Source organism: Sciurus vulgaris (assembly GCF_902686455.1).
Source record: "Sciurus vulgaris genome assembly, chromosome: 7".
NCBI lineage: Eukaryota > Metazoa > Chordata > Mammalia > Rodentia > Sciuridae > Sciurus > Sciurus vulgaris.
In genome coordinates, this window is record NC_136467.1 from 85,826,111 (window position 1) to 86,114,468 (window position 288,358).

The 288,358-nt window shown below is 35.7% G+C and overlaps 1 protein-coding gene and 1 long non-coding RNA gene across 2 annotated transcripts; one reads left to right on the forward strand and one right to left on the reverse strand.

Moving 5' to 3' along the window:
* Positions 1 to 72,120: 72,120 nt before the first annotated feature.
* LOC306665210 lies at positions 72,121 to 199,865 on the reverse strand. The gene is made up of 3 exons (XR_013764943.1): positions 199,818 to 199,865; positions 177,536 to 177,678; positions 72,121 to 72,296 (listed from the first exon to the last, which is right to left on the reverse strand). It is a non-coding gene; the product is annotated as an uncharacterized lncRNA (long non-coding RNA).
* Positions 199,866 to 259,668: 59,803 nt separating this feature from the next.
* Positions 259,669 to 260,511, forward strand: LOC306665827 (phosphatidylcholine:ceramide cholinephosphotransferase 2-like). The gene has a single exon (XM_079147442.1). It carries the CDS (start codon positions 260,019 to 260,021, stop codon positions 260,475 to 260,477), a length of 459 nt encoding a protein of 152 aa, XP_079003568.1. The 5' UTR covers positions 259,669 to 260,018; the 3' UTR covers positions 260,478 to 260,511.
* Positions 260,512 to 288,358: the final 27,847 nt, after the last annotated feature.

Consider the following 288,358-nt stretch of genomic DNA (forward strand, 5'->3'; position numbering starts at 1 on the left):
TTATCCATGTGCATATGTTCAATGCAACTAAATTCACACATGATTTATGAGTATATCCATTATACTCATTAAAAAATCCTCTAAATTCCCTAGGAAAAAATCTTCTGCTAACATACATTTGCAAAGCCTCTAGTATTGATCAGAGTTAATGAGAGCTAAAACCTTTGTAGTTACTTTTTGATGAAATGCTATCACCCCTCATGTATATAAAGTATTCCCTATTAAGAAACCTAACAGTCTCTTGAAAGAAGTTGAACTCATACATAATATCCTATCCCTTATTCTGAAATGTTTTAAAAGCAATTTACCAGTGTTAGAACACTCAGTAGTATTTATCCAACACAGACCTGTTTTTTAAATTTCAGATTCATCACTAGCTGTCTAATAATCAATAGCCTACTACTTGGTTTCTTGTTACTGCTCTTAGTCCCCTATAATTCATTATCAATACCACAGACAGAGCACTTTGGTTTCCTTTTGTAGAAATTTAGACCTGCTTAGAATAAGGGTCACATCTTACCATCCCTCTATTTAAGATCCTTCAGTGACTTTCCACCTCGTGGGAGTAAAAATGAAGATCAGCGCTGAGTCCTTAAGTCCTCTGATCTATATGAACTTACCTCCTGCCAACTTCTCCCTGCCCACTGCACCCCAGTCTCAATGGCTGCCATGACATTTCTGTCAAGCATCCATTTCCACCTTGAGGCCATCAGACATGACATTTCCCTCTACTTGGCATTCCCTTTCCCCAGATAAATGCATGGTTTGCTCCATATCTCCTTGAGAAATTGGTGCTATATTGTTATAGCTTCTTGGGATGGCTATAGAAAATTGCCACAAATGTGTTGACTTTTTCTTTTTTTCTTTTTTTCTTTTTTTTTTTTGTGGTACTGGGGAATCGAACTTAGGGCCTTGTGCTTGCGAGGCAAGCACTCTACCAGCTGAGCTATCTCCCCAGCCCTAAATGTGTTGACTTTTAACATCAGAAATTCATTTCTATTTGTGGAGAATAGAAGTCTGAAATATGTTTCACTGGACCTCAATCAAGGTGTCAGTAAGGCCACACCTCCTCTGGTGGCTCTAAGAGGAATCCATTCAGTTTCTTGTCTTTCCCAGCTTCTGGTGGAAGCTGAATTTCTGACTGTACTGTGCCCTTCTCTGTATCCGTGGTCACATGTCTTCTTTCTGTTGAATAACATCTTTCAGTCATATAAAGACACTAATTACTATGTTTCCTGCCCACCCAGATCATGCAGGATAAACTCCCCACCTCTAGACCCACTGCTGAATCACATCAGGAAACACTTGGCATGTAAGGTGGTATTTACAGGTCCTGAGGACTAAGCTGATGGTGACTTTGTCCCCAGTGACTTTCAGAAAGGTCTTCCCATTCTACCACACTAGACATTTCACTCACCCTCTGCACAGCACTTCCTCGCCCCTCCTCTGTTCTGTTTCATTTCCTGGCATTTACCACCCAATGGTACTCTGTGTATGTAGTTATTTCTTACAGTTTGGGGCTCTCTCAACCTAAGTATGAGCACATGAAGACAGAGTGCATCTCTACCATTCGTTGCCCTTTCCTCTGAGCAGTGTCTGCCACGTGGCTCACTCTTAATGACTACTTTTGAAAGAATGGGTGGACCATGAATGAAATGAAAGGTACTTCAATTGAATGAAAAATGTGTGAAGTAGAATAAAAGTGGTTTCTCAAAAGGTTTTTCCCGGTTCTAATCCCCACAATCTGTGAACATCACCTGATATGGAGAATGAAAAGTACCTTCTATTATAGAAGACATGATTAAGTTAATCATCTCAACAGAAGGAGCTGGTCATGAATAATCTGGCTGGATTTTAAATCAATCACAGGTATCCTTAAAAGACAAAGGCAGAGGGAGAAAGAGACCCACACAAGAAGTGGCATGCAGGAGAGGAAGCCTGTGACCATGGAGGAAGCGATTAGAGCAAGTCTCTATAGTCAAGTGTGCCCACAGTCACCTGAGTCAGAGGCAGCCTTTAGCATTCTTTTCCTTAGAGCCTTCAGAGGGACTGTGGCCCTGCTAAAAACAGTTTGACTTCAGATTTCTGGCCCCTCAAACTGCCAGGGAACAAATTTCTATTATTTTAAGTTACCCAACTTGTCATTTTTATGGCAGCCCTAGAAAATTAATAAAATATGGGTATTTTATGGTTTCTAGGAACACATTTCATTGCCAAATGAAGACAGAATATAAGTTGCTATGCGTACCTTATTTTTATCTTAAGAAAAATAATTTTATTTTGAAATTACACCTGGAATTATTATCTAGGCTCCTGTTACTATATAAAGAGTACAAAAACTGAAGTCAAACTTTCAATTCCACCTTTACTCCTAAGAACTGTGTGAATGTTACTCCATCTTTTCGCCTCAGTTATCTCATTTGTAAAAGAAGGATAAACTAATGCTTACCTAAATATGGGCCTGAAATTTAAAAAGTTAACAACTACAACAGTACTTAGAAATGTGCCTAGCATGCATGAAATATTGCATAGGTTTCAAATATATCTTTATATTACATTATGTGCAGAGTTTATTAGATGTACCATTGTGCTGAGGCAAAATGTTTACCCCTCAGACTGACAAAGATTAAAAATGATGAGAATCCACATTTTGTGTTCAAGGCAGTGGTGGAACAGGCATCATCACTTGGTGATAGTAGGAGTAAAATTGTTAGGAGCTCAGTGGAGGACATTTTGATGCTATTTTTCAATGGTACAAATTTACTTACACTGGTGAAATAACTTGATTAAACATTGCAACATTGTTTTAACAGCAGAAGATTGAAAACAAATTTCAGCAATGCAGACCTGGTAAAAATAAAGATCATTAATTCAAAGGACTATTGCAAAGAAGAGAACAAAATAAAGCACATATTATAAGGCGTTAGGGTTGGTAACCACAGGGAATAACAGAAATAGCAGAAGAGACGTGTGCGTGTGTGTGTGTGTGTGTGTGTGTGTGTGTGTGTGTGTGTGTGTGTGTTTGCAGACACCCAGGTAACCAAAGCATCAAGGACTTGAAAGGTCAAGAAACTAGAGAGAAGAAAATTTCACTGAAGTTAGTCTTTTTCACATCTTTTCTCAAGGATCGTGCCAACGTGGAAGTGGCACAAAACCAAGAGGCTAAATGGCCAGAAGCTAAGAAGCTGAGTCGAACTTTTGGAAGTCTTATGGTGTCAAAGAGATAGTATTTTGGATATTTGAATGTAATAAGAAAACAACTTCCAAGTCATGATCTGGGAAGGAAGGGAAAGACAGAAATTAGCCAAATGATTGGTGCTTCCTTTTGCGCTGCAGACACTGGTCAGCTTGCCAATCACGTTTCTGATAAGAGTTTTCGTACAGAATATATAAGAAACTCCTACAACCTAATTGAGCAACACAATTTTAATAATTTGACACATTACCTGGATAGGCATTCCTTCAAAGAAGTTATTCAAATGACCCCTAACAGATTGAAAAAAGCTCAACATCATTAGTCACTGTGAAATTTTATGGAGGATAATTTGATTCTATTGACTTGATGTTCAACCTTGAGATACCACTTCACGCACATACTTATGGATATAATTTTTTAAAAAATGGCTAAATACAAATAATGACAAGGATTTGGGAAAACTGAAAACCTCATATATTGCTGTTGGGAATGCAAAATTGTTCAGCTACTGAAGAAAACAATTTGATAGTTCCTAAAAAATAAGCAATGAAATACCATATGACCTAGCAATTGCACTCATAAATTTATATCTAAAAAAAAAATTAAAAACAGGCTCAGATACATGCATGTAAATGTTCAATGTACCATTATTCATAATATTCAAATGTTGACAGCAACTTAAGTATCCATTGAAGAATGAATGGAAAAAGCAACATGTGGTATATTCACACAATAAATTATTCAACCATAAAAAGAAAAAAAAATTCTGATATGTGCCGCAACATCAATAAACCTTGAGGACATTGTGTTTAAGTGAAGGAAGCCAAACATAAAAGCATAAATATTTTTTGATTTATTTATGTAAAATCATCAAGAATAGGCAAATTCATAGACATAAAATATAGATTAGTAGTTAAGGAAAAGATCAGAGAGGGAATGAAAAATTTTTACTAGGTTTGGAGTTTCAGTTTGAATGATGAAAATATTTTGAAAATAGATGATGTGATGTTTTGATGGTTGCATGACATTTTGCATGTAAACTAATGCTATTGGGTTGTACATCATGCAGTGATGGACGAAGGTGAACACATGATATTAATCATTATTCTCACATATCCACATATTAAATTTACTTAGTACTTAACAAAATATATTAAATAAATTTCAATCCCATTGTCCACCCACAGTCCTTCTCTCCCCTTGCCCATAATACTTCCTTTCTGTTGGTATCTTCTAGTTCATAATTTTATAAAAAAAAAATGGCAAGAATATTCTAAGGAAATTTCTAATTTAAATTTAAATAAATGATTCATTATAGAACATGTGTGAATTAAACAGATATACTGTTGGGGAAATAAAATTAAAATAAAATTTTTTCACAACCAAGAAATTCCCTCCACAAAGATAGTAGAGGAAAAATATGTATATTATCAAATAAAAACTAAACACAAAAATATGATATACATCACAGTCAATCTACTAGGTGATTGGAAAATCAAAAAGAAATCTCACCCTTTCATATAGCCACAGAGATCCAACCCATTCATATTTGTTCTTAAGAACAAATTTTTATCATCACTCGCGCAAAAGGACTTGACAAGACATTTGTTACACATAATTCATCCTAACTTGACCATTTGTTAGCTAATTAGCTTTAGCCAGAGTAGAAGCGAATTCCTCATCTCTGTGTGGTTGGAGGTGGTTTTGCAACTCGGAGTGAGGGGACCACTGAGGTTAGACTCCTACCTTTCCACAGAAATTGGGAATAGATGCACTACCTTTCTTTATGTTTGCTCCAAAGAGAAGGCTCCCAGGTTCTTTAGAAAGACCCTAATGGCTCATAAAATTTACCAAAGACCTATCTAGTGGCCAAAAGGATTTATATACAGTTCAAAGAGATGAGAAAGTACTTACCCATTTTCTAAGTAAAGTGCTAAGCAAAAGGAAGAGAGGAAAGGCCCTTAAACCTCTTCTTTTGAAATTATATTTGTATTACCAGGTGTGGTGGTGCACACCTGTCCCAGTATCTCAGGAGGCTGAGACAAAAGGATCTCGAATTCAAAGTCAGCCTCAGAAACTGAGCAAGGGCCTAAGCAACTGAGTGAACCCTGTTTCTAAATCAAATATACAAAAAGGGCTAGGGATGTGGCTTAGTATTTAAGCACTCCTGGGTTCTTTTACTAAAAATAAATGAAAAATTAAATAAAATTATATTTGTATTTATATTATGTAAAATAATCTTAATTTTAGTTACTCTCAGAGAAATCTTAGTAATTGCTTTGATGTCATTGATATAGATGCATGTATATAACATTTTGTATACTCATTTATTTTTACTTAATATTATTATTATTAATCATTACTATTATAGCATAATTATTAATTATATTAATATTTAATATTTTACTTAATATTACTATTAGGTATAACTTGCTTGATTTACTATCATTATTAATATACCCATGATATTCAAATTCCTCTATAAATGGTTACTTACGTTTTGTGAAAGCAATAAAAACCAAAGTGATTTAAAATGACTAAAAGTTTAGTTTACTTTTAGGATTTCTTTAAAAATTCATCAGAGTTAGAAGCTCTAACCTACCGAATTTCAGTGTTGTACTTGTTAGGTATGACTCATATTATTTGTATTGATTCTTTTAACAAGTTCCTTGTTCCCCAAGGAGCTCAAAATTAAAACAAGAGAAGAATGTAGCACAATGAATTGTTACACATTATTATTACTTGCTTGAACAATAGACATGTAAGTGATATGCTGCAGGGACACAGAAATGGGAGTATTTAAATTATCCTGAAAAGTCAAGAAAAACTCCACAAAGGTTAGAAGCACAGTGTAGGCAGAGGGAGAAGAACACACTAAGGAGAGGATTTTGGTAAGTTCTTCCATATTTAAGCAATGGATTTCCAATTCCAGCAGGATTGTATCAGAATTACTTAAGGAATTTGTTTAAAATATGGGTACAGATCCTCTATACCAGAGTGAGAATATTTGAGAGATGGTTTCACAAATCATTTTATTACTACCCATCCATTTTTATTTCAATGTCCATTGAAATTTGGGAGTCACTGCTTAAAGAATTGTGCATGGATCCCAAAGCAGATAAAAAGTGAGAGAAGCAAGCAGAGGCCAGATAATGAAATGCTTTGTGAGATGTCTATCAAGAGGCTATATTTTATCTTGATATGTCTGGCCAAGACATGTCATTAATTTCCAGCCAACTTGGGCATTAAGAACCCCAGGAGATGACAGGAAGAAAGAAAATAGGAGGGGACAAGAAGATTGAGAAATGAGTGTTGACTTGGGCTCTCCTCCCCTGCCAGCCAGAGGCCAGCTATTTCTACTACTTAACTGTTTTTCACCCTGACGAGGACTTAGCACAATTTATTTGAGAGACACTACCCAAGGAAAACCTTCTGCTTCCCGCTGTGAATCTGACTGCTCTTCCTTGAGTCACAAAGAAGCCTTTGCTACTAGACATGGTCACTATTTCAAAGAGAAAAAAAAAAAAAAAGTCTATGTTTTAGAAATCATGGAAAGGAGCACCTTTCTTTTTCTCAATCTTTGGAATGGATTACACCAGCAGGAAAATGTATTTTAAGAGTGGGGAGTTTAGGAAAGACAAACTCATCTCCTATCTTATGATTATGAGTAAGGAATCCACTATAAATAAAAGCACAATACGTATTTAATAATGTACAAGAAATCTTGAATTAAGACAGTGACATTAAAATACCTACTGAGATTGTTTTAAGATTTTCTGAAATTTGTTGTGAACTAAAGAACCTGATTGACCACTAGCTGTTACACAAGACTGTTTATTGCACAGATTCTCAATTGCAGCACTCTCGACATTTTAGGCTGGACAAGTTTGGGTTGTGAGGACTGACCTGTGTATTTCAGGATGTTCAGCAGCAGCCCTAGCCTCTACCTACCAGACAACTGTAGCACCCTCCCCCAGCTGTGACAACTAATAATGCCACAGACATTGCCGAATGTTTCTTAGGGAGGAGAGATACAAAACTGCCCGTGATTAAAAACAAGTGGTTTACTGATACTGTGTAAAGGTGAGATGTTTTCTGCAATATCATTAATTTAAAACCCAAATAAAGAGATTCAATTTATGAAATATGTGTTTGCTAAATTCTACCTTACTATAATAATCTTAATGTGTGTTTAAGTCATTCTGTTGAAGATAGCCTAAAGATCAATGAGTAGATGCTCAAAGATAAGTTTTCATAAAAAGCTTACTGGAACATAAGAGGCTCATTCTTTCTCAAGCATTAAACAGTATCCCAATGTCCTCAAGGGTTAACACACCTCTAAAACCATCATCAATGTATTCTGGTCTATAGCAAAACCCTGTGCCCCAAGAGATGGGGAGGATAAAGCAATGCTCCCCCAACATAACATTTGTTTGGATTTCAAAGACCCTCAGCAAACTTGAAAAGTCAGGCTTTAACTCCCAAGGCTGCTGATTCATTCTGACTCCTCTTACCATGACCCAAATCATCTTTATAGAATTTGAGATTCGTTTTCTCTGGAATGATCATCCTTGAACCTAAAGGTAAATTAGTGTCCAGAAAGAGTCAGAGAACTGACTTACCTCTAACTATTCTGAGTTTGACTTCTGTGATCTCATTTCAAATTTTTTGCCTCTAAAGAGTCTTAAATCTAACATACTTATTTAAATTTGACAGTAAATACTGGCACCTTCCCCAGTGTTCATAACTCTATTTCTAAATGTGTTTTCAGTGACATATTGCTTGGATAAAATTTATACTTTCTATATTTACGGAAACAACTCTCCAACAATGAGGGGATATTTAAATAAATTACTCTATATACATACACAGCCATTTTAAAAACATGGTTGAGAAGAATAATTAATGGCACATTGATGATATATAAAGTAGTAGTTACAAAAGCAAAATAGAAGATGATACATGATGTGATTTTGATAATATAAACATATTCATACATGATTTTAAAAAATATTTTATTCATCAAAGTGATGTATATTTCAATTCATATATTTATTTTAGAGTTTTTCTCTGCTGCCCTCAAGGTCTATGTGACAGAAATATTAAAGAAACCTGTGTGTTCAGACACCTTTCAACCTCCCAACTCAGGATGAAACTCTGCATCCTCCACCCTTATTACTTTCAATACCAGGAAATACTAGGTGCAGGGGCACCTGGCTCTCCTTGCAGTGCTTGACAGAGTTCCACTGAAGGATGATTGCAAAGACTCATCCTAAAAGGATCGCATGCCAGATGTATGCCTCCCTAGCTTGGATGTTATTCTGTGGAGTTTTCCTAATAATATATTACTCACTTCAGTCTGGGGATCTTGCTAGAGGTGATGGGAATAATTCTACAAATTTCCAGAAAAACATCATGGAGACAAAACACATGTTGAAACCCTGTGATGTTAACCTCACTACAGAAGAGTGTTTTTATTATGTTAAAAATCAAACACTGCATTTACTGGCACAGCCAGAACCCGTTGGGGCAAAGAAATTTATATATAACAATGTTTCCCCAAGTTCTAAGCACAAAGCACCTCCCACAGTAGCTACTAGATATGGACCAGCTTATTTTATCAATGGCAAGCCCTGGTACCCCCCTAAAGGCAAGCCCTTAGAGAAGGTAGATATAGATCTCCCCCTGTCTCCTACAGGGTGGTTTAATCCAGATGATGGTTTTGTTTATGTGTGGTGGTAAGGTAAAAAAATAAGGTTTCACAACATTCCTTCCTTCCTACAAAGAATAGGTCACCTCTATAATAAACATTGGTACACAATGCCGTGTTCTGGGGAAAGAGCTACATAAGACAATGTAATTTATTCAGTAAAAAAAACTTGGCCACGAGAACTACTGCGACTGCTGCCCTCCTGTAGCCCTTAACTCAGCAATTTAGATATTAACCAGATGGACCTAGTAGAGATGGTCACATGACATTATTTGTCTATCGCTTTACTGCAAAAATAATAATAGTCTTAGGTCATATAGAGTTTAGATATTAAGGAAACAAACATTGTATTAGCTCATTGACATAGTTAGATATTCTTAAAACAATTGTCATTAGGTAAGGATAATCTGTAAGGTTACTGTTTTCTCATAATCTTTCGGTAAAAAATAATTTCTCCCTATGCTTTGGAAACTTCTTTGATTTTATTAATTACAAGCCTGTCATCAAAGTCTGAAGAAAAATGTATATAAACCCAGCCTTCCCCAGAATAAAGTGGGATTGATTGCACCAGAACTAGAGTCTGTGTCTTTCATTCTCCATCCATTGCCGACACTGTCTCCCCACGCCCCGTTTACCAGTGTGGAACCCATGGACTCCTGCTAGGGCTGGACCCCGGCAACTAGGTATCCATATCTCCAGCAGACACTTATCTCCATCTGGTCTATCCACACTCTTCCATGACTAATCTAAATTTTTTTCATAATTCACCAAGAACTCAAGGTCAATCATTAGTAAGAGTTCTCTCTATTCTTAAATGCTTTGGGAGATATTCCTTTCATCTTTCTGCTCCAACAAGCACCTGACTCTCTCCTGTACACATTGTTCCCTCAAACTCATTCAAGTGGAGTTTGAGTTGTTCCTTCTATTTCACATACCTCTCAGTTTAGAAATGTTCTGAGTATACTTTTTATTCCACATCATCACTGACCGTTACCTTCTGTCTCCCTAAAGACTTTGTGTTCCCTTAAAACATGCTTTTCCAATTATGGTTACCCTCTACCCCTACTAGATGATAGTTACTTCCAAGGTATTTGTGACCTGTGACCTGTATTTGACTAAGAAGGTATTATAAGCAACTACATTGCTTTGCCTGCTCTTTTCCACCACCAAAAAAGGTAAAATACTCATGCCAACTAATCTTCACTGAGCTCTTCCTATGTGCCAGGCACCAAACTCAGTACTCTGCAGGCATCATCTCAATTAGTTCTCATAATTACCTGAATTATGTCTACTACTGCCCATATAGTTGCTTCTAATGAAAAATAAATAAGCAAACAAAGAAAGTCCTATGATGTTTTGCTTCAGCAGATCAAGTGTATCAAGTGTGACCTCCTTTCTCAGAAGAACAAAGAACAAGACACATTTTTGCCTCAGCTAAATCATGATCTCCAATCATATCCAGCCCATATTCAAATCAATATTTGTGTATGGCTTCTGCCAATCTAAAAATATCTGGTATTTTCTCTACTATTCTATTTGTATGTTCTTTCGCCAAATGAATGAAAGTACTTTGAAGATGAGGATGTCTTCCACTACCTTTGCATCCAATCCAAAACTTGGTGTTAAGCAAAGATTGGCTGAAAAATACATGTGTGTTTTTTTATATGCTACCATATAAAGAAAAAAATCCCTCCACTATTTTATAATGCAGAGTGCTTAGCAGCCATGGCACAGAGCTGACATTTAACTAGGAACATAACATTGGGAGCTAATTCTATCACAAACACCACCAAGTTGGGTGATTTGAGTCAGCCCTTTAGGTTCTCTCACAGCTTTTCCACTTGCATGAACTGAACAAAATAAGAAGTGATTACTCAGCCACTGAATTTCATATTCAACAAGTAATTATTGAATGCTTAGTTTGTGCCAAGAACTGTGCTAAGCACAGTATTAACATTCTGTGGTGACTTATTGATTCATTCCTTGGCCTATGTCCCTGTGTTTTCCAAGGTTTATTCTCATTATATTTTCAAAGAGAAAGAAAGTACTAGTGAGTGAAATTTTAGATAAATTCTACCTGATGGAATTCTCATCATTTATTCTCTTTATTTTCAAATATTATTGATTGTGTAAATAGGAATGTTCCTAGCAAGATATTCCAGGAAAGATTGTCAGTTATGAGGCAGATTTGGATAGGGAGATTAGAAGTTATTGGGGACATGCCCCTTTGTTTAGGCTCTTTGGATAGGGAAATGAGAAGTTATTGGGGACATGCCTCTTTGTTTAGGCTCTGTACTCATCTACTCATTTAGGTATCATTTATCTTGTTTTACAATGGGAAAAAAAAAATGTCTCAGAGAAAGTAATAGTCACAAAGTCACTACTGCAATGCTTAGAACCCAGTTTCACACCTTGCCTTGTGTGACTGCAAAAGGTTTCAATATATTAGGGTCTTACACTTTGGTGGAAGTGCATTGATTTATTCTGGTTTTCTGGCATGTATAATATCGGTCACATTTACTGGTAACACATTATTGTTAAAGTATTGGCTCATTTTGATGTGGCCATTTCTTCTGTTGATTTCTTTTTCAATTCATTGACTTACTGTATTTTGTTCCCTGTTCTCAAAACTCCTACATAGCATTCTTGTTGATAAAGTAGAGCCTGGAGTAGAAGTTTATAAATGTTTGGAAGGAAATCAGAAATGCAATAACTGCTTTATTAAGTGTAAGAAATTTCTATACACTGAGTTTAATTAAAACTATGGGAGCTGGTGCGATAGAGAGACAGATAATCCAGATCAGACCGGTTTCTACAATTTCCACTCCCTTCCTACAGATCACAACCTGAGAATAGGAAGGTGTCCCCTGGTATCAAAGGAAATGGCCAGTTCTCTCAGATTAACCCTTGCCGGTACAGTGCACAAATTAAGACAGCTTTAGTATCATGACTGCCACCTTCAGGGACATGAATGAAACAACCAAATTCTCTTCAAGTAGTCTGGGAATTATGTTGGAGCAAGAGTATATGCTAATATGCATTTTCCCACATTTTCCTAAAACGGGCCTATTTCCTAGGTTTTCACTTAAGGTATATCATTGTAATAAACTGTATCCTAAGATTTCCTCATACTGTTGGGATCTTTATCCCCATAGGAATATGTGGAAAATTCATGAATAAATATAAAATAGACTAAGGAAAATTTGTTGGTGGTTTTAAGATACCTAATGTCACTCAAATTTGTGACCAGTGAACTATAATTGACAAGATTATGTTTTTTTAATGTAAAGAAAAACATACCAGAATGAAATCATGTGCCCTTTTAGAAATCCAGCCTATTCAGCCTCTTGCCCCACTGCTAATCACTGAAAGCATCTATAATAGGCTTAGTGCTTTAATGTGAGTTAGAAAGAGAGATTAGTAAGAAAAATTTATTAAAAGAATATATGATAACTAAAAGATGGAGACGGTTGGCAAGTCACCGGAGAAGTCCGCTTTATTACAAGATGAGGCTTACATATATACTCTTGGGGCTTCCGGGTTAAGGGAGAAAGTGACGTGTGGGTTTCTGATTGGTCCGGCTTGCCGCTGGCGGGAAAATAGGTGGCGGGAAGCCGAGACTTATGGGAAGAAGAAGCCGCTCAGGGGCCATCTTTGGTGTGGATCGGATTGCATATGGAACCTTACAATAACAATAAAAGGAAGGTAGTGGAATTCAATGCCAGACATACAGTAAAGATTTTAATGAATTTATTTAACTAATTATGTGATTTAATTTTCATTTAATTTTGGAATTAACTACCATATTTAGCCTGTCAGTGGGGTCTTCTGGTCCTTCCATACCTTATCACCACGTGACTTCCTGTTCAGTTGATTGCACTCCTTAGACCCCTTAGAGTTCTTAGTCCCTTCCCCCAAAGACCCTGCTGGAATCTCCCTGGGAGATCAATTCTTCCTATTCTCTGGACCACATTATGATTATCCAGCCTCCCTTTATCAAATGTCTATAATTCTTATTTCATCCTTGAGCTCTATATATTACCATTACTGAACAGTTCCATTCATTTGAATGAGTACTAATAGCTAATCTTGTCTACTCTTGTAACATAACTGTTAACAGAGATGTAATTCAGTGTTCAGTTTCAATCTAATGGAGTATGTATAGGTGGAATTTCCAATGTCACCACTGATGGGTGAAAGAACTGGCAGGATACAGTTAAATGTAGCAGACGAAACTGAATAAATAAATTAGAATATTAGACAACACTTACATCCCTACCATGAACCAGTCGTGTGACACTGAGCAAGGCATTCCCCACTCTCCAGAACCCAATTTTATAATTGTAAAAGGAGATAACAACCATGCAACCTCTGAAGGTCCTTGGTTTCTAAGCTTTCTATCCCTCTATAGCTATATCATACTAAGACATATATGTATGAGTTAGCATAAGTCCAAATTCTTAAGAAATATTTTCTTTGAACTAAACCTACTGAAATCTATTATTATGAAACACATTGAATATAACTGAGTCTCCACTGTATGCCACGTGTGCATCAGTTAAGATAGGCAAAAAAATGCCAATACCTGAACACTGTTTCATTTGTTGCTCTCACAAAGTCTACTGCAGCTCCAAACAACTCTACAGGACAGTTATCCTCCACATTTTGGCACAGTGTTCCAAGTTGCTTAGATTTTATACCACCTCTGTATTAACATGTGCTTCTGCAGAAAATATACAGAAGAAAAGCAGTATTAAGGGTTGACCATCATCGACAAATGCATGCTCACAGTTCTGTTCACACATGTGCACTTCACTTTTCCAAAAAGGAGACGTGGTCACCCCTAACTTCAATGAAGCAGGGAAACAATTACTGCTACAGTGGGACACGACAATTGAATATGATCAGAAATTCAAAGCACCAGGTATAATTGTTAGATGTGAATGTAATGTCTTTCTACAGAAGAGGATCAGGAATAAGAAGCAAAGTAAAAAGGATACAAAAACCTGCTGGAATTTCTGCTGCAAAGATGCATCTTAGCCTTTGATTTATTCATTTGGGATTCACTTAAAATATATCTGTGAGTGCCCTCCATGTGCCAGTTTTCAGGAACAAGTCTCTATGTCACTTAATAGTTTAAGTCATTCCCCAAAACACTGCTGGTGAATGAAAAGTCATTAAATTAAAAATATACTTAATATGAAAATATAAAATATATTGAATTAATAATGTTATATTATAAGATAATATATAATTAGCCTATGGTATAATAATATTATAAATATTATATACTATATTCTGACTTTAAAATTATAATTACATTAATTTTAGTAGGATTATTTAGGGTACATTCTGTCCCAACTCAGGATGTCTGAATATTTACTGAAGAAAAAATGTATCAATTGTATAATGAAAACAAATTTAGGTAATAAGCAACTTAAAAGAAAAACATTTTACACATAAATGGATAGAAAGGACAGGACATGCCATGTTTGTGAAACTGAAAGTAGAGACAACTAGAAAGGGAGACAAGAGCTGTTACCTGTAGTAGATATATAGAAGGATCATTTAATTTATCATCAACGTAAGGACGACGTTGAGCACTAAAGCCAGTGTTATCCAAAATATACCCTGGGGACAATAGTCATAAGCCAGGACCATCTTGGCAAAACGTGGAAGTACTCAGATGCAATCTTTTTTATGGCAATCAAAAGATGAATGTTAAAAACTTGTCTTTCCAATTCCACCCCACCCACACAAATATCACAGTTTCAGTTTACATAGTTCAGCACACATTCCTTATTTTGTTTGTTTGTGTTTTTATTTTTTGGTACTAGGGATTGAACCCACAGGTACATAACTACCGAGCTATATCTCTAGTTCATTTTATTTTAGTTTTTAAATTTTATGGTGGGGTCTTACTAAGTTGCTTAGGGCCTCGCTAAGTTGCTGAGGCTGACCTTGAACTTGCGATCCTCCTGCCTCCAGAATCACTTGGATTACAAATGTGGATCACAGAGCCAGGCAGTACACATTCATTTTGACAAGAGTGAGAAAGTGAGATTGCACAGAGCGGATGTTCAGCAACCAGCATTAGTTTTTTTTTTTTTTTTTAGCATCAAATATTTTTTAAAAATAATGCATTATAGTATTTTTATAATTAGTATTGTTTTGAAAGTAAAACTTGTCTTAACCACAAAAAAATTAAGTATACCTTAATTAGGCATTGAATAAAGGACTTACTCTAAATGAGGAGTGTTGTTTTATTAATATAAAATCTGAGTCATGATCCTTTCTCAAAATGAGAGCTTAAATAATTAACAAACACAGAAATCAATTATAATATAGATTGATTGAAAAATTCCCATTTTAATAAATATTGTTAAATTTTCTGCATGTCAGAAAATATATTTACAAAGAAGACAGGAGACTTCATTTTGGGCTGTTATTTCCTTTTTCTCCTGAAGACCATAGCTTATATCTTAAATCTACAGCACTTCCCAGAAAAATGCTTTGAGGAAAATAGAAGAACTATCAAGTCAAACTCAATTCAAAGTTGAGAATCTGGAAAAATTGTCTTCAGCTGATAAGGAGAAAGAAAGAAAAATTGCTTCTTGTGAGTACTCTTGCCATATTGAACAATGTAAAATAATTCCCAGCAACTTGACTATCCAGAGAAAGCAAGTGTCTGCTTCATTCTGCAGTCTCTGCTTTCTCACTGTGCTGACCTCGAGCCAACCTATTGGCACATGGCCACAGTCTTACAGAGATTCTAGGATGTATAAAATTGTTTCTATCATTGCCTACTGAAGTTCTAAGCTCTACACTGTGATTTGAATTGGTATATAATAACCTCAAAGATCAGATCTTACATTTCAAGAAGCCAAGGAATGGAACAGAACTTGATTTATAGGAATGAAATGGCACTTTTCTCTCTAATTAGCCTAATTATCCTATTTGTTTACTTTACTCAATTTTTTATTGGAAGTGTTCCTCTTCATTCCTATATTAGACACAGTTGCTGCTATAATTTGATACTCAAATTCCCTTTATGAAATAAAGGCTTATGATCCTGGTGAATGCTGCCAACAGACAGCCCATATAGCCAGCATCAACTACGAAATTTGTGGAGTTCAGTGCAAAATCAAAATGTGAGGCCTTTTGTTCAATATTATTACCAATTTCAATGTGGTAGCAGCAGAACATTAAAACAAATACAAGGCTTTTCTGAGCATGGGGACCCTGTGAGTCTGCCAAGGTTGCACACCATAAAGTCAGCCTGCCCTTACCTGGCCCACTGACCACTTGATGGTTTCAGCAGATGAGAACTGGTTCACCCAGAGCTGTACCCTTTCCCAGCATAAACAGAATTCAATAATCAGATTGATCCTGGGATATAAAGTTTTGCTTCCCTGCTCCCAAGTTGGAACGAATCTGTGGGATCATCCTAACCTCAGAGTTGCCAGAAGAATTGACTGAACAGTTCTCTAGAGCACACTTCACACCTCCACTTCTCCCTCTTCCAAGTCTGACTTCCCTCCCTTCCATGGCTATTAATCTGAAAGGTTTTCCATAATAAAACTCCTGCATGCTAGTGACTCTAGGGTTGGCTTCCCAGGGTACCCAATCTGTGAAAATGGACTTCCAGAACGCTTTGTACTTAAGGACACAATAACAACAGTGCAGCAGCCTTCCCTGTGTCTTCACTTTGTCATTCCATTGAGACTGCCTGGTGGAGCAGGGACACAAGGGCAAGGGACTGTGGAGTTTGCAGTTGATGTCCATGGTCATTTTGATATTTTATGCAAATTAGGTTGTGTAATCCGTATAATAAATCTTGGATATAGATGTCCCAAATAGTCTATTTTCACAAATGAGGAATGGAAATGGCAAGAGAAGTTCAGAAATTTCTCCACAGTAAACATGAGAATGGGGCACAGCCACTCTATCTAATCAAATCTAGAGCTCTTTATTGCTACCCTGCAATTCCCGTCTAATGCTATTTTTCTTCTCCTGCATTTTCTTGACAAACAAGGACACCTCCAAGCCAGAAGCCCCTGTCCATATACCAGTGTTTAACAGAAGGGGTTAACTCAGCTGGCCTCAGTTTTTCAAATCCCATTGTTCCCAGGAAAGACCTGTTTTATAGGACTAGGCTTCTGCAGACAAGATTACTGAACTATGAGGTTTTGCAATTCTGCCTATATGTGTTTCTGTATGCCTGAGGCCTTGGGTCATTTTTTACCAAACTGATGAGGCAGTTTGTGTTAGCATGTGATTTATGGTGAAAACCTGTTCATGTTCTGTCAGCTGCCACTGAGTACAGAGACCAGTCACAGTACCACATGCCTATGTGACTGATCCCAACAAAATCCTCAACATCGGGCTTGTGTGAACTTCTCAAGTGGCAGCACAGTACACACAATGGTGTGTGATCACATACCATTTTTGGGGAAATTAGACTGTGCTGTGCTTCTTTACTGAGAGGAGACACTTGAAAGCTGTGTCTTCTTTGATTTGGACATCTCCCCACAAGTCTTTCACCTTTGCTGAATCTAATTATATCTTTTTACAGTAACAAATCATAACCATGAGTATAACAGCTTCTGATTTCTGTAAATCTTCCTAGTGAATCATCAAATTTAAAGTGGTCTGAAAGACCGAAACACAATAACAGACGTGAAGACCAATGGAGCAGAGTAGAAGACACAGAAACATATCCACACGAATACAGTTACCTCATACTAGACAAAGACACCATAAGCATACATTGGAGAAAAGATAGCCTCTTCAACAAATGACACTGGGAAAACTTGAAATCCATATATAGTAGAATAAATTTGAATCACTGTCTCACCCTGCACAAAACTCAACTCAAAGCAGATCAAGGACCCAAGCATTAGACCAGAGACCCTGGGCTTACTACAAGAAAAAGTAGGCCCAACGTGCCATCATGGTGGCTTAGGAACCAAATTCATCAACAAGACTCCTAAAACACAAGAAGTAAAATCAAGAATCAATAAAAGGGATGTGATCAAACTAAAAAGCTTTTTCACAGCAACGGGAATAATCAATAACGTGAAGAGAGAGCCTATAGAATGGGAGAAAATCTTTGCCGCCTGCACCTCAGATAAGAGCACTAATCTCCAGGACATACAAAGAACTCAAAAAATTTAACACCAAAACAACAAATAACCCCTATCAATAAATGGGCAAAGGAACTGAACAAATACTTCAAAGAAAAAGAAATATGAATGGTCAACAAATATATGAAAAAATGTTCAACATCTCTAGGAATTAAAGAAATGAAAATTACAACTACACTGAGATTCCATTCCACTCCAATCAGAAGGACAGTGATCAAGAATGCAGGTAACAATAAATGTTGGCCAGGATGTGGGGGAAAAGGTACATTTATGCATTGCTAATGGGACTGCAAATTGGTGCAACCACTGTGGAAAGCAGTATGGAGATTCCTCAAAAAACTTGGAATAGAACCACCATTTGATCCAGTTATTGCATTCCTTGATCTATACAAAGAGGACTTAAAAGTAGCATACCACAGTGATGCAGTCACATCAATGTTTATAGCAGTTCAATTCACAATAGCTGAAATATGGAACCAACTGAGATACCCTTCAACAGATAAATGGAGAAAGAAAATTTGGTATGTACACACAATGGAATATTACTCAGCCATAAAGAAGAATGAAATGATGACATTTGCCAGTAAATGGGTTGAACTGGAGAATATCATGCAAAGTAAAATAAGCCAATCCCCAAAATCCAAAGGCTGAATGTTCTCTCTGATGTATGGATGCTATCCCACAACAAAGGAGTGTTGAGTAGGGAAAGAGCAGAAGTCCATTCGATTAGACAAAGGGGAATGAAGGGAAGGGAGGAGGGGAATAGGAAGGACAATAGAATTAATTGCACATAACTTTCCTACCCTTGTATTTGAATACACAACTAGGGTAACTCCACATCATGTACAACCACAATAATAGGATCCTAATTAGAATGAGTTATACTCCATGTATGTATAATATGCCAAAATACCCTCTACTGTCACATATACCTAAGAAGAAAAAATAAAAATAAATGAACAAACAAAAAAAACAAAGAAAAACTTTATCTAAGAATAAAATTTTAAAAATTTTTTTGTGTTATTATTGTTGTCTTTATCTCAAAGATAAATGCCCCAGAAATACCCAAAAATGTTGTATTAGTACTGCACTATAGCTGAATTATCAACCTTCTGGCAAAAGAGACCTGGGTTTAAAAAAATTTCCTCTTTCACTTTCATATGCATCTAAACTGGAGAAAGTTGTATTTCCTTAGCAGATGTTATTGCTATGTTGGGAGAGACAGGCTCTCTTGAGAGTATATTTTGATAATAGTAGCGAAAGACTGTAGGACGGAGTTAGATGATGCTGAGGTTTTATCAGAAATAAAGAGAATAAGATAGAGTAGAAGGAAGAGATTGGAAAAAAGAAGTTAGGAAAATTAATAATAGGGGGAAAGCTAACAAGGAAGAGATGCCAGATAGCTGGGGACAAAACTATCAACAACTGATCATAAATTATTATACAGGTACATCTCTGATCATATTTCCTTCAAGGTAAAATGAAGAACCAGGTCCACTGCTCAGTCCTGCCCACTGAGAGTATCAGCCTCAGGGTTCACAGGTGCATCAGAGTGGGCTATTGTGCTATTATTGCTCTGTTTCTGTAGTGCACTATCATCTTATTCAGTCAACTGATAGAAGTGCACTTCTGGGGATGGGAGTATAGCTCAGTTAGTAGATTGCTTGCCTAGCTTGCACAAGGCCCTGGGTTCAATGTCCAGCACTACCAAATAATAAATAAATAAATAAATAAATAAATAAATAAATAAATAAAACTTCTCAGGAGCCATAGGAACAAGGTGAGAGGGAGAGGTGGTGGGATAATGTGCCATGGGCATATCCCTATCTCTTACAAGTGATTTTGGTGCCATTGGACCTTTTGGCTCATATGGCCCAAGTGGCAGGCAACTCCCATGGAGCCTGGAGTTCTTGCATGTGCTCTACCAAGAAGAACTGGCCTCTCCTTAAGTCAGGCATTTCTGAGTCTGTTAATTGACTCGAGTCTGAATATTTGTTGAGCAGCTGTGACTTCTGTTCACCAAATCTTTACGCCTCTATAAATAATTTAAGGGTTTAGTAAGCAGTCCACCTATTCTACTTTTAGGGACACCATAAACAAAGTCAAACCATTTGCTGGTCAGGTCACTCTAATTATTGCTTTAGAACAGTTACCCATTAGAATTGTTCTTGCTAGAGTGTCTTTCACCCTTTGGCTGCTTGGCTCTTGCCACTGTAGGATGCCATCATCCCTACTGAAACGAACTGTACCAGCTACATTTCTCATTTCTTGCCTACAGAAAATATCAGCCACAGAGCTCTTCAAGAATTCTGGGGCTCCCCTCTTGAATGTATTTCTCAGAGGCTTATTGAGTAATGTACTCTTCCTGTAGGATTTATTCAGGAAAAGCACATGCAGATCTTGTGTTACAAATCCACTCTAGCATCACACTGACTCTAAGCCTTTGGATAATTTTCTATTCAATATATAAACAAGTCTGGTCTTTTGACCTCTGTTATTGCAGACCACCAAGTCCAATCTTCAAACTAGCAACTACATCAACTATTAGAGCAATTCTCATCTCTTAAAGTTAGTGCATGGAATTTAATATACTGCTTTAATTGCAATAAATTTGACTGGCTGCAATTTTATATTCCTTTAACCCTGATCCCACATCCTTAGAATTATTTCCATTTTTGTTCCCCAGAAATCTGTAGAACTAAGTTAGAAGACAGCATGCAATTTTTAACTCACTTATCACATTTTGTGCTTCATATTGTACCTTTTCACTCATCACATTTTGTGACTCTTGTTGAGACTTGGATCTGGACAGATTTGAATGCAATGACAAATCATTAGGGTAGGTCATGAGGAGAATCGGTGGTTCCTTGAAGTGTGGTTATCTCAGAAAAGGTAATAGAGCATCTTTAGCAAAGAGAGACCTTTGCACAGGGAAGCAAAAGTTGCTTTCACTGTCAAAGAGAAATAAGAAAAAAACATGTGTTTAAGGTCATTGGCTTCATCAGTATATGATTATGCAACCAATTTCCAATCATTAAGATCCTCCTCCTTCTCAATCAATACCCTGATTTTAACATCAGATACATATATGCATTTAATTACAAGTGTCTAAAGATGATAATTTGAATTTTTTTTTTAATTGCATGCCATGGAACATCAGTTTTACCTTTACCACCAGAAAAGTGTCTAAGAAAATTAGACAACCAATTTCAGGTATGCCAAGAACCAATCCAGATAATTCACACTTAAGGTTAGGTTCCACTTCTGGTACCAATTTATTTATTGGCCAGGGTTTGATCCAGAAAGAAGACCTTTTAGAAAAGACATAAAAGTGGATTTGTTTTAAGGATTGATTGGTCTTATGATATTGTGAGAGTTTATTAAGTTTTTGATCATTTATTAAGTCTATTGCTTCTGCACTGGTCTGGAATCATTTGGGCAGGGAGTTGAGAAGGATGTAAGAGTAGAAAATATATGAAGTGTGTGGTGGAGCAGAGAGGAAGCAGGAGGAACATGAACACTCAGACGTCGTTAGAATGAGCTGGAAACTTAGAGGACAACCTGGTCTCTCATGTTTTTAGCCCTCTAACGTGGTGGAATGGAGGCCCTTTGTCATGGAGCTGAATGAAGAGATCCGGAGGAAATGCACAGCTTCTTCAACGTGATGAGGAAGTGGTCGTGCAACAGCAGATCAGCTGCAGCTGCACTTACGCTGCCTCAATCTTCCAAGCACAAGCATGGCTGCCGCTTCCCTTGACCCATTCAGCCTCACGTACAGGACTCTAACTAAGACTGCCAGAACCACGTGGGGAAGGAAGTTTCATTTTTGATAAGCTGACATTGGACAAAGCCACCGTAGGTAATCTGTTATGTAACAATAGATAACGAAAACAATATACTTGTATTTTTGGGTTTCTTGTGAAGGAGAATAAAGGGCCCTGTTTTGCATTTAAATTGGTGTGAAGCAGCAAAGTGAGTGTATGGTAGATGGAGTGGTTTAGGAGGAATGGGAAACAGGTGCACCTGGATTTTGTAAATGATGGTCATTAGAAGAATAATGTCTCAAAAAGTGGAAAATTGGGTATTTGGCTCTCACATGTGAGTTCCTACAGGGAGACACCCTGCATCTGGTCAGGTGTTATTTTGTCACCCCAACAGATGATGCTTTGGGAACGTAATGTTGGAGAAATGAGTTTAGTCAAGACCTAATAAAACTAATTCTTCCTGCCAGTATCTGCAAAGAGGATTGACCTATAAACGCTCACTCTCATACTGAAAACCACTACCTCCAAAAGAGTGTTGACTCTCAGAATCTGACACAGAACAAGATAGTTTCTCATTGATTTTGGCAGCTCCTTAAATAGGGAGTGATACATAGCACACAGAGGGAAGATGGAGGAAACGGAGCCCTGTACCAGCTGAAGCAGAGGCAGCAGGAACAGGTATCTTCTTGTCTGTAGTACTGCACAGGAGCGGCTGCTGTGTTAGCCAGATGAACGGCAACAGCAGAGCAATGCCTAAGGAACCAGCAGGGAAAAACCATGCTGCCTGGCAGGCAGCACAGTTTCCAGATGACCACGTTCACCAAAAGAACAGGGCTGCACCTGTGGCTCAGGGGTCAACAATCTCAGGCCACAGCAGAGCGCAACAGAAAGTGAGGGCATTTGCCAATGCCAAGGATTAATGGGAAATCACAAGCCCAAAGCCTAACTGGACATTTGTGGAAATGGAGGCCTCCGACTATTGACCTTTCCACTGACAAGGGAGAGGAGGGGTCCTGGTGAAGACCTACATTTTTGGTAATTATCATCCAAGAGCAATTCCAATGAGTATTCAGGAAAATAAACTCCCCCCAACTCGTGTTACATGAGATTCTTAATGATGACGGAATGCTTTGGGTTTTATGTCCATTTATATAATGTAAGTTTTTCCATAAAAATTTGCAATTGATTTATATCTCAAAGTTATAGCTATTTGATTGTATAGTTCCTAAGGATTGCTCATATGCTGAAATGATTCAGTTGTATTTGATAATAGGAAAGATTGTGTTTGTTTATTTTTTATCCCTTGGCCTCAACTAAAATACAGTTTATCAATTTATAAATACAGTTTATAAATTATCCTTGAAAGGGTAAATAGGTTGATACTTTTTTAATGAAACGTACATTATAATTGGTAATAAATATTATATACGCATTGTGAAAATCACTTCAAATGCAGGTAAATTAATATTTGAATACACTGCTGATTATAAAATTAATATATTTGGAAAGAGAGGAGAAGCTACCTCAGGCTGCTAAACTATTATCGATTAAGTATAAGTATGGAAAGTTTAGGAAATTTTAAGTTTTCTTATTTTGGGTCCTCTATGACTGCATGAATCAGCTTATCCACTCTGCATGTATCTATATTATTGAGATATTCTAATTCGTGCACTCTGAAAATTTAACAAAATTTAGGAGATTTTCTTTATTTTCCAATAAAATTTAAATACACACAAGCAATATTGTTTCCCTCTTTCTTTATCAGGGTGAGAAAACACATGAGAAACTAAAGGACAAAAAAATAAATAAAAAACAAAACCAAAAACAAACAAACAAACAAAAAATAAATCAATAAAAAGAAGAAGAAGAAGAAGAAAGAACTTATTTGGTACCATTTCTCCAAAAAGGTGTTGTTTAGCCTGAGAAAATAAAGAGAAATTTTTCTGCTGCTGCCACCTTGTGGCTTACTATGTATGATCAGATTTAAAAAGATAGTTAAAATATTTTGAATATTTTCTTAGTTTTAAAGCGTTATCTAGCAATAACATGACTAGTTATTTAGAAATAAATATTTATCATGATATTTATTATACATGAAAAGCACATGAATGTTTTTCATTTCACAATTATTTATGCATAAGTAAATATGTGTTATATAGCATAGGTTCACAGAAGTTTTATCTGGAAGGAATCTTAGGAATTGTCTGAACAAGTATTTTAGTAATTTTAGTGAGAACATCAGGGAACGCAAAAATGCCTTTGCTTTCTACTATATCATGATTAGAAAAAAAAGGGTAGGTGCAAACTATAGGATAGATGATTTCAGAAAACAGAACTTTCTAAAATTTTATAATAATTAGAATGATAGTGATAAAAATATAAAATTAAAATGATATGTATATCTATTTAGTGCCCACTGTGTATAATGCTATTTAGACAATCAATTTTCCTCTTCTCTCCAGTGGTAGAATCTTCACTTTTTAATTCATCTCATGTAGCTTGTTTCGGATTTCCTTAAAGGCAGGCATGGCTATATAACTAAGATAAACCAAGGTATGTATGGGCCAGTCAGGAGGGCAGTTTTCAAGTCATCCTTGTGCTATTTCTTCTTCTGAAATGTAGATATAGAGGTGAGTTCTTTTGGACCATGTAAATGAAGAAAAATGCCAAAGATGGCAAAGGAAAATGTTAGGGCCCTGACACCATACAAGACCAGAACATACACTCACCAAGTGTGAGAAAAATAAACCTCCACATTACTTCTGCTATTTTAGGACTTTTTTTTTTTTTTTTTTTTTTTTTGGTACCAGAGATTGAACTCAGGTGCACTCAACCACTAAGCCACATCCCCAGCCCTATTTGGTATTTTATTTAGAGACAGGGCAGGGTCTCATTGAATTGCTTAGTGCCTCACGGTTGCTGAGGCTAGCTTTGGGTTTACAGGCCTGCGCCACCATCCTAGCTATTTCGGAATTCTTTAACTCTAGCTCAAGTTACATATGAACTAGTAAAAATATGACAAAATTTTAAATGGACTGTTAATTTTGGATGCTGCAGAAATGTGAAGACAGGGAGTGTAGCTTAAGGTACCAGACTTCCAAGTTACATGCAATTTCCATGTAAGTTACAGATAGGTAGTTTGAAAAACAGAAATTTATTACCCAGTCTGGAGACTGAAAGTCCAAGATCTGGAAGTCAGCAGGATTGTTTCTTCTGAGCCCTTTCTCACTGACTTACAGGTAGGCACCTTCTCATTATGTCCTCATGAGATCTTTCATATGTGCACCAGCATATCTATGTCCTAATCTACTCTTCTTATAAGGACATCAGATTTATTGGATAAGGACCCATCCTAACAACATCATTTTCACTTATTTATCTCTTTACAAATCCTATGTCTTGCCAGGTGCAGTGGCACATGGTTGTAATCCCAGCTCGGGAGGCTGAGGCAGGACGATGGAGAATTCAAAGCCAGCCTAAGCAACTAATTGAGACCCTGTCTCTAAATAAAATACAAAATAAGTCTGGGAATGTGGCTTAGTCTTCAAGTGCCCTGAGTTCAATCCCCGGTTCCCCTGCCCCCCCAAAAAAGACTCCATCTCACACTCTTATGTACTGAGGGTTAGGATTTCAACATATGAATTTTGGAGAGATGCAACTCAACCCTTAACAGAGTTTAACTGTTTATTGATTAAATTGAAAATCTTATAAAACTGATTCTTTAGATCAAGATGCCAGTAGACTAAAAGCAAATAAAAATATATGATCCCCTTAAAGAAAAATATCAAAACTCTGTGCTTGTCTTCCTATTAATAATTTATGTTTCCTCTGATCTGACTGATTACATCTTCTTAGTCTCCTTTTCAATTTCCTTTTTCAACTCTGAAAGCTTGGTCACTCTCCACCTACACCCCTCATGTCTGGTCCTTTGCCCTCCTCACTCCTGTATCTATACTGCATCCCTAGGAAAGCTCATTCAGTCACACAGCTTCTAACCTACACAGCCCCAGGCTCATATGATCATAAATTGCCTACCTGACCTTGCTTTATGATAATAAGTAGGTATCTCAAGTGTAATGTGTTCCCAATGGAATCCTTGATTTTTTTCCCCCAAGTCCTCCCCACAAAGCTTTCTCATCTTCCTAAACGACACCACTATCCACAAGTTTTCCACAATCATACTCTAGGAATAACCCTCAGCTTATCTCATTCATCACCCCTCACTCTTCCCCAAAGTTGAATAAATTATTCTACCAAAGCACACTTAGATTGCACCCCTTCTCACCATCTCTACCAGAACTGTAGCTCCAGCATCACAACCTGTCACTCTTAGTTGGTCTTTGTGCTTCCACTCCTGCCTCCTGGAGTGCATTATCCTCTCAGCAGCCAGTCATGTATAAAAAGCATAAACCAGATTATATCATCCTCTCGTTTTAACCCACTGATGGTTCCCTATTGTATGTGGAGTAATATCTAAGTCCCTGCCTATGGCCTATGAGGGACCCCACAGATCATCTCCCATCAATCCCTCTGACTTCATCTCATGATGCCCAGCCTCACACTACTTTTTCTCTCCTTTGCCTTCTTTTTATTCATCTCCAGTTTGGGGTATTTTCAAGTGCTATTTCTATGCTTAGAATGTTCTTCCAAAAGGTCATTCAGGTGACACTTCTAATGTCATCTTTCAGTGACTACTCAGAGTTGGCCCAAATCCAAGCAATCTTCTACATATTATTCCCTTTTATTTTTTTCAGAACACTTACCATTCTCTGAATTTGCTTAGTCAATTTATTTTTTTTTAATTTAGAAACTATTTGTTTTCCTTACTAATAACATCAACCATCTGAAATCAGGGACTTTATCTACTTTGTTCGACATTTTATTTCCAATATGTAGAGTTTGGCAATAAATGTTATTGAATTAGTGAGTGGACAAATGATGTAACCTGCCATGAGGAATGTATACTATTACGATGATAGGCATTTTAGTTCATTCAATATGCTGTAACAAAATACAATAAAGTAGATGGAATATAAAAAAATTATTTCTCACTAGAGATTGGGAAATTCAAGATCAAGTTGCCAGAAGATTTGGAGGACTTTCCAGTTCATAGGGAGCACTTTCTAGCTATGTACTCATGTAGTAGAAAGGTCAACTAGTATTGGTCTCTTTATGTATAAGGGTACTAATGCATTCATTAAAGCTGTTTCATGACATAATCATATCCCATAGGACCCACCTCCTACAAGCATCATGTTGGTGATTAAGTTTCAACATGTGAATTTGGGGATGTCACAAACATTCAGATCATAGCACAAGGGCAGAAATTAGGTTAACTAGGGCTTAGAAAAGGTAATATGATGCAGATGGTCAAGGCTTAGCTCAGGAGATTTGTGGAATTTCCTCTTTGGAGTCAGATTTAGATATCCAAGTGCTCCTCATAGGGGATATCTTTCGTGTTCACCCATAGTCAAATGGTCTAAGATCTTTACCTCTTGAACTGACCATTTTCTTTAAGTCTAGACATAACTAACAACTTGTTTCCTAAACATCATCTTTAAATTCCACAAGCACCTTGAATTCAACATGTCTACAAAATAATGCTTTTTTTCTTCCTCCTTCTCAATTTGAAAGTGGAAAAAAAAATCTGAAAAGTTTGGGTTTAATTCCATTACAAGATATGTGACATTAAGCAACTCATTTTACTTTTCTGGGTTGCTCCACCTTTAAACTGCAATGATGCATCTGGGTGACCTCCATATTTGTCATAACTTTGTATAATGGAAATATTGGGTAATGGTAAGTAATTTTTCTCTCCAAATCACTACATCTAAATAGTCATAAGATTGACCTGGCAGCCAATCATCCTATTGGACCGAGTAGACATGGTCAAATGACCTTTGGAAGGTCGTTTGGTGAGAAAATCCCCCATTCCAGGTACACTCCTTGGAACTCAAGAATATTCTTAGACATGCCTCTGAGGATCATACTCTCTACTTTTAATTTATATACCAGATAATTGGGAATTCAAGGGCAAAGCATAACTGCATTTCCCTCCATGGTACATCAGTTTCCTAAATCTGATTTATGTTTTAAGATTCTAATTAGTAGCTTTGAACAGACCCTAGAATATTTACATCTTGTCAATTGATACTTTTTATTCTGAATAATTGTGTGTGTGTGTGTGCATGCATGCATGTGTGCATGTGTGTGTGGAGAGAGAGAGAGAGAGAGAGAGAGAGAGAGAGAGAGAGAGAGAGAGAGTCTTTGATCCAATTTATTTTCTCCCTGGTGTACCCTACTGTTGTTCTTCACATATGGGAAGTGATTGAAAAACATCGTAGAATAGGGATTGCTGCAATAACCAAAACCCACTCCATCCCTATAGAAAAACATCATGAAGATTACTCTGGCTGCCATCACTTAAGAAATCTATTGCTCATGTAGTATCAGCGAGAGTCTTTAAAACCCCTGAAACAGTTGGAACAAAATGTCAAGTGCTACAAATATTCTATTCCTTTGATTAAGAAAATGCAGTGCAATAAATAAATAATAGCTATTATTCACAATATAGGCACTAAACATGGCCAGATAGTGAAATTCACTTTATTTAATAGTAGAAGAGAAAAACATGGTGGGGTGGGGTAGTTAGCAGAAGGAATTAGAGCCAAGGGAAGCTGACCGTGGAAAGTTAAAGTGATTCTCTTTCTTAATGGGTAATCCCACAGAGCTACTCACAGCATGGTGAGGATTGTCCTTTGAGGCCTTCCACAAAAGATGTGCTTATGATCAAAGTCCATTATTACACAGTAGAGAAGACTCATAGATATTCTCAGAGGAACACAAATAGAACATACATAAGAAGGATACAAGACTGACATTACGGTCCCTGTTCCTATGCATGGTAGGATGGAGGACTGAGGATACTATGTCACCAGCAGTGAGAACAACACACAGAGAACAAGTCGACGGCTTAAATTTAAATTATAGGTGCAACATATAATGCAAAGAACAAAAAACACACTGAATCTATCCCCCAGCAGGGGGAAAAAAGCTTTTAATTCTTAGAAGAAAAAGAGTACACAAGTAATCTTGGTAGGAGTGGGGGGCAGGAGGATGATAAAAATGAGAGTTTAGGTGCATTTATAAGAAGGGGAAAAACAGTGGCACCAATATTCTTGATATTCTTTCTCTGTTGAACAATAAGGGGCAGCCATGAGGAGGAAACTCCCTGTTATTCTCTTCATCGGATTCAAGAGACATGATATCCGAGGTTTTCCCCCTGAGACACTTCACAATTTGAAAGGGGCAAACGATCATGCTGAGGGTCAGGAAAATACAAGACTGCCATCACTGCTTATATATTGAAGAAGAAAGAAAGATCCTGGGAGGGAAGGGTTGGGATGTGTGGCACTTATCTCAGAGAGAAGTGGGATTGAGAGTCAAAGCAATCTGAAATGTATAACTTTACCAAATTCAGTCATCTGAACAAATAGAAGAGTATTCAATGAGATTCACTAAAGGATCCAAATAGCGTAGCTAAAAAATTCTGTAGCCATTACTCAGTTTTGTTTTCATTGACTATCAGAAAGTTTTTCTCATTTTGTTTTTCAAATGCTGGGGCAGAAAAGTTCCTTAGGATAAATCGGTGTATCTTGTGCACTGCATCTAAAAATTCAAAAACATCTTGGATGTTTTCCATCTTTGATCAGTAGACAACTTTATATCAGCCTGCTTACTAACTTGGAGTGGAGGAGAGTCAGTGGAAGGCAGAGATTCATTATTTTTTTTGCACCATTCCACCAAAATGGCAGTCCTGGAACTTGCAACAAATGACCCCAGAGTGACAGTTTATTCCTAGTTAACCTTTGCACCATTGCTTCTATTTGATGCTGAAGTTGACTGAAAAAGCTTTACAAAACCAGTGTTGTAGTGCTTAGTTGGTCGATAAAAAGCTGTAATAGGGATAATTGGAAACTGATCAAAGTTTCAGCTTCCATGACAGAGGGCAGATAGGTTCCATAAGCTATTTCCTCAACCATCTAACTTTGTGATTTGGTTTAAATGTGAAAATAAATTAATAATCCTTCACATAGAAGGATTGAATATATTGCCAACAGAGAAACTTGCATTTCTATTTACTGTTACTCTATCACTATGACAGTTTTTAGATCTATAAAGCATAGCTTTAAATTTCTGTCAGGATACTACTAAAAAAACCCTAAAAAGAATTCTGAATCCAATTTGGCTACCATTATTGACATGAAACTCACTCAAAATTTGTTAGATAGTCAGGGTAACCTCTGATAATAGAGGCCCTGTGATGATGTGGGATTAAACCTTGAGAATTAGCAATTATAAATAAGACACTTGTAAAATTTTGCAAGACATGTTGAAATACACTGTTAGATGGTGATGGAAAAATTATAAATCAGTATAAAACATTTCTGGAACAATTTAACAAACATCATAAAATATTATATTGTTTATGTTTTTCATGAATAATTGTCTTACTAATAATAGGTCTTAAGGAAAAATTAGAAATTTAATGAAGTATTAATGTAGAACCATGACTAATATCACATTATTTGTAATACTGAATTAATTTGAATTGACTTTAAGAATTAATATGTTCAGGCACTGTGGTGCATGCCTATAATTCCAGTGGCTCAGGAGGCTGAAGCAGGAAGATCATGAGTTCAAAGCCAGCCTTGGCAAAAGCTAGGTACTAGGCAACTCAGTAAGACTGTCTTTAAATGAAATACAAAATAGGGCGGAGGATGTGGCTGAGTGGTTGAGTGCCCCTGTGTTCAATTCCTGGTACCTTTCCCCCACAAAAAAAAAAAAAAAAAAAAAAAAAAAAAAAAGAATTAATAAGAGGGGAATATTTAAGTATTCCAAATTAAAATTGAAAAAGTCTTAAAGTAATCCTTAAACATAAAGTCTATAAAATATTTTAAAACACCAGTAAGTGTTTATATTGTAATACCTAGTTAAAACATGGGATGAAGTTGATTCATCACAATCTCAATATAATCAGAGATAAACCTAAATAGAGAAATGCAATGAGATCAAAATAGTAAAATTCTGCAGGAATTATGGGGAATTTTCTACAGTGCTCACATATTAGTAACAGAAGCAAGAATATTGATGATGTGACTCTTCCCTCTGTTTGAACACTTCAAGATACTAAGTAGATCTATCCCTCAAAATGATAACATCATTTCTATGAACTAGAAGTTAGAAAGAGGCATGCTGTTAATTGTCCTTGATCGAAATAATGGTTCTCATCAGAGCATAGACTGCACTTTTGCATAGACTGCACTTTTGGGGAGATCTTGTTATGATGAGGACACGGGGAATAGAGAAATTAATTAGCAGAGTTTGAGGTGTTGCCATGGTATCTTTAATATGATGCATTTTCTGTGATGCCTGAGTGTCAATCTGCTTCATTTTAGAACTGAAGTAAGAAAGGCAGAGGGATGGGAAGGGTAGCAAGGAGGGAGAGAGGGAGAGAGGAAAGAAGGAAGGAAGGAAAAATAGAAAAATATAGAATGGGAAAGTAAAGTAAATACAAAGAGTCACTATAACTAAATTCAGGAGTAGAACTCAAAAAAGTCCTTTTACCTAATCTATGGGTTTGGTTAACATTCTACTTAACTGGACAAGGTATTGAGAGTTTTAGGACAGCAAAATCAACAGGCATCTCCTTCCCATAATTTAGAACTCTATTTTCCACAAAGGTGAGAAAATAGTCTAGTATCTAGACAAGGTTGGAGAGGGATCAGGCATATTTGTCCAAATAATCAAGGGTATTAGTGTCCACAAATAAGAGCAGGATACCAAGTCTACCTTTTGTAACTTCCAAACTGTCTCCCAAATTATCTTTCAGCTCAGCAACTGGACAACATTTACCTGAATGTGACTGGATGCTACCACAGGTATAACTAATGTTTGGGTTTATATAGTGTAGGTACATTAAGGTGTTTTCTCTGGGAAGGCTTTTTATTTTCATTTTTTGTGCTTTGGTTGTTGTTTCCCTGTGAATGTCAACTATTTCTATGAAAAAAAGCAATGTTTCTTACTAAATAGCCAGAAATTAACCCACTACTTTTCTTTTTGTCCGTATCTACTCCAACTTAAAGCAAAAAAGGTCAAAAAAGAAATCAATGTCCCAAGTATGTTTGCCTCCATTGATTATCCAGGGACATCAGTGCCATGCCCCAGGGAAGTAAGGGAATAAGAATCTCAGAAAGGAGAAAAGGTGGTTATACTGTTAAGCTATACTGTATAAGCCTGAAAAGGCTTATACAGTTAGTTACCTGGGATCAGATAGAGAATGATGTTTCTAAAGTTATTCTGACCTGTTTGCAAGGATACTTAGTGAAAGGAGCAGACTTGGATGTCTAACGAATAAATGATAAAGCCCTTAGTGGACAGCAAAAAATTTAAAAAAAAATTTTAAAAAGACACAAGTGTCACGAGAGCGCTGCGCCAAGGAGATAAGACGCCATCTGGACCAGAACTGGAAACAAGCCAAGAAAAAGGGTATATAAACCCCCCTCTCAGACAGCTCCTCGGCTCAGCCCAGATCTCCTGATGAATCCACGTCAGCCAGATTCGCGAGTCCCATCGACCATCCATCCGTCGAGACTGACGAAACTCCGCTACTCTGACAGCTTCACGATCAGCGAAGACCTGCCTGTCCTCGATTCCCAGACCATGGGCGGGAGAGAGTTCGGAGACCAGTCTTCATCTGCTCTCCGACTAAGATAACGTTGCATTGGGGTCGTTGGAACCGACAAGGCAAAGAGGACTTTGGACTATTTGATTGAGGTGTGTTTATTTGACATTCAATTTGATTGATGTGTGATATTAGAAAGATTAAGGTTTGTGTTATCCCGAGTGTATCAAATAAAGCCAATTTGTTTGGAACCAAATTCTAGTCACTCGCCTCTCTGCCGCTGACGACACTTGGTATTTCAGATGCAGTCTGAGGACTGAGTACAACAACCAGTAATCCAGAAATCTGGTCAACATTCTCAATGCATGTGAGGGGCAGGCGCAGTTTAGGGAAAGCTGATCATGACTAACAGTACCAGCCATCAAGCCTTAGTGAGGGACTAGTAAGACGCTGAGGACCACACCAAGTGGTTTTGCATCAGAGCGAGGTTCTGTCAGTATGTAAAAGGATGGCATGGAGGCAGTGGATCCAAGAATGTGAGTGCTTCATAGATCAAACAGTTGAAAAGCAAGCAAGGGTTTCTAAAGAAGCTAACACTGCTCACCAGGGAACAGGGTGTTGGAGAGGAAAGTTAGGAGTTCCCAAATTTTGGCATCATATCAGTATCTGGATTTTTATTTGCCACGTGGTTTCTAAGAAAGGTGACAGCAGAGATTCAAGCCATGATGAAAAGGACGCACTGAGGGCAGTACAGAGGCAAACCTGCAGGGAGTGAAGCAGGCCGAGTTTCTGGAGCACGGCATTGAGCTGCTCCCTGAGAAGACCTGGAATTACATTAAGGCCTGATTGACTTTCACAATATCCTGCTAGTTTTACAGAGATAAGCAAAGTACTCCAGTGTCATGATCTACCTGATCTACCATTTTAATCTACCATTTTACATATATATGCCGTTGGGTCCCGGGGAAACTTAGACAAAATATATGTATAGTTCAGCCTAAACTTTTATATCACCACTTCTGAACACAAAAAATGCAAAGCTCACATCCTTCCACTTATGGAAAACTCTATGAATTAAAAAGTATATATGTTTAGTATGCTGATATTAAAAAATGAGTAAAATATGTTTTTGTTGTACTATAATTTTCACTTTTGATATATAAAAGGAATGCATCCATAAATCAAGAGAGTGAATTGCATCACTACATAAGACAAAAAGAATGCTCTTTAATGACCAAATATGTTACTCCAAATGGCTTTTATTAAGTATTTACATTGGGTACCAAATGTAAATAGACACAGACATAGAAATGTAATTGAAAGCAAAGACACCATATCATCTCTATTTCAATGATACTCAAAGTCTCTACTTCATATTATTGATGGTCATTTGGTAACACCTTATCAATATCCCCCAAATCAGCATTGCTACAAATCTACATATGACTTTCGATTCATTAACATATTAAGGTTGTTTTTACTGTGAGTAGTCTGCCAGTAGTTAATAGTTTGCCCTTTAATTATTATTTCAGAGTCCTCAGAATAAATGCATGTTATCATGAAGAACAGAAAAATAATGTATGCTCTGCATTAATTTTTGAAAGAAGGGTAGAGGTGATTGGAAGAGTCTAAGAAAACTGATTCTAGAGATGCCCCACATTAAACTAAAGTGTGGATATTTATACACATCTGTGAAGAACAGGACAACATTCATCTTTTCATGTACCATCTGTGATTCACAAATCATGAATTAATTTCAACTATCTTCCTAAGATAAGAATTCAGAGTTCAGAATTCAAGTCAACCTAAGAGCAAAATTTATCAACGGAATATCCATAGTGTATATTGAGAAGTTTAAAATCTTGTGGGGGAGTTAGTTGCATGTGAAAGTAAATACGCTTAAACAGCACAATTTCTATTAAAATAAGGTATGTTTCACATAAAATAGGGCAACAGGAAATGATAATAAACATAGCTAATTTACCATGCTAGCACTTACTGTGTGCGAGATAGTCCTGTAAACTCTAAAAAGCCTCCCGTCAAAGATGTCACCTAAAACAAAGGTAGAAAAAAATTAGAGGAGACATTGAAAGAGGCTGTGGGCAAGAAAAGGACAGGAATGAGAAAAGAGTGCGTATGGGTAATGGAGGCTAATCAGGCATGGCTATTACACAAGTGGGAAGGAAGTAAGGACAAATACGGACACCTAGGTAGGGTCACAGGTGGAAACCTTGGCAGCCAATTTATCTTAGAATTATTTTGAACAAAAAGTGACCAATGAACTCTCCAAAAATTTCTTCTCAGAAACCATGGTTCTTGGTTCCAGTAAAATGAATTAATGGGTCAACATTTAAGAATACAAGCACATGTTTCACAGGATTTCTTGAAAACAGGATCTGTTCAACATAAGTAAATAAATAAACAAACAGACAGACTAGATTGTTAACACATTGGTTAGGAGCTATGTTCTACCGCCAAAAATGTATGTATAATAGCTTAAATAGTAATACAATATTTCACTGTCAATTTATCTGTTTATAAATCACTTGCCAGCAACCTGAGGCTAGGAAAGAGATCCAGTGACACCTTCAGGGATCCCTCCTCCTATTCTGTCACCCTTAGCACATATGCAAGCTGGCTGCTGCATTGCAGGGATGCATCTGTGTCTAAGAATCAAAGAGCAAGGGAAAACAGAAAAGGGCAAAGAGCAAAGTCTGTGGACCTGTCTTCTTATTTAGGATAGTAAGTTTCCCTCATATACTTGGGCTCATTTTTTCCTTGCTACAAATATGTCCCAAGACCACCCGCAGCCAGAAGAAAGTGAAAAGTTTACTTTTCTGTCTCTGTAATATGGAAGGCAGAAAAGGGAATTACAAAGGGAGAGAAAGAGAAATTTGGTATCTATCAAAAAATACTCAGTGATATTACCTGGGGGAGCACAAGTCATTTCTAACTGGTAATGTGGTTTTTCAACCCCTGACTAACCTCTCCAATGATGGTCTAAGAAGTTACATTCAGAATCAATAAACAAATGGCTGTTGTTAAGTTAAAGGCTGCTTTGATAGGAAGAAACTACACACACACACACACACAATTGTAGAAGTTTATTTTATGTATGTATATATGTATATATGCATGTATTTATGCTTTTGTGGTGCTGAGGATCAAACCCAGTGTCTCATACATGTTATGCAGGCGCTCTACCACTAAGCTACAATCCCAGCCCCAGAATGAGACATTCTTTAAAAAGAGATTACGGCAATGAGAAGCCACAGGGTAGCAAACATCATGAAAGTACTTGTGTCTAGCACCTTTATGTCAATCAAAAGTGATTGCCCTCACCTTCCTTGATTTTTCTTTGTTGGTCCATGAATCTGGAGTCTTGTGCTCAAGGAAGGTTGGTAACCTCAGGTAAATTACTACTCATCCCATCCACTCACAAAAACCCAGAGCCCCTTGCCAGTGATTAGAACAAAGGTGGCCATATGATCCCCAGTTTTAACGCACAAGACATAAGGAAATTTCTACTCCAAGTTTAAGGTTCTCTTGTTGATAAAAAGAAACAAGGGGACTTTTTATTTTTTTCTTGCCTCAAAGCCACCATTGCCATCTGTGATAATGAAGAGAGATACCACCCACACAAAATACAAGGTGGGAAAATGGAAAATGTGGGTCAAGCAAGCCCACCGAATTATTGAATCAGTACTGAAATCACCTTCACCTGAATTTCTTATTATTTAGACAGTAATTTTTGAGCCATTATTAACTGGGGAGTGTACTCAGAGCTTCAAGCATTTTAATATATATGTGTAATATGAGTACAACATCCAAATCAAGATTCTAGGAAAATGGGGGAGAAATAAGGGAAGAAATTCAGGTCACAGATTAAGGTCCAGAACTTAAGTTTATGGATACAGTTTTGAGGGAGAATAGAAGTGCATAAAAATGAGAAAGATTTATCATAAATTCAGTAACTTTATATTTTGAGTACTTTTGCTCACATAAAATCAAAATTTGGAAATTTAAATAAAACATTATTAGGTCTTTTGCCACTATGGAATGTGAAAGTCTATTGACTCACTTATTCTTCATGCAAAAGTCACTTGTGCTATTATATACTATATATTTGTATTTATTTTGTGCTATTATATACTATATATTTGTATAAATTTGTATATATTATATACAAAATTGCTTACAAGACAACCCAGGACATGGCTGTGATGGGAGTAGACATTAATTAGGTTTCAAGCAAGTGTCCAGCAGTTTTGCCATGAGATATCTGGCAGAAAAACAATGCAACATGCCAGTGATTGATATGTGAAAATTCTGACAATAAAAGTTTTTTTATAGTAGGAACATTTTCTACATGCCATCACTACACTTAAATTTATCAAATATAACCCTTTATTAAGCTTTGTAAAATTTATATCACAACTAAAATGATTATAAATAAATAACATGTCATGAGGTTATTTTATATTGAAGTGTGTTTTCAAGTGGCATTAGAGGAAGGAAACACAATATAGTTGATGGTGGATATTTTGTAATAATATCTCTTTAGAGTCATTTCTGGGCTGGGGTAGAGGTGTATTTGCTGGCACAAATTCCATTATAACCTGTTCCATTTCCACATTCAATATTTTTATCCAGTTAAAATATTTTCAAAATAAATCTCAAGGTGAACTGTGAAGAAGAAAATAAGTAGGAAAGGGAATACAGTGAGTGGAGAACAGAAAGGACAGCCTCTAACTTTTCTTTGATGATTGTAGAGAAGTTTACAACTGTGCAAACATGCTAGAACCTCTGCTAGAGCTTTTATGGTTTTTACAAATAATTTTAACATACAAAATCTCACTGAAAATTTGAAGCAAACATGAGCACTAGGCACTAATATCCTTCCCACAACATTCATGCTTCACCCTTCTTTTCAGTTTTCTCTGAACCAAAGGGATGAGCTCTCACCTGAGTTCCTTTACTCTCTGGCTTCTAGCCAAGTTGAGCCAAGGGGAGGAATGATCAGGAATTGAGAAGGCGGAGGAAGGGGAAGATCTTCCCCAGCTTCTCCACTGTCAGTAACGGTTCTTGCCATGGGTGTGTTCTTACACGACTGCAGCTCCTTTTGGAGTCCCTCTCTTCCATGGCTTCCATTCTCAGTAGGATCTAGGCACACTTTTTCACTTTGCATCTTCAGGCCTTCTGTTATAACAGCTTCCATGGTATTTAGGTTCGGGATGTGTCAGTGTCTGTTGTTGATTTCCTGAACCCTGAACACAGCTCTGTTACTAATCTGTCGCTGGCTCTTTGCGGTACAAAATCCATGGATATTTGTCACCGCCTGCAACAACAACTTGCATGGGTCTTATGGGTGGTGGAGTGGAAACTGAGGCACTTCTATCTTTCTCTTTAGTGCACTGCTTTCTTGCTTGTTTATTTATAGAGGATAGAGGAAATGAGGTTTACTTGCTTTGAGAGGAGAGAGAGAGAGAGACTTTGCTTAAGAGAGAAACTTTGAAAGACAGGCTTTGCTTAGAGCTTAGAGGAAGAGGCTTGCTACACCTTAAAGTCCTGCATCCTGTGAACTAAGGGTACGTCCACCCAAGGTGCCCTAGTGATGTCTCTCAGTTCTCCGTTCCGCGATCTGCCTTCTGCCGCTGCCCCTACTCGCTGCTGTATTCTTTTTTCTGGCTTTTTTGCTAATGGCTGCTGTGGCCTGTCGTTTTCTCTGGCTACTGCTGCGCTGGGTGTCTTTCCCTCTGGCTGCTTCTAATGGTTGCTGTGTCTGTCTCCATCCGCCTACACTTATATCACCTCCAGGACGCGGAGAGCAGGGCCACGCCTCTTATGCAAAGATTAGGCGAGATGCTCCGAGCAGGCAATTAGTGCTCGAGAACACATGTGCATACATTGTGTGCATGGACGAAAAAATCACCTGAGTGTTCTTATGTCAATTAACCTCCTCGCTGCCGATGTGATCAGGCGCCATCCCGGCGCCGCCAACATGGCACAGTCCCCAACACTAATCCATCTGAGTGTGGCTTCTGTTTTTACTGAGATCCAAAATGATTTATTTCCCCATTTTATTTATGAGGTTTAACATTGTTAAAGGATTTTTCAAATCAGTTACCAACTCATTTTAACATTTTCCTTTCTACCATGTTATCTTCATATGTATGTATACACATTTCAAACACCTACTTCTCTTTTCTACTTCTGCAATCACCACATAAACTCAGAAATTATCAATATTTGAGGTCTAAGAGACTATCAGATTATATTTTTAAAAGACTTTGATCAGTTTTCATTTTAGAAAAATATCAAAAGTATAAGCTCATTGAAGAATTTTTTTTCCAATCACTTTCATAAAAATTCTTCTGAGTAACTATATGATCCACACATGGTTGAAAATCTTGAGGAAGAAAATCATTAATAAGAAGTAAACAGCTCAGCACAGTATGCATTTTTTTCTAAGTTGTTTTTCAGAAAACTATGATTGAAAAAAATAAAACCACAGAGGTCCCAAAATAGCCATTCAGTTCCTCATTTAGCTCAGTATAGCCCCACAGGTATATAATACTTGGAAGTATATTTAATTGATTTGTGCCATGAAAATAACTCAAGGAAAGTCATATCATAAAGCAGAGGGCTGAGGATATAGCTTAGATGGTAGAGTATTTGTCTTCTAAGCAACAAGGCCCTGGGTTCAACCCCCAGCACTGCAAAAAAAGTAGGGGGGAAAGCAGAGAAGCGTTCCCTATTTCAGTTTCCTTCTTTCCTATTTTGCATTGTTGGATTAGATTGCTTCAACTCACTTATAGAAATAACTATGAAAATAACTACAACAATGAATCTTTTATTTTATCTTGCTCTTCCTGAAATTTTGCTGAGCTTGAACATATGTAGAGTGATACTATTGAAAAATTCTGCAACGGTATAAAATTAAAAATTAGATCTTGTCTTAGTTAAATGATGACTTCGCCTTAATGACTTTTATGTTTTTATCCAGAGGATAAACTAAGTTTTAAAGTTGAACATAAATCAAATTATTGTCATTATAAGTCTATGATTATATGGGTGCTTTTTCCTTTAGACTATAGGTTCCTTAGGAGAAGGTAACATCTAACCTTTCTCTAATTTCAGAAACTATACAGAAATGTAATGAATACTCACTAAATGTATATTGAATTAATTGTATTATTCTAGCACAAACATACTGTGATAATCTTTTGCCATATTTGTACTAAATTCAAAGTGTTTCTCAATGAATATAGTGCAGTTTTTTGTGAACTACAAGTACATGTTCTTTCTTCTAACATTCCTCAAACACAGCATGTCAACCAAACCTGCATATACACATTTATATCTTGGAAATCCTTGGATTTCATTTCCCAATTTTCAAAACCAGTGTAAGTGGTAGCCAAAGTTCCTCTTAGAGTACATATCTTCACAAGCAGGTTGTACATGAAATGTTTTGTGTGTATATAATTGATGGCACACAGAGACATGAGAAAGGATTTATTTGGAATTCTTTTAAAGTAAATATGGTCCACTATGGGTGCCAGAATCTTGAGTTCAATTACTTAGGTGTTGGTTGGGTCTCAAGTACAAACCTTCCTCTGGCATGGCTCCCCATATGTATAATTATCATTAAGAAAGAAGAGGAGCTATAATATTTGGCAAAATGTAATAAAATGTGGACACATCCCTCCTCTTCCTTTTTTTATCTTTTTCTATTTTTTCTTATTTTTTTCTCTCTGAGAATTTGGAAAATATCTTTAGTGTTTACCCTAAAATGTTAAGAATATATTTAATTCTTCAAAGTAAGATTATACTTGACCCTATTAAACAATGTAATTTAACTTTAACATTCCAATATCAACTCACCATATTTTAGGTATTTTTCTTACTTCACAAATCATATTTCATTGCTCTCTGGTTTACAGACAAATTATTTTTGAGATTTATCCATTTTTATACAATAGTCTGATGTTTTCTTTAACCACAGATCTTCCTTATGGGGCCATTTTCTAGCCTTCTGGAGTCTGTCCTATGAAACATCTTTTGGTAAGGGGTATTAGTTGCAAACTCTCTCAGTTTTATTTGAAAATGTCTATCTGCCTCTTTCTTATTTATTTTACCCTAGGTGAAGGTTTATTTTAAATTATGTTAATCCAAAGTATTCTAACATTGTTGAACATGAGAAATATCCTTTATCTAAATGTTACTTCTTGTCTTTGATATCTTTTCCCTCTTAGAGCTCCCAAGATTTTTTTGTTTTGTTTTTGATGATCTAAAGTTTCAGTGTGATGAATCCTAGATTTGACCACAAGTCCTTGTGAAGGTCAACTTACAATTAGATTGTCTGAAAGAAGTTTTCATTTTTCTCCTTGCTCTCAGAACCTCTGCAAAGAGTGCTTATTCCTTATTGACTCTTAATCAAAGGTGTAATCAGCAGTCCTGTAGGTTTTCTGCTAAATTTCTGATACGGAGTAGGGCCTAGGCTTTGTCTTTTGACTCCCTTAGTCTTAGGCAGCAATCTAAGTAAACTTCATGAAACTAAGTGGATTTCCACGGAGTAGCCAAGTACCTAAAGCTTTCTAATCAGCCTCTCTGGATTCATGACTTTAATATATATTGCATTTTGAGGATTTTCTTTTCTCCTGGATTAAATTAATTTATAAGTACATTTGTAGATAATTTTTAGAGGGAGTAGTCAAGGAAGATAATGTGCCAAAATACAGTATATACAAGTTTGTTATGGGCTTGTTAAAAAGAAAAAAGTTCACAAGCATGACAAAAGAGTTTAGTTAAACTAAATTTACATGACAGAATAAATAAAATATCACTTACTAAATATAGACAGTAAGAAACACTATATAGCACATTTTTCTGCTTTTAAAGTCAGTCTTTAGTCACTAAGGATGTGAGTTTTCTCTAAGCTGAATGTTTTTGAAATAATACCATGATAAACACACTATAAACATCAACAAATTTTTGACAAAGAAACAGAATTTCCTATAACTGCAAATAATGCCTAGTCTCTGAACTTGTATTACCTATTTAGAAAAACCAAATAAGTTCAAATACAGTTTCAAGTGAATTCTTCACTATCCAAATTCTTACTGACCTTCATCTAAAACTAGGAAAGCAGTTTCAGCTACCACAGCATCTGTATGTAGGTGAACAAACTGTCAAACCTTGAGTCATTAGAATCCACGAACTGAATAAATTCAGAGAGCAAAGGATATTTACAATAACAAGGCCTACTATGAGCAAATGATTTGTATGACATAGGTGCTTTAAAGAATATAGACTTGGTGGACATAAAGATCTATGGGTGATAGAAAATCAGGTAACAAAAGAAAAGATGTCACATTTCCTTGAACAATAGCCAAGAGGAAAAATGTAATTTCCTCAAGCATTAAAATATAATTTCAAAGTACCATTTCTCTTTCATTAAAAACAGTTCTATGATTTCTTCTTATACTCTCCAATATCTCTTCTGTATAGATTAAATATGTTTAAGAGTATCTATTAGTTTGACAGTTGCTTTAAGTTTAATAGCTTTTGTCTTCTGCATGTGCTAACCACAGTTTGAAAATACCACTGACCAAGGAAAATGAGTTGAACTGCACAAAGCAATTTGTGAAGTCATATTTCTCTGCACACTCTTTGTTCTCCTCTGCCCTCATCAATAACTCTTTGTGGCAAATGCAGGCAAATTTCTGAATCTCCCTGTTAAGCTGGGAAAAACTCAAATACATTTACACTTTGAAAAACAATTCATTTATTTCCATTGTTAACTCTCATTTTTCTATTTCTGTGGTAAATTTTTATCTCTAATTGTGAAGTGCAAAGTTGTCTTGTTTAAAGAATATCTAGCTTCTGCCCAAAAAGCAGCAATCATTTCCAGATGACTGCGAAAACTTCAAGGAAGGATAATGGTTTGATATTTTCTGTTCTCACCTCCAACTTCAAACACTGACATTTGTTTCCTTGGAGAATATTAATTCTTGAAACCAACCTTCCATAGATAATTTAAATGTGATGGACAAGGAAGAGCATATGTCACATACATGCCCACCATTTCACCCACTCTACCAGTTCAAAAATAAGGGGGGAAGGGAAAAAATAACAGAATGAATCAAACAACATTGCTCTATGTAAATTTATGATTACACAAATGGTATGCCTTTACGCCATGTACAAACAGAGAAACAACATGTATCCCATTTGTTTACAATAAAAAAAAAAAATAAGAGACATAAAAATACCACTTGTATCAGTGATGATTTCCCATTTGTCTATTTGACTTCTTCCAAATTTGTTCTGGCTCTCACTCAACTGTCTATGTTCCTAGAGCCCTAATGTGCTCCACTGCCCCTATTCAGCCAAATTCAAGTATTGAACGGAATTATCTCCACTCTCACTCAAACTCCATTCCTTGACTCTACAAAACTTCTAAATTGTTCCCATTCATATAGTGCCCTAACTGTGCCTTTATTTCCAACCACCTAACTCATACTAACTCATAGTGATTTTCCACAATGCTTTTGGGCTATGTACACAATCTATTTAGAGTCCTCTCTCTCTCTCTCTCTCTCTCTCTCTCTCTGTGTGTGTGTGTGTGTGTGTGTGTGTGTGTGTGTGTGTGTGTAGGCAAACTACCACTGAGCTATATTTTTACATCCCACCCCCTATTTAGACATTTATAGAAAGTTTCTTTTTCAAGTTCCCCAAGTATCAATGAGGGAAGAATAAAAAGATGAATTATTTTTAAAATTAAATATTTAATAATTGCACATTTCTGGTAAAATGGATTAGTCATACCCAACTACAGAATACATTTTTTTAAGTCCTAAAAGTTAATGATATAACTCAGGGTAAAAGCAATATTCTTTTCTTTTTACCTTGTTCTTTATTTTATTAATTTTACATTTTAGTTGATAATAAATAAGAACTAAATATATTTATGGGTAGAACATGGTATTTTAATATATGTATACATTGTGGAATAATTAAAGCAAGCTAATTAACATATGCTTTACAAATGGATGAAACAAAGGGAAGTAATTAAAAATCTTGGATGTTTATTTAAGTCAGTCTCATTTACCCAAGGTCAGTCAGTCTCAGAAATAGGTAGCTTACATTGGTGCTAAGTATGCAAGCCAGAAGAGTCTCTACTAGAGGTTACAGTCCCAAATTCTAAATGAAAGCTCCATCTTGAGACAACTTATGGACATTTGACCTGCTATTAATATAAAATCTTTCTTATTTTTATCTCTCTTTCATGAATGCCATTATTATTTATTCTCATAAAGTTTCTGTATAATTATTTTAAAAATTAATTTTAAATTATGATGTCTGAAATATAAGAAGAGCATTTTGAGGGGGAATTCATGGTGATCTTAGTACTAGACTTGTGAATGATTTATTAATTTTGAAACATTACTATTTCTGTTTTACTATTAGGGAGAAAATAATCTCTTACTCAAACTATCAAAATAAATTTTCAAAATATATTCATTTACCTATGTAATTAGTCAAGTTGTTGCAACCATCTCTCTACAAAGAAAAATTTGTAAACCTATTTCTTCAGTTCACTTGAGAAAGTAATGTGAAAAGAAAAGTCATTAAAACAACAGAGCCATTCAATAAATGTTTATACTTCTTAGTTCCTGCTAGTCATTCAGTCCCTTTAAAGGTTTATCTGCAGCCTTGTGAAGACAGTCAGGCATAATGAAGCCATAATAATGAAAATTTTTAGTTCAATACTAAATGTTTAATTACCAGGAAGTCAAAACAGAGTTAGGTTTGGCCAAATCACTTATTTTTTTTTTCTCATGAATAGAAAACAAAATGTTAAAGAGGAGAAAGTATCATCTAGTACATTTGCGATTTTTATTTTCACCCTCAGTAAACAAAACAAAATGCTCAATGGTAAAGCAGTGAGACAGATTGCTAATTTTATAATGATGGGCTCCAGGATTAAGCAGCAATCATTCTCTTTGGTTGTATAATTGCTAATTCAAAACCACCCAAAAAGAAAAAAAACCTCTAAAAATCAAGTTAATGGGCCTGGGATGCCTCATTGGAACATCTTGCCTAAGTTTGTGAGTTCCAATGTATACCACATTGAAAAACAAAGCTACAGATTGAGAAGTAATGGCAGGAAGAAAGTTTAGTTCACATTTTTAAAAAGTTTATAGTTTTTTCACCATAATATTTAACATCACATTTAAAGAAATATTTTAGTTGTCTCAATCTCTGACCCAGGAGCAACCTTTTCATATTGTATAATTCAGTACATTGGTTTTGTATATTAATGGCTCCTTGACAGTTCTCCAATGAACATCAAGGTCAACCTTCCCTAACACTTTTCCAAATGCAAAAGGGGTTAAATTCCATTCTACCTTTGGGCTGGTTTATTCTCTTTATAGATTCAACAGTGAAGAAACGTAAACTTCACTAGCTCATACACAATAACAGTAACTTTAACAAACGGATGGTGAAATCATAATTTTATACTTATGAAGCAAAGATAACATCATAGTTATGAGCTACATAGGTCGTAAAAGCTGACTTTGCTATGCCTTTTTCATCTTGGTGGTTCAAAGTCATAATACGTTCCATAATATAACCAAGGATGGCAATCAAGTTTCAGAGCTCCACCAGGGCAATACCCTTCTTAGCACTTTCTTTCTTTCTGGCAGGAAGTTTCAGAAGAATAAGCCCTAGTTTAATCATTTCTGCAGAACTGGAAGATAATCATCAAAATTACATATGTATAGTATAAACATACACATATATAAATGGTATGTATATCAAAAATATATTCATACAAAAAGTTGAGACATTTTTGCATGTATCATGAGAAAACAAACTATATGGTTTATGAGAAATAAATAAAAATCAGTTAATTGAAGTAAAAACTGGTAATCAAAATTTGATTGGAAACGTCAGTACAAAATTAACATGTACTGCACTTTTAACTTTTTTCAAAAAAGTTAATTTTCCTTAATGCTATTCACTGAAAAAAAAAAAACTAGAAAAAAATTAATGCCTGCAGGAATAAGAAGCCCTACTGCCTAAATTATAGTAGCAAATGTCTTTCCCATATACGTTTGTGTGTGTGTGTGTGTGTGTGTGTATTTGGGATTTCTTATAATAGAAAATAATAAACATGCTAAGACTTCTGTTGCTACATCAAAGGGACTCAGGAGTCAAATGGAGGAGTGTTCCTCCGATTAAAAATGGGTTTATTTGAAACTCAATAAGAATAAGAACTTTGGTGGGCTAAAGTAAATTAAATATGAGTATATGAGTCTATTTTAAAAATACATTTGATGGTCTCCTTAGAAGAAGCTAGGAAAGCAACTAAATTTTGTTGAAAATGAGTACACTGAGGGAAATAATCGAGCACTTATTCTTTTCTCTACTAATAAAACTTTGCAGTAAACAAATCAAGTAGTGGATGAAGTTTCTCTTAATAACATTATTTTTTTAATTAAAAATCATAAATTTACATAGGGCAATGTTGTTTGATTCATTCTGTTATATTTCCCCTTACCCCAACCACTCCCACCCCACTTTTCCCTCTATAGAGTCCTTCCTTCCTCCATTCTTACCACCCTCCTTATCCCTAACCCTAAACCTAACCCTAACCCTAACGCTAACCCTTCCTACCCCCCATTATATGTCCTCATCCGCTTATCAGTGAGATCATTCGTCCTTTAGTTTTTGGAGATTGGCTTATCTCACTTAGCATGATGTTCTCCAATTTCATCCATTTGCCTGCAAATGCCATAATTTTATCATTCTTCATGGCAGAGTAATATTCAAGTGTATATATATGCCACAGTTTCTTTATCCATTCAGCAATTGAAGGACATCTAGGTTGGTTCCACAATCTGGCTATAGTGAATTGAGCAGCTATGAACATTGATGTGGCTGTATCTCTGTAGTATGCTGATTTTAAGTCCTTTGGGTAGAGGCCAACGAGTGGGATAGCTGGGTCAAATGGTGGTTCCATTCCAAGCTTTCTGAGGAATCTCCATACTGCATTCCAGAGTGGCTGCACTAATTTGCAACCCCGCCAGCAATATATGAGTGTATATTTCTCCCCACATCCTCGCCAACACCGATTCTTGCTTGTGTTCTTGATAATCACCATTCTAATTGGGGTGAGATGGAATCTTAGGGTAGTTTTGATTTGCATTTCTCTTATTACTAGAGATGTTGAACATTTTTTCATATATCTGTTGATTGCTTGTACATCTTCTTCTGTGAAGTGTCTGTTCATTTCCTTAGCCCATTTGTTGATTGGATTATTTCTATTCTTGGTGTAGAGTTTTTTGAGTTCTTTATAGATTCTGGAAATTAGCGCTCTATCTTAGTGGCAAAGATATTCTCCCACTCTGTAGGCTCACTCTTCACATTGCTGATAGTATCCTTTGCTGAGAGAAAGCTTTTTGGTTTGAATCTATCCCAGTTGTTGATTCTTGCTTTTACTTCTTGGGCTATGGGAGTCTTGTTAAGGAAGTCTGATCCTAAGTCAACAAGTTGAAGGTTTGGACCTACTTTTTCTTCTATAAGATACAGGGTCTCTGGTCTGATTCCGAATCCTTGATCCATTTTGAGTTGAGTTTTGTGCAGGGTGAGAGATAGGGGTTTAATTTCATTCTGTTGCATATGGTTTTCCAGTTTTCCAAGCACCATTTGTTAAAGAGGCTATCTTTTCTCCATTGCATATTTTTGGCCCCTTTGTCTAGTATGAGAAAATTGTATTTATTTGGGTTTGTGTCCATGTCCTCTAATCTATACCATTGATCTACCTGTCTATTTTGGTACCAATACCATACCGTTTTTGTTACTATTGCTTTGTAGTAGAGTTGAAGATCTGGTATTGCGATACCCCTGCTTCACTCTTTCTATGGAGGATTGCTTTAGCTTCTCTGGGTTTCTTATTCTTCCAGATGAATTTCATAATTGCTTGCTCTATTTCTGTAAGGTGCGTCATTGGGATTTTAATTGGAATTGCATTGAATCTGTATAGCACTTTTGGTAGTATGACCATTTTGACAATATTAATTCTGCCTATCCAAGAACATGGGAGATCTTTCCATCTTCTAAGATTTTCTTTAATTTCTTTCTTTAGTGTTCTGTAGTTCTCATTGTAGAGGTCTTTCACCTCTTTTGTGAGATTGATTCCCAAGTATTTTACTTTTTTCGATGCTATTGTGAATGGGGTAGTTTTCCTAATTTCTCTTTCTGAAGATTCATCACATATGTATAAAAATGCATTGGATTCATGAGCTTTGATCTGTTAACCTGCTACTTTACTGAATTCACTAATGAGTTCTAAGAGTTTTCTGGTGGAATTTCCAGGTTCCTCTAAATATATCATCATGTCATCAGCCAACAGGGATAGTTTCAGTTCCTCTTTTCCAATTCCTATCTCTTTAATTTCTTTGGGTTGTCTAATTGCTCTGGCTAGAGTCTCAAGAACGATGTTGAATAGAAGTGGTGAAAGAGGGCATCCCTGCCTTGTTCCAGTTTTTGGGGGGAATGCTTTCAGTTTTTAACCATTTAGAAAGACATTGGCCATGGGCTTAGAGTAGATGGCCTTTACAATGTTAAGGAAGGTTCCCACTACCCCAATTTTCTCTAGTGTTTTGAGCATGAAGGGATGCTGTATTTTATCAAATGCTTTTTCTACATCCATTGAAATAATCATGTGATTCTTAACTTTTAGTCTGTTGATATGGTGAATGACATTTATTGATTTCCGGATGTTGAACCAACCTTGCATCCCTGGGATAAAACCCACTTGATTGTGGTGAACTATCTTTTTAATATATTTTTGTTTGCGATTTGCTGAAATGTTGTTCAGAATATTTGCGTCGATGTTCATTAAGGATATTGGTCTGAAATTTTCTTTCCTTGATGTGTCTCTGTCTGGTTTAGGTATCAGAGTAATACTGGCTTCATAGAATGAGTTTGGGAGGGTTCCCTCCTCTTCTGTTTCATGGAATACTTTGAGAAGTATTGGAATGAGCTCTTCTTTAAAGGTTTTGTAGAACTCGGTTGAGAACCCATCTGGTTCCGGACTTGTCTTTGTTGGTAGGCTTTTGATGACCTCTTCTATTTCATTGTTTGAAATTGATTTATTTAAGTTGTGTATGTCCTCTTCGTTCAATTTAGGTAATTCATATGTCTCTAGAAACTTGTTGATGTCTCCGAGGTTTTCTGTTTTGTTAGAGTATAGATTTTCAAAATAGCTTCTAATTATGTTTTGTATTTCACTCGTGTCTGTTGTTCTATTTCCTTGTTCATTCCGAATTTTAGTAATTTGAGTTTTCTCCCTCTTTCTCTTTGTTAGTGTGGCTAAGTGTTTTTCAATTTTGTTTATTTATTCAAAGAACCAACTATTTATTTTGTTAATTTTTCCAATTGTTTCTTTTGATTCAATTTCATTGATTTCGGCTTTGATTTTAACTATTTTCTGTCTTCTACTACTTTTGGTGTTGATCTGCTCTTCTTTTTCTAGGGCTTTGAGTTGTAGTGTTAAGTCATTTATTTGTTGATTTTTACTTCTTTTGTTGAATGTGCCCCATGAAATACATCTTCCTCTAATTACTGCTTTCATAGTGTCCCAGAGATTTTGATATGATGTGTCTTTGCTCTCATTTACTTCTAAGAATTTTTTAATTTCCCTCCTGATGTCTTCTGTTATCCGTTCATCATATAATAGTGTATTATTTAATCTCCAGGTATTGGAGAAGTTTCTGTTTTTTATTCTGTCATTTATTTCTAATTTCAATCCATTATGATCTGATAGAGTACAAGGTAGTATCTCTATCTTCTTGTATTTGCTAACAGTAGCTTTGTGGCATAAAATATGGCCTATTTTAGAGAAGGATCCATGTGCTGCTGAGAAGAAAGCATATTCGTTCTTTGTTGGATGGTATATTCTATATAAGTGAGTTAAGCCTAAATTGTTGATTTTGTTATTGAGATCCATGGTTTCTTTATTCAATTTTTGTTTGGACAATCTATCCAGTGGTGAGAGAGGTGTGTTAAAATTGCCTAGTATTATTGTGTTGTGGTCTATTTGATTTCTGAAATTGAGAAGGATTTGTTTGACGTACATGGATGGGTCAATTTTCAGGTCATAGATATTTATGATTGTTATGTCTTGCTGATTTATGCTTCCCTTAAGCAGTATGTAATGTCCTTCTTTATCCCTTCTGACTAGTTTTGACTTGAAGTCCACATTATCTGAAATGAGGATGGATACTCCAGCTTTTTTGCTGTGTCCGTGTGCATGGTATGTTTTTTACCATCCTTTCACCTTTAGTCCATGGGTATTACTTTCTATGCGATGAGTCTCTTGCAGGCAGCATATTTTTGGATCTTTCTTTTTAATCCAATCTGCCAGTCTATGTCTTTTGATTGATGAGTTCAGGCCATTAACATTCAGGGTTATTATTGTGATATGATTTGTATTCCCAGTCACTTGACTCATTTTTGTTTTTTGACATGATTTGGTTTCTCCTTTATTTGGCTTTTCCTTTAGGCTAGTTCTTCCCATAGCTGATTTGCATCATTGTTTTTCATCTTTTCCTCATGGAATATTTTGCTGAGAATGTTCCGTAATGCCGGCTTTCTTTTTGTAAATTCCTTTAGCTTTTGTTTATCATGGAAGGATCTTATCTCATCATCAAATCTGAAAGTAAGTTTTCCTGGGTATAAGATTCTTGGTTGGCATCCATTTTCTTTCAGGGCTTGGTAAATGTTGTTCCAGGCCCTTCGAGCTTTTAGGGTCTGGATTGAAAAATCTGTTGATATTCTTATTGGTTTCCCCCTGAATGTAATTTGGTTCTTTTCTCTCGCGGCCTTTAAAATTCTGTCTTTATTTTGTATGTTAGGTATTTTCATAATAATGTGCCTTCGTGTGGGTCTGTTGTCATTTTGTATATTTGGAGTCCTATAAGCCTCTTGTACTTGGTTTTCCATTTCATTCTTCAGATTTGGGAAATTTTCTGATATTATTTCATTGAATAGATTGTTCATTCCTTTGGTTTGTTTCTCTAAGCCTTGCTCAATCCCAATAATTCTTAAATTTGGCCTTTTCATGATATCCCATAATTCTTGTAGATTCTGTTCATGATTTCTTACCATCTATTCTGCTTGGTCAACTTTGTTTTCAGGATTAAATATTTTGTCTTCAATATCTGAGGTTCTGTCTTCCAGGTGTTCTATCCTATTGGTTATGCTTTCTATGGAGTTTTTAACTTGGTTTATTGTTTCCTTCATTTCAAGGATTTCTGTTTTTTTTTTTTTTTTTCAGTATCTCTAACTCTTTATTGAAATGATCTCTTGCTTCCCGTATTTGTTCTTTTAACTGTTGATTGGTGTGATCATTTAATGCCCGCATTTGCTCTTTCATCTCCTCCTTCAATGCCTGCATTTCCTCTTTCATCTCCTCGTTTGCCCCTCTGATTGTTTTAATTATGTACATTCTGAACTCCCTTTCTGACATTTCTTCTGCTATGCTGTCATTGGGTTTTATTGATATAGTATCTAGGTTTGTTTGGGATATTTTCTTCCCTTGTTTTCTCATATTGGTCAGATATCAGTGGGACTCTGTGATATTGCAGATTTGCTCTATTTGTTTATAGTGTCCCTGTAGATTTCCAGTGTATCACCTCCCAGCCTTCAGTAGCCTGAAGTCTTAGAGTAACTTGATAATGCAGTGCTTCCGATGAAAGCTGCCCCTAGCCCGCTACAGGTTTCAGGGCTTGGAGCTGGCTCTGTGTGGAAAGGCTGTCACTGGGGGGCCTGCTCCAAGAAGCTGTCCGTGTGGGAAGAGCCCACCAATGGAGTGCCCAGGGGTTCCTGGAGAAGACTCTAGCTGCCCCGTACTACTCTAATAAGCCGCCTGAATCCAGACCTGCCACCTGGGCCAAGCTTCACCGGGTGGGGGAGACTCGTCCCGTGGCTCTATTTTAGTCCGAGTCTCTCAATGCCTCCTCTTCTTGAATCCTGGATTCTGGAGTGACTGGAGATGCAGTCAGCCTCTAGTCCACCATCTTGGATCACCCCGTGGATAAAGCCTGCAGCCAGAAGGGGCAGGTCCGCCTGGAGAGATCTCTGGCTGCCATGCCCTGGTTCCAGGGGCTGCTTGTGGGTTGGAGGTCTCCGCTGGCTTGGGGACTTGTGGCTGGCTCTGTGTAGAAAGGCTCTCACTCTTAATAACTTTATTTCAGAAAGGGAGAAGAAGTAATAAAGTTAGAATATCCCCATTGTACCAACCTGCAATGGAGTAATTAATATAAAGAATGATTATCAATTTTTCTAAAATCATAAAATGAAGGACCAGAAGACATTAGGTCCCGTCTAATGAAGGCACATGCCACTCATAAAGCAATTTTTGCCAAATAAAATTTAAAAATCAAACCAAAATCATACCAAACTTACAGGTCAAACAAAAAGCAGAAGAACATGTCAAATGGTGCCACGGGGATGGAAAGTAAATTGGAAAAAAAATGTAGATAATATATGAATATTGAGTAGGTTTAAATTATTCTTTGAAATTATTATTTATTTGTAGATGACTAATGGTATTATAATTGTGCTTTTAGAAGAGTCCTTCTTTTAAAAGCATCTTATGAAATATTTAAAGATGAACAAATACTATGTCTGAAATTGCCTTCAAAACAATTCTGTGGGCCTGGGTATGTGGACATGTAATTGAAACAAATTGGTCCATTGGTTGATAATTACTGAAGAGGATGATGTGTTCATAAAGGATTATTACATTTTTCTTGTATATGCTTATGTTCATTTAAAAATTTTCATAATAAAAATAGTTTTAATGGCAGCATTACAATAGTTGAAAAGATACTTAATATCCAGAAACACACTTCCCCAGAATCCAATATGAAATTCAACACTCAACAGATTATCCAAATTACATTGAAGTGATTCAATCTTAATTTAGAAAAGATGAAGAGTCAATTGTTTAGTTAACGAATTTAGGCTTATCTTAATTTTAACTAGTTTGGCATTTTGAATACTAGATGGAGAAAATTTATGTTAAAAATATCTGCAATCACTATTTATTTTTAAATAATCTTAGATTAGTTTCTTTGTAGGAACTCTAGAAGAAGAAATGTTTTTAATACCTTTAAACACCAAGAACCCTGGGGATTTATACAAAGGGACAGATGTCAGGATAGAAACTATCAATATGAAAAATGGTGCTACTAAACATAAACTTTAACTGATAATTAAAAACAAATTAAATGCTTAGTAAGGCATAAAATAGTGCAATAAGAACAAATGAAGTAAGGTATGAGATGATAACTTCAGAAAAGTGCTGAAAAATTGTACAGGAATAAGAAGATTTTGGTTACTCTTGCTTGCAGGAATAATAACCATGGAAGCACTAATTGGGCTTACAAAGAGATAAAGCATAAGAGTTTAATGAATGAGGAATATTCTATAATATCCTACTATAAATGAAGTTTTGCTGATAGTAATGCTTGAATATCAAGAAGTGCTTAGACATTGATATAAATTAACACATTGATGACTAAGATAAATACAAATGATGTGCATCCCGAGACATAAAACTTTAACCTACCCATTTGGAACTTTAAGGGTCAATAATGATCCTTGATGTTCAGAAGGCAGATTTTTGAAATTAAGAGACTATGGAAATGTGATATGGACAAATCCTGAATCAACTAGTTTTACCCCCAAAGGAATTCATATTTTCAAGATTGGATTTCCTTAGAGATGCCAAAATGTTGACTACTACCCCATAGATGAAAATCAGCTTCATGATTTTTTGTACATGTTGAATATAGAAGATATATTCATATAACTGAACAGCAAGGAATATTCTAGGAACCTTGAGACAATGTGTACATTTATTTTGGAAATTGTAGGTTCAAACAGAGAATCCTGAATAGATCTACATGAAATTGTGTAGATTTATAAAAGGCAACCTCTGCTGATCATGGGGAAAAAAAATATCCCATGATATTTTACAGCTTGTAGGCCTCCATTTCTCGATATGAGATTTTAACTTTAGGATAACTCACAGATAACAATCATCAAAAAATTAACCATATAGTCAAACTGAATTACTTTCATTAGAATCCTTATGTAAAACAGTGCATGAGGTAGATTATAATAAACTAGTTATTTGATCATTCTATTATCAACTATGTTGCAGAGTCAAAACAATGTATTTGCTAAAATTTTATGTACAATTTAGAAACAGACATGAACATTTGGTATTGAATTTAGTAAATTAAAACACAGAAAAAAGTTTAACAAAGCCAAATTTTATAATTTAAGATTTAAAACCTTACATATCAAATTAGAGACAATAGAAAATATATGGATATAGAAATAAATTGAAATGTCAGTACATAATCTGATAACACTTAAAATCAAATTTTAACTTAAATACAATTTTTTTCTATATATGAAATGCTTACATGTTACAAAAATTAATACTTTACAAGTTCACTTGATTTTTGTACCTTATGTATAAAGGATCAATTTTATATATCTGATAAACTATATTGAGATAATTCTCCATGGTATCTCATGTTTCTATACAACTACAGTCTAAAGAGAGTATACAGAGGGAAGAAGAATACAAATCATGAGCAGGGAGTCTAGAAGAGGCTGATTCCACCTGAAGGATCTCTTATTTTATCAAGTATCAAGTTTGGCATTCCTCTTAAAAATTCACCCGGTTCAAATGACCTCAATAGCAGTTACTTCATGTCAATTTTTCTATACCTCAATTTCTTTGTAACAAAAAAAGGGATAACGACAATTCAAATGATAAATTGCAATTATATTCTGAAAATAAATGATCAAATGTAGTTAAGTTCTTTAAATGAATGGCATTATAATTTGAAATTGTTTTTTCATTTCAACACTGCTTCTCCTGAGGGTGCTTTTATGTTTCCCTCTAAAGAAAATGCAATTTGTTGCCAATAGGGATCATAGGAAAAAGTGTCATAAGTATCTTTCCTGTTCAGTATTTGATGGTCTGTGATGAGTGTCACATCTCTAAATTGTATTTTCTCTCACTTCTAACAACTCATGAATTTGATAAGTAAATGTCTTCAGTAGGTATGGATTTAGCAATCACCAAATTTCCATTTAGATCCTCCTCTCCAACTACTTAATAAATATTATAATAGTTTTATTAATTCAAGTTTAAGTATATGAAAATTACTTAATATCTATAGACATAAATTTGTTATTAATTTTCTTAAGGATTTTATATAATATCTTATGCAAAAATAAGCCTTGTTATGCTTTTTCTTTTCTTTTTTTTTTTTTTTTTTTACTTTGTCACAAGTGCTATATAGATAGAAGAACAGTAAAGTTAAGAAAAGCCGAGGTTAATGTGGTAAATCATAGATGATTCCCAATTTTATCTTCAACTGGTCTTAAAATGAAGTCAATCAAGTCTTTAATGTACAAAAATATGAAAAGTCACATTCAAGATTTTCTCATTAGCCTTGCTTTGAGTCATTCTTTTTCTACTGAAAATGCTTCCATTTGAGGGATTTCATTTACATTAGGACTAGAATCATTATACCTTAAACCAGAGATTTATAGGATATACACTTCAGGAAATTGGTCTAAAGAAAATAAAAGTCCAGATTAATTTGTTTGCTTCATTTTATCAAACAATTAACTTTTTACTACTCATTTTTTTTCCTATTGTCTTAAAGTATAGTACTAAATTTTGTGCAACTGTCAGAAAACACACTAAATTTAATGTACCATTAAAATAAGTAACTTCCTCAAGGGTCTGCTCTATTTCTTTTATCTTTCTAAAATATTTTTTTGCATTCTTATCTGTATCTATATCACTGTACTTCGTTAAATTTGAAAGCACATTTAACATTTTTCACATTTTAATATGTCAGAAACAATTTGGTCTTATCTTCAATGACATCTTAGAGTTAATGAACTATGCATTCTGTTTATTTCTTCAGATGCCACATCATCACCTACTTTTGCCACAGTGAAGTCAGAGAATATATTTCTTATGCTTCCTATTAAAAGATATTACAATACCAGAATTCCTTTACCTAAGACTAGTATTTCCTCTGGATACTGCTCTCCCAAGACATTAGGATCTTACAACTGATTGCCACCCTTGGTCTTCAGATTACAGGTTACTAATGCATTTCAGCTAGTGTTAGATCCTGTTTCCATGGCAGTCCCTTGTTTCCTTAACTTTTTTACTCCTTTATACTTTGTCCCTGTGTTTAGTTTTAAAATATTTAATTGATGAATAAATATTGTATACACCCATGGTATACAATGATTTGATATGTGCATACACTGTGTAATGATTATCACAATCAAGTTGATTAACACACCTATCACCCACCCTTGCTGCACATTAGATTTTTAGAACTTGTTCATCTTGTGAAAATTTTCATCATTTGATCACATCGTTCCTGTGTTTAATGCTAGCTATCTCTTTGAGGGTGTCATTTCTTTACTCAGAGGTTCTAACCTAATAAGGTAATCATTACTAGAGGTAATCTGAGAATGTAACTATCAAATTGAAATTCTATGACCAGCAATCTGTGGCACATTCTGGTATCATGATTGCTCAATTTATTGACTGTAATATATGGTCATTCTGGTGATAATGGTAATGACAAGACCATAGGGTGAGTTGGCTGCTCTGACAGCTCTTTAGAAAGTATACAAAGAAAAGTTTATATTGAAAGTCATGAATTCAAAATTGAAGGCACAAGTATAAACTTTAAAAACTACATTAGCTTCAAAGGAATATACTAATACCAATAACTACAAATCACTAATGATTTAGAATCAAGTTCAGGTATTAATTAAAAGAGTTACAGAGTTGAGACATCAATTTAAATTACAATACTTCTTATGCTAAAAATAAATAAATTTCCTTGCTAGTAAAAACAGCTCCTTCTTCCTCATTGAAAGGAAAATTGTACATTAGTTCCCTTGGGAAATTTATTTCTAAAAGTCACACAAATTCTCAAGAGTCTCCTTTACCACCTCAAGATCCAGACATAAATAGAATTAGAACTCACCACAGCTCATACATATGCTCTTTGAAGACAGAAAAACTCGACCAGATTAGCAAGGTCTCATCAATTTTGGAGAAATATACGGCATTATATTCTTAAGGTATTGAAATTAGGATAAAATATTAAACTAGAACACATTTATGAGTACATTCATGATTTAATGTGTTGGCACAAGTACCTGGGACTAGTGTCAGTAATTAAAAATTAGACTCAGTAGTACCCATAGTCATTTGAGATGCCAGAACTGCCCTGGTACCCAAGGGGAAGGATTCCTATGGTTCAGGGAAATCCATTAATACAACCTATGGGTCATCTCCTAACCACAATTCCTGGAGGATACATAGGACATTAACCTCACTAAGACATTTTAAAACATATTCTAGAAGAGCAGACTTGAGATGATAGTGTTGTTGGTAAGGGTATACAGAATAATTTTTCTGATTTCAATTAAAATAATAGGATCCCAGAGCGACAGATACCAGATAACTGTAGTAGCTACCATCAGAACCAGAAGGATTGTGCAAGGTCACAGGGAGAATAGTAATCGAAATGACTTGAACAGTGGAATTATGTTAGCAATGGTTATTAATCATGGAGTCCTAATAATAAAAGAATAAAGTAAATGGCTAGATGACCTATGCTATCACAGCATTACTTGACAAAACTTAGTGGAAAAATTCTAGATTTAGTGATAGAAATCTAACTTTAGATGCAGTAGTGAGGACTCAGAGGGTTTTCCCCAGTTCACAAACCTAAAAACCCTCTAATGAAAAAGAGGTCATGTTTATTTGATGAGCAACCCCTCAACATACATTCTTTGAAACTTCTAAGTTTTCTCCAGAGGAAACTAGAGCTACATGTCAAGGAGACTGAGAATTATGGGAAGGTAAAAATATCAAGTATGTTTTAAGAGACATTAGATTTTGGTTCCAAAGTGGTTTCCGTATCTAGAGAAAACAAAAAACCACCATGGGCTACAGGTCAGAGTTGGGGTTTATATACATTAGGTAACAATGGGACTAAAGAATTTTCCTGTAGTTACTATCACAGAAATTCACAGTGATAACAGACACATTTAAAAACTACATTAGTACCTGAACCAATTGAGTGATGGCTATTTTTATGGAAAGGTCTAGAAGGATGTCCAAAAAGTTAACCTTAACCTAGATCATTGACAGTATAAATGAAAAGTAACACTACATTACCAAACATTCAAAGGCGGTAGAGGTGGCAATTAACATATCTTTTCACCACTAAAATATTGAGATGAAAAATCAATATCATAATTAGGTAGTGAGGCCAACTGGAGCTGCAATTTTTGCTGAGAAAAAGAAAAAGAGTAATCAACTCAAGCACCTGTCAGCTTAGGGGTCACTAGTGACCTAGGAAATTCTTTTCTATCCCTACTTGGTAAGGGTTCTCAAAAGTATTTCATCTTCTCATGTTTGTGACAGCAATAAACTCTCAATGCTGTATCTCACCTCAATTTCAATTTTCCTGACCCCTATCATTACACAGTTAACAAATACAAACTTCTTACCCCATTGAACATCACACTGATATTATCAAACAGAAGTTAGAAAATTCCACAATTCTCAACAACCTTCTCGGAAATAAAGCCTCTCTTAATTTTCTTCACTTAACACAATTTCCTCTAGGTTCATCTCCATTGTCACAGGGGTACAGCTTTCTCTCTTTGTAAAGCTGAATAATATTCCATTGTTTGTATATACTACTTTTACTTTTTTCTATTTTTCATTTCCATAGCTCAACTATTATGAATAATATTACAAAGAACATGGAGAAGGGCACAACTATCTCTTTAAGATCCTGACATCAGTTCTTTCGGATGTATATTACTATTGTTTGAATGTTAAATGTCACTCAAAGGCCTATGTGTTAAAAGTTATGTCCCCATGGTGGTGCTATTAGAAGCTGGCAGAATTTCTTGGAGACGGGGCTATATGGGAGATCCCTGGGTCATTGATTCTGTCTCCTTGGAGAACCATCATTATTACAGTAGTTAACTAAAACAACATGAAAACAAGATCAATTTATTAAAGATGAAACTATTTTTTCAAGAGGAAAAATTACTTTTTTCAGAAAATAATAGTCTTATTTTTGTGGTTTGGATAATGTAAAAGATTAAAATTACACATAATAAATGTCCCTCAAACCATTTTCAGTTTTACCATTATTAAAAAAAGTGAAAATCTGAATAACAAAGTCTTCACATCAAATAGTCAAGTTTTCTTTAAAAAGAAGATTATTGAAAACAGTGGTTTGTTGTGAATGATTTCGTCTAATAATACTGAGTGTTCACTAGCCCAGCCCTGCATTTTCTGCTATATTGTGGTTTATATCATTTATTATCATAGTACTCATATAAAATTATTCTCCTTTTAAATTCTATTTTGTAACTTTTTAAAAACCGTCTTTCAATTGGCAATATCTATTGAAATATTTAAAATGGTATTCATCTATTAGCCCATAAATCCTGCTCCTGGAGTTTTATCCTACAAATATATACACTCACATCTTATATAAAATACACTGGAGGTTACTCATAGCCATATGATTTGTAATAGCAAACTCTTAGAAACAATCTTTGTTTTCATCAATAGAAAAATGGCAAAATAAAGTATAAATCTACTGCAAATATATAGTATTTTAACAATTTATATCAAAACTGAGTAACATGAAACAACCTATTTTTTGTATAAATCTTCAGTTTGGGCATGTCTTGGCAAGGACAGGTCACACAACAGTTGACGGCATTAAACTAGGTGCTAAAGCACCACTTTGAATTTGACTCACTCAAACCTCTGGCACGTCGGGGCTCCCTGTCAACTGAACACTAGATAGAGATCTGGTTCATGGACATGGCTCCTCTCTATCTCCATTGAGTGGAGTTCCTCATCATGCTAGCTGAGTTCAAGAGCAGTATGACACAAGAGCCAGAGGAAAGTCATTACTGTCTTTATGAACTAACCTCTAAAGTCTTTAATATAACTTCCACCTTAGTCACAAATCTGTTCACATTCAAAAGAAGATAAAATCTGTCATATTTCCTAAAGTAAAATCAAATTTGAAATTTGACATCTGTAGAGTTAGCTTGTTAACTTTAGTATAAGACAAGAAAAATGATAATGTGTTTGCATTTTAATTTTCTCTAGGAAGTCCAAAATATTACAAAAATGAGTACAATTTATAAAATGAGAAGGCACAAATGGAGGTATTGGAAAAGCAAATTTTTAAATTTTGAAACTTTTTAATATTGTTTTAATTCTTAAATGGTGTGACTGTATGTTCTATTCAAAATTTTATAGAGGGTGTTTACATGTGTGTACACAGTCAGAGACACTTAAAGAAGTTAAATAATCCACATGTGCTTACCCAGGTTGTAAAATCACGGATTTGGAAATTAAAACTAGCATATCTAACTTTGAAACCTAAGCTCTTCGCCACATTGTTTTCTTGCCCCTCTACCTGAGATAAAACCACTCCCTATATTAAAGCAACTGTACCCCTAGTATGACTCCCTGACGTACTGGACTCAGCTCTTCCTTCCCAGAAGGAATAACCCTAAGCTCTCAGCTCTTTCCTGATTGACATGTATCTGCCTAATACATGCTCTACTTCAAACTGAAGAATAAATAACTTTAGTTTTATTATTTAAAGAGAGAGAGAGAGAGAAATGATACCACAAAAGCATTCTTAGGTATCCAGCTAAATAAGATCTCCTCCTAAGATCATATATGAAGGAAACCATGTCTCTTTACATATCTCATCTGAGTTAGCTGAAAAATCCCATAATCCACAATAAAGCTTATTGTCAGCACTCTTTACTTTTCAGAGAGAAAAAGACAAATCATCTCAATATATTTAAGAGCATCAAAAATATTAATCAGTCTCATAAATGATTAGTACAAATGCTTAAAATATTAGGTATTTGTTCCCAAACTGCCATCTCTATGAAATCATACCAACTGGTTTTTTTGTAGTATAGAAAAAAACATGGAGAGAATAACTTATGCTCGGCATTGGACAAGTCAAAGCACCACCATGGACTTGTAATCTTAGAAGATGACATAGACTATGGCAAGAAATAAAGTAAGATAAAAGGTTAAATGATGGGTACCTTTGTTCCAACCAGATCCCCACCCTTCTAGGGTTTGTTTAAATCGTGATGAACTCTCTGAAACAGGTTTGTGTAGTGGAAACTCTTGGTGCTTTTATTTGCATGTATTATTCTGTTTGTGTGTGTGTGTGTGTGTGTGTGTGTGTGTGTGTGTGTGTGTGTGTAATAGATGAGAGGGATTCATTGAATTTAGTAAGAAATTTTGGGTTAAGTCTTAATTTCAGCACTGAAAATAATAATACCTACTTGGCTTATTTCACCAGGTTGAAATGAAATTGAAAAGTACTCTGTAAACTGAATGACAATAAGACTTCGCTATTAAACTAAGGAAAACAAGTTAAGTGGTAGCTGACTTCAGGGAGTTATTCAGTATGAATAAAGAAAAACGATGCTTTTGTTTGACAAAGGGGAAAAGAAAATTCAATTTCCAAGGTGCTTACAGTTAGATAACAAATTTTGCCATAAAGACTACTCTAAGATGAAGTCGAACCAGAAGATGTTTATTGTGGCCATAAAGCCTATATAGGCAGGCCTCGCTGTTGCTTTTGGCATGTTTTTGTCAAAAGGTAAGTTGTTGGAATACTGAAAACAAAACAAAACAAAAAATAGAAAGCAACCACATTGTGTTTTGTTTTTTCAAATTATTTCGTTTCCTCTTGTACCTATGGACAGCCCTTTTCTGCAAGTCTGCTGTGCTAAGAGTAGAAGAAGCCATCATTGTGAGTAAATAATAGCTTTTTAAGTGGGCAAGATGAAGTATCCTTACTAGATAAGCCAAACTGTTTCACTTTAAATTCCCAGTTTCCCTGGAAATTTACCGAAAGACAGCAAAAATATCATAAAATTCTTAATATTCGAATCACCTTAATACAGAACAAAAAGGATGCCTTTGAACAGTCATTTCTTATGGAAGGGTTAAGCTACCATTTCATGTTCTCTGTGTGGAAATGCAGGTCTTTTGGAGAATATTAGAATCTAAGTTGATTTAATTATTTCTTCTTAAAAAAAACAAAAACAGTATATGAAAGAGTTTTACTGAATTAATAAAATTGATTCAGAATATCTTAGGTACCACACACTCACAAATGGTAGATCAACACTTTAACTTGAAAATATACAGTAAATGCATATCAATAGGAAAAAAACTCTTCTCAGTTTGAAAGTTATAAAGATTAAATTTATGTGATTTAACACATAGAAACTCAAATTATCAGAAAAATTGTTGGTTTTCCAGCTTACATTGCTTAACAAATTTCCCTCATCTTTGCTAATATGTCACTATGTTCAATAAAGCCTGTTTAACCAAACTAATGAATAACTTGCCATTGCTTACAAGCTAATCATAACTTTTCAACTCTTTAAAAATAGAACATCAAAAAGACAGAGCAGCATGAGTGCATAAACTGCTTCTTTTAGAAAACAAACAGAATTTATGATTTTACTGCTTGGACTACTTCAGTTGAAAAGGATCAGGGGAAAAAACTTTAGACAAGCAGTCAAATTGAGGAAAAAAACAAAACAAAACATGAAAAGTAATGTAAGAGTGAGCAGAAAACTTGAGAGTCACATTTCATTGAAAATGCCTTTGGAATATTTTGTATTTCTATATTTTTTTCAATAAAAAATATAGAAATGGTATGTGGGGTATTTGTTAGAACAATAATAAAACACCAATAACTTGTTAGAGTAATAATAAAACACTGATAACTCCACTTGTGAGTTGTGCATTGCCTGTTAAATTCCATTCATAGGACCACACCCATAGAGATGAAAATGCAAAATGAAATTAACAAGAGTAAAAACATATTTAGTTTGTACAATAGCTATGAACTAAGAAACCTAATCTTTTTAATCCCAAACCTTTACTTTACACCTTAGTTTGATGAGCACCAGCTTGGTAAAATATTCTTCTAAACCTTATTCTTCAAAGATTTCTATACTTGGAAGATATGAATACATTTAGAATATAAAGAGACTTTGGTGTCCTGCATGACCATTAATTAGGAAGATCAGCAAGGGGCAATGGGGATGAAGAAATACACACAAACATTTAGAGAGATAAGCAGAATCAGGTGGGACATTGATCTCAGGTGGAAAAGCAGTGACATAGAGCTGGTCCAGCAACGTTTATTATATAGGCTCATAATCAGGAAATTAAAGCCTATGGAGGCATTGTTCTTTGTGCACTAGAGAGTTACAGGATTAGAAACATTTCTGTGGCTATTGCACTATCACAATGCTAGGGGCTTCCTATGGAAGCCAGGAAGCCCATTGTCAAGTAGCTATCTTGCCATACTAAGAATTCTACTGCCCCTGAGAGTCAGTGCTTACAATTCAAGGTTAAAAATGATATCTCTGGACTTTTGCCCAGAGGGACCAAAGGCTGGGGCTGCCATAGCAGTAACCCTGTACTTTTGCAGAAAATGCAGCACAAGTGCACCACAACGAGGAGGTAATCAGTCACCATGATTCACATCACTGCTCCCCAAACAGGCCATGAACAACACCACAATTATACGGATATTCTTATGCTAACCAAGTTTTAGCTTTTAATGAAAAATTTAGAATCTGTAATACAGTGTAATACACTAAAATAACAGTTGTTCTTTAATCAGAGATGTACAAACCTGAGTTACTTTAAAACCAGTTTCTCTAAATAATAAAACTTAACAGACACAAAACTTATCTTGATTGATAAGAGCAGATTAATGTTTTAAGAAATCCTTGTTACTTGAACCTATAGAGGATTAATTTGGTTTATATGAGTACATTAATATTTGATATTAGAAAAAGTCTTAAATAACTTTAACTGATTGTGTTAATTATATATAATCAATTTAGTTGCATACATTTTGAAATTTACCCTCCACAAGCCTTCTGCAACTTAGACATTCTACAACTTTTGACTTTACCACACAAAAGACTTTCTCAAGAGAAACATTTCTTTTTCCTTCTACTTTCATACTAAAACATATTTCCATTCCTAGAATCTTCTTATATCTCTTTCCTAGCTGTTGATCCCTTTTTAAATCACATTTTGAAACAATCTTCATGAAATTTCAAAATTTTTCAATTACTCCTCTTAATAAGATGAAATACTTTATGGTATTTTAGTTGAAACAGCTGAAATTTTTGGACTCTTTGCATATAGAACTACACCTGTTAGAACTTTAACTTTTAGTAGAATTGATCTAGTGAAGACCCAGAAACAAGTAATCTTAAATATTTTTATTCATTTATCAATTTATAAAACCACACATAATGCTTAAATGTATTATCTTATGGAATTTAAGAAGAGCACTTGATTTTATATTTTCAGTTGATGTTTTAGCACTTTATCTTCATGAATTAATCAGATTTCTCCTTAACAAAAGCATTTGTGATTAATTCCATTGAGGTTAAATCTAATTCTTTATTTCTGTGAAATCCAAGATGTCAGACAAGTGAAGTGAATAGCACTAGTCATCTCTACATTGTTGACGAACAATCCTAGAACAATGGATATTACATTCAAGACATTTTATAGAAACCAGCATTCTGTTAACTTCTGACCACCTAGATAAACTTGAGTTGGTAATTGTAAAGACATTTTTACTTTCATCGGTTTACCTAATTTAAATTTAACGTTTTGTGTCATATGAATGAAAAGGTATTTGAATCCATTTCTCATTTACATTTTAATTTATGAATGCTCAATTATCTATGCCAAATTTGATACCATGTACATGATAGATGGACACAAGCACAACACAAGACACAGGTGTGCACCCACACACAAAACACACAACAGAGATCTTGAACCTTATTGTAGGTGGAGTTCCACTGCAATGCTACAGATTTTATTAAAACCTATAAACTTACATAAAGTAATAATCATCAGAAAAATATATTGATTCAGGCACACAGGATCAAATGGGAATTCATCATAAAACCATGAACTCAAAAATATAGAATTTAAAGAACAAGAGTCCTAAAAGAAATCTCACAGCCATGAAATTACTCTGGTAAAGGAGCATGCAGAAAATCTTTATCAGATCAGAGTTCTCTTTTGGTTCAGATTAGAGTCAGTTCAGATTTTGAAAGAATGAGAGAGAAAGCCCTGAAATTCTTAGGTAAAGATTCTCAAAGTAAAGAAGACTTGTATACATGGGATTATTAGACAGCAAGAGGGGGATAAGCCAGTCATGTAGGTTCCACAAGCAGTTAGGATTTAAAAGTGACACATTTTTTTCCCTTTCCTCCCAAACCAGCTCCTGGAACTTCTAGCAGCCAGCAGTTTCCACATTTCCTTCCATCACCTCTGGCTGGGGCCTTACTCAGAACAGAGGATACTAACTAACTTCTTGATGGCTATTTTATTTAATGGAGGACATTTGCCAGGTCCAGGTAATTGTGCCCTTAAAATTTCTTACATGTTCCCTTTGCCTTTCAGGTCCTCATAGTTACAGTACCATGATTTCATATTATGCTCCTCAATCGGAAGTGGGAGGCAAGTCTTTAGTGCTCTGGTGATATCTCCACTAGAGAAAATAATTTGGATTCCTGAACTAGGACAGATAAGGGGTAGTTTATTCTAATTAACTGAGACAGTTTTTCTGGGGAGTAGGGGTTTTGTTTTATTCTGTTGTTTCTGTTTTTGTTTTGCCACATGAGGGGAGTACAGAAGAAAAAGTGTCTTAAGAGAGTCTAGAGAAGGTGGTCTAATTTTAAAATTAGGGGAGCTCTATCTTGAGAATCTCTCATAGTGGGTCCCTATTTAAGAGTCAGACAGATTGGATAGAATAGGGGCAGGAACATTTCTGAAGAGGGAGAGATTACTTGGCTCATGCTCTGGGGATTAGTGGGTCACCTCTTCTCCAAAGACCTCAGATCAGACCAAGATTTCACCTCAGGATCCAAGATTCTTTGGTTGAGGGTGCCCTCACCACCGGGACAAGTCAATCCGAAACAGAAACAGATAGCTGTCAATATTCTGTACCCGTGGGGGCTGTCAGGGTCAGAGTCTGGAATTGAGGCCTTCGTGCAGTCTCAGGGAGTGACCCCGGTCAGCCACCTTCAGTTGTCTCAAGCCTTTCTCTGTTCCACTCTCCACATTTCTCCCACAGAAAGGAAACTGAAGCAAGTCAAGACCAATATTCCCAACACCTGGATGAAGGAGGATCCAACTCACCACTTGATTTTTGACTGACATCAGACTTTCAAGTCTCCCCCGGTTATGGTAACTCTAGGTGACCTTGGCCCATGCCGACTAGTTCTAATTAGACTCCTAACCATACGTTCTTACAGATTTTATAGCTAGGAGGAATTATCCTTATCTCCCAGAGTTTCAGGATCTGGTCACAAAGTCTCCTCCTGCAGGGAAACTTATGTTCCTCTTATCAACATTATTTTGGACCTTCATTTCTCCTGCTGTGAACAGGCAGTTTGCTAAGGAATGTGACATATCCTGTCCAGAGAGGACAGGTAGGGCTGCAGGCAAATTGCTTCTTGGAAAAATAAGCATGTAAGGATCTGCAGTGGGCCCATTTAATAGAATTATCATACACAACACTTAACTTTTATAATGTCACAGATGTCCTCATGAGCTGTAGTTGCCTAATGCCATTTGATTTTTGCAAAATATCTTTTAGTATTACCTCTGTGTTCAGTAGAGATCTCTTTATCTGCATCAGTTAGGGCTTTCTTGGTAAAGTGAGTACTATTATGTGCCACATTATGTCTTTTAGACCCATATGAGGAATCAATATTGGGACTAGATAATTATATTAGCAAACTCAGAAACACAGATCAAATCTGCCTATGTAAGTGGTTAGGAAGCTTTGTAGGTCTCAAATTGACTCAGAAAAAAGCTTGGGACTCTGCCAGTCTTTTATGATAGTTATTAGGCACTCCTGTATGAAACTTTCCTTTATAGCCTCCAACTTTACTTATTTTTGGTGGGGTTTATCTGCTATTTCAGTAAATGAAGAATGGAGCTGAGGGTCAGGACCTGGAGCAAGGAGTCAGTAAGAATTAATTTTATAGCAAAGCAAGGTTGGCATAATGAGGGCCTTGAGCAAGGGTAAAAGAAATTTTGGAGGTAAGGAACCTCAGGCCATTTGCCATTTCATTGGAGGAAATTGTTTAAGTTTTGGAAGATTTGGGGATCAAGTTTCCCAAATTTCAAATTCAGGCCATTGACTTAGATGGTCTAGTTTGCACCCAGATCTGTGTACTCAGCCTAGTAAGGCATTTACTCTTGAGATTGGATTGAAAATGCAGGATTTTAATTTATTTAATGAGACAACCCAAGGGGAAGTCCCATGGGATGGACTGGTTAGCCCCCATGTTGGAGAGGTTTGACTGGGGTGGTAGTTGAGATCAAACCATCTATGTTTGCCTATCACTGAACAGAACAGTTCCACCCAAAAATGAGAGGGAGCCTCTTCTTTCAATCCCAATGGTTGAGGACCCATGGGGTCCAGATGAGCTGAAAGGCAAGTGTCTCTGGCAGGGTGCCTCTATATGAAACCAGAAGAGATCCCACCTCTCTGAAGATCGAGGAGGTCAGTGTTGCATGATAGAACAAAATGGCAGAAAGTGGCCTCTGTTCCAGAGCAGGTAAGGTTAGAAAGAGGTTGCCTTCAAAACCAATGAAGAACCTGATTCAGGTCCTTGCTCCATCCATGTGAGTGAGGCAGCAAAAATCCAGCCCTGGAATGGGATTGATTTTGTGTTTTGTACCCACCATTGAGCTATAGTGGACTGGGAGGGTTCAAAGGGGTTCCCTCTACAAGGAAGAAAGAATGAAAGAAATTAAGGGGAGAGAGGAAGATGAAAGATGCTAGAGGTTTGTTAGATTGGGAAGGGGTGGGGAACCCCAGATCTCATCTCATCCCCATTTCAGCTCCAAATGAAAGCAAATGAAAGAGAATACAAAAAGAAAAAGAAAGGAGACAGACCTCAATGGATGCTTTATTAAGTACTGGAGGGGCGCATTTTCAAGAGGAAAATTTTGATTAGCTACAAGGGTCTGAGTTTTATAGGGTTTAACAGGGCCACATCACAAAAGAAGTTTGTCAGATACTTTCGGCAGGCTTACTTTGGGCAGTCAAGGAAACTTTTGCAGACAGAGGACATTTCGAAAGGTCAGAGTCCTCAGTTTCCTATTTCCCCAGAGGGGTTGTAAGTTGTCACCTCCTTCATTCTCTACATATGTAATATGCACTTGGAAAAATATTAGATCATATGTATTGCCCTTTAATTAGCATTATATGTTTAATGATATAATTTCATGCTTAAAGACATAATGTTCAGTATTAAAAATACATACTTGTTCTTAAAATATTTAAAAGTGTCTTGTAAACATGCCCCCTTTGATAAAAATAACATATTTACAATTTTGATATGAATGGCAATTTTCTTTGGCTGGTATACAGCAGTCATCAGCCCCCTGGGGTAGGGGTATTTTTCCACCTACACAACTTATTTCCCTAAAACACATTGTGCTATGTTGTTCTATTCTCCAAATGTCTTCAAGCTGTGATTTTTAAAAGACAAAGACTGAAAATGAGGGGTTTTTCGTGAAGTCCTTATTAGAGATATATGGAATGCCATTCTAAGAACTCAAAAGAAGCTTTCAGAAAGTGTACTGCTAATGTTTTCAACTGAAGTACTTAAAGAAACCTTCCTAAGTAGATGGACTATGACAAGCAGAAAAATAACTTATATTTGAAACAGCAGGCCATATTGTGTATGTCAGGAGGGTTCAATAGACTGAATTAATGTATGATGTTTTTCTCTCTTCTCTCTTTAACACCTGCTGTGATGAGTTTGAAATCTGAGTATTTCTAGCTTTCAATATTAGAAGATGGTAAGTTTAAATAATAAATACTTGCTTCTCAGAGCATGTCTGTACATTTCATTGATGTTGTGTCCATGGTCTGTGTCAGTGGGAAGCGGAGAAACCCAACCAGCCATAGCAAGTGTGAGATTTAAACTACTGTCTTGGTAGAAAAAAAAATTATGTTTATGAAGGGCAAAATTATTTACTGAGGTTTGCCATATGCCTAGTTTTGAAGTAATAAATTATAAGTATTCCCTCCAGATATTATGAATTCAAAGTATCTTTAAAAACAATCATTTGACATTTCCCTGTACATATAAATATATAAACTAATGAAATTATAGGAAAAGAAGCTCCTCCCAGATCTTATTTATTTTCAAACACAATTGGCTTCATAACTCTAAATTTTTTAACTAACTGGTTAAATGTTTATAGTAAACATGCATGAGATTTTCTTTTATTTTTAAAAATAAATCCTTTGGTGGGGTGCAGTGGCACACACTTGTAATCACTGTGGCTCGGGAGGCCGAGACAGGAAGATGGTGAGTTCAAAGACAGCCTCAGCAAAAGCAAGATGCTAAGTAACTTAGAGAGACCCTGTCTCTAAATAAAATATAAAATAAGGCTAGTATTGGCTCAGTGGTTGAGTGCCCATGAGTTCAATCCCTGGTAACCCTTCCCCAAAAAAGTCAGTCTTTTATAACCAAAATTTCATAATTAAATAGAATTATGAGTATAGACATTAAATAGCATCATGGGGGAAAAAACAGTCCAGTGGAAATAAAAAAAGATTTGAAGTAAAGGAATTTATTAATTGATGCCAATTTCAAGAGCTGTTTTTTTTGTTTTTTTTTTGTTTTTTTTTTTCCAGTGACATCACCAAGTCATTGAGTCTCCATCCATAAGAATTCTGTGCTTACCACATAAATACCACTGCCCTTGTCATGGTCACCAGTTACTTCCATGTCACCACACATGGTGACCACTATTCTGTCTACATCTCACCCAGCAGATAACCATTCCTTTCCATCTTCTCCAACTTCATATCTGCAGGTTTCATTCCTCCCTCATCAGTTATTCCCTTCCATGAACCCCACATGACTTCTCCTCTATTCAATCACCATTCATTAACTCAATCTACTAACTACATGTTTTTTCTAAGTAGGCCCTTGCAATGGGTTTCATGCCTATTTATAGGATGGCTACTCCTTAAGTTGCATCATCAGCTTAGATTCAATCTGACTTCTGTACCCAACTTCTTATAAATGTCCAAAACAGAACTTTTGATTTATCCTACCTAAAAATCTTCTGCAACCAGTCCACCTTGGCAACACTACTCAGAAGGACCTCAATCCAAAGATCTTACTTTGAATTTTTCCTTGCCCTTTACTCCCTTCATCTATGAGCAATTTCTAGTGAATCAAACTTCAAATTATCATTTAAATTCATCTACTTTTATCCATTTCCACTGTTTCAACCCTTCTTCAGGCCACCATCACATCTCAAAACTGCAATATTTTTCTCCTTATTCGATAACGAACATGCCAGGCAAATAACTAGGGTGACCTATGTTCAGTAAGTCAGATCAGGTTATTCACTTGCTTAAAAAGAAAAAAATAAATCAATGCTTTCTTATTTTGGCTTAAGAGGCCATGTATGTATTAGCTCCTACTTAGCTCTCTAAAATCATGCCATGGAATGTTATCACTTTTTATTATGTCCCAATCTGTCTGGCCTTCCATTACTTAAGTGTGCTTAACTTTTTTCCAACAACAAAACTTTATACCAGCTATTCTCTTGACTTGGAAGAGTTTTTGCCCTGATCTTTGCAGATTATTTTATTATTCTCATGCAGACATTGGATTAAATTTATTTGAAAAAAACTTTTTGATGGGTAACAAATTTATAATGGATGCTCTTCGCACCACTCAATATGATACTATTTTGTTTTACAACATTTGTCACCAACTGATACCTTTATTTATTTATTTATTCATATTTTTAAATTTTGTTTGTATTCCTCAACTAGGAGACAAGTTTCAGACAGGATTCTTGATCGCTGAGTTAGTTGCCAAGAGCCAGTATCTGAAACAGGGCTTGGAACATAATATGAACACAACAAATGCTGTTGAATAACATGCAAGTTAGAATGCTGGGAGTACCCCAGGGACACTTCAATCAAGGAAAGTGGCGGTCACCTTTGGAAGCTGTTTCTGCGTATAAAATGACCTTTGGCTTTGTTAATCTTCTCTCTATCCATCTTTTAGTTGCTATGCTTACAGCCTTGGACAAATGTTTATTCCCTCTAAATGCATTTCTTTAAATAAAAAGTATGGATTTATGTTAGTTCATTTCATAAGAAAATGATTGTACACCTACTACATGCCAAGTACTGTCCTTAACACTCAAGTTACAATAGTAAACTATGTAGATGAGAATTCCTGCCTTTATGAATTTCTATTCTATTGAAAGGCATAGACCATGATTAAGAAAAATAAGCCTTGTGTACAGTTTGTAGTTGGTGGTAGGTGTTAAACATAAAATTAAAGCAGAAAAAGAGTATTGGTATCCTCAACTTTGTGGTTAGAAGAAGTGATTTTAGTGGGATTGCCATTAAAGGTGGCATTTGAGTGAAGCTATGAGTGAAAGTAACAGTGCCACCTGAGGAGAAGAGGAGACCAGTGTGGCTAGAGTGGAGTGAGCTAGCAGCCAAAATACAGGAAAGAGACTTGAAAGGGAATAGGAGGAGAAAATCACAGGAAGCCTTCTAAAGCTTTTCCCCACTGAGATGGAGCAGCAATGGGGGACAGTATGAATGGAGGAGGACCATAATCTGACTTCCCCATTAATGAACATCTCTGTGACTGCTGTCTTGAGAACAGAGGGTAGAAAAGCCAGGGTAAACGCATGGAGAATAGTTAGGGGACACACCATCTCTACCTTATAGATTTTAGTGGCTGCATGTGAAAGGTAATATGTGCCACCAGTTCTTGATGGGTCCCTTCCCCCACTCCTGTGAATGTTTAGGTTAGACTGCATTAGAGTGATGGCTAGCACTCCCCAATTCAATAGCCAGTCACAGAATTCATACTCTCAGAAGGAGAAAAAAAAAAAAAAGGAAAAAAGAAACGGAAGATGGGGAGCGAGAAACAAAGATTCAATATGTTAATATTATAGGCCCAAATGGAATACTCAAATGAACATACCTAAAAATGAAAAAGAAATGTAACTTCAAAACCAATTTATGTTTTATAACTATGTAGAAACACAAAATATTTCACATGTACTTAATGTATGTACTTAAAAGAGTACTGCAAAATAGATTCCAGCAACAGAAACACTGCTCCATTGTATTTTATTTATCTGAACAATATCACAACTCTGACATATATATTTATGTCATAAATATATGTGATATATAGAATATTACACATACAGAATTAATTTTCCATTTAGTAAACCTAGATTTTTGCTACTTCCTGCAAAGAAGTAAAAGCAAAATCTTTTAATCAAAATAAACTCTCTTTCTTAGAAAAGTATTGAAATAAGACTGCATATAGGTCACTGAGCTTTGGTTTTTATTTATCAGGTTGGCATTGATGCGGTCCATTGCAGATAATAAGTAAGGGCAACATTGATGAAGGGAGAGCAAGGTCGTTCTTTGTAAGCCAGTTATCTGGACAGCTTTCAAGATAGAGGAAACTGAAACAAAATGCAAAAATAATGAAAATGAAATGAGAAAATGTTTATATATATATTAATTTTTCAGAGAATATTTTGACATTTGCCATAAAAAGCAAGCAACCATTATTGAATATTCACATAACAAGCATATTTTGGTGCTCTTATTTTAGAGGTATATAGTCATATTTTCAGACTGTGTTTTATACAGAAGCCTCTTAGCCAAAGAAGGTCATTACATATTCACTGTTTTGAAAGCTTAGTGGAACTCTTCTAAACACATTTTTGGAATTGAGGATGCTCAAAGTCACATCTCCCTTCAATGGTGAATAAGCACAATGACATTTTAATCACATTGGCAGCCTCCACCATTGTATAAAAGTCTACTCTATACCCAGGTAAAGTAAAACATGCTCTGAGAATAGTTTTGTATTATTTATGATGTTAAGAAAATATAATTAAAAACAGAATATCCTCCCAAACCAGAAACCTTCTCCATGAAGGTGGTAGGGAAAAAAAATCCTTTGGTGAATAAGTATTAAAATAGAATTCAATGCACAGCACAGGCAAGCTGGTAAAGATGGCACAGAGGAAGTTCCCCAACCCTCCAGCCAGTCTAGCAGATGCATTCCACCACAACACCTGTTCCTTAGAGCAACAATAATCAGTCCTTAGATGAGAGTCTTGGAAATAACCCATATTACACAGTTATCTAAATTCACCTGATATTTACAGTGATCATCTGTGTTAGTTAATTGGCTTTATACAAAGGAAAAATCACGTTCTCATATCTTTATGAAAGCAGGTAACTTCACAACATTGGAGTCAACTAAAGATAGGCTCTTTCCCTCCTGCTGAGACTGAGTGATAGGGACACTGTGTTCTTGGATACTCACCTTTAAAGAATATGGTTCCCAAATCCTTCAGAAAAGCATTCCTGAGTCTTTTAAGTGACAAATCACTTCTCTAGGTTTCAAAAGGAATTGTGTATATGTCAAAAAGAGGAGAAAGTACTAAAAAGTACACAACTTTTCTAAAGTAAATAAGAAAAAGCAGGGAGAGAAAATTCTTATCCTCAACAGGGAGAATTAAGCTTCTTATTTTTAATTTGTATTTGTCCTTATTATGACTGAATGTGATATAAGGCAAACTTGCCTATAGAGAAATAAAGTTGTTCCTACCTGGAAATGTACAGAGTTCAAGCAGAAAATGTTTTGTAAGCAGTGATTCAGTTGTATATCACACTACTATATTTCCTTAATTGAAAAACCAATTAATCGTAAAGGATTCCTATTTCTAGCTCAGTACTTTTCCTTTAATACCTAAAATATAAAACTTTTTGGTTAAGATTAAGCCTATATTTCTCGGTCTTTTCTCTTCTGCCTATAAAATTTAGGCCACTTCAAAAAACCTCAGCATTTAGATCATCTTTCTAATTCTTCATAATGTACAATTAAAGTCAAAAACTGCAGGAACACTTTTGGTTTACTCATTTGGACCTGAGTGTAATAACTGAAGAAGGAAAAAAGAAGGAGCTGCAAAATAAAAGCAAAAATAGAGAACTGAGGTCATGATTTGGTGGTGGTTGCCAAAACCAACTGAAACAGTCTTGCCCTGTGTTTGGTTGAGGGGAAATGCAATCAGTGGTGGAGAAATCCTTTCCCATGTTCCCGTGTGCCTGGTCCCAGGTTGTCGTGCCACAGTGGTGAGGCCCCATGCCTTTCATCTTCCATTCTTCTTCTCTGGGGTCATTGGATTGCTCCCGGGGGCACAGTCTCACACTGCCTCTGTCCTCTAGTTTTCTCATTCTTCCCTTGGTGCTTTCTCTCTGCAGGCTCAATTTGAACGGAAACTAAACCCACCAGACATTCACAGTCAATTAGCAAGTAATAAGAAGCTATCAGGCTAAAAAAATACTAAATGGTCTTTGAAAGCAGTGATGAGGATATGTATTAAAATGTAATACTTCAGTCCAGCTTTTGTCCCAAGTATATTAGCTTCTATTATCTGTTTTCAGGAGTGAGAATGGAGAGCGACTAAGGAGAGGAGTGTAAGCGAATGCAGCAGTGCAGCAGAGAGTAAAAAACCTGAGCATTTCACCTGTCTTTACGAAGCTGCTGACTGGTAGGAGTACAACTCCGATCATTTGAACACAGCATGAAAGGATGGCATCATTAGGTTCAATATTTATTTTTCATTTTACTGATATCCCATCTTATTTGTTACAAAAAAAAAAAATTCAGGGGTATTATGGACTTTAATCGGGTAATATTTCTCTTTTTCCTATATTTTTTTGGCTACAGGTATATATCTGTACCATCTTTAAAGGTCAGATTCTAAATTAAGGTAGAGCAGAAAAACTGACTTCTCACAGGTTGCACATGGCTGTTGCACAAATTTTCTTTGGCAGATGCAATGTTTTTAGAAAAACTGAATTAAAATCCCTTCAGGCAGTGCAGGGAAAGATCTCTGCAGTCCTCACTCTCTGCTGTTGTTTTGCACTCAGCCTGATTCCCACATTAGTTTATCTGCTTGGCTTATAGAAATTTCAGGTAGAAACCTCACCATCCTTCACAAATTTGGATGAGATAAGAAAGGGTGTTCGAGGCTACGATACATTTCTATTTGTTCCATATCCATGTGTTTACACAGGTATTAGGACTTTTCAAGTTTTCATGCCTCATATTCTCCATCTCAGTTTACCAGTTAGTTAAAAGTTAATACTTTGTAATTCTAATTTAACTTCATTATAACCCATCTAACTTTTCTTGTTATCTATTCAGGAAGGTAGTAAACTATCAACTTTATGTCTCCAAAATAAGGCATAATCATTAAAGATGTAATTTGAGATTATATGTATATTTAAGAATTAGATGAACTAAACAATTTCCTTTTATCTATTAATCAAATAGCTTTTCTTATATCCTGAAGGCTACACTTGTTTTTTATATATATATATATATATATATATATATATATATTTCTTTTTTTCTGTTTATCATGGAATGCTTTAATTTCATTTTGAACTCTGTAGGAAACATTTTTGCTGGGTACAGTAGTATTCATTGGCACCTTATTTCTTTTGCAATTTTTTAATATATTAATCCAAACTCTCTTGTCTTTCAGAGTCTGTGTTGAAAATAAGCATTGGAATTTGATTTGGTTTACCTCAAAATGTAACCATTCATTTTGTCCATGTACCATAAAAATCATTTATTCAACAATTAAAGCATTTTAATATAATGTGCATTGCAGTAGATCTATTGTAATTCAGTTGATTTGGAGTTTTATCAGCATCTTCTTTTGAATTTATATATCATTACTAAAAATTGGACAATTTTTCAAGTTCTTTCTTTGGAATTTTTGTTTATCCTGGTAGTTTGTATTTTGGAGTATTCATTAACCCTAATGGTTCTTCAACTTTGTTTCTAGAATATTCTTTCATGGTATCTTCACATCTGTAACTTACGGTCAACTTTAGATATATGATTATAGAGTATGTCTTTTATTCCTAAAAAAAACTATATTCAAATTAGTCTAATCTGGGCTGGAGTAGTGAATCTATTGGAGAATCCATCACAATCATATATAAATAAATAAATAAAATTAAACAATTCATTTCCAAATTATATATATATGCATATATATATATTAAAGTGGTGTAATCTATTGGTTATGCTACATATTGCATTTTTTCTATCAATAATTTGTAATGATTCTACTTTCGATTTTAAAAATTTTAATTGCAAAATTGTTTTATTTGTAATCATTTAATAAACATTACTGTGGAGTTTATTTTGATATACTATGCAAATCTGAAGTATGTCTTATTCTAATAAGGATCTCATTGTTATATGTTCTATGTGGCATTTTGCTGCTCATATATTCATATATGAACATAGGAAAATTATGTCTGATTCATTCTATTGTCTTTCCTATTCCTATTCTCATTTCCTCATTTCCTTTTGTCTAATCCATTCTATTATCCCCTTCTTTTGTGTGTCTGCATAAACATATCAGAGAATATTTGGAATCTGCCTATTTTAGCTTGGCTTATTTTGCTCAGCATTATAGTATGCAGTTTTATTGATTTGCAAACAAATGACATAAGTTCGTTTTTCTTTTTGGTCAAGTTTCAATCCATAATGCACATATACCATATTTTTCTTTATTCATTCATCCATTGAAGGCACCAATTTTGTTCCGTAAGTTGGTTGTTTTGAATCGAGCTGCTATAAATATCAACAGGGAAACAACACTGTAGTTTGCTAATTTCACTTCGTTTTGGTATGTACTGAGGAGTGAAATATCTGAATCAAATTGTGGTTCGAATCTATGTTCTCTGAAGTATCTTCATACTGTTATCCATAGTAGTTGTACCAAGTTCAAGTCCCACCCGCGATGTATGAGTTTATCTTTTTCCCAACATCCACACCAACATTGTTTCTTTTATCCTTGATAACTGCCATCATGACAGGAGTGAGAAAATTCTCAGCATTGTTTTAAACTGAATTTATAAAATTACAGAGATATTGGTCTTCTTTATTTATTTGAAAATCATTTGTATTATTTTTTGTGATGTGTCTTTTGCTTTCTTTTGTCCACTGATTGATTAGGTTATTTATTATTATTTTTTGGTGTTATTTGATTTTTGTAAATCTTGAATATTAATGCTCTATCTGAGGTTCAGTAATCAAATATATTTTCCAAATCTGTACACTCTCTCTAAATACTCTTGTTTCCTTTGCCATGAAGAGGTTTTTAATTTAATTTCTGTTTTTTATTTTGTCATTGATTTCTACTTTCAGTCCATTATGATCTGATAGAACACAAGGCAGTATCTCTATTTTTTTTGTATTTCCTCTGGGCTGCTTTGTGGCATAACCTATGGTCTATTTTTGAGAAGGTTCCATGTGCTACTGAGAAGAGAGTGAATCTGCTTGTTGATGGATGGAATATTCTATATATGTCTATTAAGTCTAGGTTATTAATTGTGTTATTGAGTTCTATGGTTTCTTTGGTTGTTTTGTTTGGAAGATCTATCTAGTGGTGACAGTGGTTCATTAAAGTCACCCAGAATTATTGTGTTGTGGTCTATGTGATTCTTGAAATTGAGAAGGATTTGTTTGATGTACAGGGATGCACCATTGTTTGGGGCATAAATATTTACTCTAGTTATGTCTTCCTGATTTATGGTTACCTTAAGCAGTATGTAATGACCTTCTTTCTCCCTTCTGACTAACTTTGGCTTGAAGTCCACTTTATCTAATATAAGTATGGAAACCCCCGCTTTTTTACTGAGTCCATGTGCGTGGTAGGTTTTTTTCCCATCCTTTCACCTTTAGTCTGTGGTTGTCTTTTTCTATGAGATGAGTCTCTTGCGGGCAGCATATTGTTGGGTCTTTCTTTTTAATCCATTCTGCCAGTCTGTGTCTTTTGATTGATGACTTTAGGCCATTAACATTCAGGGTTATTATTGAGATATGATTTGTATTCCCAGTCATTTGGGCTTATTTTTGGTTTGTAAGTTGGCTTGGTTTCTCCTTTGAGTGCTTTTTCTCTAAGGTAGTTCCTCCCTTTGCTGACCTCCATTGTTGTTTTTCACTTCCTCCTCATGGAATATTTTGTTGAGAATATTCTGTAGCACAGGCTTTCCATTTGTAAATTCTTTTAACTTTTGTTTATCATGGAAGGATTATTTCATCTTCAAATCTGAAGGTTAGTTTTGCTGGGTACAGGATTCTTGGTTGGCAACCATGTTCTTTCAGAGCTTGAAATATGTTGTTCCAGGCCCTTCTAGCTTTTAGAGTCTGGCTTGAGAAGTCGGCTGCTATCCGTATTGGTTTCCACCTATATGTAATCTGATGCTTTTCTCTCACGGCCTTCAAAATCCTATCTTTACTTTGAATATTATGCATTTTCATTATAATGTGCCTTGGTGTGGATCTGTTGTGATTTTGTGCATTGATGTTCTGTAAACCTCTTGTATTTGATTTTCCATTTCATTCTTCAGGTTTGGGAAATTTTCTGATATTATTTCATTGAATAGGTTGTTCTTTCCTTTGGTTTGTATCTCTGTGCCTTCCTCAATTCCAATAATTCTTAAATTTGGTCTTTTCATGATGTCCCATAGTTCTTGGAGATTCTGTTCATGATTTCATACCATGTTCTCTGTTTGGGCAACTTTATTTTCAAGATTAAATATTTTATCTTCATTGTCTGAGGTTCTGTCTTCCAAGTGGTCTAGTCTTTTGGTGATGCTTTCCATTGAGTGTTTTATTTGGTTTATTGTTTCCTTCATTTCAAGGATTTCCATTTGGTTTTGTTTGAGAATCTCTATTTCTTTATTGAAATGATCTTTTGCTTCCTGCAGTAAGTCTTTCAGCTTATTGGTATATTATCATTCATTGCCTGCATTTGCTCTCTTACTCATCCTTTGCTTCACGAATCATCTTAATCATGTATAATCTGAAGTCCTTTTCTGACATTTCTTCTAACATACTGTCATTGGATTCTATTAATATAGAATCTAGATTTGTTTGTATCATTTTCTTCCCTTGTTTTTTCATGTTGTTCATGTATCTTCCCCTCTAGCAGTGCAGATCTGGGGTATTGCAGATTTCCCCCTGTAGGGTTATAGTGGCCCTATAAGTTTCCAAAACCTCTCCTTTAAGGGGAGATCAATATTAGCAGTGCCCAATTCAGACACTATGCAATCCTAGACCAAATAGCCCCTATGAGGAACAATAATAAAATTGTCATAATAAACAGGAGTTCAAATATTATCTTCAGTAAAACAAACAGACTTGCAATAAGGTCTGCAGTTCTAATGGAGGACAAAGAGGATGCAGAGGGATGTAGAATGTAGCTGTTAATGGGATAAGAAAAGAATATACAGAAGTTCTAGATAATAGAAAGGGTGAGAGTGTAATCAAAAGAAATTGGATGTTAGCATGCTAAAAAGGGAGAAAGAAACTCTGAGGGAACAGGTAAACAAAAGGAAAAGAGAGCAAGAAAAGTAAAGAAATAAAAACTTATTTTTTTCAATAAGGAGAAAAAAGAAAATCTATAGTATAACAGTCATATAGTAATGAAACCTCCCAGAGTTCAGTAGCCTGATGCATGAGGGGTACCTGACAATGAGCTTCAAGTCTCCAGCAGGTGTCTCAGGATGGGATTTGCCCCACCTAATGATCGGAGCTCTGGCTTCCAGGATTATCCAGGATGGCCACTCTGGTTTCGAAATGTGTTGGCAAATGAGGAGCTGCATATCAGGGTGCGGATGTGGTCAGCTGGAGGTCCTGTAGGCGGGATGCGATTGGTCAGGCAGGGGTCCTGGAAGTTGGGTGTGTTTGGTGTGGTTGTGGGATCCTGGAGGTCGGGTGCAATCAGTCAGTCTGGGGTACCAGTGATAGAGCGCGGTCAGTTGGTCTGGGTGTCCTGGCAGCAGGGAGCAGTCAGTCAATGTGAGGGCCCCAGAGGCAGGGAGTGATTCATAGGGCTGAGGGATCCTGGAGACATGGCTCAGTCAGTCTGGCCAGGGGCCCTACAGGGCACAGCTGTTGTCTCAAAATGGCGGCAGCCACGCGTAATCAAACCTGCAGGTACTGTAACAGTGAACTTCCAGGCAACAGTAGGCAGCTGGTGCTCCACTGGTGGTAGGCAATCAGTTTTCTAACTGTTGTCAGATGATTGGGAGGTGAACCTCATGCATTGGGTGATTGATAGGTGAAAGGCAGGCGATGGACAGGCGAGGGCAGGCAAATAGTGGATGATAGATGCCTGACTTGTTATGTATTTTAACAACTGAAATGCAGAATTATAAATTCCTGTGTGAAGCAGTGTAAGGTACAGGCCTCTCTGTTTCTTCTATCTATGCAAATGACCTACCTGTGCCCCTTTATCTCTAAATACTCAGGGTTTGGTACTCACTTTGCACTGTACCATTCTATTTTTATCTTTTCCCATTTTCTTTTTCATCCTCAGATACTGCTGTTCATTCACTTAAAGTGAATTTTATTCTCCACTTTTCAAATTCTCATCCTTCTAACTCAAGTTGGACACTACTTTTTTTCTCTGAAAAGTTACACCTAACTAATGTTATACTAAGGGTTGTCACCTTCTATTTTAAATTCAGAATTCTTTATATAAGTTATTTTGAAATAATGTCCCAGATGTTTTATATCTATTTTCACTAATTCTGAATTAGAGATATTTCCTTGAGGACAATAGCTACTATCTACTATTTTCTTAGTTACTCTAATTTTTAGGTTATTCTACAACATATACATTTTATATTCTTTCCTGCAATCTTGTAAACCATCAGCATGATACAAATATTTGAACTATTAAAGCTCCTTGTCTTCTAAACCACTGCTTATACTAGGAAAAGCATAAAAATAATTTGTCAGGTCAGAGATCCTGATTTGTAATTTAGTAAGCATCACTACTCATGAGGTAGTGATGTTTAAGGTAGTCTAAGTTAAACTTTTTTTTTTTTACTTCTAATATTTTCAATTTATGATGGGTTTATCAGAATGTAAGACCATTCTTAGTTGATGAGCATCTATATTCTACATACAGATTTATAACTAAGTTGCATAGTGACACAGCATAATGTAAATGTTACAATTCTTATCAAGTTAAAACCGAGCACAAAAACTATAGTTAAAAATTGAGTTTGTATGAGGTAATAATGTTATTTTTGTCAACCATTATATCAGAATTTATTAATATAACCTAAAATTTAAATGTGTGGTTAAAAATGAGTCAAATTCTATGGCTTTTTTTCTTAACTTTGAGAGTGATTTTAAGAAATAATATCAATTTAATTTTTTTATCTTGTCAATTTAAAGTTTATGTCTTAAATTATACTTTCAATACTCATGAATGTTTTTGTAAAACTGCAATACAATTATATAGTTTTTAAAAAAAAAAATAACAAAATAATCAATTGTGTCAAAGAGATTTTAGCTGCATTCATAACTAAGAAGTTTGAACATTCTCAGAAGAGCCGTATATAATTACCTAGGCTTATTTTTTAAGTCTTCTGTGACAAACTTTTATTTCTTCTAAATCTAGTTTTATCCATGCCCCATGGATTATCATTGCACAGATTCAGATTTTTAAGTGACCTAATAAAAATATCTGTACTCTTTCTCCAACTTTGTCATCTACTAAGCAAATCCAGAATTTAAATTCCCATATTGAAAATGAGCATTTTGAAAATTTTCAAAGCAAACTAATGCTCAATTCAACACAGCTTGTGATTATCTAATATATGTACATATATATCACATTATATATTATATGTAAAAGAATGATAATTTTTAATTTATTAAATGTTATTTTCTTAGTCACATCTATTATTGTCTTGTAATAAGCAAATAACATCTTGTTTTTTTTTTTTTTTTTTGGCCATGTTTGAAATCTGCATAAGTGTTCACTATAGTATTCAAATTTGTTACCATTCCTACCAAATGAAGACATTCCTGTAATTACGCTCATAAAATTGTTTGACCCACTAATGTTAGATGTTGCATCACTGAACACTGAACCATGCATTCAACTGCCACATGGCACTATATTTTCTCATTTGCATATAGTCTCTGTTCTGCAACACTGGTAATTATAGATTTTTAAATTCAAATTATAAATCTGAATATGTAATTTGATTGTTTAACTGACATTTAGCTTTCTTCCTGTATGCCTGAAATACACAGGCAAAATCTAACATTCTTGCATGTTTTTCCTCTATATCCCAATAGTTTGAAAGATAGAAAACACAGAATATTTTGAAATAGAACAAAGTAACCTCAGAGCATCAGGGTTGGTTCTACATGAGACCATCTAGATGTCTATGGTATTACATTAAGACCACAAAGTTAAACATCGTTCTTTTAGTTTAAAATAATATTACCTAGCCAGGAATGGTGGCACACACTTGTAATCCCAGCAGCTGAGGCAGGAGGATCTCAAGTTCCAAGCCAGCCTCAGAAACAGCAAGGCACTAAGCAACTCAGTGAGACCCTGTCTCTAAATAAAACACAAAATAGGAGCAGGATGTGGCTCAGTGGTTGAGTACCCCTGAGTTCAATTCCTGGTATAAATAGATAAACAAATAAATAATATTACTTAAGAAAATCATATAGAACATAAAAATCAAGTGATTTGACTTTTGTTACTTTGAAGGTTTTTTTTCTATTTATATTTCTATTAAAGTTACAAACCCTAGAGAACAAGATTATTGCCTGTGGACTTTTCAATATAGTACCTCCTGTCTTACATAATTTTAGAAAACTACACAAATACCTCACCCATCTTCTTCTCCTCTAGACATCTGAATGATTTCCAGATTTTTGCTGTTGCAGAAGGTGTGACTATGAAAATCTTTGCACAGTTTCCTTTTGTATGTGGCAATCTCTTCTCTCGACTCCATGCCTATTGATTCTCTTGCATCACAGTGTGAGTATTCAACTTTACAAGATAAAGTAGCCCCACCTTTACAGTTTCACTTCCTATGGTTTCAGTTACCCATGGTAAACTGCAATCTGAAAATATTGAATGGAAAATTCCAGAAATAAATACTTTGTAGTAGTCATCCTAATTATTGTATCTATCATGGTACCATGATATTTGTGCTGGCCCTAATATACATTTTAAGTATAGCAAGGCTGGAAATGTGGATATGACAAGAAAAAAATGTAAAGTGCTTCTTTTAAGTGAAAAGGTGAAAGTTCCTCATTTAATAAGTAAGGAAAAAAATATGTGAAACTTACTAAGATCTATGGTAAGAACTACCTGTGAAATTGTGAAGGAAAGACAGGTAATTTGTTTTATTTTTATTGTCACACTTCAAAGTATAAAAGTATCACTAAAGCATATAATAAATGTCTAGTTCATACGGAAAAAGCATTAAATTTGTGGTTGGAGGACATGAACAAAAGAAATGTGTTCTGATCAATGGCAATTGTTGAACCAGAGAGCATTGAGACTAAAGGAATCTTTGGTAGGGAAACCCCTGTAATGAAGAACACTGAACATTTACCACAAGTATGTATTGGGGAAAGTTAATTTTACTATTATTCAGTAGTGTCCACATTTGGGAGATTCAGTGGGAGTGGGGGTTGGAATGAATCCCTTGAAGATAAAGGGGAACTAGTATAACACTGAATTGTTTGCAAAACATATCATTTAGGCCTCCTACCAGTAAAGTTTAAGAAACCTGATACAGAGATCCAAGATGGTGGACTAGAGGGAGGCTCTGTTCCTTGTCGCTCAGTAACTCAGGTTTCAAGCAGAGGAAAATCTGTTTCTCTGTGAGGCAGTCTTTGCTGCTCATGGATCCCCTGCTGTTTAAACCATTTGTCCACTTTGATCACCTGGTGTCTGCCAGCATATCGCCTATGTTTTGAGTGCAGATCGCTCACTGACTACAGCCTATCATCTGGCATTTTCTTGTCTGCCTGCATTTTGCCTGCCCATCACCTGCCTTTCACCTATCCATCACCCACTGCCTGAGGTCCACCTACAATCATCTGTCCATAGGCTACAGACCAATCCTGGACAGCCTGCGGGTCACCAGTTGCCTGCTATTGCCTGGAAGTTCATTGTCACAGTATCCACAGGTTTGGATGCCACCATTTTGGGTTGACAGCCAGGATTTACAGGACTCCTGGCCCTACTGACTGCACCCCACCTCCAGGACCCCTGGCCTGACTGATCACACACCACACAGACTCGGGACCCATGCCCTGCACTGCAACTTCCCATTTGACAATGGATTTGGAAGCCAGAGTGGCCATCTCAGATTATCTTGGAATCAGAAACTGCCATATTTAGGTGGGGCCAACCCTATCCTGAGATACCTACTGGAGACTGGAAGTTCATTGTCAGGCACTTTTCATGCATCAGGCTACTGAAGACTGTGAGATTTGAATAGTATATGACAGTTATAGTGTAGATTTTTTTTTTTCCTTTTGGAAATTATTTAAGTTTTTATTTCTTTATTTTTCTCATTCTATTTTCCTTTTGTTTACCTGTTTCCTCAGAATCTCTCCCTTTTCTCATGCTAACAAGCAACTTCTTTTGATTCTGCTTTCACTCTTCCTATGATCTAGTACTTCTGTACACTTTTTTTTATTCCATTTAGAGTTACATCCTATACCCTTCCCCATCCTCTTTGTCTACCATTAGAAACTGTAGAACTCATTGCAAATCTATTTGTTATACTGTAGATAATAATTGAACTCATCCTCTCTGTTTTATTATGACAATAATGTTAAAGTCTTCATAGGGGATATATGGTTTAGGGCTGCATATTGTCTGTACTGGGTGTTGCTAATATTGATCTCCCCCTTAAAGAAGAGGTTTGGGAAACATGCAGGGTCACTATAAGACTATAGAAGGGAAATTGCAATACCTCAGATCTGCACTTCTAGAGGGTGAGATACGTAAACAACCTGAAAAAACAAGGGAAGAAACTATTCCATATAAACCAAGATTCTATATTAATAAAATTCAATGATAGCATGGCAGAAGAAATTTCAGAAAAGGAGTTCAGAACATACACAATTAAAATGATTCATGAAACAAAGTATGAGATAAAAGAGCAAATGCAGGAAATGAATGATCACTCCAATAAACAGTTGAAAGAGCAACTGCAGGAAACAAAAGACCATCATAACAAAGAGATAGAGATTCTGAAAAAAAAAAAACAGAAATTCTTGTAATGAAGGAAATAATAAACCAAATAAAAACTCAATGCTAAGCATCACCATCAGACTAGAACACTTGAAAGACAAAACCTCGGACAATGAAGACGAAACACTTAATCATGAAAATAAAGTTGAACAAACAGAGAAGATGGTAATAAATCATAAATGAAACCTTCAAGAACTATGGAATATAATGAACAGACCAAATTTAAGAATCATTGGGATTGAGAAAGGCACAGAGATAAAACCAAAGGAATGAACAACCTATTCATTGAAATATTAGCATAAAATTTCCCAAACCTGAAAAATGAAATGGAAAATCAAATATAGAGGCTTATAGAACACCAAGTGTACAAAATCACACCAAGGCACATTATAGTGAAAATGCCTAACATCCAACATAAAAATAGAATTTTAAAGGCTGTAAGAGAAAATCATTAGATTACATATACAGGGAAACCAATACAGATATCAGCAGATTTCTCAGCCCAGACCCTAAAAGCTAGAAGGGCCTGGAACAACATATTTCAAGATCTGAAGGAACCTGGTTGCCAACCAAGGATCATACCCAGCAAAATTAACCTTCAGATTTGAAGATGAAATAAAATCCTTCCATGATAAACAGAAGTTAAAAGAATTTACAAATAGAAAGCCTGCACTACAGAACATTCTCAGCAAAATATTCCATGAGGAGGAAATGAAAAACAACAATGGAGGTCAGCAAAAAGAGGAAGTATCCTAAAGGAAAAGTCAATCAAAGGAGAAACCAAGTCAAGTTAAAAACCAAAAATAAGCCAAACTGACTGGGAATACAAATCATATCTCAATAATAACCCTAAACATTAATGGCCTGAACTCATCAATCAAAAGACATAGGCTGGCAGATTACATTAAAAAGAAAGACCCAACAATATGCTGCCTTCAAGAGATTCATCTCATAGAAAAAGAAATCCACAGACTAAAGGTAAAAGGATATGAAAAATATACCACGCACACTGACTCAGTAAGAAAGCGGGGGTTTCCATCCTTATATCAGATAAAGTGAACTTCAAGCTAGTCAGAAGGGAGAAAGAAGGACATTTCATACTGCTTAAGGGAACCATAAATCAGGAAGACATAATGATCACAAATATTTGTGCCCCAAAAGTGGCGTATCCTTGTATGTCAAACAAATCCTCGATTCCAGGGATCAGATAGACCAAAACACAATAATTCTGGGTGACTTTAATACACCACTGTCACCACTGGATAGATCTTCCAAACAAAAAGTAAACCAAAAAACCATAGAACTCAATAACACAATCAATAACTTAGACTTAACGGACATATATAGAATATTCCATCCATCGATGAGTGAATACACTTTATTCTCAGCAGCACATGGATCCTTCTCTAAAATAGACCATATGTTATTCCACAAAGCAGCCCTTAGTAAATACAAAAAAGAGAGAGAGAGAGAGAAAGAGAGAGAGAGAGATACTACCTTGTGTTCTGTTAGACCAAAATGGAATTAAATTAGAAATCAAGGACAGAACAAAAAACATAAACTACTCCAACACTGAATAATATGGTATTAAATGAAGTATGGATGACAGAAAACATCAGGAAGGAGAAAAAAAATTCTTAGAGGTAAATGAGAACAATGATACAACATATCAAAATCTCTGGAACACTATGTAAACAGTATTAAGAGGAAAAGTCATTGCATGGAACACATTCCAGAATAGAATGAAAATTCAACAACTAAATGAGCTAAGATTACATCTCAAAGCCCTAGAAAAAGAACAGACAACACCAAAAGCAGCAGAAGACAGGAAATAAATAAGATCAGAACTGAAATCAATGAAATTGAAATAGAAGAAGCAATTCAAAAAATTGATAAAACAAAAGTTGATTCTTAGAAAAAAGCAAATAAAATTGATAAACCCTTAGCCATACCAATAAAGAGAAGGAGAAAGAAAACTCAAATTACTAAAATTTGTGATGAAAAGGAAATATCATGACAGACATCATTGAAATACATAACATAATTAGAAGCTGCTTTGAAAATCTATACTTTGGCAAAATAGAAAATATTGAAGACATTGACAGGTTTCTAGAGACATATGATCCTCCCAAACTGAACTTGGAGGACATACACAATTTAAACAGATCAATTTCAAGCAATGAGATAGAAGAAGCCATCAAAAGCCTACCAACCAAGAAAAGCCCAGGACCAGATGGATTCTCAGCAGAGTTCTACAAGACCTTCAAAGAAGAACTTATACCAATACTCCTCAAAGTATTCCGTGAAATAGAAAAGTAGGCAACCCTTCCAAATTCATTCTATGAGGCCAGTATCACTCTGATATCAAAACCAGACAAAGACTCATCAAGGAAAGAAAAATTTAGGCTGATGAACATAGAGGCAAAAATCCTTAACAAAATTCTGGCAAATTGCATACAAAAACATATTAAGATGATAGTGCATCACAATCAAGTGGGGTTCATCCCAAGGATGCATGGTTGGTTCAACATCCAGAAATCAATAAATGCAATTTATCACATCAATAGACTTAAGGTTAAGAAACATATAATTATTTCAATAGATGTGGAGAAAGAGTTTGACAAAATATAACACCCCTTCATTCTCAAAACACTACTAAAAAATAGGGATAGTAGGAACATATCTCAACTTTGTAAAGTCTATTGATGCTAAGCCCATGGCAACATCATTCTTAATGGAGAAAAACTGAAAGCATTCCCCCTAAAAAATGGAACAAGACAGGGATGCCCTCTTTCCCCACTTCTATTCAACATCATGCTTAAAATTCTAGCCAGAGCAATTAGACAGACCAAAGAAATTAAAGGGATACAAATAGGAAAAGAAGAACTCAAGCTGTCACTATTTGTTGATGACATGACTCTATATTTAGAGGATCCAAAAAACTCCACCAGAAAACTTCTAGACCTAATGAATGAATTCAGCAAAATAGCATGATATAAAATCAACACACGTAAGTCTAATGCTTTTCTATTCATAAGTGATAAATCCTCTGAAAGAGAAATTAGGAAATCAACTTTATTCACAATAACATTAAAAAAATAGAACACTTGGGAATCAATCTAACAAAAGAGGTGAAAGACCTCTACAATGAAAACTACAGAACACTAAAGAAAGAGCATTAATCTCCAAAATTTATTAACAACTTAAAAAAATTTACACCAAAAATACAAAGACCCCAATCAATAAATGGCTAAGGAACTGGGCAGACACTTCACAGAAGAAGATATACAGGTGATCAACAAATTTCTGAAAACATGCTCATCATATCTAGTAATGAGAGATATGCAAATTAAAACCACCCTAAGATTTCATCTCACTCCAATTAGAATGCCAATTATCAAGAATACAAGCAATAATAAGTGTTGGCATGGATGTGGGGGAAAAGGGACACTCGTGCGTTTCTGGTGGAGTTGCAAATTGGTGCAACCACTCTGGAAAGCAGTATGGAGATGCCGGAGAAAACTTGGAATGGACCCACCACTTGACCTAGCTATCCCACTCTTCAGTTTATACCCAAAGGACTTAAAATCAGCATACTACAGTAACATGGCCACATCAATGTTCATAGCAGCTCAATTCACAATAGCTAGATTGTGGAACCAACCTAGAAGCCCTTCAATTGATGAATGGATAAAGAAACTGTGGTATATATACACAATGGAATATTACTCAGTCATAAAGAAGAATAAAATTATGGCATTTGCTGGTAAATGAATGGAATTGGAGAATATCAAGCTAAGTGAAATAAGCCAACCCCAAAAAACCAAAGGCCGAATGTTTTCCCTGATAAGTGGATGGTGATACACAATGAGCAGGGGTGACTTGGGGGCAGCAAGATAAAAATGGAGGAACTTTGGATGGTGTAGAGGAAAATGGAGTAGGAAGGGTGAGGGAAGGAAAGATAGTGGACTGAGACAGATATCATTCCCCTATGTACATGTATGATTGCATGAATGGTGTGGATCTACATCATGTACAACCACAGAAATGAAAATCGTATTGTACTCCATTTGTGTACAATGAATCAAAATGTAGTCTGTAAAAATGAAAATAGAAAATAAAATAAAGAAAGAAAACTGATATACACACATTTTTTAGTCATAAGTATTCGTTGTTGTTGTTGTTTACAGAGGTGCAGAGACTGAACTTGGGGCCTCAAGCATGCTATGCAACCACTATATTACTCAGGTTCATCCTCAGTCCATTGATATTGCTTTTATTTTGCCTTCAATTGAGTGTAAAATTAATCTCAACAAAATCTTGTTTTGCATTTCTCTCATCACTGAAGATATTGAGCTCTTCTTTCATTTATTCGTTATTTGTGTTTCCTCTTCTATGAAATTCTTTTGCGTGTATTTTGCCCATTCTTCTCTGAAGTTGTGTTTTGCTTATTGACTAGAGCTATTTAGTTATTTTTGACATTTACATATCGTTGCTTGTATATAGCAAGAAAATCCTTCTCTAGTTTATATAATATGTTCACTTTTACAAATCTCTCCTAATAAAATTTCTACCTTTGAATATTCCAAGATTTATCAATATTTTGTTTTAGAGAAATGTTTCACATTTGGTTTATTAAATATTTCCTACTAAAATCTAAAACATTTTACCTCTACTTTTAAACTTTGTTTTTGACATTTAAGCATTTAATTACCTAGAATTAATTTTTGTATTTATTGAAGGTAGGAATCTAATTTAATGTGTGTAATATATCCAGCTATTTTTCTGCACAGTTCTTATCTTGCCTATGATCTAAAATATTATTTATGTGACATAATGTTTCATAAATTCACAGGTATATTTCATTGACTATATTTTATCCTTTTAATCTCTTTATTAAAGAGATACTAAGAGCCTAGTATTTTAATCACAATAATTTCATAAGACCCAAGATTTTGTAGGATAGATACTTTCTCACTACAGATTTTCAGAAATGTTCTGGCTTCTCTTGTCTGTTTAATATTAGATAGAAATTTCAGAATCATCTTATAAAATTCTTTGTAAAACCCTGTAGTTTCCCTTAATATATTTTTTATAACACTTTAGTTGGGATTACATATATCAATCAGAGAGAACTGACAACTTTACAGTATTTAATTCTGCTTATTCCTGATCTGGTATAAATTTTGATTTACTTAAACATTGTTTACTCCCAATAATAGAATTTCAAACTTTTCTCTGAAGAAGACTTACAAACCATCAGTCAGCTCATTCCTAGATATTTAATGTCATTTATTAATACTTTAAATGATGTCATGAACTGTAGGGAACATTTCTCAAGCTTATTTGACAGCAGTTGCTGGCACAATGGTTTAAATAAATCCAACAGTCTGGATCTGGGAACTGAGGAAATGGTAAAGACTCTCCATGGAGTGTAGGCCTTTGCAGTTACTGAGGCTGAGCTATGAGCTGAGGGGAAGCCTCGCTCAGCAGGCATCCCGGCAAGCCGTGATGTGAGTTTGCCGGCCTGTGCTGCCTCACCTCATGCTATGTGCTGGAGCTTCCCTTCCCCAGTCCTTGTCTCAGGCTTGTTGTTGGACAGAATCACTTAGGGATGCTTGGTTTCTTTATATTAATACGACATATAGCTTACCTATAGGTTGGTTCTGTTATGTTTTAACAAGCGTCTTAACCTGATTGGATAATGTGCCTATATATATCTTGTACAATCATAAGTAAAATTGGATCTGTGCCTTCTGAGCCTGGTCTCCAGTGTCTGTGTTCTTTGCATGACATTGTCATCCTCACCCTCAGTGCGACCTCTGTTTGAAATAACTACAATGAATTGCGTTTTTGTTTGCTTTTGGTATTTAGAAACAAGCTTTGTATTAGATAGAACCATAACATACACAAATTTATGCCAAAATTATCAAATACCGGTGAATTCAATATGATTCATCCTAGCATATAAATTTGATCTTAGTTTCATTTTGATAAAGTCTCACTATGTTTAATTATTTATTTATAAAGTCTTTAAGATCTTCTATGTAAATAATTATCACATGAGTGCCATATATTCTCCATTTCCTATCAACTATTTGTAAATTTTTCTTCATGTTCTGCCTACAACTCCCACTATTATAATAGGGTATAATAGTATATAATTCATTGCATAATTCAAGTTTTTCAAAATAATTGTTCCACTGTTTCCCAATTAGAATAATAACTATGCTTTTAAAGAATAGAATCAATTTGTCAGGTAAATAAACTTAACTTCTAATATTGATGTCATAGTTATTTTTGAGTATTAGGTTTGAATTTTATCAAAAATTTTTCTACATTAATGACAATATTTTTTATTTGTTAACATTTGGAATCACACTTATGGGTTTCCTAACATTAAACCAGTCCTTCAGACATCTAAGGAACCTAACATTATGGAGCTATTTTTCTTCACTGGATTTTCTTTATTAATATTTCCTTTGTTTTTTTAAAAAAATATATATTTCCTTTGTGACTTTGCTTTAATATGTCTGATTGAAATGGGTATGTAGGGAATTTTTAATTTCATTAAATGGATTAGAGAAATAGAGGTGGAGAACTTTTCCCCATCTTTTCTAATGTCTAGAAAACTGTATAGAAAATTGGTATGAAGTACTTATTGAACCAGCGCAGTTCAGAAGCCTATGGAAGATTGAGAATGAAGAGAAAAAATGTGGAAATGTTACTGTGACCATCAAGGCTCTTCAAAATTGAAAGAAAGTGCAGAATATACCTGGGACTACTCCTCCAGAAGGGAGTAAGAGGAGTGGGATGTATTCCCAGGGTCCTGGTGCACTGCCTACTGGCCTGTTTCCATCTTATCTTACCTGGAGTGCTGGTGCAACACTCAGTTTGGTGGAGATAGGAAAATGGGTGGGTGAGCTGCTGTACCCAGCACAGTTCAGTGAAATCAGGAAAGGCACAAAACTCTTCTCAGTGTGAAATTATAGGGTGCAACTTAAGAACAGACCAAGCACCACTGAGTAGTCCAAATTTGAGAGTCTTTATTAGCTGGCAGACTGACTGTCTCTCCCACTGCCCCAAAAAAGGCTATTGGGAAAACAGTCCAACCATAGGGTTGCAGGGGGTTTTATACTGTAAGTCGGTACATCAATCATAAGTGTCTGTTGCTATGATTTGAAATTACAAACTAACTTCATGAGATCTAAAATCATTAGCAGAGGGGGAAGTGGGTCAAAATGAACTTACTTAGGTACAAATTTAAGAATGGTTACTCACATCTAAACAACCACTGTTGACATGGTACATTGTTTAGGACAAATAAAAATCAAAAAGAGAACAATTTTTCATTATACAAGAATTGCCAAGATCCAAGATGGTGGACTAGAGGGAGGCTGCATTCCTTGTTGCTCCATAACTCTGGTTTCTAGCAGAGGATATGTTTCTTGGTGAGGCAGTTTTTGCTGCTTATTGATCCTCTGCTGTTTACCCCATTTGTCTACTGTGATCACCTGCAGTCTGCCAGCATAACAACACCTTTTTTGAGAGCAGATTGCTCACTGTCAGACACCTATCATCTGCCATTTGCCTGCCTCTTGCCTGTCCATTGCCTGCCTTTCACCTACCCATGACCCAATGCACAAGGTTCACCTCCCGATTGTCGGACAGCTGCCAGGAGACTGACCACAGACTGCCAGTGGAGTGCCAGCTGCCGGCTGTTGCCTGGAAGTTCTCTGTCACAGTACCTGCAGGTTTGGTTACACATGGCTGCCACCATTTTGAGACAACAGCCAGGCCCCATAGGACCCCTGACAGGACTGACTGAGTCCAGACTCCAGGATCCCTCAACCCAATCGAACACTCCCTGCCTCTGGGGCCCTCACATCAACTGACTGCTCCCTGCTGCCAGGAACCCCAGACCAACTGATTACACCCTATCACTGGGACCCCAGACTGACTGATTGCACCCGGCCTCCAGGATCCCACAACCACACCAAACACACCCAACTTCCAGGACTCCTGCCTGACCAACTGCATCCCACCTACAGGACCTTCAGCTGACCACGTCCACACCCTGAGCTGCAGCTCCCCATTTGCCAACACATTTCAAAGCCAGAGTGACCATCCTGGATAATCCTGGAAGCCATAGCTCCGATCTTTATGTGGGGCAAATTCCATCCTGACACGCCTGCTGGAGGCTTGAAGCTCATTGTCAGGTACCCCTCATGCATCAGGCTACTGAACTCTGGGAGGTTTCATTACTATATGACTGTTATACTATAGATTTTCTTTTTTCTCCTTATTGAAAAAAATAAGTTTTTATTTCTTTACTTTTCTTGCTCTCTTTTCTTTTTGTTTACCTGTTCCCTCAGAGTTTCTTTCTCTCTTTTTTGCATGCTAACATCCAATTTCTTTTGATTACACTCTCACCCTTTCTATTATCTAGAATTTCTGTATATTCTTTTCTTATCCCATTAACAGCTACATTCTACATCCCTTGCATCCTCTTTGTTCTCCATTAGAACTGCAGACCTTATTGCAAGTTTGTTTGTTTTACTGAAGATAATATTTGAACTCATTTTGTTTATTATGACAATTTTGTTATTGTCCTCATAGGGGCTATTTGGTCTAGGATTGCATAGTGTCTGAATTGGGCACTGCTAATATTGATCTCCCCTTAAAGGAGAGGTTTTGGAAACCTATAGGGCCACTATAAACCTATAGGGGGAAATCTGCCCTGCTAGAGGGGAAGATACATGAACGACATGAAAAAACAAGGGAAGAAAATGATCCAAACAAATCAAGATTCTATATTAATATTATAATAATATATAATAATATATTAATAGAATAGATTAATATATTAATAGAATAGATTCTATATTAATAGAATCCAATGACAGTATGTTAGAAGAAATGTCAGAAAAGGACTTCAGATTATACATGATTCAGATTAGTTATGAAACAAAGGATGAGTAACAGAGCAAATGGAGGCAATAAATGATGATAGTAATAAGCTGAAAGACTTACTGCAGGAAGCAAAAGATCATTTCAACAAAGAAATAGAGATTCTCAAAAAAAAAGCAAACAGAAATCCTTGAAATGAAGGAAACAACAAACCAAATAAAACACTCAATGGAAAGCATCACCAAAAGACTAGACCACTTGGAAGACAGAACCTCAGACAATGAAGACAAAATATTTAATCTTGAAAATGAAGTTGCCCAAACAGAGAACATGGTAAGAAATCATAAACAGAATCTTCAAGAACTATGGGACATCATGAAAAGACCAAATTTAAGAATTATTGGGATTGAGGAAGGCACAGAGTTACAAAACAAAGGAATGAACAACCTATTCATTGAAATAATATCAGAAAATTTCTCAAACCTGAAGAATGAAATGGAAAATCAAATACAAGAGGCTTACAGAACATCAAATGCACAAAATCACAACAGATCCACACCAAGGCACATTATAATGAAAATGCCTAATATTCAAAGTAAAGATAGGATTTTGAAGGCCACAAGAGGAAAACATCAGATTACATATAAGGGGAGACCAATATGAATGGCAACTGACTTCTCAACCCAGACTCTAAAAGATAGAAAGGCGTGGAACAACATATTTCAAGCTCTGAAAGAAGATGGTTGCCGATGAAGAATCCTATACCCAGCAAAACTAACCTTCAGATTTGAAGATGAAATATAATCCTTCCATGATAAACAAAAGTTAAAAGGATTTACAAATAGAAAGCCTGCGCTACAGAATGTACTCAACAAAATATTCCATGAGGAGAAAATGGAAAACAACAATGGAGGTCAGCAAAGGGAGGAACTACCTTAGAGAAAAACCACTCAAAGGAGAAACCAAGCCAACTTAAAAACCAAAAATAAACCAAATGACTGGGAATACAAATCATATCTCAATAATAACCCTGAACATTAATGGCCTAAACTCATCAATCAAAAGACATAGACTGGCAGAAAGACCCAACAATATGCTGCCTGCAAGAGGCTCATCTCACATGGACTCAGTAAAAAAGTGGGGGTTTCCATCTTTATATCAGATAAAGTGGACTTCAAGCCAAGTTAGTCAGAAGGGATAAAAAAGGACACTTCATACTGCTTAAGGGAACCATAAATCAGGAAGACATAACAACGGTAAATATTTATACCCCAAACAATGGTGCATCCCTGTACATCAAACAAAACCTTCTCAATTTTAGGAATCACATAGACCACAACACAGTAATTCTGAGTGACTTTAATGCACCACTGTCACCACTAGATAGACCTTCTAAACAAAAACCAGCCAAATAAATCATAGAACTCAATAACACAATCAATAATCTAGACTTAATAGACATAAATAAAATATTCCATTCACCAAGGAGCGGATTCACTTTCTTCTTAGCAGCACATGGAACCTTCTAGAAAATAGACCACAGGTCATGCCACAAAGCAGCCCTTAGGAAATGCAAAAAATAGAGATACTGCCTTGTGTTCTATCAGATCATAATGGACTGAGAGTAGAAATCAATGACAAAATAAAAAACAGAAATTATTCCAACACCTGGAGACTAAATAGTATGCTATTTAATGATACATGGATAACAGAAAATATCCGGGAGGAGATAAAAAAATTTCTTAGAGGTCAATGAGAATGACGATACAACATATCAAAATCTCTTGGACACTATGATAGTGGTAGTAAGAGGAAAATTCATTGCATGGAACGCATTCCATAAAAGAATGAAAAGTCAACAACTAAATGACCTAACACTAAAGCTAAAAGCCCTAGAAAAAGAAGAACAGAATAACAGCAAAAGTAGTAGAAGACAGGAAATAATTAAAATCAGAGCTGAAATCAATGAAATTGAAACAAAAGAAACAATTCAAAAAATTGACAAAACAAAAATTTGGTTCTTTGAAAAAGTAAACAAAATAGACAAACCCTTAGCCACACTAACAAAGAGAAGGAGAGAGAAAACTCAAATTACTAAAATTTGTGATGAAAAAGGAAATATCATGACAGACACCACTGAGATACAGAATATAATGAGAAACTGCTTTGAAAATCTGTATTCCAACAAAATAGAAACTACCGGAGACATTGACAAATTTCTAGAGACATGTGCTCCTCCCAAACTGAACCAGGAGGACATACACAATTTAAACAGATCAATATCAAGCAATGAAATAGAAGAAGCCATTAAAAACCTACCATCCAAGAAAAGCCCAGGACCAGATGGATTCTCAGCCAAGTTCTATAAGACCCTCAAAGAAGAACTCATTCCAATACTTCTCAAAGTATTCCAGGAAGTAGAAAAGGAGGGTACCCTATCAAATTCATTCTATGAAGCTAATATCACCCTCATACCCAAACCAGGAAAAGACACATCAAGGAAAGAAAATTTTAAACCAATATCCTTGATGAATATAGATGCAAAGATCCTTAATAAAATATTGGCAAACCATATCCCAAAACATATTAAGAAAACTGTGCACCACGATCAAGTGGGATTCGTCCCTGGAATGCAAGGTTGGTTTAACTTCGTAAATCAATAAACGTAATCCATCATGTCAATAGACTTAAGGATAAGAACCATATGGTTATTTTAATTGATGCAGAAAAAGCGTTTGAGAAAATACAACACCCCTTCGTGCTCAAAACACTAGAAAAAATAGGGATAGTAGGAACATACCTGAACATTGTAAAGGCTATTTATGCTAAACCCATGGCCAACATCATTCTTAATGGAGAAAAACTGAAACCATTCCCTTTAAAGACAGAGAAGTCCTTTCACCACTTCTATTCAACATTGTCCTCAAAACTATAGCCAGAGGAATTAGACAGACTAAAGAAATTAAAGGGATACAAATAGGAAAAGAGGAACTTAAGCTGTCACTATTTGCTGATGATATGATTCTATATTTAGAGGATCCAAAAAACTCCTCCAGAAAACTTCTAGACCTCATCAATGAATTCAGCAAAATAGCAGTTATAGAATCAACATGCATAAATCTAAAGCATTTTAAATGCAAGTGATGAAACATCTGAAAGGGAAATGAGGAAACCAACTCCATTTGCAATAGCCTCAAAAAGAAAAAAAAAAACAACTTGGGAATCAATCTAACCAAAGAGGTAAAAGATCTCTACAATGAAAACTTCAAAACATTGAAGAAAAAAATTGAGGAAGACCTTAGAAGATGGAAAGATCTCCCATGTTCTTGGATAGGCAGAATTAATATTGTCAAAATGGCCATACTACCAAAAGTGCTATACAGATTCAATGCAATTCCAATTAAAATCCCAATGACGTACCTTACAGAAATAGAGCAAGCAATCATGAAATTCATCTGGAAGAATAAGAAACCCAGAATAGCTAAAGAAATCCTTAGCAGGAAGAATGAAACTGGGGGTATCACAATACCAGAACATCAACTATACTACAAAGCATTAGTAAGAAAAATGGTATATTGGCACCAAAATAGACAGGCAGATCAATGGCACAGAATAGAGGACACAGACACAAACCCAAATAAATATAATTTTCTCATACTAGACAAAAGTGACAAAAATATGCAATGGAGAAAAGATAGCCTCTTCAACAAATGGTGCTGGGAAAACTGGAAATCCATATGCAAGAGAATGAAACTAAACCCCTATCTCTCACCCTGCATAAAAATCAACTCACAATGGATCAAGGACCTTGAAATCAGACCAGAAACCCTTCATCTTATAGAAGAAAAAGTAGGTCCAAATCTTCACCTTGTTGGCTTAGGATCAGACTTCCTTAACAGGCCTCCCATAGCACAAGAAATAAAAGCAAGAATCAATAACTAGGACAGATTCAAACTAAAAAGCTTTCTCTCAGCAAAGGAAACTATCAACAATGTGAACAAAGAGCCTACAGAGTGGGAGAAAATCTTTGCCAATCATACTTCAGATAGAGCACTAATTTCCAGAATATATAAAGAACTCAAAACACTCTACACCAAGAATGCAAATAATCCAATCAACAAATAGGCTAAGGATGGGAACAGACACTTCACAGAAGAAGATCTACAAGCAATCAACAAGCATATGAAAAAATGTTCACCATCTTAATAATAAGAGAAATGCAAATCAAAACTACACTAAGATTTCATCTCACCCCAATCAGAATGGTGATTATCAAGAATATAAGCAACAATAGGTGTTGGAGAGGATGTGGGGAAGAAGGTACACTCATACATTGCTGGTGGGGCTGCAGATTAGTGCAGCCACTCTGGAAAGCAGTGTGGAGATTCCTTAGAAAACTTGGAATGGACCTACCATTTGACCCAGCTATCCCACTCCTCGGCCTATACCCAAAGGATTTAAAATCAGCATACTACAGAGATATAGCCACATCAATGTTCATAGCTGCTGAATTCCCAATAACCAGATTGTGGAACCAACCTAGATGTCCTTCAACTGATGAATGGATAAAGAAACTGTGATACACACACACACACACACACACACACACACACACACACATATATACACAATGGAATATTACTCAGCTATAAAGAATAATAAAATTATGGCATTTGCAGGAAAATGGATTAAATTGGAGAATATCATGCTATGTGAGATAAGCCAATCTCAAAAAAACCAAAGGAGGAATTATCTCCCTGATAAGCAGATGACGACACATAATGGGGGATGGGAGGGGGGCAAGAATGGAGGAAGGAGGGACTGTATAGAGGGAAAAGAGGAGTGGGAGGGGTTGAGGGGAAGGAAAAAATAACAGAATGAATCAAATATCATTACCCTATGTAAATGTATGATTACACAAATGGTATGTTGTTACTCCTTGTACAGCATGTATCCCATTTGTTTATAATAAAAATAAATAAAATAAAATAAAAAGAATTGCCATTTTGTGTTGCAAAACATGTCATGCTAAGCAACTGATGATGGGTACAGAGGCAGTATGTTCCCATGGGAGATGTTTTTTCTACATAACATGGTGTCTCAGGGTAAAATGGAGTCTGTTAGTCATTGCCCATATAGCCTGACCTATCACATTTCCATGGAGTCACATGTGTCAACCCATCACCAGGAAGGATGGAGAAACATGGAGCATGTCTCCAATATCCTGGTTCATGTTATACATAAAAGCAGAAAAGAAAATTAAAGAAAAAAAACTCATGAAATTTTCTAATCAAAATAACATTTGTTTTTTAATGAAGAAGAGTGAAGGAAGTCTAAGGTTTTTATGAATCATCATCAGACAAACTAACATAGCATTAGAGAAAAGCAGAAAGTATATTTAATTAGTGAGTAACAGCTGAAAAAGTACTAAAAATGGTGATGGCAGGGAAATAAAAGGCTAGTTGCTATTCAATGAGTATATATTTTCAGTTATGCAACGGAATAAATTTCTTAAGATGTACTCTACAATATTATGCATATAGCTAATAATATTGTATTGTACACTTGAGAAGATAAAGGAGTAGGTCTCATGGTAAATGTTTCTAACCAAAAAAAAAAAAAAATTTTTTTTTTTTAAATAACAACAAAGAAACCTAAAATGGTTTCTTATTCTCTTATTTGATGTAACTTGTAAAATCATCTTGACTGATACTTCCTTTGAGGAATAACTTTTTAATAACTGCTTCAATGGCTTTAAACAGTCTTAGAACTATTAATATTTTCATTTTGTTATGAGGCAATTATCATAGCTACATTTTGCTAGGCATTAATTATTTCTAATTTTTCAAGATTCTTCACATATAATCATTTAGACTATTTTACTGTTTTCATAATCATATTTATGTTCACTTTTTATTCACCAGACATATATCTCTTCTTAATTTTCTCTTTTGATCAACTATAACAGAGACTTGTTTCTTATAGCAGTTTTTTACAAAAACATCAAACTTTTGGCTTCATTGAGCATCCTTTATTTCTATTTTAATGATTTCTGCTCTCATTTTCTTCATATCTTTAATTCTTAGACTATTTCTATGTATTCTTAGTGCTTTATGCTGTATCTACTAAATAAGCTAGGCTTACATGGAGATCCCTGTGACCTTCAATCTCTGCCTGTATGCTCTTGGCAATCATTGAGTTTTTTTTCTAGTTTATAGTCAATAACTCCTTCACCTAACAACAGAAACTGATTCTAGTTTCCAAATATTTTAACCATAAAATTTTTGTGCAATTGTCTTGTATGATTGTTCAAGTTAATTTGTGCTAGTGAAATATTTGAAAGTAGAAATTAGTAAATAAATATTTGTGAAATAAATCATTTTAAAAAGGTAAGGCTGAGAGTAAGCTCAGTGACAGAAAGCATGCTTAGCATTCACAAGGCCCTGGGTTGCCTCCATAGCACCTCAAAATAAAAAAAGGGATATTTTAACTATATGTGTGTTAATTAATTTACTATCAATGAAAAGCAGTTTTTTTTCCTTATTTTCTCTGTTTTTTAGCCTTTTAACACCTAAGTGGTTGTCTTTCTCCTACATGTCCAAATAGCATTCAACTTTTTTTTATCAAGACCAGGGCAAGTGGCAAGTGCTGTTTAACCTATAATAAATACATGTTAGCAAACATATTAGCAAACAGAAGCTAAAATTTATAAATGTATTTGTAAAACTGAAATGGTAATATAAAGGCAAATTCTGGCTTTAATTTAGTGCAATCATTTCACTAGATAATGTTTTAAAAAAGTTTTGGCAATGTAAAAAATGAGAATAACTCATCAACATTTTCAGGCTAATATTTTAGGTCAATGAGATGCCCTTTATTAAATAAAGTATATTCAAACTACTGTAGAATTTCCATTTAAAAAGAAACAAGCTACTAAGTTATTTAAACAAAAACTTAACTTTTGTTTACTTATAGTTTACTTGTAGATAATGTTGACTGAAAGAAAAATACATTATACTATAATGTAGCATGGGGGACTCTCATGCCTGACTTTAAAATGTTTAGCCAATATCAATTGAGCTATAAAATGCTGTTGTACCACAGTCCTAATATAAGACTCCATGCAACCAGAAACACTTTGCAAGTCATATTGCTGATCCATGATACAGAAGTGATAGTTATTTAATTTCAAATTACGCATATATTTCCACAAGGGCAGTACTGTATATACAAAGATATTTTAGACCAGACATTTGAAATAATTCAGAAGGATTTTGGAATAGGTAGAATGTGATATCATTCCTCTCCAAATCTTTAAAACCAGATAAGAAAAACCTAATCAGTTTTCAGTCCCTTGGAAGCAGTTTTGGAAAATTATTTTGAACACCAAACAAATTGACATGAAATAAGAGCCTTATTAAGAGGAGCTAGAAAGAATAATGGTCATCATTGCTGCTGTAGATAGCAATTGCTTGCTCATGGCTGATTAGAATGACACTTCAATGTGATGGCTTGCAGGGCTTCTCTTCTATTCATTTTCCCCAAGTTGAAAAATTGGAAGATTATTGAATGAGAAAAAAAATAGTTGATGAATAGGGAAACAGAGAGAGTTCACAAGCAAAAACAGGCGTATCATTAATTCATTATGAATTCAGTGGCAATTACATCTATGAAAAGATAGATGTAATAATATTCATTATTATACAATAATTAATAAGGTCAAGTTTTTTAGAGACAATATCCCATTTAATTCTCAAAAACCTTTTGAGGTATGTACACTTAGCTCTTGCTATTTTATATCTTACCATCTATTTGCTATAGTGACTTGCAAAAATTTTACCAGAAGTCACTGCCAAAATTGAAAGGTCCCTAAACAAAACTGCATGTACATATCAGAAAAGACATCTATATTGAACACTTGCCCTTGTAAGAGAACTTCGACCACTTCACGGTTCTATCTTTGCTGTTCTCTTGATGTGATTATGACTTGAAGTTGTTTAAATCTATTGTATTTTATTACTATGGTCTTCTCTGCCCTTTAGCTAGAGGTTTTGCTGTCATATATCCTGTTTGCTTGAGTCAGTACCTGAGGGCACTACCAACAAGTTTCAATTTAGCTAGATTCTTTTCATATTTATGATATTATTTCATTATTTTGTTAGGTTGGAGCACCAACTCCATGTAGTGGAAAAGGAAAATTTATAGTAATATTGGATATACTGTGTAGAAATATATCAATGACTTTGTTACTAAATAATTAGGTCATTTGTATTTTGAATGCTTTAGGTCATCAAGAGATCATTTGTGGATGGTTATTTTTATATTTAAGAATATTTTCATGACATTTGAAACCCCTCGTTTCTCCTAATAAAGATAATGGAATACAGGCTCCTGCTATCTGGAAATTTGCTATCAAATGACCTCTTTAGAAATGCAAAAGATTCGACCAAGAAGAGTAGCCTATACTTTCATTATTAAAAATAATAAAGAGGGTTGGGGAGATAGCTCAGTTGGTAGAGTGCTTGCCTTGCAAGCACAAGGCCCTCGTTCGATTCCCAGCACTGCAAAAAAAAGAAAAAAAAAAAAAAAAAAAAACAAAGAAACAGACTTCCAGGTAAGTTTACAATTGAACAAATGCTGAGAGTTTTCATTATTAAATATTCCTAAGCAAGGTACTATACCAAAAATCAGGTATTATTTTCTGAGAAGTTGTGTAAACGGTACTTGTGGATATGATTTTAGGAGGGAGAATCAGATTTGTCTCAGGAGTTAATCTTAGATAAGGACAGTAATTGAAACAGAATGATCACAAATGAGTAGAATAAAATAGCCATTGAAAACAGGAATGCTCATAAACATTTAATAAGTAATATGATCAATCTACAACATCTTGGATCACATAGGTCCTGAACTGGGTTACCACATAATGGGAGCCAAACTGTGCCAAAAGGAAAATCTCCAGATTAAAGGAGCACTACTAATTCTAGCAATTGTTATTATTCCACTAATGAAAGGAGTTTCTCCTGACTGCATTTCTCGTCTGTCACGGTTGTCACTTTCTTAAAAATGAAACAGTCATGTGCAGTCCTATTGCAGTCTTCTCAGGAACCTTCCCTGGGAAGATTCTCTATAGAATCATTCAGTGGAAATCACAGAACCACATTTGACCTTTGAACGGACATGGCAGTTTTTCTTTGACTTTTTGGCATAGTTGAGACATCTTGCTGGTTAGGATGAGCATTATAGGTAAAGAAGCCTTGGCAACTCAGACACCATGTGAAAGTTAGATTGAAAACATCCTCCTGTATATTGCAGCTCTTGCTCTCTAAATTTGTGTTGGATTTGTCCCTTCTCGTTTTAATTAAGAACTGACAGACTTGCGCCACTGTCTTCAATCTTGTCAGCTTTTAATTTCTATGATTTTTACTTTCTGAAAAGTTTTCATACTGAAAACTTTCAAGCCTGTGAGTAATTATCATTGTAGGTATATATGAATAGAAACATGATAGGAAATATTCAATAATTGACAAACCAGCTCCTGATATTTCCATGTTATGTTGCTACCTTCTCTATGCATAATGTACTTTCAGAGGCAACAAATTAATTTACAGCATGGACCTTGTAATATTAAACATTGTCAAAAATTTATAACAGTTGAAGGCAAGCTTATGCTCATAAGCAAAGAATAATAGTTTGCTACTGTAGAGGACAAAGTGTAAATTAGTAGACTGTGTATTAGTAGTCCTGAATCCAAATTCCAGTTCTGTTACTTTCTAGCTGTTGAGATAATATATAAGTCACTTAGCATTTACTCTTCTTTTGTGTCCTGTAAAAATATGTATATATTCTCTTACATCTGTCTTGTCTCATGAGATTACTGTCAGGCTTGAACAAAAATGTACCTGGAATATACTATTATGAATACCCATTTCTTAGGTTAAAGAAGGGTCAAATATTGGCAATTTCATATTGTTAAAACCAGTGAAAATCAATTTTGTATTTCTCTTCACTTTAAAGAAAGGTTTACAGAGATTTCTCACAAAGCAAAGTAACCTTTAATGAGTAAGATTTCATAGTTGAAGAGAAATTAGCGATAGATATAAATACAAAAAGAAGTCAAACCTACACTGATTTGGGCAAACATTGCACACATCTGAGGTCAAGCAGAGGATTTACTAGATAATCCTTAATAAGCCAGGATAAATAAGCAAATTATTATAACTAAAATTGTAAATTAAAACAAAACTTTATGACTAAACACACTGATAGGCAGTCCTTGCTTCTAGAGAGTAGTCAGCACTAAGTAACACTAATTCACATCAGTGTTTTAAATGTCATTAGTAATGGTGACACAGCAACTTTCGTACTAAAAGAAATAAAGTTCAAGGGATTTACATCTCCTCACTCAGATCCTCAACTAAGTCTTTTGCTGGGTCATTCAGGAGAAATTCAGTGCATTGCAAAAGTTTATTTTGCCCTTGGGCTTTATATTTAAAATTGGACAAAAACTGATAAAAACATCATGGTAGTTGCAGGATATTAGCACATTTTAACCAGATAAAAATAAGCAAGTGGCATTATGATTTGTAATTTCAAATTAAACATAAATTTGAGGAAATATGTCTATTTATGTCAATGTAACATTACCTCCCAAATTTAGTGATTTGCAATAATATTCTCTTGGGGATTCTATGGAATGACTCTGATAAACTAGATGTTCTCATCTGGCAACTCATGACATTTTAGACCCACAGAGGTTGGGGCTGAGGTCCGCAGAAGGCTTCATTGCATAGTCATCCAAGATGACTTTATTCACATACCTGATGCCTCCTACTCCTTCAGGTAGCCTCTCTTTCCAGCCTAAGTTTTTACATAGTCACTTGGAGCTCCAAGAAATAAAAGGCAAAAGCTACTAATCCTCTTAATCACTAAAGCTGCAGTAGCTTTGCTTCTGCTGTATTCTTAACAGGAGTTAATCAGCCTTGGTTCAGTGAAGTACTAGAACAGATTCCACCTCTTCATGGGGTAGGAAGTTATCAATAGATATCTGTAGAGACAAGCTGACACAAAAATATGACCAGATAAGAGCTGAAAAAGTCCAAGTAGTAAGTCTTGAGAAGGAATCAGAATATTAGACCTTCTGTATTGACACCTTACATATCTCTTATCAAGTCCTAACTCTGCTGCTTATTGGTTGAGAAATCTTGGGCAATTTACTTAATCTCTCTAGTCTATAAAACACAGTTAATTGTCACTAACATAAAGGCTTGTGAAAATCTAAAGTGTAATGTCCTTAAATTGATTAACACATTTCTTGGTACAATAAATATTAGCTATTACTAGATTTGTATTTGGGACTCAAATTACAAGCATGAAAATGAGTTCCTAAGAAAATTACTCATTTTAGGGACATATGAAAAAGTATTCCCATGGTGTATTTCATTCATTAATTCAAAATATTCCCTAAGCTGAGAATAATTGCCAGAGTACATGCTGGTCCCTAGTATAGCACAGATGACTATGGCATTTTCTCATACCTTGTTCCCACACCACTGGGGGACAAAACAATTAGAACTAATAAGTTAGAATAAGGTAGCATAATTTCTGTACAAAATAAATACAAACGAGGGAATGGCAAGTACGTGGAAGTTAGGGGAAGAGTCAGAAAAAGAGACGATATTTGAAATAACCACTAAAAATGAGTAAGAAAGTTCTAGAGATTCTATTGAACATAACTTTCAGTAAAATGGGATAAGAAGCAGAACTATGCCATATAATCATCAATAAATTAGAAAATGGCCAAATAAATGAGGTGAGAATTTATGACCAATAGCAGTTATTTTCCGTTGATTGGCTCCTCCAACCTAAGTCAGCAGTCCCCTGTGCCACTCTCAGGTTCTATTTAAGGCATAGAAAACTGTTCAGCATCTTCAGTCCTACTCATTACAAATAGCTAATTTCATGGGAGGCAGATGCCACCCTTGGGATGAAGAATTAGGAGCCCTCCCGAGGATTTCATTTCTGTATAGTTTCTTTTTCAATATCAGGATGAATTTTGACATTTTTCTATATTTTTTATTGCTTTTCACTTTCTTCCTTCTTAGTATGAATGGGAATAAAAGACCTGTTTCATTATGTTCTACTCTAAGTTGAATTCACAGATGGATAGGTTTGTGGTTTTGGAAAGCTTTAGTTTTGTTGCTTGAAGTGAGAATAGGAAATAAAACAGGTATAAACATGGACAGGAAAAAGTTGACATTTCCTTGTATCCTCAGATTTGCTGTCATCAGTGAATTTTCATCAGCATCATTTAAAAATGTTATTTTCTCCATATTTTAATTAAAAATAAAAAGATTATCTGTTCTAGCCACTACCTTCTCTCCTCCATATTCGTGATGTTATTGTAATCACTTCCTACCCTTACTTCCTCACTTGTCATTCACTCTTCCATCCTTGAAATTCCCACAATGTGTTCCATTTCCACATCGCTGAAGCTGCTTCCTAAAAAGGCTTTGTTCTAAACACAAAATACACTCTTTAGTTCTTTTCCTACTCAGATCCTTATAAGAATTGTCATGATCACATGCTCAAAAGAAATACTTTCCTTAGTTTCCATGAAATCACAATTTTCAATTTTCTCTCTTCTTTTATGGTCAGTCTATCTCATTGTCCTTCTCTTCCCTTCCAGTGCTCAAAATGTTGGTGTTCCTAGCATACTGGGCAGATCCTGATTTCTGCTCCCCTTTTATAAACTTCCCTGGTGAGTCCATCAATTTGCATGGTTTCAAATAGCCCTATGGACTCCAAAACTTATGGCTGTGTTTCAAATGTTTCTTTTTCTTCAGTGCTAGTATATCCATCTGACTTTTAATCACTTTTGCTTAAACTACAGCATCACACACTAATCATAAAATCAAAATTACTTTCATTTTATGTGTTCCTCTTATCAAATATCCTCTCTCACCCATAGTACCTATTACTTTACATTCATTGATTTAAACCTACTGAATCCTATAAAAATATAACACATTGCTTATATTTGACCAATTCCTTTAAAATAACTGTTTTTGTCAACTTATGTGTCACTGTGACCAAAACACTTGACAAGAACATCTTAGAGAAGGGGAAGTTATTTGTCATTCATGGTTTCAGAGGTCTCAGTTCAGAATTAACTGACTCTATTACCCTGGGCCCAAGGTGAGGCAGAAAATCATAGAGAAAGGGCATAGCAGAGGGAAGCTGCTACCATCATGGTAGCAAGGAAGCAAAGAATGAAAGGGAGGTAGGGGCCACATGAAGAGCAACCCTTCCATGGCATGCCCACAATGACACACTTCACCTGCCTATAGTTATCAGCCAATCAGACCATTCAAAGTGGGATGAACTGACTTAGTTATAGCTCTCATATTCTATTCATTTTTACCTCTGAATATTCCTGCTTTAACAGGAATTTGGGGGGATACCTCATATCCTAACCATAACATTCTTCTCTTGGACCCCAAAAGCTCATTTACATCTCACGGTGCAAAATGCATTTAGTTCATTTCTAAGAGACCTTTAATCTGAACAGTTTTAGCATTTTCCAGAAGTCCACAGTCTTATCTGAGACTCTAGGCAAACTCTTTACTGTAAGCCTCTGTAAAAATCAAAAGCAAATTATACAGATCCAATACACAATGTTACAAAGTAAACATTTCTGTTTCAAAAAGGAGGAATAAAGCACAGAAAGCAGGAATGGATCCAAAACAAAATCAAAACCCTCTAACAGGCCCTCTAATTCCACATACAGCATCTAAGACATAGGGTGGCAAGATGTACTCTCCAAGGGTTTGGACAGCTCAGTGCCTTTGGACATGTTAGTTGGAGTGAGATCCCTTTTAATGTGACTCTCTCTGCATCCATCAGTTTTTCTCAGTAGACAATCCACATTACCAGCAACTCTTACTTTCCAGAGTTTCCATTCCAGCTTTGATTTTAACCTTCACAGTTTTGTGCATCTCCCTTTCAGAGGCAACTCACAGTGATTCCAACCCTGATACTTTGCCTGGCCTCCCAGGTCTTCCTTTGAAATCTTGGTGGAAACTTCCATGCATCTTAACTCAAGCATCTTGCAATCTTATTGAACCAGAACCAAATGAATGGCACCAAAGTCTGTTGCTACTTCATGCAATACTGGTGCCCCATGATTTCAGAGCTACAGGAGCATCTTCTCAAGGGAATTTCTGTTCTGTTCTCTGGAACCTGTAGTTGGCATGGTCTTTCAAATTCCTGAGATGCCCTCAAGTCATTTCCCTATTGTCTCTGTGTAAAGTACTTAGCATCTCTTTAGAGCTTGCAGTCTCTTCAAGAAACACACCTTCCTTGGTCCCAACTTTTATGGTCAAACCCTGAAGGTTTTGAAAAATTTTACCTGTTTTTTAGTCCAGTTCTCACAGTAAATCTGGCTAAAATCTGCCAGCAATATCTATGTCACTGATTGAATGCTATGCAGTCTTGAAACTTCTTCCTCCAGGTTATTCAATTCACCACCTTTAAATTTAGCCTTTCATAAAGTCTCAGGATATGGGCAAAATGTAGCCAAGTTCTTTGCCAGAATATAACATGGGTGGTCTCTAATCCAATTCCCAATAGGAACTTCAGTTCCCTCTGAAGCCTTATGAGCTTGGCCAATATTCTGGTCTTCTGAGCTTCCACTAGAATCACCTATTACACTCCATATACAACATTCTAAAATTTTTTCCAGCTTGCATTTCCAAACTTTTCAAATTCCTACCATGAAGCAGCTCCAAAGATTTCTGAATCACATGGTCAGGTTGTTCACAATGATGACCCCACTTCACCATACCAATTTATTTTTTGGTCAATTTTTGCACTGCTGTGACAAAATTACCTAACAAGAAGCACTTAGAAGAGGAAAAGTTGATTTGGTTTCAGAAGTCTCTGTCCAGCCACAGTTCATTCCATTCATCTGGGCCCAAGATGAGGCAGAAGAACATCATAGAGGATGTGCATAGCAGGGGGAAGCTGCTCCCCTCATGGAAGCAAAGAAGCAAAGAGGGAGGGAGGAGACACAGGAAGAACAATACTTACAGGCTATGTAACTCACCTCCTCCAGTCATGCCCCACCTGCCTACAGTTACCACACAGTCTATTCAAACTAGAATGGATGAATTAGGTTATAGCTAGCACAACCTGATCCTTTTACCTCTGAATATTTCTACATTTATATGAGCTTTGGCGGGACCTCATATACAAACCATTACAATAGACTTCTTCGGTCTTTTGATTTGCAAACATTTTTACAAGTTTATACATTTCCACCAAACTGAATGATTAAAATAAAATGAATGATTGAAATAAAATAGAAAAGTAGAAGGTATAATGCTTAACTAATCCTGTGTATTGCAGGGGTCTATACTCCCTACTTCAGAGACCATATGCCTGGATACCATGTTATCCTGCTAGAATATTTTAGTGTTCTATCTCTACTAGCAAGTCCACTTACAGATTTACAACACTATAAACAGAGAAGCCATTGTAAAAGAAAGAGAGAGAGAGAGAGAGAGAGAGAGAAGAGAAAGAGAAGGAAGGAAGGAAAGGAAGGAAGGAAGGAAGGAAGGAAGGAAGGAAGGAAGGAAGGAAGGAAGGAAGGAAGGAAGATCATGCTTTCCTACTTAAAATCTTTCAATGACTTACTCTCTGAAGGAAGAAAACTATTCTAGAGCACTGCCTTTGGCCTTTTGGTCTGTAATCTCCCCCAGCTCATATCTTAGCTTCTTTCTTTTCCCGCATTGTCCCAAACCTTACAGATGTTTCTCCCTCCTACAACCTACCCCTAACTTCACTGAGCTTATTCTTATTTACTATTGAATATTTAACTCAGAATTAATATCCCCCTGGGAGAAAAAAAAAATTCCTACAGAGATATAGGCTCCACTCTGTGCTTCCAAGGCATCCTGAGCTTTTCTGTTATAACTCATTTGATTACAAATGTATTCATCTCTCTGGGCCTGCCCCTGCTACTTCTCAAGATCACAGACTATTTGCTTCTATATTCTCACATCTTGAAAATTATCTTGCACATAATATGTGCTAACTAAGTATCTTTTGTACTAGTGGATATGGCATATGAACTTTGAGTTTCAATTTAACTTTTGTCTTTTCATTCTTTTTTTAATTTTGTCTTTTCATTCTTTTTTCAATATAGAGAAACATGTAGCAGGAAGATTAAGAGATCAGACTTCAAAATCAAGCAGATAAGGCTAAAATTCTGACTTTGACATTTCTTATTTATGTGATCTGGAAATATAACATCTCAGAACCTTAGTTTATGCAGTTTTCAATGAGAAACAAATCTTATATGTTTGTTGTAAGGATAGCTTATGTAAACTCTATAGCACTTTGAATAGACATTATAGAAATGCATTTAGTGAGAATTTATACCATTTTTTAAGCATTTCCCAAATTTGAAATTTCAAGATCTCAGGGTAAAAAGCTTTAGTTAGGCCTTAATTTGTTCATTTGAACTATTGCCCACTATGTGTAAACTGCTCTACAAAATTTTAAAGTGTTTGTTTTATATAATTATTTTATTGGAGATTATAAACTTGTTCTTTCTGTTTTATTAGCAAATTTTATCATCTCATCTCATTTGACCTAGGAATACTTTAAAATCTTCTGCTTGTTTCTTTTTTCAGTCTTAACTATAATGTTTTTTTTCTAACAGATCTTTTTCTCTATTTCTAAAGTCATGTTTTTAAATCAGTGTCCTGCATGGTTTTATTACTTAGAAAATTGTACCTAATTACCCATAAAGTAGAACACTTATACATTCCAAGTCCCTTATTGCAGGTTATGAATGTCTGTGAACTATTATGTTCATAATATTTCTTCATTTTACTTTTTTTTAACCTTTTTGACCTAGAGAAACAATGAATCTAATGCTATCCTATAGTTGGTTTGAGCTCTCCTGTCTACATCATCTATATTAATGCCCAACCAAGGATAATAACTATAAAAATAAAATAGCCACTGAACCTAAAAGAATCAGTGGTTTATCTGACATGGCATTCCGTATCCCTCATTGAGTAATCTTTAGTGCTTAGGGGAAGGTATCCAACCCAATATGTTCCTAACTATGCAAAAAATTCCAAGAAAAAATTAGATTTCTTCTGTTAGTTAATCATCAGCTTGAGGCCAAAACATAAGGATTATAAGAATTTAATGCTTGGGAAATATTTTTCAACGTAAAATTGCAGAAGCTGTTCTTATGTTTAGGCATCCTCTGATATTCAACATCTTCCAGGATTCAGTTTCATATCACACCCTGTTGACAATTATTTTTTAAGAACAAATAAGTAATTATTTTTCTTCTTTCTCTTTATTTCCTAACTTTTGTTGAAGGTTACCTTTGAAAAAACTGATCAAGTTATACATCCACTGAATACAGGATCAGGGGTTTAAGACATCTATTTAATTGACATTGTATTTCCTTATTATTTTCCTATGCTTATCCTTCAGTACAAATTTTATGAAAAAGGACTAGGATCTAGTCAATAGATGGATAATACAGAAGAGCAGGAAAAGCACAAGACCAAGAATAAAGTATTCTAAAAAATTCATCAAAGGACTACAGACACATGACATGAATCCTTGGTCATATCTTCATGTCTATAAATTGGATTGGGGGTCCTACTAGATCTCATTTCAAGTCATGCAATTTTTTCCTTGAAGTATTCTGAATATGGGATTTTATGTAGTATTTCTTTTTTTACCAAAATAATAAGTTGTAATATGGAGATGTTCTGAAGCAATAGCTGCAATCGTATCTACAATAATCAGCAGTCTCTGTATTTGTGCTGTAATCAGTTGATTCCCTTAATTCCTAAACTATGAGAGCACGTTACTTGTTTTATAGGTTAGCATTAATGAAATCTAATGTTTAAGAAATGCAAATTGGCATTTTTATTTAAAATGAAAATTAAATTAAGCTGGTAAAACACACACCAAAACAGAATTGATCTCACTTTCAAGCAAATACTGCCAAATAATCACCACCAACATAAGGACAGATTTCTTAGCATTTGTCGTGTGTTGAGTGAAGGGGTAATACATGCTAGTGGATTATAATGAGAAGTGGTCATTGTTCAAAAATAGAAATTTTATTATTATTTATTAAGAGGTACTCATTTAATTCTTACTATAATTCTAATGATGGGTATTATTATCCATTTTTTTAATGAGCAAAAACTCAATCTCAGAAAGATTTGATAAGTTTTTCATAGTCACACAGTCAGTGTGCTCTAAAACTAGTTCATTTTTCAGTTGGTCACAAGTTTTTCTTGTCCAGTTTCTTAGTGAATTCTTCAGTGATGAGCTTTGTATCCACAAGGCAAAGCTTTAGACAGTTGGAAGGACTTTGCTAGAGTAAAAAAGACTGTCAATGTTTTCTTGAAATAAAAAGAAGACAGATTGAATTAATCAGAAGTTAGCATTAAACCAACATTTATTGGATCCCAGGTACATACTCATCTCTTGGTCAGATCACACATACAAAATATACCACATATAACATATTATCATTCATCCATTCTTTCAGTGTTAATTGAATGTCTTTATGCTGCATTTATATTCAAGATATCATAAGACTTCTGTTCTTATCCTGGCTTCCCAGACGAATAAACTGAAGTTTGAGTACTGTAAGTATCTTGTTTATAGCCACATAGATTCAAGTAATGGAGTTGATTTAGAGTGATTAGAGACAGACCCCCAACCACCAACCCTCACAATTTTGTAGAAAGTACCCAGAAATTATCCATGAAAATTATGAAGGTTATCTTGATAGAAAAAGATGAACTGCTTCAAAATATGTAGCTACCAAAGGAAAGCATGGTGCTCTGAACTCCTCTTACCCAACATGATTATGATTAGATGACTTTCACTTACAAATGTGAGACAAAGGTGAGACAGTCAGAATTATCAATTAGAACTCCTTGGTTCTTTATCTTTCTCAAATTTATGTGTCATCTAATTTTTATTCTCTTAATTTCTTTCCTCATACCTTTCTGTTTATATACAAATTCAAACCCAAATACATTCTTTCTAGTGCTCCCTGTCAGTAGGAAAGTATTTTTTTAAGTGCAAGGATGACAGTGACTTTTTCACATCACCACAGAATATGAAATTTCACAAAACAGAAAACTTAAATCTCAAGCAGAACAACTTGCTTACCTTCAGGATTCATGAGAAGCAATCCAATGTGCTCTTCTGTTCCCATATTTTGACTTTTAATGCTATTCTCCACTGAATATTCTTCACTGAAAGGGACTAGAGCTCCTTGAGTAATAGTGGGTTAAATGTCCTGCCTCAGGAAAAAGCAAAATAAATATGGGATTTTTTTAAAGACTATTCTTTTAGAGCTGTTTTAGTTTCACAGCAAAATTGAGAGAAACAGAGCTGGGGAACATAACTCAGCAGTAGAGCGATTGTCTAGCATCTGCAAGGCCTGGGTTTCAACTCCAGAAACACACACACACACACACACACACACACACACACACACCCCACAATTGAGAGTTGAGAGGAGGGTACAGAAATACACCATAAACTCCCTGACTTCACACATGCACAGTTTCCCACATTATGTACATCCCACATCAGAGTGGTACATTTGTTAAATTTGATGCACCTGCACTGACACATTATCCACCAAATCTATAGTTTACAAAAGAGGTCAGTCTTAGTTTTTTGTTTTGTTTTGTTTTTGTTTTTTTAATTATTCACGGACTTAATTGCAGAATTTTAAAATTCTAAATTTCCCATTCTGTGTTGCTTCTCCCTCTTTTCTTCTTTCATTCTCTGAATTTCTCCATGGCTCTTGAACTTGCTCAGCTCCCTCCTGCCTCAAGGTCTTTAACCTGAGTAGTCTCCTCTTGCTTGTATAAGCTCGCTGAGGATGACCTCTTGTCTGATTTGCTTGTTATTTTGTCCTCAGTGCCTGGCACAGCCCCAACCTAAAGGAGATGTGCAATAAGAACTTATTGAATGAATAAACATCTAACCTCGAAGTATACACACTACTGTACAATTTGGAAAAGTAGATACCAGTAAATGATTACACCAATAAAAAAATGGCTAGAGGAGATCAGCCAGAAGATGCCAGCTGGGAAAGATCAACCTCTGGGCTGCTAGAAAATATGGCGGTCCAACAGGCTACTGGTTCACTGTCCACAAAGCAGGTTTCCTGTTTGTTTCCTGCTTTGCAGGAGACATAGAGAGCCCATGGCTTGAACAGTCATCAGTTACAAATGACAGAACATATCAGAAATGAGTAATTAGGACATCTATCTCTATCACTTCTTCCCCAGTGCTTAACACTCGGGGTTGGTACAAAAGTAGAACGCCATGTGTCCATATCAGAGTATCATACACAATATGTTTGCTACCTTAAAAGTCTTCTGTGTTCTGCCTATTCAGCACTCTCCCCATACCTACAGGCATTGACAGCCACTGATGTTTTTGCTGTTTATATTTGTGTCTTTTCCAGGATATCATATAGTTGGAATTATATAATATTTGGCTTTTTCAGATTGACTTCTGTCACTTAGTCTTACACATTTATGCTTCCTCCATGTATCTTCATGGCACATTGACTCATTTCTTTTTAGTGCTGAATTGTTCAGATAGACCATAGCTTATTCATCTATTCATCTACCAGAGGATCTTGGTTGCTTCTAAGTTTGGGCAATTATGAAAAAAAAATTTTTTTTTTTAAATAAAGATTCTATAAACATCTATGTGCAGACTTTTATGTGTCAATAAGAACTTAATCTCCTTTGGCTAGGATCTGGGATATATTTTTGTAAAAGAATGTTTTCAGAAAACTCTGTTGTATAAATAAGGCTAACAATCATAGCTGAGAGAAAGGGTAACCTAGAAACAAAATTAGTGGTCAACTTAAAAAGAAGAGTTGAACAATAATGGTGAAAATGGAGCAAGTTGATATTGATCCTTACAGAAGGAGGTCACAAAAATTGTGCTTAAAAAGTGTATTGTTGTCTTTTATAAAGCTGTATATTGAACAGCTAAAATACTACGAATCTGATACTGAACGTTTGCTCAATTGCAAGATTCTAAAATGCAAACAGACTTGTTTTGACAGGGAGATTAAATTTAGGAAGCTGTGTAAAAGGAAAGTGAGTGCTTAATAAAAATTACTCAACTGAGAAATTATTCAACTGAGAAATTTTAGTGATCGCAATTGAGATGAGAGAAAGTCATATATTCTATACATTAGTGGTAAACTCCTAGATGACTCTCTGTTTCTTCCCCCCAGGTAATTACATCCTGTGTAGTTCTCTCCTATGCTGAATAGGCACTGACTGGGTAAAAGTTGTGTTTTCTGAGGCCAGGTTCTAAAAGACACTGCGGCTTCTATCTTCTTCTTGCATGTACTCTGGAAAAATGAGGTGCCACATGAAGAAAAAGAATCAAACCACTCTTTAAAGAGAAATACTTATCAAGGGTCTGAAGCATCTTGCAAAGAGCTGGCAATAGTTTTCCAGGAATATGGCTAAGTCACCTTGGAGGGGTTCTTCAAGCCTTAGTCAAGCTTTTGCTCACATCTTACCTGAAACTCAAGAGAGATCCCCAGTGAGAACCACCTAAGAAAGTGGTTCCCTAATTACTGGTCCATAGAAACAGTGTGAGATAGTACACAGGTATTGTTGTACTAAGATGCTAATCACAGGGGAATTTGTTATGTAGTACCAAATAAACTAACAGTGTCGGTGAAAAAAAAAATTGTCAAGAGCAGTTTTTAAGAAAGCAAAACAATTAACAAGTCCATGAAAATTGAAAATTAGGTAGAATAAGGAAAATTACATAACATTTCAAAAAGACACACACCCTTCAGAAAAGAAAAGCAGCAAGTCGAAACAAGTAAATGGGAGAAAGCAAAACTTAAAGTAAAAAGAAAAAAAAGTCAAATGATAAGTAACAAAAGTCCATTTTGAAACAATGTAGAGAATGGCATCATTTTTAAAAGAAGTTAAAAACAATAACTTAACAAAATCATTGGTGACAGCCCAGGTAAATCATCTAGCTCTTCATAGTGTAATTATAATACAATGCAAAGAATCAGCTATACTGGTATAATGTGGTTTTAATGGGGCAGCTCTAAGAGAATATTGGGCACTAATTTGGGTAAGGGGAGAAAACTAAGAAGGAAATATTCTTTTATATACATAAAACAAACTTTGTATACATTTAAAAAATATAAATTCAAACCCAATATTTAAGAGTATCATGGGAACCATAAACAAGGTATACTTGTTAACTCTAATTTTGCCCATATAACTAATGAATCATTTATTCTTGTGCTCCTCTAGCCAGTTGGCTCTGTTACAGAGAGGAAGAGTGCGACCTTGCTTCCGATTTCCCTCCACTAACATGTCTCTTCAGCACATGAAGGCAGACACGTTTGCTGTGTAATCAAGCAGTAATCTAAGGAGTCAGGGTTCCCACTGGGTTATATATTCTCTTTTTCTCAAATCCAAATAAAATTTAAGTAGACATATGTATCAATGATAATTTCAACAATAAGTTAAAGATTTTACCATTTTTCAAATATGGCATCTAATCCAGTGATTTCAATTGGTATTTTCTCCAAAAATCGTCATTCGAGGAAAGCAGACATGCTTTCTGTCAGATAAAATTTCATGTAGGAATAAAACATTATAATTTATTTCCTTTCTATACAATTTTAATGCTAGTGAGTTTCCTTTGCAGTAAAGCAAAAGAGTATTTGCCCATTTTGGAGTATAATAAAAAAAAAAAAAGGGCTTTGGCAAATAAATGACAGAGTTGTCAACTCTGATATTTGTTTTGTTTGGTTGGTATCATTCAAAGAACTGGTCACTAAAGTATTATCCCTGATTTGGAATAAGTCTGCAAAACTTCATTATAGAAATTTCTCTTAACCTTTGGTATATATTCCCAGGAATGTAAAGTTATAAATTCTAAGTACAATTTAATGCAAATTGATAGCTATTTGGGATATAATCTAATGATAATTGCTTATTCCATTTAGTTCCTAATAACGACAGAAATTGTTTTATAGAAGAAACGTTCTATGCAAAAGGAAGTTGTACTTTCAATATCATGAAGAAGTCAAAACACAGACTTATACACTGTGCTTTGCAATTTTATTGTGCATTTATTTTCCACTTCTTCATTCTATAAGCCTTGGAGAGTCAAGCCACTGTCTAAACTTGATTTTTAATTCCAGTACCCAGAATCCCAACATAGAGTGCATCATGTCAGCTGCCACTATGGCCTCAACACTTTTCTCTCTGAATCCTTAGGGTGTTTTATTCAATAAGAAACATACTTGATTTTCTATGTTTCTTAGTCAGAACATATTTGGCTTTAAAAAAAAGAACCTAAACCTTAATATATCATTTTGGTGTCTACTTCAGTAGTGCACAGGCTGAAGTTTTAATTTCCCTCTTCTTCTCCTGGACCTGAATTTACCTAATCCAGATTTAGAAATGTATTCCAAAATATTACCTGAAAGTTCATCCTAGCAAATAACACCAGGGTTCTAAAGTTTAATCCTTAAGGATCAAAGCAAATTTCACCTAGTCATTCAAGTACCATGGTTTTCTAAGGCATGGCATCAGGACAGTCACCAATTCTAATACTTATACAAATCACTGATAGCACCTGTGAGGTCAGACATACAAATTGCTGCATGAATATGTATGAGTACTTTTATTAAAGCATATATTTGAAATAAAATCTGTTATAACCATCTTTATAAAAATATTTCCCATCGGTCAATGAATTGCTAATAGTTCTATAAGCATTTCAGTCTTTATTCACACTGTATCTCTTACTGAAATTAATGAAGTGTGTGAATGCCAGCAAATGGTACAACTATAACACAGATAACATAACTCTTCAAAATTCTCCCCTTCAATCCTTTCTTACTATGCCTTGGGTTTTCAAGTTCTGCTTTCTACATCCCTCTCAAGTACAAATGTTAGAACATTGATTCTATAGACATTTTGTATTAAATGGACAAAATCAAAAATAAAAATATTTCAATAGTAAAATATGTCAATAATTGCTAAATCTGTTATTTAAATAACTGAATATTTAAAGATACTTTGAGAAATGGGCAATAACAATATTATCAACACAGACCTTTATTATATTGATAATTGGCTAGTTAACCTACAACATACATAGACATAATCAATAGTATTAATTTGACCTATGCTGTACCTAATGTGTACTCCTCTTTAACCAATTTTGTTTGATATAAATACTAGTATTAGTAATTTTTCCTTAAAAATAAGAAATTACCAGTAATCATTCATTTTATTATTTCAATGAGTATAATATGATTTGTTCAGAAAAAAATCCTAGCTTACAATTGTCTTTAAAATTTTTAAGGAAGTATTTGTTGGCATCCCAGTTGTCACTGCCAGTTATCTATGAAGTTTTTGAAAAGTTAGCAAGTATATTTCACATGTTTCTGTGTCCCAATGTCTCTAATTATACTTCTTTAAAAACCCTTAGTATTTAGCTTCAGAGATGTAGCTCAGTGATATAGTGTTTGCCTAGCATGTGCAAAGCCCTGAGTGTGATCTGCAGTGCAGAAGAAGAAGAAGAAGAAGAAGAAAAAGAGGAGGAGGAGGAGGAGGAGGAGGAGGAGGAGGAGGAGGAGGAGGGGGGAGGAGGACGAGGGGGAGGAGGAGGAGGAGGAGGAGGAGGAGGAGGAGGAGGAGGGGGGAGGAGGAGGAGGGGGAGGAGGAGGAGGAGGAGGAGGAGGAGGAGGAGGAGGAGGGGGGAGGAGGAGGAGGGGGAGGAGGAGGAGGAGGAGGAGGAGAATAAACTTCTTTGATTAACTTTTTTGCTTTATGCTTTTTCTTTTTGAGTTCTGAAAGTTTGCAGTTTATATAACAAAGGTTTTTAGTACAATAACTAACTCTTGGTATTTTAAATGTATATAGTACTCTAACACATAAGTATAAAAACTGAATTGTAATATACATTTATTAGTTATATTACAACATTTATATTGCCTGAAATTTACTAAACCTAGATTTAGATACTATACTTTATTAGACTAATACAAAAAGAAAAATTCCATAAACCCTCTCTTTTACTGTTTCCTGAAGACCCCACATTACAGCCAGTAATTAATCAGCTTACGGCCCGCACCTTGTGAGCTCTTGGCTTTGTGTTCATTATTTAGTTTTGCATTGTGTATATTTCCCCTAGAGCATGACATTTCAATTCTGTCTGACTTCTAAAGGCTTACTTCAGCAGATGTTCCATACAGAGCTGGAAAGGAGTTGCTGGGTAGTTCAGTTTCTATAATTTTAATCAAATGTTCAGTCATGTGAAGCCAGAGGGAGTTTTTGTTTGAATTACTATAAATTTCACACAGAGCTACTGTGTGGTGCAAAGAATCTAAAACATTGTTTTCTAAAAGGTTAGAAAGCAGTTGAAACACAGTTGAATATAAATAAAACTATGCAAGAGGAAGTGACCTAACTCCCTTTCTTGCTTTGTCTGAACCTCAAAACCATGCTGCCCTCATCTGTAATGCAATGTATATGATTTGAGTGGTTCTAGAAAGTGTTCCTTGTTTTCCAAAAACTAAAGCTCCTTGTTGCCTAAAATCCTGCCTATCTGGCCTCTGAATTTTTTGCAGAGGATACACAAGGGCCTTCTTATCATTGCAGGCACATTTGAAATGCATATATTTACCAGAAAAAGAAAACTAGGGACTTCAGTTTTTACAAAGGTGTAAATAACTGGCATTAGACCCCGAGGAGTTAAATCTGTGAGGTGTTGACAGAAAACAGGGCAAAGGATTAAGAAATAAGTCAGAGATAGCAGAAGTCAAACTTTCTCTGATTTACAACTTCTCTTAAGACAAGCTCTTCTCTGAATATTAGATAAGAGACTACAAACAAAAAGAAAAAAAACTGGAAATGAAAAATTGAAAAGACAAAAAAAAAAAAGAAATGATTAAAGTCAGGCTCATATACTAATTTTATAGTTCTTGGGGCAGCAGCTGTACCTTTATATTGTCCTGCTTTATAGCCAGGTTCAGATATTAATTTAATGAGAAAAACTTAAACCTTCAAAATGGTAGAATATATATTTCAGATTTACACAGATTTTCCCTATGTTTTATGTTCAGATGATATGATATACTCTTTAAGCTGATATAATATTTTAAAGACAATAATAGGATGTCAGACTCATTTTCTTTTGAGTGCCTATATACACTTTTGTCTGAACACTTGGTGTTTTAAATAACTTCAATTGCTATTTTCACTAATGATTTAAAACCACAATTTTTGTAAAGATACCATTTGTATTATTTAGACAAGTAGACCTTGCCATGTACATGGTAAATAATAAAGTTAAAACAGAAAGCAAATGTCCATCATGAAAAAAAAAATTAACAAATTTGTTTCTTGTGATTATTTAATGGCCACATTTAGTATTTTTAAAAAAGAAGACAAAAGAAAAAGAATGGTCTTTGGAAATCAACTTGTAGAGCCATAAACATCAGTTGCATCTGTTGAAATAGTCACATTCAGTGCAGAATCACCAAGTCTTGACTGTAAAGACAGGACAGGCTGTTATGCTGTGGTTAATAAAGAACCTCAAATTTTTCAGTGCCCTAAGGCTCCACAATGTGTGAGAAAAAGCATTGTAAGAAGGCTCTTTCTTTGTATTTATTAAAAGATCCTGCAGATAGATTTCTTATAAACATGTATTCCCATGGCCTTAGATTAAAAAGAGAAGAAAAAATGAGTGTGTCCAATCGCATACTGTCATCTGACGCTTCTGCTCAACATTTCATTGGTCAAGGCAAGTTAGATGACGATGCCTCATTATGCAATTGTGCACTAAGAGAAAATGTGGGGAATAAGAGGAAGAAATCAAGGCATGTTAAACTTAGGCCAAGCACAGGTTAAGCAGAGTCAATCAAAACACAGGTGGGTGTGGAAATAGTAAATTTTACTTCATGAGAAAAGTGATTCAAACTTTTTCATGATATAAAGATGACTTTTAAGACCACAAAAATAGCTGGACCCTAAGGACCTTGATGCCACTAATTCTCAGTGACAAGTTAACTTTGATATATAAATAGAACATGAGAGTGCAAAACACATGTTCAAATGACCTGTATATATGAATCAGTATTAACCGCATTAGTGACCATTTATTGGTTGCACTTTGATTTCATTTTCTTTTCCTTTGTTCTATAATGAAAAATCAAATTATTTTATTATTGGCATATTTTTATTTTCACACGAATGGACTGAGTATTTAACACATCGTAGGCTTGGGACCTCATTCAGTCCTGAACATTGTCTCCACTAATTTTGGTTTTCTCCAGCAGTGATTGTCAGCCCCACCACTGGACATCAAGAAACAGGTGCAAAGACTAAGCACATGTTCTTGTCCCAACCTCTGAACACTAATGGAAATGCATGGATATCAATCCACTCATCTCTCTATGAATCTGCATAAAGTTATTTTACAATTTTCATATAGGTCTTATACATAGCTCTGTTTTATCACAGAAAAGAGTTGTCTAATATATCTACTGGAGTGAAGTTGAGCAGAAAGCAAAAGAATGATAGCAGTTTCTTCTCTATGAACTTGAAAAAAGAAAAAAAAAAAAAAAAACTAACCATACCATTACTAGAACTCTTGCTGTTTATACATCTGTCTTTCATATCACTGAATATCTAAATTTTCCTAATCCTTCTCTTTATTCCTTGAAATCACACTAAGGTTCACAACTTTGTCAATAATTACTATTGAATTTAGTTGAATTTTGGGCCAATGAGATATATTGGTGACTGTAGAATGTGGCCTTATTTATAAATGTCTCCTAGGCCTCAGGGTGTTGGATAGTAGAATTTTAGCCCCTTTCATTTTATCACTGATGGTTACACGAGGGTTTGAAATAGATCTTGATAAGATTTTCTTTCTTCAATCAAAGGTGTGTGCTAATTAAATTTGGGGGCAAATATAAGTGGCATTGAACTCTGTATTAGGGAGCCACATCCTGGCATGATATTCTGGGTTAGCATTATTGTAATTACAGTTGTATTTATCTTGTAACTGTATTTCTCAACCCTCAATAAATTTGTTATAAAAGCTTAAATTGTATATGCTCTAAATAGAGTTCCCTTTTTCTTTTGGAATGCTAATCAAATTTTTCACGAAATGTATGATTTCCTATTAATATGAAGAATAAAATAGCAGTGTATTATCAAATATTATGTTTATTCACAGTAATCTTTAATGTGATGATTTTACTATGTTCCCCAAGTCTTAATATCTTTCTGTAGAAAAAAACTTTTTAGTGATTTAAAAAAAATAAAAAGGAACACTAAATTTTCTTGGAATTAAGAGTGGAAAAAAAAAAAAAAAACCCCACCCCTACTCTGAGTGAAAATTAAGAACAGAAAGCACACTTGATTTCTTCCTTCTATGATAACTCTATTTGCTTTCACAATCTCTAAATGTAAGTAGCTTAGGAGGATTTTCTTTTAAAATAAATAACATTGCCCATCAGCATTCAATTAAATTGAGAGCAATGAACTTTGTTAATGAAAATTAAGGTCAATGTTAAACAAAATCATAGTAGATTTAAAATTGAGAAGACTTTATCAAATTCACTGTCTTAATCTAAAACAGCTATGAAATTTTAAAATACCTTTATTTTTGAATATAAATTCCAATTTATCTTTTCCTAATGTAAGTGATAGAATATTAATCAGATTATTGTATGGCCCCTGATATCTTTAGTAGAAAAATAATATCTTTAATAGAAAAATTAATGTGGTCTTTTCAACTATGGAAATGGTCCCTGGTCTGTCCATGATGATATGACTACCTCTTTGCACTTCAAACTGAGGTCTACAGTACTGACATCAACAAAGGGCTATAATACTCTCTTAACTGAATGAAAGCAAACATGAAGGAGGCAAGTTAGGGACCTATAATGTAAAAGACATCCCAACACCAATAACTAGTATCATAACATGGGCGATGACTCACACCAGAAATCTCAAATGATCCCTCAATTCTCTCTTACCTCACGTTCTGCCCTAACCCAGTTAATTGAGATATAACCCACGTTTAATTAATCTTTAAGTTCTACTTGAGTAACGTTTGAATCTATTCACTTCCCTCTACTTGTACTGTAAGTAGTTCATTCCAAGTTTCGTTTTTCACCATTTACTCTCCACAAATATCTATTGAGTGAATAAATACTTGGCCACCAATTTCATCTGAACTATCTTGTTCTCCTTTCTCCAAATCTATCAAGTCTATCCTGAATCAGATACTATCATGAGTGCTCGTATTATTGCTCATCTTTGGAATGCCTTCTTCATATGGAGCCTGTTGTGATAAGTGGTTTATCAAGGCCCTGTTCAGAGAGCTGCCTCAATTACTCTTCCCTCTCCCAAAGGGGAAGCAATCTGCACTCACATTTAATGTGATGCCGTCCCTTTTCTTTGGTACTGTTATTGCAACTTTCTTCCAATACATTAAGTTCTTTAAGAACAGGATCTAGAAAAATGATCATTTTATATATGTACAGAGCCTACAACAATTTCTTCTCCGTAAATGAAGCACAATGCTCATTTGTGTTAATATTAATGATTTTTTCACATGTTGCAGTATCTGCCAAACTAGTTACAAATTGTCTGAAGAAAGATTGTTAGTTTGCATATTTCCAGACCCTATCCTAGCCTAATAAACCCAAGACCCTAGAAGTGTGCTACAGAAAGAACCCTTCCAGTGACTGATACATTCTGTATGTGGACAGGTGAGCTAAAACACTCACATACCCATTACCTAATGCCAACAATATTAAATGCACATTGAGAGTCAGAAAACATTGTATCTGTTCTCTGAACTTATATTTTATAAATTTGTCTTTATTCAAGTCCTCTTTTTTAAGCTACAAACCCTAATGCTGCATTTTCTTTAAACAGTTAAGATAAAAGATTTAAACAGAATCAAAGTACACATCACATTCTTATTTCATTTTAAAGTTCCTAATGCCAGTTAATGTGAATGCTATATTTTATAACTAGGCTGCTTAACATGGACTTACTGACAATGCATTTTCCATCTCCATTATTTTACCTTCTTTTCAGTCATTTTATTTTTATCTCTGTTCATAATCATCAGAAATGTTTTCATAATTCAGCATGACCACTGAATTCTTTAAGGACCATTCTCAGTTAAGAGTAATTTTTTATCTGCTTTTTCAACTTTTAAAGTTATTTTCTAGTATCCCATCATCATATTTCATCTTACACTTTGTAATTATTTTCCAACCAAATCATCCATTTTCTTTGCCAAACAATGGTGGCTTGACATCCTTTTACAAACACTATGGTACTTAGGTCCTCATTCTATTCTTTGTTTGAAATGATGAATACAAATTTACCCAGTGAGAAAATACCCATAGTTTTCTGTCTTTCCCCCTTTGGAAAATTATGTATTTTAGCACATCCTGATGTAATTCAATCCAAAGCAGTCAATAGAAAACCATAAATTAATAATGAAAGTACTATTAGATCAAAATAATCTCATATCAAAATTCATTCTAAAGAACAGAAAAAATGTATGTATTTATATATATGTATATGTGTGTGTATTTTATATATATAAAATGTATTTTATATATATATATATATATATATATATATATATATATATCCATCTTCATTTCTTCTTCTCAGTATTAGGATATTGTATTAAAAGTTTCCAAAGCTCCCTGCAACACTGAAAATCTAAGATTATAATGTAATTCTAATGTAGAAATCTAACTGCCTCCATTTCATCTGTGCTTTCCTATGAGGTGAAAAGGCATTACCACCTCACTGCAGTTCTTACTTCCTTTGACATTCTAATTTATGTAACTTCTAACTCTTATTTATTTTCCAAGAATCTAATCTATCAATGGAATCAATCACCAGGTAACAGAAAATGGAAATTTTGCTCAGCATGGCATTAACATATGGTATGTTTTGTTTGCACATTTAGAAAATTCAAGACCTAATTGTTTATATGTGCCAATTAATAGTGAAGTCTCCTGATGCTTTTGTGAAAACAATGATCTGGATAGTACTGCATTATTTGTCTTTTTTGTAACATTTGTTCCTTGTGTGTAATATTTTTAAACTGCCTTCTGTCAATTAGTTAAGTAAAATAGCTCTAATGAAAAAGTGAAACAACAAACTCTTCCATTATAAAAATAGACACTTGTTTTCTTTCACTTAATGCTATATTCAAAACACTGTTCCTTAAATCAGTTAATGCATTTCATGGATTCCTATCTAAAGTTAGAGTGATATGCTTTGAACCAAGGGTTTAATTAAATGGGTTTAAATATGAATTGTGATTCCGGCTAATGAGTTGGGGGAATTATATAGGGATGTTTTTAAACTAACTTTTGGAATCACCCTCTAAAATCATTAATGCAATAGGAATTGATCCATAGTGTTTTTACATTTTTATTTCTACTTTTACATATTTTGATAGGACAATATCATGGATAAAAAGAACATTGGACTTAGAATTTGGCTTAGGTTTGAATTCCAGTTCTATTTTTTTGTTAAGTATATGAAAAAAAAATTATATAACTTCTTTGGATTTTAGTATTGCCCTCTGAAAAAATAAAATTAAAAAACACCTACATCTTTGATAATGCAGCCCTTGGAACAATCTATGAAGAGGTAAAGTCTTAATTTGAACATATTATTTGAAACTATCTTTTTCTGCCCCTGCTCAGAAGAATTACTTATTATATCAACTATATTATTTATTATATCAATTAATTCTGTTGTTTAGCAAAGAAAAGTTAAGATATTTATATGTTTGAGGACTTTAGTAAGTGTCATTATTCTCATAATAGGAGTCTAAAGTAAGAAAAAAATGTGGAAGAATGAAAATATTTTAAAATATGAGACTACAATGGGCTGGGAATATAGCTCAGTTTCTAGCATGTGTGAGTCCCTGGGTTTGATCCCCAGCACTGAAAACAAATCAAACAAAATATAAGACTACAAAATTCCCAGAGTTGAAAAACAATAAAAGAGGTCAGAATAAAAGTGTTAAACAAGTTCCAGAGAAATAGAGTCCCACAACTAGAAACACAGAAGAGCCTGCATCTTCCAATAAGAAGAGAAAAATCAAATTGACAACTTCTACTCGAGTAATGTATTAAAGAAAAAAAAAAAAAAAGTCAATGTTTTCAAATGTACAAAATATTTACAGCAAAACTATAAGGCAATTAGAAGGGTAAAATGAAATATTCTCAGGCAAAAATACCCTCTGTTTTATCACAGAAAGATTCTCTTTAAAATATTCTGGAAATAGAACTCCAATAAGAAAAGACAAATAAATCAAGAAACTGCTCAAACGCATAATGGAAAAAGCCTGGAATAAATAACTTGGAACAGTTTATCATTGCCTTAAAAGGAATACACAAAATCCACCAAGAAGAAAAGAGTAACAAATGAAACCAATGTGGCAGGGGTAAGAAACAGGGATAATTAAAAACTTCAAGAAAGTAGAAATGGAGCCTGCTGAGGACATTGCCTTGTGCATGAAGAAACATAAGATACAGATAGGTTTCAGAAGAATATACAGAAAGGTAAACTTAAGTATGCTTCTTAATAAATAAGAGATAGCCTTCAGAAAATTAATAATAGACTTTTTTAAAAAAATCTCAAACCAAAGAAATTACAAAACAAATAGAACAAAGGAAGCAAAACTCAAATACAAAAATACGAAAAAACTAAAATAAGATAAACATAAATATAAAATAAAATGACAGAAAAAGACCTAATATCCCATTTACATAATATATCAAATATAAGTATTAAATGCACTAATAATAGAAATGTAAATGTATATATAAAACATATTAATTAAAAGATAGGACCCTCCTGATACAAAAAAAGAAAAGAGACAAGAGACAAAATCTACAGCAAATGAATGTCAAAGACTGAACTTAAATGGAGGAAAAGAAATGAATCAGAATAATAAAAAAATCAAAGGAAGTCACATGACAATTTTAGGAACAGATAGAAAAGCATAATTTATACTAACTTCTAAAGGGCTATTATTATTTTAAAGGAACAAATAAAAGTTTTTAAAATTTCTATTTTAATTTTGAATACAAAAGATATCACCACGCCTTAATAATGAAAGGTCATCAATAGTTTGACTTCAACGATTTGGGGATCAACATGTATAATTATAATGCAGTAAAAATAAAAAATTTAAAAAAGGAAAAGAAAAAATAGTTTGGGGACCATTGATTTTTTTTTTTTTAATTATAAGGGGATCCTGAGATCAGAAAGTTTGAAACTGCTAGTATCAACAAACTCTATAGCAGAAATAACTAGCTAGATAGCATGACAGATATAAGCCACTATTAACAATAGCATCAAACCCCAAGAATTACCTAAATGTTAACATATGAAAAACTGCTTAAAACTTTTTATAGAGAAAAGTGTTAGGCTAATTACAGAAGAAGATGTAAGTAGATGAACAAATAAATCATATCACATATTAAACAACTAACATTGTATAGTTGATCATAAGACAAAAAGTAGGGAAGCAATTCAGATACTAAACATATTAAATATGCAAACTTTCTCCAAAATCCATCAGAAAATACAATGAAATCAGAATTTGAAAAGAAAAACTCTATAATCAAGAAATTTTTACAAAAGAGATGAAGAACAGTCCTAAAAGATATTTAAGACATATTAAAATCCTGATAATAGAAACAGAGATGAAAATAATTGAACAATAGATGGGATTTTTACTGTGTTCCAGAGAACAGCTTAGGAAGCTGGCTGATTCGTTGCATTGAACATCTCCCCTCATGTGGCTGGTCTCAATTGCCAGTGCCTGTATTATTTTAAATGGAGGCTTTCTCTTGCCACTGGAGTTTATTTGCTATTTGCACAGATGGCCACAAGTGCTATGGATTTAAGCTTTAGAAACAGCCCTCAATCAATAGCTGCTGGTGGGATTTTCAGTAGTGGGTTAGATTCAGCTCTTGTCAGCTCAAGATTTTGCTAACTAGTTGAAGTCATTTAGAAGCTTGTAATTATCCATGGTGAAGGTCTTTCAATGCACACATCAGCAAAGACAACAAACCAAAGGTTCTTCATTCATTTCCTAAAAGGCAGTTGTTAACCCTTTACCAGCATACCAATGTTCGGATGTATATATGCCCTTGGACCCCATATCCTGGGTGCACCAATTCCTGTGTTTATTCTGGTTCCCAGAAGTAACGGGATTAAAGTGGTAACTAGTTTCAAAACATTACTTTATCCAAATTTATTGCTTGTAACAAAAAAATGAAACTCGATCATTTATATATGGGAAATTAAAAATTAGTAAGGAAAGAATGACTTATTTAATAGATTATTTTACAGAAAGGGCATACTAAAGAAGAAAATAAATGCTTCCTTACGTTATACATTATATGTTTAACCCCAATTCAATAAAGAAACTAAATGTGAGATAGAAAATTAATATTAATTAAAGATAATGTAGAATATTATTATTGAGATCTGAAGGATTTCCTAAAGTTCAAAAACCAAAGCATAAATTTAACAATCGAAAATTTTGATTACATAAACAAAAATAAATATTACTCTTCAAAGAAGGATTATGTAGATAAAGATAGAAGAAACTAGGGACAGAAAAAAATTCACCTTAATATCCTAAAGGATATATATGACAAACACAAAGTCAACATCATACTGAATGAGGAAAACCTAAAAGAAGCAAGACAGGGATGTCAACCTTCACCACTTTGTTCAATATAAACCCTGAAACTTATCCTGACCAATTACAAAAGAGAAAGAAATAGAAGATCATAAGTAGGAAGGAAGAGTGAAGCTGTCCCTGCTTGCAGATGATATGATCCTATATTTAAACTCCACCAGAAGACTTCTATATCTGATAAAGAATTTCAACAAAGAAGCAGGATACAAAACCAACATGAAAATTAATAGCTTTGCTATTCAACATTATCTATGCAGAAAAAAATCAGGAAAATAATTCTTTTCACAATAACTTCAGGAAAAAAAAAAAAAAGGAAAGAAATCCTTAAGAATAAATTTAACCAAGGAGGTAACTGGGCATAATAATATTGTCAAAATGGACACATTACCAAAAGTGGTCTACAGATTCAATGCAATTACCCCCAAAATACCAATGAAATTCTTCACAGAACCAGAAAAATATAATTCTAAAATTCATATGGAAAAATAACAGATCCAGAAGATCCAATGCAATTCTGAACAAAAAGAGTAATGCTGAAGGCATCACAATACCCAATTTCAAGTTACACTATAGTGCTAAAACAGCTTGGCACTGGCATGAAAACAGATAAGTAGACCAATGGAATAGAATAGAAGGTGTAAGGCCCCCCAAAAAGGAAACCCCAACTCTGTCCCATGGATGGACGGCAACCCCAATCAACCGCAGGAGGCGTCACTTGATGCAAACCGCAAGAGGTGTTTATTCCAGCGCGCTGGGACCCAACTCGAGGAGTCCAGTCCCTAGCAGAAAATCTTGTAGGTTTATAAAGGCAGAAACCACACATTGGGAGGGGTCACACATGAAAGGGGGAAAAGGGGGAACAAAGCTGCCAGGAAATTTCAAAGGGGGTCTGGGTTTGCTGACAACATGTTTCACAATGTTTTACAACAGGCTGTAGATTCTGGTCAATAGTTTCTGGTAATCCTACTGTTTGAGCACTATCTGGCTATCAGGCTCAATTTACTCTTTTACTCTCTGTTTGGGGCTGTTTCCTGGAACAGCTTTAAGGGCTTTGTTCCCATTACTGGGAGGGAAACCTTAGGGAGTTGAGATAAAACAGACAACTTAAAAAAATGTCCATTCTTTCAAAGGCACAGAGACAAACCCACACAGATACAGTCATCTGATCCTGAATAACAGAGCCAAAAATTTATCTTGGAGAAAGATACCCTCTTAAACAAATGGTACTTGAAAAACTGGATAGCCATATGTACAAAAATGAGACTAGATCCCTCTCTCTCACTTGGAACAAAAGTCAACTCAAAATAAATCAAAGATCTAGGAATAAGAACAGAAATGTTGCAACTGCTAAGAAAAAAAAAAAAAAAAAACATAGTTAACATTCCAAAATACAGGAGCCAGCAATAATTTCCTCAATAGAACTCCTAAAACCCAGGATATAATGCCAAGAATTAATAAATGTAATGACATCAAATTAAAAAGTTTCTTCACAGCAAAGGAAATGATTTAAAGTACAGAGAAAGAATCTACACAGTAATAGGAAATCTTCGCCTGATATACTTTGGACAGAGAATTAACATCCAAAATACTTAAAAAACTTCAATAACACCAAAAAGCAAATGATCCATTCCACAATTGGACAAATGAATTACGAGAACACTTTTCAAAAGAAGTACAAATGGACAAAAAAAAAAAAAAAAAAAAAAAAAAAAAAAAAACATTAAAAATATTCAACATATTTAACCATAAGGGAAATTAAATCAAAACTGCACTCAGATTTCATCTCACTCCACTTAGAATGGCAATCATCAAGAATACAACTAACAATAACTTCCAGAAAGGACATAGGATAAAGGGAGGCCTTATATATTATTGATGGGATTGTAAATTAGCATGCTATGGAAATCAGTTATAGATGTTCCTCAAAATACTAGGAATGGAACCTCTATATACCACTCCTAGGTATTTATCCAAAAGAATTTAAGTCGACATACTATAGTGATACATGCAAGTTTATAGTGCCACATTTATAATAGCCAAGTTAGGGAACTAGCCTAGGTGTCTGTAAACAGATGAAAGGATAAAGAAAATGTGCTATCTATACAAAATGGAACTTTATTTAGTCATAAATAAGAATAAAACTTTCATTTGCAAGAAAATGGATGGAACTGAAGAACATTGTGTTGAGTGAAGTAAGACTCAGTAAGAATTATGCTTTTTTCTCATATGTAGAAGCTAGAGAGAAAAAAAGGAAAAAAGCAATCTCATGAAAATAGAAAGGATGCCAGTAGGGTAGAAGGAAATGGGATCAGAGAGAAGGAAGAGGAAATCAAGAGGAGGTACTGGAGAAATAAATTTTATTAAATTATATTAAATTATACTACATGCAAGTATGAATATGGCACAATGTTTCCCACTATCATTGTGTAATTGTTGAGTACCAATAAAAGTTTTTTTATAATAGCATAAATTTAGCAATTGATGTTTGATTATGTAAATCAAAATAAATATTCTTCAGAGGGATTATATAGCTGAAGATAGAAGACATCAAATGGTGAGAAGATATTTACTATCTCCCAATCTACTAACTGATTGTTTCATCTATAATTTTAAATATTAATTAATTGACATAGATAAGTAAAACATATCAACCTAGCAGTAAAAGGTCAAGTAGATATGATAAGTCAACTTCTATAAGAGGGAACTTGAATGATTTTTAAATATATAAAAATGCTCAATTACACAAGTAATCAGTAAAACCAGTATTCAGCCATCAATAAGACACTACTTAACTTCAATCATATTTTAAAAAATTTAAAAATGAGTTAACACCAAGTGATGACAAAGAAGTGATATGTGGAAAAATCTAAACTATCGCAAACTATTGTATTCATTTTCCAGAGCAATTTGTCTTGACTAAACAAAGCAGAATAGGTTTGTGTATCACATGACCCAGTAATTTCATTCCTAGTAAATATCCTAAGGAAATGTTCATGTGGTCCTTAAAGAGCATGTGTAAGGATGTTTATCTCAAAGTTCATTGTGATTCTGAGGGTTAGGAGCAGCCTAAGTGATCTTTCCAAGGGAAATGAATTAACTAAACGCGGTAGATACATACAGCCTATATCATGTATATAGAATATGCAAATTCTAGAAACAGAGACAGCAGAAAAAGCAGCAATACAACTCTTACAAGCGAGACTGCACAAAAACAGAAATAAGGTAAGCTCTGTAGTCAAATAATACTTACATAATGAAAATCAATTGCATACATAAATATGTATGGAATCCTACATATTCTGATTGGGTGGTTTTCCTATTAGATTACATATGCCAACACATTAGAATGAGAATTATAGAAGGACATAGGTTAGGAAGATAGGAATTTAAAATAAATATAACAAAAGAGACATCCTAAAAATGCACTTTCCTCAAAACAAGAATTTGCACTTTATCCTTTGATTTCAGTGGAATGTTTTCCATCACCAAAGGCTCTCTAAAAATGTTCGTCCTTCAGTTTTACTTGAAAATTCTATGAGAGGCTCTTTGGCATTGAAGTGCTTTATCCCTATAATGCGAGAGCTCTGTCCACTTTGACTTTCTCATCTGTATTTTCTCTGTTACAGCTGTTTTCTCCACAGGCTTTGGGAGGAACAATGACATTGGACTTTCAGTTGAAACTAAACTAGAATTTCTATCTACTCCTCCCCATATTTCTACACTGTAATAGCTGACCTCTTCCCATTTACTGAATCTTTGCAAGTAACTCAAGGTGTGTCATGGGATTCTTTGAAGAAATTTAATTTAGCTCCTTTTAAATAACCCAGTGCCATTTTAAATGTATAAGAAGCATTCTGTTGAGGGAATTTCTTTATCTCATTAACAACAGGAAAGTCCTTTAAGGGTTTAAAACACATCACATTCAATTTGAAGGAAGATACCAGTGTGAACAGAGAACAAAGAAAGTATCTTAATGATAATCAAGGTAAGTATAGCTTATATGTATATAGGATCAATCACTTTTGAGCTCTAGGAGCAGAATGGTCTATTGTTACATCAGCCTACAAGATTCCTGGGTCCCCTAAGCCAACAGTAAAAACAAGAGAAGATAGTAACTAAACATCCTTACTAACTATCTAAAGGGCACAAAGGCTTAATCAAAAGTAATTGAGCTTCCTTAACTTGGCAAGTCGAAGTTGGCAATTATGAAGCAGAAATGAGGGTTTATATGCTAAACTGAGTCCAGATATGGAAAAATAAAGAATGCAACAAATTATGCACATGTCATCTAACTGCAAAATTAATGTTATATCATTTCTCAGAAGGGGTTCTGGGCTCCCAAAAGTCTACTCCTGGACCCAGCCTACTCCTCAAAGAAACTGGACATGTACCTACTCATGTGTTTGACCATGTCAAGGGAACTGCATTTGTTTATCCCACTTTGTAACGAAGGTGACAGAGTTAAAATAGCATCAATGTTCTAGGGCATATTTTCATAGAGGAGAAATAAATGTAGACAAGGAAAGGTACTGACATATTGGTGTAGAATTTTCCAAAAAAATGCTAGTGAATAATTTCTTTTAAAATAGTATTGTATTTTGGAGAATATTTTAAAAAACAATACTAATATGTAAAATGAAAAAGTGAAAATCTTCGGCTTGTTATAAAACATTACGGGAAAATTATAAAGTTCAAATTGCATAAACGTAACAGATAAATGAAAACAACATTCAAAGATAATAATTTAAGAAATAGCATGTCAATTATCTGAGCATTTATATTTTACAATATCATGGAAACCAGGAAAGCAGCCAAAATATTTGGGGAGCCATAAGAAAGCTTAAGAAATGACTCTTATCTTCAGCTCGAGAGAATTATAGAAGTTTTGCCAAAAGGAGACAATCATAAAAGTTAAGATGGAAAGAATGAATATAAATGTTGAAAAGCAAATTAAACCTGTGTGTGAATCTTATCCTAAACATTCATAATATTAAATATCCTACCCCTATTGGAACATTTCCAAATGTTTAAAAATTATCAACATGGTAATACATTGTATTTTCTAGAAAATTCTTATAGGTGAAAGTTTATTCTGAAATTGGTAAAAGTTATTCCCACATCACTTCTATCCATTGGTCCTTATCTTTTACTCTAGAGTTACAAATAAATTCATTTTTATCTTCAGCCCATTTTAGAACTATGAAATACTCCTAAATGGTTTTCTTTCCTGGTCATCATCTCTCAAAACTTTCTATCATCTTTTCTAAATTAATATTGTCAGTACCTTCTTATTTCATGAATCTAATTTTTAAATGCCCATTTTAAATGATTACTGAGAAATAATTACAATATATTGGTGATACTCTAGTCAGAAAAAAAATCAAATACATGAAAGATGTTTAAAAATAAGCACATAACTACTCAATAAATATTCTTTCATATTGATTTTATAGATGCAATTTCGCTCTATGAAGTAAAGTTTTTTTTTCTTAAAAAGTTAACCATAGTACTTCAGTTTATTCTAAATAGATTTTATCTTGTGAGACATAGACAGCTTTGTATCATATAAAGATTAATCTAGATGGTGATTCTGTCACTAGATGTGTTTGTTATACTCCCAGGTTCAAGCAGTCTACAAATTTAGCAAGAATTACTTTCATATCAACATTCAAAGCAGTGATAAAAATTTTAAATTCAATGGCATACTGACATATCGCCTGAGACCAATATCCTACAGGCTGGCAATGATACAATCAGCAGGACACTGCAGGTATAGTGCTTCCACTGATTAAGAATTCACTTAATTTATTATCAGGTACTACATATGTCTTTCCCCATGGAATATAAATTTTAAAATTGTCAAATTATTATTGATATCCAAATTTGTTATATTACTTGTTCTACCACTTGAGTTACTATATTTCAAAAAGAATTATATTCCATCAAAATGTGGCATCTTAGAAAACCCACTCTGCCACTCAGGGTTGTTTCTTCTCTATGTACTCACATCTATTTTTTTTAGTTTATCTTCAATGGTGACATTCAAATCTTGTTCATCTAAATATTCCTCTCTTTGTGAAAACAGGGTTATGATTTCTAGGAGCCTGGTATGCCTGTTTTGATACTTTAAAGCCTTTCAATGTTCTAGACTATAAATATGTATATGTATACATATCATCTATATTATACATGCATGTTTACATTATAAAATATATGTAATTAATTTATATTTACATTTCATACATATTTCTCTGGTATGGACTATTAAAACTAGTATTACTGATGTTACATTATTTTCTCTGCCACATGTGTACAATAAAAAAACTGACAGAAGTAAAACTTGTGAAGACAGAATGGCATTATTTACTTGTTTTGTGAATATATATATATTCCTATATATATATACTTAGAAGATATAATCTTTTAAGTACAATATTTGTGTTAGATTATCCTTGAAAAGATTCTCTAACCATGGATTCCCTGAAGATGACAAAATAAATTGTAAGGAATGATGTATTCTGACCTCTGAAAAAGGAAATATATAGTATTTATTAAACTTATATACAACAACCAGAAGGATTGCAATACCAAGGTTTAGCTCCTCTTCATGATTTTACTTATAATCTTTAACAATCAAGAGTAAGAGAATGACCTCATTATATCCTCTAAATTCTCTAATTATGAGGACTTCTTTACAGTGCTATCTAGGCCATAATATTTTACTTTTTTATTCAAATCTTTTACTCTTAATTCCAATTTATAATTAATTGAAATGTGTTCAATGAATTGTCCAGTCTCCATTTATTCATTCATTCACTCATGTGATATGTATCAAAGATCTGCTTTTCCTGAGCACTATTCTAGGCTCTAACTATAGTTTAAAAAGAAAAGTCAAATTCACCTCCTCACCAATATTATATTTTAGTGGCAATTTTAGTGGAGATTTTCCCTTTTGCTCTCATCAGAGGATATGATAAGTGCCATGAAAAAATTTAAAAAGTCATGCCACATAACTATTACTCAGTACATAAATATTTACATAACTATTTACCTACAGAACTATTTACTCAATTCCTGGAACTGAACCAGAATTATCTAAACCAGGGATTAGAAAAAGACAGACACAAAAGTAGAAAACAGCTGGAACCTGGTGGATCAACCAACTTCTGATAGAAGACCAATGGAGCAAGCTCAGAATGTTTATATATATAGTGGTTCCACTAATTCAGAATTCACTTAATTTATTATCACACATTACTACACATGTCTTTCCCCATGGAATATAAATTTTAAAATTGTCAAATTATTATTGATATCCAAATTTGCTTTATTATGTGTTCTACCATTTGAGTAACTATATTACAAAAAGAAATATATTCCATCAAAATGTGCTTACTTAGAAAGTGTTTATTATTTAGGTTTAGACATCAAAAGGATTTATTGTGAGAAAGCTTCTTCAAGATAGACAAAACTGAAGTTGAGGGTAATATAGCTCAATTATGGCTTATCAGCTTGTGCCCATAACTCTCTACCTCTGAGCAGCAAGCATTTGAATCCAGGGTCATGAACTAATAAATTCTGTAGCTGTCACAGAATTTCCCTTTTACATGGCTTCACTATATCAATTGGACAATCTTGGATCTGCACCCTTGCACCAAGAAATTCTCGAGGGAGGTGTCACCTATGTCTCTGGGCAGTTCAAAGACCCATAATTCATTCCTCACTCCTGACACAGTTAAATTTCCAACAGCAGCACTGAGAGTGCTGTCTTTCACTAAGGTTTAAGAGCACTCTGCAGAGATGGCATTCAATCTAAGTGCTGAATGAAGAGGAAACAACAAAGTATCTGTCTGTGAAGGAGATGTCTACAAGCCTAGAAGTCCACACGAAATGTCCTGGAAGATTGGGATATTTGAAAGGAAGAAAGATCAGTGTACATTGGCAGTAAAAGTGAGTAAGTGATAGTAAGTGTCCAGATTAGACATAGTCCTATAGGTCATATTAAACATTTTTTAATTTAATCATACTATATAGTAAAGCGTTAAGCTGAAGAATAGTAAGAGCTGACTAAAGCATTACACAATCATTTTAAAAACTAAAGAATTGACACAACAATATAAGAAAGCTTGCAGGCTTGAATGGTCATACAGCAGTCTAAAGAACATTGGAATATCTCTGGAGCTTTTACTAGCTTAATGACAAACTGAGTTTGAGGAAAATAGAAGAATCAAGAATGCCCCTTAAGTGTTTGAACTAAGTAATTAGCATTTGTTGTTGTTGAAAGAGTGGAGATCCAGAGTTAGAGGTATGGGTGAGAAATTTTAAAAAATAAAATCTATCTCATGTATATTTTTATATTTTAATTAGATATTTCATAAGTATTTCAAACAGAATCTAAGTTCAGGAGAGAGAAATAAGCCTGGACATATACATTTATCCATATACATTATTTACATCAACAAGTAAATAATACTATAAACCACAGGATTGCATGAAATGAGTCAGAAACAACATTCTAATAGAGAAGAGATATTTGGAAACTCAAAATAAGAGGATGAGAGGAAACATCAAAGGAAAGTACATTAACTAACTGCTAATTTTCCAGTAGCACTTTTATACACTACTTTCATATATTATTATACACACACATACACACACACAGAATTGTGGTTGTTTGTAAAAGTTTTCTTTAAAATAAAACAAGTATTTTCTAGGTTATATATCTCACTGAGGTAGGAATAGCAAAACCCAGGATTTTTTTGTCCAAGCCAATAATAGTATGTCAGTTCACAAACCACAAGTTACTTAATGTTATAAAGATATTTGAGATCATGCTGTCTTGTACTACCAATTTACTTATATCATTTTACATAACAAAATTTTTTTTGCATAAAACAAGAAAAGGAAGTAATTATTAAACTCTCACAATCAACTTAACTTCATTAATTTTGAAATCTCACATCTATATATAGAAGTTTATATCTTAGTTAATCAGCTGTTGCAGAAGACATCATTTGGTATTTAAATCTATTAGATAATCTTCCTTCATTAAGCAATTCCTAATAATTACGGAGAATACTGTTAAGAACACAGTACTGCAAAATGTTGTAGATATCAGCTTATGATGGCCAACAAGAACACTTACATAGTTGTCACTAGTCTTTAAATATATGAATGTGTTTACAAGTCTTTAGGGGTAGTACTATTATCATCTCTATTTTAAGAAACCATTTTGACCTACATCAGAACATTCTGTTCTTAACAACCTCCCCTTAAGAAAACAGGTGGACAATGTAGGCAAAGAGATGGAAATTAGAAGAAAATAATAAATAAAAAAGTCAGAGATTAAAAATACTTTAATAGAATGAACAATACCTTTTTTGGGTTCATTAGTAAACTAGACACAGCTGAGGAAAGAATCTCAATGGTATCATAAGTAAGCTGGATATTATTGACATCTGTAATCTACTTCAAAAATAATAGATTGCATATTCTTCTCATTCTGACATGGAACATTCACCAAGATACACCACATTCTGAGCCATAAAGCATATATTAATATATGTAAAAGTATATAAATCTTATATTTTCTGCTCTCAAATAATAATGGAATTAAATTGAACTCAATAACAGAAAGAAACTTGGAAAATTTCCAAATACTTGGATATTAAAGAACATATTTTTAAATACTGTAAAAGGAAAAAAAAAGAGGAGAAGAAGGAAGAGAAAGGATGATGTTGTGAAGGAGAGGAGAAAATCTCAAGAGAAAATTAAAAACAATTTGAACTAAATTAAAATAGAAATGAAACATGAAATTTTTTGAGATGCAGTGAAAACAGTGCCTATAGGGAAACTTAAAACATTGAGTACATATATTTGAAAAGAAGAAAACTAAAATAAATCATGTAAGCTTCTATCTTAAAAAAAGAAAAAATTAAATCCAAGTTAGCAGAAGAAATAAATAATAAATAATAGAACATAAATCACTGAGATTGAAAACAAGAAATCAATAAAGAAATATCAGATAAGCAGAAAGCTGTTTCTTTGAAAAGACCAATAAAACTTCAAAGCCAAGCTAAGAAAAAGAGAGAAGACAATTACTGATTCCAGAAATGAAATTGGGAACATCCTTACAGATCCCACAGACATTAGAAAAGATAATAAAAAATACTATGAACAACTTCATGTTCACAAATTAGATAACCTAAATGAAATGGACCATTCCTTGAAAGATATAATCTTCCAATATATACACAAGATAAAATAGAAACCTGAATATATCTTAGTCTATTTAGGCTTCTATAACAAAATATAATAGAATAAGTGACTTCTGAACAAAAGAAACTTAATTCTCACAGTTCCAGAGTCTGGAAAGTCCAAGATCAAGGCACCAGTAGATTTGTTGTCTGGTGTTGGTCCACTTCTTAGACTGACTGAGTTTTGGAGGGACACTAACATTCAGACCATAACTGCATATATCTGTTAAAGAAATTGAGTCAGATGTTAGCACCTTGAAAAATAAAAAGCACCAGACTGACATGGATTCTGTATAGATTCTATCAAATCTTGAAGGAACATATAAGACCAATTCTCTACATTCTCTTTTAGAAGACAGAAGCAGAGGGAATGCTCCCTAATTCATTCTATAAGGTTAGCATTACCCCAATATCTAAACCATACAATAACACAATAAGAAAAGAAAGCTGCATACCGATTATACTCATGAATACAGAGGTAAAAATTCTAAACAAAGTATTATTAAGCAAATGTAACAAAGGCTAAAGAAAATTGTTAATCCTCTTAAAGTATTTATGCCAAATATGTAATGCTAGCACAACATTCAAAAGACAATTAATATAATCCATCATATTCACAGGTTAAAGAAGAAAAGTCAACTGATCATGTCAATAGGTATAGAAAAAACATTTGAAAAATTCCAACACCTAAGCATAGTAAAAACTCCCATAAAACAAGAAATAGTGAGGAATATCTTCAACTTGAAAATGAAAAAAAAACTGTAATTTTATATTTAATAGTGAAAAATGTAAATCTTCTCTGCTGAGATCAGGAGTAACCCAAGGATATCCCTTCTCACCACTGCTGTTAAAGATTGCACTGGAATTTTAAGATAATGCAATAAGATAAGAAAAGAAATAAAATCTATATATTTTGGTAAGGAGGAAATAAAATTATTTTGTTCACAGTTCATATGAGAACATGGGATATTAGGAACTCTCTACTTTCTCAACTTTGCTATCAATCTAAAACTGCTCTTGGCAATCCAAGATGGCAGACTAGAGGGTGACTGCATCTCCAGTCGCTCCAGAACCCAGGATTCAAGAAGGGGAGGCATTGAGAGACTCAGACTAAAATAGAGCCACGGGGTGAGTCTCCCCCACCAGGTGAAACTCGGCCTGGAGGGCAGGCTCAGATAGGGGTGGCTTATCAGAGTAGGCCAGGGAACCTACAGTCTTCCCCAGGCAGCCCTGCGCACTCCGGCGGTGGGCTCCTCCACACGGCCAGCTTCTCCAGCTTCTCGGAGCAGGACCCCCAGTGAGAGACTTTCTGCACAGAACCAGCTCCAAGTCCCTGAGACAGCTCAGCAAGCTCCGACCCACAGACAGCTTCAGGGACCAGGACAGGACAGCCAGGGACTTCCCCAGGCAACCCGGTTCCCTCCAGCGGGAGGCACCATTCAAGGCTTGCTTCTTGGAGCAGACCACCCAGTGAGAGCCTTTCTACACAGAGCCAGCCACAAGTCCCCAAACCAGCGGAGACCTCCGACCTGCAAGCAGCCTCTGGGACCAGGGCAGGGCAGCCAGAGACTTCTCCAGGTGGCCCTGCCCCCTCCGGCCGCAGGCTCTTTTTACGGGGTGATCCAAGATGGCAGACAGGAGGGTGACTGCATCTCTAGCTCCTCCAGAACCCAGGATTCAAGAAGAGAAGGCACTGAGCAACTCGGACTAAAATAGAGCCACTGGGTGAGTCTCCCCCACTGGGTGAAGCTCGGCCTGGGCGGGAGGCACGGATAGGGGCGGCTTATTAGCAGGGCAGGGCAGCTAGAGTCTACCCCAGGTAGCCCTGCTCACTCACACAGTGGGCTCCTCCAACATGGCCAGCTTCTCGGAGCAGGCCCCCCACTGAGAGCCTTTCTACACAGAGCCAGCTCCAAGCACTGGAACCAGTAGCAGGCTAGGGGCAGCTTTCATCAGAAGCACTACATTATCAAGTTCCTCCAAGACTTCAGGCTACTGAAGGCTGGGAGGTGATACACTGGAAATCTACAGGGACACTATAAGCCAAGAGAGGAAATCTGCAATATCACAGAGTCCCACTGACATCTGACCAATATGAAAAAACAAGAGAAGAAAATGTCCCAAACAAACCTAGATACTATATCAATAAAACCAATGACAGCACAGCAGAAGAAATGTCAGAAAGGGAGTTCAGAATGTACATAATTAAAACAATTCAGGGAAGCAAATGAGGAGATGAAAGAGCAAATGCAGGTATTGAAGGAGAAGATGAGAGAATAAATGCAGGCATTAAATGATCGCACCAATCAACAGTTAAAAAGAGCAAATATGGGAAGCAAGAGATCATTTCAATAAAGAGTTAGAGATACTGAAATAAAAAACAAACAAAATCCTTGAAATGAAGGAAACAACAAACCAAGTTAAAAACTCCATAGAAAGCATAACCAATAGGATAGAACAACTGGAAGACAGAACCTCAGATATTGAAGAGAAAATATTTAATCTTGAAAACAAAGTTGACCAAACAGAGAAGATGGTAAGAAATCATGAACAGAATCTACAAGAATTATGGGATAGCATGAAAAGGCCAAATTTAAGAATTATTGGGATTGAGGAAGGCTTAGAGAAAAAACCCAAAGGAATGAACAATCTGTTCAATGATATAATATCAGAAAATTTCCCAAAACTGAAGAATGAAATGGAAAGCCAAGTACAAGAGGCTTATAGGACTCCAAATATACAAACTTACAACAGACCCACACCAAGGCACATTACTATGAAAATACCTAACATACAAAATAAAGACGGAATTGTAAAGGCCGCGTGAGAAAAGAATCAAATTACATTCAGGGGGGAAACCAATAAGAATATCAGCAGATTTTTCAATCCAGACCCTAAAAGCTAGAAAGGCCTGGAACAGCATTTACCAAGCCCTGAAAGAAAACGGATGCCAACTAAGAATTTTATACCCACCAAAACTTATTTTCAGATTTGACGACAAAATAAGATCCTTCCATGATAAACAAAAGCTAAAGGAATTTACAAAAAGAAAGCCGGCATTACAGAACATTCTCAGCAAAATATTCCATGAGGAAGAGAGGAAAAACAATGATGCAAATCAGCAATGGGAGGAACTAGCCTAAAGGAATAGCCAAATAAAGGAGAAACCAAATCATGTCAAAAAACAAAAATGAGTCAAATGACTGGGAATACAAATCATATCACAATAATAACCCTGAAGGTTAATGGCCTGAACTCATCAATCAAAAGACATAGACTGGCAGATTGGATTAAAAGGAAAGATCCAAAAATATGCTACCTCAAAGAGATTCATCTCATAGAAAGAGATACCCATAGACTAAAGGTGAAAGAATGGGAAAAAACATACCATGCACATGGACACAGCAAAAAAGCTGGAGTATCCATCCTTATTTCAGACAATGTGGACTTCAAGCCAAAACTAATCAGAAGGGATAAAGAAGGACATTACATACTGCTTAAGGGAAGCATAAATCAGCAAGACATAACAATCATAAATATCTCTGCCCTGAACATTGGCTCATCCATGTACGTCAAACAAATCCTTCTCAATTCCAGAAATCAATAAACCACAACACAATAATACTAGGTGATTTTAACACACCTCTCTCACCACTGGGTAGATCTTCCAAACAAAAATGGAATAAAGAAAACATAGATCTCAATAACACAATCAACAATTTAGACTTAACTGACATATATACAATATACCATCTAACAAAGAACGAATACACTTTCTTCTCAGCAACACATGGATCCTTCTCTAAAATAGACCATGTCTTATGCCACAAAGCTACTGTTAGCAAATACAGGAAGATAGAGATAATACCTTGTACTCTATCAGATCATAATGGATTAAAATTAGAAATAAATGACAGAATAAAAAACAGAAACTTCTCCCATACCTGGAGATTAAACAATACGCTATTATATGATGAATGGATAACAGAAGACATCAGGAGGGAAATAAAATTCTTAGAAGTAAACGAGAACAAAGACATATCATATCAAAATCTCTGGGATACTATGAAAGCAGTACTTAGAGCAAGATTTATTTCATGGGTCGCATTCAACAAAAGAAGTAAAAATCAACAAATTAATGACTTAACACTACAGCTCAAAGCCCTAGAAAGAAGAGCAGACCAACACCAAAAGTAGTAGAAGACAGGAAATAATTAAAATCAGAGCCGAAATCAATGAAATTGAAACAAAAGAAACAATTGGAAAAATTAACAAAATAAGTAGTTGGTTAGTTGGTTCTTTAAAAAATAAACAAAATTGATAAACCCTTAGCCACACTAACAAAAAGAGGGAGAAAACTCAAATTACTAAAATTCGGAATGAACAAAAAAATATCACAACAGACACGAGTGAAATACAAAACATAATTAGAAACTATTGTGAAAATCTATGCTCCAACAAAACAGAAAATCTCAAAGGCATCAACAAGTTTCCAGAGACATATGAATTACCTAAACTGAACGAGGAGGACATACACAACTTAAATAAATGAATTTCAAACAATGAAATAGAAGAGGTCATCAAATGTCTACCAACAAAGAAAAGTCTGGGACCAGATGGGTTCTCAGCCGAGTTCTACAAATCCTTTAAAGAAGATCTCATTCCAATACTCCTCAAAGTATTCCATAAAATAGAAGAGGAGGGAACTCTCCCAAACTCATTCTATGAAGCCAATATCACCTTGATTCCTAAACCAGACAGAGACACATTAAGGAAAGAAAATTTCAGACCAATATCCTTAATGAGCATCGATGCAAAAATTCTCAACAAAATTTTAGCAAATCGCATACAAAAATATATTAAAAAGATAGTGCACCACGATCAAGTGGGTTTTATCCCAGGGATGCAAGGTTGGTTCAACATCCGGAAAGCAATAAATGTCATTCACCATATCAACAGACTAAAAGTTAAGAATCACATGATTATTTCAATAGATGTAGAAAAAGCATTTGATAAAATACAGCATCCCTTCATGCTCAAAACACTAGAAAAAATTGGTGTAGTGGGAACTTTCCTTAACATTGTAAAGGCCATCTACACTAAGCCCATAGCCAATATCATTTTAAATGGTGAAAAACTGAAAGCATTCCCTCTAAAAACTGGAACAAGGCAGGGATGCCCTCTTTCACCACTTCTATTCAACATCGTCCTTAAGAATCTAGCCAGGCAATTAGACAAACCAAAGAAATTAAAGGAATATGAATTGGAAAAGAAGAACTCAAACTATCCCTGTTCGCTGATGACGTGATGATGTATTTAGAGGAACCTGGAAATTCCACCAGAAAACTCTTAGAACTCATAAGTGAATTCAGTAAAGTAGCAGGTTACAAGATCAATGCTCATAAATCCAATGCATTTTTATACATAAGTGATGAATCTTCAGAAAGAGAAATTAGGAAAACTATCCCATTCACAATAGCCTCAAAAAAAGAAAATACTTGGGAATCAATCTCACAAAAGAGGTGAAAGACCTCTACAATGAGAACTGCAGAACACTAAAGAAAGAAATTAAAGAACACCTTAGAAGATGGAAAGATCTCCCATGTTTTGGATAGGCAGAATTAATATTGTCAAAATGGCCATACTACCTAAAGTGCTATACAGATTCAATGCAATTCCAAATAAAATCCCAATGATGTACCTTACAGAAATAGAGCAAGCCATTATGAAATTCATCTGGAAGAATAAAAAACCCAGAATAGCTAAAGCAATCCTCAGTAGAAAGAGCGAAGCAGGGGATATCACAATACCAGATCTTCAAGTCTATTATAAAGCAATAGTAACAAAAATGGTATGGTATTGGTACCAAAATAGGTAGATCAATGGTACAGAATAGAGGACATGGACACAAACCCAAATCAATACAATTTTCTCATACTAGACAAAAGTGCAAGAAATATGCAATGGAGAAATGATAGCCTCTTCAACAAATGGTGTTGGGAAAACTGGAAATCCATATGCAACAGAATGAAGTTAAACCCCTATCTCTCACCCTGCACAAAACTCAACACAAAATGGATCAAGGACCTAGGAATCAGACCAGAGACCCTGCATCTTATAGAAGAAAAAGAAGGTCCAAATCTTCAACTTTTTGCCTTGGGATCAGGCTTCCTTAACAGGACTCCCATAGCAGAAGAAATAACAGCAAGAATCAACAACTGGGATAGATTCAAATTAAAAAGCTTTCTCTCAGCAAAGGAAACTACCAGTAATGTGAAGAGAGAGCCTACAGAGTGGGAGAATATCTTTGCCACTCATACTTCAGATAGAGCGCTAATTTCCAGAATCTATAAAGAACTCAAAAAAATCTACACCAAGAATACAAATAATCCAATCAACAAATGGGCTAAGGACATGAACAGACACTTCACAGAAGAAGATGTACAAGCAATCAACAGATATATGCAAAAATGTTCAATATCTCTAGTAATAAGAGAAATGCAAATCAAAACTACCCTAAGATTTCATCTCACCCCAATTAGAATGGCGATTATCAAGAACACAAGCAACAATAGGTGTTGGAGAGGATGTGGGGAAAAATTTACACTCATACATTGCTGGTGGGGTTGCAAATTGGTGCAGCCACTCTGGAAAGCAGTATGGAGATTCCTCAGAAAGCTTGGAATGGAACCACCATTTGACCCAGCTATCCCACTCCTTGGCCTATACCCAAAGGACTTAAAATCAGCATACTACAGAGATACAGCCACATCAATGTTCATAGCTGCTGAATTCACAATAGCTAGGTTGTGGAACCAATCTAGATGCCCTTATGTTGATGAATGGATAAAGAAACTGTGGCATATATATATATACAATGAAATATTACTCCACCATGAAGACTGATAAAATTATGGCATTTGCAGGCAAATGGATGAAATTGGAGAATATCATGCTAAGTGAGATAAGCCAATCTCAGAAAACTAATGGACGAATGATCTCGCTGATAAGCAGATGAGTACATATAATGGGGGATGGGAGGGGTTAGCGATAGGGTTAGGGTTAGGTTTAGGGTTAGGGATAAGGAGGGTGGTAAGAATGGAGGAAGGAAGGACTGTGTAGAGGGAAAAGAGGGGTGGGAGGGGTTGGGGGGAAGGGAAAACAAATAACAGAATGAATCAAACAACATTGCCCTATGTAAATTTATGATTACACAAGTGGTATGCCTTGACTCTATGTACAAATAGAGAAACAACATGTATCCCATTTGTTTACAATAATAAAAATAAATAAATAATAAATAAATAAAACTGCTCTGAAAAATAAAGTTCATTAAAATATTTATGAGTTATAATAAAGGGTTTTTGAAAAAATTCAAGCTTCAAACCACAATTTTGAATAGTTCTGTTGTACCTGGACTCTGGAAAATGACATTCATCATTTATTTCTGGATATTTCATATAGTAATCTTAATTGTTGAAGCCTCCCTTTTGATTTTACATATATTTTACATATTTACTATTTCATATTTTCCAATATAGGAATTAGACATCAAAGAAAATAAAAGTAGGGTTTTTAAAATATAGTGGTGTGTGTGTGTGTGTGTATCAGTTAAATCTCTTGCATATAATAATGCTTTGGAAATGGATGATGAGTATATGAAGCTAGATTAATATGAGAAATGAGGTCATGGAGGAACTGCTCGTTTCATAATCATCTTGCATCAATCATAGATGTGCTATAAATGTAATAAAACCCGTTCTTCATTTGTATTATTTTTAAACTTCATTTTTATATAATTTATGTTAGAAGATTACTGCCCTTAACTATTCTAACTCTATGTTCATTATTTTCTTAATAACATTCTCAAATCCCTGGAAAGTGACAAACCATACTATTTAAGTAACAAAGGAAATGAATATGTGACAGAAATCTGGGATCTAGGATTAGCTTATGGAGTTACAACCAGTATTATTTTTTGACCATCTCCTATGTGAAAGGCAGTAGATAAGCCATACCAGGTACATCAGTAAATAGCTTAGTTTCTGTCCATGAGGAGTTCACAGTCTAGTGAAGGAGGCAAAATAAAAACAAAAATCTCACAAAATAGGGTATTTTCATAAGTTGTGCCAGCATACACAAAATCATAAAAGCATGAAACGGAATGGCATGTTTCAGAGGTTGAATAAAGTTTCTACCTGCCTGGAGAACTGTATGCTCAAAGGTATGTGACAGGAGATTGCAATCAAATCTAAAAGTACCTCTTGTGCACTGCTAAGAAATGTAGACATATTTGCTGTAAAAAGAAGAAAGAGACTGGAAAAGAAGAAAGCAAATGATAATCATAAGAAGAAAGAAAAAAGTGAAAATAGAAAACACATTTCCTTCTCTCAAGGGTGACTTTGCACATGTCATCTGCAGTCTTTTAAGCAAGCAACAAGCTCAATGTCTTGTTCATATGTCAAATAAGTAAGCTGGTGAGAGGTCATGCTGCACATCCCTGATGCCATGTAATCCAGCTACCAACTAGTTCAGCCTTGAACTCTGTTTTCACTGGGTCAGGCTGTTAAACTCCTGCCTCTCACAGGAAATCACATGGCCACATTTAGCCAATAAGCAAATAGAGGACTGTTGGAAAGAAAGAAAAGTGAGCACATTTATGTTTTCTCAAAAGTATCGGTAGCAACATGGAGAAAAATTTAGAACAAAAGAAAACTAAAGGGATGAACTAGTGTAAGACTAAAAATACAAGAGAAAAACCAAAGGTGGCCTGTACTAAGGCCATACTAGTGAAGCAGAAAGAAAGAAACGATTTCAAAGAATATGGACTTGGTAACTGATTAATATCTTGTGGAAATATATGAGTAAGAAGTTCAGGCCTATTTTCAGATTTCTAGCCTAGGGGATTGAAAATATAGTATTACCAATATACAAATGAGAAACAGAAATGCTGATGGAAGAGGTAAGGGTGTTTTAAGGGGCTGAGAAAGTAGAGATACAAATTTGGAAATCATAAAAACGCAAGTATTATGAAGGCATAAAGCTCATCTCTAGGACAAAGGATAGAGGTGAAAAGAAAAATCCTGTAGAAAGGTCATGGCTCAAAATTGTTAGATATGAAAAAAATGGAGTAAAAGTCCTGAGGACCATTAGTGAGGTGGGCAGTGGCCAGATAAGAAGCAGGAAAGCAAACAAATCCAACTTTGATAAAATGAAGGAACAACTGTAAACCTGCATTATGATATGTGAAGAAGGAGTGCTAAGAAGAAATGAGAAACAGATCAGAACACACGAAGGTAACACCTAAACAGGCCTAAAATGTGTCTGCAGCGGGAACAAAACTCCAGAATCAGCAGCACCAGTCACTCCTGAAATCAAGGGCAAGCTAGGAAATAAAGCCTAAAATGAGGGAACTGTTCAAAGCTAAGAGCAATTCAAGGTGACAGCCTGTCCCTTCCCAATCTTCATAAAGAATGAGATTTAGATCCTGGATCTGAAGTAGGAAACCAAAGAGAGCCAGTTAGGAAGCATATTGAAAGACAGGGATTAATAGAAAACTTTTCTTATAAAAAACGAAATCTCTGCTCTCTCTCCCTCCTCGTTCCACCTCTCTCTCCAGTGACCCTGTTTGTCCCAGGCTCCTGCTCCCACCCTCACCCAACCTCCAGCTCTGCAGAACATCTGCAAATACTGACCAGAGAGGTTTCCCACCAGGAGCCGGAACTCCTTCACCTAGAACAGACTCCTCTCATCTCCAAACACAGCCAGTGCTACACAGAGCTAGCCTTCAGTTTTTTAGTGTCGTAGTTCTAAATTAGACATTTCAGAGAGGTTCTAGCAGCAAGTACAGGGGAGAAAGAAAGAGAGAGGTGAGGTGGGGGTGGTATATCAAAAAAAAGAGACAACACAGGGAGGGAAATAAAAGATGCTGCTGCCCAGTAGAGGGTGTAGATAGATTACTAGCAAAAACATCTGAGGAAACATGGAGAGAATAAAAGATCTACTCAAAATTTATGACAATGGAAAAGTATGATGAAAATTCAGTGGAGGATTTGAAGTATAAAGCGGAAAAAAAAAGATAAATAATAGGAAAGAAAGCGTTAATTTAGAATGTAAAGCATTAAACTAAAAGGAATTTCAGAAACAGAAAATAGAAATGGAAAAAAGAAAGGGAACTATTGAAAAAAATTTTAAAATAATATTTTCCAAAACTGAAGGCCCTCTAAATAAAGAAAATGCTTACTCAAGCACCCAAATTTGGGGGTGAAAAGCCTATACTAAATAACCCCAGACTGAGACACGGTTTTAGAAAATTTCCAACAGAAAGATAAAAATGAAGCCCTAAAAGCTTTCCCAATAAAACCAAGGTCACAGAAAAAAATAATAAAAGAGGCAACTTCATGTTTTCCAAACCTGCATAAGAAAATGAAAACAGTGAACCCATGCTTTCAAAATTCCGAGTGAAAATAAAATCTAGTGTATAGTTCTTCCCCTATTTAAACCATCAGTAAGATTACGTGGAAAAATTAAAATCAAACTATTTGAGGCACCCTGGAATACTAGGATGAGAGGACAGTACAGACCAGGCTTCCTATCAGCCCCAAAGAAAGCTTTTGACCATGCAAGCTGTGCCTCCTTTTCTAGGCCCACACTGGCTACATCCTAGAGAGTTGCAGTTTTCATTACAGTGGAACATTTTGATACTGCAGATAGCCACCAGGGTCATCTACCCCTGACTCACTTTGCTTCCCAAGAATTTCATTGTTCATTTCCTCTCTTTCTGAGAACTGCTTTACATATATACATTAAGTTACTCAATCCTTTTCTTACAAGGAAGTTTGTTACCCCGCCTGCATATATTTAAATTCTTGACAAACAACTGATCTAATCCTCCTTCTCAGTTGTGGTTTTGCCTTTAAAACACACTTGAAATCGTAAGCCTAAGTACATGTTCAAACAGTTTGAATTGCTAGTGGAACCCTTCAGACTGGAAGAGGAGGTCAGAGTTCCAGGAAGGTATCACCAGAAAAATATAATTGAACTGATAAATTATTTAACAGACTTGCCCAGATGGAAAATGGTATTGGGAAGTATTTTACAGAGGTGTGCAAATATTCTAATAAAATAACAAAGAAGATTCTATTAATGAAAAGAAAGAAAAGAAAATCATGTATAGTATTTGATTCAGAAATAAAAAATGTTTAAATTGTCAAAATAGTGAAGGTAATTGTTATGATTTGGATGTGGTGTCCCCCAAAAGCTCACATGTGAGACAATGCAGGAAGGTTCAGAGGAGAAATGATTGTGTTGTAAGAGTATTAACCCAATCAGTGAATTAATCCCTGATGGGATTAATTGAAGTGGTAGGGTGTGGCTGGAGGAGATTGGAATTGGGGCACAGCTTTCGGGTATATATTCTGTATGTGGAGAGTGGAGACTCTCTCTCTCTGCTTCCTGATAATGAAAGCTGTTTCCCTCTGCCACACTCTTCCGCCATGATGTTCTACCTCACCTCAAGCCTGGAGGAATGGAGCAGGCCTTCTATGGACTAAGACCTCTGACACAGTGAGCCCTCAAACCTTTCTTTTCCTACAATTGTGCTGATCAGATCATTTAGTCACAGCACCAAAATAGCTAACTAAAACAGTAATAAATATATTTTTATCCAAAAATTTATGCACAATTGTACTGAGAAAATATACTTTTGAATGAAGAGAAGGTATAAGCTATGATATTTATGGACTATAAAACAAAAAAGTAGCATGATAATGGATATAAAATGGATAAAGTCTAGAATTGATAAACCATTAATCATTGTATTAGTATCACTTATAACTACAATAGCAAGTACCAAAAAAAAAAAAAAAAATTTAAGAAACAAGTCATTTGTGTCTGGAGAGTCTGAGGAGAGTGTTGCTGGCTGATAATCAGGACTATTACCTTTTATTACTATGTCTTCAGTAAACAATGATCACTTATGAAATTTTTTTTTAAAGTGAATTTTTATTTTTTAAGTAAGTGTTTGAAAACAAAAGACACAATAAACCAACAGAATTAAATATAATACAGAGCCTAATGTGCTAAAGACCAAAAACATTCAGATGTGTTTATATGGAAGAAGCTTGTTGACCTTGACAGGAGCAGTTTCAGTGAAGTGGAAGTGAAAATCGAATTATAGTTAAGTGTTGAGAGTAACTAAGTTTTCTTCAAGAGGTTTGTCTGAGAAGGGAAAAGCTATAGCAGTAGCTCATTCATTCACTAATTACTAGATGGGAGAAACAGCTGCTATTTTCCTAGGAATTCTAGGATATCTTCATTTCTCTTTTTTTTTTTTTTTTTTTTTTCAGTACTGCTTCTGAAATAGGACATTAAAAATTAACACTGTGTGTCCTCATCAACAGCCTCTGGCTTTGCTATCCCCTCCTGTTTTCCCTGCATGCACAAGCCCAGGTGTTGCCCTTCTTCATTATTGTTTTTGTGGTTTGTCTTTTCCATTGTTTGTTTGCTTGATTTTTAAATGGTTGAAATAGTTAATACTATCCACTATAGATTCCAAAAATCTAAGACTGTTTCATCTATGTTTTATAGTTACCACATCCAAACATGAAAGTAGTGTCTCTACAAATAAGTTCAGAAAATACTGGGCTAGGGTTATAGCGCAGAGGTCCAGTGCTTGCTTTGCAAGTGTGAGGCACTGGGTTCAATCCTCAGCAACACAAATAAAATAAAAATAAAAAAGAATATTTAAAAAAGAGAAAATATTGACAAAACACCACCTGTTCGCAATACATTGATTGGATTAAATTTGATCAAATTAAGACAAGTCACCTTATATTCTAGCTAAAATAACATATGCATAAACATATGTGTTTTAAATAATTAAGTAAATTATACTGCTAGGCAGTCATGGAATTCATTCATACTAATTGGTACCAAAGCATTCCACTCATACATGACAAAAGTTAGTGGGTCTCTTTTGAGGCTAACAAAAATGACATTGTACATAATTAATAGTGTCCATCTATGGTATGGTTTGGATATGAGGTATTTCCCAGTAAGTTCATGAGATAGACAATATAACAATGTTCATAGATATAATGATTAGATTATAAGAGCTATAACCTCATCAGTGGGTCAAGCCATTGGATGGATTAATCATTTGAAAGGATTATTGTATAATGTGGTAACTATGTGCAGGTAACTGTGTGGGGTGTGGCTAGAAGAAGTAGGTCACTGGGGGCATGCTCTTGGGGATTTTATTTTGTCCCCAATTTCCCTGATGTGTGTGTTCTCGCTCTCTCAAGCTGTCTTTCTCTCCCCACCCTCACACTCCTGGATACCATAAACTAGGCATACCTTTCTGCCATATTGTTCTGCCTAGCTTTAGACACAAAGCAACTGAGTAAGCCAACCATGACCTAAGACCTCTGATACTGTGAGACCAAGTAAATTTTTCCTCCTGTAAATTGTTTTTGTGAGCATTTTCGTCACAGAGATGGAAAGCTAACACAATCTAGAATCCAAAAATTATATTACATTTTTCTTCTAACTTAAAAATCTAATTACTAGCTATTCAAACATAAGAACATTATGAAAAATAATCTAAAATACCCTCGGTAATATTTTTAGGCAAAAATTACCCTTAGGACTATTAAAACTAGGACAGAAACAAACAAACAAATAAAAAAACAAAGGATTTGCCATAAAATAATCACAATGGAAGAAACTAAACAAAATTTACCGGATATTTTGGTTAAATATAAGTAATTGGTCACAAGTGCCCCTGTAAGCAAATTTCCCAGTGAGAGAGAATATATCATGCATCTCAGAAAATTTCTTGAAAAATTTCTAACCACAGTTCCCTGCAGTTCCCTTTTGGCGTTTCCCAGCTTTTATTTTCTCATCTCTTTGTCATAAGATCCCCTTGGCAACTTTAAGATATTGAATTGAAAGAATTAATAGGAATGGTGGCTAGATCAGGCACTTCTTCTTTAGCTTTCCCTGTGTCCCTGCCAGTGAATAGCATGATGCACCCAAACATGATGATGCCTTGCTGAGAGAAGAAGGCTGTTTATCTGATCTGTCCAGTGCTCAGTTCCAAGAGCAGGATGTCAATTTTGTATAGACATTCCTTTAGAAAAGATGTGCCTGAGTAGCCCTTAAGATTTTTATTTCAACCTTTGCAAAGAAAAGTTGATACCAGATATGTGTATGTGGACAACAGAGAAGCTAAACTAGAAAAGAAAAAGTTGCTAATTTACTGTTTCCTCAGCTTCTCAACTAGAAAAATATGTGAATTTATCACTATTTCAAAACTTGCATATTGTTCATAGTTGGTTATATGCTTCAATTAGCTAGATGGTAACTGTGCTGTTCTAGTTTGCAGTATCTCTTTAGTTACCTTCTAATTATCTTTGTTAAATGTATACAATATAAAAACAGGCTCTCACAGCTATTTCTTTAGGAAACTATTCTTTTCCTCTCACCTAATTCTAAAAATCTTAGTTTTATTCCCATTTTGTTTTCTTTGGTTCCTCTTCCTTTTGTAGGAGATGAGATTTGATTTTTAATATTATTAGTCTTTCAGTGTAGAAGCAATTTGATTTTTAGAAGATCACTCTGTTTTAGTCTGAACGTTAGTATCCTCCCAAAATTCATATATGGAAATCCCAATTCCCACTGTGATGGTTATTAGATGGTGGGGCATTTTGTTTGTTTTGTTTTGTTTTGTTTTTGGCACTGGGGATTGAGCCCAACTTAACTACTGAGCCACATCCCCACACCTTTTTATTTTTTATTTTGAGTCAGGGCCTCGTTAAGTTACAGATGCTGGCTTTGAATTATGATCCTCCTGCTTCAGCCTCCAGAGTAACTGCTATTACAGGCATATACCACCACACCAGCTTGATGGGGCCTTTTGAAGATTAGGATCAAGGCAAAAGCCCTCATACATTTGATTAGTACCATTATAAAAGAGGACCAAGGGAGCTTAATCACTTCCACCATGTGAAGACAGCAAGGAGGTGTCACCTAAACAAAATAAGGTTCTCACCAAACATCAAATCTACCTTGATCTTGGGTTTCACAATACTAGAACTGTGATAAATAAAATTTTGTTGTTTACAAGATACCCAGGCTATAGATTTATGTTACAGAAGCCCAGATGAACTAAAATACCTGGCATTCATTCCTTTTCTTAATTCTGCTATTGTGTATTATGTAGGAATCCTTTTAAAGTCCTTAGTGCCCATTAGCTAAGAGCCAACTAAGTTAATGGGTATTATTCACAAGGTTTTGACTCTAGAACAAAGAACTTCAAGCACTTTAAAATGGCTGGTGTGTGCTTAGTCCAGCTGTCCCTTGCAGGCAGGACAGTTGAGTGTGTAGTCACCCAGAGTGGCCCTGACTCCCATCCTGGGGACTCCACTGCACTGGTTGTGTAACCTTGGACAGTTTACTTAATTTTCTATATTCCCTACTTTATCTGTAAAACAAGAACAGTAATACTATACCTCATAGGGTTATGTTGAATTTTAAATGAAATAATCCACATACTGAGAATAGCACATTTTACCTATTAAGCACCCAAGAAATGCTGTCCATTAGGCCTGGTTCATCAGTCTTAAAATAAAATTTGGGGGCTAAATTTAGCCTGGATTTGTTCTGTTTTTTGAGACCAATGAACCCTGTCTGATTTATTCATCATCAGCCGTAATCCTAGATGAGGATTCCTGCCCCCAGTTCAGCAGACCGTGGCCTAGCTAGACAAGTCTAAGTACTGTAAGTGAAGGACAGTCATTGCCCACCCTCTAAGGATAACTTTTAAATCAAAGGAATAATAAATTTCATTTTAATTTATTCATTTTTCCTCAAGAAACCCTGTCTTCAATTGGAAAAAGTGCTAGATATCATTTGGAGTACAAGAAAGAATATTTGCTTAGGGAGTAAGGTGAACATTAAAATTGTGGCATTTTAAAAATTTCTGTATTTTTAAAATATGTTACTTTAAAGTAGCTTCTGTTATAGCTGTAACTGACAAGGATGAAATTATATCAAATGCCTGAACTAGTCAGCTGAAACCCTCAAAAGGGCAAATCATTTAGTGCCCATTTCATGACTGACTGCTTCATGTGATCAGTGTTATCAGTCAAGTCTCAAAGCAATATTATCTTAACTTGCATAGCTACAGGATATAGGTACACATCTCTAAGGATGAACCTGTACTGGCATGATAACTTCTTTGAAACTTAGTTACTTAAAATACTATATAAAATATAAGAATATTGCAATTTTGTTTTTGAATTAGAAACAAAATGCCCTTTACCCCTTATTAGACTTACTACTTAATATTTTAACAATGGGAGGCTGAGGCAGGGGATTATAAATAAGAGGCCAGGCTCAGCAACTTAGTGAGAACCTCAACAACTTAGCAGGACACTGCCTCAAAAAAAAAAAGGTTGGAGATGTGACTCAGTTGTTAAGCATCCCTGGAATCAAGCCCCAGTATCAAATAAATAAAAATAAAATACTATATAAAATATAAGAATATTGCAATTTAGTTTTTGAATTAGAAACAAAATGCCCTTTATCCCTCATTAGATTTACTACTTATTATTTTAACCTTAACTTTGCATGGGATTTACATAAATTTTGGGAACTTAAAAAATTATTTTTTTAAAAAATCCAGTTTTTGCATTCAATTACAAATTTAATGGAAAGCTATTATGTCAAGTTTAATGGAAAGAGATTGTTTGTCTTAGTTTGAACAATTTAACATAGTGCTTTGCCCACGACTGTTTATAAAACAATGTGAAATGGTGGTTCTGAATAGGAAATTCCCATGCTACCTATGAGGTAGTATGTCAATAATAGACCATGTCAAAATATTCTAATTCTGTCTTGGATGATAAAGTAGAACACATTTTGGAAATAATGTAATAATTTAACTTTCTGTGCACCAAAATAGCTGAAGAGGCTTTTTATTGATTTTTGAGGAGAAATCCTTTATTCAGTTTTACTTAATTGAACAACAAAACTTAAAATGATGACCAAAATATAGAAATGTGTGGACTTGGAACAGAAATTGACTTACCAGAATATTTCATTCATATTGAGACATTAACATTGGCAGGTTTTGAAATTAATTCAAATGTTTTCTATTAAATCCATGAGAGAAAAAGTCAGTGCTACTAAGTGCTAGACTCATAGCTGTGGTTGAAACCTCAATTAAAAGGAAAGTTCCCTGTCAGTCTCCAAAAACAATAGGCCAGAGTTGATGGGGTTGATTGTGCCAATGACCAAATAGTAGACAGTTAGTTAATTTGGGGGGAAGGGACAAGGGAATGCACTACAATTCAACTCAGCTATTATCTAAATATTTGTTTAGATTTATATTGAAATAAGGAAAACCTATTCAACCTTCTATATTTCACTGAATCTAAAGCTTAAACTAAATTGTGTCTCCTTTTTTGTTGCAGATTTGTTATTCAGTGCTCAAGTCAAACAATTTTCAGCAATGGCACACACTAAAACTTAGGTCAGATAAAAGCAATTGCATTGTTCTACCTTCTATTATTTTTCATGGAAGAGTATAGTGACCATTTTATATAAAATATTATACTAGTATCTTTACTAGTGTTCAGTAAATCATGTAGAAGTCCCTCACTCTACAAAAAAAAAAAAGATATATAACTCTAGTGTTAATTCATTTTAGCATTGGTTTATTTAGTCTGTAATATAGAAATATAGGTTATTAAAAATAAGTATTCATAGTAATTTCCTATGGATATGAAAAGCCTGAATTGGATAATAGCTTTGGAGTCTTTGCTTTCTAAGGTAATCAACAATTAGAATGTTACAGAATGTTTTCAATGGATTTCTCAGTTTTCTGATCCTAAAATCAATCTTTATCTTATATAAAGCTGAGAATGGTGACCTAGAACACATTGCAGAAATTTTACCTTGTTTATGTTTTATTAACAACCTTGACTAATGCTGATCATTCACTATGTAGTGGAAAGTGTTACAGAACTTAATCAGTCTTATTTCTTTTTTTGCTATGTCATGACAATTTTAAAACAAAACATTATCCCCTTATGGGATAATGAAGTGAACCTATTAATTTTATTCTCTAATAACAAACATACGTAAAAAACTGTTTTTATGACTTTTAATGTTACTAATCCAAACTTTGAAATATTATTTTTAAATAATATTAATAAAACACCAAACTTATCATTAAATGCTTTATATTCAAATGCTATAACCTACAAATTACATAGACATTAATAACTGGAGAATTTATATATAGCTAAAATAGCATCAATTCAAGACCATGAACTTGTATACCTAGTACTGACAGTTTAATGTGTATTCCCTTCCTAATTAGTGTATTTATATTTTCAGCAAGAGCTACTATTTTCATTTCACCAATATTTTCAAGAAAAAATAGTAGAAATAGAAATATAAAATAAATACTAATCAAATTTTACTAGAAAACTTCTGAAAGAATTTCTGATTTAAAAATATTTTATTTCATCAGCATCTTTCCCAGAACTTTGTTCTCAATAATCTCCCTTTTCGTATATTTGCGTGACAGAGTGCAATAAAGACCGTGTTCTTGATTCCTTTCTACAGCTACCTCTTTTGCAATGTGACTTTCTCCCTCGTGTCTGAGATGACTTCGTGGCTTATTTGGGCAAATAAAATGCAGTACAAGTGACAGTGTATCCCTTCCAAGATAAGACTTTCCAGAAGCCTTATAGGCTTCCTTCTCTATTGGTTGTCTGCTCAGCCACCATGTGAATAAGCTTGGGCTAATCTGCTGGGCAATAAGAGACTGTGTGAATAAGAGCTTCATCCTACGTGTCCTAAAAAAGGCTCTAGAAAAAATTCAGTCAAGATGAGCAAAGCTGATCACCTAGGGAGGCATGAAGGAGCCAAACCAAGTAGAAAAACTGCCCAGCTAGGCCCAGCCCATATTACCACACAAAATCATTAGCTAAATAAATGGTTGCAGTTTTAGGTCATAACTTTCCAGTGTATTTCATCGCAATAGTTATTTAATGCAATTAGACATTGCTAATAGATATAGGCTGTGAATTGACATATCACTATGAAATGTCATTCCCTAATATAAGCTTTCATCTAAGAATGTTTCTTGTGTATAATGTCAACAAAATGTTTTATCTCTTGCCATTATTTAAAATTATGTATGCTTTAGTATATTGTAATTGTCTTGCTGACAGCCAGAGAAACATTGTACTTCTGTTAATCGATCACTCATTGTCTCTTCCTTTCCCTTTCATTCATTCATTTTTCTTTTCCCATTTTTCCTTCTCTTGCTCATATAGAAAAAAACAGGCAACCATGACTCAAACAAAGACCACAATTTTCTTTTGGTAAATTGCATTACTTACTGATGTATATAGAAATCTATAGAACATTAATTCCAAGACTTCATCTCAGAATATTTAGTGCAAGAATTTAGCAATATGCCACTTGGTTTATTCTCGCTTCCATTATTCATTAGGGATTTTAAAAAATGTTAAGAAATAATAATGGAAAGTTCCAATGGCTTCCTATAATTTCCACTTAATGAAACAATCTGAATGGAGAAGAGATTGCCACTCTTTTGACTTCAAATAGTTTCTCAGCAATTTCAATATAATTATGTCGCCTAAATCTAACTAGACCTTTCAGGAACTAGTTGCTTCCATGAGATACATTTTTAGAACATGTTGTTTCCTAGTCGATCTTTAAGAATTATTTTTCTATTTAGTTATGTCAACATTCTATCATAAAAAAGAAATCTTTAAAATTGTACTCAATTGTACTTAAGACATTCCAAGTCAATCATATTATTACATGCTTATTTTCTTTTGTGCACCAACTATTTAAGAAATTAAACTGATTTTCCCTGCCATGAGTTGCAATTTTAGATTGCTAAGTTTTACTAAAATCACAAGTACCATGAAAGATTGACCCAGTGCAATGGTTATAAATGGCTGGGTAAGTCACAGTTTTTTTAAAAAAGATATTCAAATACACTAATTTTTCTGACAAATAATTCTAAACAAATACTTAAATATCGTGAATTTTATTAGTTACTGGGGAAACAAAAAAATCCCTTTTGTGATACTTGCTATATGAAAGGAGGCAATACGCATAAGCAAAAATTATGTCATGGCACATGAAAATTGAATTAAAGTGAGCAAGAATGAAGAAAATTTAGTAACTGAAAAGTTCAGAAATCTTCACAAATGTACCACTTTAGGTTGGGAAGTCCTTTACCTTGTCAAATGTGTGGAAGGAAAGGTATAAATTTTCTAGCAGAGGAATCATTTTGGTCATTTCCCATTCACCCCATTGGTGAAGAAGGGCTCAAAGAAGGTTCTATGTTAATAGAGATGACTTCACACATGCACACAGCACTGGACAGAGGAGAACAAAAGTCAAACCTAGTAACATGAATTCACAAGAGGGAGGAAGCGGACGCTCACCACTTGGGATCAGAGTGAGCAACTGGGGGCTGTGAAGACACACATTGTAGTTTTGAGATGGTGGGCTCCCCCCAACCCCTGATTCCTGTGGGAGAATGTAATTGGCTTATTCAAATAATTTCACAGCTGTCAAGGAAGTGAAACACACTACTTAGAGATAAGCCTTAGCTATGCCCTGTCTCTTTTTATTTTAGTTTTTAATTATTTTTTAGTTTTACAGACTGCATTTTGATTCATTGTACACAATTGAAATACAGCTTTTCATTTCTATGGTTGTGCACATTGTAGAACTAGGGCTTATTAGCTAGGGAACTCAATCTGTGAAAGCAGAATATGGAGAGAATTTTGAAGTTAGGTTGTTTAAGGCCCTCCCAAACTCACCAGATGTCAATTAATTATTATAAATTCTAACCACTATCATAGAATGTAAAAAGCATGGAATTCTGAATATTCTTCATATTGTATGAAAATAGTAAAAAGCACAAATGTCAGGACATAGAAGGATAGAAGGTGACAAAAATGGGAAATTTTTGTGAGACTAATAATTCCATATGTCTTGTTTAAGCCTGTATATACAGAATTTAGGAAAACTTGACACATGGTATGGGTTTTCAAAAAGTACCTTGAATAGATTATTGAAATAATATTTTGTGCCAAAACTTGTGTTGGCACAAAGATACACAGGTAAATGAAACATGACTCTTTCCTCATAGGAAAATGGTCTGGAAAAGACAGAAAAAATATAGTCAAATAAGTGAAGTTAACTATATAAAGAATACTCAAGTATTATGTTGGTAATAGATTTTTAAGGACTTGACTAAATTAGAGGTTCACATTTAATTGTATAGTTGATGATAAGATAAGTTTTTAAATATCATAGTGGCATATTTGCACTTGCTAATTAGGTGGAAATCTCTGGAGGCAAAGAGAAGTTTCAGCTGGCAGGGAGAGGTAGAAGCTTATGGCACCATGGGTTATATTAGGAAAGAAAAGACATTATTTGGATATGAACTCAAATACTGGCATTTACTGTGGAGAAAATGATAGATAATATGACTTCAAATTTCTATGAGAGAGCATATAGAAGAATGGTACTTGATATCTGGTATTGAAATCCACCTACTGAAACTGGGCATACAGAAATGGACGTAACTGGCTAGACCCTGGAAAAAAATAGTTTGAGGAAGCAGTGTGAAAGAATGTGGTTAGGAAAAGTAGAATTCTTGAATAATGAGTATAAAACAATGGAACTTTCCACTCCAGCATATAGAATGACTGGGAGGCAACTTTCTATCCCTTTAGCAATAAAAAGAAATGTAACAGAATTTTAAAAACAACCAAAAATGTGTTTATCTTCAAAGAAAGGAAATAAATTGCCCTAACAATTTTTGCTTTAGTACATGCCCACATTCTGAAATTTGAGATTTGTTCTCATTCCTGGGAAAGCCTGCAGAAGATAGATACCAGTCAGTATCTCTACAAATATTATTTTTAATTACAAGTACATATGTAAGAAACAATACACATTGAAGATAACTGACATAGCAAATGAAAAAAAAACTAATTATAAAAAATGTGGATCCAACAGTGACAATTCAGGGAACAAGACCAACTGAGGAGTTCAATATCCAACTAATAAGAACAACAAAACAAGAAAACAAAAGAGAATTTTCTAAAGAATAATGGACAAGAATACAATAAAACTGAAGTTGCACATGAATTTAGAAAAGAAATGCCCACTTTGTGACTTGTAAATAGAATAAGGAAAATTAAGACCTCCAGATAAATCATAAAATTTCAAAATATTAAATATAAAAAAAATTCAAATGCTTTAAGGAAGGATAAAACAAGCAATTTGTAAAAGATCATGAGTAGAATCAACATCAAACTTATTCTCGACAACACTAATTATTAGAGTTCATGGGAAAAAGAACCAAAGGTCCTCATTCTACAAACCAGTGGGGTGGAGTCCTCCCGTGGCTGCAGACTATGACTGAGCCACCAATTGCCCTTGTTCTTATTTCACCAGTCTTGAAATTAGTTAAAAACAATTTCTCTCAGATTCCAACAATAGGGCAATACATTGTGAATTTTAATATGGAAATATGATGACCTATCTTTTTCTTATTTTTATGGGGACTTAGATGAAGATTTGAGGGAATTCCTAGATAGCCATTTTAACCAGATGCCTAAAGCACATTATAAAGTGCTAACCCAAATAACATAGTTCAGTATAATTTTCCAGACTCCCTTTATTGCTCTCATAGGCAAAACCTAATAGGAAGCACTTTGACAAAGCAGAAATATGTTTCACAAAGTTCCAGATCTAGCATTACAAAGCAAAGTATTGAAGGGTGAATTTGGAGCTGAGAGAGAATAACTAACAATTGACAGTCTATCCCTCTGGCTACTCAGTATCTTCATCCATGTAGCAGTAATGACTTTATACTTTATAATAACATATAACTATCCTTCCCAGAAGTAAAGATACTCTTAGTGTAGGTTACTTTCCCCAAAGAGGAACTACAACATCTCAACCATGATTCCATTCATTTCTGATTGACAGCTTTGTTTTATTCTGTTACTAGCCACACAGTTATAATTGATATGTACATACTTTCTTCTTCCACAAACCATTTCACATCCTCTGTTTAGTTAACCAGAACTTTAATGGGTTGGAATTCTTTACCTGCTCATTCCTGAAGGTTTAAAATCTCAGTGGTCCTTCTCAATTTTGAATTACTATGGTTTTCTATTGACATTTATAATAGATATTTCTCTCATAACAGATTCCCTGGGTTCCAGACAGAGTGCTTCCTGGTCATTGAGTAGCAACTACATGATGTTCCCTTGATAACTTGGGCCAAACACCTTAGCCAACACTGTAACTCCCAAAAGTACTCAGGTGTCAGTCAAAATTTCCAAAATTAGTAGGACTGTTATATATGCCTGGAGGAGGCATTTTTTTCCCTTGGAAATAAAAACCTTCAAATCAGCAAAGTTCAAAGTTACAGGACTGGGAAGTCAAAGTCCTACAGTAGGTTATTAAGTAAAATAATGGAAGAAGCCACTCCCATTTCACCCTGGCTTGTGATGAATTTCTCCTGTCACTTAGAGGATCAGGAGGCAGTATTATCAGGGCAGGGAAAAGTAAAGTAATTGTGGTCTAATCAACTTTAAAATAATTTTATATCTGGCTCTCATGGTATGTAAACTGGTGATATTGACTGGGAACAGAATCTTTATCTATAGAATACTTTTAACAGAATGTCCTTGTCTCTGCCTTGGCATTTTTTATGGTCCTATCAAAAACTATTATATAGATTCAATGCAATCTCATCACAATGCCAATAACACTCTTCACAGAACTAGAAAAAAGCAGTTCTAAAATTCACCTGGAAAAGCAAGAGACCCAGAATAGCCAAAGCAATCCTGAGGGGGGAAAAAACCTGTGCTGATCATTGAGGAGTATTAATAAGATAGGGCATTAATATCCAGAATAAATAAGAAAATTTTTAAAATACCAAAATAAAAAAAATTAATAAATGGGCAAAAGAACTAAACAGACACTTCTCAAAAGAAGAAATACAAATAGCCAACAAATATATGAAAAATGTTCAACATCTCTAGCAGTTAGGGAAATGAGAATCACAACTACATTGAGATACCATCTCACTCCAGTCCAAATGGCAATTAGTAAGAATACAAATAATAAGTGTTTGTGAGGATATTGGTACACTCATACAATGTTGGTGGGACATGGAGATTCCTCAAAAAATGGAACCACCATTTGACCCAGGTTATCCCACTCCTTAGTAAATATCCAAAAGTTCTAAAATCAGCATACTATGGCGACACAGCCACATCAGGGTTTATAGCAGCACAATTCACAATAGCCAAGCTATGAAACAAAACTTAGGTGCCCTTCAACAGGTGAACAAATAAAGAAAATGGGGTATATATACACAATGATATTATCAGTTGTAAAGAAGAATAAAATTAAAGCCCTTGCTGATAAATAGATGGAACTGGACACTATCTTGCTAAATGAAACAAGCCAGACCCAGAAAGTCAAAAGGTCAATATGCCCTGATATATAGAAACTAATCCAAAATAAAGGGGTGGGGGAGAAAAAGAGGGAAAAAGGAGGGAGGGAATTCCATCAAAATAGAAGAAAGGTCAGTGGATTAGAGGAAGTAGATTGAGGGGGAATGAGGAAGGACAGGATAAGGGAAGAATAGTGGTTAATGAATCTGAGCTAACTTTCCTATGAACATATATGAATATATTACAGTGAATCTCACCACGTTGTATTTCTACAAGGTACTAATTTTTGAAACACTGTAAATAAATAGTAGAAAGATCAGTAGAACAGAGGGAAGGGAAAGGGGGAAAGAGATAAGGGGCAGGAAAGGGAACTACTGGGAACTTGATAAGAGTAAATTATACTTCATGCTTTTATAATTATGTCAAAATGAATCCTAATGCTGTATATAAAAAGTAATAGAAAAGAATACTTTATGGTACACCAATGTATGAATTCATGAGTCATGGCTTCCTGAAGAATGACATATAAGCCTTTGTACTCTCTGGGGTAGAAAATAGGAACACTATATATTCTAAACACTCCCTGTTATGAGAGGTGACCTGAAATCCCATTTGAAACATCATCTATTTCTCTAGGACACAATATAGCTGATACTGGAAGATGTGAAATCACCCAGGTGTCATAGTCCTTCACTGCTTCCTCTGTATCTTTTGATTGCCTGTAATCTTAAACTTATCAGTAAAGTGGGTGACTGGGCAACAATCTCTACTTACTGTGAATCTGATTTGGTCATCAAATCCGGTGTGTTCGTTCACCTCCCCTTCATTCTTGTACCCATAATATAAAGTGTATAGGTAACTAATCCAAAGGTGATACTATAACCAGAACGTTGATCTACATAAACAAATTCATTCTCTGAGTGAAAAGTTATTAATAGATATATTCTAAAGAAAACAATTAAATTTATGATATATTAAAGTAGAAGATTTTAGATTAGATAGCAAAACATAATTCATATCATACTTCCCTGAATTTAACATACAAAATTGGAGAAGTACAATGTATCTTCTATTCAGGGAGAATAGTTGACAGCAAGTACTGTGCCCTAGGACTTGACTGCTTAAATCCTCTGGGATTATTTCATTTCTAGCTTGTCTTAAAATGAAGACCCTGAGATTATTACAGCAAAACTAAATGGCGGGTATTTAGATTTTGATAAATGGTCAACTGTCACCCACAGATTCCTCCCAGGAGCAATATATACCTTAGGTAAGGGTCTACTGATGTGTCCAAGTATCCCTCAGGGTAAAACATGTCTCTTATAAATGTACAGTTAGCTCACTGCAGATAGGAATAAGTTGACTAAATTAGCAACCATATCATATATGAGCATGAATAACTATAGCTTAATCAAAATCTATTGATATTTTTAAAAAATAATCAGATTTCCACTGAGAAATAGTCATGAAAATTTTTCCTAATTCTGTGTTTGTTTAACCATCAGGATATATATTATATTGACACTGACTTTTTTTTTTTTTTTTTTCCTTTAGGCCGTAAATTTCACCTACACTAAACACATCTGACTAAAGGAAAATTGTGTTACAGGAAGTGCTGTGGCTGTAGCAGGACTCATCCTGACAGGAAGATTTGTCAAATTGAAATCAATGCTGTTCATAGACCTTGAACAACTTGCTACCTCACGATTCCTGTGATGAACACGCATCCCAAAGCGCCAAAGGCTGAATGTTCTCTCTGATATGAGGATGCTAACATACAACAAGTGGAGCAGAGAGGGAATAGAAATTCAGTGGATTAGACAAAGGTGAACGCAGGGAAGGGAATAAGAAAGACAGTGGAAGGAACAGGATATAACTTTCCCATGTTCATGAACGAATACACCACCAGTGAAACTCTACATCATGTACAACCACAAGAATGGGATCCCAATTAGAATAAGTTATACTCCATGATGTATGTCAAAATATACTCTACTGTAATGTTTATCTAAAAAGAACAAATTTTAAAAATGTACACAAAAATAAATTTTTAAAAAGAAAAAATCTTTATGAGTATTGTTCTAAGAGCTATCTTATTTGATTTATACCTTATATACATTTTTTTCATCTATTTATGTTCAGCCTGCCTTCATGTGCTTATATTTCAGCTGTGTCTTTTATACAATATAGCTTAAATGGATTTTTGACAATCAATGTTTTTTATAGAATTGAAACCATTTACAAGAATCTTTATTACGTATGCATTTGTATTCATTTCTGTCATTAAGTTTGTATTTTCTTTTAGTCTATTTTTTTTCTTTACTCTTCTGTCAATTTTCTTGCCTTGTTTGGATTGGTTTTTGCTTTTTCACAATTTGTTTTTTATTTTCTTTTTTGTTGTTTTTTGTTTGTTTGTTTTGTTTTGTTTTTGCAGTGCTGGGATTGAATCCAGAACCTTGTGCTTGCCGAGGCACTCTCCAACTGAGCTGTATCCCCAGCCCTCTATTTTCTTTTAATTACTACCAAAAATATTTTCACAAACATATTTAAATCTGAATAAAGTTCAAGGATAATTAGTGGCTTTGTCTTCTGTAAAAAAATATATATATAAGCCACTTAGAATATTTTAACCAACATCCCTGCCCTCCTAACTTCTATGCTATTTTCTAGGATTTCAGGAGTAGCTTGATTTTTAACTCCCCAAGTTAGATGTTTATTATTTTTATACAAATAGTACTTATTTAGTTTACTCAAAATTTTTCCTTTTTATTTGTTGACATTTTTCTTTTGTATTCTGCACCTGTGGTCATTTTTCTTCTCCCTGAAGTACAACTTACAGAGTACAAAATTTTCTTTATGAGAGTCTATTGATAACAAAAAATACCTGTTGTCTGACAACACCTTTATTCCAATGTCACTGTTGAAACGTAATCTTTCTGAAATTACATTTATGGGCTGAATATCCTCTCTCATGTGTTATTACCATTATCTTCAGTTTCTATTGGGGTTGAAATGTTAACAGTTTCTAAGCATTCAGTTTTTTTCTCTAACTGACTTTAAGAGCCTCCCTCTTTCTTCTGGGTTTTTCAGTTTTGCTGTGGTTTGTCTAAGTGTGGATTCTTCTTTAATTTTCTTGCTTGAGAAATGCAAGATTTTCTGAATCTGCAGACTTAGGACCTTAACAAGTTCTAGATAAAAGTGCCTATTATTTCACATAATACCAGTATTCTACCCTTAGTATCTTCTGATGGAACCCTTTTAGTTTCACTATCATCTTAAATGCTCTAATTCTTTCCATATCTTTGTCTCTCATAGCTTCATTCTGAATAATTTTCTCTGCCCTATCTTCCAGTCTGTTAATTACATCTTTACCTCTGGTTTGTTTCAATTGCTATGTACTCTTTTGAGTTCTAGAAACTCTATTAGATACTTTTAAAAAAACCGAAATTTTTCCATAAACTTTGGCATACTCTCATTTCCTAACCATACTTTCAATTCTGTCTTTTGTTCTTTAAACATAGTACCCTCATTTTATATACTTATCACTTCATCCATTACCTCTAAGTTCTGTGAAACTCTGATCTTGCAGCTTATTATTTCTCCTGAATTTTGCAAGTGGTTGTTATTTTATGTAACTATGTGCCACATTTTACTTTTTCCTTTTGGTGAGCATTTAATTTGTTCCAATTCATTTATGTTCCCATCTCTATTAGGCAGATGTCTAATATCTTTTGCAGATACCCAGCAATGATATTACCGGTCACAGTATGTACATCTTCAGTTTATAGCCTCTAAAATTACTGCATACATTTCATCTGTCAAAGAGCAGTTGTTTTCCAGAAAATTTCAACACCTGATATTGTTAGAATTTTACGCTTTTGCCAATCTGTGGGTTATACTAAGTAACTATTTTTTGCTTGTGTTTCTGTATTTACAGTGGAATAACATCCCTTCAAATGATTATGACCATAAATTGAATTTTATACATCTTGTTTATTTCTCTAAAAAAACATTTTAGTTGGATTAGTTGAGTAGCATATTGTTTTCTACTGAAGTTTCTAGAGAAAACATACTTGGCATTGTTGACTGGAAAGAGACGTGCATGCCTTAGGGAGATAGCTATGTTGCAAATTTTTACTTTGTGACAAACAGTATTAAGAATTTACAAGTTATGAAACACCATTCCCAATCCTTCCCCTCTCAAATCTCTGCTCCTCACAACCATTTTGTTTCTGAAGAAGCACCTGGAAATACCACAGTAGGTGACAGGAAAAATAATTTGCACACACTTGCCTCAAGTGCTATGTGGAAAACAAGACTTTACACATGATAAATAAGATTTCATTTTTCAAAATGTCATATGATGGTTTGAGAAAAGAGAAAGAAACTTCAGATGAATTTAGTTTTTAACTGGTATCTCTTTTTAGAAACTAAAGTTAATATCCTGAATTTCAGGCCTCAAGGAACCATTCATCTTGCTAATGCCATAGAATAAGATGTTAAAGTGCAAATGCCAAAACTCGAGGTGTTATTTATCTCCATTATTACATCAGGCTCTACAAATGGATATTATGATTGCCTCAAAGACTGGAAAAGAACAAGAAATAATCCCAAAGCAACAATTAGCTAGTCCTACAGCAATTAACATAGTCACAAACTAATTAGCTCTAATGCGAACTGTTAGAACTATTTTCAGGCTGATTACTGAGAGATATCTGATTACTCCAAATGCCTGTACACTCTCAGTGATTTACATAGATACTTTGAGAAAAACGTGCTTTAGTAGAACCTAAGAACAGCATGTATTAAAAACTCCCCCCAATTAATGCAAGGACTCTCTCTGACTAACCAACTGATACTTACACATGTGAACACAGCTATTCACTTTGACATTTAATAAAACTAGAGGCTTATGTTAGGGCAAAAGCCAATTTGATCATTTCCATAAACAGCAAACAACCATTAACAAATATATTAATAAAGAGTCTGTTTATAGGTCTATTATGCAGGGTAATTATTTGCTAGTTTAAATAAAACCCTATGCTTTGGCTACTGCTATTATTACAAGTGTGAATTTAGTAAGGCTGGATCCTTGCCAGGTATATAAAAAACACAGACTGTAGTAGATATCTGTAAAATACAAGGACATTAGCTCTTAGTGATGAGCAGCATAAACAAAGGGGATGTCAGTTCAAAAATAAAAATTAACTAGTACACAACAAATAAGTAAAATCTAATTTCCAAAAAAAATATTCTTAAAGTTTTTAACCCATGTATGGTCCTTAGTCTGGCCATCAAATTCTTACATGATTAGCTACAGAAGTTACAGATTTGTTTGGTGAATGTGAACAGTAGTTTAATAGTGCATACCTGTGTCCAAAAGCTATATTGCTAAAGAGGTCATTCAGGAACTGCTGTTGCTAGGCAACAGCTGCCCTCCTAACTGCAGCCAGCCATTTTGAAAGAACCAATGTGAGACTAAGAAAAAATATGTCAAGAAGGTTTAAAGAACCTGATATTCAGTCACTCCACAAAAATAAAACCATTACTTGAAAAACAGCTGAATAAAGAGGATAGACCGAATTTGCAGATTGTTTTTTTCAGTTTAAGAAACATTTTAAAATTTCTGATTTGATTCTCATTACATGAGACAAAGCATGTTGTTTTGTTATAATTTTTAATCTAATAATGAGGAAACTGTGACCCAGGCAATTACACACCTAGTTATAAGGAGACAATTCAAATTCAGGTTTTTGGTACTTACGTTTCTCTCTTTCTGTCACTTATTTTTTTCAAGCAAATGACTTTAATTTTAGGACACATAAATATTTCAGAATAGCATTTCTATTATTGCTAGTAATCCAGTTGATATGGAAAGAGATTTTTTAAAAAAGAATTCTAATAAAACAACAGAGTTTGCTTCAGATATAAAAATTAATTAATGAACAATAACCTAAACAGATAAATAAAACGTGTAACAAAAAATCAGCCTGAATGGTTATCAAAACTATACACTCACACTAACCTTTTCATAACTCCATTTGAAAAAAATTTAAAACCAAAGCTCATAGAATGAAATAAGTAGTACTCTTCCATTCATAAGAGACAGAGTTAAGTTTTGAACTAATGTCAAAACCAATATGCTGTTCAAAATTCCACAAGGCATCACAGAGCTCAAAAAATCCATTAAAATAGTAAGATTTATAGCCAATGCCATGTTACATGTGAACTACAGTGTAAGGACACTGACAATCAGTAGTCATTTATATTTGTACTAACATCACATTTTTACTTGTGTCAGTAGACAGCAAGCATTACTTTTGGAACTATATAACTCTAAATGAAGAGTATTTCATTAGCACACGTGTTAATCATCTCCATCCTGCCTAAGTAATTTTAATATAATAAGGCACAAGTCCTTCTTTGTTAGTTAATAGTGAAATGCTTTTCCAAATCTTTCCCTTAACCCAGGTCTTTTTATGTGGTTCCATTGTGAGTTACTGGACAGAAATAAGCTGATTTGGGCCCACAGGTTTATAGGCCACCCAGAGAGCTGGTTTTAATGACATTTTATTCTTTGTAGGTTTGGAAAATCTGGCCCATATGGGTTGGTGATATTGTGAAGTTTGGTCTAAGTCTATTTTTGTACTTGGGGGATAAAATTTGGCTCAAAGCTGCCTCCATGCATCAGCAGCAACAACCTAACTTATCAGGTAAAGAAACTGCAAAGTAATATAAAACAATGTTCTTATAACTGGTAGCTGAGTCTCAATTACAAGTGTGCAAGCACTTGAGCTTCTGACTGTCACAGATTGCCATCTAGTTGGACTATCCCCACGTAAAACTGCTGACTACAGCCCGTCAGGTTGCTTCTGTAGATTGCCACCCTTTCTCTAGTTATAGATACATACAGCACATCACATGAGATGGGGTGAGGCATTCATCTTCAGACTGAAATGCCGCACAGTGCTACAACCTTGGACCTTGCTTAAGTAAACCACACTAAATTTAACTCATCTCATATTTTTCTTTAACACAGAGAAAACAGATTCAGACCAGAGAACAAATGCCCTCTGGAAAGAAAACAAATACACAGCCTCCTTAATTGTAATTACATTTCAAGTTTGCATGAAAATACAAGGAACCAGTTTTACATTTCCAATAGGACAGTGGAGTGGACAGGTCGCACACTGGAATATCAGCTCTCTATTCCTTCCAAATCTATCAAAAATATGAATATATTTTAATGCATTTGTATTTGTGCTTGCTTGGAAAGTAAAACAAAGCCCTCCATCTGTTTGTGACAATGCTTATCATCAAACATTTTAATTAGCACATCCCATATCTTATATTCACTTAACTTTTAATTTCCAGAATCTTTGGAACTGTATGATAATATGAAGACTCTCTCTTTTTTCACTTTCCAACCATCACGACAGAATAGCAAAATGATTTGAGGCAGTAATTGCAGTTTAAATATCTTCAGGCATGAACTCTAATCGTAAAAATTCTAGAAATATGACCGTTCCCAGTAAGGAGGAGAAAAACAACAATGACATTTAAGAATACAAGACAAAGTATAAGTTAATTACAGACAAGGCTGCGCCCATGTGTCCTAATACTCTGCTAGCTTGGAGTTGTTAGTTATTAGATAACTAATAATTTTCTATGACAACCATGTATATTTTCATGACTGTAAAACACAGTCATAAATTCTGTACTAATACTTTCTTTATTTATTTATTCATTTATTTTTTAATTTTTTAAAAATTTTTACAGACTGCATTTTGATTCATTGTACATAAATGGGGTGCATCATTTCGTTTCTATGGTTGTACATGATGTAAATTCATACCATTTGTGTAATCATACATGTACATAGGGTAATGGTGTCTGTCTCATTCCACCATTTTTCATAACACTCCTCCCTCTCAGTTGCTCCTACATAATCTAAAATTTCTCTATTCTTCTCTCACTCCCCACCTCCCCATCCCCATAATATATCATCATCCACTTAGCAGGGAAAACATTCAGCCTTTGGTGTTTGGGGATTGGCTTATTTCACTTAGCATGATATTCTCCAATTCCATCCATTTACCTGCAAATGCCATAATATTATTCTTCTTAAGGGCTAAATAATATTCCACTGTGTATATATACCACAGTTTCTTTATCCGTTCATCACAAACAATAAAAGATGTTGGCGTGGATGTGGGGAAAAAGGCACACTTATACATTGCTGGTGGAGTTGCAAATTGGTGCAACCACTCTGGAAAGCAGTGTGAAGAATCCTCAGAAAACTTGGAATGGACCCACCTTTTTACCCAGTTATCCCACTCCTTGATTTATATCCAAAGGACTTAAAATTAGCATACTACAGTAATATAGCCACATCAATATTTATAGCAGTTCAATTCACAATAGCAAGATTGTGGAACCAACCCAGATGCCCTTCAACAGGTGAATGAAAATTCATTTTTTTTTTTGGTGGTGCAGGGAATTGAACCTAGGGTCTTGTGAATACTAGGCAAGCACTCTACCAACTGAGCTACATCTCCAGCCCTAAAACTGTCTTTTGCAAAAAAATTATTAGGTTCACACATATTCAAAAATATTTTTTACTAAAATTAACAAATCTATGTTGGAGTTTCCAAAAGAGAACTGAGATGTAATCATAAAAACTGACTCAAAAATAATCATCTTGTGGAATTTAACCGTTAAAATACTACATTTAGCATAACTTAATTTTTAATAAATCAATATAATATATGGAATGGGAAATCTGATATAAATAATTTTGTAAAAATGTACTTTCTATGTATATCTGCTCTCTAATTTGTAGCTAAATTCAAAGTGTATACATCCACACAGTTTTTCTGAAGGAGGTGGAAACTTACAATCTCTCTGGGGGAAAAGGAAACTGAGGAATCAGACCTGTCAAGGTCTCCCTTACCTACCCAAATCCCCTGCCCACCAAAAGTAACTGACCAACTCCTCCCAGAACCTGGCCCTGCTAACCCCTATAAAACTCAGACCCTTCTTGTAGCCATCTGCCATTTTCACTCTTGAAAATGTGCCCCTCCCTGCTTAATAAAGCAGGCTGTTCTGTTGAGGTCTGCTCCTTTTCCTCTCTTTTGGTATTCTCTTTTATTATCTTTCATTTTCTAAAAAGGATGGCAATATAACTTGAGAGACATTTTAGTAATATGAAGAAATCATAACTGATAATAGTTATAAAGCACCAGACACTATGAGGCAATTTACATTTCAATCTCAAACTAATTCTATGTCACATATATTATTATTTGACCAATTTTACAGACTCACAAATGTAAATAACCCAAGGTTGTATTGATAGTAAACAGAACTATCAGAAATTAAAGTCAGGCTAATTCCTGAGTCAGTATTTCCCACCTCCAAAAGTCATGTCTCCTGTGGAGTGCTCAGATTGTAAAGAATCATTATAAACATTTTTATATTTTTCACCAAACTATTTTATAATAATATTTTCCATAGATTTCACAAAAGTTATCATCTTTCCTAAGCTATAACTGGCATTGTAAGTAATGTAATTTGATAAACACAATTCAATGCCTACTTATTTAACAAAATTATATTTCCCCCACCACAGAACACGATTCACAATTCACTTTTCTATGACAATACTCCAACAACTTTAAACACACAGCAGGAAACTGCCTAGGAAAGATAAAGAAATCCATTCAAGAGAGATTTAATTATAAAAGCATTTATCTGCATGGGTAGCAATCATTACATGGTAGTTCACACTACATTAAATGGAGAGCCTGTTAGGAGAGATGGATTACCTCTGAACTGAAAGCCACTTATGGAGCACTGAGCTGTTAGAAATTTGCATGTTTCAAATGGGTATTTTCCTTTTTTTTTTTTTTTTTTTCAGTGTCACATGACTTTAGTGCATTTGTAGAAAAGGCCAGCTTCTGCTCCCAGTGTGGTGTGCTTAGCCTCAGACTTTACTGTCCCAATGTAGAAGATGTAGACATCAAGTCCTGTAGGGAACAGCACCTGAATTATGGTTCTTGAACTGCCCTGTGACACAGGCAATGCCTTTCTTGGGAACTCTTGGTGGGAAGGCTCTGGAAGAGACCAGCCAGTTACTATGAAGAGCCCTATTCAAAAGGAGGTTCTGTGCCAGCCACTGAGCTATTCCCTTCTTGACCTTGAGTTTCAGATACTGGCTGCTCAGGCCTAAAAAGTTATGAGCACAAGCTGCTAATCACAATCAGGCTGCTCAAACTTACGACCTTGGTTTTGCTTGCTTTGAAGAAAGTTTCTCACAATAACACTTATGATGATAAGATTTATATAATAAATATGCTGTACTGGCTCATGATCATCACACTCCACAAAGTGTAATATCCCTGTTCAGGTGCCAACTGACCAGAAATGCAGGGTTATTAATTCAGGAAACCAAACAAGGGACAATGGGGAATGAGAAAAGACTGACACACAAGGGGATAAAAAAAGCTGGGACCCGGTGGATACTACTCTGTGGTGCACCACAATGATCATGAGCCAGAACCCAAGCCTTCCTATCGAGAATTCCCAAGAGACGCATTGCTTCTGTCAAGGGACAGTTCAAGAACCATAATTTAGTCATTGCTCCTGAAAATTGCCTAAATATTATTCAATACATCCATCAGTATTCAGGAAACCACTTTAAATTGCTGCTTAATTTACACCATAATGATTGGGTTACAGCTTTAGCTCATTAGCAATTTTGGAAGCAATATTTTTGGGAAAACTATGGATTTCTCTGATATCCGCTTGAACTGGACCCCGTTCAGGGACAGTCTTAACAGCTTACACACTTCCATCTGCCAGTGCATCACATTCTCTGTGTACCCATCTCCATGGACACAGAAGAGCAGAAAGCCCTCCCTCTGCTCATAGTCACAGTTACTGGAGTCCAGCACTTTGCAAATTTCCCACATCATGTCGTTGGGATCTGTGGTTAACAGAGCAGTCAGTGCTGTTGCTGAGGTCACTGCTTGGCTGCACCTTACTAAGTGAAAGGTTTCTGCTAGAACTGGAGATGTCTATCTAGTTCTGGTTCAACAATGGGTTTAAGTTCATCTTCCTCGTGCCCTGCATTGATCCACCTGTCCTCTTTGATTTGCTCTAGGCTGCCTAGCTTAATTGGGTTCAGCACCAGAAAGCATTTGAGCAGGTTTCCAATCTGTGGACATGTAGAAAGGGGTTCTGTATTTTCCTCATAGCATTCTCTCTAAGGTCCTTCAGATTTTACCCTCCAAGGGAAGTGACCCACTGACTAGCATGTACAGGATAATGCCCAGACTCCACACATTGACTTCCTGCCCATTGTACTTCTTGCCCTAGAAAAGCTCTGGGGCTGCATATGGAGGACTACCCACAAAGGTGTCTAGTTTACTGACAAAAGTAAACTCATTGCTAAAACCAAAATCTGCGATTTTAATATTCTATCTGCATCTAACAACAGATTTGCAGCCTTGAGTTCTATGAAAGATCTGCTTTTGGTGGCAATACTATACTGCAGATAAGATCAGTCTAAATTTAGCTCCTCCTGCATTTTCCATCATTCTTCCATGTGCAACCAAATAGTCAAATACATCACCTCCACTTGTGTACTCCACGATTAAGTAGAGTGTTTTCTTGTTTTACTTTGTTTTTAAGTTTCAATGACTTTAAGCAACTTCACTAAGTTTGGATGATTTAAAATCTTTATTATTGTTACTTCTCTGAAGAGCTTTGAGAGACTTACTGGATTTTGTCAATTATTTTTTATTGCAACCTCTCTGCCTTATAAGGATGTGTCATGCCAATATCACTTTTGCAAAGCTCCCCTTGTTGATGGTTTTCAACATTCTGTAGTTTCTGATGTGAGATTGATCATTGGCACCAGAAGCTATGGCATTTCTACACCACACTCCAGAACTCCCAGTGCAGGAAGTGACTTCTTGTCGCCCAGACATCTCTATGTGAGGTGTGCATGGTATGCACAAGGTTCTCTATCATTGAATATCTTCAGTGTGTTTTGATGATTAAAGAGCAGAAGAACTGAACTCCTAAATCTACTCCACTAGCAAAGCTAATAAATGCCACTGGGTGCCACTGGCGGACTTAGGATAGGTGAGGACCAGGCAAGGGGAGGGGAAACAAGGAAAGAGCTGGAGATAGAAGGTGAAAAGAATGCTATCAAAGAGCCTCAACTGCCTTCCACAACAAAAGATGCTTGCTCACTTTAAACCTGTCCTTCTGGGTGAGTCTAAGACAAAAGGTTAATAAGGAAGTGGTTCTAGGTCCACTCATTTCCAGGATTCTCATTCTAGAATCTGCTATGCAGTCAGTGCAGCCATAAAGGTACTGACCGCATAAAGAATGATTCTATACACTCTAAGTGGATCAAGGACCTAGGCCATTACTCTACTGCATGGTACTAGAAAATTTGGGGGTCAAGACTTGATGAAAAGACAGACTCTTTTTTCCAGACATATGTAGCTGAACACAAACACACTTTACAAACCAATTTGGATGGTGAAGTTGATTGGTGGCAGCACCAGGGTTGTAACAGTGGTCCACTTTACCTTTTGAATATAGCCCTTGCTGCTCATTTTAAAAGGGACATGTTTGTCTTTTCCTCTTCTCCTTCTCTGCCTCCCCACCCTCGAGGCCCGGAGCAACATGACCTTGAATTATCTGTTCTCCACAGGAAGGAGATGTCACCAGAAGATATAGGAAGTGACTATCTCCCAAACCAACAAGTGAATTTCAGCACACCATCAGGGCTCACCTGGGACCCCCTGTCAGCGCACACCTGGACTGTAACTTTTGAATAGCTTTTTTAAAGTCCTCTGCTTCTTCTGATGGGCAAAATCATAGCTTTTGGGACAGGAGTTCCCTGTATTTCTCCTTTGCTAGCAAAGCAATAAGTCTTCTTTTTCTTTTCTCTCAAAACCGTATCCTTATTATTAGATTAGCACTGGGGACAAGGCCCGAGCTTTTCAATAACAGGTCAGAGACTCAACCTCTAGTGTTATTTCTCATCTGCTTTTCTTTCTAGTGTCTTCCAAAAGGCTTCACAACCCCTTTTGATGAAAATCGTTGATTTATGGACCACAATATGCAAATACTAGTTTCACCTCTGTTCTTTATAATAGTTGTCTCACATTTGTGCCAAATGCCCCATATCTTTAAACAGATTTTTAATTTATTTCAATTATTGAACATGTTGGCTTTTTAATATCAGTAAAGAAACAAAATAAAATGCCTCACTTACACATGTTAGTGTTAACTAGTTAATACTTACAAGTCATTCTCAAAATACAGCATGAAGCAATTAAAAGTGCATTTGCACTCCGTCTGTTTAAATTTTACTTATTTACCCTGTGGCATGACTTTTGGAAATTAAGTAACTTTTGAACAAAGAAAAAATTATTCAACACTGTCTGGCATGTGGTATGTACTCAATAAATATTTGTGCAATAAATGAACTAATATTCCTTCTGATTCTTCATTACCAGGCAAGTGTATGTGTGTAGCGGCACATGCACATTGGTGCAGCCTTTCCTTGTTAATAGCAACCTTGTTGTTCATATTGAATGTCTTCACTAGTCATATTCCAACAGCGCTACATACATCTAGTGTCAATGTTGCAGTGATTCACTTTCTGCTTTGAATACAGCCCTTGCTGCTCTGTCACTGCAACTGATTTTTAAAATGGACATGTTTCTTTTCCTCTCTCTTTGCTCTTCCTTAATCTCAGGGGAAACGGGATTACATTTCTTCCCCATTTTAGGCAGATTTATCTGTCCTTGAGTACACACCAGGAAGGAAGTAATCCAGATTCTGGGGATAATGCCAGAAGATCTCAGAAATGACTCCCAAATTAACAAGTGAATTGCAACTATAGACAGAGAAAAGTGGAATGTAGCCTTTGACTCACCTCTTTAAAAGCATCCTCTTCTTGCTGATGGTCAGAGCCTTTGGGACAGAAGACTCCTGTGCTTCTCCTTTGCTAGCAAAGTAATGAACCTTCTTTTTCCTTTTTCTCAAAACTGTGTCCCTGTTATTGGATTGGCATTGGGGCTAAGTACCAAGCATTCAGCAACATCAAGATGATATAAAGAATTCAAAATACCTTAGTATTTGCAATCAGCAGAAAGGTATCATTTGAGTCTACCAGATTTGTACAATAACTTTTATATATTCACTCCCATTTAAATAACTGATGCTGTGAATAATTTAACCTTTTCTCAATGATTCATGTTCACCTTTAGCAATATCAATAAATGTAGGATTTCAATCCTTAGGGCCCTTCCCTCAGCGGCTCTCAAAGTGGGTCTGATAACTTGGATTTTTGTTTGTTTGTTTGTTTTATTTTGCTTTGTTTGGTATTTAACAACCACAAAAAATTCAAATTATTCTGTCCAAATCTTATGGTATGACCATATAATTTAATATTCAAACTGAGACATTTGGAGACTAAAAAAAGGGCACAAGAAATATTCGATAATAAATGTAATTATTCTTGGAATATTTTTCTCTGGCTATTTTATACGAGCTGATAATTAGCTTCATTTTCTCAATATGCCTATAAAATAGTACAATTAAAAACTAATGATTTTCTACAACAATAGTTCCATTTAAAACAAGTAATGTTTTCATTTACTATAATGGTTCTAATAAAAAACTCATTTTAAATAAAATATTTATACAAATTAAAATACCACATGTCCGTAAGTACCAATGTGTCTTTATATTGGTTATAAACTATTTGGGCAGAATGATAGTTCTTTGCATACACCCATGTTCTTTAATCAGATTATTAATCTCATGTGTTCCCTAATGTCATGTCACAGGTATTTTTCTCAAGACTATATTTTTAAACAAGATCTCATTTAAAAATTTTAGTACATTTTCCACAATTTTGATCATAGTGAAATTATATAATTCATATTCATATATTTTGATATTCTCAGTTGACTCTTTTCAGCATACTATAATATTATTAATCAGCAAAACAATCTCTCTACAATTTTTATGTACCTGTTAAACTCAGTAAAAATTATTATAAATAAAAAATATTTCTGTTAGGTCCTTAGGCTGAAGTAATTCTATTTTGAAAATCAGCACCTGCACACCTAGGTATGACTTTCCCGTTAGGCAAGCCTCCAGAGTCCCTAATCGCTAAAACCACAACAAAGATGCCAAGTAACAATCACAGGACCAGATAGTGACTTTTTCACTATTTCCTGGTACATGACTATGTAGTTAAGAAGTTTTGCTTTTGTTTTTGTTTTCGTTTTGTTTTGTTTTGTTTTGTTTTGTTTTGTTTTGTTTTGTTTTGTTTTCAGCAGACTCTGTACTTTTCAAAAAGGCAGCCTGGCAGATATTCTGTCAATAAACCTTGCTTGACTCAGAGCTATGTCTCTCATGGAATTTGTACCAGCTACCCTGACATTCTCTGCTGCAACCCTGGATGGGGCCCATGGGCCCATGATCACTGCCTACTGGCTCTCCCTTCACGGGGATCTGAGCAGCCTTGATTGTGCCTTGACCTCCCAGGCCAAATATCCACAGTAGGGCATTTCTGCCTCTTGCTGTTCCTGACCTTCTCGACTTTCAACAGCCTTTCCCCTTCACTGGCAGCAAGTTCCTGGAACACTTCTACAGCGGCCCTGAGTTCTCTCTCTTTCTCCCTTTAAATACTGGTGCTGGGTCAGGGCCTTCCTTAGTTTTTTCTGTGGACCTGTCAGAGATGGTGACTACCCTCACTGACCGTCTGCTCCTACATGAGAAATCAGAGAGTTGTGGGAATGAATGTCCTTTGCTTTCCTGTTTCCCTTCTCTGGGCTCCTGAGAACTCTTTGCCATGGGCTCTGCCCAATCCAAAATTCACTGCAACTCCCCACTTGGCTGTCTCCTCAAAAACCTTTGGCCTCTCTATCTGACTCCAGATCTCAAACCTCAGAAACCCATTTTCTATTACAACACAGAGTAGTCCCAATATAAATTAGATAATGATCCTCTTGGCCGGAGAATGGGACTCTCAATCCCACCATTATACAGGATTTATATAACTGTTGTCACTGCAGCGGCAAGTGGGTAGAGTTTCCTAAAGTTAGAGCCTTCTCTTTTCTTCCCTCTTGCCCCTCTTTACATCAATCCTGCTCCCCTGGGAAGGTCCCCCTTGCCCGCTCTCTATTAACCCTTTCACCACCTCATCATAGCAGTTTCCCCTCTTTCCATCCACAAAATCACTCTTCACTTCCTCGACCTTCACCCTATGCTTCTTTGTGGACTCACCCAGCCACACCTTCATCACCTCATTGGGACACACCTTCACTAAATGGGACCCATCTTCCTGGCTGGCCCATCATTCATGGCCCGTCCCCTTCTCTTGACCTCAATACCACATCTCCTACTCTCACCTCTCCTTCTTCTTTCTCCCCTTCTCATAATGTATCTTGTGGGCCCCACCCGGCGGCTTTGGCAGCACCCCCCCTCCCCCACCATTTCAGGAGGTGGCTGGAGCTGAGGGCATCATACATGTTCCTGTTCCCTTCTCGCTCACTGACCTCTCCCAAACTGAGGAACACTCAGGTTCCTATTCCACTGGTCCCAATACCTATACTAAAGAATTCCAACACCTATGTTGACATTGTGCAGAACCTATATTGTTCCCTTTTCCCTCCAGGAGGAGAGACAGAGGCTTTGGGCCGCTGCCCGAGCACATGCAGACGACACACATAGAACCATCCCGCTCATCCTGACAGAGCTGCTGCCGTTCCCTCAGAGGAGCCTAAGCGGGATTATCAAACCAACAGCTGCACACTAAGAGATCAGATCCTGGTGGGCCTCAAAAGGGCCGCTTACAAGGTAGTTAATTTTGATGAGTGTAGGGAAATTACCAAAGAACCTAATGAGAATCCAACCCAATTTCTACCCCACCTTACAGAGACTCTTCAACTCTATACTAAGGTGGACCCACAATCCCGAAACAGCACTATCATCCCAATGACTCATTTTATCTCCCCATCTGCCGCAAACATTTGGAAAAAAGAAGTCAGAGGAAGGCCCACAAATGTCCCAGTCAACCATTCTTAATGCTGCCTTTAAAGTTTTTAATTTTAGAAAAGAATAACAAAAAACAGAGAAAGAGAAACAAGATAAAGTCAAATTTCAACTTTTGGCACAGGCCCTGCAAGGAAAACTCAAGGGTACAGCTTCCAACAAAGGGCACTCCAAGGCACCTCCTGGACCTTGTTTCAAATGTAAACAGGAAGGACACTGGACCTGTGCATGCTCCCAACCCCCACAACCTGGCCCTTGTCCTTAAATGCAAAAGGGATGAACACTGAGGAGTTGATTGTTCCCTCACCCACCTACCCATGAGGTGAGGGCCCAAACCCTCTCTGTCCTCCCTAACTAAGCTCATAGAGTTGATCACCAAGGATCGAAGGTGCCCAGGACTTTCTGCCCTGATGGCCATCACCCACCAGGAGCCTAGGGTAACTGCCACTGTTGAAGGTAGGCCAATCTCTTTCCTCATTGAAACAAGAGAAACTTTTCAGCTTTGCCCAAATTTGGGGGACCAACTCAACCTTCCAAAACCTCTATAGTTGTGGTAGAGGGAATATCTTCCAACCCACACATAGCTAACTTCTCCCATGCAGCACTGAGGGGACTCCTCTTACCCATTCTTTTTACTTATACCTCATAGTCCCACTCCCTTAATGGGAAGAGACCTCCCCTCAATATTTTAAGCCTCGCTCACCCTTCATTTCCCTTCCATAAATCCCAATATGGAACAACTCACCCTGGCAGCTACAGATCTCTCTCCCTCCTCTTCTTGCCAGTCATGTTTTCCCTTCCACACACACAATATTGCTACTTTCTCTGGCCCCAAGTATCAACATTTACACCGACTCAGAGTATGCCTTTCACATTGTTATCACATTCTGCCACACGGAAAAAAAGAGGTTTCCTATAACTAAAGGCCCTCCCATAGTTAATGGGCCACTAATCCTTGAGCTGCTTAAAGTGGCTCAACTTCCTTTTAAAATAGGGATCATTCACTGTGAAGGTCACCAAACTGACTCCTCTCCTATTATACAAGGGAACAATAAAGTTGATGGGAAGACAAAGTAGCAGCACTTTCTGATCTACTCAGCACCCAACTCCTTACTCCTTCAATAACCCCTCATTACATGGTGGAGGAACACAACAGGGTGCCACAACAGAAGGCCCCTGGTTAAAGATTAATGGAAAATATGTGTTCCTGCAGGAACAGCTTCTCACTGTCTTCACTCAGATCCATAACTCCCTTCACATGAGTTTAAACCTCTCCTCTGCCTCCTCCGGTCCCCTTTCTTTCACCCTTAACTACTTCCAACTCTCTGTGAGGTCACTCAAAATTGTTCCCTATGTGCCATCATGTTACCACAAAGCAGCTCCCGACCTCTCTTCCCTTCTAGTCCATTAGGCCTGAGGTCATACTCCTGGAGAGGACTGGCAACTTTACTTTACTAACATGCCCCACGCCCCCGCCTCCCGCCACACACAAAAAGACCAAATACCTCCTCACTTTAGTTTGTACCTTCTCAGGATGGATAGAGACCTTTCCTACAACTACTGAAAATTTGGCCACCATCACTGAAGTTCTTCTGGAGGAAATTATTCCCAGATTTGGCCTTCTCACTCACTTCACACCGACCAATTTCACTCCTTTGTTTCTCAAATTTCCCAAGAGGTGGCATTCACCCTTAACATTTCCTGGAAGCTACACATTCCCTATCATCTTCAGTCCTTAGGAAAAGTAGAGAGAGCTAATTCTGTCTTTAAATCCATAAACTGTCCCTTGAGTTAAAGCGACCCTGGACCATCCTTCTGCTTTTGGCCCTAGCCCTAATGCATTTGAGGGCCACTCCATGTTACCCTTCCTATATTAGCCTATTTGAGCTTATGTTCAACCATCCTTTCCTCCCAGGATCTGCCCCTGTTTCCCCTGAGCCCTCTCAGTGATTACTTTCCCACTCTTTCTCTAATGAGGCATCTGTTCCACAAGCATACAGACAGGCTCCTACCCCAACCACAACCCTCTTCTCCACACCTATGTCACCCACATCCTGGGTACTGGGTATATCTCAAGAATCTTCATTTTTCTCCTCTATCTCCCAAATGGACAGGACCATTCCAAGTCCTCTTTGTTAGGGACAGTTGTGGCTCGCCAATAGCTCCCAGGAAAAAAATGCTCCGCAGACACGAGATCTCATGCAAGAGATTTTATTTATGTGGATGGCTAAGGCGTCTGCTCAGGGCGAAAAGAAGGGGGCAAAAGAGAAAGATGGCATATGGCTTCTCCCAGATATTGGAATCTCGCAGGCTGGAAGGAACCAATCACAGAGAAGAATTCTTGCAGGCTGACTGATGAACCAATAGCATGTTAGGACATAAAGTGGGAAGCAGGAAAATGGTGGCAAAAGCTGGAAATTCCTGTAACAGAAGAGGCAAGTGGAACGCAGATTGACAAGTGGTTGGGAGGTGGGCAAAATGTTGTACCTGGTGGGCAGTGGAGCGGCTTTATACATTACATTCCCCCATTTCTTTTTTATAAAAAGTAAAAAAATCTTGCTCTCCAGTTTTTTTGAAGCTTTCTCTCTCCTTCCTGCCTAGGTGACTGGGGTTGGTTTTACAGGTGAGATATAAAAAGTTCATTCTCCTTCCCGACTTCCAAAGGCAGATGATTTTTATGAACTTCATTTCCTCAATCTGACTGATCCCCTATTTCTACACTAACTGCCTGTCCCCAATTCTGACTTCATTTACCCCTCTAATACCAGGAACTCCTTCACTGCTGTAGGGAAAAGGGGTGATAACCGATCTGACTTCATCGAGCTGGAAGTGGGCAGCGTGGGGCAAACAGTTTGGAGGTTCCTTTTTAGAAATTGGGTCAATTGAGGGGTTCATGGTAGAAGTCCAGTTGGGAGAGAGCAGGTTGTAAAGGCATCTGGGGATGGGTGCTTCTATGAGAGAAGAACAAAAAAGACATGAGTACTGAAATGAGATTGATACAATATAAATGTTGTAGGATCTGGAACATGCCAATGCATATCATAAAGATGAAAGAAGTCAATAATTCCTCACCAGGGGGTGGAAGAACTGAGAAGTTTTTTCCATAACAAAGCCTAGCAAAGGCTGGAGAGGACAGGCCTTTATTTGGGAACTTTAACATTGTGTAGGTTATCAGGAATGTAAACACAACATTTAGTAGAGATACTAGCAAACAAAGATTAAGCCTACCTGTTTTTGTAGGCCTTAAACTGACTAAAAACTTCTGACTCTGGCAGTTTCTCTTGATAGTTATTATTATTTTTAAATGCCCAAGAATGGCTATATTTTGGTTTTAACTGCTTTGCTAGGTGTTTAAGATCAAGCAGGTCAAAGTGACCTGTTCCTGTCTGTTAAAGAGTCAGCTGAGTTTCCACAGGGGTCACTCATAGAGAACTTAAGAGCAGCTTCTTAACTCCATTAGTTCCATTCGGTTAGGCAGGGTCTTCTCGATGACATGGCTTTCCTTGAAAGCGTCAGGGATGTCTCCCTTTTTCCATGACCCTCCTCGGCAGCAGATGCACTGAGTGGCTTTTCCTCTAGTGGCCTCATCAATCTCCTTCGTCAGGAGATTGTGTGACCCAGAGTTGCAAAGCTCCTTGGAGAAGTCCTCTTGTTCCCTGGGTTCAGGCTGACGTTGAGGGCAAGACCCAAATATGGGCTTTTCTTGACCTCTGTATTTAATCTCAATCTCTAAGTTTGATCTTAACCATCAAGCAAGTCAGTCTCACCAGTCATAAAGTTAGAGTACTGGGCTTTAACTTCAATGTCTATAACTTTACAGTTATTTACCCCCTTTTATCTAATTGGGGTTTACATTATCTGTTCTATAGGTGATGGCTTACTATTTCAAGTTAATTTATGATGTTCGCTCTTGAAGCAGTACTTCTGCAAAATATTGATCAGGCAACAATTAGAGTGTACAAGGAAAATACAAAATGGAATTATCAACAGTAAAACATTCAGTTTGTGCAATAGCTATCTTGAATTTTGGCTGAGTTCCCATTTGAGATCACAGTACAACAAACATCAGACTTTTGAACACAACTTTAAATGAGTTAAAGTCAGGCTTACTTTGGAGCCATTGTAATGTATAGCAGGGTGGTGAGGCAGAGCCTTATCTCAGGTAATGTGGGGCTTTTCAGTGAGGGGCAAAGGAGTATTAGAAAATAAAGGGTTATAAACACAGATTTTGAAGATAAGCTGAGATCGATGGAGCTCTGTTCTCTGATGGAAATGCGGATCTAAAGAGTTATGTCAGCAATCTTTATATGTGTGCAATGTTAGATTCCAAAGTTATTGTAAGGTGGGCAGGAACCAGAGAAGGGAGCAATGAAACACTGGTTATCTAGCAAAAGAATTCCTTCCTGCCCAAGAGCTGTGTGCCTGAGAACAATGTACTGCCAGAGCAGTACATTGTGGCCCTGCACAGGAGCACTCCCAGGCACCAGGCATGCCACAGCCATGAGGTCATCAGAGACCCCAATTTCAGTCACTGTTGTGCCATTTTTGCTACTGTGCATTACACTCTTTCTTAAATGTCATTTTACATATACCCTATTGATGACAGGTTCTATAATAGAGCATTAAATGATAGGTTTACCATTACAGACAAGTTTAATTTGGAGAACAGCAACTTGGTAAATTTTCTGCTTTAAAGGCTTGTATACCTGGAAAATATGAACACATTTAATATACAAAGAATAATGTTTTTAAGTATGTTACTCCATGGAATAGCTTTATTAATTAATCAGATATCTCTAACAAACACATTTGAGTAATCCCATACATGTTGCTTATTGTAGAAAAACCAAGATATCAGACAAGTGTACCAACAGTATTTGTCTTCTCTTTCCTGTTGAAGAAAAGTGCTAGAAAAATTGATGTTAGACATTTTATAAACATCAACATTTTATTAGTTTGACCACTTAAAGACTTGTGAGTTAATTTTAAGGACATTTTACTTCTATTAGTTTACCCAATTTAAATTGAACCTCTTTAAATCACATGAATTAAAAATATTTGGATCCATTTTTAAAATTTTAATTTTTATGCGCACTTATATTTAACACAAAAGCAAAGGCCTTGTAATATTTATCTCCATTGCAATGTAACAGATGTTCAAAAATAACTCTAGAGTTGGATAAAAACAACTGATTAAAAATCATTAACCTAGGTATGTAGGATCAAAATTGTGAGCTCAAAAATACAGCATTTGAGAAAAACAAAAGTCCTAGAAGAAAAATGATAATGGTTATTAATTAAAGCATGAGAAAATGAGAAGGAGAGAAAAGTTGAAAGGGAGAAAAGTATTCTGAGTTGTAGCCCAGGAGAAACTTAAAATGGACACTTTTTTTTCTTAGGTTTGAAACTGGTCTCCTACTGTGCCTTTCTTCATTTACATTTCAATGTAACCCTTGACTGAGATCTGAATCTGAAAGGGGCTAATAGGTTTGGCGGGCTTGAGCCTGCAGGGAGAGCTGAGAAGAAGCAAGAAAGAAAAACTTGAAAATAAGGAATAAGCCAAGAGAAGGTGTTCAGGTTTTACTCCCTCTGTGCCAGCCACTTCCCGTAAAGGAGCTAGAATGTGTGTAGGAGACCACGTGGTGGGGGGACTTGGTGGGCTGAATGGAGGAGCGGAAGGAGAAACAGAATGAGGCAAAGGAGAGGAGCTTCTGCAGTAGGAGGCCTGTAAGGAGATGATTTATCAACTGGAACAAACTCAGAAGAGAAAGGATTAAAAGGAGGAGGAGAAGCCAAGAGAACATGTTCAGGATTTTGAGGAGAGCAGAGATTAGGTTTAGCCTGAAAGAAAGAAAAAACACGAAGGGGAAAAGTCTCTTTCCATTCACCAGGTCACCCACATATGTACTTAATTATAACTAGTATAATTATGCATATAATTATACCTAGTATAAAGCTAGAATTTAGGATGTCATAAATAGACCATTCTGACTTACTATCTAAAGGACAGTTTAGCTCTAATTCAGGGAACAGGTGAAGGTGTTTGAGATTGTTTAATCTCAGGGGCGAGTTTGCTGGGATGGAAGTCCTAGATCCCATGGTGAAGACTGAGACCCACCTAGTTAGTGATCAATGGCGTCCCATGACCACGAGCTAGGCAATGAGAAGTTTAGTACACAGGTCTGGTCGTCACACAGTACCAGTGTCTACCGAGCATTAGCGGAGAGAGTTTGAGGGCCTGGCCAGGATTTCGAGCGAGACAAAAAAAATATAAGATGAGCCTTAAACCCTGAGAAAGAATCTCAGCACCATAAAATCAGGAATCCACCCAGCAACTAGGACCAACTATAGGGACCAAGGAGGCACCCCCACACCTCAGCAGTCTTGAGAGCACCGGATTCAACGGCCACTTCTCAGATCAGCCGAGATGTGTTGAAGTGGTCTAGGGGACCTGCCTACAGGGAACTCACCAATTTGGAGTCCAGTGTTGCATGCAGAAAACTGGGCATCCAGGTAAATGGAAGATGAGCCTCTATCTGCGGGCGCTGAGGCTATTGGATGGGATTCCGCTTGCCAGCAGAAAGACCCATCCCGGGTTTCGGCACCAGATGTTAGGGGCAGTTGTGGCTCGCTGATAGCTCCCAGAAAAATGCTCCACAGACACGAGATCTCACGCAAGCGTCTTTATTTATGGGGACGGCTAAGGTGTCCACTCAGGGCGAAAAGAAGGGGGCAAAAGAGAAAGATGGCATATGGCTTCTCCCAGATATTGGAATCTTGCGGGCTGGAAGAAACCAATCACAGAGGAGAGTTCTTGCAGGCTGACTGATGAACCAATAGCATGTTAGGACGTAACGTGGGAAGTAGGAAAACGGCCACGGCGTAAGCCAGAAATTCCTGTAATGTAAGAGGCAGGCAGAGCGCAGATTGACAGGTGGTGGGGAGGCCAGAAATTTCTGTAATGGAAGAGGCAGGTGGAGCACAGATTGACAAGTGGTTGGGAGGCGGGCAAAATGGTTGTACCTGGTGGGCGGGGGAGCGGCTTTATACATTACACTCTTGACTAACCTAATGGCCATCAAAGTTGCCAGAAGACCCTTGTGGTTTCATCTCAGCACAACAACTTACCTCCTCCTCCCCCTCCAGGTCCTATGTACTCTTGCAGCTTAAAAAGTCCCACCACAATCAGATTCATATGGATTTCAGGGGAACCATAAGTCCATGCAAGCTTGGTACCATACTCTGTCTGTGGAACAATACTTCCCTTGTGCCACATCTTCCCCAGCCCAATTTCAGGCATGGATTTCATCCTTCTACCTACAAGACACTCTCTCTGACATCTTTCCAGAAGAAATCTCTTATTTTTCTTCCTTACTTCTATTCTCTTTTTCTTTCCATATAACTCCATAAGATTCGGCTATTGCCAATTCCAGGTTCACAAAACATGGGGCACGCTAACTCTTCTTAACACCACTTACTGGGATGGCACATCCAACACTCCCATCATTCTCCAATTTGATGCTTACATAATCACCATGCCACAAGACTTCATTACAGGTTGCTCCTCCCTTGGTTGGGAATGAGAACAAGCTTCCAGGCACAAGTACATATGCTTCAAACACAAACAATCAAATTCAGCTTGTGAGGTAGCGCTGTCAACATTGACTGCCCCTATTGGTCTTGCCATCATTTTCACACAACTATTCAAGGAAGTGACTTTCAAAAGCTCTGTTCCTCCCACCCCAACCTGTAAAACTAACCATTTTAACCCCATACAATACAACATCCAGATCCTCAAAACCTGCTCTGGGACTCCACCATCAGGGTAGGGGTCCACATAGATGGGTGGGGTAAAGACACAGTGGGAATAATCAAAATTATGAAGTCCTATATCCAGTCAGTTTACAAGCCAAAACACAATCTAGAACATGGCTCAAGCCATCACAAACACTACTAAGCCAGCCTAGACCCCCTCTGCTCATATTTCTCAACACAATCTTACAACATTTCAATATTTTAATCCATCCTAACCTCTGACTGCTGGCTCTGCATCCCTCTTACCCATGGCTCATTAATAGCAAACCTTATCCCTTCTCCATGGACTTCCAATTTAACCTCTCTCTTCACTAGTTCCTCATGTCATTCCTCGAAACCACTCTATGCAAATGTCTCCTACTTTGCTGCACCTTCCCCCACCCTGTCTCTACTCCACTATGCTACCAGTTCCCTAGACAACACAACCTACAATGTTACCCAGCCACTTCAGAGCCAACTGGGCATTTTCTTCCTTTGAAGAAGTTCCATTCTTTACTGCCTGAAATCCTGTATTCCCACATTCCTCCTCCCTGTTCTCCTCACACCAAATATAATCATATACTCTGAAGGGAAGGTTGAACTTCCTTTTCCTCCACCTCCACCTCCTGGACTCCAATTCAATGACCCAAACACAAAAGAGCAGTCCTCAACTGAGTCCTCATCAGATCAGGCATTTTGGAAGCAGCTGGCACAGGGGTAACTGGAAAAGGTATAACCAGGCATCTTTACTATAAACTCTTTCAATAACTGAATGAGGTCTTTGCCCGGGTAGCAGACTCCCTTGAGTCTCTTCAAATTCAAATTACCACTTTAGCCAATGTAGTCCTTCAAAACAGGAGGGCCATTGAATTACTAACAGCTGAGAAGGGAGGCACTTGTGTCTTTTTAGGAGAGGAATGCTGTGATTTCACCAACGAATCCAGAATAGTCCAAGGAAAAATAGCTGAGCTCCAGAGAGCATCGAGAAATGCCATTGGGAACAGCAGCAGTCTTTTCCCTGAATCCTTTTGATCCAGACTCTCCCTTGACTGTTCCCTTGATGGGCCCTCTCCTTACACTCATCATACAGCTCTTGATAAGACCTTGTCTGAGAAATTGTTTAAGAAATTTTTTATAAGATCAAGCGAAGGCATTCACTAATCAAACCATAAACCAGCTCTTAATGAGCCAATATAACACTATCCCTCCCTTCTTTGCCCAGGTTCAGCTTGAAAAAGCCAGAGCAAACAATGCCCCTTGTCATTATAAGAAAAAAGGTTGGAATGTTTGGTCCTTGGGTCAGAGTTAACTCCATTTTAAAAATCAGCACCCGCACACCCAGGCATGACCTTCCTGTTATGCCCATCCCCAAAGAGTCCCTAACTACCAAAACCACAATAAAGATGCCAAGTAAAAATCACAGAACCAGACGGTTACTTTTTTAACTACTTCTTTGTACATGACTATATAGTTAAGAAGTTTTTTTCAGCAGGTTGCTGCACCTTGCAGTAAGGCAGCCTAGCAGATATTCTTTGCTTGACTCAGAGCTATCTCTCATGGATATTTGTGCCAGCTACCATAACAATTTTAAATTCAAATTTTTATTTAAAAATGTGTAAATATTTTAGCCTAGTATTTTTTGTAGGTCTCCTTTCTGTTCAAAATATTGAAGCCAGAATTAAGGACAGGTAATTAGTATAGAAATAGGGGATCGGGTCAAATCAAGGAAATGAAGCCATGAAGCCATCTGCCCCTGGAAGTTGGAGACTGCCCCTGGAAGAATGGAATGTCAAGGATCTCCAGAGCCCATTGATTACCAAATTTACCTGCCTTTATCAAGGACTGCAAGCAAGGAGCTGCTAATTAATGCCCCCGAGCCCTTACCTGCCTGAATCACCTTGGCCCTCCCCTTGCCCATGGCTTAATGCAAAACCAGGCCTAGTCACATAGGCAGGAAGGAGACATAAGCGGGGAGAGAACTGGAGAACAAAAGAGACTTTAAAGGATGTAGGGTGCGCTCATTTCTGGGGACTTTAGAACATCAGCCATGGCCCCCTTCTTCCTGCCAGGAGAAGTCTGTATTATTACCTTTAAATAAAACCTGCTTAATATGCTTGCCTTGGCGCGCTTCTCTAGTGTTCAATCTTCAACATTAGAAGGAGAAGAACTCGTCACCAGTAAAAGGTGGTATCAATATCAGACCTTAAACTATACCACAAAATAGTAACAAAAATAGCACAATACTGGCACCAAAACAGGCATGTCAACAATGGTACAAAATAGAAGATACAGAGACAAACCCACATAAATAACCTATCTCATACTAGACAAAAGCGCAAAAAACATTCTTTGGAAAAAAGATAGCCTCTTCAACAAATGGTGCTGGGAAAACTGGAAATCCAAATGTAACAAAATGAATGTAAACCCCTATCTTTCACCCTGCATAAAACTCAACTTAAAGTGGATCCAAGACTTAGGCACTAGAGCAGAGACCCTGCATCTGCTAGAAGAAAAAGTAGGCCCAAATCTTTACCATGTTGGTTCAGGAACTGACTTCCTTAACAAGACTCCTAAAGTACAAGAAATACAATCAAGAATCAATAAATGGGATGAATTTAAACTAAAAAGTTTCTTCTCAGCAAAGGAAACAATCAATAACATGAAGAGAGAGCCTACAGAGTGGGAGAAAATCTTTACCACATGCACCTCAGATAGAGCATTAATCTCCAGGATACAAAGTAGTCAAAAAACTTAACACCAAAAAACAAATAACCGAATCAATAAATGGGCTAAGGAACTGAACAAACACTTCACAGAAGAAGAAACATAATCAATCAATGAATACACAAAAAAATGTTCATCATCTCTAGTAAATAGAAAAATGCAAATCAGAACTACTCTAAGATTTCAGCTCACTCCAGTCAGAATGGCAATTATCAAGGATACAAGCAAATAATTGGAAGAATGGACATTTTTTTAAGCTGTCGGTTTTATCTCAACTCCCTAAGGTTTCCCTCCCAGTAATGGGAACAAAGCCCTTAAAGCTATTCCAGGAAACAGCCCCAAACAGAGAGTAAAAGAGTAATTGGAGCAAGATAGTATTCAGGCAGTTAAGACACCAGAATCTACACCCTGTTGTAAAACATTGTGAAACATGTTGTATGTTATCAACAAACCCAGACCCCCTTTGAAATTTCCCGGCAGCTTTGTTCCCCTTTTCCCTTTCATGTGCGACCCCTCCCGATGTGTGGTCTCTGCCTTTATAAACCTACAAGATTTTCTGCTAGGGACTCGACTCCTCGAGTTGGGTCCCAGCGCGCTGGAATAAACACCTCTTGCGGTTTGCATCAAGTGACGCCTCCTGCGGTTGATTGGGGTTGCCGTCGATCCATGGGACAGAGTTGGGGTTTCCTTTTTGGGGGCCTTACATTTGGGGGCCCATCTGGGATAAGACAGCCCCCCCTCATCCGCAGGGTCGACCTTGGAGGTAAGAAGGGGTACCTCGAAGTTGTCTTTGTCTTGTGTTTTGTTAGTTGGTCTGGTTCTGTGAGCACGCTTTCGGTTTCGGTGGCAGCTGTTCAGTGACTCGTGAGAGTGGTCGAACAGTGGTCGGTAGATGTGCCTGGAGGGCCACAGGTTGCAGCCCTGGGGGACGTCCTAAGGGTGGAGGAGAGCCAGGGACGCCTGGTAGTCTCCATCGGTAAGGACGCTGATTGGGTTCAATTGGTGGATCAGAGATTGGCACCCGTCTGTATCTGGTTCTGTTGTGTGAATGTGGCGGAGGTGGAGGAAGGGTTGGAACAACTGCGGGGTTCTTGGCCCGGGCTACTCTCAGGTGGACCCCAAAGGTTCCTTCTCTGTACTCCCCCTCCCGACAGCCCTGAAGGGTAACTTAGCAAAGTAGCTTCAGTCTCAAAAGTAATGAAAAATAGGGTCTCATAATTTTCTTTAACATCCAACTTGTCCTGATGAGATGGCTAAAATGCCTTAGACACAAAGTTTCTGTTAAAACCTGTTAGATCCTTCCAGATCTCAGTCAAGGCTTACATTGAAATATAAATAAAAGAAGCCTAAAGGCTCAGTAGGAGACCAGTCTCAAACCCAGGGAAAGAAAAGGTAAAAATAGTCTTTAAAACTCCAGCAAAGTAAATGCTATGGTACTTTACTAAAGTAATTAACGGCCATATCATTTTTCCAGGACTCTTGTTTTCTTTAATTATATGTTTTTTTTTTTTGAGCTCATGATCTTTTGATCAGTTCTATTTTTTATTCAACTAGAGTTTTTGAACATCTGTTACATTGCAATGGAGATTCACCTATAAAGTTACAAGGCCTTGATTTTGTGTTATTTGTATGTCGTGCTGTCTAATGTCATGTTTTGTCTGTATCAAAACTGAGCGCTCCTAAAATTAAAATTTAAAAATGGATCCAGATACTTTTATTTCACGTGATTTAAAAAGGTTCAAATTGGGTAAACTAATAAAAGCAAAATGTCTTTGAAAATAACTCACAAGTCTCTAGGTGGTCAAGCTAATAAAATATTGATGTTAATAAAGTGTCTAATATCAATTGTTTCTAGGACTTTTTTTCAACAGGAAAGAGACAGCAAATACTGTACAGGACACTTGTCTGATATCTTGGTTTTTACAGAATAAGTGAATTAGAGTTAACATGTATGGGATTACTCTAATGTGTTTGTAGAGACATCTGATTAATTTACAAAGTTAAAATGCTAATTGTTAAATAACATCGAATACTTTTAACTCCTTAAATTCTATGGGGTATCATACTTAAACATTATTGGTGTTTTTATAGGTTGGTAAATAAAAGGGTTTAAACTTGCTTTGTGTCATCACTAAACTAAAAACAAAGTTACTAAGAGTTATGTCCTAACAAGTGCAATTCTATATACAAAGGGTCCCAAAAGTTTCAACTGTGTTTCAATTAGAGTACTATAAACAACAGAATACTTAATCTTATTAAAATAGAGTAATTTATATAAATTCAGAAATCTCATAAGAGTTGTTTCAGAATGTGAACAATAAGGGGTCAACAAATAGGAAAGAGAAAAATAAAAGGTTCTGGGTATGGAAATATATTTAGTAAAAGGAAAAAGGAAATGTTTCTGGGTAAGAAAGTGCTTGTGTGATGAAATACATGAGGGTCTAAGTAAGTGCTAAGAAAGTTGGTGTAAGTAAAGGGCAAGTTTCAACAAGTTTGTGTGTAACTAAGTTAGTTATATGTATGTGAGACAGCTAAAACTATTTAAGGTTTTTCCTAAGGTGAAATACTAACGTTCTGATATAAACCAAAGTTTAATCTACATGGTAGAATGACATGGTAAAATGACAAGGATTTGAAACACTAATTTACTCTTAACTTTGAGTCTATTAAGTTTTAATCTTTAGAACAATTAGTCTTAAAAATTGGGGTATATACAATTATGGTTAAACAACTGTTATAGAGTATTGTACTATGTTACAGAGTCTACATTTTTCTTTAAAAACTAAATTTGGTAAGACAAAAGTGTAAAGGTAATTGTGAAATGGTCACTAGTTGTATATTAAATGTGTTCATATTTTTCAGGACCACAAGTTTTTAAAGCAAGGAATTTATTAAGCTCTGCTACTCTCCAGATTAAACTTGTCTGTAATGGTGATCTTAAACTTATAAAGAGTACATTTTAATTGGGGATTTATTTCTATCATTTAATGTTCTATTATAGGACCTGCTATCAATAGGGTATGTGTTAAATTTGTTACTTTTTACACTGAGATAAAGAATTTCAAATGTAAATGTATTTCTAAACATTAGAGTCTGATTTGTTTAAAGGTTAATATTGTGAAACATGAAAGAAACATGAAAACATTTTGCCACTTTATCACACAAAAGGAAAGTTAAAAGCTCTCTCAGCCTTTCTTTGATTCATGTTTTAGATACTATGTTAAATTGTGTTCATTATAAAGTTTGTATAGACTCAGGAAACAGTATATGTAAACTACTTAATGATATTTAAGGAAGAAGCAAAGATCAACATCAGAATCAGAACACTTAAGATCTGTAAAGAGCCATGCCTTACCTGAGATAAGGCTCTGCCTCCCACCTCACTGTGTAGAATAGCTCCAAAATAAGTCAGACTTCAGCTTATTTAAAATTATAGTAAAAATTGGTTCTTGTTGTAAAAGTACTGTGATCTCAAATAGGGGATAGAATGTAGTTCTCAATCAAAATTCAAGATAGCTATTATACAAGCTGAATATATTTTTACTCTTGCTAATTTCATTTTGTAAAACTGTTACCTGTTAATGTTTTGCAGAAGTAGCTGCTTCAAGAACACACAACCTAGGTAACTTGTGATAATAAGCCATCACCTATAGAATAGATAGTGGTAACTTCCAGTACTAATACAGACTCCAGTTAGATAAAAGGGTAAATAACTGTAAAGTTATGGACATTAAAGTTAAAGCCCAGTACTCTTACTTTATGACTGGTGAGACTGGCTTGCTGGATGATTAAGATCAAAATTAGAGACTGAAGTTAAATACAGAGGTCAAGGAAAGTCCATATTTGGGTCTTGCCCTCAAAGTTAGCCTGAACCCAGGGGACTAAGAGGACTTCTCTAAGGAGCATTGCAACTCTGGGTCACACAACCTCCTGATCAAGGAGATTGTTGAGACTAGAGGATGAAAAATCACTCAGTGCATCTGCTGCAGAGGAGGGTCATGGAAAAAAGGAAACATTCCTTGATGCTTCCAAAGGAAGTCACCCCATCAAGGAGACCCTGCCTAACCAAAGTCACTGGTGGAACCAGGAAGCCGCTCTTAAGTTCTCTATGAGTGACCCCTGTGGGAACTCAGCTGACTCTTTAACAAGACAGGAACCAGGTCAATTTGACCAGCTTGATCTTAGATACCCAGCAAAACAGTTAAAACCAAAATATAGCCATTCTTGGGCATTTAAAGGAAATAATAGTTAAATGTAACTTAAGATGTACACTTGTATTAGCCCACTAGAATAAAGACTGGAAGCTACAAATGAGAGAAAGATTCTTCGGCAAATGTGCCTGATAACTATCAAGAGAAACTGCCAGAGTCAGAAGTTTTTAGTCAGTTTAAAGCCTGCAGACCTTCCTAAGCTACACAGGTAGACTTAATCTATGTTTGCTAGTATGATTATCTATTCCTAAGTAACAGAAGTATAGAGATCTCTACTAAACACAGGTTATACCAATAAAGGGCTATTTTACAAAATCAGATGACATTAAGTAGCTTAACTATATTTTCTGGGGACATCTAGGACATTAAAAGTTAAATGTTGTGTTTACATTCCTGATAACCTGGACAATGTTAAAGTCCCCAAATAAAGGCCTTGTCCTCTCCAGCCTTTGCTAGGCCTAGTTATGGGAACAATTTCTCAGTTCTTTCACCTCCTTTTGAGAGATTAACTTCTGTCATTTTCATGATACTCAGTGGCATGTTTCAGATGCTGCAACATTTACTTTGTACTAATCTCATTTCAGTACTCATGTCTTTTTGTTCTTCTATCATAGAAGCACCCACCACCAGAGGACTTTACAACCTGCTCTTCCCCAACCAGGCTTCTTCCTGGGACCCCTCGATTGACCCGATTTTTAAAAAGGAGGAACTCCAAACTGCTTGCCCCTCGCTGCCCCCATTCAGCTTCGAAGCAGCCAGAACAACCGACGCCCCTTTTCATTTCCTTAACAAGCAGTTATGGGTTCCTAAAGCTAAAGGGGGGAATGAAGCCAGAATTGGGAACAGGTAGTTAGTGTAGAAATAGGGGATCGGGTCAAATCGAGGAAATGAAGCCATAAAGTCATCTGCCTCTGCAAGTTGGAGACTGCCCCTGGAAGAATGGAATGTCAAGGATCTCCGGAGGCCATTGATTACCAAATTTACCTGCCTTTATCAAGGACTGTTTATCAAGGACCGCAAACAAGGGGCTGCTAATTGGTGCCCCCTGGGCTCTTGCCTGCCTGAAATCGCCTAATCACCTTCATCAGGGAAAGAGTAAGTGCTGCACAGGTACTAATGCTCAGACAACAATACCAGTCCCTCTGCCAAGGAAATAGCTTTGGAGAAGAGTATATAGAGACAGAAGTTCCATGATTAGAACTTACCAGAAAAGAAAATGGGGAAATGAAAGAATGGACATTTTTTTAAGCTGTCGGTTTTATCTCAACTCCCTAAGGTTTCCCTCCCAGTAATGGGAACAAAGCCCTTAAAGCTATTCCAGGAAACAGCCCCAAACAGAGAGTAAAAGAGTAATTGGAGCAAGATAGTATTCAGGCAGTTAAGACACCAGAATCTACACCCTGTTGTAAAACATTGTGAAACATGTTGTATGTTATCAACAAACCCAGACCCCCTTTGAAATTTCCCGGCAGCTTTGTTCCCCTTTTCCCTTTCATGTGCGACCCCTCCCAATGTGTGGTCTCTGCCTTTATAAACCTACAAGATTTTCTGCTAGGGACTCGACTCCTCGAGTTGGGTCCCAGCGCGCTGGAATAAACACCTCTTGCGGTTTGCATCAAGTGACGCCTCCTGCGGTTGATTGGGGTTGCCGTCGATCCATGGGACAGAGTTGGGGTTTCCTTTTTGGGGGTCTTACATGATAAATGTCTTATCTTAACAGAGTGAACTTTTAGATGTATTTGTTTCCCTGTCTTAAAAGAACAAATATGTATTGTTATTTGATTAGATAATTCTAAATTTGTTTTGTTCTGTTTTAACTTATTCTTATTTTAATGCCATTGTTATGAAACCAGCATCTTTTAAACACTTATGGAACTATTCCTCTGTTGATTAAATCAAATACAATAACAGTAATGCATGTGACTGTAAAAATTTGGAAACAAAAATCTGATAAATAGTATAGGACAACTGTCATTTGATCTCAATGAAAAGGTATATCTCAAGAATTAATGCATAAATTCACATTCTGGGACTCCAGGACTTAAACAAATATCTTTATATTTAAAAAATTCTAATATTTTGTGTTGGTGCTGATGTTTGTTTAGAGAATCTATGACTTCTGGTTTTAATGTAATCAGGAAAATCATCATCTCTGCCTCCATGGTGAATGTAAACACTGGTAGACAAGGTACACAATCATCAATTTTCTTGACTTTCAGAAATTTAGCCCTTAACATTTAATTTCATATCCACTTTCAATTTTTTTTAATTTAATATCTACTTTAATTTTTTATTTGTGCTAAAGGACATATTGAAAGTAAAATGCTTATCAAATAATAAAATAAGTATATAAGCCAGTGCAGTGAATTATACTTATAATCCCAGCGACATAGGAGGCTGAGGCAGGAGGATCACAAATTTGAGGCCAGCCTCAGCAACTTAGTGAGGTTGTACACAATTTAATGAGAAGCTGTCTCAAAATAAAGAAGGGCTGATGATATAGCTCAGTGGTAAAAGCAGCCTGGGTTCAATCTCCAGTGATTGTATAATGGGGATTTACATTTCCATGGAGAGAGAGAGAGTGAAAGACAGGGAGTTACAGCTTATGATGACTGACAAAACCATAGTAGCAAGCATGCTCAGCTGCTCTTTATATGTTGTGGAGAAGAACTTCCCAGTTTTTAATTTCTGAAACAAGACTTCGCACTGAAACATATTTCAATACACCTAACCTACAATTTCCCACATGCTGTCAACTTGAGAACTGATGACTTCAGGCCCAGGCACAGTGGCTAGTATACCATGTGACGAGCGGGGACAAAGAAAAGATTTCTCCCACCATCACCTAAGATCACCCTGGGGCCTGAAGTCATCTTCCTTTCAGCTTTCTTGTCTATGTCCTAGAAGTTTACTTCAGAAGGTCATCACAGCTGATCAGATAAATGCTAAGACTAAACTACCTTTCAGACTGGAGTTACATGTAGTCCAGATATTTCTAACCATATGGTAAAAGCTAGTCTGGTCCAGTTCTGAAATCAGCTATGGGTGCATCTTGTCATGGCTAATAACTGTCCCTTTACTCCAGTTTTCATGCTTCTTCTTAACCACCTGCAAATTCAGCGGATCTCTAAAATTTTGACTCAGGATGAGAAGTAAAATATCTCTAGACTTAGTATAATGAAAGTTGAAGAAGAAAGGAAGATTAAAAAGATGAAATAACAAAGAAAAATGGGACTAGAAGAATAAGAAGTTTACAGGAAGGAAATGTGTGACAAATCCTCATTGATATCTATCTGTAGGTAACTTGGTCAAGAGACATTGTAATTATAAAATTTGCCTTTGATTTTCCAAATTTTTATTACATAATTGTTTCACAATTGAAATGATAGCATTTTCATGGTGGATGACTTTAATTATTTTCAAAAAGAAACATTTCCTTAGGGTTCAGGCAATTCTTTGTTGAAAAGCTAGGAGATGTAAACAGTGACATTTGGACACCAACTGAATCCCCAAAAGGCAGGAAATTGGAGAGGATGATATTTTCTATAATGTCAAAACTAAAATGTGTCCATTTTGAAGTATCATGAAGAGCTTATTTGTGGCATTTTGACTTCTAAGTAAACTCTTACTGACTCCAGAGACAACATTATGAAAATGATGTTCATAAAGCAGACAACTGAAAAACCTTAACTCCATACCCAGTTTGGTACCTCTCACTGGGAAAAGGAATTCACATATGAAATATTTTAATTAAATTTTAGTAAAGAGTAATTTGTATGCTTATTATAGCACATTCCAAAAAATCCCTTACCAAACATTTCAGAGGAAAAATAAAAACTTTCAGGTGTCTTTAAAAATATTATTTGCTATAAAAAATTCCTAAAATGCTGTTAATATAAATTAAGAACTAAGTTTATAAAGATAAGAAAACATTACTTTCACACCAAAAACAAATAATGTGCAGACCTTGAAAGCTCAGATCTTAAAAACATTTCCTACTCTGATAACTATTATCTCCAGGCTATGTGATAGATACTGTAAAGACAATTGTCTTTCAGCTTGTCTATATTGATTTGTGAAGACAAATGACAGAAAACACATAAGATGATGGGAATACCGCAGAAAAGATCTAGTTTATGCCACTACCTTGTAATTTTCTCATGAAACCTTAGATTTCTCATATTTTCAACATTTTGCTCTCTGAATTACACTCAAAGCTTCCCTCAAAATGTCTAATTTTATCACTTTATCAGCAAAATATTGGTGAAAAGACAAGTGCAAAGTAACAGAGAAGGCTATTTATAAAATGTACACCAAGATTCCCTTTGAGTAATTAAATAAAATTAAAATTTTTCCCTTTTAAAAAGTTCTTTATTTTTCAGACTTGGTCATGGTAAAAATCAATTTGATAAATGTCAGTACCTTATGTTGTGCTTCTCTTGATGTTCTCTTCTCAATGGGAGAGCCGATCTACATAACAGAGAGATTTTTATTATAATACATTATAGGTTATATCTTAATAATTAAACCATTAGGCTTCCTTGTATGGGAAGTAAAGAAGACACCTTTTCAACCAAAAGTTATTGAGAAGTATATACTATCACAACAACTATTCATTTGAAAAAATTATTGTTAAATAAATTTAAAAGCTAAAAAAATTCCTGGGATGTAAACTCCATAGCATGCATCGAAACACTCACTGTTCAGTCCACAGAAGTGATTTTGTTCAATCATCAAAGAGAGACAACAGGCTTCCTAAGTACCAAGTTACTGAGTTTTATGAATAAGCCAGTAGAAGCAAACTGGCACTGAGGTCCACACCTGGCAGGAGCTCCAAACACATTTTATCAGGAGAGACAAGGCTGGGTGTACACAGGCCACCTCAGCTGAAGGAAGCTATCTGCATTGAGTTGCCTCACTGTTCCCTCAGGGTACATGAGTGTATCCTGCCTTTATGCCTTGCCAGTCATATTGCCCCCTCAGGGTACATGACTAATTCCCACTACCTGGTAGAGTCACTTCTCATCATTATGCTGGTTTGTCAAAGTACAGTTTACCTAATTATCTATTCCAGGAATGAGGCAAAGATGCTCACTTGGTTTGTGCCATTATTATGGATCTGATGTCCTTCTGTCATTCTGTGCATTTTTCACAGGAGGATTCAATTCAATATTAAATTCTCAAGTGTTTCTGAAGCTTGAAGAAATGTCACAGATCACCTATTAATCATTTCCCTTGTAGATAAATTTAAAATGAGCAAAATAAACATCTAAAGGCCTGGAAAATGTTTGCTACTTCTGTTTTGTCTCCATTCATTTGGCCCTTCAGTTTCTTCAAGTGTGTCCATTCCTACTACTTATTTACAATGACTCACAGAAGAGTCTTCTAAATTACAAGGCCTGATTCAGAAGACTGTTCTTCAGCTAACTTATATCAATGATACTGAAAGAATGGACATTTTTTTAAGCTGTTTTATCTCAACTCCCTAAGGTCTCCCTCCCAGTAATAGGAACAAAGCCCTTAAAGCTGTTCCAGGAAACCACCCCAAACAGAGAGTAAAAGAGTAAATTGAGAGGTTTCAAGATGGCGGCCTAGAGGGTGGCTGCATTTCATGTTGCTCCAGGACCCAGGATTCAAAAGAGGAGATATTGAGAGACTTGGGACCAACTCAAAGCAGCCGGGTGAGTCTCTCCCGTTGGGGAGGCGTCCCGGATGGGATGGTAGTCCTGGAACGCAGGGAAGTTTGTGAAGTAGAGCTGCCCGGTGAGACACCCCTCCCCCCGCTGGACAGTGAACTTGGAGAACTGGGAGTGTCGTAGAGGAGGCCGCTCAGCACAGCGCTGGGACTTCGAGCAACCACTGGGGCTCCGGCGGCTGCCCAGAGGAGGAGCGGCGAGGTGAGCTGTTTGGACTCAGAGCGACCACTCCTGAACACCGGGGACCTGCCAGGAGGAGGGGGAGGAGGAGTGTGGCCACTTGGATTCGGAGTGACTACACCAGAGCTACAGGCAGTTGCTAGAGGAGGAGCGGTGCGGGGAACTGTTTGGACTCAGAGCGACCGCTTCTGAACACCGGGGCCTGCCCGGAGGAGTAGGAGGAGGAGGAGGAGCGCGGCGGGTCGTTTGGTCTCGCAGTGATTGCATTAGAGCTCCAGGCGGCTACTCAGAGGAGGAGGCGATTGGTGAGTTGTTTGGACTCAAAGCGACCACTCCTGAATACCGGGGGGCTGACTAGAGGAGAAGCGCGGTGGGTCGCTTGGTCTCCAGTGGCTGCACCAGAGCTCCGGGCAGCTGCCTGGAGGAGGCGTGCAGCGGGTCACGTGGATTCAGAGCGACTCAGAGTGACTGCTCCTGAACACCCGGGGGGTTACCTGGAGGAGGAGGAGGAACGGGACGGGTCACTTGGACTTGGAGTGACTGCCCAGGGCTACGGGTGGTTGGCGGGAGGAGGAGGCACGCAGTGAGTTGCTTGGACGCCTAGTGACTGCATCAGAACACCGGGCAGCTGTCTGGAGGAAGAGGCGTGAGGCGGGTCTCTGGGATTCAGAGCGATTGTACTGGGCTCCAGGTGGCTGCTAAGAGGAGGGGCCCCATAGCCAGGTGATTAAGTGCAGAGCAGGGTCCCAGGACCTAGGAGGCTTCTTGGTGGAAGAGCCGCACAGAGACACGCTTAGGGGCGGAGCGAAGGTTCCAGGACTGCGGGTAGATTCTCTGAGGAGAGGCAGCCTAAGGATACTCATCTGCGAAGGGTGAAGCTCCCAGGCCCAGGAGGTACGTCCGGGCCCCTGGGAATGTTGCAGAGGAAGGCAGCTCAGCCCAGGCGGTAGTTGTAGATTGAGGGGAAACTCTAGGAGGGAAACTGACCAGCGAGACCTCCCCACCGGGTGAGTCTTCCCTGCCAGGTGAGGTTTCCCCACAAGGATGGTAAAACCAGAGACACAGGCCCAAACTGGCCTTGCATCAGCCCGCAGCCTACTTACCCTTTGGATGACCATTGGTCAACAAGTGGAGGCATCTCTGCCCACTAGCAGAGAATATACCCCACCTGAAGGCCAACACTCCTAGAGAGGCAGCTTCCTTGTGGAGCACCGCATTATCAACTTCCTCCAAGACTTCAGCCTACTGAAGGCTAAGAGGGGATATATAGAAATCTTCAGGGACATTGTAAGTCGGTGGAAGAAATCTGCAATATCTCAGCGGTCCACTGATACCTGAACAATATGAGAAAACAAGGAAAGAAAATGCCACAAACAAATCTAGATGTTACATCAATAAAACCCAATGACAGCATGGCAGAAGAAATGACAGAAAAGGAGTTCAGAATGTACATAATTAAAATGATCAGGGAAGCAAACGATGAGATGAAATAGCAAATGCAGGCATTGAATGATCACACCAATTGACAGTTAAAAGAGCAAATACAGGAAGCAAAAGATCATTTCATAAAGAGTTAGAGATATTGAAAAAAAAATAGAAATCCTTGAAATGACGGAAACAATAAACCAAATTAAGAACTCCATAGAAAGCATATCCAGTAGGATAGAACACCTGGAAGACAGAACCTCAGACATTGAAGACAAAATATTTAACCTTGGAAACAAAGTTGAACAAACAGAGAAGATGGTAAGAAATCATGAACAGAATCTACAAGAACTGAGGGATATCATGAAAAGGCCAAATTTAAGAATTATTGGGATTGAGGAAGGCTTAGAGAAACAAACCAAAGGAATGAACAATCTATTCAATGAAATAATATCAGAAAATTCCCCAAATCTCAAGAATGAAATGGAAAATCAAGTTCAAGAAGATTATAGAACTCCAAATGCACAAAATTACAACAGACCCACACCAAGGCATATTATAATAAAAATACCTAACATACAAAATAAAGACAGAATTTTAAAGGCTGTGAGAGAAAAGAACCAAATTACATTCAGGGGGAAACCAATATGAATATCAGCAGATTTTTCAATCCAGACCCTAAAAGCTAGAAGGACCTGGAACAACATTTTTCAAGCCCTGAAAGAAAATGGATGCCAACCAAGAATCTTATACCCAGCAAAACTTACCTTCATTTGATGATGAAATAAAATCCTTCCGTGATGAACAAAAGCTAAAAGAATTTACAAAAAGAAAGCCAGCATTACAGAACATTCTCAGCAAAATATTCCATGAGGAAGAGATGAAAAACAAAGAAGCAAACCAGCAAAGGGAGGAATTATCCTAAAAGAATTATCAAATAAAGGAAGAACCAAGTCATGTCAAATAAATAAATAAATAAATAAAATTTTAAAAATGAACCAATGACCAGGAAACCGAATCATATCCCAATAATAACCCTCAATGTTAATGGCCTGCATTCATCAATCAAAAGACATAGACTGGCAGATTGGATTAAAAAGAAAGATCCAACAATATCTTGCCTACAGGAGACTCACCTCATAGAAAAACATACCCATAGACTGAAAATGAAAGGATGGGGAAAAACATACCATGCACATGGACTCAGCAAAAAAGCTGGAGTATCCATCCTCATTTCACATAATGTGGACTTCAAGCCAAAGTTAGTCAGAAGGGATAAAGAAGGTCCTTTCATACTGCTTAAGGGACGCATAAATCAGCAAGATATAACAGTCATAAACATCTATGCCCCAAACAGTGGCTCATCCATGTATGTCAAACAAATCCTTCTCAATTTCAGAAATCAAATAGACCATAACACAATAACACTAGGTGATTTTAACATGCCTCTCTCACCACTGGACAGATCTTCCAGACAAAAATTGAACAAAGAAACCATAGATCTCAATAACACAATCAATAATTTAGACTTAACGGACATTTATAGAATATACCATCCAACCAAGAGTGAATACACTTTCTTCTCAGCAGCACATCGATCCTTCTCGAAAATAGACCATATATTATGGCACAAAGCTAATGTTAGCAAATACAAGAAGATAGAGACACTACCTTGTATTCTATCAGATCATAATGGATTGAGGTTAGAAATAATGAAAGAGTAAAAAACAGAAACTATTCCAACATCTGGAGATCAAACAATATGCTATTATATGATGAATGGATAACAGAAGATATTAGGAAGGAAATTAAAAAATTCTTAGAGGTAAATGAGAACAAAGAAACATCATATCAAAATCTCTGGGACACTATGAAAGCAGTACTTAGAGGGAAATTTATTTCATGGAGCGCATTTAATAAAACAAGTAATACTCAACAAATAAACGACCTAAAACTGCAGCTCAAAGCCCTAGAAAAAGAAGAACAGACCAACACCAAAAGTAGTAGAAGACAGGAAATAGTTAAACTCAGAGCTGAAATCAATGAAATTGAAACAAAAGAAACAATACAAAAAATTGACAAAATAAATAGTTGGTTCTTTGAAAAAATAAACAAAATTGATAAACCTTTAGCCACACTAACAAAGAGAAGACCAGAGAAAACCCAAATCACTAAAATTCAGAATGAACAAGGAAATATCACAACAGACAGGATTGAAATACAAAACATAATTAGAAGCTATTTTGAAAATCTATACTCCAACAAAATAGAAAATTTTGAAGACATCAACAGGTTTCTAGAGACATATGAATTGCCTAAACTGAACGAGGAGGACATACACAATTTAAATAGACCAATTTCAAGTACTGAAATAGAAGAAGCCATCAAAAGCCTACCAACAAAGAAAAGTCCAGGACCAGATGGGTTCTCAGCCAAGTTCTACAAAACCTTTAAAGAAGAGTTCATTCCAATACTTCTCAAAGTATTCCATAAAATAGAAGAGGAGGGAACCCTCCCAAACTCATTCTATGAAGCCAATATCACACTGATACCTAAACCAGACAGAGACTCATCAAGGAAAGAAAATTTCAGACCAATATCCTTAATGAACATCGACACAAAAATTCTCAACAAAATTTTAGCAAATCGCATACAAAAACATATTAAAAAGATAGTGCACCATGATCAGTGGGTTTCATCCCAGGGATGCAAGGTTGGTTCAACATCAGGAAATCAATAATTTTAATTCACCATATCAACAGACTTAAAGTCAAGAATCACATGATTATTTCAATAAATGCAGAAAAAGCATTTGATAAAATACAGCACCCCTTCATGCTCAAAACACTAGAAAAAATAGGGATAGTGGGAACATTCCCTAACATTGCAAAGGCCATCTACGCTAAGCCCATGGCTAATATCATTCTAAATGGTGAAAAACTGAAAGCATTCCCCCTAAAAACTGGAAAAAGGCAGGGATGCCCTATTTCACCACTTCTATTCAACATTGTCCTTAAGAATGTAGCCAGAGCAATTAGACAAACCAAAGAAATTAAAGGGATACGAATTGGAAAAGAGGAACTCAAACTATCCCTGTTCACTGATGACATGATGATGTATTTAGAGGAACCTGGAAATTTCACCAGAAAACTCTTAGAACTCATAAGTGAATTCAGTAAAGTAGCAGGTTACAAGATCAATGCTCGTAAATCCAATGCATTTTTATACATAAGTGATGAATCTTCAGAAAGAGAAATTAGGAAAACTACCCCATTCACAATAGCCTCGAAAAAAATAAAATACTTGGGAATCAATCTCACAAAAGAGGTGAAAGACCTCTACAATGAGAACTACAGAACACTAAAGAAAGAAATTAAAGAAAACCTTAGAAGATGGAAAGATCTCCCATGTTCTTGGATAGGAAGAATTAATATTGTCAAAATGGCCATACTACCTAAAGTGCTATACAGATTCAATGCAATTCCAATTAAAATCCCAATGACGTACCTTACAGAAATAGAGCAAGCAATTATGAAATTCATCTGGAAGAATAAGAAACCCAGAATAGCTAAAGCAATTCTTAGCAGGAAGAGTGAAACAGGGGGTATTGCAATACCAGATCTTCAACTCTACTACAAAGCAATAGTAACAAAAACGGCATAGTATTGGTACCAAAATAGACAGGTAGATCAATGGAACAGAATAGAGGACATGGACACAAACCCAAATAAATTCAATTTTCTCATACTAGACAAGGAGCCAAAAATATGCAATGGAGAAAAGATAGCCTCTTCACCAAATGGTGCTGGGAGAATTGGAAATCCATATGCAACAGAATGAAACTAAACCCATATCTCTCACCATGCACGAAACTAAACTCAAAATGGATTAAGGACCTCGGAATCAGACCAGAGACCCTGCAGATTATAGAAGAAAAAGTAGGTCCAGATCTTCAACATGTCGGCTTAGGACCAGACTTCCTTAACATGACTCCCATAGCACAAGAAATAAAAGCAAGAATCAGCAACTGGGATAGATTCAAACTAAAAAGCTTTCTCTCAGCAAAGGAAACTATCAGCAATGCGAAGAAAGAGCCTACAGAGTGGGAGAAAATCTTTGCCAATCATACTTCAGATAGAGCACTAATCTCCAGAATCTATAAAGAACTCAAAAAACTTTAAACCAAGAATACAAATAATCCAATCGACAAATGGGCTAAGGAAATGAATAAACACTTCACAGAAGAAGATCTACAAGCAATCAACAAATATATGGAAAAATGTTCAACATCTCTAGTAATAAGAGAAATGCAAATCAAAACCACCCTAAGGTTCCATCTCACCCCAGTTAGAATGGCGATTATCAAGAATACAAGCAACAACAGGTGTTGGCAAGGATGTGGGGAGAAAGGTACACTCATACATTGCTGGTGGGGCTGCAAATTAGTGCAGCCACTCTGGAAAGCAGTGTGGAGATTCCTTAGAAAACTTGGAATGGAACCACCATTTGACCCAGCTATCCCACTCCTTGGCTTATACCCAAAGGACTTAAAATCAGCATACTACAGAGATACAGCCACATCAATGTTCATAACTTCTCAATTCACAATAGCCAGACTGTGGAACCAACCTAGATGTCCTTCAATTGATGAATGGATAAAGAAACTGTGGTATATATATATATATATATACAGTGAAATATTACTCAGCCATAAAGAATGATAAAATTATGGCATTTGCAGGTAAATGGATGAAATTGGAGAATATCATGCTAAGTGAGATAAGCCAATCTCAAAAATCCAAAGGACATGATATCGCTAATAAGTGGATGATGACACATAATGGGGGGAGGGAAGGGTCAGTGTTAGGGTTAGAGTTAGGGTTAGGGAGGGGGGCAAGAATGGAGCAAGGAAGGACTGTATAGAGGGAAAAGAGGGGTGGGAGGGGTGTGGGGAAGGGAAAAAATAACAGAATGAATCAAACAACACTACTCTATGTAAATTTATGATTACACAAATTGTATGCCTTTATGCCATGTACAGAGAAACAACATGCATCTTATTTGTTTACAATAAAAAAATTTAAAAAAATAAAATAAAATAAAAGAGTAAATTGAGCCAGATAGCCAGATAGTGCTCAGACAGTAAGATTACCAGAAACTATTGACCAGAATCTACGCCCTGTTGTAAAACATTGTGAGACATGTTGTATGTTATCAGCCAACTCAGACCCCCTTTGGAATTTCCCGGGGGCTTTCTTCCCCTTTTTTTTCCCTTTCATGTGCGACCCCTCCCGATGTGTGGTTTCTGCCTTTATAAACTTGTAAGATTTTCTGCTAGGGACTCTACTCCTCGACTCCTGTGTGAGTCACGAGTTGGGTCCCAGCGTGCTGGAATTAAAACCTCTTACGGTTTGCATCAAGTGACGCCTCCTGCGGTTGATTGGGGTTGCCGCGATCCGTGGGACGGAGTTGGGGTCTCCTTTTTGCGGGTCTTACAATACCAAATGCTCTCTTTGTCTCAAAATTTCAATTACTCGTGTACTTTTCAATATTTCATGAGAAGATTGGAACTTTTGGTATGTATTATTTCACTTTATTTTTAATAGAAATTACTTTAATTATAAAATGAATATAAATTAGTTTTATCAGCTAAGTTATAAAAAAGGGATGAAAGAAACAGGTTAAATGATCTAGAATCTCACATTCCAAAGAAGACCACTGCCGCATTTCCAGCTCTGGGAGTAGTGGCATCGGTATGTGAGGAGGCATCTTTGTGATTGCATTCTGGAGAAAAGACCAAAAGGAGGAATAAGCTAGGGTTGAGAGTACTGCTAGCCCTCCACACCTCTCTAAAGGGAACCCTTCCAAACTCAATCTCAGGAGGTTGAGCATTCATGTTCTTTACCAAGCGGACACCTACCTGCCATCGTCTTGGAACAGAGGACACAACTGTTCTCATGGAGTCACCTACCACACTGTTCTCAATTTTTCTAATATATACACAAGTAAATAACAGAATAAGCCAAGACCCTTCTGCCATGCTCCCTTAACCATGCAGCCTCTGTGTTTCTCATTCTGATCCATACACAGCTCCATTTAGAGATTGATTTGAGATTACGTATACTCTCATACACTGAAAACACCCATGGAAAGTCAGTCTTTCAAACAATCACTGTTAATCAACATGTTTCCTCAACTCATTAAAGCCAATACACCCATGAAATGGGAGTTAGGGTTTTAAGGGAAAAAAGTGGATGGAAGATGTGAATGAGGGTATTCAGCTCCAGACTCAGGGAAATGGAGCTGCATTTTCCATCTTCACCATCATGACACCCAAAACTGGAAATGACTCCCCAATCTGGAAAGGGATTCATACGGAGAGTTTGAATGAAAAAAGATGAACTTACCCTCCTGTAAATTGCTCTGCCCAGACCCAGAAAGCACAATAAGACCACTTTTTCCCAATTCTCAGCAAAAAAACAATGTAAAACCTGACCTAGAATTACAAAGAAGAAATGGTTTTAAACTCACTGGGAAAAAATGTTGCATTTTCTCCCCCATAAAGATTATGTTAAAAGAGCCTCAAAAACCACATTGCCGATAAGCCTCTCACATACTTTTAATGATCCATGAAGTTATCTGATAGGTTATTTCATAAGCAGAGTTTTTTATTAATGTACTTAATGGACTAGATCAAACTTTTTTCCGTTTTATACTTTGCCTTTTCAGGATACAAACGTTAAATCCGATTTGCCTAGTAAGATGCATTCAGACCACAGAGATGTTTTCACTTCAGAAAGTAATATAGAGCTTAATACTATTGCCTTTCTCTCTCGATTCAAAATCTTCTTATCCAAAGCTAAAAATATTCTTGGTATTTGTTCACATTTTACTGCATTTTGTACATTCAAGAAGTTTTCTTTGTGCAACATTAACTGCTGTTCTGCATATTTGTCTAGAGAGCTAGAGAAATTATACACTTTAAACACAATGTATGTGAACATAATGATAATTATAGGCCTCCAATGGTTTTTCAATGAGCAATGTATAGTGCTGGTAAGAATATCTGATAATGGTATCCGAGCAGTTCTTATTTGTTAAGGAAAACCGAGTATAGCTTTGGGTGGGGGGATTCCTCTTTAGCCACTCCATTTACCTTTGAGGTATTTAATGACTTTGTGGAGACTTGAGTTGCTGTAACATGTGAATACTGTCAAAATATACACCAGTAAGGTTTCAATAACAACAGCCTCATTCTAATATTGGAAAGATAAAATGTTTACTTCCTTGGAGAATAGAACTGTGGTGATCTTAGCCTGGGAAGGGAGTAGGGGATGGAGGAATGGAGAGGAGTACAGGCATGCAGTTGGATGAGAGAAATATCTTCTAATGTTCTATTGCATAATAAGATAAATATGGCTGACAACAGTTAAATATTACAAAATAACTAATACAGAATTTTGAATGTTCCCAGCACAGAGAATGAAACATTTGAGGTGATATGCCAATTACCTTCATATGATCATTACACATTGTTACACATTATTATACACATGTTGAAATATCACAGTTACCTCATAAGTGTATACAACTAGTTGTATTAATTCAAAATAAAAATATACAATTTTTTTAAAAAGATTTATTATTTCTTCTTTTAATTACATGATTTGTGAGAATCCCTAATTTTTTTTCCTGGTACTGAGGGTGAACCCAGGGACATTTTAGCACTGAGTTACATTCCCAGACTCTTTTAGTTTCTATTTTGAGGCAGGGCTTCCTAAGTTGCTGAGGCTGGCCTTGAACTTACGATCCTCCTGTCATCACATCTGGCAAGAATCTCTATTCTTATTGTGAGGTGCTGGAAGATCCTTTACTTATGGTTCCTCTTTGTGTTTTGGGGTAAATACTAGTCAGTGCCTAGGAAGGCTGTTGTTCCTGGCAGCGAGACAAGAAGGACTCCAAAGACTGTGATAAAGAAGAAAATGGAGAGGGGAACTGGCCACTTCCCTTCTCTCCAATCTTTAGATGAGGAGTAAAGCAGAGTGACCTTGGTTATAAAGAAAAAGAATGTACTCATAAAACTTCTGGAGACATTCTCCTCTGCAGTGAGCATGCAGCCTATCCCGTATATTCCCCTGCTTATACATACTATGCAGCCCTCCATTGTACCCTGGCCTGTTGCCACCAAGAGCACGTGAGTAATAAAATGTCCAGACCCTCTCTGTTGAATCCTCTGAGCAGCTTTGGGACTGAAAAGCAGTACCCTGGGGCCTGTGTTTCTGAATGTGTCTTCCTTTTGTTTCTCTTACATAAGTATGCTTAATAAAGATTTGCAAGGAAAAATCAGCAAGGGAAATAACTTATAAACATTTTTAGACATTACAGTATCCTCGCAACTCTTTTTCAAACATGTGTTACTTCAACTTGTAATAAGGAGCTAAATTATTTGCTAAACTATAAGCATAATTGTTTGTGATTGATACACTTAATTCAAACAAACAAAAATTCCCTGGGGAAATCTTTGCCAGTAGGAGAGAAATGTTATAACTGCTCAATCTAAATTGCATGAAATGTCAAGGCATCTGAGATTTAGATTTCGACAGCACTTATAAATCTGAAATCTGTAGACATGATATGTGACTTAAGTGTGCATTTTAACTGTAGCTTTCAGTATCCCTTTGCCTGGTAGGTGGGCAATTATTGCCAGAGGTATAGTAATTCAGAAGTAAAGTACAATACCAGGTTTGTAGCCAAAGGTAGGCTGGTTATGAAAGTTTACCTGTAATAGCAGAGAAGCAAATAAAATCTAGGGGAGTAATATAATGGAATTCTGTATCTCCATTGTGTCTTTAGAATAAAGAAACTTGCAGGGCTGGGGATATAGCTTAGGTGTAGGGTGCTTGACTACCATGGGAAAGGCCCTGTGTTCAATTCTCTACACCAACAAATAAAATTAAATTAGAATAAAGAAACTTTGAAACTTTGCTCACTTTTATTATTAATGAAATGTCTTCTGATAAAATGATGCTTTTTTTCAACCACCGAAGTCTTTCAAGGACTAAGGTAGGATGCAGTTAAGTTGAGCAACAAGGACCAAAGTGGCAGCAGAGACTTTATTGTGATTCTTAATTCCAATTTGTCCTTCCCACTCTACTTGTCAGGGAGTGAAAGGAATCTATCTAATACACATTATCTGGGAAGACAGAAATAACTTACAGAAGTATGAAAGAACATGGATTCCAGTTTAAGGATGGTTATGCTCACATTTTCACAGAACAAGAAATATGCAGGTAGCATAATTATAATGATTTAAATAGATCATTGATTTAATTCTTTTTAATGCAGAAGCTTATAAGACAGACCCATGTCATCAGCACAAGAAAATAGACTACAGGAAAAGCACATATTTTACAGTGAACACTTTATAGACTGCATACTGGAATAATTTGTATGTATTTATTCAATATATTGCAAACAAGAGAGAGCTAAAAGGTAAAAACTATTAAATATGTGTTTGTTTTTATCCCAACCACAAAACAGAATGCTGAACAGCAATCTGTCATAAAACTTTAGTTTTAGTTTTCAAACTTTTTCTGCAGTAAGAAGAGATGGCAGTGTTTGTAATAGGAAAACTGAAACTTTGAAAAAAATCTCAGAAACAAAAATTCTCTATAGAAACTGTCTTTTTTCCTGGGTAGAGTTATGCTAGAGGCATCCTGCCAGGGAGATAGACTCCTTGCCACCTGAGAATACTAGCAGGAGCATATATAAATCAGCCCTTGTATCACACAGATGAAAGCTGAGTAGACCTACAGGTAACTAAGTACAATCTGCAATTTTTTATGCTTACCTCATCTCACTTTAGTAAAATCTAGGAGAATAGAACTTATTTCTTTCTAAATGAAGTACAAATCCCACAGCAGTAGTTTTGTTTAGCTAACAGGATCATGTGACTCACTGTCCATGAGTTTCCAGAGGGCTGTATAAACACCCTTTTCCCTTGAGTCCATAAAGTAGAGGAGGACCATTTCCCCAAAGAGAAAAATGGGGTGCCAATTCTAGGTGGGAGATGATGGCCAAATGAACCAAAGCAATGTCCTTCTCAAGTGACAGTGCCCCAGAAGTACGCTGGAAAGAAACAGAAATACATAAGGCCTGATATGCTTCTGCCATGTATTTGCATAATTTATATATTTAAAAATTTTAGTGGATATTTAAAATGTACAGATAAACAGAATAAAATGCATGTCATGCTTATTTGAGGTGCACGTGCGCGCGCGCGCGCACACACACACACACACACACACACACACAATCTTTCAGAATGCTCAAGGAAGGAAGTCGGCCTTCCTCAACCTAAGGTGTGAAGGAGGTTTCAAAGGCACACACCAGACAATTATTGCAGTGCATGAGCCTTGGGTCCATTTACAATATATGGGAATTGTTCTTGAAGATTTTGAATATGATGAGCCATAGTTGAATAACTACAATGTTGATTAGTTAGCCAGCTATACATCAAATAGACCATATAGGAGAAAATAACCTGAAGGAATTGGTGTCCTTGGGGATCTTTGTGTTGCATCTATCTTCTCTAAGCCTTACCCAGCGTCTAGGATAAAAGATCTTAAAATGTTTTATAGCAACGTTTTCTGTTATTTTTTTCCAAATAAAGTCTTTATTCTTCAGTACAAATGAAACTAAAGTTATTTAGGTTGAGTATGGGTAGGGGAAGGGAGCTCGTTCCAATTGCCCAGCCCCAGCTTCCTCCTGCCACCAGACCTAAGGCCTGTGTGTGCAGCTGGGGCTTTAAGGAAGACAATTAGAAATCCATTATCCTTGTGGACAGAGTTGATTTAATAAATGAAGGAGCAGGATTTATAGATGTTAAGAGTCTTGTTGGGCTAATTTGTATGCCAACTTTTAGTCTGACAATATAATTTTCAGAGTAATTTTTATATGTGGACAATTTAACCAAAATTTCCTTAAACACTAATGATGCTATTACAAAACAAGAAGAACAAATCTATATGGCAAAGTTCAGAATAAAGTACATAATATCTGGAAAAGAAAATGTTTGCTTTTAACAATGGATATTATACCATAGAAGAGTTGTATAATCAAAACCTAGACAATAAATCCAAACCTTTAAGTAGAACCCAGCTCTCCCAGTGATACATGCACATTAGAGGAGCCACAGAGATTTTGAAATCACTGCAGAGGAAAGACAGATACAGTGTGTAGAGGTCAGTTTGGAGGACAAATACAGTTTGGAGTTCAATATTCTCATTTAGGAAGTTTGAGTTTTTTTTTTTTTTTATTTTAATAACTGAATTGTGAAATAGTCCTGTGGAAATTCTTGAAAGTCATAGGTGAAGATTGTTAGTTTGAAGAGGGTTAGAAAATGCTGCTATCATAGTGTCTACTTCCAAATTTACAATGGCAGTAAATATATTTCTCTCTGAACCATAAGAGCATCTCAAAGATATTATCTAATTCATTCATTCCTTTTTAAACAAAATTATACTTATGCCAGCCCATGAGATAGTCATCTGCTCTACTGCAACTATTCAGAGAGAATCAAAGAATCTATGTCAAAGGACTTGTCATTCATCCACTTTTAGCAAACAGATACCAGGCAATGTCACTATCTATACTGGGCATTGAGGATAAACAGTGAATGAGATATAATCTCTGTGAGAAATGCACAGTTTAAAGGTAAAATAGATATAGAGATCATTTCAGCATGATATATGTATTGTGAGAAGTAGCTAAGACATAATCTTTGGAAACATAAGGTTAGCACTTAATGACTCGAAGAGGATATTCAAGAAAGGCTTGTCACCTAATGGAGCCTGGGTATACAAGGTTGCCAGGTGAGGAGAGTGATGGAAGGATGTTCCAGTGGAGGGGACACAATATGCAGAAACCTAAGGACAAAGAGAAGGTCGTGTTAGAGGCTCAGAAATCATTCAGTGTGGCTGAAGAGTTATTGAAAGTGTGTTAAAATACCAGGCTGGTGAGATAAACAGAATCTAGACAATGAAAGGCCATGAATAGTATGTCAGGGATTTGAGGCATTATCATGCATACAATGAGAAGGCAACAAGGCTTGAAAGCAAAAGCTGATTTTAGTTGGACCCGAATATAAAACAGATTGTTCTGACTGCGAGTGGAGAAGGGTGTGAAGGTGAGTAAGACTGGCTGCTAGGAGAGCAGTAAAGACACAGCCGTTCTTCAGGGAGAGGATTCAAAATTTCACTGGGACCGAACTGAGGTAGCAGTAGTGGGGACAGAGAAAAATGCCCAACCCAATTACTCTTTATGAGGCTTAGCAGATAAGACTTCACAGTAGGAAGGACACTAGAAAGCAAAAGGAGGGAAGTAGGAAGCATTCTGGATTTTTGGTCTTGGCACTGGGCGTCCTTAAATGGGGAATATAGGAAGAGCTGGGCTGGATTCCAGATGATGAATTTGGTCTTTAACGTGTTGAATTTAGGGTTCCTATGATTCTTCCAGGGGGAATTCTTGTGTTTTACTTATTATTTTATTTTATTTTTTAGGTACTAGGGATTAAACTCAGGAGCATTCTGTCAATGAGCTATATCCCCAGTCTTTTTGATTTTCTAAGACAGGGTCTCTCTAAATTGCTGAGGTTGGCCTCAAACTTCTGATCCTCCTGCTTCAGTCTCCCAAATAGCTGTTATTATAGTTGCATACCACACACCCCTTGGAATTTTTATTCTTATAATTATCCTGCTTTGTTAAATGTAACTACACTGTATGAAATAGGATAAGGTGAAGGAAAGATTATATACTGGAGGCAAATAATAATGAGGAAAAGAAAGGTAATTGGAAAACAAACACTGAGACAGTGAAATGAAATGAAATGAAATGAAATGAAATGAAATGAAATGAAATGAAATGAAATGCCATGTTACGATGTCTCACATCCCACTTGGGAGACCAAGACAGAAGGATCACAAGTTCAAGGCCAACCTTAATAGCTTAACAAGGGCTTAAGCAACTTAGTGAGACCCTGTCTCAAAAATAAAAAATAAAAAGAACTGAGGATGTAGCTCAGTGGTGAAGTGCACCTAGGCTCAATCTCGTACCAAAGGGGAAAGAAAAGAAGTAGGGGAAAAAATACACTACTCAGTGTAATGTAATTACAAAATCATAATAGCATAAGTATTGCTAGTAGTTTTCTAAAATTTACAAGATTAAAGAAGCAAGCAGCGCTTGAATCGTACACTTATTGTATAACCTCATCATGGGCATGAACATATGTATGTATACACAGAAGTCAGTGGAAACATGAGTTTAATAGAAAATAATGTGAGACTATCTACCTGATATAGGGAACAAATAAGATTGGCTGTCTTGACCTGATTGACCTGATTGGATTCAATGTAAGTGTTTAGATCTTAAGGACATAGCATATGTGCATCTCATGTTGAATATTCTGAGACTCCTTGACAGAAGATTTTGAGTGAAGAAATGTACAGGTTCTGAAAGACTATGGTTATTGCATGAAACTTCATTGGTCTAAATTTTTTCCTGATCAACTCTCACAGAATGGAAACATTCTTAGTTTCCATGTAATATATAGTAGATAATTGTCCAATCCTGACAATGTAAAAAATAAAATACAAGTAACAGAAGTTGAAAGAACTCAGAGAGTCAAAGGTACTAATATCTAAATATTATAAAGCAAAGAATAAAAAACTACTGTTTATAATTGATGGAAAAAAAGTTATGAGTACTATTTAATGTTCAAATGTAAGAATTTAGGGACAAGATAATATTATATTAGAAGAAAGAAAGTTCTGGTAGCTATAAGTGGACTAAACCTTCTAGACTTCATATTCATCTATCTTAGTAAGGACTTAATAGAAAATATCTGAAACCTGAAAATCAAGAAATTCCACTGTACACACTTGCAGATATGTAGGTAACCACCACAGGAAGGACCTGGGAACAGGTGTTGAGGAAGCAGGCTGTGTTTTCTGTTTCAGCTGTTTGATTTTCCAACCACAGGTGAATACTAATTTAACAAAAATTTTAAAAATTTAAAAAGATGGAAAGCATGTATGCCATGTCACCTGAAGATTAAAAAATAGCTCCCAGTTCAGCACAGTGCTTGGCTGCTGTCATAACAATGGCATTAATGTGTGTGAACAGAGATTGTGTCAATCAGAAAGAACATACCTGACAAATGCACTTTTGTGCTTCTAACAAGGTCAAGGGAGGCCAATACACATGGGAAATGATTGCTCAACATCCGTTGTGAGAAACTTTGCCAAAGGTCATAGGCACTTCATGTTCATTGACACTGACTGGACATCAGTATGCTCATCCTTGGACTTGCCATTCAAGCTAGTCTATAAGCAGGGAAACCTTGTCACAGTAACACAAGTCTTTTGGTTTGTGAGGAGTTTTATTTTACTATAAATCAATAATTTGATACTCAGGATTGTAATGCGGTCTCTGGAGAACTCAATATTTTAAGTCGATCTCTTCATCCACTCAACTCTATATGAGACTAACAAACCTTGGCCTAGGAGCCTGAGAATAAGATTCTGGGTAGTTGTCCCCTTATGGCAGACCTCTTGCTAGACAGCCATTGGGAATCTTCTGAATATTCCTGGGCTTTTCAATATTCATCTTTCTTCCTTGAGCAGTTTGAAGGAGGCCTCCCTTTTTGAGATCAACAGTCTTTACTTCCTTCTAACATCCTTGTTTCTGTAAGGCTGAGAGTCATTCATTTTTAATGGCTTAACAGAACTGGTGCTCCGAAAAGCAGAGAGCAGTTCTTAGGTCACAGTGTCAGTCCCTCTGGATCACTCTTCTTCACCTTTGAGAAAAAGTTGACTAGGAAAGCACCACCAGACACAAAGTCCTATGTGGCATATCTGAGCCAGGAGAGCAGGGCCCTCGGGGAAAACCCTGTACACAGAAGCTCCAGGAAGCAGAGGGAGACTTACATGAGGCTGGTGAAGCTGGTCTCAAGGCTTCCTCACTCCCCAGAGCCCTTGCCGGGCTCTCAGAGGCTCCCTTGCAGTGTGCTCATGCAATCACAGGTTTTTCTAAAATTTTCAAAAATGAGATATTTTAATGAGGCATTTTAACCAGCAATTGTTTATACTGCTGTCTCCTTTCTCTCTGATTTCTCCCATTCACAAATGTCTGGAGTCAGGTAGCAATGGAGTGGCTGTGGGTATTTTAGAATATGGCTTTTAAAAAAGTTGAGTTGGAGGTATTTTTACTTGGATCTAATATATATTTGTTTCCAAGTTTTTCACATGTAAGTTGTTGGTGACATGCAAGTCAACACTGAAATGACATGTACACCTGAAAGTCATAATACAATATAAACATGCCCTTTGGTCCACATTACAGAAGAATCATAGGTAATAGAGAAGAAATTAGGTTTGAAATCAATGGTGTAAGAAGCCAGATTATGGAAAATTCTTCAAGTTATCAGACATGTAAAATTAAGATGATTCACTTCTTATTGTGGCCTGTCAAAATGGAAATTCTATTCCTTCAGGAACTTTTTCACTAACTCTGCATATATGACTACCAGCAACATAATGTGTTTTACAGAAAATCCCTTCCAACAGAATTTATTAGAATTCCTGAACCAATATGGCACAAATCAAGAGGGGTAATAGAAATAGTTGGTATATTTCATTATAAAAATCTCATATTAAATGTACCCAGCTATTAATAATAAAGCACAAATTTTAATCAGTCATCCTAGAAGAAATAGTCTCTACAGTCTTATATAAAATATTACAAAATTTTTTGTCTTATAATGAGGTAATCAATGTACAAAAATATTGCAGAATTTGTGAGGCATTACTTTTCTGGATTTTCAAATATTTGTAGAATACATAAGTTTTTAAAATGTTGCAAGTTGTGCTTTAATTTTCTTATCTTAATATATGTTCACATTTGCATCTAACTTTGTATTTTAAATTTTGTGTTCGTTTTATTGAACAGGGCCCTTCACAATTAAATAATCTTCAGTTGAAACAAAACCAGGATCTCTTCCTCCATGAAGCGTAAAACTCAACGTGGTCTCAGAAAACACAGTGCAGAAGTAGAGAATGCTCTGTGCACATGATATCAGCCTTATGTGATACACATGCTGGAGATGCTCTTCATATCCATGAAATAGAAAATGTAGACATATTTGGTGTAAAGGAAGGGATAACATCCTAACAATCTTTTCCCTCTAATTTCCCTATCTTCCCCTTTCAGGTTACCTTTTTATAAAGAGAATCAGTTTAAGAAAAGACCACATATACATTGCATGTGTGTGCATGTTTTCTGGAATCCCATGCAATTTTACAAGACAAAAACTTAACTACACTAAGGCATGTTACTCATTTGAAGGTTGTCAGTGGTATAGCAACAAAAGAAGTCTGTTTGGAGGACAAGTGAGTTATGATTCCAAAGATCGTAAAAAAAATGAATAGAGAGAGTAGAAATGAATAATTAAAGTTGTGCTCCAATTCAGTATCCATGAAGATCAAGAAAGCATGAAAAGAGATAGCTTTTAATGTTTATTCTCTCTTGATAGAAGCTCAAATTGTATAAAATAATTTGATAACAAATATAACAATTAGAACCACAGTATTACAATAAAACAGTGTTTGGTGCATGTCTGTAGAGGAGGTATCATGCAAGTAAAATGGTAAGAAAGAGAGGGAGAGAATACACAGGCCCCTTCTAGTAAAAAAAAAAAAAAGGAAAAAAAAAAAAAAGAAAGAAAGAAAAAAAGAAGTGAGAAAAGAAAATTTATTTAACCATGCAGAGAAAAGCAGGAAGTGATGGTGAGAAAGAATGAGAAAGAAGGCATGGAAGGTGACAGAGGGAGGAGGCACCTGAGCACCTGAGTGTTCCCAACACACAGTGTCTATATCCCTTAAAGTTCTTTTAGAGTCACAAACCCCAGTGGCACTCATTACAATAACTATGTTACAGGACACAAACTTGGAGCTCAGAGAATAAAAATAACTGTCAACAAACATATAGATGTAAAAGATGAAGCCTGGATTCAGAACCAGATCTGACTCCAAAGCCCCTACTCTTTCTTCTCTTGAGGTTTGAATCTGTCAAGAATGGCCTTGGACATTTGCCAGTAAATGGATGGAACTGGAGAATATTATGCTAAGCAAAATAGCCAATCCCAAAGAACCAAAGGTTGAATGTTTTCTCTGATATGTGGATACTAATTCACAATAAGGGATTTGGGGAAGAAGAGAGGTGATTTGGACTAGACATAGGGGAATGAAGAAAGGATTGGGGGCATGGGGGTAGGAATGATAGTAGAATGAACCGAATATTATTCCCCTATGTGCATATAGGATTACATGACCTGTGTAACTACATCATGTACAACCAGACAAATGAGAATTCATACTCCATTTATGTATAATGTTTCAAAATGCATTCTACTGTCATGTATAACTAATTAGGACAAATAAAAATATATATATATTTTTAAAAAAGAATGGCCTTAAAGGCAGAACTTCCATGAGCATATATTTGATGAGATTCTGTAATGTTGAGACTGTTGCTAATTTAAGTAAGCATATATAGTGCTTATTATGTGCAAGATAAGATTCTAAGTACTTTATATATATTATCTCATTTAATTCCCCTATTATTCCACTTAAGAAAGACACTTAATAACTGGAATTCTCTTCCTTAGGCTTCTCCTTTACTTTGCTTTCAGTGGGTGATATGAAACTAAATGATGTCAATAACACCCATGAGACTCTGTATATCAACAAAAAGTGCAGGGGGAAGGAAATTAAGACATATCCCAAATGGAAAGATAAATCTTCAAAACCAGGGCATCCATCCTGTTTTTCTTTTCTTTCTTTTTTTTTTTTTTTTTTTTTCTGTAGCATTTTAGAAGCAATACACGATTGTACTATAAACACAGCTCCAAGTATATAAAGAGTAATTTTCCCATACACCCACACTGTAATTCCACTATGGAGCAATTAAACAGACACACACGCACACATAGACAATCACAAAGACTTAAGTATGCCTCATGGGCATCTTTCTTTTTAAGGTTTTATATTGACTTCTTGATGTGTGTGGTACTACATTATAGATAGTCTATCACAAGGAAATTCCATCACTAATTTAAAGAACTTTTTCTAATTAATTTTTAATTGGCAAATAAAAATCATACATAAATTTAAACCTATGCAAGCTTTGCATATTAATGAAAGAAATTATCCCTGCTTCTGCAAAAGCATATCACAGGGTTCTTCTAGTTCTATCACCCCTTTCTCACTCTTAGCATATGCTCAGAATTCTGCAATGGCAATAAGTCCCTTTATAGGCCTCTGCATAACTGACTCATTGGACTGGCCGATGCGCTGCATTTCTTTAGTCACATTAAAATATAGTAAATGATTACTATGGCACACTAAATATTCAAAGCTGTTGAGCAAGATTATGGCGGGTCTCTTGTGTTTCTACCAGTTTTGAGGAGTCAGTCATGTTTTCACACAAACAAGTTTATGACAGTTTTAAATGTTATTCTAATTATAACACAAGAAATTCAAGTGCTAAATATACTGCTCCTAAGAAAACTGAATTGAATTCTGTGGAGAACTTAATAAATATAGCTTTTGCTACTAAAATAAAAGTGGCATGAAAATTAATACAGAAAAAAGTCATAAAAATTATAGGGAAATACACAAAATTCAACAAGGTTTGTGCACTCAGATAATTTTGAAGATGCCTTCAAAATATTTATTTTAGCACTGTAAAGGCATCTAAATAGATAGAGAAAAATATTGCCCTTGAAAAGATTGAAACAAATATTTTCTAGTCACAGTACAGAAAAAAGCTGAAGAATATTATTTTTTTTCTGTAAGAAATATTCAAAGGGTAAAGTTATTTTAGAAGATATAAATGATACAATAATAAAAGAGGGAAACATTGCATAGGTATCCTACCTCCTTATCTCTTATGTTGAAACACAAGAAATAGGTTATGAGGGTACATAAGGTCTGTACTACCATAACTTGAAAAGTAGAAAGAAAAAAATCATACATTTTTAAATTTCAATTGTAAAATGAGAAAGAATCAATGGGGAACAAAAAGAAAAGATAGGTAAATGTTCAGTGCATACATGTAACTACATATGTTGTAAAGATAAAATGTCCATGATACAATTCATGTGGTTGCTTTAAGAGTGCTAAGCAACTGGAAGTATAGTGTGTATAGATGGCAAGTACATTATTTTTTAGAATTAAATTAAGGATTCCATTAGTTTTGTTAGAAAAAGGGCTAAGTCAGTCAAAGAAATACCACCCTTTCTATACAAAAAATAAAATAAACTTAAGGTAGAATTTTTCTATTTTCCATTCAAAGTTTTATAAACCTTGAAAAAAGTTCAAATATATATATATGATATACAGTGGGGGTGGGGAGTGAGAGAAGAATGGAGGAACTTTAGATTATGTAGAAGGAAGTGAGAGGGAGAGGGGTATGAAAAATTGTGGAATGAGACAGACATCATCACCCTATGTACATGTATGATTACACAAATGGTATGAATCTACATCACGCACAGCCATAGAAACGAAAAGATGTACCCCATTTGCATACAATGAATCAAAATGCAGTCTGTAAAAAATAAATAATAAATAATTAAATATATAGAGAAATATATATAGAAATATATATTATAATTTAAGGAAAATCCATTTTCCTTAAATTACATCCTATCAATTAAGACAAAGAATAAAACAATAAATGACAATTTTGACTCTTGTTGGAAAGCAATATATTAATAATAAATTCTGTTACTTAGAATATTTCAAAATTTTTTCAGATTTATAAAAGTTGACACTTTGTAATTTGCTTTTTAGAGTATAAAATTATATTATTATTTTAATGTTTGATACCAGAACTTGTTATACATATATAGTAGTTAGTATACATAAAATTAACATATTTCAGTGACTCTGGAATTCACTTTCGAATATTTATAAAAACATATTTATAAAATGTTGAAGCATCTTACTCCACTGACATAAATATTTATAGAGTGTTTCTCTTCTTTCTTTTGTTAAATAAATATTTTCAAAAACTGAGATGGCACATATGGTAGACTACATGTTAATTCCACGGAAATGCAGCATTAAAGTCATCATTAAGATATATATTTGTCAAAAAAGGGAGGGAGTATTCTTTAAGAGGGCAAAATTACAATGTAAAAATCTTTAACAGATATCCATCAAAGTTAACAAATTTGAGTTTTCCTGAAAGGATATCCTAGAGTCAGAACCCTGGAAAATCACTGCAATTATTAGTACAAAAACAATACTGACACAATTCTGCAATAGTTTACCTCTTTGTTAAATCTCGTGACTTTTCCAAAGATAAACAAAGCAAATACGTAGGCAATATAAGATAACAGAGTTTAAATGCAGTCTGAACATTTGAGGTTAGATTAGAACAATCCTTCCACTGTATGAGGCTATCTGGATTTAATACTATACTTATTGCATCATTTCCCTTTCCCTCCTGCAAAATTTCAGGCCAAAAGTTTTGAAAGAATTTATTCAATTGGCATTCTTGGAAAATTTTTCATATTTTAGTTAACGACAATATATAGACTTACATTGCCACGAAAGAGTACTTCTAAGGTTTATTATTGAAACTATAAGATTTAATGAAAACATACTTGGTTCTCAGCATGATGAGCCATACCTATCATTCTCACAACATGAAGTACTTGACTGCTATCTCTAATCCATTTTGCCATAGTCTCAGAAAAACTCCCTATTTTTATTAAAGAAAGTTTGAGGTCTTTAAAATACAGGTTAGAGTTTCTAGTGAAACTCTTAATTAAATACATGCATTTATCACCAACACCCCTAAAAACCCCACCACAGTTACAATGAAGGAATTAATGAGATACTAATCTATAAAAACAATGAGAATGAGAAAAAAAAATAGAAAGCAAGAAATTTTTTTTTTAAAGTTTAGAAAATAGAAAGCCAATAGTACATCAAAGCTAAGTATGTGGTGGTGCACACCTATAATCTCAGTGACTGGGGAGGCTGAGACAGGAGAATCCCTAGTTCCAGGTCAGTCTCAGCAACTTTGAGAGACCCTCAGTAACTTGAAAGACCCTGCTTCAAATAATAAAAAAAAAAAAAAAAAAAAAAAAAAAACTGGTGATGTAATTCCCAGTAAAGCACCCTGGTTCAATTAAAAAAATAAAAAATAAAAGTAGCTAACTATGCAAAGCAGAATAAAAGATGTTACCTCAGAGCTCAAGGGTATGGAAACCAATAAGTCAGAAAATGTGCACCTTAAAAACCCTGTAAAATCTTCAGAATGAGAAGAGCAATGAGTAAAGAATTAGAGATATCTAGGAAGCAGACATACCGTGTAGTTTCCAAACAAAAGAAGGACTGAGTGAAAATCTTTAAGAGCTTGTAGTTAAACCCCTAGGCCACTTGAAATAGCCAAGCAATTCTTCTCCATTGTGAGAAGTCTGGTCAGTAACTCTCCAGTGAGGCTGAAACGACAGAGCTCAGGGAGAGGTTCTGGAACCAAAATCCGGGAAATTGAGCAAAATAAGAGGATTGAGGTCCACTGGACTCCCAGAATTTTGGTTCATATCTCTAGTATGAGATTAAGGATATTCTCTTAAAGGGAAACTCAGAGAAAAGGTCAATGGACTTTGACTACTATGGATACCTTAATGAAATGACCAATCCCTGACTCATCAGTGAAACACTGCAGTCAATAAACCTTAAGAATCACCCGACAATTAAGAAAGACCTGCTATGTGATATCTAGGTACCAAAGCAAACAAGCAGTCAGGGGCAACAGACACTACCCTAGAATCAAAAGAAAATAATGTATAGAGAGATGATATATATGTGTCATCTATTACTAGTAGATTTCACATAAACCATAATTAATATATACTGTACATACTTAAAACGAATGCTATTTTTAAAGAAGCCACTCAGAAAATAATAATTTTTAGATATTAAAAATTTGGCCACAGAAACTATTTTAATTTTCAAATTTTGTTAAGATCTCTCAAAAATACTTTTTAAAATGAGATAAAAATGTTATAAAAACTAAAACAAAGAGATAGAAAAATGTACAGTAGTTGCCAATATTTGACATTCAAGTAAAAGGAATTCCAGTCTGAGAAAAGAGAATTGACAGGGTAAACATTCTCAAATAAATAACACAAATAATTTTTCAAGACCCAACCCAAAGTACATAAACATTCATTTCAGATCACTGAATGCCAAACAAAATGGATTAATAGTGCCCTCAGCAAGGAACAACATCAAAAATTTGAGAACTCCAAAGACAAATAGAAGCTATCCAAAGCAATGAGGGAAACATGTAAACATTAATACTGTGAAACCAAAAAACAACAAATTTCTAAATGGCAACTTCAGAAGCTTGAATATAATGAAATTTTCAAATTTCTGAGGCTTAATGATTTCCAGCCCAATCTTCTTTCTATAGTCAGTTAGATATCAATTATGCCTGAAGGAAGGGTAAAGACATTTTTAACTATGCAAGCTCTCAAAATTTTAGTCTAATATATTGTCTTTTAATAAACTTTTAGGTGATGTGAGTCTCACTGAAGTAGAGAGTGAACCAAGAAGACAGAAAATGAAGGATGCTGAAGCAGGGAATCAAACAGAAGAAAAGACAAACAGGAAAGTTCTAGATAGTTATCCCACATGCTAGTTCTGAGTGAAACCACAGGATAGAAGACTCCCAGAGGGACACATTTATAAAATGAACAGTTGTATTGGAGAGCTCCTAGGTAAATTACCAACAGGTTTATTAAAATTAACACATTTTGAAGTAATAAAAATTTTACATCAGGAAATTATGTAAGAAAATAAATTTCCTTTGTTATATAATGAACTGAGTAGTGCTCATGTAGCCACTATATGACTATTAAGCCCCATATATTTACCCTAAAATTTTGATATTGGGAGAATCAATTGGGAAAGTTTAAATAAAAGGTGTATGGTACAGCTAGGAAAGTACATTCAGAAATAAAACAAGTTTGAAACAGTAACAGAAGCAAGCTTTCACTAAGATATGGACGTAGACAGTACAAGAATTATTGCCTCCTGAAATCAGAAATCTCAGGACAAAAAGGGCTCTTAAAGCAATTGACTGTTTCTGTATAAATCTTATAGTGATTTTTTTATTTTTAAAAATACCTTTAAAGAAGAATAATATTATGGCATTAGATGATGGAACTGCTAAATGGATGGAACTGGAGAATATCATGCTAAGTGAAATAAGCCAATCCCCAAAAACCAAAGGCTGAATGTTTTCCTTGATAAGTGGATGATGATACATAATAAAGGTGTGGGGTGTGGGAAGTGAGAGAAAACTGAAGGAACTTTAGATTATGTAGAGCGAAATGAGAGGGAAGGGGGGGGGTAAGAAAGATGGTGGAATGAGACAGACATCATTAGCCTATGTACATGTATGATTACATGAATGGTATGAATCTGTATCATGCACAACCATAGAAATGAAACTATGTACCCCATTTGTGTACAATGAATCAAAATGCAGTCTGTTAAAAAAAAAAGTAAAAAAAATAATAAATTAAAATCCTTACATTTTACTTTGATAAAAAATAATTTAAAAAACTAAAACAGTCTAAGTGTTCATGGGAGTAAGACTCCTGTGTGAGCAGTGGGGACCTATGACACAGGTCACAATCCTGCTTTGTATGAAATGCAGCCCACCCTTGAGGACCAAATTTTCCATGCTCCTCTCTGAATGAAGTCCATTTCATGCCTAGTCTGCCATGTACCTCAAGGCCTGGAAGTGAATTGGGCATTCTCCCTACTCCCCATTATCACTTCTAAACAATTTCTCCATTCTTCTCTTAAAGTCTATGGCTCCTTGGTGTTGATGTCTTCTAAGAGTAGCCCCCCGCCATTTCTCCTATTGTTTTAATCTGTGTACCTCCTTGTCATACTTCATTATTGAATACTTTTACTTCCACCTGACTTTCTTACTTAAAACATGTGCATTTGTTATATGTAAATTAGATTTTAATATAATTGATTAAAAAGTAGAAACAGAAAAATCAGTGACACAGGCTTCCAGTCCTAGCCAATCACTGATTAAGATGACACCATCTGGATATCTAAGATAAACAGCAAAGAACAGTTCACTGAGAAGTTCTTATGAGAAGCAGAAGAAGGTACAGATAAGGAGAAAAAGGCAGGTTTCATATCAGAAAGGTAGAGATTTAATGATTATAGCTAAGAAACTACCAACTTCTCAATCACACACACACACACACACACACACACACACACACACACACACACGTGTCAAAGGCGATGTGCATCTAGGGCAAAGAAAAGAAGAGATCTGGTAAGAGGATATTAGACCCAATAAACCCCAAATCAAAGTTTTGGGCTACACCAGCTCAGTTAACAATTTTCCTACATTATTCGTGTAAAATATATAATCTGGCCCCTTTTTTGTTCTGTTGTGTTTTATTTGTTCTTTTTAGTTATACATGACAGTAGAATGTATTTCAACATATACATACATAGAGTATAACTTTCTATTCTCGTGGTTGTACACGATGTGAAGTTACACTGGTCTTGTATTCATATATGAACATGGGAAAGTTATGCCTGATTCATTCTACTGTCGTTCCCATTCCCTCCCCCACGCCCTTCTCCCTACCCCCTCTCCCAATCCAGTGAAACTCCACCCTCCCACCTATTGTGGGTCAGCATCTGCATATCAGAGAGAACACTGGAACTGGTCCCATTTAAAAATTAGCAATATTTGAAAAGCAACCAAATAGGATCTATGAATAGATAAAGAGGAAAAAAAGATGTATGAACAAATTAAATCACAAAATTTCTCCATGTTTTTTTTTCATTCTCAATTAGCTTGCAACAAATTGATACTTCTACAAAGGAGCAAACTTCAAGTAAGAAAAAGGAGACTTCAAAGAAGAGATTTCATAAAACTAGAAGAAAGTCAAGAATAATCAAAGCTCACTAAAGAAAGAACAATACAGAATATCACCAGAAGAAAGCCAGGTTTTAATCACCTTTAAGTACAATAACATAACTAAACTTCAGTAAAGTACTTCTTGGATTTGCAAGAGGAGATTAAATGACAATGGAGATTTGGGGGAAAATAAATAATCTTTTTCTGGAACATGACAGCAAAGGAGATCCAAATATACATATTCATTATTCTTGAAAAAGAGTACTCAGTTTATAAAAGATATTTTTTAAGAGTATTTCCCTGAAACATGAGCACATTATATCCCAGGAAAAATAGGCACAAAAGATTAATCTCAAGGTATATCTTGATGAATTTATTGAACTTTCATCTTCAGTAGAATCATATAGAATTTCAGGTAGGTAAAGGATTCCTCAAGAAAGAAGAAAATAGACAATCCTAGAGGTCTCTATGACACTAACATAGTCAGGCAGACTGGAGCATAGTCTCCAGGGTTCTGAGGAAAAGATGCTAGGACCCAGAGGTTCCTGTCTGGCTAAGCCATTCTGCAACTATAAAGAAAACAGACATTCTAAAGTAGTATGAATTTCAGGGATTATAACATCCATGATCTTCGATCATAAAACTACTGGCCAATTCAATACAGCCAAAGGGGGAAATGTGAAGTAAAATGATGAAACCAGGAAAAACAAGGTTAATCAGAAGTAAGCTTAAAAATCAATTTAAACATTGAGCCGAAGCTAAATATGTGTGGCTATTATGCAAACATTAGGAAATAAAACAATAATATTAATTTCAATAGTCTGAAATTATTCTCAAAACCAAATGCAGCCTTCATAGTAATATGGATAAAGTGTCTGAGCTTCTTCAGCTGAGATGATAGTGCTGTTCCACAGCATCCATGCTTTTTCTGGTGGAAGATGTGGAAGATCATTTTTTGGACATCTACCAGACCATTATCCCCATTATCCCCTTGGAGTCCCAATGGCAACAGAATTTCCTCAGTTCTATGAGGTCATATCTCACTGATAGTGCTATAGAGAGGTGAGAGATCCCCCAAGTTGAAACTAAGAGGGTGGTTGTTTATGCTCATATTTTACATCCTTCCTAAAGCCTAACATAGGTTCTTCTTTAAGCCTGCAGGGTACATCTATCACTGTACATCTGTAACTTCTTTTTCACTCTATTCACTTTGAGTAGGTTTCAGTTGTTTGGAGCTAAAATAGCCTTAAAGACAATAAAAATTAGAATGAGAAATAAATTTATAATTAACAGATACACATCCCTTATGGTTCAGATATGAGATGCCCCCAAAAGCTCATGTGTGAGGCAATGCAAGAAGTTTAGAGGTGAAATGATTGGGTCATGAGCGCCTTGATAAAGTCAGTGTGTTAACTCACTTGAATGAATCAGCTAGGTGGTGACTGGAGGAGGTAGGTCACTGAGGGTGTGCCTTTGGGGCTTATATTTTGTCCTTGTTGAGTGGAGCTCTCTCTCTCTGTTTCCTGGCTCCATGTCCTGAGTTGCTTTCCTCCACCACACTGTTCAGTCTTAATATTTTTTCTGCCTCACATCTAGCACAGAGCAGTAGAGCTAGCCATCTATGGACTGAGAGACCTCTGAACCGTGAGCCCCAAATAAACTTTTCCTCCTGGACATTGTTCTTGTCAGGTCTTCTTTTGGTCACAGCAATGCAAAGCTGACTAGAAGAATATCTTTAAAAAAAAATGTAATGTTGGAAGAACTGAGGTGGAAGATAAGTTTCAAGGTCAATAAAGATTCCTCAATCAAGGAATGGGAAGTGGGCAGTTTCTGTTTGGCAGTAATAAAAATAGTTCAGATATCAGCTCTTATCCCTGACTGTCAGATCATATTTTCACAAAAAGTGAGACTTGGTAGAGTGTCATAGTCAATTTAAAGATATCAGAGTATGCAGATTGTAGGATGTGAAATATGCTGCACCAGAGGCAAGTTTAAAACAAGAATTTTCTCTCTGTAGGCAAAGAAGAAAGCAGGATAACACCTGGAAAATACTGGGTGCCCAGGCAAGATATTATGTACCTTGCCAAAAGGCAACATCCAAATTATCTGAGTGCTCTTGCATCTCCAACTTAGGTGGATGTCACTAATGGGAGGTGTCATTAATGGGAGGAGTACTATACCAACATTTTAAAGGAGTTCTTATCCATGACCCTTTTGTGAGTTAGAGTATGGCCTCCTGCTGTGGCCCATTCCTCTCTTCCCACCCACTCCCTGCCCCAGCTACAACTTAACATGCAAGCAAACACTGCAAAAATTAAAATGGATTTCAAGACTTGTGAGTGATAAGCATGAGTAGATTAAAGAAATTCTGGCCAGTTTTTCTTCTAGACTTGAAAACCATTAGGGAGGGGGTGTATGAAAGATGGTGGAATGAGACAGACATCATTACCCTATGTACATGGATGATTACACAAATGGTATGAATCTACATCGTGCACAACCATAGATATGAAATGATGTACCCCACTTGTGTACAATGAATCAAAATGCAAAAATTTAAAAAAAAAAAAAAACCTAAGACCATTAAATAGATAAAAATGGGGTTAGGCAGAATTTCAGGAAGGGCTGAACAAAATGATACACCCAGCTCTGACAGTTCTGCTAAACAAATCCATAGAGCACCACAATGCAACAATTCCTCTGGCCTGATTTCCTGCAAACAGAGGTCCCTCAAACCAAAGACTATAGACAACAATTTCCCCGGAGTCTCTAAGAATGTAAACACCAGAAAATAAAACAAAGAAAAGAAATAAGGAAGGCAGCATATTGTGGGGTCTTTCTTTTTAATCCAATCTGCCAGACTATGTCTTGATATTGAATTTAGGCCATCGACATTCAGGGTTATTATTGAGATATGATTTGTATTCCTGGTCATTTTGGCTTATTTTTGGTTTTTTACTTGTCCTTTGATTGACTTTTCCTTTAGGGTAGTTCCTCCCTTTGCTGACTTGTATTGTTGCTTTTCAATTCCTCCTCACAAAATATTCTGCTGAGAATGTTCTGTAGTGCAGGCTTTCTATTTGTAAATTCTTTTAACTTTTGTTTATTGTGGAAAGATTTTATTTCATTATCAAATCTGAAGGTTAGTTTTGCTGGGTATAGGATTCTTGGTTGGCATTTGTGTTCTTTCAGAGTTTGAAATATATTGTTACACAACAGAATACTATTCAGCCATAAAGAAGAATAATATTGTGGCATTTGCAAATAAATGGATGGAATTAGAGAATATCATGCTAAGTGAAATAAGCCAATCCCAAAAAACAAAGGACAAATGTCTTCCCTGGTAAGTGGAAAATGATATATAATGGGGGTTGGGGGGTGGGGAATGAGAGAATAATGGGGAGAATATGTAGAAAGAAATGAGTGGGAGGCAGGTATGAAAAATGGAATGAGACAGACATCATTACCCTATGTACATGTATGATTACACGAATGGTATAAATCTACATTGTGTACAACCATAGAAATGAAATAATATACCCTATTTGTGTACAGTGAATCAAAATGCAGTCTATAAAAACTTAAAAGCTAAAAAAAAAATGTTTAAAAAAGAAAAGAAATAAGGAGTAGGAGGAGAAGACTCACAAATTGATCAACAGACATTAATGACTCAAACCAAGATGAGAAACTAAACACCAAGGGTGTTTTAGATATAAGCACTTAACCACCAAAGATGTTGATAAACATTCCTACAGATGGAGTAATTCTTTAGTTGGAACTCTCCCCAATACATCTTCAGGATGGCTCTGAAGGAGATCAGATAAGGAGATCATACCCATGGGCAAAACCTGGGAAAGCAAGAATGACTATGGAGCTTAGTCTGTTACAGAAGAAATGCTCAAGTAATTGGACTGCCTGTGAGACTGTCTAGTTGAACTTTCTGCCTAGGATCACAGCTGCTTTCCCTTGGGTCTCAAAAACATCTCAGAAGAAGGACATTTTGATAAACCAATATGATGAGACCCAACATGAAGGCATATTAAATAAAGTATACACTTGATTCAACTCTATTTTATCACTGGCAATGATGAAAGTTTCAGTTTTTATCAAGATGAATGCTAAAAACACAGCAATATGGAGTGTCATCCCAGGTAGGAACTGATCAATACCCTCTTAGGTTGGCCCTCCACCAATCATTTTAGTCACAGGACAGCTTTGACCTTCTCATGGTAGCCATGGGCCACAGGAGGTTCAAAGCACAAAAGGCCAGAGGCAGCAAAAGCACAGAGTAATGAGAGTAAAGGAACAGTCGGAACTTTGGTGCCTCGCAGAGAGCAAATCTGCTCCCAGGGTATGAGTAATCAAGAGCAAGCATTTTTCAAAGCATTTTGGAGAGAAGTAAACACTCCCTGGTAGAATTGTGATAAAAAGTCAAGCTCAAATGAATGCTAAGCTCAGCCAAAGACACAGGCAGCAACTAGAAAGCTTGTTCAAATTGTAGTTGCAGCAAAACATCCTGAAACAGATTGACATAGTACTAAACTACTATGGAACAAGAACAGGATGGGTACAGGAGACTGTCAGCAAAACCTGGAAGAAGAAACATGAAAACTAAATATAAACAAATCACCCACATGCCACACGTTCTGATTTTCACCAATTCCTTACAAGAAAACGATGATGATATGTAACAGCCCATAATTATAGAATCCAGCAATACCATGTAGAGTTTTCAGGACATAGATGTTCTTTTTATTGTTTTATAAGATACTAACTTTATTTTATCCAAGTTTTGACTATGAGAGAAGACAAAACATGTGAACAAATAAATTTGACTTTTAACATGTTCATTGTTTGAGTAGGAAGCAAATCATTTGAAAACAAAATTTAAAAAAAAAATAAAGATTTTTACTTGGTAAATATGCCCCATATCAATGTTATGGATTTTCTAGTCAATTCAGTAAGACAAAGAAAAGTTTATCTGATACTCTGAGATCTAAATACTGAAAAGGAGAAAACAGGCTGTTATATGAAAAAAATTGCTGCTGGAATAACTACATAATGGTGGAGGGTAAATTTGGCAATGGGATTAAAAAAAATCCTTGAAATACACATTCACTTTAATGCAATAATTCAAGTTCAAGAAATTTGTTTGAAGTGAATAATCAACAATGTGGGCAAGTATTTGTACAAAGAATGTTTACGGTACTTTATTTCTCTAGTAAAAAAAAAAAAAATAGAGATAACCTTTGTAACCCAAACAATGTAATTAGTCAAATAATTTATAGTAGACTTTCAAAGTGAGATGGAAGATATTACAATATGAGCAATCATATGGATCAATTTATCTGACTACAAGTCAATTAGGAAAGCCAGCTGCTATGGGCCCTGGCATCCTTGAACATCCTTGCTCTGGATAACAAGCTGCAAGGTCTAATGTCCCCTGACCTGAAAAATTTCTGTAGCTAGACACATAACAATTAAGTTGGTTGAGTTGACCACAGCATAACTACCATACAAGCCTCAAGAGTGGTTTGTTTACTGCTTGCTGCAAAAGGTACTGGGCCATGCAGGCAACCACATTGTCCCTTGAGGCTTACAATCAAGAGAATTGGAACTACCATGCTGATGTCCCTGCTATTTGTTATACTGTGAGTTATGAATTGCTTTGCCCTGACCTATTAACCATGAAGGGGAAAGAGACTGTACCTTGCAAATCAACTGCCATATTGCACTTGGTCAGACTGTTCAAGTTATATGGGGTAACTCTAAATGTAAATTGATTTTATAATTACCATGAACACACTGATCAGAGGTAATGATCCTTCATTGAATGAAAAAATTAGAATAAATGAAATTCCAGAAAAGTTTGATAAAATGAAAGAAAGAATAAAAGAATCATCAGGAACAAGGATAAAAGAATAAAACCAAAGTTGGCAGAGTCTCAACAACAAATTTAGGTTCCAAAGGAGTCCTTTTTTCCTGGTTTGGTTTTCTGATCCACAACACAGATCTTAAAGTACTCCCTGGAGTGAGGAAAATAATCTCTTTCATGAAAACTTTGCTGAAAGTTTGTTTGTTTTAAATGAGAAGTCTAATAAAGATAACTGTCATTCTCCCAAGTAGTGTAGAAAGTACCAATATTCACATGTTTCTGCAGAAAAAAAAAATCATATTCTCCAATAAACAATAAAAGAAAATTCTAGCATGCAAATATATTTGAATACTGTTAACTCTTGGATCATTTTCCATATTCATCTGTTCCTCTGCTCTTGGGCATAACAACAGAATAAATATTTAACAGATCTTCAAGGAGTGAACTTGTTTCTAAAGGAGAAAGGTATTATTTACAAAACAAAGTCTGAAAAAAGAAAAAAGCTTCTTACAATGAGTGACATACAAAAAAGTAAGCATTTCTTTTAATTCTGAATGTCCCAAGAAGAATTCAGTATGGGTCAGAGCAGAAGAGATATTTCACTGCACATGTTTTCACTAAGTAAGGGAAAGAATGCTGTAAGCAAGAAGTTCTCTCCTCATCTCTCAAAACAGTAAGAGCCCCAGCAGGTGGTTCCCAGCGTGGCTGTGTCAGCCTTTCCATAGCAAGAAGGCTCTGCAGTGCATTCTCTGTTGCACTCACAGACACAGCTTAATTGCCATTTGTTCAAGCAACTGATCTCCAGAGTAACATCCAAAGACTGGAAAGATCAACTTGCTGTCTTGGATCCCTTTTCCAGGAGATCCTCATATACATTAGGTTATCTGTGCTGCCCAGGTTTTTATCCCCTTTCATGTGAAAGCCAATCACTGCAAAGAGGGACTGCATGATCTAATTGGTTTATGCTAATGGATATTCAAATCCTGGGGCACAAAATAATGAGTCAAATGGAGATTCTGTTTACAAATAAGGACACAGTTGAGGGGTAGGCAGTCCACAGTATCTGCTCCAGGAGAGTACCAGGTAGTATATGACAAAAGCCAAATTCTTTGCCATCCTATATGGGACCTATGCTACTTCTCTGTAGCTTTACCTGCTATTTCTTGAATGAGCCAAGCAGTTATTCATCTTATCTTTGAAAATTCAGTTTCTTGATCCTATATGGAATTTCTTACCACCTTCTCCCAAACACAAATTATTTTTACATTCCAAAGCCTATTTCAAAAGCAGCCTCATCTGGTCCTGGACAGCAAAATGTCTCCCTCCTTTTTCTAGTCTTCCCCACGTGGTTAAAATTTTCTCTCCTTGGCACTTATAACTCTGTTTTGTATCAGTCACTGTCTCTCACCACCCTGGAGTGAAAGCTTCTTGAAAACAGGAAACTTATCTGTGTGATCCTGAAGCTTTCAAGTAAAGGGTATTCAATAAACACCTGTAGAATTCATCTAACACACTGTTTTTAAAAATGACACTCAGAATTGGCCACCAAGACCCTGACTATCATCCTCAATGTTTTAAAGAATAAACGAAGAGGTACATCACCTTAAAACTAATTTCAGAGTAAGTTAAATTTAGAATGAGTATCTTTTGCTTACCTAATTTTTAAAGAAATGTGTTTACATTTTTATAACAACCAGAAGATTCAAAATATTAATATATGTCAGTAAATCTTTGGGCTTTGCTAGAAAGAATAAAGAAAATGCTACACATATCCTTCTCTGACTGCACTTTTCCATTTATCTAGTTTTGTTAGGTTTCTGTCTTCTTTGTGTTTACTTATTTCTCCTCTCACTTAATAATACAACTTTCCAAATAAGTATCAGTTAAATCAAATGTTGTGAGCTCCAAAGAGCAATACAGAACAGAAATTTACATCTTTCTGATCCCATGAGAATCCTATTTTAAAAGATCTCTAGAAAGAAGACTCCATGACCACTCGGTGAGTCATGTTTGAAATTCACTAATTGTAAGAAAAATGCAGCTCAGTTCGGGTCCCAGGGCAGCTCAGACCCTTGAATCCAGGTGAGCAATCTGTCTGGGGTGCCCAGCCTGAGTCTCCGTCCCAATGAATGCACACGCAAACTAACACAAGAGATTTTATTAGGCAGATGACTAAAGTGTCCACTCTCAGGGCTGAGAGAGAGAGAGAAAAAAAAAAAAAAAAAAAAAAAAAAAGGCAGGGGAACTTCCCTTAAGTAGTGGAATTTTGAGGGCTAATGATAATCAGGCCAATTGTTGACAAGGAAGTTATAGGACTAGGGATCAGGCCAATGACTGATGAGGAAGTTCAAAGGTTAACCATCGGACCAATGGCTAGGGAGGATGTTCACAGACTAACCATCTGGGTTGTAAGATGGGAGGGGGAGAAATAGCTGAAGCTAAAGGGTGGGGGAGCAGTAAATGATCGCAGTTTTATATTATACTAATCAGGTAACTTTCTCTTTCATTTGATGCAAGTGCTACATCTTGGACCCCCTTCAATTTTATTCTACTTGTAATTGAGATAAAATTAGATCTTTACACCTATATAACTGTGATCAGGTCTTATTTTGTTTTATGTTTTTGATTTGATTACCCAGCATCTGAACATTCTAGCTCGTTTGTGGAAACCTCAAGCTTATGAATCTTAAGGAGAGACCAAGTGAGTTTTTCCTCATAGATTCAAAACTGTTGAGATCCTAAAGACCTTAAAGCCCTTCCACTTAGGGAATAGGCATGTGACACGGGCCAGCCAATCAGATGCCCTTGGCTAGAACTGTGATTCAACAACTGGAGGTGTGGGGGTGGGGGATCCATGCGTGCGGTTAGGGGGCCCCTGCTGTGTGGGTTGTCAGCAGGAGGCTGTATGAGCTGTTGTGACTAGTGTTCAGAAATGTCAGCAGCAGAGCCCCACAGGACTGACTCCTCTTCACTCCTGCGTATTTCCAAGCCCTGTTTCTCCAGTTTTCTCAGATATTCTGTGAGCTTCCTAATATCCTTCAGACTCCTATTAGGAAGTCTCTATAACTTGTGAATGGAACCATAACCAGTATTTTATTGAAATACTGCAAATATAAATGCTCACATTTGGGCGGTATTGTACAGTTTTACGTTGTTTTTAAAACATCATTTCATTTGTACTTGAAAATGGCAAAGGTTTTTGTTATCGTTTGGGAGTTTTCTCTCTATCTCTATTCACACCATTTTTTGTTTCTTTGTTATGAGACTAGGATAAAAGGTTTTGACAATACGCTTTTTCCATAACTTTTCTACATTTCCTTAAAAGTGGAAATTCAAAAGTGGATATAGAACTCCTGTGACATTCTGGGAATACTAAAGATACAGTGTAATTATCACTGACCTTCAAACATCCCATATGGACCAAACCGGGAAAGTGTTTTTGGCGCTTGAAAGGCCAACTGATTTCTCTTGGCCAGTTTTTAAATAGGCATGGCATTGCATTTCCTGAGTAGTAATAAATTTTAATAATGAGCAAGGAAGATTATTTTGTTCTAAACTGTCTACATATATTTTTGTTTGTGGGAGTTTATGTTTCTATACCAAATGTACAGTGAAAGCCTTTACTCTTTGACCTTCTGCCTCAAGCACCTCAAAGAGCAACAAATACCTGAGAAAATTAGTCTATTTTTAATTCAACCCAACTGTAGCACTCAGGACAAGAACTTGGCTAAACATATTGGAACTAAGAATTTGCAATTTATCACAATGGTACACAAATAAATAGGAAATTTCATTTGTCCAGTCAAAATCATATAATAAAACAAACTAGGACAATAAAGACTTATTGTAAAATGGTGAGCAAGGCCCACAGGAAGACAAAGAGCTTCGTGTCCATCTGCCTAGCTGTGGAATCCAGGTGGCTAGCTCAGAGGTTGAGCTGACTCTGCATGTGCCCTTCTCCATACTGCACCCCACCCCAGCAGCCATCTCTCCCTCCTGTTGCCTGTTCTGAAGCCTGAGAGCCTGGCTTGTAGCATCTCCTGGGCTTTCTTTCCAGCCAGCTTCATTCAGGCCAGTGGAATTATAGGCAGGAGAGAGTAGGATGAGAGGAGAGAATGGATGTGGCATTTCTGCTCTGCATCTTCTCTGCACTTTGGGTCAATCTCTTAAAATAACCACTTCCCTCCACAACTACAGCTCCCACTGGGCTTCAGCTTTCACTGGACTCATATAACTCCATTTCCTACAAGTAGGGAAGACTTTTGCCATCTGTGGGTACCTCACTACTCCCTGATGGTTCTTTTAGCCCTGCCCCACACCTAGGCAAGAACTGTCATAATTAAGTCTCTTCATTTGAAACACCATGAATATATTCTATTTTCTATTGAACCCCTGAGTGCTTACAGGATGGAGCTGCCTAATGCATTTAAGATGAACCAAGGACTTGTTTTCATTTTTTTGACTCAGGAGCATTTCTTGTTAGCATACTGTATCCATACTTTGGAGAAAGACTCATGGAAGCAAAGCTCAGGAAGGGATAATAAATTCAGAATGGTAATTAAAACACAACAATGAATATTGTTGTTTGGAGATCGGAAACCTGAGACTTCTAGCCACTTTACTATTTTTATTGCTTTATTTCCCTGAGAAACCAATGAATAGTCAAAATAATCAAGTGTTCTTGGTAAATTTAAATTAAGACTGGGGGGAGTTAATTATATTATTCAAATATTTTATGACCTCAGGCTAACGTAGCCAGGGGCCTCTTCCATTGCCTTTATGACTTCTCCTGAGACACAGGAGGCCCAGGATAGTCTATCCTTTGAAAAATGTCTCAATCTGCTTTATTGAGCTGAAATTTATCTCACCGACTTCTTTTACTGAGTTGTCAAGGCAACAAATGTGTCCCCATCCCACCCAATCCCCTTCCACATACAGTTACAATTAGTGCATTTCTTCTTTATTTTTTTTTCATTTACGTAATTAAATCTTGTGGGATAAGAGCTATTCTATCTCTATAAAGTGATTTTCATTCATGTGTTGCACAAATATTTGCTGAGCATCTTCTATGCATCTGGCAGAGACTGGATTTGAGAACATGCCCTGAAGAATAAATTCATACTCTTACCATTTTCTATTAGTTTCCCACTTTAACTGTCAGAAAGCAGACTTATATCCTTCAATCCAAGCTCTTCAGGGACACCACATGGTATCCTCCAATTACTGATGAAACTACTATTTCTTATAAAAATATGTTTAAAAAAAATCAAATCAGGGCCAGAGCAACACAAAAGGAAAAAAAAGAAAATGTTTCACAGCCATTTTAAGATTTTCAATATCCTGAAATTTACCAACAAATATAACTCTTTGCTAATAACCTGACCAAATTAAGATTACTTGTCTTATTGAAATTGTGGTTTTCTGTTTAACTGTAAAATGTATATGTGCTGGCTGACCTTAGACATCAGAGTTGATTGTGACCTAACAAACCTGTCTTTTTCACCTCTAACTCTATCAAACCATCTATTTGCACTCCATGCTTGGATGCACACACTCACTTACAAGCCAGTACTTTTTATTACTCACTTATAGTAGATTCCTTCCTAACTTACCTGCTTTTCCTGCTCCTTTAGAAAGCTCTCCTTAGTATCACTCTCACTCCACAGTGAGAGCAATAAAGTACAAATGTGACTAAGTCACTCCCTGGATTTGAAATTAGATCCATTGCTTCCAAGTTGTGTGATCATCAGCAGATTACTTTTTTGAGTTCCCATCTCATTCATAAAGTAAGGATGCCCATAGTACTTCCCTCACAGCAAGATTAAATACACTGAATGAGTGAATACATGTGAAATGTCTAAACGGATGCCTGTCATCAGCAAGCTAGCTATTACTTTAAACTTACAAAAGTGGTATTTTTTTTCCATCTTCCCTGTGCAGCAACTAGGATATTTTATGCTTATTGCTTCAGGGAAAAAATGGCATCGAGGTAAAGAGAAAAGTTATTTTGACACTCTTGGCAGAGGTATTTAAGAAAACAAAAAGTCATTTTGAGTTTCAAAGGTTTCAGGGCATGAATTTTGTACTGTACACAAATGATTTGAAACAACAGATGAAAAAGCACATTGTTAATTCCCAGGCTCCATAAAGTTTCTCTGGTCAGGAGAGAGTCAGAGAAAGCACGGGAGAGGACCCCAGGCTTAGCCCTACCCACTGGACCAAATCTAGAGAGGGAAAAACACAACTCTGGGTATGTCTGGGAAATCTGAGAACAGTAGGGAAGTCTATGACCTAAGTAGGACCTAAGAAAGCTGTAAAACCCCAGGATTTTCTGAGCCCAGCATAATGGGTCAATAGTAAGGAAAGGGAAAAGCCTACATGAAACAGAAAGGGAGCAGGAAGACACCCTAAAGTTCCCTCATCTCTAGACCTCCATCAGAAAACAATCAAATGTGCCCATGTCTTCAATAAGGATACAGAGAAGAGAGGGGAGTGCTTATAGAGTCCCTAGGAGTGAGGTGATAGATAAAAAGAAGCAGTCCGCATGGATCATAACCAAAGACCAGATGGGAAGAAACGTGCCTCCAGAGATGCCTGTCTGGAAATATGGAACTGGCCACCCCTGATCACCCCTCCCAGTGCTTTTTCATAGTATAAGTACCCCTCTCAGAATTACCGATAATATTTCAAAATTAATGCTAAATGGAAAAGTCTCAAAAAATTAAGTCCAACTGTAAAAATATAAAAATATCCACATTTCTTAAAATTGTCTTCCCATTTCTCATAAAAATAAACAGCAGCCTCCTTACCTTTACCTACAAGCACTGCATGACCAGGTTCCTGCCTCCTCTGGTACCTCCTGTCCCATCATTTCCTCCCTTTCTCACTGAGCCATAGCCTCATCAGTTTTCTTTCTCTTTTGAAAACAGGGAAGGTCCATTCCCATATTAAGGCATTTCCATTGGCTGTCTCCTCTTAAAATGTGTAGGTCATGTATCCCATTTGTTTACAATAAAATAAAAAAAAAAAAATGTGTAGGTCATTCTAATCCTTGGGGTACCATCATAAATGTCTTCTCAGAGAAGCGTTCTCTGATTTGAAGAGTATTTCTCTATGTGTTCTTCATCTCATCACATTAATTTCAACTATAATACCTCACACTAATTATTTATTTCTGTATTTTTCCCAATGTTTATGAAAGCTGGAATTTTTTTTCCATATTGTTCTTTGAAAAGTCCACAGTATTTAGCACCTGTCCCAGCATAGAGAAGATATTTGTTAAATGAATAAGTGAATACATGTTTCATCCAACCCTACTAAGGAAACACACACTGTGGCAATAGTGACTTACTGTTTTATCACTTTCACTTGAAACTCATTTTTTAAAAGGATATTTTCTATCCTAAATATATAAAATGCATTTTATGTTAGGGGATTCCCAAGACCTCCCTCAGATTCCATGATTCACTAGAAGGAAACACAGAATTCAATAAAGATATTTTACTTAAGGATACAATTTATACAGCAAGAAGATAAAGATTACGATTAGCAATGGCAAATACACAGGGCAGTGTCTAAGAAAGACAAGGCACAAGGTTCCAATTGTCCTCTCCCAGTAAAATCAAAAAAACTGTGTTCAACTGTCCCATTAACAATGTTTTACAGTGTTCGTGAAGTATTGCCAACCAGGAAAGCTTACCCGAACTTCCAGGGTTTTCTATGGAGGTCAGTTAGTAGACATGGTTACCTGCCAAAGGTCAAACTGAGATCCTGTGGCCAAAGGTCCTCCCTATGTAGCACATTGTTAGAATAGACTGCTTGGCATAACCAATATCCCCAGATAAATAGAAACACTCTGATAAGTCAGGATACTCCAAGAGCTTACAGGTTACCTTCCAAGAGAATGGCAGGTGCCAAACTTGTGCAGGATTTGAATCACCCAGACTTGCCATGTTAATGTTGTACTGCACATGACAATATATTTTTAAGATTAATGTACTTGGGAGATTGGGAACTTGCAGGTAAAAATGAAAGCCTTCTCTAAACCCCTAAAATCAAATATAGTTAAGAGATTACTAAAAAAGAGTAGTAAGAAAAAATTGGCTGTATGTGTATATGTGTGCATGTTCAGGTCAGAGTAAAGAACTGACTGAGATGGGTTGCTGCACATATTGTGAGAATTCCCTGAAAGAGAAAATCTGAGTCTAGCTTTGAGAAACGAAGTATCTTACAACAGCTCAAAAGTTACCTTCAAGAAGAGAATTTCCTCCTTATACAGCAAAAGGAGCTTTGATGGAATAGTCTCCTTTCGAGAGTTCCCCAGAGAAGTAAAATGCCCATAGGATTCTAGTAAGCAATTGATTAATAGTAACTCACACCTATTTTCAGTGCAACAAGGTGTCTACTGAGACTGGCAGAACCTAAGGAGATAATAAGAGTGGAGGCAAGAAGAGAAGATCAATAAAATCAACCATCTCACATAAACTTGATAGCCAGTGGGACTGTACATGTCCACATTCCATCAAAGAAAGGAATGCAGAAACAAGAACAAGAACAACTTCGTTCAACTTCTTAGAATGGCAGTTATTTTTATTTTTCTCCTTAAAATTCCTCAAAGACCTTAGCAGTGAACTCCAAAAGGCAGAGATGGCCTTTACTTAGTTTTTGTTGGCAGAGAGAAAAAGAATAGCTAAAGATGTGATGCCTTACCTATCTACATGTCTTAGAAATGCCAAGGGATAACACAGGTGACAGTAATTGTGACTAAGAGAGAAAAGCAAATTTAATCTCTAGAGGTCTAAAGAAAACTGTTCTTGAGCCCATAACTTGCAACCAAACTGTGGTGAACGTTGTTGAGGAACAGAAATCTCGTGTGGCTTCTTTCTAGAAAAATCCTGTACACTGCATTACATGTCATTTCATGCATGTGAACATGATTAAAAAGAAATCCCTATTGCCACTGATTAATATTCATTTTATCCAGTCTTAACACAAAAAGGATTTGACACACATTGTTTTTTGAAATGTGATTGGCATATCGATAAAGTATCTGCATGAGGCAATGATATAACATAGAGCTATAGGAATGTTAAACAGGTTTCAAGAAGAACACTGACTACTTCCACTGCAGATGAATTTTGACACTCAGCTGGAATCATAAAAGTGAACTGAAAGACTTCCATCTGTCTGCTTTTCATGTCACCTTCCCAGAAGCTTGAACCTATAATATGCAGAGTCAAGAAAGCTCTCCACATGCAGAAGTTATGCTTGAAAATTAGAAACCCTAATTTATAATTCATTCCCCTACCCCTCTGATCTCAAGTTTTACTCCTTTCTTCATCATTTTAGGAATTACACTTCCATGTAATACCATATAGCTAAAACTATAAGAGAAACCAACAGTACATTATAGCCTAGAATAGAAAGTTATTGATAGGAAGCAGAAACATTTAAAAATTATATGAATGAGTACAAGAAAAGAACTGAATAAATCTCATTTACATGGTAAGAATAATCAGGAAGTGAAGTAAAAATAGTCCTCAGTTTGGAAGAGTCACATTCAACAGACATGTCTTGACACTATCACTTTGACTTCAGGATGAATTAATTAACCAGGTTGAGATGAAAAAGGAAGGATTAAAGACTCGCTAGGAGAAGAGAAGTAAAAACAGAGATTCTACCTTGCTAATTGATAATGACAATACATGACCTGTTTACTCTACTCTACCAACTACTCTACCATCTCTCTAATTTTACAGGACTTACCTCTTCTCGAATGAATAACTTAAGAGCATAAGCTAGACCTTGGAGTACAAAATAATTTTTCTTTTTGCACATGAGTTAAGAAAAATATTACAAGCCAAAAGAAATTGGTAAAATATAAATCCACCTATAAGATGTAGACTCTGATTTATGGAAATCTGAATTACTGGTATGGAATAAGAAAAATCAAAATGATTCTCCAAAGACAAAGAAAAATTACAAAGATAAGAAAACTGAAAAAGAGAAGATAAAAGGGAGAGAGAAAAAGATTCAATCTACTAATAACTAATATTGTTAAAGAGTATGTCAGAATAAATAAAGCAGGAAAAACAAAAATACAATTAAATGAAAACTTTAAAAAATGCTTAGATCCAGGTCTATCTAGACTCTGTACAGATTTCTGAGTAATTGTGGGTCCATCCTCCACTTGGGGTCCATCCAGAATGTAGCACCACCTTATACACTGGATGTATAAAGTAGTAAGCACCACCTTATACACTGGATGTGAATCACTGAGGATCTTTTCCCCAGTCATAAGGGGTCATGGAATATATAAAATTATATTCAAGGTTATAGGATATAATAAAGGCTCATATGTATTTGACCATCATCATCATCTTCTTCTTCATCAGTCTCTGAAAAGTATAACTGAATGGTCTCTGAGCAGACAAATAATAAGTTTGCATGTCATGGATAGAGAGGTAAGGCTCACTTCTCCCAATAGAATACAAAAATACATGATAGTTTAGGTGTATATTTATTGAATAAACAGACAGTGTGACATTTTGTTAAAACAGACAAATCTATAGATACTGTGATGAAGGAGAAAACAGTATGTAGCTAATTGTTTAAATCACTGTCATTGAAGACTCCAAAGGTTTATACCAAAATATCAGCCATGCAATGTTTTTGACTGCTGTTGTCACTCACTCATCATCCTGGTTCTGTTTAATATATGACTCCTCTTCTATATCCCTTAGTTGTTCCAATTCCTTAAAATGGTTATTACTTTGTTTCTAGCATCCTGTGCTAATTGTACCTGCTTTGCTTAAATTGCTTTCAATATTTCTTGGACATGCTAGAACTTTAAATACTAGCCACTGTTTATTAAACTTTTACTATGTTCCAACAATTGAATCACTTGCTTTGAATAATTAACTCATTTATTCATTGCAGTTGCTCATTAAGGTTGGTACTAATATTTTTGTCTTCATTTTTATGCAAATAAATGAACTGAGGCTCAAAGGAGTCAAAAAACAAAAACAAAAACTCTAGGTTGTAAGAGTGAAAATAGAATTTGAACCAGGGTGTTTCTGATTCCAAAGTACATGCTCTGTTTAAACTCTACAATTATAATTTTTCTCCTTTCTTTTCATCAGCCTATCACCCTTCAAGGGCTTTCTCTCTTTGCATGCTTGGAGTAATACGACTGAAAAGTCAGAGTAATGGTGGTCAGCAAAAACAAAGCAATTTGTAGAATGTGTACCACCAGTAAAAGTGCCCACCATTATACAGATGTCACTAATCCACGTTCTTTCCTGAGTTATACCATCATGTAGGAAGAAGTCTGGGGTTTCACACATGCAAAAAGATGGTTGTTAATCCACCTAGGCTAGACACTGTTTGATAAGGACATATAATTTAGGTGAGCTCACAATGGTCATTTCATGGAGTTCACTGTCAAGTGTGTGTTTATTTTTAGCTCTCCATGTTTTACATTCAGTTCGATAGCATTTATTACATCTATCGTGGCAGTTAAATATATCACAATAGACATTAGATGTGAGTTTCTGAAGGTCAGGAATAATGAATGACTTGTCTATCTTTGTTTATCCGCAAAGCCTAGCATAACACTTGGTATGGCATATATTTGATACATAATTGTTGCTAATTTTACATTCTCCAATTAAAGTATTTAGGGTGATGAAAGATCTTAGTATAGGCATGGATGCTGTCGGTGTAAACATGATCTCTCACATTCTCAGCTGGGAGTGGAAGAAAGGTCAAGTGACTTGACAATAAACTTAATGTGACTTCAAGCCCCCGATTTGCCAGTCTGAGAAAGTCTTTCTTGAATTCCTGAAGTGTGACCACAGAAAAATATGTCTGTCTCCTTACATCATTTTATCTTAATTGTCTTCAAAATGGACCACCGTAGGCTGTGGGCTCTCAGTCAATGCGCAGCAGGTTTCTGAGAGCTCTCCAAACACAGATGCCACTGCCAACAAAACTGCAGAGAAAGTGGCCAGAGAATCAGTGCGGATGCACCAAGACATTGCCACCGTTAGTCAGCCAAGCACCTCACAGGAGGTGGCAGCATCCACGGAGGCCATTTCTCTGCCTCTGCGACACATCCACTCAAAGGAGAAACAGCCGTTGCCTCAGTATGAAATTCTGCATGAAGCACCTCATGCTGCCGTCAGCCTCAGGTCCCACAGCTCTGCTCTATTAGATGTTGACAATCAACCCTTCATCTGACACATGCCAAGCAATAGCCCTGAGTCAGAGGGGGCAACAATCCAGAAAAGCTAAAGCGAAAGAAAAGCTTTTGCTTTTAATTGATGAAATTTCTTTTAAAAATATCTAGTTTTTGGAGACTTACTGCACTCAGCCCTACAGGTTTTAGCAATGTGCCTCACAATTTCACCAGAATATATGGTTCTCTGTAATCTTCCCTAGTAAGTTTTCCTCAGGATTCAAAAAAAAAAAAAAAAACCCAAAAATTCCTTTGAATAAAGTTGACCACAACTGTCTGCCCACAGAGGGCCCAGTTTTGAATAATCTGTGTTAACTATTCTGATCATAAAAGTAATAGATGTTCAATGTAAACAGTTTCAAAAATAGAGGAAAAATAAGAAATAGAATTATTGGTGATCTTACCACTTAAAGATAGCAGCTCTTGATGTTTCTGAGTATTTCTTTCCTATCTGTAAGGTTAACTGCCACCAATGCTTAGACATTGAAATCAGACTGCTCTAATAAACTGTTTAAGACAGGGGAGTCAGGATTTTATTTCAATAGCACTTGAAGGGTTTCCTGGGAATAATGGGAGAATTTATCCTAAGGGAGGAAGAAATCACAACCAACAGGACCTACTAACAAATAAGCAGTCAGCAGAGAGGGACACGGAGGTAGTGGCTGAGGTTTGTTCTATGGTCCAGCTCCACTGGAATCCCTGAGAGCAGGATGCTGCAAATGAAGGATAAAAGACTAACTTCTTTAAGACCTCAGGGAGGGATTGGAGATGCAGGGTTGTTCAGTTTTGGCTACTTTTTAGCTGACCATGACACAGAAGAATGAGGGGAGTTCTATTCACTTCAGCAAGAACAGCTGCGGCTTTGACATATGCCTTTGGCAATGAGGGTTCCAGAACCACTGGGCAGTATTGGAAATTCACAAGGTCTAACAGAACATGAGGTTCCAGAAAATAAAACAGAAGATTTGGGAGTAAAATCAAGTTCTTTTCAAAGAGAGGAAGAAAGAACCAGGGAAATATGGAGCAATATTGTCATTGTTTATGCATATGGTCAAAATGTATAGTGTCTATTGATAGTAAAAAAAAAAAAAAATAAGATTTTTATTCTCCTCTTAGGAAGGACCAGTTTAATAGGAAGGCTTCCCAGAACATGCTCCTCAAGACAGAGGAAAAAAGAAAATGTTACATTGCTTTGCATCACTAATAATTTTCAATTTCCCAGCTATAACCACACACACAAAAAAAGAAAACAAGAACAGTTCAGAAAAGGATAATGAGGAGGAAGTCTGGAGAGGAAAGCAAAGACATTAGCAGGAAGCAACTGTGCAAGGTGAAAGGATAGCCTGTTAGAAATACCTGGCGGAAGAAGTGACTAAGTTATCTGGAGAAGAGAGATGCTAACATTTGATTTTAGGCTGAAAGTTTGTTGTGCTATAACCTTTCTATGTTACCTATATGTGAATGGTCTGCTGTACACAGCTGTTTTGTGTTGGTGATGTTTAGGAGACAGCAAAGAAAATTATGTTCCACATTTGAGGGAGTAATATGAAGAATGGCAAGATATCAGGGTTCTATAGGAACAGGACCGAAGAAGAGGTTACCATGAGAATACAAACTTTTACTAATGGGAAAAAATTTTTTAACATATAATATTATAGAAAAATTGATATCTATGGGTATAACAAAATTGGAGAAATGCTATTCTTTTTTACTTAAACCAAATCAACATTTTTGTTTTCAATATTTTTTTAAGTTCCATTTTTATCTACAAAGAATTCCATAGTAATATGAATGTGAGTTTTAGAGGTTGTGGTTGTTGTTATTGTCGTTTTGTTCTTTTTGTTTGTCTGTTTTTCAGTTTTTGCTTTTCGCCATCTCCTACCTGTAGCCCTATGGATTATTACCAGTTTTGCCTTATTATAAAATATTGTAATCACAATTGTGCGCCTTCATCTCTGATTATTTCTTTTAAGACTAAATCTTAAAGGGGAATGAAAAAGTCTAAGAGAATGAAAGTTTTTCGAGTTTTTGATGCCTACTGATGAATTGTCCTCACAAAGGATTGCATCAATTTGCCTTCCTGCCATTTGCTGGAACATCAAATTCCTTTAATGCAACAAATAACTAAAGGCCACATTAGACCTAATATTGAAAAAAGGGAGCTAGCATAATTACACAATGATAATATATCATAATCTCTAAAAAGTGAGTTAATGTTGAGTGCTAGAAAAGGGTGGTAGAAAAGGTGTAAACATTGAACCAAAAGAACTTCAGCATTTCCTTCAGTGACACTAGGCTCCTGACCTTTTTGCTGCAGCATTTACTTTAGAAAGCTTGTAATTGTAAATTCTTTCACTGCCTCTTTAAAAGAAACATTTCATCATCTCCCAGTTTAGATGGGAAGGTAGGAGCCTAACTATGGGAGAATGGGAGCTTCTATTCAGGTTGTGAAACTATCTTTGTGAGGAAAATATGTCTACTTTTCCTTTGAGTAAGAGCAATTAACGAAGACAAGCATCTTATCTTCCCCCACCCATTCCAACCCTTAAAAATCCCCAACCCCATGTTTTCATGAAATTGAGTTCAAGTCAGACATGGTGGCACACTTCTGCAGTTCCAGTAGCTTAGGAGACTAAGGCAAAAGGATTGTGAGTTCAAAGCCAGCCTCAGCAACCGCAAGGTGCTAAGCAACTCAGTGAGAACCTATCTGTAAGTAAAATACAAATTAGGGCTGGGAATGTGGCTCAGTCAGTAGTTGAGTCCTCTGAGTTCAATCCCTGGTACCCACCCGCCCCCCAAAAAAAGAAATTGTGTGTGGACTGGATTTTGGTCTCTTTGACTTTATGGTAATAGTCCTGAATAAGCCTTTTTCACCTGTATAACTGTCCTGTGCAATTTTAGTTTGAAACTCCATGAAGCCACCAGAAAAGCAGAATATTTGATTTGCTATAATTGCAATTATCAATTTGCGTTGAAGTAAACTAATAAAAAATAATTTAAAAAATCCTAGGCTATTTCTTTTACCTATCATAAATTTGCAAAGTACTCCTAGTTATGGAGCACTGGGAAATATTTATAATTTTTAAAAGAATTCTAAATTAAAATAAAAATTTTATTCTTTAGGTAATAAATTACTACAGAGCATTATATAAAGCATGCAATATTTCTAATTTTCTGTTTCCTTATTTATAAAATGGCAGATGCTAAACTACTACTGACTCTCAGATTTAATGGGCTGGAGTCCAATTCACTCTTACAAATTACAAAACAAACTGCTCTGCTATGGATTGTGTTTCTGCAACACCAATCAACTGGTGCACAACTGGGAAATAGAAAAATTATGTCAATATGATGTAGACATAATCTGGTTCATGCATGATTTTTTTTATAAGCAAAGGAAACCAGAAAAGGAGGCAAAAACACAACCTTCAGCAGTAAAGGATAAAGCCGTCAGCCCACAGCAGCTCCAGCAACAGGAGACCTTTCAGCTCTGTATTAGCAAAACTACAAATAATCCCTGCACTCAAGAATCCCTCCCCAAAGACCAGCACCCAAACTTCAGATGGTTTTGCCTCCTAAGAACTCCTGCTCCTTTCCAGCTCAACTTCAAAGCGGCCCCCACTGGTTAAGACCTCTACTTCATCTAAATACACCAGCTTTATGCCAGTCAGGGTAGCCAATGCTTGCCCTGTACATTTTCTGTCGTGCTTTCAGTATCTTCTGTGGGAGTCTCCAGCCATACTGAACGCCTGCCTGAGTGGTCTTCTCCTAAGGTACTGATTACTGTCGTGGTTAGTTCTCTGATTACAGGTGGCACTGGTGTGAGTGGTCTCCCCTCACCCTTACCCTGTTTTTTTCCCATTAAATCCTATTAGTAGTTCTAGAGGCAAGTTTTGCAGAACATCAGGATTTTAATTTGGGAGTTTTCTCAAAAACACAGAATCATAACGTCTCTGCCAATCTATCAAAAAACTAAAAAAATATGGTAAAAAGGCTCCATCCTTTGTTCACATATTTATCTCAAAATTATGTAGGCACCTTCCATGTACTCATCGTTTCTACTGCCAAACTGAAAAACATCTGAAAGTTTTCTATGTCCCATTGAGATGGAAATATTCTTATTACATTTTTATTAATATTTCCCCTCCAAATATTCATTCTATGTATTGAAACACATTCCTGAACATAAGAGAATGTTCTCGTTTCAAAAACTCAATTCGCGTTGCTGCTCTGGCAGAACTGTAACTCTGACTCCCTCTCCCTGGGTTCCAGCATTTCCCCACCTTGCTTTTTTGAGGCACTCAGGATGGGCATCAGCCCTGACAAGACAATCTCTATCAATTCCTACCTGCAGCTCACTTCACAGATGCTCACTCTTGTACTTCCACATCCTCAGGCTTTATTTCACAGCTGTAGGTTTCACTCAATAAACTAGACCACGTTTGGCTTTTCATCTTCCTGGAGCTGATTCATAACAGAGCACCGAAGACAAAGCAAACCTAAGAAACACATGCATGTGTACACACACACACACACACACACACACACACACACACAGAGTCCACACCATTGATTTTATTGGAAACCCATGTTTCTCTCTCCATTGTGGGAAAAAGTTCTAAACTGTTCTGAGATTATTAATACACTTAAAGTGAATTTTTAAAAAGCTAGTTTTTAAAATACTAGAGAAAATATTCTTGTTCAGCTCAATCAAATTACTTAGCCTCCCATGGTTAATATATATTTCAGAAAGAATTTTAGAGTCTCAAACATGTTGTTTGCTTACATTAGAACTGGTTAAAGCACAAGAAATATTTCTAAAAAAAATCAAAACTTTGCCCTAATTCATAGTGGGATGACAAAGGTGAACTTGTCTTGAGAACATATAGAATGGAAGCAAAGATGTGCATTCATATAGATGATATTGCAAATTGAAATGATAAAATTAACTTCTTTCTCACCCCAACCCGTTTACTCAGAAAGGGGACAAGTATCAATATTTGTGCTCTGATCCAAGTATTGTGGTGCCCCCAAATTCACACATTGAAATCCTATATCCCAGGGAGATGGTATTAGTAGGTATGTCTTTTGGACATAAGACCCTGAGGGCAGATCTCTCATGAATGAACTCAAGAGAACTCCATCACTTCTTTCACCATGTGAGGACATAATAAAACACCGTAAATGAGGGAGAAGTGGGCTCTCACCAGATACCAAATTTGCCTCATCTTGGACTTCTCAGCCTTCGGAATTTTAAGAAATAAATTTTTGTTGTTTATAAACCACCTACTCTAAGGTACTTTGTTATAGTAGCTCAAAGAGACTAGGTACTTTATCAAAAAATTAATTAATATTTTACAATAAGTATTTTAAAATTTCTTTCTAGGTATTTGTTTAACTAAGGCAATGTAAGAAGCACATAATTCAGCTGCAACCCAGGGGCACAATTCTATAGCAGGGAATTCAATTACCACATACTAATAGGAACCACTAATTGCATTACAGAGAGATAGTCTTTCATTCTCTATGATGGTTAAGAAAACATATTCCTCATCCTTAAAGTTTTAGAATATATTATCTCAGAGAACCAAGTATATTCCCCCAAATTGTGTCATCTGGGTGACTCTGAATCTTCTGGATGAGTAAAAGATTCAAGTGGCACATATTCAACCTATCCTGGTGGGGACCCCTAGCAATGGGGACCCCTAGTAATGATCACATCCAAAGCTGCCAGCTTTAAAATGATTAGATTATGAAAGCTGCAATGTAATCAGTCCATCCTAGTTTGAATGAACTGATAAGACTGGTAACTGTCAGTAGGTAGGGTGTGGCTGGAGGAGTTGTGTCACTGGGGGCCTGTCCTGGAAGGGTGTAGCTCCCCTAAAGTCCTTTCTCCTCTCACTCTCTGCTTCCTGGCCACCATGAGGTAACCAGTGCTTCTCCACCAGGTCCTTTCGCCAAGATGCTTTGCATTATCTTGGCCCCAACACAATGGAGTCTGCCGATCATGGACTGAAACTTTCAAATCATGAGCCAAAATAAACTTTTCCTTCTCTAAATTGTTCTTGTCCGATAATAGGTTTACAGTAATGAGAAGCTGACTAACACATCACGAACATGAGCAGCATAGCACTCTTTATTTCCCAGGCCCAAAAGTTGAGTTCTAAGTACCTACAAAATGCCCAGCACCACTATCTATGTTACTAAAGTAGTCAGGCACTTACAGTGCTATTTAACCTGTGCATTACCCAAAATATACTATTGTATTTGGTTGTAAACATGGAGACATAATAAAAAACTTTTTATTAAAGATATTATAAGCAGACCAGGGACACAAAGAGTTTTGCAACTCCTACCTGGCTTATATAAACAGAAGACAAGAGTAGGACACTTAATCCTGGCTGTTCAGCATACGCTTGCTCCATCCCTCTGTGTAAACCATGTATTTCATATGTTATATCTTACCACACCTTTAAATACAAAACAGAGTGTAACATTGGCCTTGTAATAATCAGGGCTGAATAGTCAACACAAACAAAGCACAAATCAAAATCTAAACAATGAGACCAATACTTTTATTTATATTATATGCATTTTGAAAATGTCTACAATAGTAATAAGAGAACTATCTGCTTTTTTTTTTCTTTTTAATACAGTGCCTTGTATGGAAAACAAAAATCTTTTCAATCAACCACATTTTCCCCAGTTTTAATGTGGATATCAAATTCTCAGAGCTTCACCACTGGCTTGGCCTATTCAATTGCTCATGGCTCTTCTATTTCAGCTAATGGCATATAGATTTCTCTGCTTGGGAGTACTGTTGTTTAAGGCCTATTTTTGTTTCCCATGAACAAGGGTATAATTGGGAGAAAGACAGAGAATTATCCTGCTTGAGAGTTGATATATGGGTGCTTACCAATGGAAGTACCTGAAGATTTAACATGCTATAAGTTGCTCAAGAGTCTAGAAACTTCCAAAACCCAGTTTTGTTACAAGAACATCAAAAGGACAAGCAGCAGAAGCGCTTTCCTCTCACCATTTTTATTATATTATATTCACACATTCAATAAAATTTTATTAAGTACTTAGTATGTACTAGTTATCTAAACCTTGGGACCCAACAGAAAATTAGCAAGTTTTTTTGATCATTGTTCTATTCGGAGGAATGAAGAGGTAAAGCATAGAGACAATAAACAATTGAAGAACTCAGATGCTTTTTTAAAAGCAGGTAGTTCAAGAAGTCAGGGAGTCATGGAAGATATCTCTAGGGAGGTGATCTATGAACAGAAACTCGAATGGAGAGAAGGCCCTGGGAGATTTGAAGAAAGAATTTTCCCAGCAGACAGAGCACTTGGTGCCTTGGCCTTTATCTGGCAACCAGTTTGTTTGTTTTAAGAGACCCAAAATATATGCCAGTAAGGCCAGAGGGAGTGGGTAAGGAGTGAACAGAGAGAAATGTTAAAGTGTGGGGAGTGGCTAAAATGGGCAACTAGTGCAGGATTTTAAACAGGAGGGTGATTGATCAAATGTGTGGGGTTTTTTAAATTATTTTTTACAGACTGCATTTTGATTCATTGTACTCAAATGGGGTACATCATTTCATTTCTAAGGTTGTACACGATGTAGATTCATACCATTTGTGTGATCATGCATGTACATAGAGTAGCGATATGGAATGAAACAGATGTGTGCTTTATGGAAATTTAAATTCCCCTTGAGGGTTGGCTCTGGTGGGAGAGAAGAAGAAAGTGGAATTAAAATGTGGAGCAGATATCATCTAGAGAATTTGGCCAACTCTCTGTGTCAGAACTAGGCTAGAACAATGCATCCTTCCCACGGACTGGTGTTAAATGAAATTCTCAGCTTTGCATACAGACCAGTGTTTTCTCATTTTAAGTTATCTCAGAATTAAAATGAACCATGACAACCAAATAAGAATGGTAGATAAAAAATATATATATATACATATATATATATATATGTATATATATATATTTATACCTGTCAAATCTCAGGATATATTCAAATACTTGCCTAATCAATTTTTTTGATATTAGTAACCTCAAACTTTCCCTATCCCGTGTAGTAGATTTTAGAGATTTAACGTCATTGTTCTTTATCAGTAATATTTGCTGGTCTTTACCCAATAATATTTGTGGGAAAAAAGAAAACAAGTTTTCTAATAATTTACATTAACAGATTGTTTATTGTGCTGTTAGTATCACAATGTGTTATACATCCTGAAAATTCCACATGAGTGTTAACTTGATCAATTGTCATAACTTAAAGCATGCATGAAACCATCATTCATAATAAAAAATTTCCAAAGGCCCCTTCACCCCCTTTCAGTCATATTCCCCCAGGGTAGTTGTCATCCTGACTTTTAACAGCATAATTATATCTATTTTTGTTCTTTGTATTAATGAGAGCATATGCTTATTTTCTCCCATACCTGATTTCTTGCTTTCAAAATTATATTTGAAATTTATCCAAATTATAGTGTAGTTATAGTTCAGTCATTCTTAGTGCTGTCAATGTATTTTCCAGTCTAGAGATATGTTGCTATGAACATTTTAGTCGATGACTTTAGATGAAACATGAAATGTGTATGTACTTATTTATATATATACATGTATGCACACATGTATGTATTCATACACATACATAAAAACATATTTTTTCTTGGGCATATACCTACAAATAAAATTGCTGGTCCATAGGCTATGCACATTATAAACTTTAATATGTATTGCCAACTTTCCAAATAGATTATGCCAATTTATACCAGCAGCATATACTTGTTCCTGTGGTTCTACATACTGGAAAGGCCTAGTTGGTTTTTTTTTTTTTTTTTTTTTAATATCTAGTAATACTTCTGAGATAATGAAATGCTCGTAGTACATTACGAAATACTTTGGAAACATTAATCTGTTCAGAGATGCATTGCATCTCCCACATAATTGGTATATTTTTCTTTTGTAAATCATCGCTAGCCTCAGTAACACATGTTACAGAAATGGAAAAGTCGTGAGATAACAATGTGAAGCTGACAACACACATCTTCATCATCAATGCCTATGGGCCACATACTGAAAGCAAGTTACTGTTTTACATGTAATTCTCATGTCATTAAAAAACAACAGAATGTCAGCCATACGCTACACACTTGGTGATTTGATTTTCTGGTTAATATCAAAATATTTTCCATAATATTAAGTTTTTAAACATACATCTTATATTAATGAAATACTAAATTTAGTTAACTATTATATTGTAATCAAGCATGATTTTGTCAAAAGACCATCTCCAGATATTTCATAAAAGGCATGTTTTAATCAATAAGGAAACACACTGATTCTAAAAAATTGATTAAAAACTGATTCTCTAAAATTGTTTTGGAGACATTTGTCTAAAGCTGTCTCACACTTTAAAAGTTCTACCCTTCAGTTTTAGAAGCAAATTCAACTTTAACAACACTTCATGAAATAATTATACACTGTGAGCTTAAGGAATTGTTTGCCAAGAAAACTACACACTCACATTGAGAAGTTAATATCTATCCTATGCTGAAGTGCTGTACAAGTATTTAGGAACAGTCGGCCAGCCATTGAATGAGCTGTAACCCCAGCTATTCCAAAATGCTCATGAGTGACACTGAGTCATGATATGTGCATGAGAGATGCTTCTCTTGTTTCAGTTACCCAGCTCAGTGATTAAAATGGTATATTTTTTACATATTCATCAAGGAAAGGCAGAATATTCTATAAGACAAAGTCAGTTAATATTATGTTTAATCATGTCTATCTTTGTCTTCTGTTACTATAACTAAAAACGACAGACAATAGCTTATAAAAAATAAAGGTTTATGTGCTAACAGTTCTGAAGGCTGGGAAATTCAAGCTCAAGTGGCTGTGTCTGATGAACTTCCTCTTGCTGATGGGGACGCCTTGTAGAGTTCCAAGGTAGTGCAGGGCATCACATAGAAAAACAGAATATTCTAATTCAGGTCCCTTGTCTTATAAAGGAACAGACCCATTAGACTAGGGTCCTACCTTTATGGCCTTATTTAACCTTCATTGCCTATCAAAAGTAGGTAATTAAAATTACCACCTCCAAAAATAGATTAAGTTTCCTCCATCTTAATACCACATGATGAGAATTACATTTTAATGGAAGTTTTGGTGGGACCATTCCAACCATAGCAAGCATACTTTCCTATGGGTACGCATATTTTCCTAGAAGAAAGTACAATTGTTTAGGAAACAGTTTGAGATATTATAATCCTTTATTCAAAACTAAACACAGGTAAATTTCTTAATGAAATTTTAAAAACAGAATGATGATAAAAATATGATTCTGGAGAAAAAGAGGTAGCAGATGTGATATTTTAATGTGTTGGAAACATTTTATATATTTTTATAAAAGATCCAGCATCTAATAAGATACTTGTATATCCTGTGGGCACTTTCTCAAATGCGAGATTTTCCATCTACTGACTATCTTAATTATTTCCCAGGATTTATTATTGTGGTGCTGGTGTTTAGCTTATCATGTAAACACTATTATGATCGTTGATCATAATCATAATCAATTATTAGTGGATGAAAGGAATTCAGTTTGCAAATCCCATGGGCAAAGTCATACTTGACATTGCTACATTGCTGGAATGCTGAAATTTCCAATGGCTATTGGATGTGTACCATCTTCTTTTCTCTTCTGGTCAGACCAGTGCTTCTGTAACAAGTCAGGCAGAACAGTAATTCTGTGCTTCTGTTTATGCTGGTCTGTGGACTTGATTCTCACCACAGCCAACACTTAATGATAATTGCACATACCAAGATATGCTCTGCACTTCTTGTTTCATTCAGATTCTCTGGCAATGAAATAAACTCAATGAAATAAATATTATAAGAATCTAGCATTGTAGCATTGAAGTTAAAAGAAATTTAGGAACTTTAGTTGTCTGTTGGATTTTTGGTTAAGCTTCTTCCCTAATAGGACTGTGTAGACAATTCAGCACAGCACTTAAGAGCCCAGGTATCAAGAAAAGACAGAGTCTAGACTCTGCCTCATGAGATATGAGAATTTGAGAAAGTTCATGAAGTAGGTGAAACCTTAGTTTCCTCATCTATAAAATTAAAGTCATAATATTTACCTCATAGAATGTTTCATGAAATGGAAACATGGGAAAATATACATATAGCCTTGCAAATAGCATCTGATCCAACTCTCACTGCATTTCAAGGTTGTTGTTGAATGCTGATATTTAGGAAGCATGCCACCTTGGAGATGAATATGTTCACAGACATGATCTGGAAAAGTTCATTCTCAAAAGCAGCTGCAAAACTGGTAGTGGAGCCAAGGTTAAACTAGAAAATCTTTAATCCATGACAACAGGAATTTAGCACCTTTCTAAAACCTAGAAACATTCATCTCTGTCTTCTCTCTCTCTCTCTCTCTATCTCTCTCTCTCTCTCTCTTTCTCTCCCTCTCTCTCTCTCTCTCTCTCTCTCTCTCTGTCTCCTTTTATATTTCTTCCTCCTTTGGGAAAAGTGTACATGTTAGCTGGAAATAGAGACTTCCAATTTTAGTGTTCTAGACCAGCCCTCAAAAACTGCTGATAAAGAGGAAGTGACCGGATATCTTATTTCTGCTCTAGCAGCCCATTTTGGCCTGCCGCCCCTCCCCGCCGCAGGCAGACACTGGTCACGGAGCCTGCCCACTGCCACCCCCCCCTGCAGAGGGACACCAGACACGGCACCTGCCCCCCCCCCAACCCTGCACTGATTCAGTGGACCTCACTGGGGCTCCCCAGCTCCTTGGAGGCTGGTGCAGTCATTTTGAAATATTCCTGAGAATGTGACCATCATCACTGGAAGGGCAGCTCCCTTCCTGAGACACCTACAGGAGACTGGAGGCCTTTATTACAATAATGTTAAAGTCTTTATAAGAGCTATCTGGTTCAGAGCGGCTTTTTCTCTGTATTGGGTGCCTCTAATGTTGATTTCCCCTTCAAAGGAGAGATACTGGAAAACTGCAGGGTCAAAATAAGCCTGCAGGGGGGAAACTTCAGTACCTCTGATCTTCACTGCTAGAGGGGAATATACAGAAACGATATGAAAAATAGGGGAAGAAAGTGTCCCTAACAAACCAAGATGCTATTTTGATAGAATCCAATGACAGCATGGCAGTAGAAATGACAGAAAAAGAGTCTAGAATATGCATGATTAAAATGATTTGTGAACAAAAGATGAGATAAAAGAGCAAATGAAGGCAATGCATGATCATTCCAGTAGACAATTAAAAAAGCAAATGCAGGAAGCAAAAGAACACTTCAATAAAGAGATAGAGGTTCTGAAAAAAAAATAGAAATACTTGAAATGAAAGAAACAATAAACCAAATTAAAAACTCAATAGAAAACATTAATGGAACAGATAAAGAAAAAATATTTAATCTTGAAAATAAAGTTGAACAAAATGAGAAGATGTTAAGAAGTCATGAACAGGACCTCCAAGAATTATAGGATGTCCATGAAAAGACCAAATTTCAGAATTATTGGGATGAGGAAGGCACAGAGATACAAACCAAAGGAATGAACAGCTTGTTCAATGAAATAGTATCAGAAAATTTCCCAAACCTGAAAAATGAAATGGAAAATCAAATACGAGAGGCTTACAAAACACCAAATGTACAAAATTATAAGCGATCCATACCAAGACATATTACAATGAAAATGCCTAACATCCAAAATAAAGATAGAATATTAAAGACTGTGAGGGAAAAACATCAGTTTACATAGAGGGAGAAACCGATACAGATATCAGCAAATTTCTCACCCAGACTCTAAAAACAAGAAGGACCTGGAACAATATATTTCAAGCTCTGAAAGAACATGGATGCCAACCATGAATCCTATATTCAGCAAAACTAACCATCAGATTTGACAATAAAATAAAATATTTCCATGATAAACAAAAGTTAAAAGAATTTACAAATAGAAAACCTGCACTACAGAAAATTCTCAGCAAAATATTTTGTGAGGAGTAAGTGAAAAAAAAAAAAAAAATACAAGTCAGCAAAGGGAGGAACTACCCTAAAAGAAAAATCAATCAAAGGAGAAGTAAAAAACCAAAAATAAGCCAAAATGACCAGGAATACAAATCATATCACAATAATAACCCTGAATGTCAATGGCCTAAACTCAATAATCAAAAGACATAGACTGGAAGATTGGATTCAAAAGAAAGACCCCACAACATGCTGCCTTCAAGATACTCATTTCATACGAAAAGTCATCCACAGACTAAAGATAAAAGGATGGGGAAAAACATATCATGCACATGGACCCAGTTAAAAAGCAGGGTGTCTGTCCTCATATCAGATTAAGTGGACTTCAAACCTAAGTTATTCAGAAGGGATAAAGAAAGACACTTCATACTGATTAAGGGAATCATAAACCAGCAAGACATAATGATTTTAAATGTTTATGCCCCAATCAATGGATCATCTATGTACATCAAACAAATCCTTCACAATTTTAAGAATCAAATAGACCAAAACGCAATAATAGTGGGTGACTTTAACACACCACTCTCACCACTGGATAGATCCTCCAAACAAAAACTGAACAAAGAAACTATTGGGGATTTTCTTCTTAAGAAGTCGTACCGGTTTTTCGAGCTTCGATATGAGCCTGGAGAGCCACAACAGCCGGAGCCGAGCTGCTGCCACCGAGCCGGCGGGGGCTTGCTCAGTTGCCCAGCTGGCCTCGAACTTGTGACCCTCCTGCCTCAGCCTCCTAAGTGACTGGGATTAGAGATGCCTAAATAGTAGATGGAACCTGTTGGGTGATTCTTCCTGACTAATTTCCCTTCTCATGTGACCTATTCTCTGTGAGTACCTGGAAGAAGAGTGATATAAGGTGGAATAGAAACATCTATTTGGGGTAAGGAGAATTGGCTTCCTTTCATAAGAGTGGTGAATGTACAGCAGACAGCTACATGGCAGGAACAATAATCAGACGACTACCTTCTACATTTTGTATTAGAAAACAAAATCAATTATAAGAGTCCATGTTGATCTTGGAAGTAAAAGGATTTAAAAAAATTAAGTTTCCACGAAGAACAAGAACTTTACCTTCTCCTTTTTGATCTGAAGACTGGGGACAATGGATATCATAGAGACAGCAAAACTTGAAGAACATTTGGAAAATCAGTCCCATGATCCTGCAAACACCTACACAAGACCTGCTGAGCCCGTGGAGGAAGAAAACAAAAATGGCAACGGTAAAGCTAAGAGTTTATCCAATGGGCTGCGAAAGGGCACCAAAAAGTACCCAGACTATATCCAAATTGCTATGCCCACTGAGTCAAGGAACAAGTTCCCCCTAGAGTGGTGGAAAACGGGCATTGCTTTCGTGGATGCGCTTTTCAACCTCGTCTTGACAACGGTCATGATCACAGTTGTACATGAGAGGGTCCCTCCCAAGGAGCTCAGCCCTCCACTCCCAGACAAGTTTTTTGATTACATTGATCGGGTGAAATGGGCATTTTCTGTATCAGAAATCAATGGGATTATATTGGTTGGATTATGGATCACCCAGTGGCTCTTTCTGAGATACAAGTAAGTCTTGTTTTTTTTTTCTTATAAATGTAGTCATACATAAAAAAAAAGAAAGAAACTATAGAACTAAATAATACAATCAATGATATAGACTTAATGGACATTTACAGAGTATTTCATCCATCATGGAGTGAATATACTTTCTTCTCAGCAGCTCATGGATCCTTCTCCAAAATAGACCATATGTTATGCCACAAAGAAGCCATTAGTAAATACAAAAAAAATAGAGATACTACTTTGTATCCTATCATACCATAATGGAATGCAATTAGAAATCAACAATAAAATAACAAAAACTACGCATGCACCTGGAGAATAAATAATATGCTAATGAATGATGCAGTGATAACAGAAGACATCAGGGAAGAAATAAAAAACATTCTTAGAGGTAAATGAGAACAAGACACAACATACAAACTCTGGGACACTCTGAAATCAGTACTAAGAGGAAAGTTCATTGCATTGAGCTCATACATTAAAAAAACAAAAAGTCAACAACTAAATGATCTAACATTACATCTCAAAACCCTAGAAAAAGAAGAACAGATCAACACCAAAAATAGTAGAATAGGGGAAATCATTAAAGAGCTGAAATGAATGAAATTGCAACAAGAGAAACAATTCAAAAAATGACAAAACAAGAATTTGGTTCTTTGAAAAAGTAAACGAAATTGATAAACCCTTAGCCACATTAATGAAGAGAAGGAGAGAGAAAACTCAAATTGCTAGAATTCATGATGAAAAAGGAAAGATCACAACAGACACCATTGAAATACATAACATAATTAGAAGCTACTTTGAAAATCTGTACTCCAACAAAATAGAAAATATCAAAGACATTGACAAATTTTTAAAGACATATGATCCTCCCAAACTGAATCAGGAAGACGTACACAATTTAAACAGATAAATTTCAAGTACAGAAATAGAAGAAGCCAGCAAAAGCCTACCAACCAAGAAAAATCTCAGCTGAATTCTACAATACCTTTACAGAAGAACGAATACCAATACTCCTCAAATTATTCCAGGAAATAGAAAAGGAGGGAACCCTTCCAAATTCATTCTATGAGGATAGTATCACTCTGATACCAAAACCAGACAAAGACACATCAAGGAAAGAAAACTTTAGACCAATATCCCTGATGAACACAGATGCAAAAATTTTTCACAAAATACTGGCAAATCACATACAAAAATATATTAAAAAGATAGTGCACCATGATCAAGTGGGGTTTATCCCAGGGATACAAAGTTGGTTCAACATTTGGAAATCAATAAATGTAATTCATCACACCAATAGACTTAAAGTTAAAAATCATGTGAGTATTTTAATAGATGCTGAGAAAGCATTTGATAAAATATAGCACCCCTTGTGCTTAAAATACTAGAAAAAATAGGAATAGTAGGAACATATCTCAACATTGTAAAGGCTATCTATGATAAGCCCATGGCCAACATCATTCTTAATGGAGAAAAACTGAAAGAATTCCCTCTAAAAACTGGAACAAGACGGGGATGACTTCTTTCACCACTTCTATTCAACATTGTCCTTGAAACTCTAGCCAGAGCAATTAGACAGACCAAGGAGATTGAAAAGATATGAATGGGAAAAGAAGAACTCAAGTTGTCACTATTTGCCAATGACATGATTCTATATTTAGAGGATCCAAAAAACTCCACTATAAAACTTCTAGAATGAATAAGTGAACTCAGCAAAGTAGCAGGATATAAAATCAAAACATGTAAATCTAATGCATTTCTATTCATAAGTGATGAATTCTCTGAAAGAGAAATTAGGAAAACCACTCCATTCACAATAGCCTCAAAAAAAAAAAAAAAAATACTTGGGAATCAATCTAACAAGAGGTGAAAGACCTCTACAATGAAAACTACAGAACACTAACGAAAGAAATTGAAGAAAACCTTAGAAGATGGAAAGATTTCCCATGTTTTTGGTTAGGCAGAATTAACATTGTCAAAATGGCCATTCTACCAAAGGCATTAAACAGATTCAATGTAATTCCTATTAAAATCCCAAAGACATTCCTCATTGAAATAGGAAAAGCAATCATGAGCTTCATCTGGAAGAACAAGAGACCTCAAATAGCCAAAACAATCCTGAGCAGAAAAAGTGAAGCAGGTGGTATCACAATACCAGATCTCAAACTATAATACAGAGAAACAGTAATAAAAACGGCATGGTATTGACACCAAAATAGACAGGCAGATCAATGGTACAGAATAGAAAACACAGAGACTAATCCGCATGAATATAGTCACCTCATACTAGACAATGGACCAAAAACATACAATGGAGAAAAGATAGCCTGCTCAACAAATGGTGCTGGCAAAACTGGAAATCCATATGCAGTAAAATGAAATTAAGCCTCTATCTCTCACCCTGTACAAAATTCAACTCAAAATGGACCAAGGATTTAGGAATTAGACCAGAGACTTTGCACCAAACAAAAGACAAAGTAGGCCCGGATCTTCATCATGTTGGCTTAGGATCAGACTTCCTTAACAAGACTCCCAAAGCACAAGAAATCAAAGCAAGAATCAATAAATGAAATGGACTCAAACTAAAAAGCTTTTTCTCAGCAAAGGACACAATCAATAATGTGAAAAGAGAGCCTACAGAGCGGGAGAAAATCTTTTCCACACAAGCTTCAGATAGAGCACTTATCTCCAAAATTTATAAAGAACTTACAAAACTTTATATCAAAAATAAAAAGAACCCAATCAATAAATGGGCCAAGGAACTCACAGACACTTTACAGAAGAAGACATACAGGCAATTAGTAAATATATGAAAAATTGTTCAACATCTCTAGTAATTAGAGAAATGCAAATAGAAAGAACTCTAAGATTTCATCTTATTCCAGTTAGAATGGCTATTATAAAGAACACAAACAATAATAGATGTTGGCATGGATGTGGGGGGAAAAGGCACACTTTTACATTGCTGGTGGAGTGGCAAATTGGTGCAGCCACTCTGGAAAGCAGTGTGGAGAACCCTCAGAAAACTTGGAAGGGACCCACTTTTGACCCAGTTATACCACTCCTTGGTTTATACCCAAAGGACTTAAAGTTAGCATACTACAGTAATGCAGTCAACATCAGTGTTTATAGCATTCAATTCACAATAGCTAGATTGTGGAACCTGTCTAGATGCCCTTCAACAGATGAATAGATAAAGAAACTGCAGTATATATACACAATGGAATAGTATTCAGTGATAAAGAATAATAATATTATGTCACTTGCAAATAAATGGATGGAGCTGAAAAATATCATGCTAAGTGAAATAAGCCAATCTCCAAAAACCTAAGGCTCAATGTTTTCCTTGGTAAGTGGATGATGATATTTAATGAGGGTTGGGGGTGTGTGGGGAATGAGAGAAGAGGAACTTTCTGTAGAAGGAGGAACTTTATGTAGAAGGAAATGAGAGGAAGGGGGTATGAAAAATGGTGGAATGAGACAGATCACTACCCTATGTACATGTATGATTACACGAATAATATGAATCTACATCATGTACAACCATAGAAGTGAAATGATGTACCTCATTTGTGTACAATGAATCAAAATGTGGTCTGTAAAACATATAAAATTTTTAAAAAATTTTTTTAAAAGAATATAGAAGGCACAATGGCAAAAAATAAAAAATTAAAAAAAAGTGACTGGATTTCTTGTTTCTGCTCTAATCAGCCCATTGTAGGTGAAAGGGCACTGAATAGGAGGTCAGCAACCAAGATGGAAGAGCCAGTTTGGCTTCTGAAAAGCTCTGTTGTCTTAAACATTCAGCAAACCTGTCAGGTCTCCACACCTCACATGGAAAAAGGCAAGACTGGTTATATGAGTGTTTATTTCAAACTCTCAATCAGGGGAATCTTTTATACATTGATAGATGACCATGAAAACTAACCATGATCATCTCAATAGTGACAGAAAAACCATCCTACAAGATTCAACATCTTTTCATGATTAAAAACACTCAATAAATTCGGTATAGAAAGAATATGCCTCTTCATAACAAAGGCCATAGACTGCAATCCCACAGGTAACATTTGACTCAGTGGAGAAAAGGTGAAATAAGACAAAAATACTCAGTTTCAACATCTTTATTCAACATAGTACTAGAAGTCCTAGACAGAGTAATTAAGCAAAATAAAGAAATAAATGCCTTACAAGTTGGAAAGGAAAAGTTTAAATTTTCTCTGCAAATAAATTATCTTATACAGAGAAAAATCCTAATAACACCACCAAAAAACTGTTGAAACTCATAAAAACTCAGTTAAGTGGCAGAGTATGAAATGAATATATAAAAATCAGATCCATTTCACTACACTAACAATGAACCATCTGAAAAAGGAATTGAAAAAAAAATCCTATTTATAATACCCTCAGACAGGGTATTAAAAAAATATGCAATGGAGAAAAGATAACCTCTTCAACAAATGCTGCTGGGAAAACTGGAAATCCATATGCAACGGAATGAAATTAAACCCCTATCTCTCACCCTGCACAAAACTCAACTCAAAATGGATCAAGGACCTCGGAATCAGACCAGAGACCCTACATCTTATAGAAGAAAAAGTAGGTCCAAATCTTCAACTTGTTGCCTTAGGATCAGGCTTCCTTAACAGGACTCCCATAGCACAAGAAATAAAAGCTAGAATCAACCACTGGGATAGATTCAAACTAAAAAGCTTTCTCTCAGCAAAGGAAACTATCAGTAATGCGAAGAGAGAGCCTACAGAGTGGGAGAATATCTCTGCCACTCATACTTCAGATAGAGCGCTAATTTCCAGAATCTATAAAGAACTCAAAAAACTCTACACCAGGAATACAAATAATCCAATCAACAAATGGGCTAAGGAAATGAACAGACACTTCACAGAAGAAGATGTACAAGCAATCAACAGATACATGAAAAAATGTTCAACATCTCTAGTAGTAAAAGAAATGGAAATCAAAACTACCCTAAGATTCCATTCTCACCCCAATTAGAATGGCGATTATCAAGAACACAAGCAAGAATAGGTGTTGGTGAGGATGTGGGGAAAAAGGTACACTCATACATTGCTGGTGGGGTTGCAAATTAGTGCAGCCACTCTGGAAAGCAGTATGGAGATTCCTCAGAAAGCTTGGAATGGAACCACCATTTGACCCAGCTATCCCACTCCTTGGCCTATACCCAAAGGACTTAAAATCAGCATACTACAGAGATACTGCCACATCAATGTTCATAGCTGCTCAATTCACCATAGCCAGATTGTGGAACCAACCTAGATGCCCTTCAGTTGATGAATGGATAAAGAAACTGTGGCATATATATACACAATGGAATATTACTCCGCCATGAAGAATGATAAAATTATGGCATTTGCAGGCAAATGGATGAAATTGGAGAATATCATGCTAAGTGAGATGAGCGAATCTCAAAAAACTAAAGGAAGAATGATCTCTCTGATAAGCGGATGAGGACATATAATGGGGGGTAGGAGGGTTTAACGTTAGGGTTAGGGTTAGGTTTAGGGTTAGGGATAAGGAGGGTGGTAAGAATAGAGGAAGGAAGGACTGCATGGAGGGAAAAGAGGGGTGGGAGGGGTGGGGGGAAGGGAAAAAAATAACAGAATGAATCAAACAATCTTGCCCTATGTAAATTTATGATTTTTAATTTAAAAAATACATTTCATCCTTTTTTATTATAAAAGTGATTCAAAAACTTGGAATGCTAGTATAAGTGTCTTAAGTTACTATTTTCCAAACTAAACATATTCATTTATTCTTAAGACATGATTTATAGACTCTTCAATTTCCAGTTATCAGCTTCTTGATGTATTATAATTATGTTCATCTGGTGTAATAAAATACAATGGACCTTTAAAAAAATATTTATGAATAAACTTAATGAGATGAAATATCTTTAGAATAAAAACTACAAAATAGTGGTGAAAGAAAGTAGGAGGCAGACCAAGTTTGTGGTTAAGATCTTCTAGCAATTCATCTCTCCACAGGACACCAATGTTAATAGCTATTCAAGCAACAAACTACCTTCACAAGAGCTAAGCAAGCCATATAAGAAACCATAGTGCCTGGTTTTAGTATAATAATAAGATGTATGGAAGACATGGAAGAAGAAAGAAAAAAATTCCCTGCTTTACCTGTGCCCCAACCCTAAGCAGCATGGAGAGAGATGCCTCCTTCTCAGAGGAGGGAGAGGGAATTAAGTCCAGGCCTTAGACTTAAAATCTATTACCAAGGCCTGTCACGAGGAAACCCAGTTCCAGAGAGTACCACAACCCCTATACCCAGGTCAATGCCCATAGACTGAGCTGCTGAAACTGCCTTAGACATGTAGCTGACTGCCCCCACAACCCCTGCCCCTAGAGCCTCAAGAAGCAGAGCACAGAAGCAAGATGCCACCAGCAGGGGAGAAGGACACGAAGCTAGCATAGGACTTGACCTTGAAGCTCAGAGCCAGGGGAAGACATCTGGCTCCAGTCCATTTCGCTTCCACTTGACTCAACATCAGGTGTGATTGGTTGAGTGGTCTGGGTCAGGAGTCCTCCTCAGTGGCATGGGGCATTGTTCCTACCATAGTCATTGCTGCACTGTTCTCAACAGCTGTGGGCTCAGGTTACAATACCACACTGCCATGGCGGTGTCACGGGTGTGGCATAGAAGCCTGCAGCTGGCTCCTCCATGATTCTGCTCAGAGCCAGGATGACTGTTAAGGTACTCCCTTAGTTCATGCTACACAACCCACCAACTATAGATTTAGGACACACTTGGGCACAGTCAGAGGAGAAAACAGGAAAAAGAAGAGGAATGAGGAAAGCTTATGGGACCTTTGGGTCAGCATGGAAAGAACAAATATTTGTGGTTTAAGATATAGCACAGTGAGAGAGCTCTTGCCAAGCATGCATGAGGCTCTTTGTTCAATCTCTGTTACTGAAAAGAAAAAAAGAAAATATTGGGGTATTGGTGTTCAGGGGGACTAGGGAATGCTAACGGTGTAAAAAGCTTATTCAAAGAGGTAATAACAGAAAATTTCCAAAGACTAAATAAGGATACAAATATCATGATACTAAGAGATCAAAGGTCACCAGTCAAATTTAACTATAACAACTGTACCCCATGATATATTATAAGGTTCTTAAAGGCAAAAAATAAAGAGAAGATTCTCAAAGTTTTAAGAGAAGAGGAACAAATAACACATAAGATGTCCCAATTTACCTGACAGCAGATTTCTCAGCAGACACCTTACAGGTCAAGTAAGAGTGGCATGAGATTTTTACAGTACTGAAGAAAAAATCAGTGCTGTCCAAGAATACTGAATCCAGCAAAGTCATCCTTTAGAAATGATGAGGAGATAAGGATCTTCCCAGAGGAACAAAAGTTGGGAGAACATATTGCCACCAGATCCGTCCTATAAGAAATGCTAAAAAGAGTTCCTCAAATCAAAAGACATTATTGAGTGAGAAGAAAACATTGAAGAGTTAAAACTCGATGATAACTGGAGACAGCCCAGTATCCATCAATGGGTGAACATTGATTTTCATTCATATTATGAAATATTGCTCAGGAAGAAACTACTGAGGAACACAACTTAGATGAATATTTAGAGAATTGTGCTACAATCCTAAAGGATTACATGCTATATGATTTTATTTATGTAAAAATCTTGAAATTGCAAAATTATAGAAAAGGACAACAGATTAGTCCTTTCCAGGGATAAAGGGGGGTTGGAAGTGGGAGGAATCTGGTTACACAGATGAATGTGGAATGCTTTAATACTGTAAGCATGTGTAAATCCTTCATATCTTAGTATGAAGATTAAAAAATATAAAATAATTAAAAATAGTAATAACTATTTAACATGCTAAAAGGCAATATAGAAAGACATACAATGTGACATTAAACATTCAAAATGTGGGAAGGAACAGAGTGCAAGCACATCGTTATTAATGAATTTGCTTTCTTTTTTCTTTTCTTACTCTTACAATAGTGGGGTGGGGGTCTTTTGGATCTTTTTAAAATAACTTGTTATAATCAAGTATCTGTAAGCCTCTTTGGTAGACACAAAGCAAAAATTCATAATAGACAAACCCAAAATAATTATCAAGGATTGTTATTTAACCATAAAATAGAAGGAAATTCTTGCCTTTTGTGACAACATTAATGAACTCAGAGGACATTGTCTAAAATGAAATAAGCTAAACAAAGTCAAATATTGCATAACTCACTTAAATGTGGATTCTAAAAAGTCAGATTCATCAACAGAGAGTAAAGGGTGATTACCAGAGGTCGGGAAGTAAAGGAAATTAGAAGATGTTGGTACAAGTGCAGGAAATTTCAGTTTTACAATAAGTTCTGGAGATCTAAAGTACAGCACTGTGACTATAGTTACTTGTAGTGTATACTTGAAATTTGCTGAGAGAGTAGATATTAAGTAAGTGTCCTCAAACACACACACATACACACACACACACACACACACAATTATGTGAGATGATGTTAATTAGCTTGGCTTGTGGCAATCACTTCACAATATATATGGATATAAACACATGATGTATAACTGAAACACATACAATTTGTGTCAATCATATCTCAGTAAATCTGGAAAGAAACAATTAAATAAAAATTAAATTAAAACTTCCAAAATCCTTTATTAAAAAAAGGAAAACTAAAAGCAGAACTCATCTAGGTCTTTGTATGACCTTCCCAATATCTCTCCAACCCTCTCATGAACCCCAAAGAGGTTCCTTTAGGAAGACAACTAATTGAAAAATCAATAGGTGGACAACTGAAAACCATTGGATTAGAAAATTGTTACATTTAATTCTAACTGAAATGTTAAACTTCAATGTTGCCATATTTAATGGTGGTCCTGAATCATTGTACTTTGTGCTTTGAAATCTGATATCTAGGAGCACATCAAAAAAGCTAAGGGTTAGCCATAAAGAAGAATAATATTATGGCATTTGCAAATAAATGGATGGAATTGGAGAATATCATACTAAGTGAAATAAGCCAAGCCCAAAAAACCAAAGGCCAAATGCTTTCCCTAATAAGTGGAGAATGATATATAATGGGGGTGGGGGTAGGGAATGAGAGAATAATGGGGGAACTTTAGAATATGTAGAAGAAAATGAGAGGGGGGGGTATGAAAAATGGTGGAATGAGACAGACATCATTGCCCTATGTACATGTATAATTACTCGAATGGTGTGAATCTGCATTGTGTACAACCATAGAAATGAAATTATTTACCCCATTTTTGTACAATGAATCAAAATGCAGTCTGTAAAGAATTAAAAGCAAAATAAAAATAAAAAAAAAAAGCTAAGGGACTGGTGGTGTAGCTCAGTGGTAGATCGTTTGCCTAGCATGTGTGGGGCACTAGCTTTGATTCTCAGCACTGCATATGAATAAAATAATTTTAAAAAAATGAAAGGTTCATTGACAACTAATTTTTTTTAAAATTAAGATGGAATATTAAAAAAAAAAAAAAAGCTGGGCCAGCAAATATGATTGTCAGATAGCAAAGATGGAGCCCCATGGTGACCACAATGCTGAGACCTGCCCCTCCATGTGGCTTCATAGCCACCGCTCATTTGTTTTCAAACAGAATTCAGTACTACAACAGCAGCAGGAGAACCCTGGGACTCCTGAAGGCCTGCCTTGCCCTCCAACAAAAACAGTTTTGCTATTGTGCCATATTGTGATTTCATCAAAACATGGTGTTTGAACACAGGATGCCGAGCCCCTAAAATTTGAAAGCCAGGGTACAGTGCCGTCACTGTTCTCTCTTCACTCACAGCTCGTCCATGTGTGTCCTGCTGCACTTTTATCTGGCAGGTGTCAGTGAAGCATCAGTGACAGGAGCAAACAACTTCGACATTTTCACAAGGATTGTTCTTACTCTTCCCAGAAGCCTGATGGACAGTCAGTACGGTGAGGACATTCTGATGTTTCATCCTGATACAATTTATTACCTTCTTATGGTATTCTGCAGCAGTCAGTTGTTTCCCATTTGTTTCTTCTTAAGAACCTATGGTAAAAAATAAGGAAGATTTAATTTTTACTTTGAAACCAAGGCTAGGAGAATAGATGTGTTTTACTTTAAATAAAAAGCTGATCAGTGGAAGAAAAAAGACTAAGTCTTCTAGGCAACCTTATTTGGACAGAGAAAAATAGTCTCAGACAAGGAGGATAAAGATAAAGATTTTCTTGTATTATTATTTATATTTTTCTTGCAAATGAACTTCTATATTTCACAGAATATATATATATGCATACACATGTATGAAATATATATAGGAAAATATTCTCAGAGAATGAAATCCACTCATGCATTTGACATTTCAGAATTAAAATGTCACTTTACTCTTCAGAAACCTGAACAGCATGCTTTTTAGTACAAATACTTCAGAACCCTATATTTTAGGTTTAATTATAAATTTTTAAATTAGGCTTAAGAATGTGTGACCCCTTCAGACAAGATATTCAAAATCAGGAATATTGCTGAGAGAAGGGACATAAGAACCACCTACCTAAGTGAAGAGTGTTGAAGGAAGTAGAAGTGACCCGCAGGACTGCTGAAGATAGTGCCTTATGATGGGAGCAATCTTTATTCCTGGGGAGTCACAGTACCATAGGGATCTAAAACCCATCCTCTATTTGAAAGTGCCTTAAAGAAGTCAGCAAATGAATATTTTGAGAATCCACACAATCTCACACACTTAGAAATAGGATGTGTCCTTCGAAGTCAAGTATCTAATTAGCAGATTCTCAGGCCCTGCCATGTTAAGTGAAGAACTTTCCCCTGGAGTGACTACTGTCTTCAGTCCCTGTAAATTGAAATATCAGTTCACTTTTAAGATGGCAAACCAACTCAATTTGCAAAATCAGATATATTCACACATACATTTTACAACTCTTTTTTTTCTCCCAAGAATGCTCTAAGAGCAGAAGACATTGTGCATCTTTTATCTAAGTTAGAGGTTAGAATTACTGATAATTTTCAAATTAAAGATGAAATAAAATAGACAAGTTCAAAATCCTCTAAACTTTTCTCTGTGATTATTGCAATGTGTGTGTAATAGAATACATAATAACTACAATGTTATCTAGTAGTTAATATTTTCCCTGTCTCAAACTTTTCTGTCTTTAAATTGAACCCACAGGGAACATAGCCAAAAGACCCAGTCAGGTACAGTAGTAAAGAAAGGTATTGCTCCATTTCATTTATTGCTTTGGGTATTCTCTCACTCATCAAAAAGAATTAATGTGTACTACTCTAGACAAGGCTCTGCTAAGCACTGAGCATAAAATAAAATGAATAGCAAAAAAGGGTCTATATTCTCATTAAGTTTACAGTCAGATTTTTGGGCCTTCCCTCAGCCTATTTATTTTTATTTTACATATAATTCTAACAACCATATAAATCTAAACGTCAAGCTTATACCCGAACAGAAATATCAAAACACAAAGAAAAAAGACTACCAGAAATTATAATAACAGAGGTAAAGGAAGAATTAGCAAGGAAAAAGAGAGGAAACTTAGGATTCATTTGTTCAACAAGAACTTATTTCTGTTGCATTTGGGCAGTCTCTAGGAACTGGAGACAACATTTGAGTAAAGGAAATAAAAACCCCAATTTTCCTGGGGCTTACCTTCTGTAGCAAGCAAAAAAAAATACCAAAAAATACACACAACTGAGAAGATTTAGTACAGGGTAAAGATATATAACTAATAATCATAATAGCAGGTAAAACTTTTCTAACATCACATACCAAATATTGTTTCAAGCATTTTCCTTATAATAATTCAATTAATTATTACCCCCTCTGGGATATGAACCATTGTTTTACCTCATTTTATGGAACATAATTTGGGGCACCTCTATAGTAGCAATGTTTTTGCACAAGCACATATACAATATACAAACATAGCGTTGTTCTTGTCAAAACCTCAGTGAGTATCCTCCTAACATCCAGCACCCCCATGTCACACTTCTGGTCACCCATGAGGATTTTTCAAGGAAAGGGACTTTGCAAAAGAAAATTTGAAAAGTGCTGATTAAGAAAAACTCATCTCCTGTGAGGTTGAATAGATATTATGGCACCTACTCGTTCTACTCTAAAGAACTAATGGATTTTTACACATCTTTTCCTTTCATCTTTTCTTGCTATCTTTCTATGAAGTGAGTGGGGAATAAGCTACCCCTGTTTCATAAGTAAGTTTAAAGAGGCATAAAAAAGAAATAAAGTGACTAGCACTGTTTTTACCAGGTAATGAGACTCATTGAACCATAAAACTAGAAAGGTTCTCCTATTTTTCTTTCTGAATACCAACTAGACTAAATCATTCATTTAGCTAAAAGCAGATACTCTAGAGAAGGTCATTTCACACATGTGCAGCAGTGTTTTCAACTTGGGATTTTCATCCTCTGCCAATTCTTATTGAACATGTATTTATGTAATCCATCACTGAATTAGAAACCAACATCATAAGCAGACATCTGGCTAGGAATATGAGGATTAAAATCTAGTTGATTTAAAAAAATGTGGTTTTGATGTATTTTACTTTCGAACTCCTGTGTTGGTGTTTTAACTAGAAATGAATGGGTGAATGGATGAAGAGATGAGTGAAAGAAAGGATGCATGGATGGATGATCTGCTGATGAATGGATAAGGGAATGTGTGCAAACTGACTACCATGAAAAGTATAGATGTGAAGGTCACTAGTGTACAAACTGCTGCCACATCATTGCAGTTGATTAAATGGTTTACTGTTAAGTGTTCATAAAGACAAGAAAACAAGCCCTGGACATTTTGAAAAGGTTTTTAATGTATCTAATAATTCTAAAGGAAGAAATTCTTAAATGTCTCTAGAATGACCATCAAAGAAAATCATGTTCATCAATCCAAACTCAACTAATAATTATTTAGCAAAGCAGGATTTGAGTTGTCTCTGGATCATTTGTAAATGTAGAAAGGAAGAAATTCCCCTGAAAAAGGAAGAAGCAATGCCAGAAAAGGAATTTAGCATATTCATAGGTTAGAAATAAATCCCTATGTTTTGATAAGAAAGTAGCATATTGGGATGAGGTAAGGGACAAAGTTGGAGAGAGAAGCAAGGAACAAAATACAGAGTATCTCCTCTATCAGGTTGAGGCATTTAGAATTTCTCTTCTACGTACTACACACCATTGCAGTTTGGGTCTTTACTTGCTTTTTTTTTTTTTATGGAGAAAAATATTTATTTATTTATTTATTTTTTATTATTTAAACAAGTGGGATACATGTTGTTTCTCTGTTTGTACATGGAGCCAAGACATACCATTTGTGTAATCATAAATTCACATATGGTAATGTTGTTTGATTCATTCTGTTATTTTTTTCCCTTCCCCCCACCCCTCCCACCCCTCTTTTCCCCCTATACAGTCCTTCCTTCCTCCATTCTTACCACCCTCCTTATCTCTAACCCTAAACCTAACCCTAGCCCTAATGCTAACCCCTCCTACCCCCCATTATATATCCTCATCCGCTTATCAGACAGATCATTCTTCCTTTGGGTTTTTGAGATTGGCTTATCTCACTTAGCATGATATTCTCCAATTTCATTCATTTGCCTGCAAATGCCATAATTTTATCATTCTTCATGGCTGAGTAATATTCCATTGTATATATATGCCACAGTTTCTTTATCCATTCATCAACTGAAGGGCATCTAGGTTGGTTCCACAATCTGGCTATGGTGAATTGAGCAGCTATGAACATTGATGTGGCAGTATATCTGTAGTATGCTGATTTTAAGTCCTTTGGGTAGAGGCCAAGGAGTGGGATAGCTGGGTCAAATGGTGGTTCCATTCCAAGCTTTCTGAGGAATCTCCATACTGCTTTCCAGAGTGGCTGCACTAATTTGCAACCCCACCAGCAATGTATGAGTGTACCTTTTTCCCCACATCCTCACCAACACCTATTCTTGCTTGTGTTCTTGATAATTGCCATTCTAATTGGGGTGAGATGGAATCTTAGGGTAGTTTTGATTTCCATTTCTTTTACTACTAGAGATGTTGAACATTTTTTCATATATCTGTTGATTGCTTGTACATCTTCTTCTGTGAAGTGTCTGTTCATTTCCTTAGCCCATTTGTTGATTGGATTATTTGTATTCCTGGTGTAGAGTTTTTTGAGTTCTTTATAGATTCTGGAAATTAGCCCTCTATCTGAAGTATGAGTGGCAGAGATATTCTCCCACTCTGTAGGCTCTCTCTTCACATTACTGATAGTTTCCTTTGCTGAGAGAAAGCTTTTTAGTTTGAATCTATCCCAGTGGTTGATTCTAGCTTTTATTTCTTGTGCTATGGGAGTCCTGTTAAGGAAGTCTGGTCCTAAGCCAACGAGTTGAAGGTTTGGACCTACTTTTTTTTCTATACATGCAGGGTCTCTGGTCTGATTCCAAGGTCCTTGATCCATTTTGTTGAGTTTTGTGCAGGGTGAGAGATAGGGGTTTAATTTCATTCTGTTGCATATGGATTTCCAGTTTTCCCAGCACCATTTGTTGAAGAGGCTATCTTTTTTCCATTGCATATTTTTGGCCCTTTTGTCTAGTATGAGAAAATTGTATTTATTTGGGTTTGTGTCCATGTCCTCTATTCTGTACTATTGATCTACCTGTCTATTTTGGTACCAATATCATGCCGTTTTTGTTACTATTGCTTTGTAGTAGAGTTGAAGATCTGGTATTGTGATACTCCCTGCTTCGCTCTTTCTACTGAGGATTGCTTTAGCTATTCTGGGTTTTTTATTCTTCCAGATGAATTACATAATTGCTTGCTCTATTTCTGTAAGGTACATCATTGGGATTCTAATTGGAATTGCATTGAATCTATATAGCACTTTAGGTAGTATGGCCATTTTGACAATGTTAATTCTGCCTATCCAAGAACATGGGAAATCTTTCCATCTTCTAAGGTTTTCTTTAATTTTTTTCTTTAGTGTTCTGTAGTTCTCATTGTAGAGGTCATTCACCTCTTTTGTGAGATTGATTCCCAAGTATTTTAGTTTTTTTGATGCTATTGTGAATGGGGTAGTTTTCCTAATTTCTCTTTCTGAAGATTCATCACTTATGTGTAACAATGCATTGGATTTATGAGCATTGATCTTGTAACCTGCTACTTTACTGAATTCACTTATGAGTTCTAAGAGTTTTCTGGTGGAATTTCCAGGTTCCTATAAATATATAATCATGTCATCAGCGAACAGGGATAGTTTGAGTTCTTCTTTTCCAATTCGTATCCCTTTAATTTCTTTGGTTTGTCTAATTGCTCTGGCCAGAGTCTCAACAACGATGTTGAATAGAAGTGGTGAAAGAGGGCATCCCTGCCTTGTTCCAGTTTTGAGGGGGAATGCTTTCAGTTTTTCACTATTTAGAATGATATTAGCCATGGGCTTAGTGTAGATGGCCTTCACAATGTTAAGGAATGATCCCACTACCCCAATTTTTTCTAGTGTTTTGAGCATGAAGAGATGCTGTACTTTATCGAATGCTTTTTCTGCATCTATTGAAATAATCATGTGATTCTTAACTTTTAGTCTGTTGATATGCTTTTGATTTTGGGTTCTTTTGGAATTTCTATTTGATTTATTTTTAAGAGCAATATATGCCAACTGTATCTTGGGAAGATAACATAGATAAAGGATGAAAAATTAAAGGTGAAAAAGTAGCCTGTATTTCAACCAAAGACCACCACAGTTTTACTAATCCAATATTTACTTCTTAGAAAGGTCTTCAGTGACCAAGCAACCTGAAATAGATCCATCTTATTACGCGACCTCCAAACAATCTCTTCACTCTACTTTCTGTATAGCACTTATGTCTACTCAATATAAATGTATTTATAATTTTTTTTACTTATTTAATTTATGTTTCCTATTAGAATATATGCTCTAAGAGGGCAGAACATCTAACTTGTTCCTTATTTTATTTCTAGTCCTTAAAATGTCCTTGGCACGTGGTAAGCACTCAGCAAGAATTTGTTTTTGAAAGAATGAGTTTGATTAATAATGAACTATTTTACTGAAAAATACACAAATCTGTAAATTCAGTTATAATGCAGATTTTAGTTTATAAATCATTCAATCAATAGTCTCTTAGAAATTACATCCCTTAGTTAATTATTTAGCACATATTGATATTTTAATATTTATGAATTATCTTCACAAAGGACCTGAAGAGAATCATAAACTAGTCAACAACTTCCTTGGCAACAAATTGTTGAACTGGTAGAAAACTTACTGTGGCTCTGTCACTTGACTCAATGCTATCATAGATTCCAAGAGAGATACAAATAAAATATAAATTAAAAGCCATATGCAGTAATTAAAAGTCATTTTCAACATAGGGAAAAGAATTTTCAGCAAAATGCAAATCTGAATAATTCCTATCTTTATAATTTTTTACTATGGTATAACTCAAAATTTCAGTTCTGTTTTAAATAACATAAATGAAATTTCAGCAAGGAAATATCATTTGGATTATAAAATTATTGCTTCAATAAAAATTCCTTGAATAGTGAAATAATTGTGTTTTTAAGAAACAGTTAATAAAATATGAAATGTATTTATTGTACAACATTGTTTATGATATCAAAGGAGGAAATGTTTATGGCATAAAATTAAATAACAGATGAAAAGATGCTTTAGTAGATTATATAGTGTGGTTCCTTTTTAGTCTGAACAAATATGGATGTGCTTGTGTGTGTGTGTGTGTGTGTGTGTGTGTGTGTGTGTGTTGATGCAATAAATGAGAAAAAAAAGACAAAAATGCACTAAGCCTTGATTTATCTCTGGATATTTGATTTTGGATGATTATGTTTCTTTTCTAGAATTGTATGATTTATAAAATTTTCTGTTAAACACATTAAATTATTAATATTTTGTTATAAGTAAGCCAATTCCATATAAAGTAGGAAAAAATCAAAGCAAATTAAACAATGTAGTCACATATTAACAACGAAAACAAAGAAAAGTGAATTAATTATACAACACAGAACTTAGGAATTAATAATTTTAAAAAATATTTGCTGTTGAAAAGTATGAGAAACATCTAAAGATTATATAAACAAGCAAAAACACTTAAATGCACAAAGCACAAATATGAAACCTGGGCAGAAGAATAATCGTGGACTCTCAGTTGTAAATCTGCATAAACCTAAAGGAAAAGAGCAGGCAATGGCTACTTTCTTGGGGTAACAAGACTTGGATGAATTATTTATTAAATTGAAACCTGGCTCCAAGTCTACCTCATCCAGGTATCCCACGCAGAAGACCGAATTTTCTGGCAAGAGAAAGAGTAATAATTCAGAAGCCCATTCAACTCATTTGTTTAAACCTAATCTTTTGGTTCCAGTACACTATGAAAATATTTATCCTCCAGAACTTTCAAAGAGAAAGAGTACTGGCTGTCCTCATCTCATATCCCTCCCATGGCGGTTCAATTTACCCAAGACTCCTTCCAAATGGGTCCTATAGTTGCCAACACCATACCCCAGAAAACAAAACATTAAGGAAAAGAGCAGTAAGTTGCTCAAACAACCATTTTACATTGGAAATCAAAGACTTAGATGAGAAATTTCTGACTCCTCAACTCCAATGACAACTCTAGAAACTGTAGAGCAAGTGATAGGATATCAAAAGCAGCAATGTATTTATGTGGTACCCATAATTTTATTAAGATATGCTAAACTTTAAGATGGTACTTCATCAAAACCCCTTCTCAAAGATTGTTTCAAGTGACAGACATAAATAAATAAACACATTTTCTGAAGACAAAAAGATATGTTCTTTAAGAGAATTGTGAAGTCATTTTTCATGCCACTAATCAAAGTTTGTGAATGATCCATCTGTATTTATAACTTTCTAACCCCTGCGACCTCTCAACTCAGTTTGTCCAATTTCAATATTATGACAAGGATAATCTGCTAATTCATGACCAGATATCAAGTCCTATAGCAGAAGGGAAACTTCTAGCCACAAAATCCAATTAATTTAGAACTGAATACAAACGTGATTCCATTTTTGTCCCTGAAAGTACCCTCAGATGTAAACAAGTCAAGAATATAAATTCTCTGGTGGCCTGGACACACATATGCTTTTGGTAATGGAGAGTATGACTTTAAATTTAAGTCAAATATTCAGGAAGATTCAACCCTCTGCTTAAAGGAAGAGTTTAGGTATCAGTTTTAATCATTATATTACAGTTTTATGACAAGTTTTTCCAGGGTACCATTCCATTGATCAGGATTAACAAACATCAAAAATTTGGTCATCTCACATTAAGAATCTCTCTCTCCCCACCCCCAATCACCTGCCCTTGCAAGATATTATTTATTTTAACAGAAAGTGCCATGTAATATATGGATACTAGATTGCTAACCCTAGGTGATCTTATTCAAATCATTATTTTAAAAATGTAAATATATTTTTGTATTTTGATCTTCTTTTCTCTCTCCCCAATTGTTTTTAACTCAAGTAGCATGTATTTGCTTCATTCGTCTTTGAAGTGTTCTCAACTTCCTCTCCTTTTTTTTCAAGGTCGGGAGGACAATATCAGGAGGTCTCTGTAGAGAACATATTCCATAAAATACAGAAAAATAATCCTTCATGGTCCTTCAAAAATTTGAAGAGCGTTTTGGCTTAGTAAGGCACTGGTTCTGGTTTCCAAGAACAAATTCAATTCAGCTCAGTCTCTAGTGGCAAGTAGTCATGGAATTGAATATAATTTGTCACAATTGGTCATTCTACCTCAAGAACAATTTGGAATTGAGCTAGTATAAACATGTAAAAAGCCCTTGCCACATAGTCTAGCTAACAATACAAAAGATGTACCGTGACAACCTGCATTACCCCCAAATAATATTTGTCTCTATATCCTTACTTATATTCAATATTCCCATTGTCAAATCACTATTTACATAAAGATTTGATTATTACCTATAAGAAGTAACATTCATGTTTAATTCTGCAGTGGCACATTTCTGAAACTCAGTACTTACATAGCATCTTTCACCTAAAGATTTTTTCCAAAGTGTTTTTGAAACTTTCTGATGATGGAGAAGAAAAGCAAAGAAAAACCTATTCATTTTATTTTTGACAAGTTGAGTCCCTTCACGTTGATGTCATTTGACTACATAAATCTCTTGACTCTGACATTCCTAAATGTAGTAAACAGAGCATATAGAAATGAAAGATAGAAGCACTCAAGTATTTCTTGATCAGAGAAAAAAGTAGACCATGACATTTAATATATAGTTGTTAGCTTTCACTAAAGCAAAACAATAATCCCCTGGACAAGGATGGTAGATGAATGTACTATCAGAAATCATTCAATGTTAAGGAAAAACAGCAATAAGCTGCAGACACAGTTTTTCCTAATTATTATTCATACAGGGGTATGAATAATAGTAAAAATATTAACAATGAATCAGCATTCATTGAGTTCCATCAATATACCAGACTATGTTGCACACCTTGCAAACATTCACTTTACAAACACAACCCTAAACACAATCCAATAAGACTGGTGCTATTTGTGGAGGGTTGATTGACGAGCCTGTAGTAGTATATAGAGAGAAATTATAATAATTCAAACTCACCTGAGTTTGATTACAAAACTTGGGTTCTTAGACATTATTCTGTCTAAACGTAAGAAGGAATAATCATTCAGGAAATCTTTGCATTTATATTAAAAGAATTTTAAATTAATTAAATTTTAAAAGATTTTAAATAGTTAAAGCTTCTAAAAGTTTTTGCATATACTCTTAACTAAAAATATTTTCTCAAAATGCATATATAATTCCCTTTGTATTTCTCCTCTGCCTTAATATTCTATAGATCATGTTTATTTAACCAGGAAATATTACTCTTTTCCAATCAGCAAAAATTTTGCTAAGTTAGTGGAAGGTTTCATAAAAGTGGATAAGGTCTAAGGTTTTGTATGACATTAATATAATACTTAAGGATGACTTCCGTAGCACACTATGCAAAATATCATATAATAAATATTACATTTTATAACCTGATATTCTGATGGTACATCTTCATACCATTACAGACAAATAAATGCAGGCAATATGTAAAGCAAAGTGAACAAAGACTATCTTAGAGAACCATATCTAACCTTTTTCCCTGTATTTCCCAGCTTGAAAATCCTCTATCTTTACATTTTTTATCTGGTCAATAGGCAACACACTAAATACAGAGAAAGAACATATTGGATAAATTTGATAATTATTGCATTTTATGAGTCTCCACTTCTCTATGGAAATGCCCACTATTTTGCCTCAGTGTAACAGAATGAGAATGTTTGACTATAACTCTAAATGCATCTCAGAACAGATAAATTCCATCCCTTTCATGGGCACCAGGAAAACTAAAATTGTAAACTTCATTAAGCTAGGATTGGTGAATTGTTTTATCCATAGAACTATTAATAACGTAGGGAAATACTACAAGATTATACACTGTTGCACATTTAACAGTAAGGAGTTAATGAAATTCTCTAAAACCATCTTGAAACTATAAATTACAAAACACTACATATACAAGGCAGAATTTTTGTGGTGGGCTATTTACAATAATACATTATTTTTAAATATCAATTTTAAAATGTAGGAATATAGTTCCTATAGATGATATTGGGTTAAAGGCACTAGAATTACAAGAAAATAGAATGGGCAAGGGAGAAAAAGAAGATGCTTCGGGCCTCTCTATAAATTTGTTCCCTCCCACCTTCCTTCTGTATTAAGGTTGTTAAGTGCACTCTTTTAGAATATACCATTTGTATTAATTATGGCATAAAAAGCTAGAAATACTTTCCTTCAAATGATGTGGAAGATTATGTAAGTACTCTAGATATCACCAGTTCAAGGCCTGATGGATTATAGATTCCTTATACCCATAAATTTCTCTTTTATAACTTCTAATCCTTTATCTCTGTCTGCTATGACTAATTGAGTTCTTCTTAAACTATCTGAAGTAAAGGACCAATACTTTTTTCCAATTCATTATTGATAATACTTTTATAATATAATGAATGGGATAATTAGAAAAAAAAAGTAGAATAAAAAAGAGAAAAGATAAGCCTCAATTTTTCATTCTCAGGTTCAACAACTTTAAACTATTCTGTCTCCCAGCAAGTTGGGAGCCTGAGACAGGAGAATCACGAATTCAAGGCCTGCCTTGGCAATTTAGTGAGATCCTATCTCAAAATAAAAAGGGCTGGAGAGGTGCTCCATGGTTAAGCAGCTCTGGGTTAAACCCCTGGTACCAAAAAGGAAAAAAAAAAAAAAGAAAAAAACTCTTCTGTCAACTTCTAAATGCTTACTATCAAGGTCTACTTATCTCTTCTAAATCTCGTAACAGTTGATAGAATCACACTGGCCTACAGACCAGTAGCAGTCTATTTCCTTAGACTTATCTTCCAATTATCTAATTCTATCCAAATATATATCAAATATACTTTAAATATGACCATTTAATTTCATTAATTCCCTTAGTTTTAGAATTTCCATGTAATACTTTTTAAAAATTTCTATTCTTATGATTTAATTCTTTTCCTTCATTTCTCTGAACACCCAGTTATTTAAATTCTTCAATATTTTCCCCGTACTGACTCATCCTCATTCAATTCATACTTTGGACCCTGAGCTCTTTTTCAGCAGAAATTGATTTCCCTGGGGGTCCCTGTGTGGTTTAGATTATAGAAGCTGTTTACAAAGGACGACTCTGACATTTCTGCAAGCCATTTATCCTTAAGAGTCTGTGCACATGTCTAACTGTCCCCTCCTTTATGCTGGTGCCTGAGTATTTCCTTATATGGTTTTATGTACTGAACTTTTTCAAGTTTTTCATTGTTTGTGGTTTATTCTTCCAATATCATTTCATTCTGCCATATTGCAGAATAAGTTGTGAATATTCTATATTATTGTCATTTAAACTTTTAACTAATATCAATGTCTGGAATAAAGACAGTTAAGAGCGATGACTATAGCATTGTGAAGAAAGGTTAGTGTAAAGGATTGCAGAGAACTTTAATTTGTATTATACAAATGTCTGATAGTGATTTAAAGTGTATAATCAGTACCTGTAATTGATTTTTACTGTAAAGACCATATCCCCCAAACAGTAAATTTTTGACTGTTCCAAAATAATAAGTACAACATTTGGACTACCCATAATACTTGCTTTAAAAACACGAAGTCGGGTTGGAGATACAAGTAATGGAAAATGTTTAGAGGTATTTGAGTACAAATAGGTAAGGCATGATAGAGAAATTTGCTCCCAGATAGGGTGGTCTTTGGGCAGAAAATGTTCCATCAATATCTAATTGTTCTGAGTGGGATTACATCACACTGAAGAGTTTTTGCAAAGCAAAGTAAACAAACAAATTGAAGAGAAAAGCTACAGATTGGGAGAACATATTTGCCAACTATATATCTGATGAAGGATAAATACTCAAAACATATACAGAACTCAACTCAATAGCATAAAATCAAAGAACATGGACCTGAGAAAACAGCTCAGTGGTAAACCAATTATCTAGCATGTGCCAGGTCCTGGGATTGATTCCAAATGCTGAAAAAAAAAAAAAAAAAAAAAAAAAATTCAAAGAGCTTGATTAGACAATGGGCAAAATACCTGAATATATATTTCTTGAAAGAATATATGCAAATGTCCAAGAAGTATATTAAAAAATGTTCAACATCATGAATCCTTAGCAAAATGCAAATTAAAACCACAGTGAGTCATCATATCACACCAATTAGGATGGAGTGATAACAAGTATTGTTGAAAGTATGGAGAAATGGAATCCCAGGACACTGTTGATGGAATGTAAAGGAGTAGAGCCATTATGGCAAACAGTGTGGAGATTCCTCAAAAAAATTAAAAATGAAAGTAGCAAATGATCCAGCAATTTCACTACCGGGTATATATCCAAAGGAAATGAAATCAGTGTCAAAAAGACATATATATTCCCATGCTAATTGCAACATTATTCACAATAGTCAAGATATGGAATCATCCTAAGGGTTCATCATTGAATGAATGGTTAAAGAAAATGTGGTGCATAGTGGAATACTATTCAGTCAGAAAAAGGATGAAATCCTCTATATGAACCTGGAGAACATTATGTCAAGTAAAATGAACCAAGTCCAGATATATATTGCATGATCTCACTCATATGTGGAATGATAAAAGGTTTATCTCACATAAGTTGAGAGTAGAATGATGGTTATAGGGGCTGGGGTGATTATTGAGGAGGACTTGGTCAAATGATACAAAAATTCAGTTAGATATGGAAATAAGTTCCAGGTTTTAATTGTACAACATGGTGACTATAATTAATAATATATTTTTGGATAATGCTGAGAGTGGATGTAGTGTTTTCACCACAAGAATAACAGCTATATGACATAATATGTATGTTAATTAGCTACATTTAGTCTTTCCACACTATATCTACTTCAAAAACATTATACTGTATGTGGTAAAAACATGGAATTCTCTGTCAATTTCTTAAAATTTAAAAAAAAATCTACTTATCCTTAAAATTCTGATAATTCCAATTTATAGTCACTTTTCTTTTTGGTCAAAATACAGCAATTCTTTATCCTAAGGTTTTGATGGCATGTTTTCATGCTGCTACACATTTTGTTAATGTAGTAATCCTTTCCTGAAAAGTGTGGAACTTTATAGTTGTATCATTCTGATAAATGTTGAAATTTATTTTTATCATCTTTCTCAAAATCTCTATTAGAACACCATTTGAACCATGGAGAAATTCTCCTGGTTATGGTTCCTTTTAATATTTTAGTGGAACTTCTATATCCATTTGACTTCCTTGGGACATGGTGACTTCTTCACATGTTATTCCTGGTAGTGAAGGTGTATCCCGGTGCAGATGTGAAGGCTTGAAATATAGTCCCATGTGGCTTTCTGTTGAGTTGTATAACTTTGAAGAAGTTACTCTAACTGCTGTGAGTTTTCACATGTGTAGGAAGAGATAAATAGGGTAGAAATTGTTTTGCTTCTTTTACATTTCTAAAAGTTTATGTTTTCAAGGATTTTAGTTATTTATTCATTATTCATTACATTTTATTTTCATGTGATACTAACAAGGTTTTTTGGTTACAAGGTCAACATACAAACCTGTGCTATTTTTGCACCATTCTCTCTTATATATGTGATGAGATTTTATCCACCCACTCCATCCTTGCAGTGGCTTTATCTCATTGAAACCGAAGGCAGGGCTTGTTTATTGTGGAAGAATATTACTCTAATTTTGGTGATTTAAATGAAACAGTGATTCATATTCCCAAGCTTTCTGTTTATATCAGTTTTAGTTTCATATGATAGAAACTCTAAGATATAATTCTTTATATAAGATAGAGGTTCACTTCTACACTGCATGTTTTGATACCTACATATAGCAGTTTCAAGCATCACAAAGAATCCAATTTCCCTTATCTGTGGACTCAACTATGCCTCTCATTGTAAAGACCAAAGGAAAATAATCACTCCCTTAATTAGTCTTTTGACCCTCAGAAAGAAAAGTATTTTCATTTAAAAAATGCCTTTTTGTAAGCTGTTACTTAGATCTGGAGATTTGGTGGGATTCAGGAAAACATTTTTAGCAAGGAAATTTCATAGGTGAGGTTGCATGTTCACATTATATTACATCAGGAGGCACATAATGTCAGGTTGTTCCCTATTAGTGACACAAGAGATACTATTTAGTTAAATTAATGGCAGCTCTCTATTATATAGTACCGTGCTTTCACAGTTAACAGTGGATCTGGATACTGGTGCTTTGGCACCATGCTGATGTGCCCTGTCCCCTACAACTCTTCACCTCATGATGACAGCCTCCATTGATGATTCTTGCCTAACTAGTTATTATACTGAGGTTCACAACATGTTAATTGTCTAATTCTCTTATCACTTCCTCAGTTTATTAACCAGCATTCTCCTACATAAACAAGATCATCTCAATCAGATGTTCCATGATGTCAAAGAAAATTTTCACTGGACAGAATTAAACCAGCAAGGAAGACTTTATTCAACATGATTCTAATAGGGAAGAGAGATTGAACTCAACTCTGGTGGGATAAAATGCAGGAGGATTTTTAAGCACTGGAATGAGGCAGTGGAAAGAACTGGAAGATGCTGGTCAATGTGCTTAGTCAGATGGTGTTTAATAATTGTTGGTTGTGGACTGGGAGATAGAGGAGTTTTCTTATGATTATATTTCTAAAAGTTAACACCCAGGTCCTTGAGACTATTTCTGCATTATGAAACTTACAAGAGACTATAAGATTTGCATATCAAAGGAACAGAGAAAGAAATTACAACTGAAATTTTTTCCCAAAATAAATGCATTAGGAAACGGGAGCCTCAAAATCAGGAAGAAAGAATTTAGTCAAACCGAGTCAAGTTTAAGGTAGTTTAGTCAAAGCTCACTTTGCACTTTCCATGACACAATATATGTGGCTTCCAACTTTGAGGTCATTTCTTGGCTCAAAATGATAGCTGGAGTCCCAGCTATCATGACAACTTTCCAGGCAGTAATCAGTGCAAAGGTGAAAGATGAAAACAATACATGCAGCTGTTTTCCCCTTAAGGAGACTTAGTATCATCCAACAACTTTTATTAATATGTAACTGACCACTCCTAGCTAAATGGAAAATTGAGAAACATGATGGTTTAGCTGAGCACATTCCTTCCTGGAGAAATCAGGAATCTATTACCATTTTTAAAAGGTAAAATGACTATTAAGTAGAGAATTAGAAATCTCAAACATACTGGTAAACATTGACATTATATGTTCCAGGAAACAGAAGCACTGGAGTTCTGACCCAATATTCATAAATTGCCCTTCCTCATATCTGTTACATTTCCTATTTTCTGTATTATTAGCAATATATCACAAGTCTAATGCTTCATAACTGTTTTAAGCAAATCAAGCTAGAAAGATACAGTTAATTTCTTAAATTATTAATAATCAGCATGAATAGTTGTGTATTAAAAACTCAAATAGTACATTCAAAGTACTGTATATTTTATGTACATTTTGAAATCCACCTTTCCCAAAGTATAAAATACATATTCAATAACAAAACATAGAAATTATTTTAGATGTTGTTGTTTGTAGGATGTAATTCAGCCCCCCATCATAATCTAAGTTTAATAACTTTGTGCTTCACAGATGAGTAAATTTATAAATCTATAAGAAAGAAATTTCAGTGGATGACCTTCATATTTTATCTATCTTGACCTGGAGAAAACCAGAACTGGAAGTTCCAGCTCATCCTGTTGCCTAATGTTCCACCTGTGTGAGGTTGCTCCAACACACCCAGAAGCTGTAGTAGAACCACATCTCTTTCCATTTATCACAATAAATTTGGAGAAAACCTTGAAAACTCAAAAATGTTCCTGATTAGGCAGGGCCAGCCTCTGGCTGAAACCAGAATTTTAGGCTTTTCACCCTGTACAATTGTTTCTGGTCTAAAATAGATCACAGATAACTATTTTTACATTTTGTATAAAATCTAAACATACAAATGAAAAGAAAAACCATGCACTCACTTGGCTTCATAATCTTGATGCAGGCATGTTTGTTCTCATGATTTTATTGCCCTAAGTATGTTCATGGTTCTCATCTGATAATATTTTCAGCATGCTATATACAATGTTCATTCTCACCATACATTATTTTATTCCTAAAACACTAAATCCAGAGTCTATAAATACAAATATATTTAACTTACTAAATGACTTCATATATTAATTATTTTAAATTCTCAACTAATTCTTTCAGCTTAATTCTTTTTATGTTTTCTTTTTTTTAATTTTAATTAAAAATCATAAATTTACATAGGGCAATGTTGTTTGATTCATTCTGTTATTTTTTCCCTTCCCCCCACCCTCCCCCCTTTTCCCTCTATACAGTCTTTCCTTCCTCCATTCTTACCACCCTCCTTATCCCTAACCCTAAACCTAACCCTAACCCTAACACTAACCCCTCCTGCCCGCTTATATGTCCTCATCCGCTTATCAGAGAGATAATTCATCCTTTAGTTTTTTGAGATTCACTTATCTCACTTAGCATGATATCCTCCAATTTCATCCAATTGCCTGCAAATGCCATAAATTTATCATTCTTCATGGTGGAGTAATATTCCATTGTATACATATGCCACAGTTTTGTTATCCATTCATCAACTGAAGGGCATCTAGGTTGGTTCCACAATCTGGCTACAGTGAATTGAGCAGCTATGAACATTCATGTGGCTGTATCTCTGTAGTATGCTGATTTTAAGTCCTTTGGGTAGAGGCCAAGGAGTGGGATAGCTGGGTCAAATGGTGGTTCCATTCCAAGCTTTCTGAGGAATCTCCATACTGCTTTCCAGAGTGACTGCACTAATTTGCAACCCCACCAGCAAGGTATGAGTGTACCTTTTTCCCCACATCCTCACCAACACCTATTCTTGCTTGTGTTCTTGATAATTGCCATTCTAATTGGGGTGAGATGGAATCTTAGGGTAGTTTTGATTTCCATTTCTCTTATTACTAGAGATGTTGAACAATTTTTCATATATCTGTTGATTGCTTGTACATCTTCTTCTGTGAACTGTCTGTTCATTTCCTTAGCCCATTTGTTGATTGGATTATTTGTATTCCTGGTGTAGAGTTTTTTGAGTTCTTTATAGATTCTGGAAATTAGCACACTATCTGAAGTTATGAGTGGCAGAGATATTCTCCCACTCTGTAGGCTCTCTCTTCACATTACTAATAGTTTCCT

What these genes read in the sequence shown, in the direction of transcription:
- LOC306665827 (XM_079147442.1), top strand. Translation starts at nt 260,019, where the DNA reads ATGGATATCATAGAGACAGCAAAACTTGAAGAACATTTGGAAAATCAG.